The sequence below is a fragment of the Hemitrygon akajei genome, chromosome 21 (assembly GCF_048418815.1).
Source record: "Hemitrygon akajei chromosome 21, sHemAka1.3, whole genome shotgun sequence".
Classification (NCBI taxonomy): Eukaryota; Metazoa; Chordata; class Chondrichthyes; order Myliobatiformes; family Dasyatidae; genus Hemitrygon; species Hemitrygon akajei.
In genome coordinates, this window is record NC_133144.1 from 64473293 (window position 1) to 64728447 (window position 255155).

General features: G+C 43.4%; 1 protein-coding gene and 1 long non-coding RNA gene across 2 annotated transcripts; one reads left to right on the forward strand and one right to left on the reverse strand.

Annotated features, from left to right (window-relative positions):
- Nucleotides 1–6148: 6148 nt before the first annotated feature.
- Nucleotides 6149–222678, forward strand: zcchc24 (zinc finger, CCHC domain containing 24). Its single transcript, XM_073025610.1, has 4 exons — nt 6149–6628; nt 13302–13502; nt 184248–184412; nt 216963–222678. Exons 1-4 carry the CDS (start codon nt 6398–6400, stop codon nt 217074–217076), a joined length of 711 nt encoding a protein of 236 aa, XP_072881711.1. The 5' UTR covers nt 6149–6397; the 3' UTR covers nt 217077–222678.
- On the reverse strand, nt 136807–147349 carry LOC140714496 (uncharacterized). The gene is made up of 3 exons (XR_012095884.1): nt 146486–147349; nt 144418–144558; nt 136807–138400 (listed from the first exon to the last, which is right to left on the reverse strand). It is a non-coding gene; the product is annotated as an uncharacterized lncRNA (long non-coding RNA).
- Nucleotides 222679–255155: the final 32477 nt, after the last annotated feature.

Sequence of the window (255155 nt, forward strand, 5' to 3'; positions counted from 1 at the left end):
AGTTGGCAAATACATGGATAGGAAATGTTTTATGGGATATGAGGCAAATACAGGCAAATGGGATTGACTTAGGTGGGCAGTGGTCAGCAGGGATGAGATGGGTTGTTTCCACACTACAGAACTCCATCACTCTAACACCATGCACCAGAGCATGGGCTCGAGTCATATTGGAGCTCCTTGTTGTTGAACCAGGATTTTGTCCTGTTGGTCTGTGCAGTTCCTCTTGTATGGAGAGCACACTCAGAAAAAGAGATTCATTTATCAGCCACTGCCTGCTCTTGAGATCTAGACTGGAAGCAAAAGTTCAAAGTAAATGTATTATCGAAGTACTACGTATATGTCACCATATACTACCCTGAGATTCATTTTCTTGTGAGCAGCCACAGTAGAACAAAGAAATACTATAGAATCAATGAAAAACTGCACACAAAGACTGACAAACAATCAAGACCATAAGGAGCAGGATTAGGCCATTCAGTCATTGAGTCTAGGCTCACGGCTGATTTATTATCCCTCTCAACCTCATTGTTCTGCCTTCTCCCTGTAACCTTTGATGGCCATACTAATCAAGAACCTATCAACCTCCCCTTTAAATATACCCAATGAGTTGGCCTCCACAATCGTCCGTGGCAATGAATTTCACAGATTCAGGACCCCCAGTCAAAAGAAAATTTTCCTCATCTCTGTTCTAAGGGACCTCCTAGTGTTCTGAGGCTGTCCCCTCTGGTCCTAGTCTTCCACACTATAGGAAACATTCTCTCCACATACACTCTATCTAGGCATATCAATGTTCAATAGGTTTCAATGAGATTCCCCCTTATTCTTCAAAACTCCAGCGATTACAACACAGAGTTTTCAAACAATCCCCATACATTAACCCTTTCATTCCTGGGATCTTGTGAACATCCTCTGGAAAGTTTTGACACACTTTGCAATGTGCAAAAGAAGACAATTAGTGGAAATACAAATAAATAAATAAATAAATGAGAACTTAAGTTATAGAATCCTTGAAAGTGGGTCCATTGGTTGTGGAATTAGCTCAGAGTTTATGTCAATGAAATTATCCATGTTGGTTCAGGAGCCTGATGGTTGAAGAGTAATTACTGCTCCTGAACTTGGTGGTGTCAATCTTATCCTCAAATAGGGTAACTGAAGACAACTCATGTCACAGCTTGATACCAAACTGAAACTTTTGTCATCCTAATGTGATATTCACACTTCCGGCAAGGTTGGTGCAGTGTCAACGCACAACCATTGTTGTAACGCGTGGTTATTTGAGTTACTGTTGCCCTTCTGTCAGCTTGAACTAGTCTGGCCATTCTCGTCTGACCTCTCTCATTAATAAGGTGTTTTGCCCACAGGACAGCCGCTCACTGGCTGCTTTTTTGTGATGTGATGTGCAGAAGAGCATCTCTGAACATACAACACATCGAACTTTGAGGTGGATAGACCACAAATGTATACTTAGTGGCCACTTTATTAGGTTCAAGGGGCACCTAATAACGTGGCTAGTGCGTGTGCATTACAATAATGTATGTTGCTGTATATCTGGATCAAATAAAAATGTTGCACACACAACATCGCCATTGGTTACTGATTTTCAGTGAAATACGAGCGGCGGAACTTCAACGTAGTATAGTAAATATAGACAATATAAGAAAAAACCAACGCAATACTCGTTACCCTAAAGATTGGCTCCTAAAATATCATACCTCAGAAACTATAAAGTTGCCACGGTACCTGTAAAATAGTCTAACAGTTATCGAACAGATGAAAGGTCGCGAACCTGAAGCGGGTAAGTGAGAGTAGTAGGAACTAACGCTCTGGACGTGGGAGGCGACAGATTCGTTCCTGAACTTGAAGCAGTGCTGTCTTAGATGTTAACCCATTATTTTGGAAATATTCCCTCGGTGTCAATGAAGGATTGTATTGTTTCTAAATGGAAATAGTTGATTGGGTTGTTTCAAAGGTTTCACACAAATACTGTACAGGATTGAACTAATCTGCAGAGTTGTAAATTTAGTCAGCTGCATCACGGGCACTATCCTCCGTAGTATCGAGGTCATCTTCAAGGAGCGGTGCCTCAAAATGTCGGGGTCCATCATTAAGCACCTACGCAGCTCAGGGCACGCACTCTTCTCATTTCTACCACCAGGAGGGAGGTACAGAAGCCTGAAGTCACACACTCAGCAATTCAGAAACACCTATTTCTACTCTGCTATCCGCTTTCTAAATGTACGTTGAACCCATGAACACACTACCTCACTACTTTTTATTTCCATTTTTTGCTTTACTTAATTTAACTATTATATATTTACAATAATTCAGTTTTTCCTCTCTATTATATAACACATTGTACTGATACCGCAAAGTTAGCAAATTTCACCATATATGCTGGTGATATTAAAACCTGATTCTGATAATACTTAGAATGTAACAGCACGGGAGAGTAGATTCCAGCAGGGTGTAAATGCGGTATACCTGCCTTGAGTTTACTGTGAAGTCCGACCACTTAGCCACGCATGACGCACACAATACATAAATAACACAGAGGGGTAAGTCGAAGTGGATTATATACCCTTCTCTGCCCTTCAATATGGCCCAATCCTCCTTTCACTCTTCTTGAATCCAGCCTAGAATCCGAATTAGGTTTATCGCCAAAATATGTCGAGAAATTTTACGGCAGTTCTGTGGGTGAAAACACCTTGTTAATGAGAGAGGACAGAGGAGAACGGCCAGACTGGCTCAAGCTGACAGGAAGGAGACAGCAACTCAAATAACCACGGGTTACCACAGTGGTGTGCAGAAGAGCGTCTCTGTACGTACATCACGTCGAACTTTCCAATGGATGGACTACGGCAGCAGAAAACCACCAAGAAATCAGTGGCTACTTTAGGAGGTACTGTACCTAATAAAGGAGTCACTGAGTGTACGTACTTTAATGATACATTTACTTTGATCTTCATAGCCATGTAGAAAGCATATTTTAAAGTTATGTGTCGTTCGGCTCCCTAAGCACAGAGCAGCTTATGATTAAAAAAACAGCGTGCCCACAGCTGAAGAACGTGCGAAATTCCACACGGCTGACCCAGGATGCCTGTTAACTACTTTTAATGAACGCGACGGTTTAGCAGCACCAACGCGCATGTGCAATGTTTAGTAAAACGTTCCACGCGTAAAAAACCCGAAGTGCCTGCTTCGTTTAGGAATCGGATAAGTTTGTGTACTCATTCAAAGTGAGAACGGCGAAGGTTCACAGCAAAACTGTCCCTTGCCACCGTGGATCTGACCGCTTTAAACACACACCCTTCAGGACGTTACACCCGCGGTGTAAATTTTTAAAGTTATATATCAAAATATACTTCAGTCATAGTTTTAAAACGTACGAGAGTAAACCGCGCAATACCATTTGAAAGGCCTAGACAGAGTGGATGTTTCCTTTAGTGACCAGAGGGCGCAGCCTCGCCATAGAGGGGCGTCCCTTTAGAACAGAGATGAGGAGGAATTTTTCTAGCCAGACGGTGGTGAATCTGTGGAATTTATGGCCACAGACGGCTGTGGAGGCCAAGTCATTGAGTACATTTAAAGCGAAGTTTGAATCAGAATCAGATTTCACGACCGGTATGTGTCGTGAAAATTGTAGTCTTTGCGGCAGCAGTGCAATACATTACATAAAGAAGGAAAACGTGAATTAGTGAGTGTATACGTATTAAATTAGTGCACAAATAAAAATAAAACGCAGCGAGGAGCGTTCAAGGGTTCGATGTCCATTTAGAATCGGACGGCGGGGAGGACGAAGCTGTTCCCGAATCGTTGAGTGTGTGCCTTCGGGTGATAGGTTCTTGATTAGTAAGGGCGTCAAAGGTTACGGAGGGAAGGCAGGAGAATGTTGTTGAGGAAAAGTATTTCAGTCGTGATCAGATGTGATTGGCAGAATGGCCTAATTCAGGTTTATTATCACCGGCATGTGACCTGAAATTTGTTAAAGTAGCAGCAATTCAATGCAATACATAATATAGAAAAACACAATATAATAAATAAGTGAATCAATTACAGTATACGTAAAAGGACCGCTCCTTTGTCTCAAGGCCCTCGCATTCAATCAATACTTTCGGTATTGTTCTATAACATTCCTTAAAACCAATAGGACTGTTGCCATTCCTGGGATTCCCCTGGGATGGGACACTGCTACAGTAATTAAGGGGCTTCCTCACCCAGCCCTGTAGAGATTAGAATACTTTGCCTAAAGTTATGGTTTCAGGGCGAAAGGGACGGTGTATTTGATAGGCGCTTTCCTTGCAGCCCTTCCACTGTCTGCACATTTATGTTTAGACAAGACCACAAGTCATTGGAGCAAATTAGGCCAATCGGCTCATCGAGTTTGCTCCGACATTCGATCGTGGCTGATTTATTCTCCCTCTCAACCCCATTCTCCTGACTTCTTCCCATAACTTTTCACACCCGTACGAATCAAGAAACTATTGATCCTCGTTTTAAACATACCCAATGATTTGGCCTCCACAGCCGTCTTTGACATTTAATTCCACAGATTCACCACCTTCTTGAGTGAAGAAATTCTCCTTCACCTCTATTCTTTAGGGATGTCCCTCTATTCTGAGGTTGTGCCCTCTGGTCAGGTTCCTCACTATAGGAAACATTCTGTCTTTGTCCACTCTATCTAGCCTTTTCAATATTCTGTAAGATTTCCCCCCCCCCCCCCGGTTCTTTTCTAAATTCCAGCGAGTACGGGCCCGGAGCCATCAAGCGCTCCGCATACGCTAACCCTTTCATTCCCGCGAACCTCCACCAAATCCTCTCCAATCTTTTCTTAGATAAGGAGCCCAAAACTGCTCACAATACTCCAAGTGCGGCAGAGATCAAAAGTAACAATGTCAGGGCGAAAGGAATGGGACATCGAGAAGTGATTTCTTTAGAGATCTTACGCACTTCCCCAACGTCTGAAAACTGAGAACTCCTAGTCTTACGCCGTGTGTGTTTAGCTAAGAGAAATTTAGCAGAGTCAGGACATGAATTCGTAAACTCCCCGCTATAGTAAGATCGTGCTCTGAAATTCCACCAGTAGGGACGACGATTAATCTCTCTCTCTAGGTCTGTCTCTCTCGCCCTCCCTCCCGTGTGTCGGTACCGAAGTGCTGACACAACCCTCGGTCACCAGTAGCATGCGCGAACTTCACCGAAGTCCGGCTCGCTCCTTCCTTTCCCCTGAAGCGCCGCGGCAGAAAACCACACTTCCTCGCAAAGTGATCCCTCGGCGGTAGTTCCTGCTTCAGCCTAAGGAATTAAACCGCACACTTCGTGGCGGCGTTGTAAACACAAAAGTTTGAAGAGCGGCGTCAAAGCTGGTCGGAAATATTCAGGGTGGAGGTTTTGCGGGCCGAGTTGAACAAAATGTACATTTTAACTTTTAAAGGGGAGGAGAAACTGTTCCGATGCCACAAGCAATTCGAATTTAAATTGGAAAACCGAACTGATGAGCGGCCTGTATTTAGTTAACACACAGCAAGGAGGCACACGTGTGTGGGAAGCGAGCAGGCAAATCGTGGCAAATTTAAAGGATTTTGGGATCAGGCTTATTAGGAATCTGAATTAAAAAGGGGCACACACAAAAAATGCTGGAGCTACGCAGCAGGCCAGGCACACGTTGAATTAAAGGGGTTGTGACTTGAATGGCGAATGACTCGAGTTTAAAATCAGCAACTGCCCCCTGTCGCTCATCCCTGAATCTCCGCACTAAGAACAAATCCAGATAATTTTTTGGAGGGGTGGGGGTGTTTCAGAAATGACACAACAGCGCAGTACACCGGGACTGATACACTGCCGCGGGGTCATCTTTCAGAAGTAATGCAATGCCAGCTCCCGGTCCAGCTGGGTGGAAAGATCCGGGATACTATTTCAGGGAAAAAGTTCTTCCCAGTTGGCTGATCATTCTGATTTCAATAATTCTGAGACCTTGCTTGTCGCTGGGAGCTCTTTTTCCTCGACAATGCACGGGCCGCCAGAACCGCTCCGAAGCAGCCGCAGGGTTATGCACGGTTCTCTTTAAGAGAAATCTCAGCCCCGTTAGGAACTCCGAAACGCGCCATCTCTTCAGTGAAATGTATCAACGCTGGTGATGCAGTTCCGGGTGCCGGAGCGCAGCTGCGATTGGCTCCTGCGAACCAACTCTACCCCCGAGGGAATAAAGAGCTAGCGGATTAGTTTGAGCCCTTCGCCCAGCGGAGAGACGGGAAGAAAAAAGGGGGGGAAATTTCCCTCAATTGACAAGTTCCCACAACAGAAACACAAAGGGCTCCGCTCGTTTGGGACCTTACACACACACATAGATACACACATACACACACAGACTCAATCCCTGCAAAGCGAGAGGGGACAAAGAATGAGCCTGCTTTCAGCAATCGACACCAGCGCTTCGGTGTACCAGCCAGCCCAGCTCCTCAACTGGGTCTATCTGTCTCTTCAGGACACCCACCAGCCTAGTGCCTTCGATGCCTTCAGGCCCGAGCCGGCGACCCACCACCAAGATCTCAACTATGCCAAAGCTGCTGATCTGGGGACTTCGCTCTGTTCCAATTATCTCAACAACTTTTCCCAGCTCCACAGGAACGAGGTGCGAGTAAGAGTCAGTGAAAACCCCACCCCTCCCCTCCCGAGCTCTCTGAAACGGCGTGTTTTTCGTTGTTCACTCTCTTAAAACTTCTGGTTAAGTTTCATAGTGTTTGGACAGTCTCTCTAACGTCCGTCATGAGACTGCGTTTCGATATAGTCTAACCGCTGTGACTTTTGACTGTACGAAGCTGTCCGTCTCGCTGTCGTCTTGTCAGTTAGAGCCCAGGTTCACAGTTTCCAAGCAATTGACTAACAACTGAACAATCTCTGGCGTAGAGTCTTACCACCAGAATACCGAAGTAGCACATTAGTGTCAACTGTTGTCAGACATTTGAGACGTGCCATAACTCAATTCCACATTTCAAGTTGTATGTGATACCTCCAAATATTCCCCTCTCGTGCTTGCATGGGATTCACTCTAATTGACAGCTCGTTAATAGTATTACAATCATTAACTCAACTAGTGAGGAGTCACTGATTTCGGGTTAGGATTCATGGCACTTACTCAGCTGCAAGTAGGGACGGTTTGGCGAGGGGAGAGGAGTTGGACAGTATTCGTACCCTGTGTATTTCCAAAAGGGAATAAATCCGGGAGATTGCAGAGGGGTAACGGGGGAGATTGCAAACCGAAGGGTGGCCGTTATTTTCAGAGCAGAGATATCTCATTGCATTAACGCTGGCAAAAATAACGCGACATGCAGGCTCTGGCCATTGCTGTCCGCGCTAGCGGCAGTCCGGTGGTGGATCTTAAAGGGGCAATATTTGGCGAGGTCGAGCATTTGTTTTCAAAGTACGTATATGTCATCATATACAATCTGGAGATTCGGGCATTTATAGGAAATTCAATAGAATTAATGAAAACGCAACATAAAGAGTGGCAACTAACCAATGTGCAAAATAAAACAAATTGTGCAAATAAACAATCAATAATATGAGCTGCAGAATCCTTGAAAATGAAAGGTGGTGAAATCAATTGAGATGAGTGAAGTTATCCACGCCGGTTCAGGAGTCTGATAGTTGAAGATAATAACTGTTCCCGAACCTGGGGAGTGGGACCTAAGGCTGCTGGCCGATGTTAATGGGACAAGAGCGTGGCTGGATGCTGGGGTCCTTGATGGATGCTGCTTTCTTATGGCAACACGCCTTAGAAGCGTGGAAAGGTGGGGAGGGATTTTTCAGGGATGGTCTGGACTGTATCCACCACTTTCTGTAGACTTTTCCGTTCGGGGGGGGGGGGGTTGTTAAAATAGTCTTCAATAAGTCTTTTCAGATGCCACTCAAAATGCTGACTTTGAAAGACAAGATGATAAACATTTAATTAGCTGCAGTTTTGAAAGGAGGCCAAGGCCTGAGAACCACTGTAGAATTGTCCAGTCCGGGAGTGTTGCAGCTGAGGGAATAGTCCTTACAATGGGGTCATGGGGGTGTGGAGTGTCACCACCAGAGGAGTTGATGATTTGAGGGGGAATGAGGCCTTTAGCTATTGTAAAAGTCTTCCTTGATTTATGAAAGGGATGTGTTGCTTTAAGTGATACTACACAAAGCCTTTACAATTTATGAAATACTTTTGTAGCTAAATTGTTAGAGTTCATGAGTGCTACTGGAGGAGAATTGTGTGATATTTGTCTTAACAAAATATAGATAAACAAGTTAAAGGAAACTTAGCACAAAGAGCCACAGAGTCATAGAAAAGTACAGCACAAAAACAGGCCTTTGGCCTATCTAGTCCATGCCAAATCATTTAAACCGATTACTCTGATGAACCTGCACTGTGACTATAACCCTCCATACCCCTACTATCCATGTACCTATCCAAACTTCTCTTAACTGTTGAAGTCAAGTTTGTATGCACCACTTAAGTTGGCAGCTTGATACTCACTCTCACCACCCTCTGAGTGAAGAAGTTTCCCCTCATGTTCCCTTAAATTTCTCACCTTTCACCTGTAACTCATGACCTCTCATTATAGTACCACCCAACCTCAGTGGAAAAAGCCTTCTTGCATTTACCCTATCTATACCTCCCATAATGTTGTATACCTCTCTCAAAAACCTCTCAATCTTCCATGTTCCAAGGAATAAAGTCCTAATCTATTCAACCTTTCCCTATAACTCCAGATCCAGCAACATCCTTGTAAATTTTCTCTCTTCTCTTTCCACTTTTCTGTAGGTACAAAACTGCACACAATACTCCAAAGTGGGTCTTGCCAACATCATGTACAACTTTAACACCGTAGCACACCTCCTGTACTCAATATTTTGATACAGCTTGGAAATGGCCCCTTAAGTGCAGCCCGTCCATGCCACCCACAATCCCCATGGAAGGTAGTCTTATTTACCTGCATTTGGCCCATGTCCCTTCAAACCTTTCCTATACCTATCCAAATAACTTTTAAATGTTGTTATTATACCTTCTTCAATCAACTACCTCTTTTAGTTCATTCTACGTATGGACATCCCTCTAGGTGAGAAGCCTGCCCCTCTGATTCCTGTTGAATCTTCCCCTCTCACTCTGAGCCTATGTCCTCTAGTTATTGATTCTCTGACCTTGAGGAAAATACTGAGTGCATTTGATCATGTCTGATTTATTTTCCCTCGCAACCCTGTTCTCCTTCCTTCTCCCTGTAACCTTTGTCACACAAACTAACAAGAATCTATCAGCTTCTGTTCTAAAATGCCCATGGCATTATGCTGAACATTCATAAACAGGACATCTGAAAATCAAAAGTGTTGAGCTGATTGGATTCAGAGGAGGTAGGAATGGGAGTGTACTTTAATTTCTATTTTTGCACTACTTAATTTAACTATTCAATATATTTACTGTAATCCAGTTTTTTTCCTCTATTATTATGTATTGCAGCCGCAAAGTGAACAAATTTTACGGCATGTGTCGGTAATGTTAAACCTGATTCTGATTCTGAAGTAGTTGGTCACGTAGAGAGGTGGCATTGGAGGAATAATCAGAAGGTTAGAGGTCAGAAGTCTGCAAAGAACAAGAATGGTTGATGAATGGCTTTAACTAGTGCCACTGTTCATAACTGCAGTCTACCAATATGTATTTATATGTAAACGTGTTAATATTATATAATGCACACACTGTGTCCACTTTATTGGGGACCTCCTGTCCCCAGTAAAGTGACCTCTGTATGTTTGTGGTCCCCGGCTGCTGCCCATCCACTCAAGGGTCGACCTGTTGTTTGTTCAGAGATGCTCTTCTGCACACTATTTTAACACGTGGTTATTTGAGTTATTGCTGCCTTCCTGTCAGCTTGAACCAGTCTGGCCATTCTCCTGTGACCTCTCTCATTAACAAGGCATTTTCATCCACAGAACTGTCAGTCACTGGATGTTTTTGTTTCTTGCTCCATTCTCTGTAAACCCCAGAGACAGTTGTGCTTGAAAATCCCAGGAGCTCTTGAGATGCTCAAACCAGCCCACCTCGCACCAAATAATCAGTCTAAAGTTAAGGTCACTTAAATCACATTTCTCTCCCGTTCTGATGTTTGGTCTGAACAACAACTGAACTTGTTGACCATGTCTGCATGCTTTTGTGCATTGAGTTGCTGCCACCTGATTGCTGATTAGATATTTGCATTAATGAAAAGGTGTACTGATTAAGTGACCACTGAATGACTAGTACATGTTAGTATTTCAACATGTATAAATCTGCATGTTTATTAGCATATATGTTTCATGATTCAGTTTGTTGCTGTTTTATACAGTAGGCTGTATTCGGAGTTGGCTCACGTAGTGCCCTTAATGCAGCTAACTATCTGCCATTTCACTGAGCAATTGGATACCAGAGTAATGAGACATTGTTGTTTGAGAGCACGATGGAAGAGTTTAAGCTTGCGCAGACGTGGAGATATTATAACTTGGCAGCGTGGTAGCACAGTGGTTAGCACAACACTTTACAGTACAGGGTTCAATACCCGCTGCTGTCTGTGAGGAGTTCCTACGTTCCCCACACGACCACACAGGTTTCCTCTTGGTGCTCCGGTTTCCTGCACAATCCACAGGCATACCCGTTAGTAGGTTAATTGGTTATTGTAAATTGTCCCATGTTTAGACTAGGATGAAAATTGGGGTTTGCTGAGTGGCGTGGTTCAAAAGGGCCGGATGGGTGTACTCAATAAATAAATAAAAAGTTAAACTTTTAGTTTAAAAAGTAGTTCTGCAGTGTGTGATGTTTGATTATGGAGGAATGGTGCTCTATACATTGTTCCAGAGGGAGAGATCATGGATTCAATGGGCTGAATGGACTATTTCTCTGCTTTGCTGGACTGGTGTGAAAGGTGTGAGGAGAGGAAGAGAGAAGGGTCTAAACCGATTAGACGTTCAGTAGTAGTCAACGAGGAGGGCTTATGCAGAAACCTACTGTATTGAGGAGTGTGGAGAAATTTCCCCCCAGTGTGGGCAGATTTGCTCAACTTTCCAGCCATCCTGTTTCAACAATTCTGCAGCAAACTTCCTAGAGGAATCCATTTGGATTCTTCAAATGGCAATGTCATCTGAAGGAAAATGCTTCCAACTGAAAAAACAGTCATTGCCCTTTTAAGAAAAGTGCAAGTTTAATTCAGTGTGTGGCCAGTGAGGCACTGCTTTGGAAGCTGATAACGTCTCCTTTGTGGTTTGGATGAGACAGAAATCGAATGGGGATTGTGAAAGCACTGTGTGAATAGCATGTATGAAGCCTGTCCGGCCATCAGCTTTACAGGGACAGTGGTGTCCTAGAGGCAATTGAGCTTACATGGGTATACAGTCTGCTTGTATCCTCATTGGGGCATTTTAAGATCATAAGACATAATAGCAGAATTAGATCATTTGGCCTATCCAATCTGCTCCACTATTCCATTTATTATCCCTCTCAACCCCACTCTCCTGCCATTCCCCCATGACTGACACCCTGAATAATCAGGCCTCCATTTGAAGCATACCCAGTGACTTGGCCTCCACTACTAACTGGCAATGAATTCCACAGATCCACAACCCTCTGTGTAAAGAAGTTCCTCCTCATCTCTGTTGTAAAGAGCCATCCTTCTATTCTGAGGCTGTGCCCTCTGATCCTGGACTCCCCCACTGTAGGAAACATCCTTCCTCATCCACTCTATCTCAACATTGTCATTAGGTGCCGTGCCGTGACATAGGTGATCATGGTCTTGACCATGATCGTTCCTGGCAAATCTTTCTACAGAAGTGCCTTCTCTGGGCAGCGTCTTTACAAGACAGCTGTCACCAGCCTTTATCGATACTCTTCAGACACTGTCTGCCTGGCGTCAGTGGTCGCATAACCAGGATTTGTGATATGCACCAGCTGCTCATACAACCATCCACCACCTACTCCCATGGCTTCATGTGACCCTGACTGGGGAGCTAAGCCAGTGTAACACCTTGCCCAAAAGGTGCCCTGTAGGCTAGCAGAAGGAAAGAGCACTCTACACCTCCTTTGGGAGATATATACAGAATCTCCATCCCACCATCCTCCACTTTATCTAAGCCTTTCAATATTCAGTAGGTTTACCCAATTATAAGTAGGAGGAGAAAGGGAGAGGTCTTTTTTTTTAACTTCTGTTGTAGGAGGGTAAGCTGATTGATTATTGGTTAGCTTGTTATTGTCACATCAGTGAAAAGCTCATCTTGCATACTGTTCATACAGATGAAATCATTACAGAGTGCATTGGGCTAAAAGAGGTTAAAACTAAACAATACAGTGTAAGAGCTACAGGGCACGTGTGGCACAGGTAAACAATACAGTGCAAGACCATAAGGAGGCAGTGAGATGCTTTTGTTCTGCTGGTCGGAGAAGGGGACAATGAGGGATGAGGTTACTGGATTCTGGGATGGGTTTATGGAATTGTCTGTACAGCAGCACCAAAGGACACAGCCAGTTGGAAATATGGAATTAAACCCCTCTCACCACCAAATCTGACCAACCTGTAGACTCGTGCATCCATTCTTGTTGACTCGACCTCATCTTCCCAGATGCAGATATAGAAAAGTTTAAAAACTTTACCAACAGGATGTCTGTTGTAATAGAGAAAACAGTGAGGGAGTGTCCACCTTTGTCAACTTGTCCCCTTTGCCACTGATTTAAGTCCTAAAATTAGTGTGGTCACCAGTTCTTATCTATTGGTGGGTCTTCAGGAGGCTGTATGTAGATCCAGAATCCACATGCTCTGATGCATTATGAGCACAAGTCCTCTGGATGTCACAGTGATGCACCATCAATAACTCTCTGAGACGTGAGGCGAAATATCGGCTTTTATTGACTGGAAGAAAGAAAAGCAGTGGTTGACCACCATACTACATCCTGGAGACTGAGGGCAGGGCTCAGGCCTCAATCGCCTTTATACCGGGGTCTGTGGGAGGAGCCACGGTCAGTGGTCAGTGGGGGGGGGGGGGGGGGGGCGTGTCCAGACAGGTATATGTAGTTCACCACATTCACCCCCCCTTTGTTTTAAAAGAGAGTCCCCATGGGGCGAAGTTTCTTACAAGTACTACTGCTTGTTCTTTCTTCCGATAAAAGCCGATATTTCGCCTCACGTCTCAGAGAGTTATTGATGGTGCATCAATCAGCCTTTCGAACTATCCTAAGGTCAATCCAACCCCACCCTCCTACACAGCCCCCTGTTTTTCTATCATTATGATAGAGTGAATTTTCTTTATCCATTATCCAGCCTATCAGCAGTGGATTGTACAAGAATGCCTCTCCCTATGGTTCATTGAGCAACATCGTGGATGGACTGAGCTCACTGACAGACCACTTCTCGGATCTATCCCTATCGGCTGAACCTCGCAAACCTGGCAAGAGGCCCCCACCCAACTACTTATGCCACCTCTGCTTCAACAAAGGACACTACATCAAGGACTGCCCCCAGGTAAGGCTGGTTTAAATATTGCAAGGACTGAACTGCTTCACAGCTGTTGGTGGTGAACTAGGGTGAATAATTTGGATGATTGGTGAATGTTGTATCAGTGAGTTATGCAGGTGGGTCACTCAAGTGGAAAAATGGCATTAATTTTTAAAAATTTAAAGTGGATATTGTGTGTGGGGGGGTTAAATGACAATTTGCAAGTAAAATATTTTATCTTTAAGTATGTGCAAAAAAAATTGATGTTTTTTCAAAAAATGTACATGGCTGGCTGTGTCTTCTTAACCATAAAGAGAGCATACAAAATCCACAGGGATTGTGGAGAGAAATTAATAATTCCCTTTGAGTTAATGTCTTGTTAGTTGGCATTATTTGGTGTTCGTGAGCCTTGTGTGGTTGCTGCTTTTTGTTCTGGCTCAATGACATCGTTCTGAGAATCATTTGGGAAAGTTAGTTCTGTTCACATTCGCAACTGATTCAGACGATCTGAACTGAATAAGCTGCTGTGTGTCTGATGTTCCGAGAGACATAGTAAATCAGTATCAGCAAGCTGTGATCTTTACCGCCAAATCCAGTTGCATTTTCAGTTCAGTTTGGATCCCCCTTGTTCTGCGTGACAGGGGCTTGGAGTATTCAATTGTCAAATTTGGTTTAGTTCGTCAATTTTTAAAAAATTGGTATTTGGCAATATCAGACATCAAGAAAATGGCAAGAAGTGGTTCAACTTTCAGGTTTCATAAAGCTTAACTAAAATGATAATGGTATTAACCTTCCTAAACCAATCACCCCTGCTGGGCCATTGGCCACTGACAGCAGCTTGCCAGAGTCCTCAGTTCCGGGCATTCTTTCACATTGTTTCCAGATGGGGCCCATCATCACAGTGTATCCTTCCTCTTCCAGGGATAAGGCCTTTCAAGCTTCTGTTGATGTTTCTGTAGTGCTGCATTTTTACGGTATGGAGTTGCTAGCCCCTGATCCGACCCTCATCCTCTTGTTGCCAGGCTTGGGACCATCCATGTCAGAGTAATAAGAACAGTTTTCACTTCCATTTAAATTCACCATTGTCTCCTGATCATCTTTGGCATGCGATTGGTAGGAAAGAGCAAGTGGAATTGGGGCCAATTGTCTTAAAGTTTGCTAGGCACTTCTGAAGCAAAATGAATGAAAATGTCAATTTTGTTTGCTTGACATTTATTACTGGCATGGAGTTTTATTGGTGAAGGAAATAAAGTTTTACCAAGAATATCTTTTGGATTTTGTTTTTATTAGTATTAAACTGAGCAGTTTGAGTCCTTAATGTTGTTTAGATTGAATTGAATACCAAGCTTTGCTGTTCTCAAACAAAACCATAACACTGGACATTTTTTTTCAAAAATGACGCTTTCTCAGAAATTATTTTTGTTTATGATAGATCACTTGAAGCTGAACACAAATATAATTTCAGACTACATAGGAACTTGGAAAAACAAGAAATTAACTTTTATTAAATATAATGTGTTTAACTGCATAATGGTGATGACGCTTTCAATAAATCAACGAAGCTATAAATGTTTTGTTGATGATTTTCCTTTGTACTCAGTGTCTGAGGCTTCTCGCTAGAGTGTCCAACAATAATCAGCCAGCATTGATGGATTCCAGTTGCCCTGATACGGTTTTTCCATGACTGTAATGTCCTGGTGAAACCTTTCACCGTGCTCGTCACTGACAGCGCCAAGATTTGCGGGGAAGAAGTCTAAATGGGAAAGTAGAAAATGAATCTTCAGCGACATGTTGCTCTTCATGGGTTTTGTCTGCTTGAAGCATGTTGTTAACCAGCTCCACATAGTCTGATGCTCTGTAGTTGCCAAGAAATTTTCAACAACATCCTTAAATGTTTTCCACGTGATTTTCTCCGGTTCTACTAGAAGTTCCTTAAACTGCCTGCCATTGATGACCTGTTTGATTTGAGGACCAACAGTAACGCCTTCCTTATTCTTGGCATCAGTTATTCTGACTTATGAATTGAAATAACAAATACAGGTGATTTTTAAAAAATGGTGCATGTCAGGGAAATTTTGTGATGGTTTCCATGATCAGTTGCCCAAAATCCATAAGATACACCCAAAAATATTCAGAAAGCAAAATATTTGTTCTCCAGTGCAACAAGGAACACAGAAAGTAGTTAACAGCATACAGGAATGAAATGGGATTTGATTAAATGAATTGTCATATGGGGCTGATTCATTGTTGTCTGCTTGTTTGTGCAATTCAATACACATGAACATTGTACATTTTTCAATACAGTTATTATAAAATAACTGAACAAATCCTGGCCTCTTGTGTTGCCACATATCTATACTTATTTTTGCTCCATTTAAGTTTATGTAAATCGATGGCCCTGCAAAGACCTTGTCAGTTTCCGTTATTAGAAAAAAAATTTGCATTCTTGGTGGTATCATTGGTTTGGAAGTTGTCAGAGGAGAGTTGATGGGAAATGCTCAAGCGATGTCTCATTCTGTAGGAAGCAGGCTAAAACCTCGGCTGCCAGTCAGCAGAACAATAAAATCCAGATGCCTGTTCCTAACATGAAGCCACTGCTGCTCTGAGTAAGGGACTCTGTATTAGCTTTCTTTTCCTCTCCTCACTGCTGCTTGCCGTCAGAGCAGGGATAGTCTGGGAATGTGTGATGTTGAAATCCAACCAGCCAAAAAGGCAGAATGCTCTGAATATGAGAAATGCCTTCAGAGATCATAGAGAGTTCAGGACCACTGTAAAAATCCAGGGGACTGTGGTTTAAATTTTCCATAGATGTAGAACAGTACAGCATAGGAATATTCAACCCGCAATTTTGTGCCAAACCACTAAAAAGCAAATTAAAAACATCCAAACACTAATCCCTTCTACCTACACCATGTCCATATCTCTCCATCCATGTGCCTATCCAACCATCTCTTAAAAGCCTCTAATGTATTTGCTTCTACCATCATACCAGGCATCCACCACTCTGAGTAAAAAAAACTTAACCCCCACATCCCCTTGGAACCTTCCTCCTCTCACCTTCAGTATATGCCCTGCGGTAAAGATACTCCCTGTCCACTCTATCAATGCCTCTCATAATGTTGTAAACCTCAGGCTCTGCTGCTCCAGAGAAAACAACCCAAATTCATCCAGCTTTATGATAGCACGTGCCCTCTAAACCAGGAAGCATCCTTGAAAAACTCTTCTGCACTCTCTCCAGAGCTTCAACATCCTTCCTACAGTGGGGCGACCAGAACTGTGTGCAATCCTCAAGATGTGGCTTAACCAGAGTTTTATAAAGCTGCAACGTAACCTCCTGGCTTTTGAACTCAATGCCTCGACTAATGAAAGCAAGCATTAAGAGTTAATGCTCAATCAAAGCAAAACTTGATCGATATCATCAGGATTTAGTTTTATTGAGATTTGCATGAAAATAAATATTTTGTACAAGTGGCCAAGTCGATCCAGTATAGTGAAGCTTATGACCAATGACTAAGCAATTTATACTTTACACAGAAGTAATCTTCAGATTATTGACATTATCTGGACTATTAACATCCTATTTGGCATTTAGGATAATTTTTTATCAATTGGACATCACTAATACCTGGTTTCCCAGTTGGCTGGGATGTTTTCTCAAACAGAGTACCAAAACCTAATCTAGATTATCCATTGAATGCTGCTAATTTATTCAGACGCTTTAACCATTAACAACTTTGACCCGATAAGAATGAGTAGCAGATGAGTTTATCTGTAATTCAAGGCAGCTCGATTTAGGCTACATCCACACTACACCGGATAATTTTGAAAACGCCGGTTTTGCATTAAAACGATAGGCGTCCACACTACTTGTTTTTAAAAGTATCCCACATTGAAACAGAGATTTCAGCGAATCTCCTCCTCCTGCGCATACGCAGGACACATCGACTGAAAACAAGCGATGTGTTTGGTGTCGAATCTCGCCGTAAAAGTGCGCGTTTGTGTAGTTATAGACTAGAAAAACTTAAAACGACAGACAGCTGTTGGCTTTCACGCAGGAGAACTTGAAGTTAAAAAAAAAACAAATACTGGAGCGTACGGAGGCAACCGACAGGGAGTTCACGGACAGATTGACCCGGCTGACAACGAACATTGAAAAACTGACGAACTCTGTTGCATTAATAAAGCGCCTTGTTAAATGTGTAAAACATGTCTGCATCAGTGTTATGTTGTATTTCCATACAATGTTACATTAGGCTGTTACACATCTATTGTCAGAGAAGTACTTGCATAAATAGGTAAATCACCTTCATATGAGCTAGGACAGAAAACTGGGCAAAGTGAGTATACTTATTTATTAAGTTATGGGTCAAAGTATTTGGTGAGTACATTTCTAACTCTTCTGGCGTCAGTTTCGTTGCCGTCTGTTTTGAAATTGTTAGGTTGCGTTCAAGAAAACAATGAAATGGCACGCTGCCGTCTGACAGCGTTTTCAGAAGTCTCCGGTTACCCCATCCACACTGATCCGGCCAATCCAGCGTTTTCAAAAATACACACTTTGGAGAGCGTTTCTGAAAAGCTCCAGTTTTGGGGGACGAAAACGCCGTTTTAGTGTGGATGAAGGGTAAAAACGAAGAGAAAAAGCTTTGGTTACGGATTTATCGGGTGTAGTGTGGGCGTAGCCTTACTGTCTGCATCCTCCCAATCTGTCTGTAGTGTTTGCCTAATGGTGTATTCAACTTAATTTAATAATTTTCACCCATTTTAGTGGTTTGTGAAATTATCTGTCAAAGGCTCTTACACGAGGAAATGTGCAGATGCTGGAAATTCAAGCAACACACACCAATTGCTGGTGCAACGCAGCAGGCCAGGCAGCATCTATAGGGAGAAGTTTAGTCAACGTTTCAGGCAGGGACGCTTTGTCAGGTCTGACTGTACTTCTTCCTATAGATGCTGCCCGGCCTGCTGCGTTCCACTGGCATTTGGTGTGTGTTGTCAAAGGCTCTTGACTAGTTACTAGTTGTATCTCAATGGACAGCCACTCTGATGGAAACAGTGAAGCCATTTGCTAAGTATAAAGGCTCCATTGCCCTTTCCAATAAAGTCAATGAATGTTACATCATTCACCTCAAAGCTGAATATTTTGTTTTTTTAAATTTATAAAAAGTGGGGAAAGATCTTCAAAGACTTGTGATTTTTTACACAGGGAAAACTCTGCTGACAATATAAGGCCAAGCATGCCTCACGAATGTACATTCAATGTATTATACTGTGACAGCTGTCCAATCAAATTTGTTTGTGGAATTGGCTGGTAAACCATGTGACTGGATAACTCGTGGAGTGACCAATATATATTAGTGTGGTTAACCTATAAGATGTGGAATGTGTGGAACTCTGCATTCAAGTGACCCCTTTTTGCCCCCTCTTTCCCACCTCTCCCCCAAGTCATGTGATCTCAAATCAGTGACACTGCAGACTGTACCATCAGAACAGCGAGTGTTTGGTCTCCCTCTCACAGTGGCAGGAGTGATGCCTCTCTCTCCCACCTTAGTGAGAGAGAGTCTGTGGAATGTCGATGACGGACTACAGAGACAATGATCTAGAGTCCATCATCCACCACTTCGGCATCCTACAGGTGGGGGAGGGGGTGAGGTTGGGTCAGATGCTTCAAGTAGGGGAGGGTTGATGCTTTGCTGCTGCCTGCGTGCGGGAAGGGGGGAGGAGCTTCTTACATTTTTCTGTCATTCATTCTTTGAGGTTTTCTTCTGCTTTATGTCTGTGAAGAGTAAGATTCTCAGGTTGCAAACTGTATACATTCTCTGACATTGAATGAAACGATGGAACCTACAGGATTGGTAGTGTGGCTGGTCAAGCGTCTGCTATAGGGCTTCAGTGATTTGGATGCTCCAGCAATGTGTGTTCTCCCTGTGGCCACATGGTTTCTCCAGGTGGAGCAGTCTCGTGTATTCAAAAAGATATGTGAGTTGAACGGATACTGTCAATTGGCTCTAGTGTGTTGATAAGGGATAGCATGAGACATGACAGGACGCAGAGCTGGACTGAGAAGTGGCAGATGGAAATCAACCTGGAGAAGTGTTGAATGAACAAAGTTAATGGCAGGATTCTTAGCAGTGTGGAGGAACAGAGGGATCTTGAGGTCCATGTCGATAGATCCATCAAAATTGCTGCACAAGTTGATAGGGTTATTAAGAAGGTGTATGGTGTGTTGGTCTTCATTAGTTGGGGGATTGAACTATAAAACCATATTTAGATGACTCTTGGAGTATTGTGTTCAGTTCCGGTTGCCTCATTACAGGAAGAATGTGAAAGCCTTAGAGAGGGTGTAGAGGAGATTTACCAAGATGCTACCTGGATTAGAGAGCGTGTCTTATGGGATAGTTGAGTGAGCTAGGACTTTTCCCTTTGGAATAAAGGATGATGAGAGGTAACTTGCTAGAGATGAATAAGATAATAAGAGGAATAAATGGAAAGAAAGGCAAAGAAAGGCTTTTTTTACAGTGTCAATAGCGAGTATAAGATGGCACACATTAAGGTGATGAGGGAAAATATGTGGATGTGGAGGCCGGCTTTTTTTTCACAGAGTGGTCGGTGCAGGGAACATTCCGATGGGGGTGACAGTGGTGGCAGATACTTTGAGACCTTCTGGTTTCCATAGCGACCATTTATATTTTAGTGGGGATTTGCACCTTGCAGTAGGAATTTTTAAACTTTGCTGCATCAAGTTCTAAATACATAATTATCCCAGCAAGGGTTGGATCATCCTGTTGTAACAATAGTTTTAGGAAAGTCTGGCTTGTTGATCGTGAGCTGCTGCACCAAATGCAAATTCCCACTTCCCTGCCGTCCCCGATGACATCCGCCTTGTCACCTGGACATCAAGGTAATGAACAAAAGCCAAGAACCTCCTGCCAATGTGTAAAGCTTTGGTTAAAATCAGGAAAGTAGGTAAAGAGCTGGAACTCCATAAGGAATCTCCTTCAGTGAGATTCTATCATCTGCATCCACACATCACCTCACAGCCTTAGTGGCCGTCTTCACTTTTCCCACTTCCATCTGCCCAGACAGACCTACCACTTGCCAGACCTTGCTCTACCACTCCCCTCAAACTCTGAATTCTTTTTTAGAGATACATCATGATGACAGGCCCTTTTGACCTAATGTCCTGCACTGCCCAATTACACCCATGCATCATCTGTGCAGCATCTCTAATTAATACACTCTCCACTCCTCATTAACACTCTCCCTCCTTGCCCCCAGTTCCTCTCCTGCACCACCCTTTCTCCAGCTCAAGCACTTCCTTGCCCTTCCTCCCACCACACAGCCTCCCTTTCCCTACGCCCCTTCCGCCGCTCTCTATACACACCCCTTCTACCCCCCTCCAACCACCACTCCCTCTTCTTCCCTTTCCTTCCCCTCCCCTTCCCCCTCCTCCCCATTCCTCTTCCCCCTCCCCTTCCCCTCTCACCCCTTCCCCTTTCCCCCTCACCCCTTAACCCCCCTTCCCCTCCTCCTTCCCCTCCTCCTCCTTCCCCCTCTGCTTCTCCCTCTTCTCTTCCTCCCCTTCCCCCTCTTCTCTTCCTCCCCTTCCCCTTCTCTTCCTCCCCTTCCCCTTCTCTTCCTCCCCTTCCCCCTCTTCCTCCCCTTCCCCCTCTTCCTCCCCTTCCCCTCTTCTCTTCCTCCCCTTCCCCCTCTTCTCTTCCTCCCCTTCCCCCTCTTCTCTTCCTCCCCTTCCCCCTCTTCTCTTCCTTCCCTCCTCTCTTCCTCCCCTCCCCTCCTCTCCTCTTCCCCCATGAACTGGCCCAGCTCAGCCTTGCAGACATCATTTGCATTGGGCAGTGCAGGTGTTTACTGGGCTATGTTTAGTGCAGTTGAGAAATCGATGAAACCATTAGAATCTCCATCTTGCTGTGGGTCTCATTGAGTAGATTTGTGTATTTCTACCCTGGGTGACTCCTTCAAAACTCTGTGGTCGTCATCTCTGTAACATAGAGCTCAAAATTCAAGGACAACCATGTGGACTATATTTCCTAGTGATTCACTAACTAGTTAAATAGTGGCTTGTGGAATTTGATTATCGTGTTTGTTTTAAATTAAAGTCCTATTTATTAGCATGTTTCTCATTCCATCTCTTGCACCTTCTAATATTACCAGGTCAGTTGGGGAGGAAGTGTCCAGGTGAGTGATAACCTTCAACCTCTGGGGTGATTGGGTCTGTGGTGATGACTATGAAGTTAGTTGTTTAATACACTGCCTTGGAACGAGTCCTGCTCCCTGTTCCTGTTCAGTGCAGTTGATGTTAGGAATATCTTTAAACTTTAAGCCATTTTTTATAAAGCTGCATACATTGTAAATACATGATGGTATTTATGTATTTATGCACATTTTATTCCATATCTGTAGTTTCAGAATCAGGTTTATTATCGCTGGCATGTGTCGTAAAATTTGTTGTCTTTGCAGCAGCAGTACAATACAGTACATAATATAAGAAAAATATGAATTAGTGTGTGTATGTATACATATATATATAGATAGATATAGCTAGTCAAATTAAATTAGTGCAAAGGTAGAAATAAAAAGTGAGTGAGGTAGTGTTCATGGGTTCAATGTCCATTCAGAAATTGGATGGCGGAGTAGAAGCTGTTCCTGAATCATTGAGTATGTGCCTTTAGGCTTCTGAATCTCCTTCCTGATGGTAGCAATCAGAACAAGGCACATCCTGGGTGATGGGGGTCGTTAATGATGGACACCATCTTTTGTGAGGCATCACTCCTTGAAGATGTTCTGGATACCATGGCAGAGTTTCTAGTCCACTGCTGTCTGATTCTCCATCAACACAGCACGTACTGAGTACTACAACACAGTAGTTAGTGTAACACTGTACAGTTCTGGTAGTATGTGATCTGGGTCTAACTCCTGCCACCGTCTGCAGGGAGTTGGTACATTTTTCCCGGGATCACGCGGGATTTCTCCAGCTGTGCCAGCTCCCTTTCACAGACCAAAGGTGTACGGGTTAGGAGTCTAAGTCGTGGGCATGCTCTGTTGGTGCTGGAAGCGGGCTGCTCAGCACGTTCCTTTCCAATCCGACTTGCCTGTGTATCCGGCCGGGTTTCTGTTCCACAGCCGTCTGATTCTCTATTCAGTACTACGTGGGCTGAATGCTACAATGCGACGTGGTAATGGTTTACGATCCCTGCAATCAGTCATTGGGGTTCAATTCCTATCACTGTCTTTAAGGAGTTTGTGCGTTCTGCCTGTGAACGTGCGGTTTTCCTTTGGGTGCTCTGGTTTCCTCCCACAGTCCAAAGACGTATGGGTTGGAGTTAAAAGTTGCGGTATTATAATGGAGCTCACCGATGAGCAGATGTATTACAGCATGTGACTTTCCAGGAAGCTCATGCTTAATGAAGTTAAAGGTATATGTCTGTACAAAACTGGGGGCATGAACATTTGTTTAATCACTTCCAGAAGTTCTGGTATGCCCTGCACTTCCTGATACTGAATCCCATTTTTAAGCTTTCGGACATCTGTCATGCTGATTGGTTTTAGGCATCAGTCAGGTTTATCTTTGTTTCCAGGCTTATGGCGGAAATTGACTGCTCAGACGCATCTATCATGGGGTTTGAAAATGCCTCTTTATAAACAGCTCCTTCCCTCTCTGCCCTTTGTCAGTGCTAGAAGAAAAATTCCAGAAGATTCTGAAAGGAAGGCCATTCTGTCCAATAATCCTGTTGTGATTGAGAAAGAGCTGGCAGTTGTTCTCAAATTTCCAGCTTCTGGCAGACGAAGCGTAGGGGCTCGGCGAAGCAGTGTCCCAATCTATGTCAGGCCAGGAAAAGCGGGATCTCCTAGTGGGCAGCCATTTTAATTCTACTCCCTATTCCCACTCCAACATGTCGGTCCATGGCCGCCTCTACTGCCGTGATGAGGCCACACTCAGGTTAGAGGAGCAGCACCTTATATTCTGTCTGGTTAGCCTCCAGTCGATTTTGCAGACTTCCAGTAATGCCCCACCCTCTCCCTCACCATTCTCCATTCTGGTTTCCCTCTCTCACCTTATCTCCTTATCTGCCCATCACCTTCACCTGGTGCTCCTCTTCCCTTTCTCCCATGGCCTCCTGTCCTCTCCTATCAGATTCCCCCTTCTCCAGCCCTTTATCTCTTCTACCAATTGACTTCACCCTTCCCCCTCTCCTGGTTTCACCTATCACCTGCTACCTTGTACTTCTTCCTCCCCTACCTCTCACCTTCTTACTCTGACTTTTCATCTTTTTTCCCCAGTCCTGATGAAGGGTCTCGCTCCAAAGCTTCAACTGTACTCTTTTCCGTAGATGCCGCCTGGCCTTCTCAGTTCCTCCAGCATTTTGTGTGCGTTGCTACTATTTGAATGAATTGCTTTAACTTAACTGATGAAGGAGCATATAATTTCAAATCATTCATGTATAAAAGGTGTGTTAAGATGTAGCTGATTTCGTTGTTTCTGATTTGATATCCAATTTACATCCAATTCTGTAAATTACAGCATGGGTTTAAAGCTAGACAGAACCATAGTGGAAAATAACTCTGTTTATTTTGATAATGGTGGTTGTTTTTTTATTGTTAATAATATTATTACTTTTAATTTTCTATTTGCACAGCTGTTTGTCCTCTGTTATCCGCCCAGTTGGTGTGATCTTTTACTGATCCTATTATGGTTATTGGATTTATTGAGTATGCCCTCAAGAAAATGAATTTCAGGGTTGTATATAGTTAGACATATATAGTTCATTAAGAACTGTGCTTTGAATAACGGTTGCCTTGGTATCATGAGTTTTTTAAATTCCCAGTTGTACATTGTCCTGTGATTAGGCCAGTGTTACATAGTGGGTTGCTGGGCAGTGCGCCTGTGGGACAGAAAAGGCCTGTTCCACACTGTTTCTTTAAATAAATAAAGTAAAATGGACAGGCAACATTTTGGATTGAGACCCATCATCTGGAGCAGATGTCGATTGCCCATTTGCCTCCCCAGCTACTGCCTGACCTGCTGAGTTCCTCCAGCAGGTTTGTGCTTTGCTCCAGGTTCCAGCATCTGCAGTCTCTTGAGTCTCTACATTCAGTTCTAATGCAGGGTTCTGACCCAAAATTTCAACAATTTCCGCCCCCCACCGTCCACCCAGATGCTGCCTGATTCACTAAGCTCCTCCAGCAGATTTGTGTGTTGCTTCACATTCCTGCATCTGCAGTTTCCTGTGTCTTGAAGGTTCTAAGATCATTTAGCCAACAGCTAACATCATTAATTAACCAGTTCCCAGTTTCAACATTAGGATTTCTGTGATGTTATATAAGGGATGGTTTGGTAAATTGTTAACAAGAGAAGTCTGGAATTTAGTACGAGCCTGAAGGTCAAAATTTGGAAGCTGTTAAGTTGAAAGACACAAATTCTGGTTGAATATTCCAACAAAATGGTAGCTGATGATCTCCCTAAAAAAAAAATCTTTGTCTACCTTTTCCTTGTGCCTGTAATGATGACTCAGGAAGTTGGTCAGAAGAATAGAGTTCACTCAAGTATGGAAGGCATTAGATTACAGTTATTTATCATCAGAGTTTCAAAGCATGAATGTACTGTACTGTTATTAGTACAGTGTGTGATTAGAGTTGAGGGTTTTAAAGATTAGCTTTATTTGTCACATTTACATCTAATCGTAAAGTGAAATGTGTCATTTGCTTCAAAGGCCAGCGCAGTCTGAGGATGTGCTGGGGGCAGCCCACGAGGGTTGTCAGGCCCTCAGTGCCAGCGTAGCAGGCCACAATTTAATAACTCATACTAAACACAATCGATTCTGCAGATGCTGGAAATCCAGAGCAATACACACAAAATGGTGGAGGAACTCGGCAGGTCAGGCAGCGTCTGTGGAAAGGAATAAATAGTTGATGTCTCTAGCCCATAAGGAATGATGAAGGGTTTCGGCCCAAAACGTCACCTGTTTATTCCCCTGCATAGATACTGCCCGACCTGCTGAGTTCCTCCAGCATGTTGTGTGTGTTACCCTTTCTAAGCTGTACGTCTTTGGAATGAGGGAGGTAACTGGAGGACCTGGTGGAAGCTCATGGGGAGAATTTACAAGCTGAACGTAGACAGCGCTAGAGTTGAACCTGGGCATCTGGAACTGTAATAGTGTTACGCTATTCGTCACACTACTATGCTGCCATGGTATTATAGTTCAAAACTCAAAGTAAAGTTTATGATCAGAGTGCATGAATGCCATCACATACAACCCTGAGATTCGAGTTTTCTGCAGGCATTCTTAGAAAATCTATAGAACAGTAACTGTAAACAGGATCAATGGACAACAAACTGTGCAAATGCAGATAAAAGTAAATATTAATAAATAACAAGCATGAAATAACAAGATAAAGGAGTTCATAAATGAGTGTAGTTATCCCCTTTAGTTCAAGTGCCTGTGGGGTAGTAACTGCTCTTGAACCTGGTGGTGCAAGTCTTGAGGCCTTCTACCTGATGGCAGCAACGAGAGAAAAGCATGGTCTGGGCAGTGAGTGTCTTTGATGATGGATATTGCTTTCCCATGGCAACGCTTCATGTAGGTGTGCCGTACGGCTGGGAGGGTTTTACCCGTGGAGTACTGGGCCAAATCCGTTATCTTTTGTCGGATTTTCTGCTCAAAGGCGTTGGTGTTCCTATACCAGGCCGTAATGCAGCCAGTCAGTGCACTTTCCACCGCGCATCTATAGAAGTTTGCCAGGGTTTTTGATGTTGTGATGAATCTCTGCTGTCATGTCAGTTAGCAATGAGGAAAGATGCCTCCTTGAGAGCAGTGGGGAGTTTATTTTGCTTACTGAGGCAAAGCCTGGGCATGTTGCTTCACTCTGAGGATGACCACTTGCCAAGGCAGTTTCAGAGTTTGTGGGGAATAACGGTTGCAATTTAGCAGTTGCCAGTGGTCAAGAGATTGGATGGGGTTGACTGTCTTGCATCTTTATTGATCGCTGGTGAAAGGCATTGGGGCGCCATTTCAGAAAAAAGTCTAGACTCTGCACCGAAAGTTGGCAAGGTTCAGTTTCTGTCTATTTGTAAGTTCTGTCTTTAAATAGCTTTGTACTGCTTCTCATTCTCTCTTTCTAAACCAACAAGAGGAGTGGCAGCTGTTTTTTATTTATATCTGAATTGATATACGATAGTTTCTTTCAAAAAACATAAATCCGGCAACACACGTGTGCTCAAAGCCAATTTAGGAACCGGAGTTGGGAAATGATTCTGTGTGTGAAAAAATGTGGATTCCTTCATTGGAATACAATTTGTGTTGCCTAGCAACAGCAGGTCTTCTCAAGGTATTTGTATTAACATAACCAGATGTCGCTGCACCAGTCTTTGCCTCTCATTCTCCAAAGGGCAATGAAACAGTTTGGTTCAATGCACACGGATCAATTCTGCTGAAACCTTGGTCAGAATTAGAGGGCATTTTGAATTTTGCACGTATTGGATTTCTAAGGTGTCCTTCGATCGCAGGTAAATCAGGGAATCAGAATCACTGACGTACTGTATGCTGTGAAATTTATTGTTTGTAGCAGTACTACAGTGCAATGCATAACACATACTATAAATTACAAAAATATATATAGTACACACACACACACACACACACACACACACACGCACACACACACACACACACACACACACACACACACACACACACACAATCAGTGCCTTTTATTATGTACACCAGCTCATTAATGCAAATATCTAATCAGCCAATCACGTGGCAGCAACTCAAGGCATAAAAGCATGCAGACATGGTCAAGAGGTTCAGTTGTTGTTCAGATCAAACATCAGAATGGGAAAGAAATGTGACCTAAGTGACTTTGTTCTTGGTGCCAGATGGGGTGGTTGGAGTATCACAGAAACTGCTGATCTCCTGGGATTTTCACGCACAACAGTCTCTAGAGTTTACAGAGAATGGTGCGAGAAACAATGAGTTTACCAGTGATTGGTAGTTCCATGGGTGAAAATGTCTTGTTAATGTGAGAGGTCACAGGGGGATGGCCAGACTGGTTCAAGCTGACAGTAACTCAAATAGCCACAAGATGCAACGGTGGGGTGCAGAAGAGCATCTCTGAATGTACAGCACGTTGAACCTTGAAGTGGATGGGATGCAATAGAAGACCGCACCCGGTTCTACTTCTGTACCTAGTAAGGTGGCCTCTGAGTGAAAACGGGGCTCTTAAATGGATTTAGGAAAATTGTAGGGTTATGGGATATGTCCATGATAAATGTAAGATTGATTGTTGAATAGGTTTAGATAGCATTGAGGGCTGAATGGCCTGTGTTGTGCTGAATTATTCTGTCTCCTTTGTTCTAGTTTTGTCAAACTAGTTCTGTTATTGTACCTGCAGCAATGGAATTGAGTCTTGCAGCATTTGAAGTTGGTAGAGGGCAGTTTCCATGTCAAGGAGATCTTGCTACGTCAGTGGTTTGGTTGGTCACATTTCTGGAGCTAATGTTTTTGTGGGCCTGCTTTCGACTTGTTACCAAGTGCAGTGAGAAACATTCAAAGTAACTTTATAATCAAAGAAAGTATATGTAACCATATACCACTGTGAGGTTCACTTTCTTGCAAGCATTCACAGTAGAACAAAGAAACACAATCGCATCAATGAAGCACTACGCACAAACACTGAAAGAGGTGGCTGAAGAGATCGTGGAGCTGATAGTAATGATCTTTCAAGAGACACTAGATTCTGACATGGTTCTGGAGGGCTAGAAAACTGCAAGAGTCACTTCAATCTGTAAGTAAAGAGGGAGGCAGAACAAAGAAAATTGTAGTCCAGGAAGCCCGACTTCAGTGGTTGGAAAGATGTTAAGTCTACTTTTAAAAATAGGGGTACTTGGAGGCACATGATCAAGTAGGGCAAAGTCAACATGGATGAAGGAAAAATATTGTTTGACAGATCTGTTGGGATTATTTGAGGAAGTAACAGGTAGAATGGACAAAGAAGAATCAGTTGATGTTGTTTACTTGGATGATGACAAGGTGCCACACATGGGGCTGCTGAACGAGGTGAGAGCCAGTGGTATTACAGGAAGGATACTAACATAGATAGAAGATTGGCTGATTGGCAGGAGGCAGAGTTGGAATAAACTCCGGTGACGGGAGGTGTTCCGCAGGGGTCCGTATTGGGGCTGCTTCTTTTCACATTATATGTCAAGGTTTTTGATGACAGAATTGATGGCTTTGTGGCCATGTTTGCAGACGGTAGAAAGATAAGTGGAGGGAATATAGGGTTAGAGATGCAGGGAGTCTGTTGAAGGACTTGGACAGATTGGGAGAGTAGGCAAAGAAGTGGCAATTGGAATATGGTGCAGGGAAGTGTACAGTCATGCACTTTGATAGAAGAAACAAAGGTGTAGACTATTTTCTAAATGGGGAGAATATTTAAAAATCAGAGGTGCAAAGGGACTTGGGATTCCCTCGAGGTTAACTTGCAGGTTGAGTCAGTGGTAAGGAAGGCAAATGCAATGTTAACATTCAGCTTGAGAAGACTAGAATATGAAAGCAAGGCTGAAGCTTTATAAGCCATTGGTCAACTGCACTTGGAATATTGTGAGCAGTTCAAGGCCTGTTATCTGAGAAGGGATGTGCTGGCATTGGAGAGGGCTCAGAGGATGTTCGCAAGAATGATTCCAGAAATGAAAGGGTTAACATACGAGGAGCATTTGATGGCTCTGGGCCTGTACTCGCTGGTGTTTAAAAGAATAAGTATGGATTTTATTGAAACTTATTGAATATTGAAAGGCCTGGACAAAGTGGATATGGAGAGGATGTTTCCTTCAGTGGGGAAGTCTACGACCAGAGGGCAGAGCCTCAGAAAAGCAGGATGTCCATTTAGAACAGAGCCGAGAAGGAATTTTTTAGCCAGAGGGCAGTGAATCTGTGGAATTCATTGCCATGGTCATCTGTGGAAGCCAAGTCATTGAGTATATTTAAAGTAAAGGTTGATAAGTTCTTGGTCAGTTGGGCCATCAAAGATTACAGGAAAAAAGCAGGAGAATGGGGTTGAGAGGGGTCATAAATCAGCCCTTATAGAACGGCAGAGCAAACTCAATGCGCTGAGTGGCCTGATTCTGCTCCTATGTTTTATGGCATTATGGGTGGTTGAAGAGCCAGTCTGAAGTGCCTTTCGCATCTCAGTATTTTTTATCACTTGGAGGCAGCAATGATTTTCAATTATACTGCATCGTTAAAATAATATCCCTTAAACTATGTTCTGAATGAACATTGTCTTGAAGGTGTAAAGAAGAGGCACCTCTTTCACTTTAATCCACCAACACTGAATTGCTAGGATTTAAAGTTTTTGGTTTCTCCAGGGCACTGCAGAAGGATTGGTAATGTTGCTGTCTCTCTGGCTGGAGAGATCGTCAATGACTGCTCGATGCTGGGAACAGATGGAGGGATCATTTCATACAAAACAAGTCTTAATTACATTGATAAACGCTGGTGGCATTTGACTAATACCAGGCTGAAATAGCAGGTAGCATTTTTGATGAATTTGGCTTCTTTGAAACAAAGAATCAAGACATTTATGGCATGTTAAGAGGCCATTCTGCTTAATGTATGGACATCACGGCAGTGTAGCAGTTAGCGCAACGCTGTTACATGTCAGTGCATTCCAGAGTTCAGAATACAATTCCGGTGCTGTTCTGTAAGGAGTTTTTGTATGTCCTCCCTGTGGAATGCGTGGGTTTTCCTCGAGTGCTCCAGTTTCCTCCCAGGATAGGAAAATTGTCTCATGATTAGGTTAGGTTTAATCAGGGTTGTGGGGTTGCTGGAGCAACGTGGCTTGAAGGGCCTACCTAATCCATGCTGTATCAAAATCAAATATCCATGGTTTTATTTTTGTAAAAGCAAGGATGTAATGCGAGGCTTTCTGAGCTATTGGGGTCGGAATACACTTGAAGCTTTGTGAGCAGTTTTGGGTCTGTTATCTAATAAAGGATGTGCTGGCATTGGAGAGGGTCCAGAGGAGGTTCATGAGAATGTTTCCAGAATGAAAGGGTTAACATATGAGGAGTGTTTGATGGCTCTTGGGTTTGTATTCACTGTCCTCAACATAAGATTCTGGTATAAACACAAGACTTAGAACAGTACAGTGACAGAACAGGCCCTTTGGGCCGTGATGTTTTGCCTAACTAATTGAATTTGTCCAACCTTTCATTGTAGCACATACCTTCTAATCCAGGAGCATCGTCTTCTGGAGCTTCTCCAATGCCTCCTCCCTATCGTGGAGCAACAAGTCTGAATGACTATTCCAAATGTAGCTAGAGTTTTACAACAAGTTGCAGCATAACTTACTGATTTTGAACTCATTCCTCAACAGATAAAGATAAGCATGCCATACGCCTTCTTTACCACCCTATCAAACTGTGTAGCCACTTTCAGGGAGCTATGACCTTGGACCCCAATATCCTTCTGCTCATCAACACATAAGGGGCTTTCCATTAACGATCTCTTCGCATGTGAAACATTCCCCGATTTTTCCCTTTGCACAACATTGCAGCTGTATAAAACTCTGGTTAGACCACACTTGGAGTATTGTGGTCAGTTCTGGTCGCCTCATTAAAGGAAGGATGTGGAAGCTTTAGAGAGGGGGCAGAGATTTACCAGGATGCTGCCTGGATTAGAGAGCATGTATTTTGAGGAAAGGTTGAGTGAGCTCAGGCTTTTCTCTTTGGACTGAAGGAGGACGAAAGGTGACTCGATAAGAGATGTATAAGATAATAAGAGAAATAGATCGAGTGGACAGCCAGAGACTTTTACCCAGGGTGGAAATGGCTAATAGTTTTATGATTGGAGGAAAGTAAAGTGGGGCTGTCAGAGGTGTGCTTTTTTAACATGGAGGTATGGGTGTGTTGGTGGTAAAGGCAGGTGCATTAGGGACAATTTAAAAAAACTCAGGCAGATGGATGATTGAAAAATGCAGGGTTATGTGGGAGAAAAGGATTAAATTAATCTTCAAGTAGGTTAGCTCTGCCTCAAGAAAGCAACATCCATCATCAATTGTGAATGCCTGCAAGGAAATTGATCTCAGGATAATATATGGTGACATATAGGTACGTTGTTCGAACTTTGAAAGGGTCAACACAACATTGTAGGCCAAAGGACCAGTACTGTGGTGTAATGTTCTAAGTTCTATTTTTTTTTAAAGTGGAGCTGTTTTTTGTAAACAATGCATGTACATGGGTCACATCACAACTTCCTTAAAAAAGGAAATCTAACTTTAAAGAATGACTTGGGTTTCCTGCCAGCTGGTATGAGTTGAATAATGCTGCCTTCCTTTGCATGTGCAGAGATTACAATGATCACACTTCCTCTCTGGCAGGAGTTAACTTTCAGCATGAATTGTCACTTACCAAAACATACAGTCAGCCCCTTGCTCCAGTAATTCTCAGCTTGATTCAGAGAAGACAGTTAGGAGGCAGGTGAAATTTCACGATCTGTTTAATGTAATTTCCTGTACACAAGTGTAAAGGAGAACGAATTAATTGTTACTCTGGATCTGATGCAGCACAAGAACATAATAATAATAATAACAAAACAATAACTATAAATACACAAGATAGCTTATGTACATGGATTGTATGTCTGTAAAGTGACATGGGGCGGAGGAGAGTCTGTACATAAGGTGACTGTCTGGAAATGATAAAATAATGGTGGTGGTGGTGGTTAAAGCACCTACGATTGTAAAACTCAAAAAGAGACATGGATTGGAATATCAGGAAAGAAGCCTGGTGCCATGGTAGCGTAGCAGTTGTCTCACGCAATTACAGTTTAGAGCGTTCCGAATTTCACTGTTTAATTCCGGTGCCTTCTGTAAGGAGTTTGTGTGTTCTTCCTATCAAATGCCTGGGTTTCCCAGGATGCTCTGGTTTCCTCCCACAGTCCAAAGACATATCAATTAGGAGGTTAACTGGTCATTCTAAATTGTCTGGTGATTAGGTTAGGGTTAATTGGATTTGTCGGGGATTACTAGCAGGGCTTGAAGGACCGGAAGGGCCTCCTCTGTGCTTTATCTCCAAAAAAAAACTAAAGTAATATTCTGACTGAATAGCTGTTCCCATTTTTTGAGATCAAGAACTGGAGGGTATAGGTAAAAGGTGATTTCCTAAGGAATTGAAATGGCCTTCGGGAGTTTTCTTTAGCGCAGAGCGGATGTGGAAAGTGCTGCCATGGCTAATAGTTAAAGCAGCTGTGATTATCAAATTCAAAATGGGACCTGGATCAGAATCTGGAGGATGAAGCCAGAGAAACACACACACACAAAATGCTGGAGGAACTCTGCAAATCAGGCAGCATCTAAGGAAGGCAATAAGCAGTCATCGTTTTGGGCTGAAGTCCTTCATCAAGAATGGAAAAGAAGCGGTAGAGGCCAGAATAAGATGGTGAGGGGAAGGGGAGGAATAGAAGTTTGCAGGTGATAGGTGAGACCAGGTGAGAGGGCACATGGTCAAAGACCAGCAGAGATTACAGTGAGAGAGTGTCTCACTGAAGTCCCGTCAAAAAGAAAATGTAGACTTTTTCAGGATAGGTGTCTCTCTGACAGACTTCACAGGGGAGCCGTGAATAATGGATACAAGGGATTCTACAGATGCTGGGAATCTTGAGCAGCGAAGACAAAATGCAGGAGGAACATGTACGCACACGCACAATGAAAAATTTAACTTGCAGCACCATTACAGGCCCAGGGCATCGCTTAAGATGCATTCACAAGAAAAGCAAATTGAATCAAAGTTGAACACTGTTGTCACAATAACAGACACAATAATGGTCCTGCACAGACTATTTGGGCCAAAGCATCTGTTTCAGAGCTGTATGTTATTGGTTCTATGACTCTGTAAAAATAAAAGAAAAGCCTTTTGCTATGCAATGTGATTGAAGTGGTCGTGGTGTTGCTGTACAGTAGTGATTAGGATCTTTACGGGTGGTTCAGGAACTGAATGTGGTCTTTTGCACTTTGGTTGTTTGTTGTGTGAATTTTTTTTGTGATTCTACTGTACTTTGTATTTACTGTGAATTCCCACAAGAAAATGAATCTCATGGTAGTGTAACGGTGACATATATATACTTTGAAAATAAATTAACTTAGATCTTCTTTGAACTTTGGTTGAAGGAAGTAGCTGTTCCTGAGCTTGGTGGTGAGGATCTTCAGGCTTCTGAACCTCCTGCCTGATGGTAGCTGTGAGAAGATGGTATGGCTCAGATGATGGGGCTCCTTGATGGTTTCTCCTTAAGGCAGCACCTCGATAGATATTGCCAGTGGTGGGAAGGAATTTGTCTGTGATGTATTGGGCAGCCTGCTCGTGATCCTGCATATTTGAATTACACAGTTCCAGACTCTTATCTGAGACTCTGGCAGAAATACATAAGCCGGGGTTAGATCTTAGAGTGGAATAACAGAACAGTGGGATAAGCTGAGGCCTGCAAGATAGAGAAAACATAGTCCACTCTCACACACAATCTGTCATTGTCAAATTGTCTTGGTTTACTAATGCATCAGTTACATGTGATTAAACTGCTGTAAGCTCATAATGAATAAGCACATCATTCCTATCTGAAGTGATAGTCAGCAGAATGTGTCTGGTACAGCAGCAACAAGAATGTGCATTTACACAGCGTTTCTAACATCGTGAACCATCCTGGTATATTGACAAGAGGGTTATCAGACAGGTTTGACTCCAAATTGACGATAACATCACAAACTTCACCCGAGTGACATTAACATCAGCGTTGTCACAGGTTGGTAGGGTCGCAAAGAGAGCTTTTGGATCACTGGCCCTCATAAATCAGAGCGCTGAATACAGGAGCTGGGATGTTATGTTGAAGTTACAAAAGTTGCTTGAGAGTTCAAATTTGGATCATTGTATTCCATTCTGGTCACCTACAGGAAAGGTATTTAATCTTAATTTAGAGATACAGCACAGTAACAGGCCCTTCTGGCCCAATGAGCCCATGTGACCAATTAACCTACTGACCCATAGGAGGAAACGCACGTGGTCACAAGGAGAATGACAAACTCCTTACAGACAGTGGCGGAATTCAACTCGGGCTGTTGCTGCTGCAATAGCATTGTGCTAGTAAGCATGAAAGGGTGCAGAGAAAGTTTACAATGACGTTACCAGGAATGGGGTGCCTGAGTTATAGGGAAAGGTGAATAGGTTAGGACTTTATTCCCTGGAGCGTAGGAGAATGAGGGGAGGTCTGATAGAAATATGCAAAATTATGAGGGGTATGGATGGGGTAGATGCAAGCAGGCTTTTACTACAGAAGTTGGTTGAGAGGTCATAGGTGAAGGGTGAAAGGTTAAATATTTAAGGGGAGCATAAGGGGCAACTTCTTCACAGAGGGTGGTGAAAGTGTGGAACAAGCTGCTAGAGGAGGTGGTGGATACAGGTTCAACTTCAATGATTAAGAGAAATTTGGACAGGTAGATGGATAAGAGGGGTATGGAGGGCAATGGTCTGGGTGCAGGCAGGTAGGACTAGACAAGCAAACTGGTTGGCAAGGATTGTGGGTTGAAGGGCCTTTTTCTGCCCTGTAAAGCTCAATGACTCTATGAACCCTCTTTCTCAAAGACTGTTGGGAGCTGGTCTTTTTAAAGTAGAGGCTGTTGGTTCTTGTTGAATGACAGCTGTGGGAATTGAATTCTGACTGGCAGCTCTGTAAAGTGTTTCGCTAACCGCTAGGCTCCGTCCCGCCCTTCCATTCAGATGAATCACAGCTTGGTAGGGCAGCTGCTCTGCCCAGGGCCACAGGGAATTGCAGAGTCATGAACGCAGCCAAATCTGTGACAGAACTCTGCCTCCTCTTCATGCTGGAGTAGCAAACCAGAAACACAAGAGATTCTGAAGAAGCTGGAATCCAGAAAATGCATCCTGGCCTGAGTCCCTCCTGCAGAGTTACCCCAGCATTTTCTGTGCATTACTCTCTTCGATGGACTCTGTCTACACCCCCTGCTTCCTCGGGAAAGCAGCCAACATCAGCAAGGACCCTACTTACCCTAGACGTTCTCTCTTCTCCTCACCCTCACCCCCCCATCAGATAGAAGATACAAAAGCTTGAAAACATGTACTACCAGACTCAAAGACAACTCCTCTGTTTGCTCCAGGACTCTTGAGTTGGTCTCACGTGCAACAGAGATGAACTCTTGATCTCCCAATTTACCTTGTTGTGGGCCTTGCACTGCTTTTGCCTACTTGCAATGCACTCTGTCTGTAACAGTAACAGTAGACTCCGCAGTCCGCTGCTGCTTTTTCCTTTGTACTCCCTCAATGTAGTCGTTGTATTCTGGGCACAGCCTCATAATATAAAGACACCCTTTTAAAACAGAGATTAGGAGGAATTTCTTTAGCTAGAGGGTGCTGAATCTGTGGAATTCATTGCCTTTGACAGCTATAGAGGCTAAGTCATTGGATATGTTTAAAATGGATGTCGTTAGATTCTTGATTAGTAAGGGTGTTGAAGGTTATAGGGAGAAGGTGGGAGAATGGGGTTGAGAGAGATAATAAAGATGGAGGAACCTTCACAAACTCCCACAGCCCTAGATAATCCTGTGATTTCAGTCTCTGAGACCAACATGTGAGCAGCCTTCAGGGGTATGAACCATGGAAACATCCAGCCCAGACAGGGTACCTGGCCAAGTACCTCCCCCCCCCCCACTTCACCATTCCCCATCCCCTTTTCCTCTCTCACCTTATCTCCTTACCCACCCATCGCCTCCCCCTGGTGCTTTCTCTTTCTTCCATGGCCTTCTGTCTGTCCTCTTCTATCAGACTCCCCCTTCTCCAGCCTGTATCTCTTTCACCAATAAACTTCCCAGCTCTTTACTTCATCTTTCCCCCTTCAGGTTTCACCTATCACCTTGTATCTCTCTCTCACCTTTTTAATCTACTCCTCAGCATTTTTTCTCCAGTCCTGCCGAAGTGTCTCGGCCAGAAATGTCAACTGTACTCTTTTCCATAGATGCTGCCGGGCCTGCAGAGTTCCTCCAGCACTTTGTGTGTGTTGCTTGGATTTCCAGCATCTGCAGGTTTTCTCTTGTTATTAAAGACCAGCGCTGATCAGCTGGCTGGAGAGTTCACTGAGATCTTTAACCTCTCGCTTCAGCAGTGTGTGGTATCCACCCACTTCAAGCAGGCTTCAATTACACTGGTGCCTAAGAAGAATGTGGTAATCTGCCTTAATGACCATCATCCAGCAGCACTTACATCCACTGTGATGAAGTACTTTGAGAGGTTGGTGATGAACCGTATCAACTTCTACCTGAGAAGCGAATTGGAACTCTGCAATTTGCCTACCACAGCAGGTCCACAGCAGATGCCATTTTATTGGCTCTTCACTCAACCCTGGAACATCTCGACAGGGAAGGTACAGACATCGGGATGCTCAGCATTTAATACTATCATCCCCTCCAAACTAATCAATAAGTTTCAAAACTTTGTCCTCAGTAACCCCTTGTCAAAACCTCAGTCAGTTCAGATTGGCAACATCTCCTCCACAGTCTCCATCGGCACAGGTGTACCACAAGGCTGTGTGCTTCTCGCTCTGCTCCACTCACTCTATACTTATGACTGGGAGGCTAAGCACAGCTCCAGTGCCACATTTAAGTTTGCTGATGACACCACTGTCATAGGCCGAATCAAAGGTGGTGATGAATCAGGTTATAGGAGGCAGATTAAAAATCCTGCTGGGTGGTGCCAGAACAATGTCAGCAAGGCTAAGGAGCTGGTTATTGACCTCTGGGTGGAAACTGGAGATCCAGGAGGCCAGTACTCATTGGAGGATCCGAGGTGGAGAGGGTCAGCAGCAGTAAATTCCTGGGTCCAGCACAGGAGAAAGGGGTTGAGAGGGATAATGAATCAGCCATGATGGTATGGTGGAACAGACTCAATGGGCAGAATGGCCTAATTTGGCTCTGATGGATGTCTTAAAGCACAGACTCTGAATTCTATCGGTTACTGAATTTGGCAGAAGTGATGACCAAAGGCAGATTTCTCCCCTTTATTCTTTAAGGAAGTTTTGGGAAAAAGGCTTCGTATTTTCAGTTTACTGAGGAGGACAAAACTCCTGGATCAGAAGACTCTGTGTTTCCTGCTTGAAGGTTAGGCTATGACTGAGCACCTTCACAATTAAATCTTTAATACTTGAGAATTTGCCTTTATAACCCCAAGCTCATGAAGTGCCCTCTTCCTGCCTGAAAAGGAAAGTAAAACTGTTTGCATCAGATGAGTGAGTGAGGAGATCAAAGCAGTGGGAGGTAAATAATGTGTCAGCACATGGACTTGAGCATTAGGAAGAGATGGATTTGCACAGACCTCATCACGTTTCAAACACTCCAGGAAGTTTATATGTAATGCATCATTCTTGTGATGCGCTGTGCAAAACAGAAGAGACACACACGCTCAGCAGCCACTTTAGGCACACCTGCTTGTTAATGCAAATATCTAATCAGCCAATCATGTGGCAGCAACTGAGTACATCAAAGCAAGCAGACACGGTCAAGAGGTTCAGTTGTTGTTCAGACCAAACATCGGAATGGGGAAGAAACATAATCTAAGTGACTTTGACCGTGGAATGATTGGTGCCAGATGGGGTGGTTTGAGTATCTCAGAAGCTGCTGATCTCCTGGGATTTTCACGCACAGCAGTCTCTAGAGTTTACAGAGAATGGTGCAAAAAACAGAAGTATCCAGTGAGAGGCAGTTCTATTGGCCAGGCCTTAATCAGCCACCCCTGCAAATCGCATGTATCCTCTTCACTTTCCTCCCAACTTCACCCTTCACTTAACAGTTGCCAGTTAACCTACCAACCTGTATTTCTTGTAATGTAGGATAAAATCCACATAGAGACATGGAGACCATGGAAATGCCTCACCATACCCGAGGCTGGGATTGAAGCTGGATCACTGCATCTGGGAGGTGGAATACTTGTGGCCCCGTCAGCTTGCACACATGAATCTCACACAAATGGCAGGTGAATCAGAAAATAATTAAATTGTGGGAGAGGTTGTTAAAGGAGAAATATTATCCAGTCTCCAAACCCTTAAGCATGATCTATGGGATCTTTTTTGTGGCGGTTAGTGCTTTGCTATTACAACTCAGGATGTCAGAGCTCAAGAGTTCAGTCCTTGCGTCCTCTGTAAGGAGTCTGTGTGTCCTCCCTGTGGAATGAATGGGTTTTCTCTGGGTGCTCTGGTTTCCTCCCACAGTCCAAAGAGGTACCGGGTAGGGTAATTGGTCTTTGTAAATCATCCCATGATTAGGTCAGGGTTAAATCAGCATTGTCAGGAGTTGCTGCAAGGTGTGGCTCAAAGGGCCGAAAGGGCCTATTCCATGCTGTATCTCTAAATAATTAAAAATAAACTCAAAATCATGATAACCTATATAATTGTAGCCTGAAACTGCCCATGGTCTCATCAAATGACCATCTCATCTGATCTCAGAAGCTAAGCAGGCCCAGGCCTGGTCAGTACCTGGATGTGAGACCACTAGATGCCATAGGTTTTTAGTGCAGTACAGCTGCAAAGCAGCTGGCTTAATGCTTTACAGCAGGCCATGCTCTCTTCTCACCGCTTCTTCCCATCAGGTAGAAGGTACAAGAGTCTCCGGATCCCACCACCAGGTTCAGGAACAGTTACTACCCCTCAACCATCAGGCTCCGGAATAAAAGGGGTTAACTATACTCACATGTCCTCCATAGAGATGTTCCAACAACCAATGATCACTCTTTAAGGACGCTTGATCTCATTATCTCACATTCTCATTATTTATCGCTATTTATTTATATTTGCATTTGCACAGTTTGTTGTCTTCTGCATTCTGGTTGATCTTTCATTGATCTTGTTATGGTCACTATTCTATAGATTTGTTAAGTATGCCCACAAGAAAATGAATCTCAGGGTTGTATATGGTGGCATATATGTACTTTGATAATAAAATTTACTTTAAAGTTTGAGTTTCAATTCCCACCACTGTCTCTCTTTCAATCTTTTTATTAATCAGAATCAGAATCAGACTTTAATCGCCAAGTACCTATGCACATACAAGGAATTTACTTCCGGCAGATGTTGTCTCTCTGCTCATAACAATAATAATGATAAATATAAATGAAAATATAAATTGTACATACAGGTAGTGCAATCCAAGTAATAGTTAGCCGACAGTTAACCGGCAGTTAACTGTTCAGCAAAGTGACCACAGTAGGGAAAAAACTTCTTCAATGCCTATTAGTCTTAGACTGGAGGGATCTGAAGCACCTACCAGACGGAAGCAGATCAAACAGCGCAGGATGGGAGGAGTCCTTTATGATGTTACCCGCCCTCTTCTTCAACCTGGAAGAGTACAGGTCCACAATAGAGGGCAGGGAGGCTCCAATGATGCGCTCGGCAGTCCTCACTGTGCGCTGTAGTCTGGTTCTATCCTGCTTGGTGGCGGCTCCAAACCACACAATGATGGAGGTGCACAGGACAGACTCAATGACTGCAGTGTAGAATTGCAGCAGCAATTCCTGAGGCATATTAATAATATGAACAAAATACAATTGATATATTAATAAAGGGATTACAAACATACAAATTCCCATTGCACATGAAAGAATACATAAGCAATGATTACAGTATAAATGAGTTTTCCCAAAACATGAACCATACAGTATATGTATGAACAAGGTAAATCTAGGTATTTCATAATACATGATATAAAAAAAACAGAAAAAAGAAAAAAAATGTTTGCAAAATTAACTAAACTACTAATCTAATAGCTAATAAAGAATAAAAAAAGAAGCAAAAAAAGAAAAAAAGAAAGAAAAACTAGAAAAAGAAAAAAAAAGGCTGTTTATAATATCTCACAAGAATACATAATCATCAGTGTCGTCAACTCCGATCCTCTCAACATAAATAAGATTAAAGCTGGAAACCCACCACTGTCTGTAAGGAGTTTGTACGATCTCCCCATGACCGTGTAGGTTTCCTCTGGGTGCTCCAGTTTCCTCCCACATTTTAGGGTATTGGTTAGGTTTAGTAAGTTATGGACTTGCTATGTTAACTCTGGAAGCATGGTGGCACTTGTGGACTGCCCCCAGCACATACTCAGACTGTTTGTTGTTGATAAAAGCGACTCACTGCGCTATATGTTTCAATGTACAGTGCACGTGACAAATAAAGCTAATTTTTAAATTGAGTCTATAAGCTTCTCTGCTATTTTGGATTGGGATTGAACATGGTACAAACACACTATTGGCACAAAAAATGCCAATGAAAATTCATAAAAATTTCTGTCCAGGAAATGGCTATTCAGCCCTTCATGAAAATTCTAGCTCCATGATGGGAACTCCATTCCACATTCAAGAACAGCAGCCTGCAGAGCATCCTTCAGAAGCCCAAGACGTGTGTGCCCACGGGCACCGACTTTGAAAGGCTAGTTTGTATGAAGGAGAAGAAGATTGGTAGTTGTCCATTATTCAGGCATAATTCCCTGATGAGATCAGATTTATACATGGTTTGTGAAACAGGAAAGGGTATTGACTGCTGAGACAGACTCTCAATAGTTGGCAGGCTGCTTAAAACATTCCACTTGCCGTGTGGGGTCCTGGGGGCCTGTCATATGTCAAATACTGTCGCAGACAATCTGTTGCTTGTTAAGTGTAGCAGTTCTGTGTGAGATTCATTAAAGATCCTAGTGAAAGCAACGGTATTGTTTTCAGTAAACACAAGAGATTTTGCAGACGCTGGAAATCCAGGGTAATGCATACAAAATGCTGGAGGAACTCAGCAGGTCAGACAGCATCTATGGAGAGGAGTAAGCAGCTGACATTTTGGGCTCACAACCTTCATCAGGTCTGCAAAGGGTGGGGATGGAAGGATTACAAGCTGACAGATGCTAGGTGAGACAAGGTGGATTTATTTACTTCCAAACAAGAGAAAATCTGCTGATGCTGGAGATCCTAACAATGCACACAAGATGCTGGAGGTGCTCAGCAGGACAGGCAGCATCTATGGAAAAGAGTACAGTCAACATTTTGGGCCGCCACCCTTCAGCAGGACTGGTGGATTTATTTATTTTATTTATTTAGTGACACAGCACGTAGTAGACCCTTCTGCGAAACCTCTGACAAACCCTATCCTAAATCACAGAACAAGGTACAATGACCAATTAAGCCTTTGGACTGTGGAGGAAACCAGAACACCCTGGGAAAACCCATGTATCCAACAGGGAGGAAGTGCAGATTCCTTACAGAACAGCGCTGGAATTGAACTCTGAACTCTGGAACACCCCAAGCGATAATAGGGTTACCCTAACTGCTACACTTCCATGGGTCCCCTAGATGGGGGAGGTTGGATGAAGTGAGAAGCTGGGAGGTGTTATGTGGAAAAGGAACACGGGTGAAGAGGAAGGAGTCTGATGGGAGAGGAGAGAGGACCATGGGAGAATGGGTGGATGAGGGGCACAAGTGGAGGCGATAGGCAAGTAAGAAGAGAAGAGGCAATAGAGGAGCTAGGGTGAGAATGGAAGAAAGGGGTAGAATTTCCAGAGGTAAGAGAATTTGCTGTTCATACCACCTGGTTGGAGGCTACCCAGGAGAAATTTAAGGTGTTGCTTCTCCAACCTGAGAGTGGCCACATCATGGCAATAGAGGAGGATGGGATAGAAGTGTTGGAATGGCGCAGATTGTTTTCTACCTCTTGTGCTCTTGAAAGGTCAGTGTGCAAAGGCAGACGTTTCCTCTGTCGCTGCGAGAGGAAGTTGTTGTTCAGATCCTTTGCGTTGCTCTGTGTCACAGGGTTGTACGGCGTGCTGGTCCGTGTTTCCCAGTGAAGTAGTCCCATCAATCTGTGTTTGGCCCATTGCCCTCTTTACCTCTCCTGTCATAGCAAAAGCCCTCCTCACCACTGAGCAAACCCACATGGAGCTCTGCTGCGGGAAAGCAGCATCCATCATTAGGGACCCCCACCAGTCACGCCATGCTCTCTTCTCACTGCGGCCTTTGGGAACGAGGTACCCACCGGGTTCAGGAGCCATCAAGGTCCAGCAGAAAATCCTCTGCCCATTAATTAATGGACATTGTTCATTCTAATTCTTTTTTTTGGTTGTTGGATTATACTCTTCCATAGGGGGCTTGCGTACTTGTTTACCTGTAAATTTAACTAATTTGCTATCGCCCTTTGTTTGCAAATTTGAAAACAATGGTCTGTCCATAGCACGTTTAGTACAATTGCCGTATATTGCCAGTAATCACCGTTCAGGTTTCGATTACCGCCACTGTCTGTAAGAAGTTTGTACGTTATGCCCATGACTGCATGTTTCCATCGGGTGCTCGGCTTTCCGCCTACACTCTAAGGATTTATAGGTTAGAGTTCATAAGTTGTGGGCTTGCTATGTTGGCACAGCGGTCTGTTCTCAGCACATCCTTGGATTGTTGCAGACTCCACGTGTTACTGTATATTTCGATGTAGATGTGACAAATAAAGCTAATTCTCATCATTAAAATGCCATTTTGAGAAGCCCAAAGTTTGTGTTAATGGTCTTGTTGTGGAGCATCTGTTTCTACACTTCCAGGAATACCACAGTCTGAGTATAACATATCAAGGGTTGGCTTTCTGAGTATGCATCGGCTAAGTTTTCTGAATGTCTAAATGAACCATTCTGTCCTTATGGCTGCAACAGCGATTATGAGCTTAATCTCCCTGTAGACCAGAAAATTGGATCAAATCTAAGCCTTTTAGCTGTCTTTGAACCTGGTGGTCAGGGTCTTTAGGCTTCTGTGCCTCATGCAAAGCAAGATGATGTCCGGATGCTGGGGTTCTTTGATGGCTGTTACCTTCTTAAGGCAGTGCTTCCTGTAGATGCCACCAGTGGTGGTGAAGGATATACCCTTGATTGATTGGTTGATTTATTTATTATATTTTATTTTATTCTATTCCATTCCAATCATTGAATTGAATTGACTGTTACTCTCATCCTTCATAGACATAAGGAGTAAAAATCTTTATGTTACGTCTCTGTCTAAATGTGTAATGTACAATTTATAGTAATTTGTAATCAATGGTATGTACAACAGGACAGTCAATACAGCTTAGAAATACAATTGTATCAGCATGAGTTAATCAGTCTGATGGCCTGGTGGAAGAAGCTGTCCCGGAGCCTGTTGGTCCTGGCTTTTATGCTGCTGTACCGTTTCCCGGATGGTAGCAGCTGGAACGTTTTGTGGTTGGGGTGACTCGGGTCCCCAGTGATCCTTTGGGCCCTTTTTACACACCTGTCTTTGTAAATGTCCTGAATAGTGGGAAGTTCTACAGATGTTCTGGGCTGTCTGCACCACTCTCTGCAGAGTCCTGCGATTGAAGGAAGTACAGTTCCCATACCAGGCAGTGATGCATCCAGTCACAATGCTCTCAATTGTACACCTGTAGAAACTTAGGATTTGAGGGCCCACGCCAAATTTCTTCAACTGTCTGAGGTAAAAGAGGTGCTGTTGTGTCTTTTTCACCACACAGGCGGTATGTACAGACCATGTGAGATCCTTGGTGTTGTGCATGCCAAGGAATTATTCCTCTTATTCCTCCTGTTCGGATTCCTACTGTACCTATTACTGTTATTCATATTGTAGGGAGGGAGATGGAGATAGATACTTTATTAATCCCAAAGGGGTTTACTGTCACAGTAGCAATGCAAGGGCACAGATATAAATATTAGAAGAGAAATAGAAAAAAATAAAAAATAAGTCACCACAAACAGTCTAACAGGAGGGGGTCATCACTCATGAGGTTGACTCATTATAGAGCCTAATGGCCGAGGGTAAGAATGACCTCATATCGCACTCTTTGGAGCAGCGCAGTTGTCTTAGTCTATTACTAAAAGTGCTCCTCTGTTCAGCCAAGGTGGCATGCAGAGGGTTAGAAATATTGTTCAGAATTACCAGGATTTTCCATAGGGTCCTATGTTCTGCCACAGCCTCCAGTGTGTCCTGTTTGACTCCTATAACAGAGCCAGACTTTCTAATCAGTTTATTGAGCCTGTTGGCAATATCTGTGTTGATACCATTGCCCCAGCACACCACCACATAGACAATTGTATTGGTGACAAGACTGGTAGAACATGTGAAGGAGAAGCTTGCATACTCCAAAGGACCTTCATCTCCTCAGGAAATAGAGGCAACTCTGGCCTTTCTTGAACACGGCCTCTGTGTTGCTGCTCCACTCAAGTCTGTCATCCAGGTACTTGTAGGTCCTCACCACATCCTCATCCTCACCATCAATAGTAACAGGGAGCAGTGCAGGCTTAGTCTTCCTAAAGTCCATCACCATCTCCTTTGTCTTACTAATGTAGAGCTGCAAATGATTCATCTTGCACCATGTGACAAAGTTCTCCACCAGGGCTCTATTCATCCTCCCATCCTCCCTTTGTACACCCAACTATTGCTGAATCATCAGAGAATTTCTGCAGATGACATGACTCAGTGTTGTATCTAAAGTCTGAGGTGTACAGGGTAAACAGGAAGGGAGCCAATACATTCCCCTGTGGCCCCCAGTGCTGCTTATAGCCATGTCTGACACACGGCTCTGAATCCGCACAACCTGTGGTCTGCCAGTCAGCTAGTCCACTATCCGGGATACAATGGAAGTGCATTGAACGGAGCTTTTCCCTCAGCAATGAGGACTGTATGGTATTGAATTTTTTAAAAACCTCACAGTGCTGCCCTGCTTATCCAAATGGGAGTAGGCTCTGTTTAGCGAGTAGATGACAGAATCATCGACTCCAGTGTGCTCCTGGTAGGCAAACTGCAGGAGGTCGAGGTCTGATCTGACCAGGGGTCAGAGGTGAACCAGGAACAGCCTCTCTAGACTTCATGCTGTGTGGAGGTTAGGGCTACTGGACTGTAGTCATTCTTGACTTTTGATTGGCCCTTCTTGGGTACTGGGACCACACATGACGTTTTCCACACAGTCGGGGCCCCTCCCAGGCTGAGAGTCAGAGTGAAAATGCGCTGGAGAACTCCACACAGCTGCTCAGCAAACTCCTTCAGGACCCTGGGATTCACACCACCCTGTCCCAATGCTTTGCCAGGTCTGAGTTTCCCCAGAGCTCTTCTCACCTGCTCAGTAGTGAAGGTGAGTCCGTGATGACAGGGGAGTTGGTGGAAGGTGGGGGCTGTGGGAGATGAATATTGGGATGATAGCAGTTGCTGTGTGGAGGGTAGGTTCAGGGCAAGAAGAGTATGTAGACAGTGGTAACCTGTGTTGTTCATCCACGTGTTGAACTGGCGGGGGGGGAGGGAGGAGGGTAGGCATTGGTGCTGAGGGAGCATTGGTCCCAGGACATGACCTCTGCTTATTGTATCCATCAGGAAGGAGGTATAGGAGCCTGAGGCCCACACTCAACAATTCAGGAACAGCTTCTTCCCCTCTGCCATCAGGGAGGAGGTACAGGAGCCTGAGGTACACACTCAATGATTCAGGAACAGCTTCTTCCCCTCTGCCATCTGATTTCTGAATGGACATTGAACCCATGAATACTACCTCACTACTTTTTTATTTCTATTTTTGCACTACTTATTTAATTTAACTATTTTATATATATATATATATGTATGTACATTGTTTCTTTTACTTCTATTTCTATTTTTTATGTTGCTGCATAACAACAAATTTATGACATGTGCCAGCGATATTAAACCCAATTCTGAAACTGTGATCTAATTCGTGTTATATGAGGCCTTTATATTTTGTGCATTGGCTCATAAAGTAAAGCACATCTGATGCATTTTAGATCATCTTATTGACATATCCTGCATCCAATGACCTTGTGTTCTTTAATACCACTTTCTCCACTGTGTATTCCCTTGCCTCAGTCCATTTGTGTCCCTGACCCTTAACGTTCAAAGTAAAGTTATTATCAAATTATGCATATACTACACATGGTGTATATGTCACACGGTCTGCTGGATAATCACATAATAAGTTTGGAATCTGTTCACTTGAGTATCATGGCAGTAAGATAGACTAAAAAGTTCAAAATTAACTTAATTGTCAAAGTATGTATATGTCACCAAATACCACTGTGAGATTCATTTACTTGCAGGCATTCACAGTAGATACAAAGAAGTCCAATAGAATCAATGAAAACCTACACACAATGACTGACAAGCAACCAATGTGCAAAAGAAGGCAAACTGTAAATACAAATAAATAGAAATAAATAAATAATACTGAGAACATGAGTTGTAGAGATTTGAAAGTGAGGCTATAGGTTGTGAAATCAGTTCAGTATTGAAGTGAGTGAAGTTATGTTATGTTAAATCTCATTGGCCATTTGTCTGAATAGTTGACCGATTTTGCAGAAAAATGACCACTGTGATTTAATGTAACATAATCTGTGTCACCTGGCAGTATAAAATCTTTGTTCTCACTGTCAACAATGCAACCAACATTAGTACTACCTGTAGTAACACACACAAAACACTGGAGGAACTCAGCGGGTCAGGCAGCCTCTATGGAAGTACTTAAGTAGAACAAAAATCCTGTAGAAATACTATTTTATCACCTGCAGACTTTGTTTACATGTTCCCTACATTTAAGAATAAGTCATTAGTATGTCTCAGCAAGAATCCAAAGACTGAATCCTGTGGAACCACACTGACAACAGACCTTCAGACACAAAAACAACTCAACATCCAGAGCATCTGTTCACTCTGTTCGTAATAATAGCTTCCATTCTATGCAAACTTCCACAAACTGCACAATTGTTCCCCTTGCTTACTTTCTGCACTCAACTCCCAGTCTGTTGAATGCCAACGCTATACAATTTCTTTGGCATTCTTCGTTGCCTGACCTAAGATCATGAAAATATTTTAACCACAAATGTAAAGATGATCTGTCACTTCATTTGTTTTTGTGAAAACTATTAGATTCAGATGTGTGTCTGCTGTGAGTATTATGCAGTGGTTCTAATTTAGTTTGAAAGAATCAGAATCAGGTGTAACATCACTGGCATATGTCGTGAAATTTGTCATATTGCAGCAGCAATACATAAAATATATATTAAATTACAGTAAGAAATATATATAGATATTAAATATGTAGTGTAAAAACAGAGCGAGAGCAGTGAGGTAGTGTTCATGAATTCATTGCCCATTCAGAAATCTGATGGCAGAGGGGAAGAAGCTGTTTCTAAAACATTGAGTGTGTGTCTTCAGGCTGCTGTACCTCCTCCCTGATAGTAGCAACGAGAAGAGGGCATGTCCTGGGTGAATGGGGTCCTTAATAATGGATGCTGTCTTTTGAAGATGTCCTTGATGCTGGGGGCGGGGGGGGGGGGGTTAATGCCAATGCTGGAGCTGGCTGAGTTTGCCACTGCCTGTGGCTTTTTCCAATGCTGTGCAGCAGCCCCCCCCCCCCCCCATACCAGACAGCGATGCAACCCGTTAGAATACTCCCCACAGTACAGTGACCAAACCATTAATCTTGAACGGCTGATGGTGTGACTTTGTGGCCTTCAATAATTTTTTTCAATGAAGGCAACTTTCTTCTTGATGGTGTGAGTTGTTAGGAGTGGTGTGATACTAGCTAATTAGTTTTGCTTTTGGCAATGAGAACCACAGACCATCACTGAGAATCAGAATCAGGCTTAATCTCACTGATGTGCCACAATGAGGCCCCTCTTAGGGTGAAAGATCAGCACCTTATATTGTGTCTGGGTAGCCTCCAACCTAATGGCATGAACATAGATTTCTCCTTCTGGTAAAAAAAATTCCCAAGACTTCCTGGCCTTTTCTACTCCCCACTCTGGCCTTTAACCACTTCTTACCTGCCTATCACCTCCCCGGGTCCTCTCCCCCCACCTCCCCTTTCTCCAATGGTCCACTCTCCTCTTCTGTCAGCTTTCTTCATCGCCAGCCTATTATCTTTCCCTCCCACTTGGCTTCACCTATTACCTTCTAGCTATCTTCCTTCCCCTCTCCCCATCTTTTTATTCTGGCATCTTCTCCATCCTGATGAAGGGTCTCAGCCGGAAACGTCAACTGTTTATTCATCTCCATAGATGCTGCCTGACCTGCTGAGTTCCTCCAGCATTTTGTGTGTGTTGCCTTGAATTTCCAGCATCTGCAGGTTTCTCATCTTTATGTTGTGAAATTTGTTGTTTGTGGCATCACTGCAGAGCAGTACATCAGAAATACTATAAATTACAGTAAGTATATATTTAAAAAATTAATTAGTGCAAAAATAGAGTAATAAAAGAAAAAATAATGAGATATTGTTCATTGTCTCTTCAGAAATCTGATGGCAGAGAGGAAGAAACTACGAGGGGTGATTGATAAGTTCGTGGCCTAAGGTAGAAGGAGTCAATTTTAGAAAACCTAGCACATTTATTTTTCAACATAGACCCTTCCTACATTTACACACTTAGTCCAGCGGTCGTAGAGCATACAGATCCCTTCTTTGTAGAAGTGATCCACAGCAGGGGTGATTGATAAGTTCATGGCCCAAGGTAGAAGATGAGTTATTAACTTCAAACTTCCTGCATTATCACTCAAAGAGTTGAACTGCACATGCATATAATGAGAACGTCTTGGTCCTCCAGGTGGTCCACAGCAGGGGTGATTGATAAGTTCGTGGCCTAAGGTAGAAGGAGATGAGTTATACAGCTCTCGTTACATGCACGTGCAGTTCAACTCTGAGTGAAAATGCAGGAAGTTTGAAGTTAATAACTCATCTCCTTCTACCTTAAGCCATGAACTTATCAATCACCCCATGCTGTGGACCACTTCTGGAGGTCCAAGACGCTGACTTCTACAAAGAAGGGATCCGTATGCTCCACGACCGCTGGACTAAGTGTGTAAATGTAGGAAAAATAAATGTGCTAGGTTTTCTAAGATTGACTCCACCTTTGGCCACAAACTTATTAATCACCCCTCGTATTTCTAAAACACTGGGAATGTATCTTCACTTGTTGGCTTTGGTTTATTGGAATGATGGTTTGACATTCATTTCATTTTGTCTCACAGTTTACTGAGAATACAAATAAAATCTTCAACAGTACCTTTTCTCTGGAACTGGTAACGGGTAAACGGACGAGGATGTTTACATTTTTTCAGTGGTAGTGTGGTGGTGCCATTGAAAATGCTGTCTTTGTCTGATTCTAGATTCATAGACTACAGCACAGAAATCCCATCTAGTCCATGTAAACGGCTAATCTGCCTTGTCCCATCAACCACCTATGGCCCATATCCCGCCATGCCCTGCCCTTCAATGTACTTATCCAACCATCTCTTAAAAGTTGAAATTGGGACCCCCCCCCCCCCTTCACCACTTCCATTGGCATCTTGTCCCACATTCTCACCACCCTCTGACTGAAGATGGTTTCCCCCTCAGGCTTCCCTTAAATATTTTACCTTTCACCCTTAACCCATGACCTCTAGTTCTTGTCTCACCCAACCTCAGTGGAAAAAGCCTGTTTGAACTTACCCTGTCAATACTTCTCCTAATATCATATACCTCCCCTCATTCTCCTACATTCTAGGGCAGGAGTTCCCAATTTTTTTAATGTCATGTTCCCCTACCATTAACCAATGGGTCCATGGACTCCAGATTGGAAATCCCCTGCTCTAGGGAATACAGTGATAACCTAATTAACCTTTCCCTACAACTGGTAATATCTATCATAGTTTTGTATTCCTTTGTATGTTATGTTTCTAGATGAGGGATGTTATGTTTTGTAACTTCAAAGCACTAAGCCAATTCAAAGGAAGACACAGGAGTCCAAAACGCGGCTCCAACTTCGAGTTTCATTGCAGTGAGGCGCACACGTATCATGTGCTTGCGTCGTGACACGTGGCAGAGATCAGGCAGAGGTTTTGAGCAACAAAAGGCGTCTAGCATGTGATGAGGGTGTGCCTGTTACCAGCAAGCTTGATGTGGAGGAAGTACTGCAAATCCCACCCAACTGCCATACACTATTATTTTCCAGGAGCTCAAATTTCCGTTCTTGTTTCCCAGTGAGTTCAATGCTTCTCCAGGAATATCCCTTAGATTTTTTAGCATATATATTCCAGGGATATATTGTATATATACAGGTCCCTGGTCTATGTACACTACTTCACAATTGCTCTTTTGCACTATTGATTTATTTAATTTGATTTATAGGTTACATGTTGTAATTTGCTATGCTTGCACAGTACTTCTGCTACAAAACAGCCAATTTAATGACTTTCGTCAGGAACAATAAACCTGATCTCACACAACTGCTGCCCCAAGAAAGCAGCACCCATCGTCAAGGACACCCACCATCCAGAGCACGTTGTCCTCTCCCTGCTGCCATCGGAAAGGAGGTGCAGGAGCCTTAGGTCCCATACCACCAAGTTTAGGAACAGTAACCACCCCTGAATATTCAGGCTCCTGAACCAACATGGATAACTTTACTCACCTAAATTCTCATCCCTCCACTCTCTCCCCTCCCCACCCCTTGACCCCACACCCTCACCATTCCCCCACCCTCTCTACCTCTGCCTCCCCTACCCCAAACCCTTCACCTCCCCCTCCCCAGACCCCCTCTCATCTCCCCTCTCCTCCCCCTCCTCTCCCCTTTCATCTCTCCCTTTTCATCTCCCTCTTTCTCCTCTCTCTCTTTCTCCTCCTTTCCCTCTCCATTTGAGAGTTCAATTCCAATGCCGTCTGTAAGGGTCTTTATATGGCTTTACAAGTTGAAGTTTAATTGTCATTCAACCATACATGAATACAGACAAATGAAACAGTATTATTCCAGGGCCAAGGTGCAAAACAGTCATACATTTTTTGTGTGACTGCATGTTTACTTGCTATCTTATATGTGCTATTTGTGCCTTGTGCTGTGTATGGAACATAGCCCAAGACCCCGAGTGACATGTCCTGTAAATTGATGGTGCTTGGGTGTTGCCAGCAAGGATAAGCAATTCCCAGCAGTTTGCAAATGAACATACACATGCACGTACACACACAGTCCTGGTTGTCATTGCACCGATCGAACACTGGAGGCCAGAACCCAACCCAGTGTGGACGCCGTGCTACACTACCTCTGCTGTCTCTGCTCCAGGATGGCTGTAACAGGTGAGCCCGCGGCATGAGGCCTAGTGCTCAGTCTGGTTGAGGCCACGCAGCTCCCTCGCTGTCTGTGTCGCCAATAAACAAGGGAAACTGACCTGCAGCACTTTACATTATCAGTGTCCAACAGGGTTTTGCAATCACATGAGAAATGCCCAAGAGAATCACTCACTGTTTGACTGCGCTTCGTGCACTGATTCCGATGTCTTCCTGCGGCGGGCAGTAACAAGGCCTGCAGCAAGTCCAGCCCTTCCGCCAGTGACCTCCTCGCTGGTGGGGCAGACCTGCAGTACCTGAAGTTCTTAATGTCCAGCCTTGTCCTGCAATTGTAAAAAAGATATTTAAAAGCAAAAGACAAAATCACCTTTGGTTGGCACCCAGGAGGCCGCTGCATCTGATCACGCTGCTGTCTTACGGGAAGTTCCCTGGGTGTTCTGGTCCAAACATATTCTGGATAGGTTAATTGGCCTTTGTAAATTGTCCTGTCATTAGGGTAGGCTTAATTGAGGTTGTGGGGTTGCTGGAGTGGTGTGGCTCAATGGGTTGGAAAGGGCCTACTCCACCCTGTATTGCCAAATAAATAAACAAACATATACATTCTTTGATTATAAATTTTTTTAAAATCTTGAATTTGTAATAACGTTTTGTGTTTAATGATTCAGCCTGGCTTTTGAATGCTGCATTTGGCACTGAATGGGCTAGTGCTTTCAGAGTGAGCTGCCTTGCCGAACCCAGAACAGATTAAATAACCATGTCCTGTCAAACATACAACCTGCAATTCACACTGAAACTCGATTAAAATGCCTTCCACATGCTTACATTGGTCTCAGGACTCTCGAACAGTGAGGTGTTCACAGGTTATGAATGGGTTGTGGTTGCATTAAAACATTTCTGCAGATCTTGGCAGATTTTGTCAGGCCTGTAACGAGAGACGGGCTAATCCCAGACTTGGGAACATCATTTCAGGATCAGAAGTCGGCCCTTTGGGACTGAGTCAAGCAAGTTCTGTACTTGGTGTGATCTCCTCCAGAGGATGGCAGATGTTCATTCAGTGAATATCGCCCGGTCTGAGGTCAATAAGATTTTGGAAACCTGCGGAATTGGGATATGTTATGTTTTGTAACTCCAAAACATTAAATAAGTTGAACGGAAAAGACGGAGCCCAGAGATAATGTATCTTAGTTTGGTTTTTTATACCAAATGGCAGTGTCATGGCGAATGTAATTCATGTATTTTTGTATATAGCCTGAAGTGAATTATTTAAACAAAGAATATATCTACAATATTACTCAAATACTACTGAAATATTAAATACAGAGCAGGATAGGGGGAGTTAGAGGTGGGGATATAATTCGAGAAATGTTAGCCATGTTTATCCGTATGGCCAGTTGCCTGCTGTTTTTTCTTCCATTGTTCAGGCCTCTCCCTTAATTAGTTGTATGTGAATTAATATTTCTGAGCGAGGGGTATAAATTGGCACTGCTGTCTAAAGTCCGTCTCAACCTCCCAGAGCAGGTAATGGCAAGGAACTCTGAGGTTGCTGAGCTAAGGAGCGTCTGATTTGAGCTGACCACCTGCTGACTCAAGATTGCTTCCTGTGCCAAGATGGTAATGAGCTCAGAACAGATGCAAACTTTTTTGTTCAAAACAGGATCATTGTTCAAAACCTGTGGGCATTGCCACTGCAAAACCACAGTGATTTCTGTGGAGGGAAAGACTCTGTACTCATATGGGATATTTTTCATCTCCTTGAGGTGCCCCTTAGGAATTCCCTGTGGTAGAGTTTAGTTTAATCCCAGATATTACAGCAAATACAATTACCGCTATGTTCAAGTAGCGACCAGTTTCAGTGTTGTTAGTGGCTTGTAATATTAATTAGAAGCTCTTTTCCTTGCAAGTGCTAGCCAAAACACTCATCCTCCCAGTGGCTTGAACGGTCATCAACGTCATTTTGGAATTTGATCCAGATCCCAGGCTGAGCAAATGAGACCCAGAAAAAAAAAAGCAGGCATAAAAGACAGCAGATGCTGTAATCTGGAGCAAAAGACAATCTGCTGGAGGAACTCAGCTGGTCAGACAGTATCTGAGCAGGAAATGCACAGTTAGACTTCACGTTGAGTCCCTTCATCTGGAGTCAAGTTTAAAACATTGATTGTCCATTTCCTTCTGCAGATTTTATTTACTTAGAGATACAGTGCAGAATATCCCCTCACCGCCCAGCAACCCACCAACTTAACCCTAGCCTAATCACAGGAAATTTACAATGACCAATTGACCTGCTAACTGGTATGTCTTTGGACTGTGGGAGGAAACCAGAGCACCCGGAGGAAACCCTCGAGTTCATAGGAAGGATGTACAAACTCAGTGCTGAAATTGAACTCTTAACTCCAGAATGCCTCAATTCGTAATATCGTCACACTACTCACTACGCTACCATGCAAGACTCTCAAAAGCAAAGTCCTGGCTATAAGTATGGGGTTTTCAGAAGGACCGAAGGAAAATATTTTGCATTTCAAGCTCTGGAATATGGATGCCTTTCTGTTTGGTCCTGAGATCTGAACACAATAATTCTCAACCCAGTTCAGTTTCAGTCCTCTGGGTGACTTTGAATATTCTTTTGAGTGTGGATGACTTCACTCACCTCAACATGAACTGATCACTGAACACAGCCTCTGATCTCGCTTTCAGTGTCTCTGTTCGCAGTTTTATTTATTTGTATTTGCACGATTTGACTCCTTTTGCACATCAGTTGCCTGTCAGTCTTTGATTCGATTGTATTTCGTTATTCTACTGTAAATGCCCGCAAGAAAATGAATCTGAGGGTGTTGCATGTTGACAGGTGTACAGAATAGACCTTGATAATAAATTTACTGTGAACGTTCTGAATGCAGAAATGTGGCCAGAAAGTAGCAGTAAAATCTGTTCTGGGTAGACACACCGTTCAGTCAAAAGGAGGACCACTGTCCGTTAGGCATGGAATTAAATTCCCCGGTGTCTTGGAAAGAAGACGCTTGGATCTTTCCCTCTCTTGGCTACTTGCAGTCCAGCCCACCTGCTGCCGTTGGTCATGGAGCCTGAAACCCGAGTCCCTTTCGCAGCTGTGCAAGTCATTAAGGAGATGGGCACCTTGGCAGCGCAGGGAGAGGTCAGCCACTGCCCAGCGTAAACACTTGCAGCTCCCCGGCGGCTCCGCATCTGGGGGTCTCCGCTGCTGGAGGAACGTGTTGCAAAACAGAGCTGCAAGACAGCTGTGCGCAGCCTTTGGGTAAATAATTAAAAAACCGTACTGAAGGGAACAGTGTTGTGGGAACTTTACAAACTCTGTGTGCCGCTTGGCCGCTGACCACAGTCATGTTGTTTTTTCCCGCAGCTTCAGCGAGTGGCGGGAGACTGACAACCAGAGGGTGGATTCTGGGTGGGGGAGGGGTGCTGAAGAGGTGAATTAATACCTTTATGCAGTTGGACTCTGCTATTAGCAGACAACTGTGGCCCAAAAAAGGTTGCCCCTCCTGCCAAGGGAAGCATTGGAACGGTTTTGTAGGAATAGCAGTGAATTCTGCTTGTGGGACAACATGGTAGAAAATCTACAAAACTAATGAACTGCGTGATCATCCTTTGTATAGTAAGTTTCGCATGGTAACGTGTCCTGGCCCTTCTCAATCTGAGGTGTTGTGTTTTGTGAGGTCAGGTTTCGCTGAGCTCCCGTGTGGTGAGTGTTAGCTGCGGCGGGCAGGCCAGTAGAAACGGTCACTGGCAGCACAGCGCGACTTGCATGCGTCCAGGACAGAGCTGCAGGAAAAATCATAAACACCAGGAAGTCTGCTGATGCTGGAAATCCAGACCAGCACGACAAAATGCAGGAGGAATTCAGCAGGTCAGGCAGCACCTACGGAGGGGAAATATACATCAGACGTTTCAGGCTGGGACCCTTCTTCAGGACTGAGAAGGAAGGGGAAAGCTGCCAGAATAAGAAGGTGGGGGGAGGGGAAGGAGTCTAGCCAAAGGAAAAATCATTGCAGACATTGCCCACCCAGCAAACTTCATATTCCAAAAGCTCCCTTCTGGAGAGCTGTTAAAACAAAAAACTTCACTACTTCTTAAAAGTGTCTTCCCCCGGTTCTGTCAATCTGACCAACCATTCTAGTTAGCCCTCTCCCACCTCCTTTGACCTATTACCCCATCACTACTCTGCACTGTAAACACTTTAAACCACTTTTCACAATGTTGTTTACGTTGTGAATACAAACTGGTATTTATGTACATTTTGTTCCACATCTGTCCCTTAATCACTAACTTTATATTATTTTTTATAATTGTTGAATGCCATGCCAACACTCCACAGCAAATTCCTAATACATGTAAATGTATATGGCTAGTAAAGTAGATCCTTGAATAGGTTGCTCTATTGCCTTTTAATCAGCAAGTTTCTGGTTCGAATCCCGCTCCAAATATTGAGGTTAGCTCCATACAGCTTGACGCTGAGGGATCATTGTACGATCTGTCAGATGGGATCTTAAACAAAGAGTAACACACACAAAATGCTGGAGGAACTCAGCAGGTCAGGCAGCCTCTATGGAGAGAGATAAACAGTTGTTGTTTTGGGTGGAGACCTTTCATCAGGACTGATAAGGATGGGGGAGGAATGCAGAATACAAAGGTGGGAGAGGGGATGGCGGGGAAACTAGAAAGTGATAGGTGAAGCCAAGTGGGTTGGGGGGGGGATGAGCTAATAAGTTGGGAGGTGGTAGATGGAAAAGGTAAAGGGTCAAGAAGAAGAGATCTGATGGGAGAGCAGAGCAGACCATGGAAGGAGAAGAGGCACCAGAGGGAGGTGTTGGGCAGACGAGGAGAAGAAAAGAGGTAATGGGGAGCTGGGTGGGGGGAACTTCTTGTGTTTATGATCTTAAAGATCTTGTTTTTTCTCAGGCCAATATGAAAACAGGCCCACAGCCACCATTTTCGAGAAGAATAGTGGATAATTTCTTAGCACCCTGGCCAATATTGATTCCTTGATCACAATCATTGAAATGTATCAAGGATCAACTTTATTCACCATATACATTTACACACACTTGGAATTTGCTGTGATGTGTTGGTCAGGGTGTGATATGTAATGAAAACAACATCCAACACAAATAAAGTATATTAAAAATAAAGTTAGTGACTAAAGGACGGCTATGGAATAAAACGTGCGTAAACCAGCATGCATTTACCAAAGTCTGCAAGTCCAGTGGTAAAGGCACTGCGTTGTGTTCTCCAAAGGTCAAAGACCCAGTGTATGTGTGTCTGGGGCCAATGACTGGAGGCCCAGAGGTGGTCTGTCCTGAAGATGGAGGCTTGTCTGTGTATGAGTGGGTGGGGCATGTATTAAGAATTTACTTTGGTCTGTTGGTAAGGGTACGACATGCAACAAAAACAACAACATTAAGCAATTAGAATAAAGAATGACATGAAAAGTAAACTTGGAAGTTTCTGTCCATTTGTGTCCTTCAGTCCCATTTATTCCCATCCCAGTGCAAGCTAAGCCCATCACCCCTGATGGGTCATAGGCTGCTGAGAGCAGCTCATCAGATTCCTCTGCCCTGGGCCACTCTTTCAAGTTGTCCCCACATGTAACCCATCCTCAGAGATCCTCCTCCTCCCAGGGGTGAGGTCTTTGGAGCTTCTGTAGCTCTGGGTTGCCAGCCCCATAGCCAAGCCGCCTCCTTTTGCAGCTGGGCTTGGGACCATCCATGGCAGAGTTCACGCTGTTAACAACTGTCCATCTCTGCCTTTTCTCTGTAGATTAAAACTCATAGAACCACAGAGTGCTACAGCAGAGAAACAGGCCTTTTGGCCCATCCAGTCCATATCAAACTGTTATCTTGCCTAGTATCATTGGCCTTCAATGAATCAAAGCCCTCCATACCCCTTCCACCATGTACCAATCGAACCTTCTCTGAAATGTTGAAATCCAACCAGCATCCACCACTTCCACTGGCATCTCTTTCCACATCCTCACCACCTCTGAGTGAAGATGTTCCTCCTTAAGTTCCTCTTAAACATTTCACCTTTCACCCTTAACCCATGACCTCTAGTTTTAGTCTCACCCAACCGCAATGGAAAAACTCGCTTGCAGTTATCCTATCTATACCCATCATAATTTTGTATACTTTTTGTATATGATTTAGAAATTTTTATAATGCCATTGAAAGATTCAAGGTTGTTTAATGTCATTTCTAGCATACAAGTGTAAAAGAGAATGAAATAGTTGTTACTTGGGATCTGATGTAGAACAAAAAACACAATAAGGTAAAGGACACAATAACAAAAAAATCTCTAAATATAAATACATAAGCTAGCTTATGTACATAGATTGATTGTATGTCCATAAAGTGACACTAGGTATAGGAGTGTCTGTACATAAGGTGACTCTTTCAGGAAATGATAAAGTAGTGGTGGGTTGGGTTAAGGCATATATGTCAAACTCAAGGCCCGCGGGCCAAATCTGGCCCGCGGTGGAATTATCTTTGGCCCATGAGATAATATCTAATTACTATTAAAGCTGGCCCCAGTAATCGAAGCGCCTATGGCGTATGATATGGCTAATGCTGAGTTTATTCAGGTACCAGGTTTTCAGGGTTTTTAGTGTTTATTCGGCAGTCTTGCTCAGCATTCTTCTTCATAAGAAACGGAATTTGTAAAGTGAAACACTTTGTAGTTATAGCAGAGACTGAGACACACGAGAGCAGGCTGAAAAAACGGAGGCAACGAAAGCTGCGTTCGCACGCGTCCGACTGATCCGGCCCGCATGAAGCTGCATTTTGCTCAATCCGGCCCGTGACCTAAAATGAGTTTGACACCCCTGGGTTAAGGGGTTGATCAGCCTTACTGATTTTGAACCTAAACCTGACAAGTTCCCTCTGTTTCTCCTTCGCGATATGATGCCAGATCTGCTGAGAACGTGTAATGCCAAATATATGACAAGATAGAAATAGATCTTTTGGCAGGGTGATAGTCCTCATTATTGTTCAGTCTTCTGTGCCCATTAAATATGTTGTGTTGGAACTGTAGAAATCAATGCAACACATTGAACCCACAACCAATGGACTCGCTTTCAAAGACTCTTCATCTCATGTTGTCAGTATTCAATGTTTATTTATGATTATTATTGCTTTGGCAAGTTGATGCAGCCTTTCATTGATTCTGGTATGGTTTTTAGATTTACTGAGTATGCCCACAAGAAAATGAATCTCAGGGTTGTATATGGTGACATTTATGTACTTTGATGATAAATTTTACTTTGAAGTAGTGTAATTTTGGCCAGGGAGCTGCATTTTAATTTCATCACTTTTTGTACCAGTAAGCATTTATCCCACAAGTGAATTACATCTTATACAGATGGCGGGCAGTTGGGGCTGCTTCTGCATAGTTCTGCCAACTCAGGTTCAATCCTGATCTCAAGGGCTGCCTGTGTGGAGTTTGCACGTGCTTCCTGTGACTGCATTGACCTGTGTTTTCTCCAAGGTTAATTGTCCCTTTTATGTTTGTGCGGAGCAAGCGCAACAACGGAGTCCTATCACTAAAAGTTCTTATCGAGGCATGCTAGTAATGGTACATGCGGGAGAGCTTGCAGCGTTGGAGTGACAAACCAGGTTCACCAAGACGCAAACATAAGCACTGGAAAGCCCGTGTGGAAAGGTAGAGTCCTCCCGATTGTGGGAGACTCAGAGGATCCACTGCGTGATCAATCAGATGTGTGTGTACTCACCCCATTGTCACAATCAGTCGGATATGGTTCAATCCCCAAGCGGGGGTGGGGTGGTGGTAGGAGAATGAGGAGAATAGCATACAGATGATGCGCCAAGGGACAGGTCATGGGAATACAAGTGTTGGGAACTGTAACCAATTGGAATGCTGAGGGCCAGCATGGACTTATTAGGCCGAAAGGCCTCCTCTGATGTTGTGAGAGTATAAGAACATGTCATATGACAGGTATTGTACTGTGTGCGCTCATTCCTATGTAGAGATACTGTGTGAAGTAGGGCCTTCCGACCCAGGGAACTGCATGGCCCAGCAACCCACTGGTTTAACCCGAGCCTAATCACAGGACAATTTACAATGGCCAATTAACTCATTGACTGGTACGTCTTTGAAGTGTGGGAGGAAATCAGATCACCCGGAGGAAACACATACATTTCCCGGGGTGGTGTACAAATTCCTTACAGACAAAGGTTCAAAGGTTCATTTTGATTACCAAAGTATGTATGCAGAATGCAACTCTGAAATCTGTCTTCTCCAGATAGCCGCTGAATGCAGAAACCCATAGAAGTAATTGAAAGACAGATGTCAGTCCCTCCACTGCACGAAAAGTAAAAGAAGCAAAAACTCACAAACCCCAAAATCCACCCAACCCCTCCCTCACACAAAAACTAACAGATGACCCAAACTCCCAGCCCACCAATTGGCAACAAGAAAGAATGGGTGAGAACATGAAAAAAAGATCGAACTGAAAGAGGCCAATATGAACGACAGCCAGTGTGAACTACAATCCAATCCATAAATCCCAGAATTCCGATAATATCTCGGAGACCGTTGGGACCCAGTGACAACTTGACGATGTTGGAGTTGAACTCTGAACTCCAGTCCAAGCTGTAATCGCATTACACCACTATATACCACAGCAGCCTCTACACTGCTGTGGGTTAATATGAAAAATAATTGCACACATGAAAGTCCGGATGTCTGTGCGCGCGTACACGCACGCACGCACACACACACACACACACACACACACACAGTTATTCACTGGCAGAGATGAGTGGATGAATCATAACTGGCACAAAGATGTGAGTTGTGACATTGTATGATTACGATATAAGTGAGTAGTAAAGACTGCATAACCGACAAGATGCATCATCTGCAGATCCTGGACTTTACCCAACAATCACACAACATGCTGGAAATTCGCAGCTAGTCAGGCGGCATCTGTAAAGGGGGAAACCTTTTTGCTGCCTCAGATCAGTGACATGGAAACGTGAGGAAGTTAAGTAATTGTTATGTTGTAGAAAGAGGGAGGGGTGGAGAGTACAGAGGAAATGCTTGTGATAGAGTGGAGCATAACGTTTTCCAGGAAACCATCACTTGAGGTGCCAGCATTCAGAGAGGGAAACAGCTGCCTGGAGATACAAGAAGATGGCAGGTGCTAGAATCTGAAGTAACACAAACTACTGGAAGAACTCAATGGGTCAAGCAGCATCTGTGGAGATGTTTTGAGTTGGGAGATTTTATCCATTATGGCTTGACCTGAAGGAATGACTGCCCTTCTCCCTCTATAAGTTTGTCTTGCCTCCTCTTGCAGTCCGTACCCGCTAATCCAGACATTATCATCTATACCCTTTCCAAAGCTTGCATATCCATCCTGTAAGGTGACCAGAATTACCCACAATTTTCAGTAGGTATCTTGGTCATTGGTTTATTGTGAGATACTGTGAAAAACTTTGTTTTGCACGTCATTGGTACAGATAATTGCATCACATCCATACATCACTATAGTTTAAGTAAAGAGCAATTTAAAATAAATTGCTACAGTTGCAAAGAACATGCAGGCAGCCAGTAAGGTGTGAGGGTCAGGACGAGGTAGATTGTGAGGCCAAGAATTCATCTTATCAGAAGTCTGTTCAAGAGTCTTATAACAATGGGATAGAAACTGAGGCCGGTGCTCACGGACAGTTTCAGGTTTTTGTATCTTCTGCCCAATGGATGGGAGGTAAGAAGAGAGGATGTCCAACGTGGGAGGGGTATTTGGTTACATTGGCTGTTTTCAGAATCAGGTTTAATATCACCGGTATGTATTGTAAGATTTGTTAACTTTGAGAGAGCAGTACAATGCTATACATGATAATAGAGAGAAAAAAGAAAACCGAATCGCAGTATATATATCAGATAGTTAAATTAGTAGTGCCAAACAAAAGAAATTAAAAAGTAGTGAGGTCATGTTCATGGGTTCAATTGCCATTCAGAAATCAGATGGCAGAGGAGAAGAAACTGTTCCTGAATCATTGATTGAGTGTCTTCAAGCTCCCGTACCTCCTCCCTGGTGGTAGCAATGAAGAGAGGCATATCCTATGTGGTGGGTGCCCTTAATAATGGACACTGCCTTTTTCCAAGGCAACGAGGCATGAAGACAGAGTCTGACCAGGGGAAGGTGTTTTCAATGATGTGCTGAGCTCTCCCCAGATGCTTTGTTGTCTAGAGCAGAGCAGATGCCACTCCAAGCTCTGATATTTCTGTACAGGATGCTTTCTAGGGTGTATCTGTAAAAATTGGTGAGTGTCAACAGGGACATGCTGAATTTCCTTAGCTTCCTGAGGAAGTAGAGGTGCTGGTGAGCTTTCTTGATTATGCCATTTATGTGGTTGGATCAGGACAAGCTATTGGTGATTATTATACATTTTAGACCTGAAGCTCTCAACCACCACCTTAGCATCACTGATCTGCACAGGAACCTATGCACAGCACCCCACCCCCCAACCCTTTCTGAAGCTGATCCTGTTGAATCATTGCTTTTTCAACTGAATCAGTCCAAAAGTAACTTACTTCAGTTTGCTTTCCTGATGAGCAGACGTTCAGTGCATACAAATGTTACTATAAACTCATAAATCCAAGAACTGGAAAGAACACAAAGGCCATCATGAGGAACCAGTCCAATTTTTTTTTGCCTTTTATTTTCCCATATAAGGATAACTTAAGGACGTTCTCTCTTCTCCTCCCTCCTAATGGGCAGAAGATACAAAAACCTTGATAGCACATTCCACCAGGCTCAAGGACAGCTTCTACCCCAAGCAGAATTCACAAAATGCTGGAATCCCAGGTCAGGCAGCATCTGTGGAGGGGAATAAACAGTCGACATTTCGGGCTGAAATCTCGTGAGGATTAGAAAGGGTGAATAAGAAGGTGAGGGAGGAGAAGGAGGACAAGCCTGGAAGCTGATAGGTGAGACCTGGTGAGGAGGAAGATGGATTGGTGGGGGAGAGGATGGAGCGACTAGCTGGGAGTTGATAGGTGGAATTGGTAAAGGGCTGAGAAAATAAGAAATCCGTTAGGAAAGGAGCATAGACCACAGGAGAGAGCACCAGGGTGTGTTGATAGGCAGCTGAAGAGGGGAGCCAGAGTTCCACTGTTAGAAGACACTTGGACGCCTTGTTTGATGTTTTAATGAAAAAGGCTGCCACTCTTAGTGATGGCGTTTGTGGCAGGTTCAGGATGGTGATTTCCAGTCCTTGAGGAGACCTAGGGCCTTCACTGTCTCTCTGGCAAGAAGTAATCCTGCGTTGAGCCTGTCATTTGGAGCGGTAATTACAAGAGTGCACACAGTGCTTGCAGGAAAACCGAATATTCTATGTCACCTCGAAGCACAAAGCACAGTCTCAGAGTTTAACTCTGAGGCCTGTGTGTTATTACATTTGCACCAATGCCAAATAAGGATCTGAGGCACTAAAAGAGGAGAAGTTTGTTTGATGACGTGCCTTGGCTGTATTTTTCTCTCAAGGAGTTCTTGCTTGGATACGCAGCCAAATTCTATTTACAAGAATGAGGGGGAGGGGGAATCACATTGAAACCAATCGAATATTAAAAGCCCTAGAAAGAGTGGACGTGGGGAGGACGTTGCCAATAGTGGGGGGTGCCTACGACCAGAGGTCACAACCTCAGAATAGAAAGACCTCTCTTTAGAACAGAGTTGAGGAGGAATTTCTTTAGCCAGAGGATTGTGAATCTTTTGAATTTATTGCAACAGACAGCTGTGGGGGCCAATTCATTGGTGTATTTAAAGTGAAGATTGATAGGTTCTGGATTAGTAAGTGGATCAAAGGTGATGGGAGACGGCAGCATCAACATTGGGTTACGCCATTTTATAATGTACGGTGAGGGGAGTTACACCATTTTATAATGTACGGTGAGGGGAGTTACACCATTTTATAATGTACAGTGAGGGGTCTTACACCGTTTTATAATGTACAGTGAGGGGTCTTACACCATTTTATAATGTATGGTGAGACGGTGTTACACCATTTTATAATGTACGGTGAGGGGGTGTTACGCCATTTTATAATGTACGGTGAGGGGAGTTACACCATTTTATAATGTATGGTGAGGGGTGTTACACCATTTTATAATGTACGGTGAGGGGGTGTTACGCCATTTTATAATGTACGGTGAGGGGAGTTACACCATTTTATAATGTATGGTGAGACGGTGTTATGCCATTTTATAATGTACGGTGAGGGGGTGTTACGCCATTTTATAATGTACGGTGAGGGGAGTTACACTATTTTATAATGTACGGTGAGGGGGTGTTACACCATTTTATAATGTACGGTGAGGGGAGTTACACCATTTTATAATGTATGGTGAGACGGTGTTACACCATTTTATAATGTACGGTGAGGGGGTGTTACGCCATTTTATAATGTACGGTGAGGGGAGTTACACCATTTTATAATGTATGGTGAGGGGTGTTACACCATTTTATAAAGTACAGTGAAGGGTGTTACACCGTTTTATAATGTACGGTGAGGAGTGTTACACCGTTTTATAATGTACAGTGAGACGATGTTACACCGTTTTATAATGTATGGTGAGGAGTGTTACACCATTTTATAATGTACAGTGAGGAGTGTTACACCATTTTATAATGTACGGTGAGGAGTGTTACACCATTTTATAATGTACAGTGAGGAGTGTTACACCGTTTTATAATGTACGGTGAGGAGTGTTACACCGTTTTATAATGTACGGTGAGGGGTGTTACACCGTTTTATAATGTACAGTGAGGAGTGTTACACCGTTTTATAATGTACGGTGAGGAGTGTTACACCGTTTTATAATGTACGGTGAGGAGTGTTACACCGTTTTATAATGTACGGTGAGACGGTGTTACACCATTTTATAATGTACAGTGAGGGGTGTTACACCATTTTATAATGTACAGTGAGACGGTGTTATGCCATTGACTTTGTCTGCTTTTCTGTCAACTGTCAGAGAATTTTCAAATTAAAGGAGAAACCTGCAGTAGCTGGAATGCCTAATTCAATCCCATTCTGTGGCCAAGGACTGGTGGCCCAGAGGCAGCCTGTCCTGGTGTTGGGGGCCTGTCAGCATGTGTGTGAAGGAGTAAGTGGGAGGGTGGACAGGGGGTTTGTGATGCACCATCAATAACTCTCTGAGACGTGAGGCGAGCTATCGGCTTTTATTGACTGGAAGAAAGAACAAGCAGCAATTGACCACCATGCTACATCCTGGAGACTGAGGGCAGGGCTCAGGCCTCAATCGCCTTTATACCGGGGTCTGTGGGAGGAGCCACTGTCAGTAGGAGGAGCCACAGGAACAGTCAGCAGGGGGGGCGTGTCCAGATAGGTATATGTAGTTCACTACAGTTTGTTTTTCTGTCTTTGTCTTGTTTTGTTCTGTTGTTGTTACTGCTGGTTTTGTTCTGCTGAATATTGTGGGCATGTTACGCAGGCACTGGAATGTGTGAGAACACTACCTTCAGTAATTGTATATTACAGCACAGTACAGACCCTTCAACTCATGAAATTATAGCAACCTTTTAACCTACTGTAAGGTTAATTTTTCACCTTTTCTGCTACATAGACGACATTTTTATCTCCTCCGTGTCAGACCTTCTTAATGCCATTGTACCTGGCAGGGCTTTCCAAACACCCACCACTCTCTGTGTGAGGAAATCAACTTACTTCAGGCATCCCCCTTCCTTCCCAGTTTAGGTGAGTCAACTTGAATCTGTTGTCACATACAGTGCTGACAACTTGCAGCAACATAGAGAATATATTTTTAAAATTTTTATTGAGAAGCAGCAGAGAATAGGCTTTTCTGGAGCCCAGCAACCCCTGAGTTAAACATAGAAAAACACAGAAAACGTACAGTACAATACAGGCCCTTCGGCCCACAAAATGGTGCCAAGCATGTCCCTACCTTAGAAATTACTAGGGTTACCCATAGCCCTCTATTTTTCTAAGCTCCATGTACCTATCCAAAAGTCTCTTCAAAGACTCTATCAAATCCGCCTCCACCACCGTTGCCGGCAGCCCATTCCACACACTCACCATTCTCTGAGTAAAAAAAACTTACCTCTGACATCTCCTCTCTACCTACTCCCAGGCACCTTAAACCTGTGCCCTCTTGTGGCAGCCATTTCAGCCCTGGGGAAAAGCCTCTGACTATCCACACGATCAATGCCTCTCATCATCTTATACACCTCTATCAGGTCACCTTTCATCCTCCATTGCTCCAAGGAGAAAAGGCCGAGTTCACTCAAGCAACACGAGGAAATCTGCAGATGCTGGAAATTAAAGCAACACACACAAAATGCTGGTGGAACTCAAGCAGGCCAGGCAGCATCCATAGGGCGAAGCACTGTTGACGTTTCGGGCCGAGACCCTTCATCAGGACTAACTCAACAGGTTGAGTTCACTCAACCTATTCTCATAAGGCATGCTTCCCAATCCAGGCAACATCCTTGTGAATCTTCTCTGCACCCTTTCTATGGCTTCCACATCCTTCCTGTAGTGAGGTGACTAGAACTGAGCACAGTACTCCAAGTGGGGTCTGACCAGGGTCCTATATAGCTGCAGCATTACCTCTCGGCGCCTAAATTCAATTCCATGATTAATGAAGGCCAATACACCATACACCTTCTTAACCACAGAGTCAACCTGCGCAGCTGCTTTGAGTGTCCTATGGACTCTGACCCCAAGATCCCTCTGATCCTCCACACTGCCAAGAGTCTTACCATTAATACTATATTCTGCCGTCATATTTGACCTACCAAAAATGAACCACTTCACACTTATCTGGGTTGAACTCCATCTGCCACTTCTCAGCCCAGTTTTGCATCCTATCACTGTCTCGCTGTAACCTCTGACAGCCCTCCACACTATCCACAACACCCCCAACCTTTGTGTCATCAGCAAACTTACTGACCCATCCCTCCGCTCCCTCATCCAGGTCATTTATAAAAATCACGAAGTGTAAGGGTCCCAGAAGAGATCCCTGAGGCACACCACTGGTCACCGACCTCCATGCAGAATATGACCCGTCTACAACCACTCTTTGCCTTCTGTGGGCAAGCCAGTTCTGGATCCACAAAGCAATGTCCCTTTAGATCCCATGCCTCCTTACTATATATTTTAGATCAGGGGTTCCCAACTTTTTTATGCCATGGACCAATACTATCAGGGAAATGGTGCGTGGACTGCAGGTTGGGAGTTCCTAGTCCAGATGCATATTTTTCAGGGAAACAAATGGAGAAAGGTGTTTCTGTGTTTCTCTCTGCCACTTCCAATATTCGATCCAGCACTCAGAGAGTTCATGGACTTAACCTGTCGTTGCAAAGAGGATTGAGTGTTGCAGTGTTTAATATTCTGTATGAGGATTGATAAAATGGAGGCCCAATCACAGCTCTCTGGCACCTGAGTCTTTCTTTCTGTTCTGCCAGCTTTCCAATGTCAGATGCCATTTTGATATAATTTCCATTGGCTAGGCTGCATGTTAGAGTGGAATACAGAGTAACTGCTCCAAACTGGCACACACAATCTGCACTGATTGAAGTGTGTGCTTGCATTAGAGGGTGTGTGTGGAAGAGATTTACAAAGATATTGCTTGATCTTGAAATATTTAGCTCTGAGGAAAGATTGGGAAGTTTGGCATAGGAAAAAAAGGAGAAAAATGAGTCAATTGCACTGGTCGTGGCTGGTAACCTTTACTGAATCAGACATGGAGAATCTGTGACCGGGAAAGAGAACATCCATCCCATCCTATAGACATTAGCTTAAAAACATCAACACATAGTGAAATGCATTCTTTGTGATGTGCTGGGTGCAGCCTGCAGTTTTACCACCCTCTGGTGCCAATGTGGCACATCCACAACTTACTAACCTTTACTAACAGCACCAGGTTAAGGAATTGTTATTACCCCTCAACTATCCAGCTCCTGAACCAGTGTGGATAACTTCACTCACCACAACACTGAACTGATTCCACAACCTTTGGACTTACTTTCAAGGAGCCTACAACTCAAGTTCTCAGTATTGTCCATCTATCTATTTATTTATTGTCTGCTTTTTTCCTGTATTGAGACAGTTTGTCTTCTTTTGCATATTGGCTGTTTGTCAGTCATTGTGTGTAGTTTTACATTGATTCTCTTGTATTTCTTCCTTCTGCTGTGAATGCCTCAAGAATCTCGAGATAGTATGCGCAGACGTGTACATACTTTGATAATGAATACGTTTACTTTGAACCCTAACCCATACGTCATCTGGAATGCAAGAGGAAACCCAGACAGCCCTGGGGGTGAAGGAACGAACTCTTTACAGACAGCAGTGGGATTTGTACCCAGATTTTTCAATCACTGATGATGTAAAGCATGATGCTAACTGAAAAATACTCACCTGATCCCTGGCCCTGGCCCTTTGACATTTCTTCCAAAAGTGATGAACGTTTCTGCCTCTACTGCCCTTCCAGAGTTCATGACCCTCTCAGCTAATAAAAATTTCCCTATTTCTCCCTCTAAACTTAGTTTCAATCCCAGTTTATGGACCCTCAACAGAAATAGCCCTTTCTCTTTATCCTTTCTTAGGCCTGTTTTACACACTCCAGTTGTCTGCACTTGCTTACTGTGGAACTGAGAGGCTTGATGCCGATGATCCCAACTTTCTCCAGAGCTAAAATTTTCTGGTCCTGGCAATATCTCTTCTGCACCCTCTGCAGTGCGATCACACCTTTCATTAATTCCTTACTGTGTCAGTTTGGAGCAGTTACTCTCTGCTGCATTATCCACGCTCTGATAAAGCCCCATAACCAATAGTAAATGAGTCAGGATAGCATTGGATGTAAATTTCACTCCAACCATGTACCTTCACCAATCACCATCCAGCTTGTCCTTTTTCTCCTCCCCTCCTCCCCCCCCTTTTCATTCTGGCTTCTACCCCCTTCCTTTCTGGTGCTGAAGAACGGTCTCGGTCTGAAACATTGACTGTTTATTCATTTCCAACATTGCCGTCTGACTTACTGAGTTCCTCCAGCATTTTGTGTGTGTTAATCCATCCATCTCTGCCTGTCGTGTTCGGTTGTTTAACAAATAGTGATGATTTATCTTCCAGAGTATGGAGTTATTTATGGTGATGTCTTGGGCTTTTAATTTCTGCTATCTTCCTTTCTCTTTTAGATTGGGGTTTCAAGGAGCAGGAGGTGAAATTTAACAATAAGGGCTTATTGTTTGGTTATAGAAGTGGACAAGATTAGTTTAACTCTGCTCTTGCTGGAGAGGGTTGAGAATATGGTTTCAGGCAGGGTTGCTGGTGAAGTGTTGAGGGAGTGTGCACTGTGCAAAGGCTTCAGCTTTCTTGTGCCAGCTCAAGTGGAGAGCAAGGGTATTTGCCCAAGAGAGGCTAGAAATAAGCAACAGGTGAGAAAGTTACCAGAAAGGATAGGATTTCAGATCAATGGCCCTCCATCTACTCTCTGTCACTCCCTCATTCCCTCCTCCACCTCCCTCTCTCCCTCCACTCTACCCTCTCCAGGCCTCTCCTGCCACCCTCTCGCACCCCACCCCTGCTACCCCTCTCCCCACCCCCTGAAATTCTTGTTCTTCACAGACGTCCACAGAAACAGAAGTGCCCCAAAGAATGAGTGACAGTAAAAAGTTCGAACCCTAAATCCCCCCACACCCCCTCGTCCACACACAAGCAGCAGAGCAACGACCATTCCCCCCCCCCCCCACTGGTTTCAGCAAACCAGCATTTGCATCCTTCACCCACCAAGCAAGCAATGGCAAAACCCTCAAGAAAGACCGTGATCGGCAGTACAACAAAATTAATTGTTCACCGGACAGCAAAACATATAGTGAAATGCGCCATTTGTGTTAGCAACCAACACAATCTAAGAAGGTGTTGGGGGCAGCCCACAAGTGTCACCACACATTCCAGCGCCAACAAAGCATGCCCACAATGCTCAGTAGAACAACACAGAACACATCAACAACAGCAAAACAACAGCCTTTCCCACATCCTACCTATCCCCACGCGCGCATGCACACACGCACTCACATCCCTCCCTCCCTCCTTCTAGGTTCCGCCATTGTGCTTTACCTCTAGACTTCAAATTGACCTTTGGGCTTCGAGCTTCAGTTTCAACTCCTGGACTAACCGGTGATGGAACTCCAGACCCCAGACTTGAATTTAGGGTGTTCCTGTTGCCTCCTGTTCATACAGACGTGGAGGCAAAAGTTGCAGTTTTACATATCACCTTCTTGCATGTTTCAGAAAGGTCCTAATAAAGTAATATGCTGGCTCGCATTTTACCACTTCTCTTCTCCACAGCTGCTGGTCTCCCTCTGGTGCCCCTCCTCCTTCCCTTTCTCCCATGGTCCACTCTCCCCTCCTGTCAGATTCCTCCTTCTGCCCTTTACCTTTTCTACCTATCACCTCCCAGTTTCTCATTTCGCCCCTTCCCCACCCAACAACTCCCCCCTCACCTGGCTTCGACTATCGCCTGCCAGCTCATACTCTTTCCTCACCCCCATCTTCCTATTCCGGCATCTTCCCCCTTCCTTTCCAGGCCTGATGAAGGGTCTCGGCCTGAAACATTGACTGTTTATTCATTTCCATAGATGCTGCCTGACCTGCTGAGTTCCTCCTGCACATTGTGTGTGTTGCTCTGGATTTCCAGCATCTGCAGAATCTGTCTTTTAGCTTGCTTTAGTTTCCTTCAATGGTTTTTGAAGTACTGAAAGCATGCAGTTCAGGGACTGTAATTTTGTGGTTCACTGTGTGTTTGGACAGTGGTCTCTACTCTGAAAACTCAGCACATTTGACATTCCAGGCCTTGGGTGGTTTTGAAACAGGGAGGAAGTGGAAGGCAGTGTTCCTTTGTAGATGGGAACATTAGATTTAAAAATATGCAATTAAAGGCAAAGGTAGGGCAGGAAACTGCTGAGAGCCTTTAAAAATGATAACCATATAACAATTACAGCATGGAAACAGGCCATCTCGTCCCTTCTAGTCCATGCAGAACGCTTACTCTCACCTAGTCCCACAGACCTGCACTCAACCCATAACCCTCCATTCCTTTCCTATCTATATACCTGTCCAATTTTACTTTAAATGACAATACCAAACCTGCCTCTACCACTTCTACTGGAAGCTTGTTCCACACAGCTACCACTCTCTGAGTAAAGAAGTTCCCCCTCGTGTTACCCCTAAACTTTTGCCCCTTAACTCTCAACTTATGTCCTCTTGTTTGAATCTCCCCTACTCTCAATTGAAAAAGCCTATCCACTCTCAATTGAAAAAGCGTATCAACTCTATCTATCCCCCTCATAATTTTAAATACCTCTATCAAGCCCCCCCTCAACCTTCTACGCTCCAAAGAATAAAGACCTAACTTGTTCAACCTTACTCTGTCACTTAGGTGCTGAAACCCAGGTAACATTCTAGTAAATCTCCTCTGCACTCTCTCTATTTTGTTGACATCTTTCCAATAATTCGGTGACCAGAACTGTACACAATACTCCAAATTCAGCCTCACCGATGCCTTGTACAATTTTAACATTACATCCCAACTCCTATACTCAATGCTTTGATTTATAAAGGCCAGCATACCAAAAGCTTTCTTCACCACCCTATCCACATGAGATTCCACCTTCAGGGAACTATGCACCATTATTCATAGATCACTCTGTTCTACTGCATTCTTCAATGCCCTACCATTTACCATGTATGTCCTATTATGATTATGATATGGGTACCTGATGGTTGTCATGGATACTGTGGGCCGATAGAACATCAGACAGTCCAGGCTCTTTGGCCCACAATGTTGTGCCAACTTTTTAACCAATGACAAGTTGTTATGCTGAAGTTGTTTAAGATGTTGGTGGGGTCCTAATTTGGAGTATTGTGCAAAGTTATGGTCACCTACCTACAGAAAAGATATAACTAAGATTGCAAGAGTGCAGAGATAATTTACAAGGAAGTTGCTGGGGGTCTGGAGGATCTGAGCTATAAGGGAAGATTGGAGTTAGGAGTTTATTCCTTAGAACAGGAGATTTAATAGAGGTATACAAGGAGACCAAGGAGATGGTGGTGGACTTTAGGAGATCTAGGCCTCATATGGAGCCAGTGATCATTAATGGAGAATGTGTGGAGCAGGTTAAGACCTACAAGTATCTGGGAGTGCAGTTAGACGAGAAACTAGACTGGACTGCCAACACAGATGCCTTGTGCAGGAAGGCACAGAGTCGACTGTACTTCCTTAGAAGGTTGGCGTCATTCAATGTCTGTAGTGAGATGCTGAAGATGTTCTATAGGTCAGTTGTGGAGAGCGCCCTCTTCTTTGTGGTGGCGTGTTGGGGAGGCAGCATTAAGAAGAGGGACGCCTCACGTCTTAATAAGCTGGTAAGGAAGGCGGGCTCTGTCGTGGGCACAGAACTGGAGAGTATGACATCGGTAGCAGAGCGAAGGGCGCTGAGTAGGCTACGGTCAATCATGGAAAACCCTGAACATCCTCTGCATAGCACCATCCAGAGACAGAGAAGCAGTTTCAGCGACAGGTTGCTATCGATGCAATGCTCCTCAGACAGGATGAAGAGATCAATACTCCCCAATGCCATTCGACTTTACAATTCAAACACCAGGGGTAGGATATGTTAAAGTGCCGGGGTCAGGACTGAGCTTAAGTTACCATTCAATGTATTTCTTAGTAAACTATTTAAGAACTTTTTAAAAGCTATTTATTAATGCTTTTTGAGAGGCTGATTTTAGATGTATATTTATATTGAGTTAAGTATTGTATGTAATTAGTTTTGCTACAATAAGTGTATGGGACATTGGAAAAATGTTGAATTTCCCCATGGGGATGAATAAAGTATCTATCTATCTATCTATCTACAAAATTATACTTCTCTATGCTGTACTTTTCTATGACTCTAAGATAAATCTGACCCTTCCCTCCTACATTAATCCTCCATTTTACTTTCATCTCTGTGCCCATCTTAGTGTCACTTAAATGTCCCTAATTTATCTGCCTCTACCAGCACAGCTCCAGTGCATTCCAGACACAATACTGTATGTGTTTAAAAGGACAAACTACATTTAACATCTCACCTAAACCATCCTCTACTCACCTTAAAAACATTTCCTTTAATCTTAGCCATTTCCACCCTGGGGAAAAAGGTACTGTCTATCCACTTTATCTGTGCCTCTTATCATCTAGTAAGCCTCCATCAAGTCTCAGGATTGAAGTAAGCTGCAGAGTTGTAAACTTAACTCAGCTCCAACATGGGCACTAGCATTCGTAGTATCTAGGATATCTTCAAGGAGCGATGCCTCAGAAAGGCGGTATCCATCATTCAGGACCCCCATCACCCAGGTCATGCCTCGTTCTCATTGCTGCCATCAGGAAGGAGGTGCTGAAGGCACACACTCAATGATTCAGGAATAACTTCTACCGCTCAGCCATCTGATTTCTGAATGGACACTGAATCCTTGAACACTACTTCACCACTTTCTTATTTCTATTTTTGCTTATTTAATTTAACTAATATATATATTTACTGCAATTCATGTTTTTTTCTCTATTATCATGTATTGTACTGCAAAGACAACAGATATGACCCAAGTCTGATACTGATTCTGACCTCTCATCTTCCTTGTGCTCCAAAGGTTTACACCCCAGCTCACTCACCCAAACGTTCTACAGAAACTGTGCTGGTGTGATTCCACTATTTCATACCCGAGATTCAAAACATATGTTTAATCTCTTGTGCTCAAGTGTTTACTTCAATTGAATTAGATCTTTCTTTTCCTTCCAATCAAGCCCTTCTACCTAAATAAATGACGCACACTCATAGCCTGTGACATCACACAGATGGCGGCAACTCCAGCAATGACAATGCAGGATGTGTGTCGGGCCACATCTGTATGGAGGGGTCACGTCATTGACTCCCTATCATCAGGCAGGAGGTACCCTAGCATAAGGACAAGGTCTGTCGGGATGGGAAACAGCCTCTTCCCCCAGGCTGTCATACACCTGGGTTTCATCATGTGTGAACACCAGCAGCGTTATACTGTTCACTGTTTAATTTGTGTCATAGGTGCTAAATGTCAATCTTATGATATATATTTTATTATTTGTTGTAACATATCTTTATGTATTGTGTGTGTGGATTATATGTGAACCTTGGTCTGGAGGAAAATTGTTTCATTTGGCTGTATAAATGTATATAGTTGAATGAACTTGGACTGCAGGGCAAGATGGTGTTGTTAATGTTGATGTGGAGTTAGTAATGAGAAGGTGGCATGTCCTGGATGGTAAAGGTCCTCAATGATGGACACTGGCTTCTTGAGGTACAACCTTTTGAAGATGTCCTTCATGGTGCAATTTCATTGGATTTTTCCCATTTTGCTAAGTCTGGGTAGTTTTACGATAGGCCTGATAAGAAAGAATTGCATTGTTTTACAACCTTTCATGTCCCTTTCGGGCTATCCCATAACCTGTGAATGTACTTCAGAAGTGTGGTCACTGTGGTAGTGTAAGAATCATAACAGCCAATTTACACACAGCAATCTCCTACCAACAGCCAAGTGAAGTGACAAAGATCAGATTTTATTAATAGCTGCATTGTTTGGGCAGTAAGAACTTCAGGAACATTCTCTTACCTCTTGACAAACTGAGACTGGATTATTTGCCTTTCTGAGAAGTTGGACCCGGTTTAACATTTCACCAACAGAGTGGTACATCTGACATGGCCGCACTCCCTAACATTGCACCGAAGTAGCATTGACCTTCAGAGACAGAACAGCAGGACAATTGTGTACAATCCTCGATGTGTACGCTATGTAAGGCTTACTAATTTGGATCTGTGCCAGGTTTGATGGGAGTCGCTTGGCACTTGCTTAAGGGCAAAGGACAGAGAACGAACACACAGCCACAGATAAGCACGGACAAGCGAACGCACAGACACAGACATGCACTGACACCCATGCATGTGCACACTACACACGCACACACAGATGCACGATTGTACTTGCACGATTGTACTTGCACACGCGCATGGACACTCAGATAGGAATGCAAGGTTGGGTATGCTAGTCAGTGCAAAGCAGCCAGCTGGTTAGCTCTCATCACCTTATACAGTCAATACAGCTGAGCACCAAGTTACCATTGGTGCAAAACGTCATTGGCCCAACATATCACAGGCACATCCCTCCGCACTACTGAGAGTATCTACAGGAGAGGCAACATCCATCATCAAAGATCTCCACCATCCAGGCCATGCCATCTTCTCACAGCTACCATCGGGCAGGAGGCACAGAAGACTGAAGTCCCACACCACCAGATTGAGAAGTAGCTACTTCTCCACAACCATTTGGATTTTGCACCAAATGGCATAACCCTAACAATTGCCTCAGTATAGCAACACTATGACCACCTTGTTTTAATCATGTTCTTTCTTGTAAGAGTTGTGTATACTTTGTTTAACCTGTGTTTTTCTTGAGCATGTTGTGTATCTGATACTATTTGCCTGTGATGCTGCTGCATGTTTTTCATTGTACCTATGCATTGATGGACTTGTGCAGATGACAATAAACTTGACTTTCACTTGGAATTCTTGATTAATTGTCTGAGTCACAAATAGCACATCTGAGTAGGAAATTCCTGAATCCAAAGCTTCCTCAGATAACACAGTCCTCCTTTAATTGTTTGGTTTGTTATTGTCACGTACCAAGGTAAGATGAAGGACTTGTCTTGCATACTGTTTACAAAGATAATTCCTTTACATCAGTAACAAGATGGGTGACCGCAGCCATTATCAATACTGTTCAGAGATTGTTCGCGTGACGTCAGTGGTTGCATAACCAGGACTTGTGATACACACCGGCTGCTCATACAACCATCCACCACCTGCTCCTGTGGCTTCATATGACCCTGGCCAGGGGGCTACGCAGGTGCTGCACCTTGCCTAAGGTGACCTGCAGGCTAGCAGAGGGAAGGAGCGCCTTACACCTCGTTCGGTAGAGATGAATCTCCACCCTGCTACAGATGGAGGAGTGGAGTATCCATACCAGTCAGAAAATGGCCAACTGTAAAACTCTGTCCCATCGATTTTGTGTGTGTTGCCTGGATTCCCAGCATCTGCAGATTTTCTCGTTTCCCATTGATCATGTTCAGAATCATTTACTGGATCCCCAGTCTTAACACACCGTTGGAACTTGCTTACCAGATCAACATTTGTCTGAGGAGGGATGGTTGATGCAGTACGTGAGTGAGTGGACAGGTTCTGCATTGCTTTACCCCGTTGGTCGGCGGAGTTTACGTGTGTGGAGCTGATTTTCCGCAGGAGCCATGTCACAGCTTACATCTGCCCTTTTTATCACACTTCTTTGAGCCAAATTATGTAAAAAGAAGTATCAAATCTTGGAACACAAACTAACATGTGTTCTGAATTTTTCATCCTCTGCCTGTGACTCAAATCTCCCTGCCTCAATAAAAGCCGTTGAGAGGTACATTTAAAAGCAAGAGAAAATCTGCAGATGCTAGAAATCCAAAACAACTCCCACAAAATGCTGAAGGAACTCAGCAGGCCAGGCAGCATCTATGGAAAAGAGTAGTCGACAAAAAGTCCAGTGCATTACAATTCAGACATTTTATGTAATTCAATAATCCACATTGAAATGAGAAGATTTCTAACTGCAATAAACCTAAAGTTCAGTCAAGAATCAGTGAGGACCTGGGTTGTAGAGAAACATAGAAAAGGGCTTTATTCCCTGGATCATAGGAGAATGAGGGGAGATTTGATAGAGATAAACACTCAGTGGCCACTTTATTAGGTATACCTGCTAATCAGCCAATCATGTGGCAGCAATTCAATGTATAAAAGCATGCAGACATGGTCAAGAGGTTCAGTTCAAACATCAGAATGAGGAAGATCTAACTGACTTTGACTGTAGAATCGTTGTTGGTGCCAGATGGGGTGATATGAGGTTGTCAGATTCACGCACAACAAACTCTAGAGTTACAGAAAATTATGTAAATAACAAAAAACTCCAGTGAGCAGCAGATCTGTGGGTGAAACCACCTTGTTAATTAGAGAGGTCAGAGGAGAATGGCCAGACTGGTTCAAGCTGACAGGAAGGTGACAGTGACTCAGATAACCACACGTTACAACAGTGGTGTGCGGAAGCGCTTCTCTGAATGCCCAACACGTTGAACCCTGAAGTGGATGGGACAGAGCAGCAGAAGAGAACAATGAGTTCCACTCCTGTCCATAATAAGGTGGCCACTGAATGTAGAACAGGGCAAGTGCAAGCAGGCTTTTTCCACTGAGGGTGGGTGAACTAGAGGTCATAGATTAAGGGTGAAAAGTGAAATGTTTCAGAGGATCATGAGGGGCAATTCTTCACTCAGAGGGCCGTGTGAGTGTGGAGGTGGTGGGTATGAATTCAGTTTTAATATTGAAGTGAAATTTGGATAGGGAGGGATGTTGAAGGCAATGTTTCAGATCCAGGTCGATGCGACAAGGCAGCATAATAGTTCAGCACGGGCCTATTTTGATGCTGTAGTATTCTCTGATGGTGCCACAGTAGCATAGCGGCTAGCAAGAAGTTATTACAGCTCGGGGCATCAGAGTTCAGTTCTGATGTCATTTATAAGAAGTCCTTATGCCCTCTCGGTGGAACGTGGGGGTTTTCCCAGGTTCCTCCCACAGTCGAAGGACATACCAATTCATAGGGTGACTAGTCCTTGTAAAATTGTCCCATGCGTAATTTAGGATTAAATGGAGGGCTGGTGGGTGGCGGAGCTCTAAGGACTGGAAGGGTCTGTCCCATGTTGTATCTCTAAACATGTTAAATAAATTCTCTATGACTTAAAATAATCTTGATGCAGATGCATAAATGATCTGGCCATTTAGGGTTTAAAAACTTGAGCAGTCAATACCGAGCGGTGCTGGAATGTGTGATGGGCCCTCAATGTTCTCTGCATAGCAAGCTTTCGTTATCTGAGAGGTGACGGAGTGAGCTGGTATGTTATACCACCTCTGGTGAATGATTGTAGGGAAGGCATGTTCACTGCCTCTTCCATCGAAGAGCAGAAGGTTGAAGTATGAGCTGGAATAAGTAAAAAGCAATGCAGAAAGAGGAATGGAGAAAAGATGATGCCTCTTTATCACTAAAACTCCAGCTGATTTGCAGTCTGTATATTTTATGCCAAATTCAATGTGTCCCACTGGGCAACAAATGAGACAGCAACACTGAAGGAATTTTGTGTGTTAAAATTTGAACCATCTGGGATTGGAAATAGACTTTGGCTGCAATAACGCTCCCTTTAACACCTGCAATTCCTGATGTTTAATACTGTAACTGGGCCATAGACTCCATTCTTTCAACAGTCAGCATTAAATCAATAATTGATCCAATTAAAGTATTCATTATATACTTAAGCACAGCAATTAGCATAACACATACAGCAGCAACGACCCGGAATCAATTCACCGCCATCTGTACAGAGTTTGTACATTCTCCCTGTGACTGCATGGGTTTCCTCTCAGTGCTCTGGTTTCCTCCCACAGTCCAAAGACGTACAGGTTAGTAGATTAACTGGACACATACTGTAGGTGTATGGGCTTGTTGGGCCAGAAGGGCCTGCTGCCACGCTGTATCCCTAGAATTTTTAAAAAATTCACATTATTTGTACACTTTTTTTGGGGAGGATGTTGTACCCATCTCTGCAAATTGGATGACATTCATTGAATTTGTTCAGTTTTGTTCACTGTATCTGAATTTAAAACTTTCTTGGATTGATTTAACATGCACTTATAATGTTATGCACATTAAAAGGAGTGTTGATTTGGCATGTTATTCATTTTTATTGCTGCAAGCAGCAGCGGAGAAGCTCATTGGCTGTAGTCTACCACCAGTGCAGGACTTGCCTGTGTGCAGGGCAAAGAAGCAGGCAGGAAAATCATTGTAGGCATTACAATGGAAAGTGCAGTAGAGTTATTAAAACAAAAATGTCATGACCTTTAAAAGTTTCTTCCCTAGGTTGTTAATCTGATCAACCATTCTAGTTATCCCACCCCAACCCTCATCTATCTATTACTCCAGTCACTGCACTGTAAATATTTTAAATCACTTTTTATAATGTTGTTTACACATTGGAAGTACATGCTGGTGTATTTTATTCCATATTTATAACTGTATATAATTCCTCATTTATGCCAGTGGTATTAATTCTGATTCTGCTAATTGCTGAATGTTGATTTCTGTTGTCCGTCACGCCCTGACCAACACACCACAACAAATTCCTCATCCATGTAGATGGTTATGGTGAATAAAGCTGATCCTTGACCCTTGGTTTTAATACTGCAGCTGCTATTCCGTTTGATCCCTTATGCTTCATTGTGACGTTATCCTTGGAGAATGATGGACGCTCACCAATTTCCCGGACACATGTAACAGTCAGGAAGAAACTGGAAGACAGCTAGTACAGACTGAAACCTCTGACTCCCCTGAACAGTCTGCACTATCGTCAAATGAGCTGCTGCTGCAAATCAAGTTTATTTTGACAGTAATGGTAATTAGTTATTGTAAAATGTAGTGAGAAACCTTGAAAAGCTTTAGTTTGCATGCCATCCAGATCATTCTCTCTACCGTACATTTCAAAGTACATTTATCTATTATGCAGTGTACAACCCTGAGATTCGCCTTCCCACAGAAACAAAGAAAACCACGGAACCTGTTCAAAGAAAAAAACATCCCCCTCTCCCCGGTGTAAAATAACAATTGCACAAGCGACAACAAAAGAGCAAGAAACTTAAAACATTAAACACCAAGCCACAAAGCATGTTCAGTTCAATCTAGCACTATCGTTCATTATCTGCTGGCTGGCCTGATCAAAATCGCGCAAAATAGCAACAAAGAAAGGAGTGACCAGAGCCTAGAAATACGTCATAATATGAGCTAGTCAAGTCAAGTGAAGTTTATTGTCATTTAACAGTTCTGTATACACGTATATATTGTATATAACCGTATAATGTACAAGAAATGAGATAACGTTTCTCTGAAACGGTGTAATAAAGCATAGTAGTATGAATAACACACACAACACACGATAACTTGTGAAGGTAAGGATAAAATCTACAGATGAATCACACATAAATAACAAACGGATTTTAAATATTGTCAGGTACGGAATAGATTAACCAGTGACCCTTGAAACACGATGTGGCAGGGAGTTCAGAAGCCTAATGCCCTGAGGGAAGAAAGTGTTTCTCATCCTGACTGTTCTTGTTTTTATGGCATCGTAGCCTCCTGCCTGATGGTAGAAAGTCAGAGAGGATGCTGGATGGATGGGTGGGATCTTTAATAACACTAGGGGCCCTGCGACACAGCGCTCCTGATAAATGTCCCTGATGGATGGTAGGGAGATTCCTATGATCCTGCTCCCAGCTGTTCTCACAGTCCTTCGTAGGGACTTCTGGTCTGATGCTTGGCAGCTCCCATGCCAGATGAAGATGCAACTTGTCAGGATGCTCTCAATAGTGCTCTTGTAACACACAGTTAAGATTGGGGTGAAGGGGTGCAGTATGTCGGATTCTTGCTTACATCAATTTTCTTAGGAATTGGAAGCACTGCTGTGCCTTCTTGTTCAGGGAGGTGATATTAAGGGACCAACTGAGGTCATCCATGATGTGAACTCCCAGGAACTTGGTGCACTTAACTCTCTCTACAGAGGAGCCCTGTATTCACAGAGGGGGATGGTTTGTCTGCAGCTTCCTGAAATCCACAGTGATTTCCTCTGTCTTCTTTACGTTCAGTCTTAGGTTGTTCTTCTCACACCAATCCACCAGCCGCTCCACTTCCTCTCTATACTCCATCTCGTCATCATTTTTGATAAGGACAACCACTGTTGTGTTATCCGCAACCTTGATGACATAGTTTGAGCTGGATCCTGCAACACAGTCGTGTCAGCAGTGTGAACAGCAGCGGGCTGATCACACGGCCTTGGGGAGCACCAGTGCTCAGCGTAATGGGATGAGAAACATTGCTGCCCGCACGGACTGATTGTGCCCTTACTGGTAAGAAGTCCAGTATCCAATTGCAGAGGGAGGTGTTGAGTTTCTGGGTTATAATGGTGTTGAACAACGAACTGGTCTATAAACAACAGTCTGGCATTTGAGACACATTACAGAGTCCAATCCACAAACCATGTTGGTTATAGCTTGCCCAAGAATCAGAACTCTTGCACCATCCTCCAGCAGTATCAAGCGAGAGGTAGAGAGAGACCATAAATGGAAAATGATACGATGCACTATGTAATAATCTGATTTGTGTGAAAAGGCTTTTCACCATACCGCAGTACCAGTGACAGTAGTAAACCAATTCCCATTCCAGTAACAAATTGCAGAATATAGTGTTACAGTTACAGGGAACGTGAATTGCAGGGGGGCAAATAAGTGAAATTACCATGCCGAGATAGACAGATCAAGAGTTGGTCTTGATAGTTTTGGAGGTCTTTTCAAAAATCGTATACCATCAGGATAGAAACCATTCTTGAGCTTGTTAGTGCATGTTCTCAAGCTTTTGTATCTTCTGCCTGATGGAAGGGTGTTGGGAGAAGAAAGGATATCTAGGGTGGGAGGGGTTCAAGATTATGCCTCTATCAAGAAGGTTATGAGGTTATTGCATCAAATTTCCTTTTAAATTTGCACATCATGTCTGTGGACATCATTATCATTCCTTCATTGTTGTTGACCCAAGATGTTGGAACCCAAGTTCATCTGGTGGCGCATTACAGCTGTCCTCGTCACTCCTCAAGAAGAAAGTTAAGGGAAATTGTAATGTTTAAAAGTAACTTCCAAATATGATGACTGGCTTTATGGCTGTGGACTCACTTTTCTGAATTTCCATTCTGAATGTTATTTGCTAACTTTTATTGTTTGCACAGTTTGTTTATCTTTCTTCATATTGGGTGTTCAATGGTTTTTTTGAATGGATTTCTTCATTTTGTGGCTGCCTGGAAGGAGCCAAATCTCAAGGTTGGATATAGCTCAAAACCCTCTGTTTCTTTGTCCTCATTTTTCAAAGAAAGGAGTTTCCCTCTCTCTGCCATCAACTGCATCACTTCCATTTCACACACATCTGCACTCTCCCACTACCCTACCACGGATAGGGTTCTTCTTGTCGCCACCTACTACCCCACCATTCTCTGGGTCCAGTACATAACTCTCCAGAAGTCCCATCATCTCCAATGGGATCCCTCCAGCAAACACATCTTTTCCTTCCCCCACAGTTTCTGCTTTCCACAGGGATTGTTCCCTATGTGACTCCCTTGTCCATTCGTTCCTCCCCACTGATCTCCCTCCTGGCACTTGCCTTGCAAGTGGAACAAGTGCCATACCTGCCCCAACATCTCCTCCCTCACTCTTCCCCTGTGTGTCTGTTGGGGTCATATACTGTGTGCAGTGCTCCCTGTGTGACCTCCTGTTTACTGGTGAGACCTGACGTAGATTGGGAGACTGCTTCACAAGCACCTATGCTCCATTCAACAGGAAAATCAGAATCTCTTAGTAGCTACCCATTATAATTCCACTTCCCATTTCCATTCCGATGTCCATCCATGGCTTCCTCTATTGTCACGGTGAGGCCACACTCAGGAAATTTGAAATAAAAAAATGAAAGAAGCTGGAAATACTCAGCAGCTAAGGCAGCAGCTGTGGAAAGAGAAACAGCGTTAATGTTTTAAGTCAAAGTTCCATAATCAGAACTTGGAAGTAGAAGAAATAAGTTCACGTCAAGCCACAGGAGGAGGGATGGATGGAACATAGGGAATATTTGTAGGGTTCTATGTCAAATTATACTTTGTACACAGTGAGCCAACTAACACTGCATGAACATTGATTTCTCTAATGTCCAGTAATTTCTTCTCCCTCCCTGCTCTCTCTTTTTCTATTCCCCTTTCTGGCTCTTATCACTTCTCCTCACCTGCCCATCATCTCCTTCTGGTGCCCCTCCTCCTTTATGTTCCCCTATGGTCCATTCTCCTCTCTTATCAAATTCCTCCTCCTTCAGCCCTTTATCTCATCTACCTATTACCACACAGCTCTTCATTTCATTCCTCCATCCCCTCCCACCTACCTTCCCCCTCACCTGGTCTCACCTAACTAGCTTTTATGCCTTCCCCCCCATCTACTTATTCAGGCTTCTTCTCCACCTTCCATTCAGGGTCTTGGCCTTCATCAGGACCTGTTGGTGCCAGAGTATTGGGTCTTGGCAAGGTTTAATTGACGCGATTTGCGGACTGGACTATGTTGTCCATGTGTGATGGATTTCTGGTTGCTCCTCTTTTCGTATTATTTTGTGCAATTTTGGTCAGAGCGGACCAGCTCTGCGGCCTGCAGTCAATGAATGACACAGCGCTAAACTGAACTGAACTACTCTGATCATTCCTAGACTGTTTGGTTGACTTCGTGACTTGATGTTTTATATTCTGGGTTTCTTGCTTGTTGTTTTTGCCATTTGTTCTTTTTAATGCACGTGGGGATTTAATGTTTTTCTTTGAGTGGGTTCCATGTTTTTCTTTGTTTTGTGGCTGTCTGTGGGAGGATTAATCTCAGGGTTGTATACTGCATACATCCTTTGATAATAAATGTACTTTGAATCCTTGAATCTTGAAATGTTGACTGTTTATTCCTTTCCATAGATTCTGCCTGATCTGAGTTCCTCCAGCATTTTGTGTCAGTTACTCTGGATTTCCAGCATCTGTAGAATTCTTTGTCTTTGCTTCTTAATGCTTTCACCTTCTAAGTGAGATCCTGTCTGCTTTATAAATCCTCCTTCTAGTTCTTACAATGAGACTCCATTTTAATGTAGCCGTAACAAACCTAAAGATAACACGTCAGGGCTGACACACTTCACCAACACTGTGCACTTTGGCAGATCATGTTGGAGACACACAGTTTGTTCTGTGTATTTAGTCTAAGCACACACAGTCTTGTGTGCAGGTGTACAAATGTAGTGAAACAACGCAACAGGGGGCCTGATGTACGCTCCAGTTACCTCATTTTTAAAAATCTAACAAAAAGTCACCCCCTTTTTTTCTGATTCTACCAATTTCCAGATGGGTTTAAATATCAGCCATGGGGAGATGTGAAGGGCAACCTCTCCAGAAGGTGGCCTCCATCACAAAGGATCCTGAATATCCAGGATATCCCCTCTTCTCACGGCTCCCATCGTGTAGGAGGTACAGGAGCCTGAAGACACTCTCTCAATGTTTCGAGAACAGCTTCTTCCTCTCCACCATCAAACTTTCTGAACCATCCAACTACCTCACTATTTTTGATTCTCTTTTTGCACGTCTTATAAAACTATAAATTACAATAAGAAATGTACATCATTATCATTATGTATCGTGTCGTATGATGTAGGCGATCATGGTCTCATGTCTATGATTGTACTTGCAAAATTTTTCTACAGAAGTGGTTTGCAGAAGAAATATACAGTGCCCTGTGTTCAGCCTCCAATTATTTGTCCATATAAATGAGTATTACAACCAGAGATTATGATCAATTTAACTGATAATTTTTATTTGTCAATCACATGGTTCTTTTTTCAAGTAGAGCCCCAAAAGCAAGGAAAATTGTAAAGCATGAAAAAGTAAAAATTCAAAAACTGAAATGATAGCAGTTCAAAAGTATTCATCTCCCCTTTAATCAATTCTGAGTTGAACCATCCCTCACAGCTATTGCAGTCTTTGTGCATTTGCACAATGGGATGGAGCAAGGTTTGTCCATTCCTCCTTGCAGAATTGCTCAAACTGTACTGTGTTAGTTGGGGAGTGGTGGTGGACACCAATCTTGAGGTTTTGCCAGAGATGTTCAATTGGGTTAAGTTCGAGACTGACTGGGCCTTGGAAATAAATTACTTTGAAATTTGAGCTGCTGGAAATCCAAAGCAACACACAAATGCTAGAGGAATTCAGCATCTATGGAAATGAATAAATAGTCAATGTTTTGAGCTGAGGTCCTTCTTCAGCACTGGAAAGAAAGGTGGAAGATGCCAGAATACAATAGTGGGGGAGGGGAGGAGAAGGACTAACTAGAAGGTGATAGGTGAAGCCAGTAGGGTGGGAAAGGTAAGGGACTGGAGAAGGAATCTGATAGTGGACCACAGGAGAAATGGAAAGAGAAGAGACACCAGAGATGGTGATAGGCAGGTGAGGAGAAGAGGCAAGAGGCCAGAGTGGGGAATAGAAGAGAGGAGGGCGTTGGATAAAGTATTATTGGAAGGAGAAATTGCTATTCATGCCATTGGGTTGGAGGTTACCCAAACGGAATATAAGATGCTATTCCTCCATCCTGTGGGTGGCCTCATCTTGGCAAAAGAGAATGCCATGGACTGACAGAACAGGAATGGAGAAAGGAATTTAAATGTTTGGCCATTGGGATATTCCATTTTTTGGCTAATTTAGTGGAGGTGCTCAACAAAACGGTCCCCAGATTTATGTCAGGTCTCACAAATGTAGAGCCAGTCACCTCAGGAGCACTGGATACAGTAGATGACCACAGCAGATTCACAGGTGAAGTGTTGGAAATATTCAAAACCTGAAATATGTTCTCTTTTCTCCTTCCATAAATACTGCTGAGTGCTTCCAACATTTTCTGTTTTTATTTTTCAGAAATGTCTTCCACTTGATGAAATATTGTTTTGGGCATGTGATCACAAGGTTTGCAGGAAAAATTTGGATCCTTTCTGTGAAGAGTGAAGCCAGTATTTATTGCATATATATATAAAAAAAAAATTCTGATGGCAGCTTTGGAAATGAACCAATACAGATCTATACTTCAGAATAAATGTATTATGCTTGCCTGTTAGTCAGCCTGTGGAACTGTCTATGTTCCAAGCCTACACTGGTGACTGTCCTGCACTTTTCCTACACTACATCAATGATTACATTGGTGCCGCTTCCTGCATCTGTCCTGAACTCGTCGATGTCATCCACTTTGCCTCCAACTTCCACCCTCCCCTCAAATTCACTTGGTCCATTTCCAACACCTCCCTTCCCTTTCTCGATCTCTCTGTCTCTACCTCCGGAGACAGCTCATCCACCAATATCAATCATAAACCAACAGACTCTCACAGCTACCTGAACTATACCTCATCCCATTTGTAAAAAAAATCACCCCCTTCTCTCAATTCCTCTGTCTCCACCGCATCTGCTCTCAGGATGAGGTTTTTCATTCTAAAACAAAGAAGATGTCCTCCTTTTTCAAAGAAAGTGGCTTCTCTTCGCCCACCATCAACACTGCCCTCATCTGCATCTCTTCCATTTCACACACATCTGCTCTTACCCCATTCTCCCACCACCCTACCAGGGATAGGGTTCCCCTTGTCCTCACCTACCACCCCACCAGCCTGCACATCCAGCACATAATTCTCCGAAACTTCCGCCACCTCCAACTGGATTCCACCACCAAACACATCTCCCCCCCTCCCCCCTGCTTTCTGCTTTCTGCAGGGATCCCTTGTCCATTTGTCCTTCCCCTCTGCAAGCAGAACAAGTGCTACTCCTCCCCTCTCACTACCATTCAGGGCCCCAAACAGTCCTTCCAGGTGAGGCAACACTTGTGAGTCTGTTGGGGTCATATGCTGTGTTCAGTGCTCCTGATGTGGCCTCCTATGTATCGGTGAGACCCTGTACAATCCTGTATATTGGGAGATCACTTCGCTGAGCATCTACACTCCGTCTGCCAGAACAAGCAGGATCTCCCGGTGGCCACCCATTATAATTCCACTTCCCATTCCCATACCGATATGTCCATCCATGGCCTCCTGCACTGTCATGAAGAGGCCACACTGGAGGAACAACACCTTGTATTCCATTTGGATAGCCTCCAACCTGATGGCATGAATGTCGATTTCTCAAACTTCCAATAATGCCTCCTGCCCCCCCTTCACCATTTCCCATCCCCTTCTCCCTCTCTCGTGTTATCTCATCACCTCCCCCTGGTGCTCTTCCCACACTCCATTTTTCTTTCTTCCATGACCTTCCATCTCTTTCACCAATCAACTTCCTAGCTCTTCGCTTCATTCCCCCCTTCAAGTTTCACCTATCACCTGGTGTTTCTCTGTCCCCTCCCCCTCACCTTTCAAATCTACTCCTCGGCTCCTCAGCTTTATTTCTCCAGTCCTGGAGCCTGATGTTTCTGGGAAAGAAACTGTTCCTGGTCTTTGAGGTATGGGACTTCAGGCTTCTGTACTTCCTTGACACTTGACCCAAGTAATAACATTGAATGATTCAGAAGTCACATTTGGGTAGGGCCAAGAGATTTCTTTCCTCTAACTGAAATTCATGAACCAAATATGGTAATATATTAGCTTCATCTTTACCATTTGTGGTTCCAGCTTTTTAAATTACTGGTTTATTTTAATTACAAAAAATTGTGTTACCCATTCATTTTACAAAAGCATTAATCCTGGCTTCCTGCTGCTTTCTACTCCATCGATGAAAGCCAACTTACCCCTCTTGAACGTGAGGCTGGAAACCCAGTTTAGTTTGCTGAATAGCTAATGAGAGTTTGCCAACAAGATGATTGTCTAATGATGTAACGTAATTTATAAAGTTTCTTTAAAGTTGGGTTTGTTTCCTCAAGCACAGAAGTACAAAGCTAGGAAAATGTATCTACTAACAGCAGTTGGCAGTAATTATAGACAAGCCATTGCCTATCTGGTTTCAAGAGCAGTAATCAGAAATTGAAAGTTAATTTAAATATTTAATGGCAAACTCAGATTTCAGCACGTTTGGTTGTGATTGTGGATTGTCTGGTGTACTTAAAAGGGGAGATTATGTGACACAGTTACAAATCCAAAGAGCACTCTTCCATCAGGAACATAATCAAAACCAACTGAACCACTTCTCTCTAAAGGTTTCACATCTTCCCACATTCTCACTGATATTTCCTGGAACCAGGTTCTCAATGTCTGGTTTTTGTCAACTTGATATTTGAAGTTATTCCTACCAGCCCCAAGCAAACCTTCGGCACAGTAGAGTTACATTCAAATCTTTCCTGCTATGAACAGCTTATTGTGCATTAAAACCAGGAACCTCACACAAAGTTTTCAAGAATGAAGGACAAACTTTTTTCACCAGATACATTGACATGTATGGAAATCTGTCATGGTGTGTTGGTCAGGGTACGATATGCAACAAAAATAATAGCATTCAACTATTATACAGAATAATGAATTATATAAAAATACATTTTGAGGTATAAGTGCAGATGTGGAATAAAATGTGCATGAATATGTAAAAACCAGCATGTAAACAGCATAATAAAAAGTGGCGTAAAGTATTTACATTGCAGACTGAGGTAATAGGTAGAGGGGTGTGGGAGGAGGGGCTAACTAGAATTTTTGAGGGGAAGGAACGAATGAAGAATTGATTTAATGAGATATTTTATTTTTTATTTAGTGATATATGACGGAGTGGGCCCTTCTGGCCCTTTGAACAACACTGCCCCAGCAGCGCCCAACAAACCCGATTCACCCCAACCTAATCACAGGAAAATTTGCAATGACCAATTAACCTACCCTGTATGTCTTTGGACTGTAGGAAAAAAACGGAGAGCCTGTAGACAACCCACATATTCCATAGGGAGGACGTACAGAACAGTGCTGGAATTGATCTCTGAAATCCTTCGAGCTGTAATTGCGTGTTGCTAACTGCTCTGTGTGTAGCCTTCTGCTTCCAGGTTTGATGTCCCCACAATATGGCGTGCTTAAAAACTGACCAACAGCCCTGACTTGTACTTTCATAACTTAATGACAATTTGCACTTGTCCATGAGGGGTAATTTAAATATGGTTTCTGTTTATTGGTATGTACTGTGGTTTTGTTACAAGCAGATTAGAACCCAGAACATTGATAAATAATATTATAATCTACATTACAAGTAATATTTGTACTATAATTAATTCAAAAGCAGTTGTAAACTGCTTTTCTTATGACCAGATTAGAACATACAGTATATTTCTGCAGATTTCCAACATCTGCAGACTCTCTTGTCAAGAACATAAGAGTCTGGAGATGCTAGAACTTACTGCCCACTACACTGCTGGTGTTTAGGGCACCATTGAAGGTCCTCTATCTCTGTCTATCCTTGGCCATCTTCTCTATTGTGCCTCAGGTGTGGTTCAGGGTCCTCAGTTGCACACAGATAGAGAAGGGTTTCCTCATTGCCATTTCTGTAACAAGTTTGTTTGACCAGTCAGGGTTGTTAGCCCTGAGCTGAACCCTCAAACCTGGTGGACACTCTTAGTTTGGCTTCTACCCTTTGACCTGTTTAGCATGGGCGACCCTACCAAGAGCCATTGCAAGGGCCCTGACTCCAGCCAACATGGATCTCTAGGTCATTGACACAGGCAAGCCTCCAAACCATATGACAAGTTCGGGTCTTCTTGGAGATGCTGGAAATACAGAGCAAAACAACCACACACAATGTTAGAGGAACTTAGTAGTTCAAGCAGCATTTATGGAGAAGAATAAATAGTCAATGTTTTGGGCTGAGATCCTTCATTGGTTCTGATGAAGGGTCTTGGCCCAAAAAGTCGACTGTTTATTTCTCTTCATAGATACTGTCTGACCTGCTGAGTTCCTCTAGTATTTTGTGTGATAGATTGTTGTCACTTTTGTTGGCTTCTGTATTCCAGGTAGAATAGCTTAACTTGCAATGTGTCTTCTTTCATTAATCCACAGAAACATGAGCACGAAGACCCAGGCTGACATTTCAGTGCTGGACTGACAAAGTGTTGCACTCCCTGAGGCAGCTTGCATTCTTCGAAGGGTTTAGAAGATCCCAACACTATTGCAAAGAATAACACGGGATTCATCCTCTGTTTCCTGACTGATATAATCTCTCAATTACTAAACCGGGTCTATTTGCTTCATAACAAGTTGCTCTTTGTGGTAGCATCTGTGTGCAATTTAGTGGCCCTATTCTATACATTACAGAAGTGATTACGGTTTAAGCATGCTTGGATAGTTGGACAATGCCTTGGAGCATAGAGTTGGGGAAATGCTTTAGACGTGTGAGCCTGAATTACTTCCTTTATATATACTCATATATACTCCAACATAGATTACTTTCTGTTGAATTTTTATGTGTAAGGTGTATCTCTGCAGTGCACCAAGTTCCTGGAGTTCACATCATAAATGATCTTACCTGGTCCCTTCACATCACCTGCTTGAACAAGAAGGCATGGTAGAGCTTCCACTTCCTAAGGAGATTGAGGCAAGTGAGGCTCTAACCACCCACCCCCATCTAGCACCATTGGGAGCGTCCTGACAAGTTGCATCTCTATCTGGTATGGGAGCAGTCAAGCATTGGATCAGAAGTCCCTACAAAGGACTGTGAAAGTGGCTGAGAGGGTCATAGGGGTCTCCCCACCATCTGTCAGGGACAGTTGTCAGGAGTGCAGCGTACGCAGAGCTGTTAGTATTATGAAGGATCCCACCCATCCATCCAGCATCCTCTTTGACCAGGCAGGAAACTCTGATGCATAAAAACAAGAACAGTCAAGATGGGAAACAGTTTCTTCACACCCTGCCACATTGCATTCAAAGTGTCACTGGTTAATCTATTCTGTATTTTACAATATTTAATTTATGCACTTTAGTCTGTTTCTTTATGTGTAATCCATCTGGAGGCTTCATCTTTACTTTCATAAGTTGTTATTGTATACTACAGTGCTTTACACCCTGGTTTGGAGAAACGTCTGGTTTGATGGTATACAGGTATATAGTTAGATGACAAGAAACTTGATGTGACTGTGTTCTCCCAGGCATGATATAACCAAGTGTGTGAAATATATATATGTTTCTGTAATCCTCTCACCAGGGCTCATATACAGATTTGGTTCGTTAGCCATCTCTGCTAACACCCACGCAACTCAGCGGTGAGGAGGCCACCTTTCATGAACGATGTATGTCCAGGGTTGGTATGATTTGGGGTTCAACCAAACAGGAACTTTGTGGTGTTCCAATTAAAGGAACGTCAGTTTAGGGGAATGCTGTGTAAATACTGCCCATACACAGTTATTGACAGCCCAGAAATGACAGATCGTACACCAGCATAAAATTATAAAGAAAGTATATTTACCAAATTATCAACTTTGACAAGCAGTTACTGAAAAAAAAAAAAAAAAATTAAAAAAAGCATTACGGTTAAACCAGTCCAGCGTACACACAACGTTGGAACTAGTACTGGAGTAGTCAGGGGTGTATCTCTTTACTCACGCCCTGGACCCACGGTCTGTGTGAGAGCACCCGCCACATTCCGAAATTTCCTTGAAGACCACCTCGAATGAACTGGCTCTCTCAGGAGTATTGGTGCTTCCTCCTTGGAGCCATTCATCTGCACAAAGCACTTCTTGCAACCAGGACTCTCCTTCCAACAGCACTCTGTGGCATCTTCCCTTGTCCCCCGCTCTGCAGCTCCCGTCAAAAGACCCCAAAGCAGACTACTGTCCTTCAGAAAATTCTTCCCCCACAGCTCTCTAGAATCTTCACTCTCATCCCACAATCCTGATTGGCTGACTGAACATTCTGAAGTTGGACTACATGCCTCCTTATCTTAGCTGAAGCCAAAACACACTTACCAGCATGGCACACTGCTTTTACAGAAAACTGCTAATATAAACCGCCTCTCAGCATAGCAGTAGAAATCTTAACCAGGGTGTTACACATCTAATGCCATTACATTATTAATTTTTTGAAATACTTTTGGTATTATTGATGTTAGATGCTTGTCTTAGAGCTGACTACTACCGGGAAAATAAGAAAATACATGCTAAAACAAATCCGTTCCCATTCCAACATGCCAGTCCCTGTCCTCATCTATGGTCACAATGAGGCCACTCTCAGGTTGGAGTAGCAACACCTCATTCTCTGTCCAGGTAGCCTGCAACCTCCATCATCAAGGATCTCCACCATCCAGGAGATGCTCTCCTCTTGCTGCTGCCGTCAAGAAAGAGGTTACAGGAGCCTCAGGCCCCACATCACCAGGTTCAGGAAGTTAGTTCCCATCAACCATCAAGCTCTTGAACCGGAGGAGATAACTTCACACACCCACACCCCATGGACTCACTTTCAAGGGCAAGGACTCTGCTACTCAAGTTCCCAATATTTATTACTTATCTATAACAAATACTTATTACTTTATAATAACAAATTAATATTGTTTTTGTTCTTTTTTGTGCTTGCACAGTTTGTTTTTTGCAGATAGGTTGTTGGTACATCTTGGTTGTATTACAGTTTTTTATTGATTCTATTGTGTTTCTTTGTATCTACTGTGAATGCCCACAAGAAAATGAATCTCAGGGTTGTATATGGTGACATATATGTAATTTGATAATAAATTTATTTGAAGTATGATGGCATGATGTTCAGTTTCTTAAACCTCTGGTAATTTATCCTCTTCCCCTTTCTCTCTTTTTTCATTCCTCATTCTGCCTCCACTTATAGCCCTTCATTTCTCCCCAGCTGCCCCTCACCTTCTGCTGGTGCCTCTCCTCGTTCCATTCCTCCCATGGCTCTCTCTCCTCTCCTATCAGATTCCTCCTCCTTTCACCCTTCACATTTTCTACCTATCCCGTTCCAGCTTCTCACTTCTTCCTCACCTTGTCCCTGCCAGCTCTTTCCCCTCCCCTCACATTTTTATGGTGGCTTTGTCCTCTTCCTTCCCAGACCTGATTATGGTCTCTGCCTGAAACATCAACTATTAATTCCTCTCCATAGATGCTGCCTGACCTGCTGAGTTTCTCCAGCGTTTTGAGTGTTATAAACCCAAATTTTAAATGTGGATATAGGGGAAGTTATGTATTTGGATTTGGGGCTCAACAGACTGTTTAAGCAATCTTTAAAGAATGGGTTCCCAACCTGGGGTCCACAGACCCCTTGGTTAATTGTTGGGGTCTATGACATAAAAAAGGTTGGGAACTCCTGCTTTAAGTCAATGCCATCAGCAGTATGAAGAGATTGAGGTCCCCCAGGACTCAAGGTGAAGGTGCAAAATGATAGCTTGACCTGGTCACAAGGCTATTTGTTGTAACAGAGTGCTCATTGGTATTAGTGTTGGAATTGTTGACTGGATCCAGTTTGAAAGAAGTTGGGATCTGTGCAGGGCTTTGTTATTCTATCCTGTAATCAGGAAAACAACTGTGAATGGTGCATGAAGATGTCAAAGGTAAGAATTTTACACAAAGAGTGGTGGGTGCGTGGAACACACTGCCAGAGTGGTGAGAGAGACGGATATATTTGGGTCATTTAAGAGACTCTTAGATAGGTACATGGATGAAATTAAAATGGAGGACTATAGGAGAAGAAAGGGTTAGATTGATATTGGAGTAAGTCATAAGGTTGACACAACATTTTGGGCTGAAGAGCATTATGTTAACACATGGACACCACCTCACTAGTTTCATATTTCTTATAGTAAGTATTCCACTGTACTGCCTCAAAACAACAAAGTTCATAACATATGTCAGTAATAATAAAACTGATTCTTATACTGAAATGACAAAAGTTTGGAAAAGAGTGGACTGTGTTGGAGGGGAATTGAGCTGTTGGTGGGTTGAGCAGTAAGGTAGTGTGATCTCTCAAGTTGAATATGATGTTCTCCCAAGGGGTTAACCCCTTAATGGAGAACGCCTGTGCATGACTTTGTTTAACATGGGGAGGCTGATGCACGGGCTGCCACCAGATGGTCCTGAACAGATTGGGGCCACTGAGTGTATTGCAATGCATTGGTACAATGAAAATACTGCTCAGTAGACTGAAGATCAGTGCACCATGCAAATAGAACGTGAGGAGAGATACTTCAAATGTAAATTAGGAATTGTCTGACCTTTGAACTATATCAAGGACCATCTTTGAAGCTTGTCCTGTTTAAAAATATAACCAGAAACAGTTATATTCCTGTTCCAGCATATTGGTCCATTGCCTTTCCTTGTGCCAAGATGAGGCTATCCTCTGGATGGAGGAGCAACACCTCACATTCCTTTTGGGTAGCCTCTAACCTGATGGCATAAATATCGGTTTCCCCTTCTGGCTTAAAAAAAATGCCCCCACCCATCTTCCTCACTTCCCTGCTCTGAGATTTTACCTTTTCTCACCTGTTTGTCACTTCACCCTGGGTCGCCTCCTCTCTCCCTTTCTCCCATGGACAACTCTCCTCTCCTATCAGATTCTTTCTTCACCAGCCCTTGATCTTTCCACCCACCTGGCTTCACCTACCACCTTCCAAAACTAGCCTTATTCGTTCTCCTCGCCCCCATCCTTTTATTCTGGCATCTTTCCCCCTTCCTTCTCAATCCTGAAGATGGGTCTCGTCCTGAATCGTCAACTGTTTATTCATTGTGGTAGATACTGCCTGACCTGCTGAGTTCCTCCAGCATTTTGTGTGTGATATTTTATGTTGAGTCTTTTTACTACCTGGAGAAACTTGTTCTAGTCTTGTTACTCTATAATAGATTAAGAATTCCTGTAGGGGGCATTTTCTGAAGATGTAGCCAGGGTGGGAGAAGTTTAGTTCTGAAGAGACGCTGGCTAGACAGAGTTGTTTTCTTTGGAACACAAAACAGAAGGGAGGTTTGAAGTGAGGTGTATAAAGCTGAGATACAGGGCAAACAGGAGAGATCTATCACTTAGAGACATCTTTCTCACAGAACTGTTAGGTGAGCCAGAGTCATTTAGCCTCGGAGTAATGGGGGGTGCGGAGCTCACTGCCTGGGAGTGTCATGAGGTTGCAACCCATCAATATACTGAGAAAATTCCTGAATAAATTGTGTGCCAAACCTGAGGGGCCATGAAATAAGCCGTTGGATGAACCTGGGAACCAGCTGTGTTTCAGCACAGCTGATTTTCTCATTCTGAATGTTTTTTTTGTACTTACCTTTCTTTACTGGCCACTTTATTACCCCCTCTCTTGTACCTAATAAAGTGGTCTTCTGCTGCTGCAGCCCGTCCACTTCAAGGCTCGATGTGTTGTGCATTCAGCGATGCTCTTTTGCACACCACTGTTGTAATGTGTGGTTATTGTCTCCTTCTTGTCAGCTTGAATCAATCTGCCCCTTCTGCTCTGACCTCTCCCAGTAACAGGGTGTTTTCACCCACAGAACTGCTGCTCACTGGATGTTTTTGTTATTTACATAATTGTCTGTAAACTCTATTGTTTGTTGTGCGTGAAAATCCCAGGATATCATCCTCAAACCACCCCATCTGGCACCAACAATCATTCCACAGTCAAAGTCACTTAGATCACATTTCTTTACCATTTTGATGTTTGGTCTGGAGAACAACTCTTGACCATGTCTGCATGCTTTTATGCACTGAGTTGCTGCCGCATGATTGGTTTATTAGATGTTTGCATTTTCAAGCAGGTGTCCCCAGTAAAGTGGCCACTAAGTGTACGTTCCAGTGTCAATCCAGGTTGGTTTGGTTCTAGAATGACTTTCGGAGCTCCTTCCTAACCAATCATTGGATGCTCAGATGTTCATATTGGAGGTGCAATGCTTAAACTAGATCCTTTACCTCCACGTTCCCGTGCGGTCTCACTCGCACTTTAGGTTGGGAATCATGGACGAGACTTCAAACATAGGAACCAAGACCAAGACACTTCCTTGGTGACACAGTGTTGCGGCAGGGAGAGGAGTAACTTCACAGTGCCAGACATGTGGGTTGAGCCTGGTGCTATCTATGGAGGTTGCACGTTCTCCCTGTGGCCATCTGGATTTCCCTCAGGATCTCCAGTTTCCTTCCCCATCCCAAAGTTCACTTATTGGTTGGTTAACTGCATTGTAGAATATGGGGAGAGTTGACAAAAATGTAGGGAGGAGAGAAAATAGGATTGATCTCGGATTGTGATTGAGGTTCTTGATGGTTAGTTCGGCCCGTTAGATCATGAAGACCATTTCTGTCTGTATGTCTCTGTGACTACTCTCTCACAATGTGGTACCATGGATTACTGGAGCTTCCTTCTCAGCTGGTAACCCACCCAGTATATGGACCTTTTCTAAACAGAGTGGTACTGAGGAACATTTCAGATAAGAGACATACAGTATAAGCAGTCCAGAAGCAGGGACGGTGTTATTAAAATTTGGCAATGTAAATCAAGCATTATCAAGGTCCAAGTTGAGTTTATTGTCATGCACACAAGTATGTGCACAGGTGTAGTAGAAACTTATTTCCAGCAGAATAACAGGGACATTACTTCACATAAGCAGCGTTCACAAGAAAAACAGATTATACGAGAAAGAACACAGTTAGAGCAAAAAGGGCAGCATGTTAGCGTAGCAATTAGCACATCGCATTACAGCACTAGTGATTACCAGTCATGGTTCAATTTCCGCTGCATTCTCAAAGGGGTTTGTATGTTCTCCAAAAGACCATGTGGGTTTCCTCTCACATTCCTAAGGTGTACAGTGAGGTTTAGTAAGTTGCCTTTCGAGCAGTGCTGCCCAACAACCTTTAAATTTAACCCTAGCCTAATCACAGGACAATTTACATTGACCAGTCAACCTACTAATTGGTAGATCTTTGGGGTGTGCGAGGAAACTGGAGGATCCGGAGGAAACTCACGGGGAGAGTGTACAAAGTCCTCGCAGATGGTGCTGGAATTGAACTTTGAACTCCGGAACACTGCAAGGTGTACTTTAATTGCACTAACTGCTACACTACCATGGTGTCCCAACTGTCTGGTAACAATCCCAATCTTTGGGATATTTTCGGTTTTACAAGCATCATGTAAATGAAAGTTATTGTTGGCCAGGACGTTAGGAAAAGCATGTTAAGGAATCCATTCCCTCTGCACACAAGGACCCTTGGGCCCCATTTAAACACTCATTCACATGTCAGTATATTTTTTTACAGTGTAGCATACTTCCAGTGAAGTTTGTGCGGAACAGTCTTTGGAGCAGGAACTCTACCAGAAACCACTGACACAGAAGCAGACGCTACACCTGATCCAAACCAGATACTGGATAGTCTGTTGGTATAATGAAAAGTAAAAAAGGTGTCAGAGATTAAGGATTAGCTCCTTTTGAGATGAGTGGAAGGTGAAACACACTTCTTAGATTGAAGCATCTCGCTATGCTGTGACAGATCTCTGCCAGATAAGGTGTCCATGTCTGACCACCTATCTCCTCGCTATTCAGCCTCTGCTTTCAAATGGTCCCCCTCTCCCTCCAAGCCACCGGACAGTGTACCAAAGTTCTGCAATTTATAGACCTTTTTTTGTTTTTTTTGTCTGTGTTTTCACCTGTTCTTTCTTGTTACCGTCTGAATGATTTAATTTTGCGGATGGAGTAGCTGGGGTTTGATGTTCTCGCAGTTTGCCCAATTTGAGGTGGGGTTGGGGGGTTTCTAAGTTTTTTTATGTGGGGAAGGAGTTTGAATGACTTCCATGGTTTTCTTTGTTTTGTGGCTATCTGGAGAAGTTGAATCTCAGAGATGTATACAGCATGCATACTCTGGTAATAAATGAACCTTTGAATAGTAGAGATGTCACCAAGAGAAACCTGGATCAGAATCCGAATTGGGTTTAATATCACTATCAAATGGTCATGAAATTTGTTGTTTTGCTGCAGCCATACGGTGCAATACGTAATAATTTAAAAACTATACAATAAGAAATACAGTATATATTTAAAAATAAGTACGTGGTGCAAAAGGAGAGCAAGAAAAAGGATCATGTACATGGGTTCATTGTCCATTCAGGAATCTGATAACTGCAAGCATGCTTTTCTGGGAGATTGGGTGGGACTACAACTGGAGGTCGGGTTAAGAGTGAAAGATGAAACATTTAAGGGGAGCATGAGGGAAGCTTCTTCACTCAGAAGATCGTGAAGCGTGTAGAACGAACCACCAGCAATGCTGGTGCGTGGAAACAAGATTTTGACATTTAAACGAAGTTTGAATATGTAAGTGGACGGTAGGGGTATGGCGGGCTATGGTCCTGGTGTAAGTTGATGGGAGTAGGCAGTTAAAATGCTTTGGCATGCACTAAGTGGGCCAAAGAGTCTATTCCAATGCTGTACTTTTCTATGATGGGAGAGGGCAATAAGCTGTTCCTGAAACATTGAGTCTGTACCTCTTCCCTGGTAATAGCTATGAGAAGAAGGTATGTCTTGGGTGATGGGGGTCCTTAGTGATGGACACTGCCTTTTGGAAGGGGGAGAGGACAGAAGAATGCACTGATAGACTAAAATGAAGGAGATTTATGGTGCTTTATTTCAGATTCAGATTTATCACAGCATGAACCAAAGAATACAGTGAAGTGCACCGTTCATGTTACAGGCAACACTGTGGGCAACCTGCAAGTGTTGCCACACATTCCACAGATAGGGCAACACGGTAACGCTGCGGTTAGCGTTATTACAGCGCCAACGACCCAGGTTCAATCCGTGCCTTAGCCTGTAAGGACTTTGTAGTTCTCCCTGTGAACGCGTGGGCTCCCTCTCGATTCCCACATTCCAACGAAGCACAAGTTAGTAGGTCAGTTGGTCACATGGGTGTAATTGGGCAGTGCAGGCTCATTGGGCTGGAAGGGATCTGTTACTGTGCTGGATCTCTAAATTAAAAAAAAAGATTCTGACACCAACATAGCATACCCACGGAACAATACAAGCAACGACAACAGCAAGTAAATTAGATATTTTGGTGCTTTAGATTGTGGAAAAACTTCCACCCAACCAAAGTGTGCAATCTCACATGAGCAGACGCACTTGTTCTTGTGTCAGTCACTCCCCAGCATTGAGGACATCTTCAAAAGGCGATGCCTCAAAAAGGCGGCATCCATCATGAAGGACCCCCATCACCTGGGATCTTCTCATTGCCACCATCAGGGAGGAGGCACAGGAGCCTGAAGGCTCACACTCAATGTTTTACGAAAAGTTTATTTCATGATTCAAGTTGTTTAATGCTTTTTCCAGTACACACCTATGGAGAAGAATGAAATGATTGTTATTCCAGATCCAATGCAGCACAAAAAAACACACAATTAGATAAAGAACACAATAAATATAAATAAATAAGATAGCCCGTATACATAGACTGATTATCTCTCTATGAAGTGACACTAAGTACAGCAGAGTCTGTACATAAGGTGACTCTGATGGAGGTGGTTCAGGGTGTGGAGGGGTGGGTTTGTGGGTGGATGTGCCGATCAGCTTGACAGCTTGGGAAAGTAACTAGCAATGAGGTTGCTACATTGCCTCATCCTTGATGGGAGTGGGGCAAACAGTCCATGAGCAGGGTGGGTGGGATTCTTCATGACATTACTGGCCTCTTTCTGGCACCTTTCTATATGTATGTCCTTGATGGTGTGTACGCTGGACAGTTTTGACTACCCGTTGTCGAGCCTTCCTGTCCATTGCAGTGCAGTTTCTGTATCAAGCAGTGATCCTCTCTACTGCACATCTGTTAGTAGATTCATTCACCGAATGGCCGGAAGGATCACAGGGGTCTCCCCTGCCCTCCACTGGGGACATTTATGCAGGACCCTTTGTGTTATTAAGAATCCCAGCCATCCATCCAGCTTCCTCTTTGACTTTCTACCATCAGGCAGGAGACTCCGATGCATAAAAACAAGAACGGTCAGGAAGGGAAAGAAGTTTCTTCCCCGAGGCCATTAGGCTTCTGAAATCTCTGCCACATTGCATTCAAAGTGTCCCAGGTTAATCTGTTCTGCATCTTACAATATTTAATTTATACACTTTATTTATGCAGAATGCATCTGTAGGTTTCATCCTTACTTTCATGAGTTATTGTATGTTATATGTGTGTTATGTGTACTACACTGTACTTGTTCAGAGAAACATTGTCTTGTGTATTGGCATATGAGTATTGTCTTGAGTATTGGCATATTGGCATATGAGTTCAATGACAATAGACTTGACGGATCTCTGAACAGATAATGAACCACTAACTTTTTTTTTTGTTTTCATTTGCACTCTTAATTTAATTTCACTTTTATTTACATACACACACATATATTTTTATATTTTTAAATTTATATATATATATATATATAAACTTCTTATTGTAATTTATAGACTTTTTATGTATTGCTTTGTACTGGTGCTGCAAAACTACAAATTTCACAACAGATGTTGGTGATAGTAAACCTGATTCTGACTCTGACTTCAAATTGGCCGGGCCTTTTGTCATCAGCCACACGAAGGGTGGCTCACTTCCCATGCAAACCTGTTGCTCAGCGACCAGAGCAATGAGGTCATCCAGTCAGTCTAAAGCTAAAAGCAGAACGGGCAGATGAGCTGGAGGAGGAACGTGACAAGCTTACGGCATCTTTCGAAAGGAAAGATGTACATTCCTGTGGTGGAGTTTATCTTCCCAATCTTAACTGATGAGGTCCATAGTTCTGCTTGTAAAGCTTCTGAATTGTGTGGAGACTGCAGGCTGAATCTCCAAGTCGTGCGTTGTGGACGCTGTAGTTGATTTCATTCTTTTGGCTGTCATAGACCACTACAGAAAGAGGATCTGTGGCCCAACTAGTTCATGCTGGACTGTTATACTGACTAGTCGCATCCACTGCACCTGGACAATAGTCCACTGTACCCCTCCCATCAATGTTCCATCCAAGTTGCTCTAAAACTCAAATCCACCATTTGCCTCTGGAGGCTTGTTCTGCACTCACACTGCCCTCTGAATGAAAAAGCTCCCCTTCAGGTTCCTCTTAAATATTTCACCTTTCAACTTTAACCTATGGATCTTCAGTTCTAGTCTCCCCATACCTGTCCTCCTTTGCTCACCATTCTTTTCATTAGTAAATTATGTCCCTGGAACAGACTATAAGACATGGGAGCAGAATTAGGCCATTCAACCCATTGTGTCTGCTCTGCCATTCTATCATGGCTGATCCTCTCAACCCAGTTCTCCTGCCTTCTCCCTGACTAGCCAAGAACCTACCAACCACTGCTTTAAATATACTCAATGACTTGGCACCTGCAGCCTTCTGTGCCAATGAATTCCATAGATTCACCACCCTCTGGCTAAATAGATTCCTCCTCATCTCTTTTTTAAATGGATGTCCCTCTGTTCTGAGCCTGTGCCCTCTGGTCCTATGCTTGCACTTTATAATGATCATCCTCTCCACATCCGCTGTATCTAGGCCTTTCAATATTCGATAGGTTTCAATGAGATCCCCTCTCCACTAAATTCCAGTGAGTACAGGTCCAGAGCCATCAAGCGATCCTCATACATTAACCCTTTCACTCTTGGAATCATTCTTGTGAACTTTCTTTGGGCCCTCTCCAATGGCAGCACATTTCTTTTCTAAGACAAAGGCCGCAAAACTGTTCAAAATACTCCAAGTGCAGCCTGACCGATGCCTTATAAAGCCTCAACATTACATCCTTGCTCTTATGTTCTACTCCTCCCAAAATGAATGCTAACATTGCATTTTCCTTCGTTACCTCCAACTCAACCTACAAGTTAACCTTTTGGGATCCTGCACATGGATCCCAAGTCTCTTTGCACCTCTGATTTTTGAATTTTTTCCCCCATTTAGAACATAGTCTCCATCTTTATTTCTTCTACCATACACTTCCTGACACTATATTCCATCTGCCATTTCTTTGCCTGTTCTAATCTAAGTCCTTCTGCAGACTCTTTGCTTCAAAACTACCTTCTCCTTCTTCTATCTCCTGCCAGTCAGCCAATCTTCTGTCCGTGCTAGTGTCTTCCATGTAATACCATGAGTTCTTACCTTGTTAAGCAGCCTCATGTGCTGCACTTTGTCAAAGGCCTTCTGAAAATCCAAGTAAATAACATCCACTGACTCTGCTTTCTCTATCCTGCCTGTCATTTCCTTAAAGAATTCCAACAGATTTGTCAGACAAGATTTCCCCTTAAGGAAACTATTTTGACTTTGGCCTATTTTACCATGCGCCTCCAAATACCCTGAAACCTCATTCTTAATAATGGGCTCCCACATCTTGCCAACTACTGAAGTAAGGCTAACTGGCTTATAATTTCCGGTCATCTGCCTACCTCCCTTCTTAAAGGATCTAGTAACTTATGCAATTTTCAAATCCTCCAGAACCATTCCAATATCTAGTAATTCTTCACAGATCATTACTAACGCCTCCACAATCTCTTCAGCTACCTCTTTCAGAACCTCAGAGTGAAGTCCATGTAACCTGTGGCTGGAGTCACTTCAAAAGGTGCTGTCTGTTTTGTTTTTCCTTTTTTGATCTGCGAAGCAACACATTAATTTTACTTTTTCACGTTGTGCAGACAAATTCCAGGTGTTATTGCTGAGGAAGTTGTGATTAGGGGTGAGTTTTTTGATCTGCATTCTTTTATTCAGGAGTGAATTCTCACTAACATGCTCAGAATACTGTTACACGATTATGTTTCTGGCTGTTGGTTTCATTCCCATTGTTCAGTTCTTAAAGATATTGTCCTATTTTAGTTTTTGCACAGAAGTTAACTTCAGCTGCATTGATTGAGTTTCATAATAGTAACTAGAATGTTTTGACACTATCCCTTAAAGGCTTATTACACCCCTGGAATTAAAGGCAGCATATATACCTCTCGCGAAATAATGTTGCAGCTCCATAAAACTTGGACTATTGTGTTCACATCTGGTCATCTCATTATTGGAAGGATGTGGAAGCTTTAGAGGTGATGCAGAGGAGATTTGACAGGATATTGGTTGGACTAGAGGGCACGTCCTATGAGTATAGGCTGATATTGGGCTCTTTTTGGTGCGAAGGAGGATGGGAGGAGAAATGATAGAGGTCTATAAGGTGATCAGAGACATAGATAGAGTGGACACTCAGATGCTCTTCTCCAGTGCAGAAATGACTAATATGAGAGGGTATTTTTTTAAGGTGATGGGGGAAACTATAGAGGTGGCGATATCAAAGGTAGATTTTTTAGAGAGAGTGGTAGGTGCATGGAACATGCTGCCAGGGTTTGCTGGCAGAGGCAGATACGTTCAGGATATTTACTACTAGACTCACTTTCAAGGACTTTTTATCTCAGGTTCTCAGTATATATTGCTGATTTGTTTTTAATTGCTATTTCTTTTTGCATTTGACAGTTTGTTGTCTTTTGCACAATGATTGAGTGCCCACGTTGGACAGTCTTTCATTGATTATGTAATGGTTATTATTCCATAGATTTATTGAGTATGCCCACAAGAAAATGAATCTCAGGGTTGAAATATGATGACATATATGTAATTTGATAATAAATTTACTATAAACTTTTCTGGCCTTATCTGTCTTCTGGCATTTCTTTCTGGGGAAGATTTTGTTACATTTGCTTTGAAGCAACTGTGCAAAAGGGACTCAATAGACAATAGGTGCAGGAGTGGGCCATTTGGCCCTTCGAGCCAGCTTCGCCATTCAATGTGATCATGGCTGATCATCCATAATCAGTACCCCATTCCTGCCTTCTCCCCATATCCCTTGACTCCGCTATCTTTAAGAGCTCTATCTAACTCTTTCTTGAAAGCATCCAGAGAATTGGCCTCCACTGCCTTCTGAAGCAGAGCATTCCATAGATCCACAACTCTCTGGGTGAAAAAGCTTTTCCTGAACTCCGTTCTGAATGGCCTACCCCTTATTCTTAAACTGTGGCCTCTGGTTCTAGACTCCCCCAACATCGGGAACATTTCCTGCCTCTAGCGTGTCCAATCCCTTAATAATCTTATATGTTTCAATCAGATCCCCTCTCATCCTTCTAAGTTCCAGTGTATACAAGCCCAGTCACTCCAATCTTTCAACATATGACAGTCCCACTATCCCAGGAATTAACCTCGTGAACCTACGCTGTACTCCCTCAATAGCAAGAATGTCCTTCCTCAAATTTGGAGACCAAAACTGAGCACAATACTCCAGGTGTGGTCTCACCAGGGCCCTGTACAACTGCAGAAGGACCTCTTTGCTCCTATACTCAACTCCCCTTGTTATGAAGGCCAACATGCCATTAGCTTTCTTCAAGGTGCTATTCCTGTGAGGTTCTCATACTGCCAATGAAGTATTTCATTTCTTTACTTGCTTTGCAGCCATCACAGTTTGGAATAACAATTATTTTGTTCTCCTTTACACATGTACTGGAAATGACATTGAACAATCTTGAGCCATGGGATATGACAGTGGGTGATGGAGTATTCATTTGTAGAAATATTGAGTCGAGTTTAAAAGAAGGATGTAGAGTTAGAAATGGAAATCCAATTTTTAGGGGCTTGGGAACTTGGGAGTTCAAGGCTCTGCTACAACGAGCAACTTGCTGGAGATAGTTGACAGGTCAAGCAGCATCTGTGGGTAGGAAATTGTCCTGTTTATTATTTATTGTAATGCCTGCACTGTTTTGTGCACTTTATGCAGTCCTGGGTAGGTCTGTAGTCTAGTGTAGTTGTTTTTTTTTACGTAGTTCCGTCTAGTTTTTGTACTGTGTCGTGTAACACCATGGTCCTGAAAAACATTATCTCATTTTCACTATGTACTGTACCAGCAGTTATGGTCGAAATGACAATAAAAGTGACTTGACTTGAAAGTGAGGAATTGTCAATGTTTCAAGTAACCACCCTGCATCAGGATGTCAAAGTGTCTCCAATGACACTGTTGATGCTGGCAGAGCAACCAAGTTCAGGGTTAGAGTAACACTTTACTGCACCAGCGACCAGGGTTCAATTCCTGCACTGCCTGTAAGGAGTTTGTATGTTCTCCCTGTGACTGCATGTGTTTCCTCTGGGTGCTCTGCTTTCCTCCCACATTTCAAGACATACAGAGTTATTTGGTTAATTGGTCACATGGGTGTAATGGGGCAGCACAGACTCGTTGGGCTGGAAGGGCCTGATACCATGCTGTACCTCTAAATCATTTTTAAAAAATTACCTTTGATCAAGCAGAGTAAAGAATGCAATCCCTTTTCTATGTGTCCAGCCCCGATGTAATATACCTAACACAAAGGATTGAGAGTCTCGGGCAGAGGCTCCAGTGTCCCTTTAAACATTTTGCAGCAGAATGTTCAGAAAGTAGTGACTATGGTACCTAGTAAAGCAGAAGCAATAAAAATATCAGAATCAGAGTAAGATTTAACATCACTGACATCAAATTTGTTGTTTTGTGGCAGCCGTAGAGTGTAGTAGATAAAGTATACTATGGACACTACTAGTCACTAGGGCAGTTTGCCATGGACAATTAACCAATCAACTTGCATGACTTTGGGATGTGTGGGGGAATGAGAGCACGGTGGGGGGAGTCCATGAGATCACGGAGAGAGTGTGCAAGTTCCACACGTTACAGATGTCAGAATTGAACCTGGGTTGCTGAAACTGTAAGGCAGAAGGTTGACAAGTTGTGACATCCATACGGATTTTTGTGAGTTTTCTTGTCGGTGGCAGATTGCCTCAATAACAATGACCTCTGCGCCAATTGCATTTTTCTCTATCGTTTCCAACCTGCAGATGTAAACATTGGTCAAGGACTTGAACCCATTGAACTTCAGCACTGAGCCCACAGCAGCTAGGAGGAACACACATTAGATATTAACCCAGTTTAGCGTGTCATGGGCAGTGTTCTACATCGAGGACCAACCATGACGAGCCAATGGAATCTGAGATCACTAGGCAGTGAGCATTGCCTCATAAACCTCCAAATGGCATTTATTTTAGGACAAAGCACAAATTAACCAGTTAACGATGTCACCCTTCATCAAAGTGAAAAAGCGTGTTTATTGTCAGATAAACTAGTATGTGTGTGCATAGATACAATGAAAATCTTCCTAACATCACAGGCTCATTGCATCAGAGAAACAGCATTCACTAGACAAACAAAGTAAACATGTCCAATTTTTACAAGGAAGTCAATTTTTCTGCCAAGTGATCAAAGTGGTTAGAGTGATAGTTTGAGTCTAGAGCACTACAGCACACAAACAAGCCTTCAGTCCTGCTGAAGGGTTTCAGCCTGAAATGTCAGCTGTGCTTTTTTCCATGGATGCTGTATGGCCTGCTGAGTTCCTCCAGCATTTTGTGTGTGTTGCTCAGATTTCCAGTATCTGCAGATTTTCTCTTGTCCATACTGAGCTGTTATTCTACCTAGTCCTATTGACTGGCACATGGACTATAGTGCTGTCTACCCCAGTTATGCCAGTTGGTTTAAGAGCTGACTGGTTGAAGGGAAGGAGCTGTTCTTGAACGTGGTGATGTGGGACTTCAGACTTCTGTACCTCCTGCCTGCTGCGAGACAATGGTGTGGCTCAGATGGTGGAGGACTTTGATAGATGTTGCCACTTTCAGGCTGCACCCTCTGTAGATACTGGGGAAGGATGTGCCTGTGATGTAGTTTCACAGTTTGGCATCTTGTTTTTGGGTTTGTCTGCTGCTGCTCCCAGCATGCCCTTCTGCGTTACTCTTTGAAGCAGGGCTGATTCCCTACTATGATTCTAATGGCCGAATCAGCGACATGGAGCTATGAGGTTATGTGTTGTTGTGATGCACATTCCAGCTTCTGGTCTGGTGCTTTAACCGTGGTAGTTAGAGATCGACTCAGGAAGCCACGTCCTTCGGGACTTGGTCAGGTCAGTTGTTGGAGGCTCCACCAATCCAGTTCAGCTGATGCACGTCGAAGTCTCCACCCGGAGTTCCTTCGGTGCCCCTGTTGTTTTCAATGCCTCTTTGAGATACAGCTCACCCTAGAGAGGCACCGATACCTCAGATGAACGTGGATGGTCAACTGGAGATTTCCTTATAGGTGTTTTGATCTGTTTACATGAAACTAAACAGAGTTCAATTTTAGGACTACCAAGCCCACCTCCATTATCTCTTGTCATGGGTTGGTAGTACGGCTGGGATGTACCTGGGATGTCTGGTAGACTTTTCTGCTATAGAGGTACACAGCACAGAAAGAGGCCCTTCAGCCCAATTAGACCATGCTGACCAAACATCCCATCTGAGGTCTATTCAAGCATCTTGTAGGACTCTTTAACTCTTTGGACTGTGGGAGGAAACCAGAGAACCTGGAGGAAACCCACGCGTTCACGGAGAGTATGTACAGAATCCGTAGAGATGGTGCAGAATTGATCTCCAAGCTCCGGAATTCCCCAAGCTGTAATAGCATCACACTAACCACGCTGAGGTCGGCTGGCGGCACAGAGACATCAGCGCCGGACTCCGCAACGGAGGTTCCCGGGTTCGAATCTAGTCGGGCCGTTCCCGAGTACGCTTTCCATCCGTGCTGGGTTGAGTGTTGAGCTTGCAACTCGACCTTGTAAAATAAAGAAAAACACTGCAAAATGTTTGTAAGGCATGAAAATGTCTGACGCTGGCCTCTCAAGCCTGGGTTGACGTCATCATCATCAACCACTCTTAAAACAGCAACAATAGCATTACTTACGGGGAGAAGGCTGAAGATTGGGACTGAGAGGGAAAATGGATCCACCATGATGAAATGGTGAATCAGAATCAATGGGCTAAATGGCCTAATTCTGCTCCTATATCTTATGGTCTGTAACAGGAGAAGCTGCTTTGAGACTGGTGGTGTGCGTTTCAACCTTTTGTTTCTCCTGCCTGATGGAATGGGTGTAGGAATTGGCTTATCATTGTCATGTGGACTGAGGTACTGTGAAAAGCTACCGATCAATTCATTGCACAATGCATTCTAGTAATGGAAGCGAGCCAATGTAAGAATGCAGAATAAAGTGTCACAGCTACAGAGAGAGTGCAGAGCAGGTAGACAATAAGGTGGAAGATCATAATGAGATAGACTGTGAGTCCACAAGTACGTTTTACCATACCTTCGATAGTCTGATAACGGTGGGGTTGATACTGTCCTTGATCCTGGTGGTATTTGCTTTCAGGCTTTTGTATCTTGCATCTGAAGGGAAAGAGAAGATAAAATGTTCAGGATGGGAGGGTCTTTGATTATGTTGGCTGCTTTCTCAAGGCAGTGGGAAGTGTGGAGAGGATTCGCGGAGGGGAGGCTGGTTTCCGCGATGTGCTGAACTGTGTGTCCACAACGCAGCAGCTTCTTGGCCAGAGCAGTTTTCATACCGAGCCACGGTTCAGAGGATTCTTCTAGGCTGCATTGGATGCTGCGCAGGATAGATGGTAGAAAGTTTCCTCAACTCACTGCCTTTTGTGGGAGAGTATGGAACAAAAGTTTCAGCATTAACATTAAGGCCAGGGACTTCAACGAGTTCAGGCTTGAGAAAGGAATTCAACACAAAGTTCAAAGTACGCTCTGTGATAAATGCAAGAGGGGCGTGGCCTCTCTCATCCATATGTACTGGCTCTGTCCTAGCTTGGAGAAATTCTGGAAAGATGTCTTCACTACATTATCGGGTATTCTGAATCAGCACCTAGAACCTAACCCCTTAATTGCTCTGTTCGGTTTTTGGGGCAAGACAGATTTATGTCTGGGTCCGACCAAATGCCAAATACTATCCTTTGCCTCTCTCCTGGCGAGACGCTTGATCCTCCTTAGATGGAGAGATGTTGCCCCGCCCACTCATGCGCAATGGCTTAACGACATTATGGCCTGCTTGGACCTCGAAAAAATTCATTATTCAGTTCTTAATTCGGATCTAAAGTTTCATAAGGTCTGGGGGCCTTTTATCGAGTACTTTCATAACCTTCCTCTTGACTAGGGTTTTTTTTTTCTTTTCGGTCCCTTGCTTTCAGCTCCCTTTTTTTTCTGGTAGTAGGCATTATTATCCTCTGTTGCTAAGTGTATTCACAGTCTGGGAGTTTGACTGTCCGGACTTATACTCTTTATACTGTGTGGTGGTTGGTCTGGAGTTGTTGTTTTTTTCTTGTGTTGTGGGGCTTGGGGAGGACACTAAGCTCACTTGTCTTTAATTTAGGTGCTTTTTTGTTAAATTTTCTTCCTTTGTAGCATATTGTTATTGTATGCTTAATCTTGCACTGTATTAATGCTCCCCATTGGGATTTGGGGTTTTTAATTTTGTAAAATGTTTTGAAAAACTAATAAAAAAATTATTTAAAAAAAAGTTCAAAGTGCATTTATTATCTAAGTATGTATACATTAAACAACCCTGATGTTCACCTCCTAACAGCTAGCCGCAAAACAAAACAAAACTGGAAAAAAACGTTAAAAAAGAGACCGTCAAACACCCAGAGAAAAGAATACAAAACATGCAAACAAGAAACGCAAACAAATAGCGTTCTGAACTGAAATCTACAAAGAGAGTCGTCGGCACAAGGGTGGTGGAATATCAAAACAATGATTGCCAGAGATAATCTGAGGGGTGCCAGTCGCAGAGTGGGAAGAAGGTGCTAAGCTGTTATGATCTATTTGAGTGCTCTAGTCCTGCTCGTGTGTTAGGCAACCTTCACCCTTAGACCAATCAAACCTGTAGCCTTCAAATTATTTACCACTCTTGTCCATATCTTGTAGTTTTATCTTCAATGCACAGTACGATTAGATTTTCTTTTGCAATTGGCAAACAATTAAAAATCTATTTGCATGCACCCGGGTTTTGCAGAATGCTGCACATTGAGTGAGAGTTAGCAGCGGCAAATTGTTCTCTTTATGCAGTGTCAACCATGCATGTGGTGCTAACTGTGTGAGTATGACCGGAACTGCCTTTTGCTGCCTCTCCAGAGTCGCACATTATTGGAGAGGGTGGTTGATGCACTGTTTCACCAGTGAGGTGGACATCTGAGGCACTGGGTATCTTGTCCTGACTTCTGTATGTGCTTCCTGTAATTTTAAGTTTAAGATTTGCTAATTCCTAAACTGCATGTCTTTGTAATGTAGAAGTGGAACACCCAGAGGAAACCCACATAGTGACAGGGAGAGTGTACAGACTCCTTAGAGACAGTGGCAGGAATTGAACCCCAGTCTTACAGCCGGTGCTGGAAAGCAATGCAGGGTTTCCACCCAGACCATCAGCAATTTCTTTCCTTCCACTGATGCTGTTTGACCCACTGAGTTCCTCCAGCAGATTATGTGTTGCTTCTACTTCTGTTGATAGCTTGGTTAATTAATAACAGCAATCAAACAATGAGAAATACCTTCCAGGCCATGCTCTCTTCTCGCTGCTGTCGTCAGGAAGAAGGTACAGGAGCCTCAGGACTGACACCAGCAGGTTCAGGCATAGTTATTACTCCTGAACCAGTGGGGATAACTTCACTTGCCCTGTCACTGAACTGTTCCCACAACCAATGGACTCACTTTCAAGGACTCCTTATCTCATTTTCTCTATTTATTGCTTATTTGTTTATGTATTTTTTTCTCTTTTGTACTTGCACAGTTTGTTGTCTTTTGCATGATGCTTGTCCTGTCGAGTGAGGTCTTTCGTTGATTCTATTATGTTTCTTGCATTTACTGTATATGTCTGCAAGAAAATGAATCTCAAGGTTGTACATGGTGACCTTTATCTACTATGATAATAAATTTTGTTTGAACTTTTGAATTTTAGTTTTCACTCTTCAGACTAAGAAGTTTGGATAGGTACATGGATGGTAGGGGTATGGAGGGCTATGGTCCTGTGGCAGATTGATGGAAGTAAGCAGTTTAAATTGTTTGGCATGGACTAGATAGCCAGAAGGGCCTGTTTCAGTGCTGTACAGAACTTTTCTATGACTGTGACTCAAAGAAAGGCTACATCTGGTGCCAGTGTGTCAAGCCAGATTGAAGTTGATTTAGAAGTAGTTACTCGTATTGGAGAGCAATCACTCTTGATGAGTTACTCCTTTAATGGAGAATGCCTATGTGTGACTTGGTTTAACATGGGGAGGCTGATGCACGGGCAGCCACCACACGATCAGGGTCAGCGTTCAGTGGCATGGGGTGCAGGACGACTGGGGACCGTTCATTGCAACAGCCTCCCTCCACCTTCACTGCCGCTGTGATGTGTCATCGCCTTCTGCCAGCTCCACTGTTGAGGTCTTAGTTGGATCGCTCTTTGTCTGGAACCTCTCCCTTGACCTCACTGCCATGGAAGACCCAACATCGCTCTCAGGAACCCACAGGCCTCTCCACCACGGCAAGGTGACGATCCTCAGAGAAGACGCGGGCTGTAAGTGACTGGGGCCACACAATTCATGTGCAATTACCTGCCATTCCCTGGATTTCCAGGAGAAATGACCCTGTTCTATTGCGAGCAGTTGCTGTAGTTTGTTTCCTCTGCTCTTTAAATAGCTCTTTTTTTCAGTTGAATCATTCTGTTTGCTTGAATAATTGGCTGTTTCCTGTGAATGCTGTCCTACCACTAACTCCCTGACTGTTAATAGACTCAGGTTAAATGAAGCTTGCAGATAATGAGCTCAGAAAATCTTTATTGCTGGTCCTTAATTCCTGCTGAAACAGTGTTGAGCTCCTCCATAGTTTGTATGAGGGACTCCGTTGGTCAGAGTTGACCACGGATGTTGTGTCCTAGCTGTCTAGATACAAAAGCCTGGATAGTACGATATGGAGAACAAGCTTCCCATTGATCTCCCTCCTGGCACCTATCCTTGTAAGCAGAACAAGTGCTAAACCTGCCCTTACACTTCCTCCCTCACCACCACTCAGGGCCCCAGACAGTCCTTCCAGGTGAGACGATACTTCACCTGTGAGTCGGCTGGTGTGGTATACTGCATCCAGTGCTCCCAGTGTGGCCTTTTATATATTGGTGAGACCCGACGCAGACTGGGAGACCGTTTCGCTGAACACCTACGCTCGGTCCGCCAGAGGAAGCAGGATCTCCCAGTGGCCACACATTTTAATTCCACGTCCCATTCTGATATGTCAATCCATGGCCTCTCTGCTGTCAAGATGAAGCCACACTCAGGTTGAAGGAACATATATTCCATCCGGGTAGCCTCCAACCTGATGGCATGAACATTGATTTCTCTAACTTCTGTTAATGCCCCTCCTCCCCTTCTTACCCCATGCCTTATATATTTATTTACTCCCCCCTCCTTTTTTTCTCTCTCTGCCCCTCTCATAATCACTCTTTACCTGTTCTCCATCTCCCTCTGGTGTTCCCCTCCCCTTTCTTTCTCCTTTGGCCTCCTGTCCCATGATCCTTTCCCTTCTCCAGCTCTGTATCCCTTTTGCCAATCACCTTTCCAGTTCTTAGCTTCATCCCACCCCCTCCGGTCTTCTCCTATCATTTTGCATTTCCCCCTCCCCCTCCTACTTTCAAATCTCTTACTATCTTTTTCAGTTAGCCCTGATGAAAGGTCTCAGCCCGAAACTTTGACTGTGCTTCTTCCTATAGATGCTGCCTGGCCTGCTGTGTTCCACCAGCATTATGTGTGTGTTGCGTGGAGAACAAGCTGTTGCCCACATAGTAAGCTCCCCTCTGCACACATCTGATGAACTCAAAGAAATGACTGAGACTGATACAGTTTGGTACCAGCAGCGTCATTGAACTCAATGTAGGATTGCCTCAGGGACTCCAGCTCCAGATTTTTCCCTCGGTTTTCTCCCAAAACCTTCCCCATGAGTAGATATAGCTGCAAAGCAGCAGAGGTTTGAGATCAGAATTTTCCTTCTCCTCCTCCAACATGGCTGACAAGCCCCATCTGCCCAAAGCGACAGGTTTTAAGGCATCTGTAAACTGCCTTTGCCCTTCCTCCTGTCAGTAGAAATGGTTTTGCCGGGCTTAGTAGCTAAGCCACACGTGAAGGCCAGGAGCTGGACTTGGCTGTCAGAGGCTATCTGAAGCACACGCCCTTGGGAGCATTTAATAGGTAGTTGGAGTTTGTCCCCATTACAACTCCTGACTATAACAACCTTAAGGAAATTATATAGTTTGCTTCATGGTGAGTTAACCATGTGGAGCCCCACACGTTGATGTCACTGCCAAGAAAGCTCGCCAATGCCTCTACTTCAGGAGGGCTGAAGAAATTCAGCATGGCCCCCTCAACTCTTCACAGTTTTTATCGATGCATCATAGAAAGCATTCTGTCTGGATGCATAACGGCTGGTGTAGCCACTGCTTTGCACATGACTACAAGAAATGGCAGAGTTGTGGACACAGCACTGAACATCGCAAGAACCAACCTCCTCTCTACAGCATCTATCTGTACTTCTCGCTACCTTAGTAAAGCAGCCAGCCTAATCAAAGACCTCACCTACCCTGGTCATTCTCTCTTCTCCCCTCTCCCGTCAGGCAGAAGATACAAAAGCCCAAAAGCACATACCTCCAGCTTTAAGGACAGCTTCTATCCCACTGTTACAAGACATTTGAACAGATCTCTTGTAGGATAACATGGATTCTTGGCCTCAAATTCAACCTCGTTATAGAGGGAGTACAAAGAAAGTTCATCAGATTGATTCCTGGGATGGCAGGACTTTCATATGAAGAAAGACTGGATCGACTAGGCTTATACTCACTGGAATTTAGAAGACTGAGGGGGGATCTTATTGAAACGTATAAAATTCTAAAGGGATGGGACAGGCTAGATGCAGGAAGATTGTTTCCGATGTTGGGGAAGTCCAGAACGAGGGGTCACAGTTTAAGGATAAAGGGGAAGCCTTTTAGGACCGAGATGAGGAAAAACTTCTTCACACAGAGAGTGGTGAATCTGTGGAATTCTCTGTCACAGGAATCAGTTGAGGCCGGTTCATTGGCTATATTTAAGAGGAAGTTAGATATGGCCCTTGTGGCTAAAGGGATCAGGGGGTATGGAGAGAAAGCAGGTAAAGGGTTCTGAGTTGGATGATCAGCCATGATCATACTGAATGGCGGTGCAGGCTCGAAGGGCCGAATGGCCTACTCCTGCACCTATTTTCTATGTTTCAATGTTACGATCTTGCACTTTAATATTTACCTGCATTGCACCTTTTCAGCAGCTTTTACACTTTTCTCTGTTATTGTTTACTCTGTTCCACCTCAGTGCACTGTGCAATGATCTGATCTGTATGAAGAGTATGGACAAGCTTTTCACCGTATCTTGTAAAATATCAAAATCTCGCAAAATAACAGATTCTATCATGTTTGTCATTGATAGTAAACCTGATTCTGATTCATTAGAGCTCAAAGATTGGGGAGGGGGCTCTAACCAAAATATCACCAGGGATATCCCAACTGAACACGGGCAATGAATCTCCTGGATGGGGCATCAGTAACAGTCTTAAGATAAAGGCGAGAGGATTAGGATGGTGATGAGGAGACATTCCCTCACCTCGAGTATGTAGAACCTGTGGAATTCTCCACCAGGTTATCAAAATATTTTTAAAGAGATAGCGCCCATGGTAGTGTAGTGGTATCACGATGCTATTACAGCTCTGGGCATTGAGGAGTTCGGAGTTCAATTCCAGTGTTCTGTAAGGAACCTCTGAACACAATGCCATATTAAATGAAATTCCCTCTGTCCGTGTATCATCCAAATCCCACCATTCTATCCATATTCATGTGTCTGTTTAACAGCCTCTTAAATGCTTTTCTCACTACCCCTGACAGCCCATTCCAGGCGCCCACTGCTCATAGTGTGGGGAAAAAAACTTGCCCCACACATCTCACTTAAGCTTTCTCCCTCTCCCACTCCCCCCCCCCCAATATTTGTCATTTCTAATCAATGGAAAAACAACTTTGACTGCCTCAGATCTACATCTCATTTTTTTTTTTTAACTAACTTGAAGGAATTTATGGAATGGTGTGTCTCATTGTCGAAGAAAATATTAAAGCGAGATCAGCTTTCTTTGCTGCATGTACATCGAAACATACAGTGAAATGTGTCATTTGCGTCACCGGGGAGGTTCGAGACCAAGAGCGACCCAAGCAAGACCTCGATGGTGGAGCTGGTGGAAGATGGCGACACATCACATCGGCAGTGAAGGTGGACAAAGGTCATGGGCGTGAAGTGTCCCCAGTCATCGTGCACTCCATGCCACTGGACCCTGACACCGATCTGTCAATGACTGCGTGATGGCTGCCCGTGCATCAGCCTCCCCACGTTAAGCAAAGTCATGCGCAGGCGTTCTGCAGTAAGGGAATAACTCCGGGTGAGAACATCGTTCTTGACCCAAGTGGTCGCACTGGTATTGCACCACAGTGTGAGAACAGGCCCTTCTGCCCATCCCATCCATGTGATCCCCAACAAACTGAAAGTACTCCAATTTCAGTGAGCAAGGATGTGTATCTGGTGTCTGAGCGTCTGAGATGGTCTTATTACACACTGTTTAGAATTAAAATGTGTTGAAGCATTAATAAATCTTCCTGAGAAGACATGACAGTACACACTGTCCTAAACTCCTAACCAATGAGACCTGTGCTTGTGCCAAGTCAACTGAGGTTGTGCACAGAGATGTTGTTATTACAGGAGACCAGTGGAGGAAAATCTGATCTTCACAGTAGGTTTCTGTTTTCAAATAACCGCTTAGCATTTAAGAGCTATAAATATCCTGTCAAACTCTTTCATAGTCTTAAAGACCTCTATCATGTTGCCTGCCTCCAGAAACTAGGAATGAAATATTGCTTTGAACTGAGAGACCACGACAAACGTTTAATCCAATAACTTTTAAAAGTTCAAAGAGAATTTATTATCAAAGTCACCTTATACTGCTCTGAGATTCATTTTCTTGCAGACATTCACAGTAGAAAAAGAAATACAATAGAATCAATGAAAAACTACACACAAAGCCTGACAAGCAACCAATGTGCAAAAGAAAATAAACTGCAAATACGAAAGAACAATAAATAGATAGAAAAATCAACAGACAGATAAATACATGAATAAATAGATAAATCACCAGATGAATAAATAGATGGATAAATAAACAAACTGTCAAATAAACAGATAAATGAATAGATGGGTAATGCTGAGAAGATGAGTTGTAGAGTCCTTTAAAGTGAGTCCAGAGATTGTGGAATCATTTCAGTGTAGAGGTGAGTGAAGTTATCCATGCTGGTTTAAGAGGCTGATGGTTGAACTGTTCCTGAACCTGGTGGTGTGGGATTTGAGGTTCCTGTACCTCCTTCCTGATGGTAGCAGTGAGAAGAGAACATGGCCTGGATGGTGGGGATCCTTGATGATGGATGCTGCTTTCTTGTGGCAGCACTCCTTGTAGATATGCACATGGATCCTTCTGGTGGCCTTCTGCTGGTCGGGGTTGACGATGGATGTTGTGTCTTAGCTCTTCACGTTGTTAGTGCAGAGCTGTCTGTGGCAAGCCAGTACACGTCCGGGGCAGTTCAATATGGAAAGCAAGCTGTTACCCATACAGCAATAATAATAAATACGTCATAAATATCGAGAGCATGAGATGAAGAGTCTTTGAAGTTGAATCTAAAGGTTGAGGGAACAAATCAGTAATGGGGTGAGTGAGGTTATCCCTCTGGTTCAGGATCCTGATGGTTGAGGGGTAATAACTGTTCTTGGAAACAATACACACAAAGTGCTGGAGGAACTCAGCAGGCCAGGCACAATCTGTGGAAGGAATTACAGCCGACGTTTCGGGCTGGTTTTCTTCAGCAAGACTGGAGAAAAAAGGATGAGTAGATTTAAAAGGTGGAGGGAGGGGAGAGAGAAACACAAGATAATAGGTGAAACCGGTTTACATTAACAACCTGCACACCCCAGGAGGTGCTGGGGGCAGCCCACAAGTGTCACCACACTTCCAGCATCAACTTACTTACCGTAACCCGTACGTCTTTGGAATGTGGGCAGAAACAGGAGCACTCAGAGGAAACCGACATGGTCAGGGGGAGAACCCACAAACTTGCAGGAATCGAACCTTGATCTTACACTTGGCTCTCTAAAGTGTGATGCGAACTGCTACACTACCATCACGCTCCAAACTAACGCCTCACTGCAGTACATTTCTCTGCAGGTTGTAGTGAGTATGCTGCAGGACTACAGCATTATTGTTAGACACACAAAATGCTGCATGATTTCAGCATCTATGGAGAGGAATAGGTAGTCGATGTTTCAGGCCTACACCTTTAATCAGGACTAGAAAGGAAAAGGAGAGATGGGGGTGGAGGGGAGGGAATATAGGCTGGCAGGTGCTAGATGAAGCCAGGTGAGGGGAAGGTTGGGTGTGTGAGTGGGAGGGGGTGAGGTGAGAAGCTGGGAGGTGACAAATGGAAAAGGTAAAGGGCTGAAAAAGAGGGAATCTGATAGGAATGGAGAGTGGATTATGGGATGAGGAGGAGGGGGGCACCAGAGGATGGTGATGGACAGGTGAGAAGAAGGGAGCCAGAATGGGGAATGGAAAAGGAGAGAAGGGGAAGGGGGAAGAAACTTCCAGAAGTTAGAGAACCGATATTCATGCTGTCAAGTTGGCGGCTACCCAGACAGAATACGAAGTGAGCTGGAGCCTGAGGGTGGCCTCGTTACGGCAGTAGAGGAGGCCATGGACAGACATGTCGGAATGGGAACGAGGATTGGAATGAAAATGGTAAATAGTGTGTTGTGGATAGAGTGAAGGTGCTTGATTTCCAGCAGTTCTCTGTGTAGTATTACTGTAAATTGCAGGAGCACAGAATCAGCTGAAAGCTGAGTAAGCACGCTGCACACTGTGGGAGGACATTATTATCTGCAGGGAATTTGCTACGATACGCATCATTGGCTGCAGCACCGTCCCTGTTGTATTGCAGGCAATTTACACACAGCAAACTCCCAGAATCCGCAGTGTGCAGACAACCAGATAGCCCATGTAGGTGGTTTGATTGCGTGATGACCGGGGTAGAAGGAATATACTCCCCCGCCCCATTTAACAATACTGTCCATCTGACTGATGTACTGCCCATTACGCTGTTGGCATTTAGGGCAGCAATGTAGATCCTCCATCTCTGCTGGTGTTCAGGGATTCCTTCATCGTGTCATTAGCTTCCTCTCAGTTTACACTGTTGTCAGCCATGCAAGTCCCAGTTGGAGACTCAGGAATACCGTCACACTCAGATGTAGAAGGAATCTTCATTGCTGTTTCTATAACAGCACTGTTTGACCAGTCAGGGTTGTTAGCCCTGAGCTGGACCCTGAACCTGGAGGAACAGTGGATCACTCTTAGTCTAGCCTCTACCCTTTGACCTGTTTGACATGGATGACCGTACCAAGAGCCAAAGCATAAAGTCCTGACTCCAGCCACCATAGCACTCTGGGTCACTGAGGCACACATGCCTCCAAACCACAACAAGGTTGTGGTCCTCTTGGAAGACCGTCCGCATGGGTGGGCAGATATTCCCCTGCCTCATTTGAAAACACTGTCCATCTGAGGGGGGCAGATGTTGTCCTCATTTAAGATCACACCTGAAAGATGGCAAACGCAGCTCTCTTTCAGCTTTGAACTTTGCGCTCTAATCTCCATGGTGGGATTTGAACCTTCAATTTTGAAATGAAAGAAGATGTGCCAAATGCTTTCCCTCTTCTGTAATTATCTCGGGACCTCTATTTAAGCTGTAAGATCAGGCGTATCTGGCATAAATCCGAGCTTCTTTCTCCTTCGGTCTCTGAAACAATGATTTGAACTTGGAACTCTCCCAATCCATTTCTGTCTAAACAGTATGCACTCCCCAGGGGTCTGCGTATCCTAACTCTCTTGAAATAGAACACCACAAGATTGTTCAATTTGATTAGTTGGACCCTTGAAGTGAACACAGCCATGAGACCATTTTACATTTAAAAAAATCTTGTTATATTTAACCATTTTTAGGATATGAGTGTTGTTTGCAGAATCCATCTTGATTGAGAATACGACCCTTTTTTGGATGGCATTTAGGAAGTCAACATGCTCCTGTGGTCTGGAGTCACTGTTGGGACGACACAGTAGCATAGCAGTTAACGTAACGCCGCAACAGTGTTAGAGACCCAGGTTCAATTCCCGCCACTGTCTGTAGGGAGTTTATACATTATCCCCATGACCGAATGGGCGCCTCTTGGTGCTCCAGTTTCCTCCCACGTTCTAAAGACGGACAGATCAGTAGGTTAATAGGTCATTGTAAATTGCCCCGTGATTAGGCTGGCATTAATTCAGAGGATTGCTGAGTGGCGCGGCTCGAAGGGCCGGAAGGGCCTGTTCCACACTGTATCTCAATTAAAAAGGGGTCTGGAGGGCTATGGTCCCGGTACAGGCCGAGGGCAGTAGGCAGTTTAAAGGGATCAGATGGGCAAAGCAGCTTGTTTCTTCACCGTACTTCCTATGACTCAATCTAGGCCATCCTTGGGACGGCATGCAGTATAGTAGTTAAAGTAACACTGTTAGAACGCCGTCTGTAAAGAGTCTGTTTGTTCTCCCCATGAACTGACAGGTTTCTTCCCACATTCCAAAGGCATACTGGTTGGTCACATGGGTGTAATTGAGTGGTGTGGCTTACTGGGCCTGAGGGGCCTGTGTCTGTGCTGTATCTCTGAATTAAAGTAATGACGTGGTGTGTGTTTCCAAAAGGCCTCATTTCCTAATTGTTTATCAGTCTGGTATTTCTTCCATTAGCTGGTGGTCACAGTCTCTACTTTTCTGCTGAGTAGAGTCAAACTCTGAAAATCCAATAGTTTGAAAATCCTGATGCCCGGCTCACCCCTTAGGCCGAGATGTGTGCTGGGGGATTGGATTGTGGCAGGGCCCAGGGTTTGGACTGTGGACTGGGGATGCAGCTGGAGTCGGGGTAGCGGTCCAGAACATGGGTAGGAGCTGGAATCCACAGTACTTGGGAAGTCCCATTCCACTTCGCATCATTGGGTTCGCTGAGAAATTTAGTGCACCATGCAAGATCCTGGATGAATAGGTTAGGCAGTGTTTCATGGAGGAAAAAGTGCAGTTGACATCTCGGATCGAGGCCCTTCACAGCCTGGAATGAAGGGATTCCCTATCCTCTCTGGTGTTGTATCTGCAGTTTCTTGTGTCTTCAACAATTTGTTATAATACTGTGAAACATGTAGCACATCAAGTGAACTAAAGGAAGGATGTGGAAACTTTAGAGATTTACCAGGATGCTGCCTGGATGAGAGAGCATGTCTTAAGAGGAAAGGTTGAGTGAGCAAGGGCTCTTCTCTTTTGAGCAAAGGAGGGCGAGAGGTGACTTGATAAGAGGTGTATAAGATGATGAAAGGCATAGATAGAGTGGACAGCCAGGGCAAGAATGGCTAATGCGAGGGGGCATAACTCTAAGATGTTTTGGAGGAAAGTGTAGGGGGGATATCAGAGGCAGGTTTTGTTTCACTGAGTGGTGGGTGTATGGAATGCACTGGCAGGGGTGGTGTTAGAGACAAATATATTAGGGACATTTAATAGCCTCTTACGATTGTCTCATGCATGATAGAAAAATGGAGGACAACGTGGGAGGGGAGGGTTAGATTGATCTTGCAGTAGTGTAGTTGTTATAACAATGTTTTACAGTATCAGTGGCATGGGTTCAATTCCCACTGTTGTCTGTAAGGAGTTTTTAAGTTTTCCCTGTGACTGCATGGATTTTCTCCGGGTGTTCGGATTTCCTCCCATAGTCCAAAGACGTACCAGCTGAAGGATTAATTGGTAATTAAGTTAGGGTTAAATTGGGGGATTGCTGGGCACTGCCTATTCGGTGCTGTATCTCAATAAATAAATAAATAAACCTTCGGCTCCACATTGTGGACCAAAGGGTCAGTACTGTGCTGTTCTGTTCTATGCACTGCGTTCTAAAAGTTCAGTAGTCCCGAAGATCTATTGATCTGTCACACCAATATGCTGGATGGATTATCAGAGTTTTATTGGGCCACTTTTCAAGGCCGATGCCCTTGAACAGAAAATCCTACAAAAAGTAGTCGATACGGCCCAGTCCGTCGCAGGTAAAGCCCTCCCCACCGTTGAGCACAGCTACATGGAACGCTGTGCCAGGAAAGCAGCTTCCCTCGTCAGAGACCCTCACCATCCAGGGCACGCTCTCATCTCACTGTCCCACCATCCAGGGCACGCTGTCTTCTCACTGTCCCACCACCCAGGGCACGTTCTCTTCTCACTGTCCCACCACCCAGGGCATGCTCTCATCTCACTGTCCCACCACCCAGGGCACGTTCTCTTCACACTGTCCCACCACCCAGGGCACGCTCCCTTCTCACTGTCCCACCACCCAGGGCACGCTCTCATCTCACTGTCCCACCACCCAGGGCACGCTCTCTTCTCACTGTCCCACCACCCAGGGCACGTTCTCTTCTCACTGTCCCACCACCCAGGGCACGCTCTCTTCTCACTGTCCCACCACCCAGGGCATGCTCTCATCTCACTGTCCAACCACCCAGGGCACGCTCTCATCTCACTGTCCCACCACCCAGGCCACACTCTCATCTCACTGTCCCACCACCCAGGGCACGCTCTCTTCTCACTGTCCCACCACCCAGGGCACGCTCTCATCTCACTGTTGTCATCAAGAAGAAGGTATAAGAGCCTCTGGAATCACACCACCAGGTTCAGGAATGGTTGTTACCCCTCAACCATCAGGCTCTTGAGCCAGAGGGGTAACTTCACTTAATTTTACTTGGCCCATCACTGAACTGTTCCAACAACATGTGGACTCACTTTCTAGAACTTTTCATCTCATGTTCTTAATATTTATTGCTTATTTATTTATTATTATTATTTCTTTTTTTCTTCTGTACTTGCGCAGCTTGTCCGCTCTTTTGACTGTGGCCTTTCATTGATTGTATCTGGGTTGTATACGGTGACATATATGTACTTTGAACATTGAACTGAGCTGAGGTAGCTCAACAAGGCAGCGTACCAAGTAAAGCTTCTCTTACTGTGTGGAAATCTCTCCTCGGTCACAGATTGCACCGATCCTGTATTTTTGCGAATTCTTTCAGTGTTGCTCTTTATGAACTGTTTACAAGCGTAAATGGCAGACAAGAAGCTGTGTGAAGCATCAGCTTCAATCTGATTAAAATCTTTGCAACCCTATGGAATAATCTGCCTGCCTTTGTACAAGGCAGCTTTATGTTGTCAATACCGTTTACGTTGACAATGAAGATGGCAGGCATTCCTTTCAGACAAAAAAAACATAAACCACACACTATATAAATAATATACACAATATAGAGAAGCGGGACTTCCCAGTGGCCGATATGATTCACATTCCTGTTCCAATGTATTGGTCCATGAACTCCTCTTGTGCCAAGATGAGGCCATCCTCAGGGTGGAGGAGCTACACCTTGTATTCTGTCTGGGCATACTCCTACCGGATGACATGAAAATCAATTCCACCCCTCTCCCTCCTCTATTCCCCTCTCTGATCTTTTACCTCTTCTCACCTGCCAATAATTTCCCCGGGTCCCCTCCTCCTTCCCTTTCTCTTATGATCCTCTCTCCTTTCCTATCAGATTCCTTCCTCAGCAACCCTTGACCTTTTCCAACCACCTGGCTTCACCCGTCACCCTCCAGCTAGCCTCCTTTCCCTCTCCCACTATTTTATTTTGCTATCTTCCTCCTTCCTTCTCAGTCCTGAAAAAGGGTCTCAGCCCAAAACATCGACTGTCTGTTTATTTGCATAGGTGCTGCCTGACCTGCTGAGTTCCTCTAGCATTTTTCTGGAAATCTGAAATAAAAAATAGAAACTGTTGGAAATGCCCATCAGGTCACACTGTATCTGTTGGGAGATTTAATGTGGAAGTTGTGTTATTATGTGTGTACATAATTAACAACTTAAATTCCCAGTGGGCAATGCAGGCAGTTCATGCGGAACTAGAAATGATGTTGGTAAGCTGGTCACACATGCTCAGTGTTGGGCTGAAGCCATTCTGTATAAATAAAATGTTTTAGCGTTAAACCCTCACTAAGTTTGTCTTTATTAAGAACACGCACAACAGACTTCCTTTGTCAGAACAATCCCTGAGGATGCGGGTTTACAGTGAGAGAGGGATAAGTTCAAAGGAGATGTGCCGGGCAAGTTCCTTATACAGAGAGTGGTGGTGACCAGAATGCACTGCCTGAGGTAGATGTGGAGCCAAATATGATAGGAGCGTTCAAGAGGCTCTTAGATAGGCATATGAATGTTCAGGAAATAGAAGGAAATGGGTATTGTGCTGGCAGAATTGATTCATTCAATTGGGCATTTGATCGCTAGTTTAGTTCAGTACAACATTTAGTTACATTTGATCACTAGTTTAGTTCAGTACAACATTTAGTTACATTTGATCACTAGTTTAGTTCAGTACAACATTATGGCCATTCTATGTTCTGATACAACTTGTAACAGTTTCGTTTAAGAGGCTGTGATTCCTTTTAAAGCGTTTGTTTTACTGGAAGCCTCCGGAATTTAAAGGACAATCTGCCCCAGCCCCAAGTGAAGTCATTCAAAATTCAAAGTAAATTTATTATCAACAGATGTCTATGTCACCATGTTCAACCTGGAGATTCATTTTCGTGCAGGCGTTCACAGGAAAATAAAGAAATATAATAGAACCTATGAAAGGCTCTACATAACAAAGACAAACATCCAATGTGCAAAATCGTGCAAATAATAAATTTAAAAATAAGTAAATAAATAATACTGAGACCATGTGTTGTAGAGTCCTTGAAAGTCGTGCAATCATTTCAGTGTTGAGGTGAGTGAAGTTATCCAGGCTGGTTCAGGAGCCTGATGGTTGTCAGGTAATGACTGTTCCTAAACCTGGCGGTGAGGAATCGAAGGTTCCTGATGGTAGTAATGAGAAGAGAGCCTGGATGTGGGGGTCCTTGATGATGGATGCTGCTTTCTTTGGGCAGTGCACCTTGTAGATGTGCTTAATGGCGGGGAGGGCTTTTCCTGTGATGAATAGGGCTGTATCCACCACTTTTCGTAGCCCTTTCCGTTCCTGGACATTGGCGTTTCTGTGCCAGGCCTTGATGCAACCAGTCAGGACAGTCTCCACTGTGCAACTGTCGAAGTCACACAGTCATTGTAGGAGATGCAATGGTCAAACAATGCGCAGCAAGCTCCTACAAAAACAACAATGAGGTATTGATAACGTCTTTCTTCGGGGAATATTGGTTAAGGGAACATTGCTGGCAGGAGCACTGAGGAGGATATGCCACCCTAAAGTACAGCCATGTTATTTAGCACATGGCCTGAGAGAGCACAGTATTGAAAGGAAATACACCTCACCTTGTCCTTGCTGACCATGACCCTTGTGTATGCTCCTCCCACTGACCTGTGTTGTTTGAAATTGGAATTGGTTTATTTTATGTTCACATGCTGTGGAAAACCTGTCTTGCATGCCACACATGCAGATAAACTCGTCACATCAGAGGTAATGTGAGGGAAAAGCAATAGCAGAAATCAAATAAAGTTTTGCAGTTCAGAGAAAGCGCAGTGCAGGCGAAAGTGAAACAGGTGAAAGGACATAACCAGAGATATTGGGAGTTCAAGAGTCTATCTTGTATACAAGGAGACTATTCAGTAGTCCCACCACAGTGTTGTTGAGCCTGGTGCTATGTCCTGTCCTGGTCTTATATTGTCTGCCTGATGGCTGATCAGAATTCTAGCTACCTATTTGAATTAGATTTTGTGAGGATTGTAATTGTCACACTAAGTGAGGAATCTGATTATGATCTGCAAGTGGTGGCTGTGCATGGAGGGAAGTTGCACAATGCCGTACAGATCTCAAGATCTGGTGCTTTTAGTAACAGTCTGCTGGAGGAACACAGATTTTGCAGATGATGGAAATCCAGAGTAGCACACACTCCCATTGTCCTGTTTTTCCTGAGAGCTGGAGGAAATCAGCAGATCAGCCAGCATCTATAGAGAGGAACAAACAGTCAACATGTCAGGGCAAGACCCTTCATCAGGACCTCAATGCTTCTGATGTTGCTTGGCTCACTGAGTTCCCTCAGTAGATTGTTTGTTGCTCCAGATCCCAGCACTGGTTAGCCCCCTGTTTCTCTCAGGCCATTCCGAATGTTCATTATTCACAGAGTTATTGAACAGCACCATCTAACCCAGGGCTTTCCAACCATTTTTATGCCATGGACCAATACCATTAAGCAAGGAGTCTGTGGAACCTGGCGCTAAAGTGAATGCAAGTCATCTTTCTGAAAAAAAAAACACCACACTGTTTTCCTCTTTGGATATAAGTTAGTGTTTTGTGTTAAAGGTGGAACACTCCCGCTGTCCTGTTTTTCAGGAGAGCTTATCGCAATAGGAAAACAGAGATCATGTAATGTTGGTTTCCAAGCAGACTGCTGGCCTGTTTCTCTGGCATTGCAAACAAATGCCGGGGACTGATAAAACACACCAGGAAATTCCCAAATGACTGGGATGTGTTCCTGCTTCTATTCATATATTGCAGCTGAACTCACACACAATCATTCCAGAACTCATCTTTATGTGCTCTGGCCTTAATGAAGTACTTTTTTCATGGAGAAAGGTGTAAACTTTAAAATGAATGTAGGTCATCTCCATTTTCCTGTCACTCAGGCAGTTCTCTTTCATTGCTTGGCCATGAATTTTTCCGGACTACATATAGAATAAGAAGTTAGTAAAATAAATGAATATGTTATTATATGTCTGGTGTCCAATTTCCTTACTTTTCAATGGCACATCTCTCCTTTAAATCAAAAAGGACATTTGCCATGACTGGAAAAAGGCATTATTCCTCACATGCTAAGTGACAGCTGCATTTTATTTAATTAGAAATAAATAAAATAAAAATAAATTAATTAAAATAAAATGTAGTGGTCACTTGGCTTGTGAGGAAATCCTGTTCTCCTTCAACAAGTGCTTTTAAAAAGTCCAGATCCTTGCAAATATTGTTTTATTTAGAGGTACATCATGGTAACAGGCCCTTCTGGCCCAAGAGCCCGTGCTGCCCCATTACACCCATGTGACCAATTACACCTATCAGCCAAGAGAGAAGCTCCAAAGCAGGTTCACAAGAATGATTACAGGAGTGAAAGGGTTAACATATGGGGAGCGTTTGATGACTCTGGGCCTGCACTTAGAGGAATGCTGGGGCGTGGGGGGGTATCTTGTTGAATCCTGTGGAAAGCGGCCAGTGAGTGAGTGGGCCAGTGAAGGAGTGGAGATTTGAGGCTTTGACTCAAGAGATTCTGGCAGTTTTGGCAGTTGGACTGTGCAGTCAAGTCAATCAAGATTTGAATAGCTCAGCAGAAAGCCATTGATTAGACAATCAAGATTTGAATAGCTCAGACTCAGCAGAAAGCAGCTGATTGGGCAATCGAGGTCAGGTGACCAAGCAGTTTGAAAAGCTCAAACAAATAAATAGAGGGTTATCTCAAGCGGAGCGGCCAGTAGTGAGTGGGCCAGTGAAGGAGTGGAGATTTGAGGCTTTGACTCGAGAGGCTTCGACGAGAAGAGGCGGAGGATGAGCTTCACTCCAAGTGAGGTAAAGCCGGGTAAGTTCCTTTCAAAGGAGAAAGTTTCAAAAGTTGAGGCAAGTATTGGGTAGGTCATGGCAGCTGAAGTCGGCCCCGTGGTTTGTTCATCCTGCAGCATGTGGGAAATCAGGGATACATCCAGTGTCCCTGACGACTATGTGTGCAGGAAGTGTGTCCAACTGCAGCTTCTGGCAGACCGCATTGAGCGTCTGGAGCTGCGATTGGATTCATACTGGAGCATCTGTAATGCTGAGAAAGTCATGAAGAGCACATTCAGTGAGTTTGCCACACCACAGGTAAAGGCTACACAGGCAGAAAGGGAAGGGGTGGCCACTAGACAGCATAGCAGTAAGCAGGTAGTGCAAGAGTCCACTGGGGTCATCTCCCTCCTAAACAGATATACTGTTTTGAATACTGTTGGGGGAGATGTCTCATCAGGGGAAGGCAGCAGCAGCCGAGTTCATTGCACCATGGGTGGCTCTGCGGCACAGGAGGGAAGGAAAAGGAGTGGGAGGGCTATAGTGATAGGGGATTCGATTGTAAGGGGAATAGATAGGCGTTTCTGCGGTAGCAAACAAGACTCCAGGATGGTAAGTTGCCTCCCTGGTGCAAGGGTCAAGGATGTCTCTGAATGGCTGCAGAACATTCTGGAATGGGAGGGTGAACAGCCAGAGGTCGTGGTGCACATAGGTACCAACGATATAGGTAAAAAACGGGATGAAGTCTTACAAGGTGAATTTAGGGACTAAGGAGATATACTACAAAGTAGGACCACAAAGGTAGTCATCTCTGGATTACTACCAGTGCCATCTGCTAGTCAGAGTAGAAATAGGAGGATATTTCAGATGAATACGTGGCTTGAAAAATGGTGCAAGGGGGAGGGATTCAAATTTCTGGGGCATTAGAACCAGTTCTGGGGGAGATGGGACCAGTATAAACAGGATGGTCTGCACCTGGGCTGGACTGGAACCAATGTCCTAGGGGGAGCGCTTGCTACTGCTGTTCAGGAGGCTTTAAACTAATGTGGCAGGGGGATGGGAACAAGTGCAGAGAGACAGAGGGGTGTAAAATGAGGGTAGAAGCAAAAAGTAGTAAGGTGAAAAGTAAAAGTGGCAGGCAGGCAAATCCAGAGCAAAAAGCAAAAAGAGCCACTTTTCAACATAATTGTATAAGGGCTAAGAGTGTTGTAAAAACAAGCCTGAAGGCTTTGTGTGTCAATGCGAGGAGCATTCGTAACAAGGTGGATGGATTGAATGTGCAGATAGTTATTAATGAATATGATATTGTTGGGATCACAGAGACATGGCTCCAGGGTGACCAATGATGGGAGCTCAACATCCAGGGATATTCAATATTCAGGAGGGATAGACAGGAAAGAAAAGGAGGTGGGGTAGCATTGCTGGTTAGAGAGGAGATTAACGCAATAGAAAGGAAGGACATTAGCCTGGAGGATGTGAAATCGATATGGGTAGATCTGCATAACACTGAGGGGCAGAAAACGCTGGTGGGAGTTGTGTACAGGCCACCTAACAGTAGTAGTGAGGTTGGGGATGGCATTAAACAGGAAATTAGAAATGCGTGCAATAAAGGAACAGTAGTTATAATGGGTGACTTCAATCTACATATAGATTGGGTGAACCAAATTGGTAAGGGTGCTGAGGAAGAGGATTTCTTGGAATGTATGCGGGATGGTTTTCTGAACCAACATGTCGAGGAACCAACTAGAGAGCAGGCCATTCTATATTGGGTATTGAGCAATGAGGAAGGGTTAGTTAGCAATCTTCTTGTGCAAGGCCCCTTGGGTAAGAGTGACCATAATATGGTGGAATTCTTCATTAAGATGGAGAGTGACATAGTTAATTCAGAAACAAAGGTTCTGAACTTAAAGAAGGGTAACTTTGAAGGTATGAGACGTGAATTAGCTAAGATAGACTGGCAAATGATACTTAAAGGGTTGACGGTGGATATGCAATGGCAAGCATTTAAAGATCGCATGGATGAACTACAACAATTGTTCATCCCAGTTTGGCAAAAGAATAAACCAGGGAAGGTAGTGCATCCGTGGCTGACCAGGGAAATTAGGGATAGTATCAAGTCCAAAGAAGAAACATATAAATTAGCAAAAAGAAGCGGCACACCTGAGGACTGGGAGAAATTCAGAGACCAGCAGAGGAAGACAAAGGGCTTAATTAGGAAAAGAAAAAAAGATTATGAGAGAAAGCTGGCAGGGAATATAAAAACTGACTGTAAAAGCTTTTATAGATACGTGAAAAGAAAAAGATTGGTCAGGACAAATGTAGGTCCTTTACAGTCAGAAACAGGTGAATTGATCATAGGGAACAAAGACTTGGCAGACCAATTGAATAACTATTTTGGTTCTGTCTTCACTAAGGAGGACATAAATAATCTTCCGGAAATAGTAAGGGACCAAGGGTCTAGTGAGATGGAGGAACTGAGGGAAATACATGTTAGTAGGGAAGTGGGGTTAGGTAAATTGAAGGGAATAAAGGCAGATAAATCCCCAGGGCCAGATGGTCTGCATACCAGAGTGCTTAAGGAAGTAGCCCAAGAAATAGTGGATGCATTAGTGATCATTTTTCAAAACTCCTTAGATACTGGATTAGTTCCTGAGGATTGGAGGGTGGCTAATGTAACCCCACTTTTTAAAAAAGGAGGGAGAGAGAAACCAAGGAATTATAGACCAGTTAGTCTGACATCGGTGGTGGGGAAAATGCTAGAGTCGGTTATCAAAGATGTGATAACAGCACATTTGGAAAGAGGTGAAATCATCAGACAAAGTCAGCATGGATTTGTGAAAGGAAAATCATGTCTGACGAATCTTATAGAATTTTTTGAAGATGTAACCAGTAGAGTGGATAGGGGAGAGCCAGTGGATGTGGTATATTTAGATTTTCAAAAGGCTTTTGACAAGGTCCCACACAGGAGATTAGTGTGCAAACTTAAAGCACATGGTATTGGGGGTATGGTATTGATGTGGATAGAGAATTGGTTGGCAGACAGGAAGCAAAGAGTGGGAGTAAACGGGACCTTTTCAGAATGGCAGGCAGTGATTAGTAGGGTACCGCAAGGCTCAGTGCTGGGACCCCAGTTGTTTACAATATATATTAATGATTTAGACGAGGGAATTAAATGCAGCATCTCCAAGTTTGCGGATGACACGAAGCTGGGCGGCGGTGTTAGCTATGAGGAGGATGCTAAGAGGATTCAGGGTGACTTGGATAGGTTAGGTTAGGCAAATTCATGGCAGATGCAATTTAATGTGGATAAATGTGAGGTTATCCACTTTGGTTGCAAGAACAGGAAAACAGATTATTATCTGAACGGTGGCCGATTAGGAAAAGGGGAGATGCAACAAGACCTGGGTGTCATTGTACACCAGTCATTGAAGATGGGCATGCAGATACAGCAGGCTGTGAAAAAGGCAAATGGTATGTTGGCATTCATAGCAAAAGGATTTGAATACAGGAGCAGGGAGGTTCTACTGCAGTTGTACAAGGCCTTGGAGAGACCGCACCTAGAATATTGTGTGCAGTTTTGGTCCCCTAATCTGAGGAAAGACATTCTTGCCATAGAGGGAGTACAGAGAAGGTTCACCAGATTGATTCCTGGGATGGCAGGACTTTCATATGAAGAAAGACTGGATCAACTAGGCTTATACTCACTGGAATTTAGAAGACTGGGGGGGGGGGGGGAATCTTATTGAAACGTATAAAATTCTAAAGGGATTGGACAGGCTGATGCAGGAAGATTGTTTCCGATGTTGGGGAAGTCCAGAACGAGGGGTCACAGTTTAAGGATAAAGGGGAAGCCTTTTAGGACCGAGATGAGGAAACCCTTCTTCACACAGAGAGTGGTGAATCTGTGGAATTCTCTGCCACAGGAAACAGTTGAAGCCAGTTCATTGGCTATATTTAAGAGGAAGTTAGATATGGCCCTTGTGGCTAAAGGGATCAGGGGGTATGGAGAGAAAGCAGGTACAGGGTTCTGAGTTGGATGATCAGCCATGATCATACTGAATGGCGGTGCAGGCTCGAAGGGGCAAATGGCCTACTCCTGCACCTATTTTCTATGTTTCTATGAAACCTATTGAATACTAAAAGGCCTAAATAAAATGGACATGGAGAGGATGCCTCCTCTACTGGGGGAGTCTAAGACCAGAGGGCACAGCCTCAGAATAGAGGGGTGTCTCTTTAGAACAGAGGTGAATAAGAATATGCAGATGTGCAGTAGAGAGCATCAATACGTGGGACAAAAGCTACACTATGGCGGACAGGAAGGTTCTACAACGGGTAGTCAAAACTGGCCAACACATCACTGGCACCAGCGTACACACCATCAGGGACATATATACATAAAGTTTTCGGAAGAGGGCCATCAACATTACGAAGGACCCACCCTCCCTGCTCATGGACTCCTGTCCCACTCCTGTCAGGGAGGAGGCTACATAGTATCTGGGCCAAGACGACCAGAGTCAAAAACAGTTACTTTCCCCAAGCAGTGAGGCTGATCACCACCTCCACCCACTAACCCACACCTCCACACCCCCACACCCCCAACCACCACTACTTATCATCTCCTGTCAGTCACCTTATGTACAGATGCTCCTGAGCCTGGTGTCACTTTATGGACATACAATCAAACCCTGTACATAAGCTATCTTTTGTATTTATGTTTATTGTACTTTTCACTATTATTCTGTTACCTTATTGTGTTTTTTTTGTGTTGCATCGGATCCTGACTAACAATGATCTTCTTCTCCTGTACACTTGTGCACTGGACACGGCATTAAACTATCTTGGATCTGAAAAGACGCAAGTGGGGTGAAGAGATCTAAGAAGGGAATTCCAGAGCTGAAGAGGCCGGGCAGCTGAAGACCCAGCTGCTCCCTCTGGGGTGGGGGTGTGGGAGGCTGGATTCCTTCTACTCTATGTAATCGTCTTCAGCTGCACAGTCCATGTGGAAATGTTGGACAAAGTTCAAATTGGGTCTGTTCGTCGTTTTTCCCCCAGAGCTGCATTTCCCTGCCAACACCTACCATGTTGACTGGCACCTGTGCCAAGTGTGGATGCGACCATTAACTGTGGAATTGAATAAATACACAAAGCTTCAGAAAGTGAAGGAAAACCTTCTCTCTCCCCGGGAGAGGAGCAGCAGGGAAAATTGTGGGAAGTGTTAGTGCTGAACACCAGCGAGATTTCACTGAAGAGTAAACCAGGAGACTGTAATTAGTGGCAGTCAGGCACAGAATCAGCGTGGAGAAATAGCAATTTTTCTCTGTCAGGAGGATGTTTGCTCTTATTTCACTGGGATAAAGTACATCTTGTGTTGTAGAACAACAGCTGCAGTAGTGCAAAATTCATTTAAATGTCAGAGTTACTGAGACTTTTTGAGTCTGGAAAGTGGAAAGGCTGATGCAGATTGGCAGTAAGCCACAGTGGCCACTTTATTAGGCACACTGTATTAATGCAAATATCTACTCAGCCAATCATGTGGCAGCAACTCAATACATAAAAGCATGCAGACATGGTCAAGAGGTTCAGATCGAACATCAGAAGAAATGTGATCTAAGTGACTTTGACTGTGGAATGACTGCTGATGCCAGATGGGGTGGTTTGAGTATTTTAGAAATTTTTGATCTGCTGGAATTTTCGTGCTCAACAGTCTCTAAAGTTTACAGAGAATGGTGTGAGAAATAAAAAACATCCAGTGAGCGGCAGCTCTGTGGGTGAAAACACCTTGTTGATGAGAGAGATCAGAGGGGAATGGCCAGACAGGTTCAAGCTGACAGGAAGGTGACAGTAACTCAAATGACCACACATTACAACAGTGGTGTGCAGAAGAGCATCTCTGAATGCACAGTGTATCAAACCCTGTAGTGTTTGGGCTGTGGTGACAGAGATCCACAAACATATGTCAGTGGTCACTTTATTAGGCACACTTCCAAAGTGGCCACATTGTGACTGATGTTAGATTGCCCAATAAACAAAAGTCAGACTAGATGTAAATATTAACCTGGTGCCAATATTGTTGCTCAATATTAGATTTGCAAAGACTTCAAAATTATTTCTGCAGTAGTTTTTATGTTGAAAGCCACTGTTTAGTATAACTAAGGGGCCGAGGTAATCTCCTTTAACCTTTTAAACAAACTGGTGTTCAGCACCGTCTGCCTGCGTTTGACTTGTCTCCCTCTCGTCTTGCTACTACCATCAGGCAGGAGATGCAGGAGTTTTGTGCCCCACACCACCGGGCTTGTGAGCAGTTGTTGCCCTGCAGTTGTTGGGCACCTTGAAGGCCTTCACTCGCTCCAGCGCTAAACTGACTCCTTCAGCGTGGACTCACTCTCAGGGACTCTGCAACTCATGTTCACGTGTTGTTATTTACTTCACTTATTATTTGTCCTCTTTTGAACAAGGGATGAGTGTTGATCTTTGTTATGTACGGGGTTTTCCATTGTGTTTCTGAGTTTTATGGCTGCCTGCAAGAAGCTGAATCTTACAGTTGTATACGGTAGACATACTTTGATAAGAAATTTACTTTGAACTTTGACTTTTTCCTGAAACCTTACCCATCTATACGTGTGTGTGTGTGTGTGTGTGTGTGTGTGTGTGTGTGTGCGCGTGCACATGCACATAACCCTATTATTTGGAAAAAGCTATGTGTAACATCCTCTGAGAGACACAGAACGGAGGTAGTTATTGTGTCTACAGTCCTTTTTGTAAGATGAATTTCATCTCTGTGACTTTGGACTTAATCATGCTTCTTTCTTCGATTTCTGCACTCAGTAAGCAACCACACAGTGTAGTCCTTCCTTAACACTTCAGAAGTTTCACACTCAATGTCCAATCTCAGAAGCCTTCTCCCCCAAAATGCCATATGGATGACTGTGGTGCTTCCTGCAACACATCAAACTGGACTGATCGATGTGATATGATCCAGGATCCATGGTCACACTTAAGGACATCAAACATTGTCCATTATTGGAGCAGGTGACCCACTTTGCACCTGGCCTGTATGACTCGGTTAAGAGATGTACGTTTTCTTCGTGGTTTGGTCGTCAATCTGTTCCTCTCTCTTCAGATGCTGCCTGACCTGCTGAGTTTTTTTTATTATTTTAGAGATAGAGCACAGTAACAGGTCCTTCTGGCCCAACAAGTCCGGCCTGCCAAGGTACACCAACGTGACCAATTAATCTGCTAACCCGTAATGTGGAGGGCCAGGGTATCCAGAAAAGACACAGGTGGTTATGGGAAGAACGTACAAACTCCTTACAGACAGCGATGGAAGTATTTGGTTTATTATTATGGTCACACGTACTGAGGTACAGTGAAAATCTTTGTCTGCCATCCCTAGAGATGATTTCACAGCAGTATATTGAGGTAGTATAAGGGAAAATCTATAATAGAACACAGAATAAAGTCCTGATGAAGGGTCTCAGCCCAAAATGTCAGCTGCTTACTCCTTTCCATAGATGCTGCCTGACCTGCTGAGATCCTCCAGCATTTTGTGTGTGTTGCCAGAGATTAAAGTTCCAGAGAAAATGCAGTGCATGTAGACAAAAAGTGCAAGGTTGATAGTGAAGTCAAAAGTCTACTGTTATGATACAAGAAGTCAGTTCAGGGATCTTACACCACCAAGCTATAAGCTGCCCTTGAGACCGTGGTATGTGTTTTCAAGCTTTTGTATCATCTGCCTGATGGGAGGAGGGAGAAGAGAGAATGGACGGTGGGATCTTTGCAAAGCAGCTGGAAGTGTGGACAGGTTCAGTGAAAGGGAGGCTGCTTTCCTGATGGGAGGAGGGAGAAGAGAGAATGGATGGTGGGATCTTTGCAAAGCAGCTGGAAGTGTGGACAGGTTCAGTGAAAGGGAGGCTGCTTTCCTGATGGGAGGAGGGAGAAGAGAGAATGGACGGTGGGATCTTTGCAAAGCAGCTGGAAGTGTGGACAGGTTCAGTGAAAGGGAGGCTGCTTTCCTGTTGGACCACAGCACTCCGCAGTTCACAGACTTGGCCAAGCCGTGATGCGTCCCAATATGATGCTCCATATGGGTCCATCTGGAAAAATTGGTGAGGGTAGATGGGGACGTGCTGAAGTTGCAAAGCCTTCTGAGGAAGGAGAGGTGTTGGCGAATTCTTGACCATTGCATTAACAATCAATGAGCCAAATAGCTTAATTCTGTTTCTATGTGTTATGGTCTTGCTGTGGTTGTACCAGGACAAGCTATTGGTGACAAGCTATTACACTTGCAAGCTTGAAGCTTCCAAACAACTCCACCTCAGAGCCATTGATACATTTGGGCGCAGTGCGCTCTCCCACTTCCTGTGGGAGGCCAATGACCACTTCTTTCGTTCAGGTATCATTGAGGGAAAGATGGTTGTCATGACACCATGCCACTCAGCTCTCCTTCTCCTTCCTAGCCTCCATCTTGTTGCTCAGGGGAAGCCAAGGTCATGATCCTTGCTGTGGGCTCAGCATGGAGATTCCCTGCATTGGGAACATTCCACAGTTCTTTCCATCTGGCCTCCCTATGTATGCCAGATCACTGGGATTGTCATCAAAAAATCCTCATAAATGGCCTCCAGATCCAACAAGCATGGAAATGCCAAAAAAGTTACAGCACAGTGAACTCTGCTCAGCCCTCTCAGTTTCTTCTCTAATATTTGCTGATTTTTTTGCGCTGCCTGCTTGTTTATTTGTTCCTCAAGCCCGAGCCAATTGGAACCACTCTACTTGTCACGCTGCTCGAGTATAACTTCACCCCCCCCCCCCCCCCCCCCGCCGCACCACTTTTCACTTCTGAATGTTATCAGTGAAACCATTTAAGGCTCTGTAATAACATGACCTTTCACAGGAGGCCGTTATCAGATACAGGCCTCCTGCATCCTGCCTCTCTCCACGAAACCAAAAGCATTCAAATCAACATTGCAAATCTGAAGCCATGTCTAAAATCTCCCTCTTTATTTCTTTAGCTGGTTTTATTCCAAAACCTAGGGGTGGCACGGCGACATGCCGCTTCGCGTGATGCCTTACAGTGCCCACTGGAAAATTGGGGTTCAGTTCCTACCTCTGTCCGTAAGGAGTTTGTACGTTCTCCCTCTGGCCACGTTAGTTTTCTCCAAGTGCTCCAGTTTCCTCCCACATTCCAGAGACACACGGTTAGGTTGTGGGCACAACGTATTGGTGCCAGAAGCGTAGCAACGCTTGCAAGCTGCCCAGTGCAATCCTTGCTGATTTGATTTGAAGCAAACATCACATTTCTCTGTATGTTTCAACATAAGTGTGACAAATAAAGCTAACCTTTTTCTTTTGTAAATTTGGTTATTTTATTTAAGTCAAAAGCTAGATAGAAGTCCTCAGAGCTTGGAGCCCACAGCTGTCAAATTATGTGATACTGCTCCCTGCTGTATAATTAATTTTAACCATGCACTTTAGATTAAAACGAGCTGATTATGTCAAAGAGCACGCTCTAATTTCATGAGTAATTTCGGTTTTATACAAATGGAAATGTTGTGTATCCAACTCAGCCAAACATAAAATGACCAGATTGGTGTTTGTAAGTGAGGAAATGGGGTCAGAAGCAATGCAACTGTAAATATTGATTAACAAAATATATTGATTTGCTTCAAGAGAGGGTGGCGAATAGGAGATTTATCAGGATTAGAGAGTATGTCTTATGAGGATAGGTTGAGTGAGCTAGAACTTTTCTCTTTGGAGCAAAAGAATATGAGAGGTGACTTGATAGAGGTATACAAAATGAAAAAAGGCATAGATCAAGTACAGTCAGAGATTTTTTTCCAGGACATAAATGGCTAAGATGAACGGCCATAACTTTAAAGTGAGGATATCAGAGATAAGTTTTTTACACAAAGCGTGGTGAGTATACGGAACATGCTACCAGGGGTGGTAGTAGAGGCAGATACATTAGGGACATTTAAGAAACTGTTAGATTGCCACATGGATGATACAAAAATTGAGGGCTATGTGGAAGGAAATGGTTAGATTGTTCTTATAAAGTAGGTTAGGAGGTCAGCACAGCATTGTGGGCCGAAGGGCCTGCACTGTGCTATACTAATCCATGTTCTGAGTTCTAAAATCTGGGCTAAGTTTCTTTGATGATGAAAATTTCTATGAGAGGTTATTTCATTAGATATAATCCAGAGTCCAGAGTAACAGATCAACAAACAATCTGATGGAGGAACACAGGGGTCAAGCAGCACTGGGGCAGAGGGTGATGGAAGGAACTGTTGATGTTTCAGGTTAACAGTTATTGAGTCTTGAGTCAACAAATCCTCCCCCAATACCAAGGCAAGAGGGTGTACAGTAAATAGTGGGGTATTCAGTGAGGGGGAGGGACAGAGAGAGCCCTGGGTATATCTCACATCCTAACAGATCGCAGAACAATTCAAGTGCAGAAGCTGGAGGCCTGTTCTGGAGCAGGAGGACTATCCGTGTGTGGGCTGGAGAGAGGGAAGGGGCTTGTTTTGCCGTGCATTGTGGGCATGCTATGTTGGTACTGTAATTATGGTGATATGTACTTGCAGGTTGCCCCTGGCACATGCTTAGGTTAACACAAATGATACATCTCACTACGTTTCCATGCACACAATAAAAACAGCTGACTCTGAACAGTTAATGTAGTGGTTGAGAAGACATACAGGGTACATTCTTGGGCCAAGGCACAGAATACAGAGCAGGGTTATACCAGGACTGCATACAAAGCTAATGAGAGCACAGCTCGAGTACAGCATGCAGACGTGGTCACTGCGCTGTAGGAAGACGTGATCGTACTGGAGAGGGTGCAGAAGAAACTTATGAGCATGTTGTCAGGGCTAGAAAGTTGTAGCGGTGGGAACGATTGGATAGACCATTGAAGCTGAGGAGGGCGAGGGGAGTATAACTGAAGTGTGTCTAACCGTGAATGCTGTAGGGGACTCTGGATAGAGGTAATACCTTTGGTGTCTGGCAGCTGCATTCTACTTGGTGCTGATGCCTCTGGTGCTCATCCATCTCCTAAATCTCCCACGTCTGCCTGCAAGAGACACCGCTTCAGCTGGTGGGCTAAACAACGCGAGGGGGTAGTGTTAACACGGCACCACTGGGTGAAGGGCCTCATCGCCAAAGTGACCGGTCAGAGCAGATAAGTTCCCTGAAGTACCACAATGGCCACGCGTTCGAGACCAGGACGAGCCACCAAGTCGGAGGACGTCAGCTGTGGTCTGGCCTGTGGAGGGATGGGTACCGCCAGGCCTCATTAGCCCAAGGCACCCAAAAGCACCCCGATAGGCAGGTTGCAGGACCAAAACCCAACCAAACCAAATGAGGTAGGCTGGATCAGTTTCTCTTCACAGAAGAAGGAAAAAAACAAAAGATCATTGACCAGAAGGATCTGAATCAGGTTTAATACCACCGGCAAATATTGTGAAATGTGTTGTTTTGTGGCAGCAGTACGTTGCTATATATACACATACATTAAAATAAGTACTGCAAAAGGGAACAAAAATAAAGGGAAAACAACAATCAAGCGTACATGGGTTCATTGTCCATTCAGAAATCTGATGGCGGAGGGAACGAGGGCATGTCCTGGGGGGTCCTTAATGAAGGGTGCCAGCTTTTTGAGGTATCACCTTTTGAAGATGCTGGGGAAGCTAGTGTCCATGTTGGAGCTGACTGAATTTACAACTTTTTACTGCTTTTCCTGATCCTGTGCAGTGGCCCCTCCATGTCAGACGGCGATACAACCAGTTAGAATGCTCTCCATGCTATATCATTAGAAATTTGATAGTCTTTGGTGATAAGTCAATTCTCCGCAAATCCCTAATGAAGTATCGTCACTGTTGTGCCTTCTTTGTAATTGCATCAGCGTGCTGAACCCAGGATAGATCAGGGTAGACCAGGATATATCCTCCAAGATATTGACGCCTGGGAACTTGAAACTGCTCACACATTCCAGTGTTGACCCTTTAATGAGGACTGGTCTGTGCTCCTCAACTTCTGTGAAAAGCAAAATGTTAGTGCAAAAACACACAATCAGAGCCAAGTCCACAGTTGTGCTAGAGGTGGTCGGTAGTGTTCCCTGCTGGGGCTGGTTAGGGTTGTGCAGTTTGGTTCAAGAGCCAGATGGTTGTAGGGAAGCAGCTGTTTCTGAGCCTGATGGTGAGGGTCTTCGGGCTCTGTAGCTCGTAGCAGTGAGAAGGGGGCATGGCCTGGGTGGTGGGGATCCTTGATGATGGATGATGCTTTCTTGTAGCAGAGCCTCCTGTAGATGGTGAGGAGGACTGTGCCTGTGATGGACCAGGCTGTGTCCTCCGCTCTCTTGGACTACGATCATAATGTAAAGTGAGATTAGGCTGGGTGACTTTTTCTCCTGGCACAGATGCAATGGGCCGAATGTCCTTCTATGTTGCTAGTTTGTTGAGCCAGTTTTTCATTGATGCTGTTGTGTTTCTTTGTATCTACTGTGAACACCTGCAAGAAAATGAATCTCAGGGTAGTATATGGTGACATATCCCTTATGTACTTTGATAATAAATTACTTTGAAGTTTTCTGTGATTCTAAATCAAAGGGCTGAATGGACTTCATCAGGTTCCTAGTCCAAAGGGACTCAATCCTGTTGCTGCATCTACAGATTGAAAAAAAACCATGCATTTGAAAGCTGTAAGGAATGTTTGAACATTGCCAAAAATCACATGAGAGCCTTTTCAAAGGGGTCGTTTCAAATGACCCAACAAAGCCTCCTTTTCAGGTTCTGTGATCGTAGCAGATGATCAGTCTGTTGATCTTTCCCTTTCCCTATGAATCAGAATCACAATCAGGTTTCATACCACTGAATAATCTCATGAAATCTGTTGTTTGGTAGCAGAAATACTATCCAATACTGTACATAACAAAAACAACAATAAGAAATATATATATATCAACAATTAAATTAGCAGTGCAACAAGAGATCATAAAAAGTGGTGAGGTAGTGTTCGTGGGTTCATCGTCCATTCAGAGGTCGGGTGGCAGAGGGGAAGAGTTGGTTCCTGGAACACTGAGTGTGGGTCTTCAGGCTCCTGTACCTCCTTGATGGTAGCAATGAACAGAAGGCATGTTCTGAATGATGGGGTTCCCTACTTTGGGGCAGCACGTTACTGTAATGCTTTACAGTACCAGCGATCCAGCTTCAATTCCTGCCGTTATCTGTAAAGATTTTGTACGTTTCCCTGTGATTGCATGGGATTCCTCCCACAGTCCAAAGCTGTACCAGTTGGCAGGTTAATTGGTCATTGTAAATTTTCCGGTGGTTAAGCTGGGGTTAAATTGGGGGATTTCTGGGTGATGCTGCTGGACGGGCCTACTCCACACTGTATCTCAATGAATAAATAATGGGTGCCACTTTTTTGAGGCATCTTGGTTAGCTTGGAGGCATTGCAAACTAGCTGGCATAACCGTACACTCATTTTAACACCAATCTGTAGGATTGCATTTACATCAGGTTGAATATTGTGATGCAGTTACTTTCCCAGCAGTGAAGATAATCAATACCTCTACCCACTAACTTCCCAGCAGTCACCTTATGTACGGCCAGGACATACAAGCAATGTGTATAAGCTGTCTTGCAAATTTATATTATGTTTCATTGTTATTATTGTGTTCTTTATCTTTTCTGGTGTTTTTTTGAGCTGCGTCAGATTCAGAGTAACAATTATTTCATTCCCCTTACTCTTGTGTACGTTAAACAATTATATTGTTGATGGGGAACATTTTGACGTTGTACCAATGAAATGGAAGCCGCTGCTGTAAGCACATAAAGACACTTCACCTGCAAATCTGCTGGGGTCATCTATAGTGTCTGGTGCTTCCGATGTGGCCTCCGCTACATTGGCGAGACCCGCTGTAAATTGGGTGACAGCTTTGTCGAGCTCCTCCACGCCATCCGCCGCAAGCGAGAATTCCCAGTGTCCAGACATTTTAATTCTGTATCCCATTCCCATTCTGACATGTCAGTCCGTGGGCACCTCTGTGCTAAGATAAGGCCACCTCAGGGTGGAGGAGCAACATCTTATATCCAGTCTGGGTAGCCTCCAACCTGAGGCCGTGACTATCGATTTCTCCTTTCATTGAACAATTCCCCTCCCCACTTCTGCTATTCCCCATTCTGACCTTTCACCTCTTATCACCTGCCTATTACTTCCCCTGGGTTCCCTACCCCTTCTCTGTCTCCAGTTATCCACTCTCCTCTCCTATCAGATTCCTTCTTCTCCAGCACATGATCTTTCCCACCCACCTGACTTCACCTAACACCTTCCAACTAGCCACTGTCCTTCCCACTCATCTTTTTATTCTGGCATCTTTCCCCTTCCTTCTCAGTCCTGAAGAAGGGTCTTGGCCCGAAATGTCGGTCCTTTCCATAGATGCTGCCTGACCTGCTGAGTTCCTCCAGCATTTTGCGTACATTGCTTTGGATTTCCAGCATCTGCAGACTTTATTCTGTTTGTAAAGACACTGGTGTTTTGGTAGGTTTCCTGTGTTAACATGGAAAATTAGACCATGGTTTGCAGAAACCTCAGTAAGAAAGCTCCCTCAAATTTGCCTTCCTGTTCTCTCCTCTTCCTGAATTACATATGTACAGATAGATACCGGAAAAAAGCCAGGATCATCATGAAGGATCCCACACACCCTGCTCATGGACTGTTTGTCCCACACCCATCAGGGAGGAGGCTACGCAGCATCCACACCAGGACCACCAGACTCAAGAACAGTTACTTTCCCCAAGCAATAAGACCAATCAACACCTCCCCCCATTAAACCACCCCTCCACAAACCCCACCACCACTACTCTATCATTTCCTGTCAGTTACCTTATGTACAGAAACTCCTTTGCCTAGCATCACCTAATGGACGTACAATCAATCTATTTATATAGGCTATCTTCTGTACTTGTATTTATTTTTTTTATTATTGTGTTTTTTATCATATTGTGTTTTTTTTTTAGCTGCATCAGATCTGGCGTAACAATTATCTCGTTCCCCTTCTGACTTGTGTACTGGAAATGACATTAAACAATATTGAATCTTATATCAGAGAACTGATTGCCAATCTGGTCACAGGACATCTGGGATGATGTCGTTGGATTTCAACCCCGATGTTTTTCCAACATGTGATTTCTTGGTTATGAAGTGATCTAAGTCATTTAACAATGTTGTTTACGTTTTCCATTTCTCTCCATCTGAACTATTAGACCTTAACCTCAGTATTTCCTGGCTAGCAGCACTTAGCAGATTGAACACAGAGCCTAGATTTGCATCTCAGTCCATCGCTCAGGGACCTTCACCAAGAGAACAGAAGTACCCCGCTTCTACCTTCATGGGGGGCAAGATGAGATGGGTTGTAAGTGGTGGCCTTAGCACATATGCCTGAATCTCATTAATTCAAGAAATTTCTGCTGAGCAAGGGAAAACTTAACTTGGTCAAGTTATTCTGAATGTAAAGAGATCCTAGTTAACGTTCACCTTTGACCTGCATCAATAGAATATGTACACCTAATCTGCCTTCAGAAGGGTAATGCCACCCATACTTGAGGGAGAACAACTTATGCACTCTCTCACACTCATTCATGCTAACACTCAGGCACACTCATTACTCACACTCAGTCTCATCTTATTCACACACAACTCACACTCACACTCAAGATTCGAGATTGTTTAATGTCATTTCCAGTACGCAAGTGTAAAGGAGAACAAAATAATTGTTGCTCCGGGTCCAATGCAACACAAAAAAGTACACAAAAAGATAAAGAACTCAATAAATATAAATACATATGACAGCCAATATACGTTGACTGATTGTATGGCTATAAAGTGACACTAGGTGCAGGAATGTCTGTACATAAGGTGACTGACAGGAAATGATAAAGTGGTGATTGGGGGTGTGGAGAGGTGATTCAGTGGGTGGAGTTGTTGATCAGCCTTACTTCTTTGAGGAAATGTAACTGTTTTTGAGTCTGGTGGTCCTGGCCTGGATGCTAAGTAGCCTCCTCCTAAATGTGACTCACTCACTCACACTCAGTTACACACACACTGTCTATTGCATACACACTCACTCTCATTCATTCTCTCTCTCTTTTATTCACTCTCATTCCCTTTCTTTCTCTCTCCCTTTCTTTCACTCTCTCTCTTTCACACTCGCTCTCTCTCTCCCTCCTCTCTCATTCTCTTTTAAATTCTCTTTCTCACTCACTCTCACACAGCCTCTTAATTTCTCTCAAACACAATCTCACTCTCCCTCTCTCTCCCTCTCTCACACTCTCTCTCAAACACCATCTCACTCTGTCTCTCTCCCTCTCTCCCCCTCTCCTTCCCTCTCTCTTTCACTCTCTCACTCTCTCCCCCTTTCCCCCTCTCTTTCACTCTCTCACTCTCTCTCTCTTTCACTCTCTCACTCTCTCCCCCTCTCTCCCTCCCTCTCTCCCCCTTTCCCCCTCTCTTTCACTCTCCCACTCTCTCCCTCTCTCCCCCTCTTTCACTCTCTCACTCTCTCTCTCCCTCTCCCCCCTCTCTCTTTCACTCTCTCACTCTGTCTCTCCCTCTCTCCCCCTCTCTCTCTTTCACTCTCTCACTTTCTCTCTCACCCTTCCAAACTACTCCAGCAAATCCGATCAGTTGCTGTTTCTGGCAGCCTCGCCACTGATGTGGCCTCACATCTGGAAACCATCAGTGTAAACAATGAATCTGGAGGAGGAGACGCAACCCCCAACTTCATCTCCAGAGAGGTGCGGAGTGGCGAATACACCATGTGCTCCTAGTCCATGAAACCTGCTTTTTGTAAAAAAAATACTACATATATTTTACTTGGCACAGCAGTACAATCTCACGAGTCTCTCCAGAGGCCCTTGGGCCTTGCAATGAAAGACTTTTTTTGTTTTGTTTTCGAACAAGGCCTCCGTTCTGAGAGCTTCAGTAATGGCACAGCCCGCACAAATCATGCTGTTGTTCTGCTTTGAGAGCACATTCAGGTTTCACTCAGCAGGCTGGTCAAACAAAAGCCCCTGGCTCAGGCAGCCCTGCCACTTCTACTTCAGAAAAAAAAGAGGAAATAAAGTACAGGATTCTTGATTTTATGAACACACTTGATACTGGAACTTTCTCAGAATCAGAATCAGGTCTATTATCACCGACATACGTCGTGAAATCTGTTGTTTTGTGGCAGCTGTACAGCTCAACGCATAAAATGTACCAAAGTTATGATTCAAGATTGTTTATTGTCATTCTTGTGTAAAGACGAATGAAGTGATTATTACCCCGGATACCAATGCAGTGTAATAAAACACAATAAACATAAAGAATGCAATAAAAAAAAACAGAAAAACACAATAAATATAAATGTAAAAGCAATCTGATAAAACAGTGTACACAAGTAACTGAGTCTGGCTGTACACACATAACATAAGCTTATATAGGATTAGCTTCTTCCCCTCTGCCATCTGATTTCTGTACGGACATTGAACACTACCTCACTACTGCTTTAAAATTTCTGTTATTGCACTACTTATTTTAATTTAACTATTTAATATACATATATATACTTACTGTAATTCACAGTATTTTGTTCTGTACTTATCATGTATTGCATTGTACTGCTGCTGTAAAATTAACAAACTTTATGACATATGCTGGTGATAACCTGATTCTGAAACTGTGTACATAATAATTAAATAAGTTGTGCAAGAAGTGTGCAAAACACAGCTAAGTACTGTTTATGGATTCATGAACCATTCAAAAATCTGTTGATGGAGAGGAAGGAACTACTGAAGTATTGAGTGTGTGTCTTCAGGCTCCTTTACCTCCTCCCTGATGGTAGTAATGAGAAGAGGGCATGTCCTGGATGTCTTTAATGATGTTGCATTTTGGAGGTATTGCTTTTTGAAGATGTTCTCGGTGGTTGGGGAGGCTAGTGCCCATGATGGAGTCTCGCTTTCTGAGGTCTTTTTCCTGCCCTTATCTTACCCGCCTAAATGGCCTCATTGTTTCCGAATGCCTGGCAAGCAACAGTGTGGCTGAGTAATGGTATCGTCTGTACCGTTTTCACTCTCACAGGGCAGGATTATTCCTGGTTCTCTGTAGGACTGTGCAGAGTTACAGTGGGGATGGAGATCACCCAGGAGGTGACAAGGAGCCTCCTTTCATACTGAAACAGCAAGATTGGGGAGGGGGGAGAAGGGGGTCCCAGAGACACTGGGGGGCTGACAATTGAGCATTGTTCGCTGCCTGAAAATCTCTCCGAGCACCGCACCTGTCAGTCCCTTCTCAGCACATCGCTCTATCCAAAAGCACGTTTCACAAAACAAACAGCTGCAGCCTCCTCCCCCCAGACTGAAAAACGGATTTGTTTTACTCCAAGACAAAAATTTAGCAACACTGGAGTTTAGCAAATTTCTCCACAGAAAAATAACTAAAACCACTAGCTTGTATCGGTTCCCGGCTTTAGACTAAACACTTCTGACCTGGTAATCACAAACGAGAGCCAGGAACATCTGTCCTCATCGCTGTTGGCAGCTCCAATTCACTGTTCCTTGTTTAAGTGTCTCTGCTATAGTATTCACACACCCTGACGGGAAATTTCCACCATTCTCCTGCAGGCAAGCCTGGGGAGAGTGAAATGACAAAACCTGAGTGAACAATGCAATGCAAGCATACAATCAGACACTCGGTGAATAGCAGGCACAAAATGCTGGAGGAATTCAGCAGGTCAGGCAGCATCGATGGAGGGCAGTAGACAGTGGGCATTTCGGGACAAGACCCTTCATCAGAACTGAGTTCTTCCTGCATTTTGTGCACGTTGCTCACTATCTCTTGTGTTTAAGACAATGATCAATTGTTGTCTTAATGTGAATTCTTTCTTTTCCCAATCCACGTTCTGCCTCCCCTCCCACCTCTTCTCCTCACCTTCCCATCATCTCCCCCTGGTGTCCCATGCTCCACTCTCCTCTCCTATCAGATTCCTTCTCTTTCAAACCTTCACCTTTTCCATCTATCACTTCCCAGCTTCTTTCTTCATCCCCCCTCATCTGGTTTCATGTATCAGCTTCCAGCTGGTCTCCTTCCCCTCCTCTTACCTTCTTCTTTTGGCTTCTTTCCCCTTTCTTTCCAGCCCAGATAAGGGCCTCAACCCAAAACGTTGACTCTTTATTCCTTTCCGTAGATGCTGCCTGTCCTGCTGAGTTCCTCCAGCGTGTTGCTCTGGATTTCCAGCATCTGCAGAATCTCTTGGGTTCTTGATCCATTCCAGCCCACAATTCCTTCTCTAGTCACATTCCTGTTGCAGTGACAGACATGCCCTCAAGAGGGCAGAATGTGTGGATCATCATGGCTGCTTTTCAAATCCAGGGTGTGGTTATTGTAATCTCTTTACCCCTTTACACTTTGTGGCTTTCCCTCAATCTGCTCTCACCCTTGTATTAATTAATCCACCAATAAAATGGTGTAATTAATGGGGCTTACTGCTTTTGATACCCCAAGACCACAGCTGAGGGCAGGTGTGTGCTAAACACGGAAAAGGCAAATTTCTTTTCTGAAGTACCATTCCAACTTAAAAAGAACATACTGCCCATAATGCCGCTGGCATTTCGGACAGCAAATAAGGTTCTCAATCTCTGGCGGTCTTCATCGCGTCAGGAGCTTCCTCTTGGTTTTTGCTACTGTCAGACATGCAAGTCTCGGGTGGAGACTCAGGAATGCTGTCAACCTCAGATGTGGAAGGATTCTTCATCACTGTTTCTTGTTTGACCAATCAGGGTTGTTAGCCCTGAGCTGAATCCCCAGCCCTGGAGGATCGGTGGATTTCTCTCAGCCCTTTCTCTCTACCCTTTGACCTGTTTGGCATGGGCGACCCTACCAAGAGCCAAAGCACAGGCCAGCATAGCTCTCCAGGCCATTGAGGCTTGCAAGCCTCCAAACCCAACAGCAAAGTAATAAATTAATAAGACACTATCAAACTCTCCTTTCAACTACGCTCATGACTGCAATATTCCTGTACTTGCATTGTAAACCAAAATAAAGTGCGACAATGAAGCTCGAGCTTCACCCCTGTCAGCCAACCAGTTCCACAGTGCCTGACATGCACAGAAAAGCGATACCTATGATGCATTGCCTTTTTCGTTCAAGTTCAAGTGTTATTGTCATCTAATTGTACCTTTATACAACCAAATAGAACAACATTCCTCCGGAGCACGGAGCACATAAAACAAAATGTACCACAAATAAGTTAATAAAATACAACTGAATATGCATGTGAAGCTCACAGCACAGGTAAAGAGTAAACAGTAAACATCTCTCTGTCTTTGTGACAGCTGGAGTTGGTGGTGGCAGGGTATTCATTAGTCTCACAGCCGGAGGGAAGAAGCTGTTTCCCAGTCTGGCAGTCCCAGTCCTGGTACCTTTGTCCAAATGGGAGTGAGTCAAAGAGATCATGGGCCAAGTTGCAATGTTGGAGATTTTTATGGAAAACAAATTTTAGTATTTTCTTCCTCTCCAATAATCTTTCTTTCCCTCACTTTATTTTTCTTTCTGTACCTGATATGCCATCGAATTCATCCACTTCTAGACTTCCTTTGCCAGGCAATTCAGTCGGAAACTGGTGAAGAGTCTCGGCCCAAAACATCGACTGCTTATTCCTCTCCATAGATACTAAACTTACTGAGCTCCTCCAGCATTTTGTGTGTGTGTTGCTCAAGATTCCCAGCCTCTGCAGAATCTCCTGTGTTCTGTTTTGTGTTTTCTAATGGATTCAAGAGTTCTGGGGGAAAGCAGAACAGGGCTCTAGTTTGGATCGGCCTTGACCTCTTCAAAAGACGCAAAGGAACAAAGTGACTGGTATTTTATTTCTTGGATTGTCTCTTAATTATCCTTGAACTCAGTTGACATTTCAAAGGGAAATTTAAAGTCTATGATAATGCCGTGGTCTGGAGTCTGTTCTTGGCCAGATTACATAAGAACCACAGACTTCAGTTCCTAAAGGACATTAGATGTTATTGGAAACCATCTGTTGGTTTTGTGGAACGGAGTGTCAACCTAAGCATTTTTATTGCAGATTTAATGAATTAATTGAATGTATCCAAATCAGGTTTAATATCACCACATACGTCATGAAATTTGTTGTTTTGCGGCAGCAGTACTTTGCGATACGGCTTAAGATGGCGCTGGTGAAGCCCAGCAATAGACAATAGACAGTAGGTGCAGGAGTAGGCCATTCAGCCCTTCTAGCCAGCACCACCATTCACTGTGATCATGGCTGATCATACACAATCAGTACCCCGTTCCTGCCCTCTCCCCATATCCCTTGACCCCGCTATCTATAAGAGTTCTATCTAACTCTCTCTTGAATGCATCCAGAGACTTGGCCTCCACTGTCTTTTGGGGCAGAGCATTCCACATATCCATCACTCTCTGGGTGAAAAAGTTTTTCCGCATCTCTGTTCTAAATGGCCTACCCCTTATTCTTAAACTGTGGCCTCTAGTTCTGGACTCACCCATCAGCGGGAACATGCTTCCTGCCTCCAGCGTGTCCAATCCCTTAATAATCTTATATGTTTCAATCAGATCCCCTCTCATCCTTCTAAATTCCAGTGTATACAAGCCCAGTCGCTCCAATCTTTCAAGATATGACAGTCCCGCCATTCCGGGAATTAACCTTGTGAACCTACGCTGCACTCCCTCAATAGCAAGAATGTCCTTCCTCAAATTTGGAGACCAGAACTGCACACAATACTCCAGGTGTGGTCTCACCAGGGCCCTGTACAGCTGCTGAAGGACCTCTTTACTCCTATACTCAATTCCTCTTGTTATAAAGGCCAGCATGCCATTAGCTTTCTTCACTGCCTGCTGTACCTGCATGCTTGCTTTCATTGACTGATGTACAAGAACACCTAGATCTCATTGTACTTCCCCTTTTCCTAACTTGACTCCATTTAGATAGTAATCTGCCTTCCTGTTCTTGCCACCAAAGTGGATAACCTCACACTTATCCACATTAAACTGCATCTGCCATACATTTGCCCACTCACCCAACCTGTCCAAGTCACCCTGCATTCTCATAACATCCTCCTGATATTTCACACTGCCACCCAGCTTTGTGTCATCAGCAAATTTGCTAATGTTACTTTTAATCCCTTCATCTAAATCATTAATGTATATTGTAAACAGCTGCAGTCCCAGCACTGAACCTTGCGGTACCCCACTGGTCACAGCCTGCCATTCCAAAAGGGACCCGTTAATCGCTACTCTTTGTTTCCTGTCAGCCAGCCAATTTTCAATCCATGTCAGTACTCTGCCCCCAATACCATGTGCCCTAATTTTGCCCACTAATCCCCTATGTGGGACTTTATCAAAAGCTTTCTGGAAGTCCAGGTACACTACATCCACTGGCTCTCCCTTGTCCATTTTCATAGTTACATTCTCAAAAAACTCCAGAAGATTAGTCAAGCATGATTTTCCCTTCATAAATCCATACTGACTCGGACTAATCCTTCTGCTGCTATCCAAATGTGTCGTAATTTCCTCTTTTATAATTGACTCCAGCATCTTTCCCACCACTGACGTCAGGCTAACTGGTCTATAATTCCCTGTTTTCTCTCTCCCTCCTTTCTTGAAAAGTGGGACAACATTAGCCACCCTCCAATCAGCAGGAACTGTTCCTGAATCTATAGAACATTGGAAAATGATTACCAATGTGTCCACGATTTCTAGAGCGACCTCTTTAAGTACCCTGGGGTGCAGACCATCAGGTCCCGGGGACTTATCAGCCTTCAGACTTAACAGTCTGTCCAACACCCGTTTCTTGCCTAATATAAATTTCCTTCAGTTCATCCTTTACCCTAGTTCCTTTGGCCACTATTACATCTGGGAGATTGTTTGTGTCTTCCCTAGTGAAGACAGATCCAAAGTACCTGTTCAACTCATCTGCCATTTCCTTGTTCCCCATGATAAATTCACCCATTTCTGTCTTCAATGGCCCAATTTTGGTCTTAACTATTTTTTTGCTATTCACATACCTAAAGAAGCTTTTACTATCCTCCTTTATATTCTTGGCTAGTTTATCTTCGTACCTCATTTTTTCTTGGCATATTGCCTTTTTTGTTATCTTCTGTTGCTCTTTAAAAGCTTCCCAGTCCTCCAGTTTCCCGCTCATCTTTGCTATGTTATACTTCTTCTCTTTTATTTTTATACTGCCCTTTACTTCCCTCGTCAGCCACGGCCGCCCCTTACTCCCCTTAGGATCTTTCTTCCTCTTTGGAATGAACCAATCCTGCACCTTCTACATTATTCCCAGAAATACCTGCCATTGTTGTTCCACTGTCTTCCCTGCTAGGGTATTGTTCCATTGAACTTTGGCTAGCTCCTCCCTCATAGCTCCATAGTTCCCTTTGTTCAACTGTAATACTGACACATCCGATTTTCCCTTCTCCTTCTCAAATTGTAGGTTAAAACATATCATATTATGGTCACTACCTCCTAATGGTTCCTTTACCTCGAGGTCCCTGATCAAATCCAGTTCATTGCACAACACTAAATCTAGAATTGCCTTCTCCCTGGTAGGCTCCAGTACAAGCTGTTCTAAGAATCCATCTCGGAGGCACTCCACAAACTCCCTTTCTTGGGGTCCAGTACCATTCTGATTCTCCCAGTCTACCTGCATGTTGAAATCCCCCATGACAACTGTATCATTACCTTTGCGACATGCCAATTTTAACTCTTCATTCAACTTACACCCTACATCCAGACTGTTGTTAGGGGGCCTGTAGATAACTCCCATTAGGGTCTTTCTACCCTTAGAATTTCTCAGTTCTATCCATACTAACTCTACATCCCCTGTTTCTATGTCCCCCCTCGCAAGGGACTGAATATCATTCCTCACCAACAGAGCCACCCCACCCCCTCTGCCAGTCAGTCTGTCCTTTATATAAGATGTATATCCTTGAATATTCATTTCCCAAGCCCTGTCCGCTTGAAGCCATGTCTCTGTTATTCCCATAACATCGTACTTGTCAATTTCCAACTGAGCCTCAAGCTCATCTACTTTATTCCTTATACTTCGTGCATTCATATATAATACTTTTAATTCGTTACTCCCCTCTCCTTTCATATCAATTCCTATTTCACTTGGCCATTCTGTATGATCTCTTCTTGAGCTTTCTACTCCATTGATTCTGTTGTCCTTTTTAACTTTTCTTATTTTCACTTTCCCTTTAACTCCATCCTTATATTTCCAGTTCATCCCCTCCCCCCTACTACTTAGTTTAAACACATCCGTGTTGCAGTTTCAAACCTGTCTGCCAGAATGCTGGTCCCACGCCTATTAAGGTGCAACCCGTTCCTTTTGTACAATTCATCCCTACCCCAAAACAGATCCCAGTGGTCCAAGAATGTAAATCCTTGCTTCCTGCACCAGTTCCTCAGCCACACATTCAGATCCATTATCTCCCTGTTCCTGCCCTCTCCAGCGCGAGGAACTGGAAGCAAACCAGAGATAACCGCCCTGGAAGTCCTGCTTTTCAGCCTTCTTCCGAGTTCTCTGAAGTCCCGCTGCAGAATGTCCTTCCTCTTCTTCCCGATGTCATTTGTGCCGACATGCACTACCACTTCTGGGCTGTTCACCTTCACCCTTGAGGATTCCCTGCAATGGATCCGTGATGTCCTGGATCCTAGCACCAGGGAGGGAACACACCATCCTTAAATCTCGCCTGTTGCTGCAGAAACCCCTTTCTGTACCTCTTACTATGGAGTCCCCTACTACCATGGCTCTTCCTGATGTCTGACTTCTCGGCTCTGCTTCTGCACCAATTTTCGACTCGCAGACCTGTCCGCCTCTCAGACTGGCAGTATCTTCTGTCCTGACAGCTTCCAAGAAGGTGAACCTGTTTACGAGAGGTACATCCCCTGGGGTCTCCTGTACTTCAAGCATCCTTTCCTTCCTTGACAAACAAAACAAAGAATACAGTACAAATAAATACTTTATTAATAACACTTCTGTTTTTAAAAAAAAGGTCTTCTAAACAATCACTGGATAATGGAGAGCCAAGCGAAAGCAAGACTGAGTCAAGGGTTGAAGTGTGTGAGTGCAAGGTAAGGTCATGGCAAAGTCAGGGTGAGGTTGAGGCAAAGTGGGGCGAGTGGAGTGGAGCAACATCTGAGCAGAAGAGAGGCAGATTTGAGGCCTGCCCGCCTAAACCGAGAGTGAGGTTTGATCGATCTAAGCTCTGGGCTGATTTGGAAAGGGTCGGCATGGCTGAAACATGATGGGGACAAGGCCCAGAGCATGTCAATGCAACAGGGTCCAGGCCCTAGGGTGAGGAACAATCTGGTACGTGGATGATTTAAACTTTGGGCCAGACGGAATGAAAAGATAGGGTGTCAGGTCCAGAGGCAAGGGTTGGCTCGGTTCCGCTTGTTGCTCTGCGACGTTTATTCGGCTCCATGCTGAACTGAGACGGAAGCTGTGGCCTGCTCCAGGCTACGTGTTTGTGGACTCACTTTTGTTCTAAGTGCTACTTGCTTATATTGTTTGTGTGATTTGTTTTTTTCTCTCTCTCTCTTTGCTCATTGGGTCTTTTTTTTTAATTAATTCTTTTGGGTTTTATAGTTTTGTGGCTGCCTGAGAGAAGACGAATCTCAAGATTGTATAGTGTATATGTACTATGATAATAAATGTATTTTGAACTTTAAAATCTATAAATTGCACTAAGTGTGTGTATATATATATATATATATATATATATATATATATGAATATATATATAAAAAGAAAGTTAAAAAGAGAGTTAAAGATACTGAGGTACATTGCACTAGTGGTGGGTAATAGAGAAGCTTTTGGAGGTCGGCAGAATGGGGATACAACCAATGAAGAGGGAGAGCAGCTGCCCTCATCCCTTCTCTTTAGGCAAATCCCTGCTGGAAATGCCCTCAAAATACTTCCAACCCGCCCTCTTTGACAAACAGACCAGGAGATGACACTTGCTCCCACGATGTGCTAAAGGCATGTAAACAATATTAAAAGATAGGAAGATGTGTACTTTGTAGATACGAAAAGGAAAGAACTGAGAAGTTGATTGGAAACTTTTGATTGTAGCAATGCTAACAGCTTGTGCTCCTGAACAGCCTACAAAATTCTTCCTGTAATTATCTCTTCTCGAAAGGAAATCTGTAGAAATTTACTGCCAGTAAACTTATTTACCTATATTTCTCAAGCTATCAACCAGTGCGTGGGCTAGCTATCACATTTCTGAATGGTCCATGAACACTACTTGTTGATTGTAACATAGATTTTTTTTAATGCATTGCACTGTACAGCTCCCAGAAAACAATAAGTTTCATGACATGTGTCAGTGGTAATAAAACCTGATTATGTTCCTGAGCTGTGATGGCTGCAGTCCAACTGTTCCTATTGGTTTAGGTTTTTACCACGGAGAAAGGTGGAGGGATCATTTACAACTGTTAATATGTATATGCACTTTGCCTTTCTCTCACTCTCTCTCTCTCTCACTCCCCCACTCACTCCCCGACACACTCTCTCTCTCTCTTTCATTCCCCATCTCTCTCTCACTCCCCCACTCTCTCTCTCACTCCCCCATTCTCTCTCTCACTCCCACGCTCTCCCTCTCTCACTCACTCCCACTCCCCCATTCTCTCTCTCACTCCCACGCTCTCTCTCTCTCACTCCCACGCTCTCTCTCTCTCACTCCCACGCTCTCCCTCTCACTCACTCCCACGCTCTCTCTCCCTCTCACCCCCCATGCTCTCTCTCTCTCACTCCCACGCTCTCCCTCTCTCACTCACTCCCACGCTCTCTCTCTCACTCCCCCATTCTCTCTCTCACTCCCACGCTCTCTCTCTCTCTCTCTCACTCCCCCGCTCTCTCTCTTCCCACTCACACCCCCCACTATCCCTCTCACTCCCCCACTCTCTCTCTCTCCTCCACTCTCTCTCTCACTCCCCCTCACTCCCCCACTCTCTCACTCCCCCACTCTCTCTCTCACTCCCACGCTCTCTCTCACTCCCACACTCTTTCTCACTCTCTTACTCTTTCATATTCTCTCACATTCTTCCTCACTCTTTCACTCACACATTTGTCTCTCATTTTCACTCTCACGCTCTCTCTCACTCCCTCACTTTCGCCCTTTCACTCCCTCGCTGTCTCTCTCACACATCGATCTTCTCTTCCATACACTTACATTTTTATAAAAAAGCATTTGATATACTTAAAAGATGTGCAAAGAAGTACAGAGGAAAATGATACCAGACGAGCATCAAACTTGTTAACTCATAGTCTCAGTTTGAAAGCTGATATCATGGGCCTGTGGCAAAGGAAAATTGTGAGAGGTGATAGAAACCAGCGAGCAGTTTGTACAAGTTCGGTGGGGTGGGGGAACTGTATTACATCTTACATTTCATAGAGTGCAGATGTAAAACTGGATAGTAGAGCTCAGGAGGGAGGCATTTTTACCAATGTACCCAGCATTGGGCCAGTTTCTTTCCATCTTAGTCTGGAAATTAGCTCAAGTACTTACTGAAACACCATTTTGAATGTACACTGTGCTCCCGGCATCTTAAATTGCCTCTGTGTTCCCCTGTTATCATTTTCCCTGCTAGAGGAAATAAATAAATCCTTCCTGTTCACTCTGTCTCGTCCTCTCTTAATGAAACCTCCTCTCTGTTTCCATTGTTCCAAGGATAACAACCCTAGCCAAGACAGTGTCTCTTCATAAATATAGCTTTCCAGCCTGAGAACGTCCTTGCAAATCTCCTCTGCAGATTGTCTAATGCTTTCCTGTAAAGTGATGGTCAAAGTGTACACACTGAGTTCTGATGCGACTTTCATTGATTCCATGCCTTAGCCAGTGAAGGCCTACATCCAATACCAGATAGTTTTGGAAAATAAGCATAACGCATAGAACATCACAGCACAGAGCAGAACAGGCCTAATGTGGTAACTGGAACTGAACTGAACACAAAACAATCAAAATAAAGTTTGATTATAAGCCACTCTCAGATTTCTGCATGGACCATGAACACGAGCTTGTTATTCCTTTTGTATTGAACTATTTACTTGTCTTAGTGATTTATAGTAATTTTCTGTCTTGCACTGCTTTGTTGGCATAAAACAACAAATTTCACATCATTAAATCAGTGATGATAACTCTGATTCTAATGCTGAAAGGTGTAATTTGTTTAGTAAGAAAAATAAATTCCAAGACAGCATAACATTCTCTGACAGGCATAATTTTATTTTATCAGGGCGTTCTCTATTATTAATTCAAAGTAAATTTATTATCAAAGTACATATCTGTCTCAAAATACATCCCTGAGATTCATTTCCTTGTGGGCATTCACAGTAAATGCAAGAAACACGACAGAATGAATGAAAGACCTCACCCAAAAGGACAAACAACCAGAAAAAAAATAATAAGCAAGCAATAAGTATTGAGAACATGAGATGGAGTGTGTTGAAAGTGAGTCCGTAGGTTGTGGGAACAATTCATTGATGGGGCGAGTGATGGTTTAAGAGCCTGAGGGGTAATAACTATTCCTGACATAAGTCAAAGTTTATTAGCAAAGTATATATATGTCACCATATACTACCCTGAGATTCATTCCCTTGCGGGTCTTTACAAGAAAAAATACAAAAAAAATTATGAAAGTCTATACAATAATAAAGACTGATAACTGCCAATGTGCAAAAGAAGACAAACAGTGCAAATAAAAAAGAAATACTGAGAAGTTGAATTGGAAAGTGTCCTTGAAAGTGAGTGTGTAGGTTGTGGAATCAGTTCGGAGTTGAGGTGAGTGAAGTTATTCAGGCTGGTTCAGGAGCCAGGGAGTCCTCAACCTGGTGTTTTTGGACCTAAAGCTCCTGTACCTCCTGCCTGTTGGCAGTATCGAGAAGAGAGCAATTCATTGAAGCCATTGTGTATCAGAAGAGACATTAATTTCACTATTAATAGTTACAACGCATCCACTGTGCTGTTCTCTGCACAGCCAAGGGCTGCAGGCAACTGCTTAAACATATTGCGAAGTTCATATTGGAGATACAGTCTATGGGCATGAAACAGCCCAGAAGTTATTGCTATATAGACCAGAGGTAATTGCTGGTGCAAACAACAGGAACAGAATGAAGTCCTGAGCAATTAAACATTTATCCTCTTTTAATGGGTTGACAGCCACCAATTAGAAAGGTTAATTGAAGTGGAGACAATGTAAAAATCCCCATGATTACCACAGTAGCGTGCCTGAGGTCAAACGCAATAAAATGATCCCTGCTTCACCTAATGCTCGTCAGCCTTTTCACACAACCATGCAATGCCGTTTTGTTACCCAGACTCTCTCACAAGCTGAATGGCAGTTAAAATGTTGGAACTGTATAAAAACTCAATTAATGGCAATCAAGGATCTTTCATCTGCCTGGTTTCAATGTAAATTTGCACCTTAAATAAGAATCAGAATCAGGTCCTGATGAAGGGTCTTGGCCCGAAACGTCGACTGTGCTTCTCCCTATAGACGCTGCCTGGCCTGCTGTGTTCCACCAGCATTTTGTGTGTGTTGCTCAGGTTTATTATCCCCGGCATGTGACATGAAATTTATTAACTTAGCAGCAGCAGTTCAATGCAATACATAATCTAGCAGAGAGAGAAAGAATACTACTACTAATAATAAATTAAATAAAACATAATAAATAAGTAAATCAATTATGTATATTGAATAGATTATTTAAAAAATGTGCAAAAACAGAAATACTATATATTAAAAAAAGTGAGGTAGTGTCCAAAGCTTCAAAGTCCATTTAGGAATTGGATGGCAGAGGGGAAGAAGCTGTTCCTGAATTGCTGAGTGTGTGCCTTCAGGCTTCTGTACCTCCTACCTGATGGTAACAGAGAGAAAAGGGCATGCCCTGGGTGCTGGAGGTCTTTAATAATGGATGCTGCCTATCTGAGACATCGCTTCCTAAAGATGTCCTGGGTACCTTGTAGGCTAGTGCCCAAGATGGAGCTTAACAGGCAATAAGACAATGCACACACCCCCTAATACCCTCATTCTAAACCCTTCTCTTCTCAGTCACCACAGTTTGATACACTATGACCACTTCAAAGTTCAAAGTAAATTTATTATGGAAGTGCAGATATGTCACCATATTCAGATTCCTATTCTTACAGAAATTCTCAGTAGATCAAAGAAATACAGTCGAATCAGTGAAGAGCTACACACTAAGAATGACAAGCATTAAATTACTATCAATTGCAGATTGCACATTTAGATGGACACATAATGTAAAGATTTTTATTCCTCATGTATGAAGGATGTAAGTAATAAAGTCAATTCAATGTGCAAAAGAGGACAAACTGCACAAATCCAAACTTAATGAATTAATTCTGAAAACCGTGAGTGGTGGAGGTTTAAGTTGCTCCGCTAGCCTGCAGGACACCCTTGGAGAAGGTGCACTACCTGCTTAGCCTTCCGAGCAGATCACGTGAAGCTCTGGGAGCGGATGGTGGATGGTTGTATGACAAGATCTGTTTTACACAAACACTGACCCAGGCAGACAATTTCTGAAGAGTATTGATAATGGCGAGGGTCACCCATCTTGTGAAGACCCTTTGGTATGAAATTTGTCAAGTACAGCCATGGTCATTGGAAGACCATGATTGCTTACGTCATATGATGTGGCACAAAATGATGCTGATGATGATGAGAATGTAAGTTGTAGAGTCTGTAGGTTGTGGACTCAGTTCAGTGTTGAGATGTGAAGTTATCCTTGCTGGTTCAAGATCTTGATAGTTAAAGGGTAATAATTGCTCCTGAACCTGGTTAATAGGATGATACTTTGCTTGAAAATTGATGTTTCATTCTACTTATGTTCTTATAGTTGAGCGCTGCTTTTATGTTGCTATGTGCCTATGATGCTGCTACAAGTAAGTTTTTCGTAGCACATGAACTTGTGCAGATGACAATCAATTTGACTTTGACATCTGCACTCTTGCCTCAGGGGCCCTCGAAGAGTTTATCCTTGAATCCCCACCCTCTCCTGTTTCAGAAATGCACGTTTGGCAGCAGTATCCGTAAACTAAAGGGAATGGTGGACACAGCCAGTTCTATCATGGCTACAGCTCTCCCACTATTGAGGACATTACAAGAGGCAATGTCTCAGAAATGTGACATCCATCATTATGGACTCTTACCATCCAGTCCACGCCTTCTTCTTGATGCTGCCAGAGGTACAGGAGCCTTAAAACGCACGCATCAGATTCTTGAACCAACCTAAAAAAGCCCTCATTCTACCTCAAACTCTATTTCCCTCAACTTATTTTTGTTTATTTTCTTGTGCAACTTACGTTGAAGTTACATTTGCATAAATACAAGAGATTCTGCAGATGCTGGAGATCCAGAGCAACACGCACAAAATTCTGGAGGAACTCAACAGATCAGGCAGCATCTGTGGAGAGGAATAAGCAGTCGATGTTTCAGGCCAAGATCCTTCGTCAGGACTCAAGAATGTTCTCGGCTGAATCGTTAACCATTTATTCCACTCCAATCTCTGGGAGTCCATTGGGGAAGTTGGGGCCCAGTGTCTGGGAGTCTGAGCCTAGTGGAAGCAGGAGACAGCTTGACCTGGGATTGGAGGAGTGAGTGAGTGAGTGAGTGAGTGAGTGTGTGTGTGTGTGTGTGTGTGTGTGTGTGTGTGTGTGTGTGTGTGTGTGTGTGTGTGTGTGTGTGTGTGTGTGTGTGTGTGTGTGTGTGTGTGTGTGTGTGTGTGTGTGTGTGTGTGTGTGTGTGTGTGTGTGTGTGATGGGGCTGGTTTCACTGTTGCGTTGTTGGTTATTATGTTCTGTGTTGTTCCAAGGAAGATTGTTGGTGCCGGAATGTGTGGTGATGCTTGCAGGCTCCCCCCAGCAGATCCTTGGGTGTGTTGGTTGTTAACGCAAGTGATGCATTTCGCCATATGTTTCAAGTTACATATGATAAATAAAGCTGAATTTGAATGTGAATCGGAAAGACATTATGACTCTGGAAAGAGTGTAAAGAAGGTTTCCTAGAATGTTGTCCTGAGTGATAGGGAGAGGTTGGACTTCATTCATTGGAGCATAGGAAATTGATGAGTTACCATATGGAGGTGTATAAAACCTTGCAGGCTATAGATAGAATGAATGCATAGAAATTTTTTTTCAATGGAAAGAAAATAAAGAGCTAGAGAACAGAGATTTAAGGTGAGAGTGGAAAGATTTAAAAGGGATTTGAGGGCCAATTTCTTTGGGGCGGCATGGTAGTGTAGTGGTTAGCACAAAGCTTTACAGTACCAGCGACCTGGGTGCAGTTCTCCCCCCGCCGCCTGTGAGGAGTGTAACCCCCCCCCCCCCCCCCCGGGTCGCCTCAGGCTCGCTCAGCTCGTTCTCGTCTAGGGGGAGCAGCCTCCGGCCCCGCAAACTGGGTAATCAGCTGGTGTGGATGATGTCCCCACCTCGCCAAAGAACAGACAGGATACCTTATGTGATTAAATGATTACAATTTATAAAGATTACTATAACTAAGTAATTAATAACGATACAGTATACATGAAGGAAAAGAAAATAAAGAAAATGCGCCAAACTTATCAAAGTCCAAACCACTTCGTGCACAACCGTTGGAGCTCAATTACTGAAGTCTTCTGGCCACCATTCGATCCCCTCCAAACTCCTCGACTCACAGCTCAGGACCACCCGAAGTGGTCAACCAAGCACATCTATCTTCATCTCCTCTCCTCGGGGTACCTCCTGGCCTTGGACCCCCGCTTGGGGTCCGTTCCTCGCCCAGTTTACAGCATAGCGTCCTCTCTCTCTCACCCCCTCGCGCCGATCTCCCCAAAAGCCCGCCAACAATAGCTTACAGACTCAGACGAAAGAACAACAATAATCCCAATTGGTTTACAAAGGAATACAATTCTCGTTATCAGTAAATTTGAACCCAAACAAGCTTCCAGCACTCTCTCGCAACAAAGAAGCATTCCTACTTTTAACAAAACAAAGAAGCCATTTTGATTAACATACGCAGTAACAAAAAAAAAGAAGAAACCCCCCCCCCCCCCCTTTACAGGAGATTGTACATTCTCCCCGTGACCACATGGATTTCTTCTGGGTGCTGTGGTTTCCTAACACAGTCCAATGTCGTACCGGTTGGTAGGTTAATTTGTCATTTTAAGTTGTGCTGTGAATAGGTTAGGATTTAATCTGAAGATTGCGGTGTGGCCCATTCCACACTGTATCTCAACAAATAAAGAAAATAAATTTAAAAACTAACTTCTTCATGCAGTGGAACAAGTTGCTAGAGGACAGGTTGAGTCTGGTAGAATAACGATATTTAAAACATTTACACAGGTACATGGACAGGAAAGTTTTCGTGAGATAGGGGACAAACAAATGGGACAAGTTTAGATGGGAATTTTGGTCAGCAGGTTGGACAGAAGGGCCTGTTTTCATGCTTTATACACTATGAGGGGCATTAACATATTCCCTCGACATATTGCCTCGAATTATATTTTTATTGCTGTGCAGACTAATCATTGCTCTAAGCAGGAAATTATTACACGGCATGAAAACTGCACGCCACTTTAAATGTTTTTTAATGTCGACATTCAGCAGGATGTCGGTTTATTAATATGAGATACCAACTTCCATTCTGTGTTTACTGTTACAATTTGTAACAGTGTTGCCATTTGAAACACTGAAAATGTAAATACGTTGAAGCTCTGAAATGTTTCAAAGTAAAGGCTGTGGTATGTTTACTATTTAGACATTTTGTGAATTACATCCTGATGCTGAGGCCTCTGTTGGTCAGGGCTGACCATTGATATTGCATCCTAGCTGTCTTGATACACAAGCCAGGGCAGTATGATATGGAGAACAAGCTGTTGCCCAGGCAGTAAGCTTCCCCTCTCCACACCCCTTATGAACCCACAGGAACAGCAGAGACCAATGCATTTTGGCACCAGTCAGCATTGAACTCAGTGTAGGACTGCCTCAGGGACTCTATCTCTGGATTTTTCCGGAAGCCTTCCCCACATGTGGGTATAGTCATAAGATAGCCGCGGTTTGAGATCAGAGTTTTCATTCTCCTAGATGAGTTGCCAACTACAGCTGACGAGCCCCATCTGGCCGAAGTGACTGGTTTTAAAGCACCAGTAACCCGCCTTTGCCCCTTCTCCTGTCTGTGGAAATGGTTCCGCAGGGCTCAGTAGCTAAGCCACATGCTAAGCCAGGAGCTGGATTTGACTGTTTGAGACACACACCACTGGGAGCATTTAATGGGTAGTGGGAGCTTATCCCCTTACCACCCCCGACTATAACAACTTGAAGGAACCAGATTATACTCATTAACACATAATTGATTACAGGGCATTTCACAACTATATTAACATAATTTCGAAATTATATTAACACCATAAAACTCCAGCTGCACAGCAACAAAGGCCAGTGCACAGGGGCATTTCGGTTACTGCGAGGCCGTGCAGCTTGGAGGGAACAGTGCCTAGGGGCTATCCCCAGCACACCCCTGGGTGTGTTGGTTGTTCATGCCAATGACACATGTTTCAATGAACATGTGATAAATAGATCTGAATCTGACTGTGGTCTGCTCCAGTAGAGCCTTTGATGCTAAGTGAGCCAAGCAGAGTGTTACTCTGATTGAAAGGCCTTGTCCGGAGTGAGAGTGGGGCCCCATGAGGTGATGTTCACAGCACAAGCTGGAAACAGGCCACGTCTGTAGCTGGTCCTGAAATGTGGTTATCCTCCACGCCACACCCTGCCGGTGGTATTTGTTCACTGCGCTTGTTTAATTAGAGCCGTTGCCTTGCCTGTTAAAGCCAGGAATTGCTCGTACTGCTTCATCTGCTTCTGATTTGATTGCTGTACATGACTTGACCCAACAGCAGCTGTGGCATTCACCCCACTGAACATTGCCACCGTTAAGTGGGATACCAGCACACAACAGGCATGATCACTTCCCCGTGGAGAACACAGATGGAGAGGGCCATTTTCTTTCTGATTGCCGTTTGGTGTATGAATGGCCCAGGCAGCGATATAGCACTCCAAACAATTGCTTTAACACTGCAGAGAACGATTGTACAAAACTAGAGAAAGGCCACTGGCAGCCTCCTTTTCAGTCCGCTTCATGTAATCTCTTCAAGTGACTGCAGACGTGTGTCCTGAGCCAAATTAAACATGGTTTGGGGAGAGCAGGTGTCAGACAGATCAACCATCAGCAATTCTGACATGAAAGATCCTTTTGTACGTCCGTTTGCGGGAAATTCACTCAGCACAAGTTCCACTTGCCAAGACCTTACCGGCACCCATCAGGGTGAGAGCTGGCTACACATTTCTTAAAGTCAATTGAATGCTTTGTTCTAAACCTCAGATATATCAGAACTAAAAATCAGAACAACAGAAACTTCCATTTATCAAGCAACTTTTGCATGCTAAAATATCCCAAGGTGCAGTGGTGATTATGAAATAGAAATTAACACTGAGAGATTAAGGACAGAGAGTCTCGGCCCGAAACCTCGACTGTTTATTCATTTCCACAGATGCTGCCTGACCTGCTGAGTTCCTCCAGGTTTTTGTGTGTGTGACTCAAGAATCAGAATCAGATTTATTATTGCTGACCTATGTCGTGAAATTTCCAACGTTATCACTGATTTTATGTCGGGAAATTCACTGATGAGTCCCTCTGTTGGTTGGCATTGACCATGGATATCTCTACGTTTGATACGCAAGCCAGGGAATACAATATGGAGAGCAAGCTGTTGCCCACACAGTAGGCCTCCCCGTCTCCACACATCCGATGAACATAAAGGACCTGCAGAGACCGATACAGTTTGGCACCAGTGGTGTCACAGGAGCTGACAGTCAGCGTTGAACTCAATGTGGGACTGCCTTGGGGATTCCAGCTCCGGATTTTTCCCTCGTGCTTTACTCCTGAAGCCTTCCCCATGTGTAGGTATAGCCACAAGGCTACAAAGATCTGAGATCTGAGTTTTCCTTCTCCTAGATGAGCTACCAACCACAGCTGACGAGCCTCATCTGACAAAGCAGCTGGTTTTAAGGCACCAGTAACCCATATTTGCCCCTTCTCCTGTCAGTAGAAATGCTTCTGCCGGGCCTAGTAGCTGAGCCACACGTGAAGGCCAGGAACTTGATTTGGTCGTCAAAGACTATTTGCAGCACACGCCATTGGGACTTAATACGTAGTGGAGGCTTATTCCCATTACCTCCCGGGCTATGGAACCTTTAGGACCAAGACACCCACCACTTTCTGTGCTTAAAAAAATACCTTGCTCCGCACAACTCTTTTGAACCCAACTCTCCTTAAATTTATACCTTATGGCACTGTGGTAATTAGAGATGAGATTTTGACCCAGGGTAAAATTTTGACCCTTCCCCAACCCCCCTGGCCATGACAGCCTGAAGGAACCTGGCAGACAGTATGTGGTGCAATTTGTCAAAATTGCCAGCATCTGCAGAACCTCTTGGGGTTTGAGTTTAAGGAAGCCGAGGAAAAAGTTTAGCCAAAGAGGAAAGTTTTCAAAGAACATTTTAAAGGTCTGACGGAATTTAAAGAGAGTTAATTTCAGAGTTCTGGGGCCTAGGAAATGGAAGTCGCAGCTGTCAGTGATGGTGTGATTAAAATCAGGATGATTAGGAAGTGAGATTGGAGGAATATTGGCATCTCAAAACCGTTGGAGAAGGTTACAGTCAGGGAAGAATGAGACCAGAGTTGGTGAAGTGTGCTCCTGCCTGGGAGCCTTGTCCCTCAGCTTCGTGTAATGCACGTACGTACCCAGAGTAGAAATGCCACGAAAATGAACCTTTTTGCAGCAGCGACACAGTACTTTACAAACTTAAATTCACATCAACTTAAATTAACATGAAGTATACATAACTTACACGACAAAAATAATTAAAATGAACATTGTGCAAGTTGAGGGAAATATAGTTCGAGGTACAAATAGGGTTGAGTGCTATTATTTTCTCAGCAGTTGGGTGAGGCCACTGTTCCACCCATCCCTGAATGCATTTGAACTGAAAGACCTGTTGAGATATTTCGGAGGCATTTTAGGAGATTAGGTTTGGGAGTGTTTGTTGATAATAACCTCAGTGAGTGAGCATTCCCACTAACGCCTGCTTTTGCGAAGCTAATTGATAAATGCAGATTTAATTTTTATTTAGGATACCACGGTAACTGGCCCTTCTGAACTGTCTTCTGGCGAGACACGGTGACATTTTGCAGATACCAAACAGAACTACTAACTATTCTATTAATTACCCTATTTCTGGACAATGATCACTGCAATCCACAGCCTGGCATTTCCCTTTGGGAGCTGTGCTTTTGAACTGACTGTATGACCTGCCGTTTTGGTGATATACTGAAGAATTCGGTGAACTGGAATCTCAAGAATTTAGGCACGGTTGCTTCATCCATTGCTGGAGTGGACTTGGGGCTGGGCTGGAACTTGGAGCGAGAAACAAACCAGTGTTTAGCCAATTTGAGTGTAGAGCCAGATTTTAAAAGATCAAGGTGTCGTGGCCAAGGGCAAAGGATGCACACTGGTGTTCGGCTTGCTATCCTGTGAGGATTTATTCAACTCGGCACTGAGATGACTACGGCTGCAGCCTGCGATCATCGGGTTCCTGAACCAGCTGCAGTACTGAACTGGCTGTGTGGCTGTGGACTTACCTTCGGGAACTCTTTGGTTCATGTTCTGTGGTTTGCACAATTTGTTCTTTTTGCACAAACTTGGTGTTCAATGGTCTCTGTTGTGTGTAGATTTTTAATGTGTTTGATTGTGTTTCTTGTTTTGTGGTTGCCTGCAAGAAGGCGAATCTCAAGGTTGTAGAAGGTATACATGCTTTGATAATAAATGCACTTTGAATTTTGAACAAGCCTGTGCTGCCCAATTACACCCATGTGACCAATTAACCTACTAACCAGTAGGCGTTTGGACTGTGGGAGGAAACAGGAACTCACAGAGGAATGGGGGAGAATATGAACTCCTCACAGACAACAGCAGAATTTAAACCCAGGTTGCTGACACTGTAATAGCATTATGATGTTCATGGCCATGCCATCGTGCTGCCCCATGACCCACAGTGTATGCTATCTAAATTTTCCAAATTATTGGTTCACCTTCACTTAGAGTAACGTTGAGATCAGAGGCTGAAAGGGGAGAGTAAGCAGAATGATTGAGCGGATGGACGGTGTAGCATCTACTCAGACACTGCTGTTAGAGACCAAGCAGGGGAGTTATCCTCTGTGATGCCCCCTCTGATCTAATCCAATAATAATGTTCAAAAAAAGTCAAAGAAATGTAGTTGATCCTTTACTACCAAATAACAAAGCCTACAATCTTGAAGCTATAAAACTAATGGTATTAAACATACTTAAGCAACATTATTACCAACTAACAAAACCTACGATTTTAAGACCATAAGACTATTGGATATTGGAGCAGAAGTAGGCCATTCGGCCCATCAAAAACCAGTAATATTAAATGTACTTAAGCAAAGTTATTTCAAATGTAATTAAGCGGTCAACAAAATATATCACACTCGTCGGCCCCCTGCTCGAAGCTGCCCAAAACAAAGCATGAATACGTAGCTAAACCATCACTTTTACCACACCCTGCCCTTGTGACTAGCTACCATAAAAACATAATAGACGTGCAACACAGGGTACAATGCCGATAGAGAAGAGACGCATGGCTGCTACCGAGGGATTGTATTGCAAGGAGCCATAATGCAAACTGACCGAGGTATTATTGGAGAGGAGAGGGTTGCGGACTGAGGCTGTTGCTGTTTTTAGAATACCAACAGATTATGATAAATCTGACCGTGTTTAACTTGTCCAGACTGTAGGTTGTGCACAATGCTAAATATAGGTAACTATTTCACCGAGCTAAAAGCTGATACCGGATCTCAGTAGTAAATGAAAAGGCATCAGAATAAGGTTTAATATCATTGGCATACATCATGAAATTTATTGCTTTATGGCAGCAGTACAGTGCAATGCAAAAATTAAAAAACTATAACATTTCAGTAAGAAATATACTGTGCATGTGTGTGTGTAGATAAGTAATGTAAAGTGAGAGCAAAAAGTTAGTGTACTTGGTTCATTGTCCATTCAGAAACTACCGTAATTGCAGAGATGAAGAAGCTGTTCCTGAAACATTGAGTGTGCTGCAGGTCCACCTGTTGCTTTCTACAGCCCAAAGGCATGCCGTCACTGTGACGTGGTTACATTGGGGTTGTCAGGGGTATATCTGTAGAACTGTATTAAATACAGAGAGTAAGGGAGGTACAGAGCTAAAGTTCAGGAAAAAAACCTCTGTAGACTTTGTTTATTGAAATATAACCACAAAAGATGCCTTGATTTGAGTTACAATTCGCACTTTAAGGGAAAATGATGGAAAATCAAATTTACCTTTGCAGAAGCAACCATATAGGCTTATAAGCCAGATTGATCAGAATTTGAACTAGGTAATCATTTTCCATAATTTTATCTTTAAGTTGCTTTTTAATATACTTTGCGGTGTGTGTCAAACTGTGTACTAACTTAAATGGTCCCATTTACCTAGCTCGAGGGGTTTCACAGCCCTGAGTTTCAACATGTTGGCCGGACATTATTTTTAGCTGACATCCCCATTCCAACACAGATTGTAAATGAGTGATTGTGGTACTCTCTAGAAAGAGAGATGAGTTGAGCTCTCCCTTTCTCTTCACCGTCTACACCTCGGACTTCAACTACTGCACAGAGTCTTGCCATCTTCAGAAGTTTTCTGATGACTCTGACATAGTTGGATGCATCAGCAAGGGAGATGAGGTTGAGTACAGGGCTACGGTGAGAAACTTTGTCACATGGTGTGAGCAGAATCATCTGCAGCTTAATGTGAAAAAGACTAAGGAGCTGGTGGTGGACCTGAGGAGGGCTAAGGCACCAGTGACCTCTGTTTCCATCCAAGGGGTCAGTTTGGACATGGTGGAGGATTACAAATACCTGGGATATTAATTGACAATAAACTGGACTGGTCAAAGAACACTGAGGCTGTCTACAAGAAGGGTCAGAGCCATCTCTACTTCCTGAGGAGACTGAGGTCCTTTAACATCTGCTGGACGATGCTGAGGATGTTCTATGAGTCTGTGGTGGCCAGTGCTATCATGTTTGCTGTTGTGTGCTGGGGCAGCAGGCTGAGGGTAGCAGACACCAACAGAATCAACAAACTCATTCGTAAGGCCAGTGATGTTGTGGGGGTGGAACTGGACTCTCTGACGGTGGTGTCTGAAAAGAGGATGCTGTCCAAGTTGCATGCCATCTTGGACAATGTCTCCCATCCACTCCATAATGTACTGGTTAGGCACAGGAGTACGTTCAGCCAGAGACTCATTCCACTGAGATGCAACACTGAGCGTCATAGGAAGTCATTCCTGCCTGTGGCCATCAAACTTTACAACTCTTCCCTCAGAGTGTCAGACACCCTGAGCCAATAGGCTGGTCCTGGACTTATTTCCACTTGGCATAATTAACTTATTATTATTTAATTATTTATGGTTTTATATTGCTATATTTCTACACTATTCTTGGTTGGTGCGAATGTAACATAACGCAATTTCCCTCGGGATCAATAAAGTATGTCTATCTTCAAAGGCAACATGAGTGAATCTGCAGATGCTGGAAATAAATAAAAACACAAAATGCTGGCAGAACTCAGCAGGCCAGACAGCATCTATGGGAGGAGGTAGTGACGACGTTTCGGGCCGAAACCCTTCATCACGACATGGTTAGAGTCTTGGTGTCCTTTTGAGTTGCTCCAGCTTACTGTGCGTTGCTCCAAGTTCCAGAATCTGCAGTCTCCTGGATCGTTAACTCCTGGCTGGAAAACAGACCTGTTCCCTTAAAACTGCTGCTCTATACAAGGTGGTGGTAGTCAGCACAATGCCATGGCCCCCTCTGCTGCCTCGATGAAGCCATACTCACACTGGAGGATCAGCACTTCACATTCCTTCTCCTATTCTCTCTTTCCATTCCCCGTACTGATTCCCCCTCCCATCAACTCTCTTTGCTTCCCCTCTTCCTTCCCTTTCTCCAATGACCCACCATCTTCTTCTGTCAGATTCCTCCTCCTTCAGCCCCACACTTCCACCTATCACCTCCCAGTTTATTACTTCATCCCTTCTCCCTGACATACCCACCTTCCCCCTCAGCTGGCTCAATCCATCACCTACCATTTTAGACTCCTCCCCTGGCCCCACCTGCTTACCGTGGCTTCTTCCCCCTTCCTTTCCAGTCCTGATGAAGGCTCTTGGCCTGAAACATTAATAGTTTGTTCCCCTCCGTTGATGCTGACTGACCTACTGAGTTCCTCCAGCATTTTATTTATGTAGCTCTGGATCTGCGGGATCTCTCGTGTTTATCAATAATATTGAAGTGGTGTGAGGAGTCAACTCTATCTGTCAACATTAAGTAATGATAAGAATGAACTTTACTTCATTCACTTCATAAGTTTGTGTGCAGGAAACTGTTAAACTTCCCTTTTGGCATCAAATTAAGATTTCTGACTCATCCACAAGGATTATTTGTTTAATGATTAGTCATCTTGTATGTTACAATTGTTCTGTTCATACACTCAGTGACCACTTTATTGGAGACACCCGCTCATTAATGCAAATATCTAATCAGCCAGTCATGTGGCAGCAACTTAATGCATAAAAGCATGCAGACATGGTCAAGAGGTTCAGTTGTTGTTCAGACCAAACATCAGAATGGGGAAGAAATGTAATCTAAGTGACTTTGACTGTGGAATGATTGTTGGTGCCAGATGGGGTGATTTGAGTACCTCCTGGGATTTTCTCACACAACAGTCTCTAAAGTTTACAGATAATGGTGCAAAAAACATCCAGAGAGTGGCATTTCTGTTGAAAATGCCACGTTAATGAGAGAGGTCAGAGGAGAATGGCCAGACTGGTTCAAGCTGACAGGAGGGCGACAGTAGCTCAAATAACCAAGTGTTATAACAGTGGCGTGCAAAAGAGCATCTCTGACCGCACATCACGTCAAACCCTGAAGTGGACGGGCTACAGCAGCAAAAGACCATAACCATGCACTCAGTGGCCAGTGATTACAAGTGTACCAGTTTAGGTCCTATTCTGCTGTCTTTGCCATTCAACCTGCCAGAACAGCAGGGAAAGGTCCTGGTACTGAGAGGTAAGCACTGCGGATCTATGTTCCTTGGAGTTTCGAAGAGCAAAGGAATGACTTTTCCAACTATGGTTTTAATTTATCCCAGGTTTTGCGGGCTGAGCCAGCACTTAATTACCTGTCCCACCTTGCCTTTGACAAGATGATGGTTAGCTGCATTTAAGATAAAGATTAACTTTATTTGTCACATCATTGATCAGTGTTGATCAGTTCCAGGATCAACACCTGGAATGACGACATTGCAGCCATTAGTGAGGCTTGGTTGCAGAAGAGACAGGACTGGCAGCTCAATATTCCCGGGTTTCATTGTTTTAGACATGACAGAGCAGGAGGGATTAAAGGGGGAGGGGTGGCATTACTAGTCAGAGAAAATGCCACAGCAGCAGTCAGGACAGACTGGACAACTCGACCAGTGAGGCATTATGGGTGGAATTGAGGAATAAGAAAGGTATGACCACATTAATGAGGCTATATTACAGACCATCCAACAGTCCTGGGGATTTCGAGGAACAAATTTATAAAGAGATTGCAGACTGTTTCAGGAAACATAAGGTGATTTTTAACTTTCTACATTTTGACTGGATATCCCGTAAAAGGACTACATGGGATAGAGTTTGTCAATTGTATTCAGGAAAGTTTCCTTTCCCAGTGAGCGGGTGTGTGGTACTGATTCTGCTATTAGGGGATGAGACAGGGCAGGTGACAGAAGTTTGTGCAGGGGAACACATTGCATCCAGTCACCAACATGCAATTAGTTTCAAAGTAAATATGCAAAGAGATAGGTCTGGCCTGCAGGTTGAGATTCTATAGAAGTACGAATCAACGTCATGGACCCTGTACAGATCACAGAGGAGAAGGTGTTTGCTACATGGGCAGGATCCAGAATGCGGGGATCATTGATGATAGATGCTACCTTCTTCAAGTGGTACCTCCTGTAGATGTTGTCAGTGGTGGGGAGAGTTGTGCTTATGATGGACCAGGCTGTGTCCACTACTCTCTGCAGCCATTCCAGATCATTCAAAGATACTTTTCACCGCACAAGTGGCCAGCTGTGCTTTGGGTTGACAGTGCTTCCTCTGCGTTACATATAATTTTCAGACGCCTAGATCTTCACAGCAACACTCCAGCCACCCTAGATTAAATGTTAATCACCACTGTCTCTGAGCTGCATTCATGCATATGCAGACATTTCAGGTCAATGAGGTGCTTTGTGCTTTACCATCGACCCCAGTCTGCAGCTCCAAGAAGACTATTGTTCTGAGCTGCATTTTAGATTCAATCTGCAATCCACATTCAGATCTGAAGTTTGGTTGCTCTTGAAATTAATATTCGCTATATTCCATTTCTCCGGAATACGCCCTAACAGACTCTACAAATCATGGTCTCAGAATAGTTCATGTACTTCGTTTTATTTAATATTATTATTTGTGTTTTTTTTTTGTATTTGCATAGCTTGTCTTTTTTTGCACATTGGTTGCTTGTTAATCTTTGGTCGTGTGCAGTTCATGTTTGATCCTATTGTATTTATTTGTTCTACTGTGAATGCCTATTAAAAAAATGTATCTCAGTGTAGTATATAATTACATTTATGGTGTGTACTTACAAATAAATTTACTTTGAAATTCCTATCCATGTACATGTCCAAGTTTTTTTTAAATGCTGTTGGGGCAATGTTCTATGTTCTAAACATCGAACATTATCGCACAGTACAGGGCCTTCAGCCCACAATATTGTGCCAACATTTCAGCCTACTCTAAGCTCGATCTAACTCTTCCCTCCCTTATAGCCCTCAATATTTCTATCATATATGTGTCTTTTTAAGTGTTTCTTACATGGCCCTAACGTACCTGTGTCTACCAACACTCCTGGCAGGGTGTTCCATGCACCCACCACTCTCTGTGTAAAAAAAAAACCTCAACATTTTAGAAGCAGCTTCTTCCCCTCTGCCAGTGGATTTCTGACATTCTCCCCCCCCCCCCCCCACTATACTTCCCTTAAAATGATGCCCCCTGGTGTTAGCTCACTCAACCTACCCTGATAGGACATGCTGTCCAATCCAGGCAGCATCCTGGTAAATTTCCACTGCTCCGTCTCTAAAACCTTCCTCATCCTTACGAGCATAGGTTGAGCAAGTTGGGAGTTTTTCTTTTTGGCAAAAAAGAGGATGAGAGGCGACGTGAAAGAGGCGTACAAGATGATAAGAGGCATAGATCAAGTGGATAGCCAGAGACTTATTCCCAGGGCAGAAATGGTTAACATATGAAGATTCATCTTGAAGTAGGTTAATAGGTCTGCACGACATTGTGGGCCAAAGGGCCTGTGCTGTTTGATGTAAAATGTTGTAAGCCCCAGCTTTTGAGCAGAGGCAACTGCCAAAAGTTCAACAGATGCACTGTTCCAATTTTCTTCCATCGTCGCTTTTTGAAAGATGCATTTGCTCAATAACTTTTTTTTCATCGAACATAGAACAGTACAGCACAAGAGCATTTTTCATTTTTCAAAAGGTGGGAGTGTTTACAGCCTGACTCCCACCAGAGGCAAACGGAAGGTTCTGGAAGGCACTGGCTCACAAGATGCCTTGTGATCCAGAGAATCGAGATGGTGGGGCTGTGGGCGGATTGGGGTGGAGGGGAGGGAAGGCGTCACTAAAATGGATGAAGGGGAGGAAAAGGAGCCAGGCTCTCTCTTTGTTTCTAGAAAGAATAGGACTTCAGGAAAAGAAGTGCTGTTGAATAAGAAATGGCGTAGAGTTGAGCCCATTGTATACTTGGACGCGACTGAGGTGACTGATGCTGGCACTCGCTGTTGTTGCCCCAGTAACAGTGGGCAGCTCGGCTCATGGTAACACAGCAGCCCTGTGTGTTGCGAGCTTCCTCCACACTACAGCTTTATTCAACAGTTCACAGCACTGCCTTCTGTCCCGCCAGCACCAACAATGTCACTTCTGTCCGCTCTCCAATTCTTCACCGCGCACCCATGCCGGTCTATGTTATTATCCCATTGCCCCCGTGCCCCTCCTCTCCCACCCCCAACAACAACTGCTGTGCCTCAGATCAGAATTTATTTTTAAAATAAAGAAACGTGTCGCAATTGCACTGAGGCCAGTGTTCGGCCTTCAAAGAAGACCATAAGACGGAGCAGAATTAGGCCATTCAGCCCATCGAGTCCACTCCACCATTCCATCTAGGCTAATTTATTATCCCTCTCAACTCCATTCTCCTGCCTTCTTCCAGTAGCCTTTGATGCCCTTACTAATCAAGAACCTATCAACCTCCACTTTAAATGTACCTAATGATTTGACCTTCGCAGCTGTCTGTGTCAATGAAGTCCACAGATTCACCATCCTCTGGCTAAAGAAATTCCTCCTCATCTCTATTCTAAATGGATGTCCCTCTATTCTGAGGCTGTGCACTCTGGTCCTAGACTCTCCCACTGTAGGAAACATCCTTTTCACATCCACTCCATCAAGGCTATTCATGACTCAATAGATTTCAATGAGATCCTCACTCATACTTCTAAACTCCAGTGAATACAGGCCCAGACTCATCAACAATTTCTCACGTCAAAGTAAATTTATTATCACAGTACATATACTGTTAGTCACCGTATTCACCACGAGATTCATTTTGTTTTAGGCATTTACAGGAAAATAAAGAAATACAGTAGAATTTATGAACAACAATACATAAATGAAGACTGGCAAACTATCAATTCACAAAAGAAGATTGATTGCACAAGTAATAAATAATACTGAGAACATGAGTCATAGAGTCCTTGAAAGTGAGTCCATAGTCAGCTCAGAGATATCCAGACCCTGGTGGTGTGAGACCTGAGTCTCCTGTACCTCTTTCCTGGTGGTAGTATTGAGGAGAGACCTTGATGATGGATGCTGCTTTCCTGTGGCAGTGCTAACCTACTCTGAGATAATCGAACACTTCTCTCCCCCATAACCTTCCATATTTTTAAAAATATCCACGGGCCTACCTAAGAGTTTCTTAAATGTCCCTAAATCATCAGCCTCTACCACCACCAGGCACATCTTATAGATGTGCTCAGTGGCGGGGAGGGTTTTGCCTGCAATGGTCTGGGCTGTATCCAACAATTTCTGGTTTGTAGACCTTTCCATTCCTGGGCATTTGTGTTTCCATTCCAGGCTGTGATGCAGCCATGTAAAGGTCCAGCATTAAGCTTGTGTGTTGTGGGGGCAAGTTGAGGTGTTCAAATCCGACATCCGTTGACATCTATGGATTTGAATGGACATCAATCCGTCTGTTTGCATCAGGACCTTGTACTCAGCTTCTAAAAATCATTTTGATTGATTAGAAAAGAAATCAATGATTCTGTGAAATGTTCTCGGGCAAGAAGTAACTCTTCTCATGTGGCTTAGCTGTTCTGTGCTTCGATCAATTCCCATGGTGCTGTTGGATAAACCAGCACTTTGAGTTCTCCTAGCAACCATTTATCTTGTGTTTGTGAAGTTGGCTAACATTTGGGTTTATCAGCTGCCTCTTTAACTCAATCAAAATACCTCCCAGTAATAATTTAGAGTTTTTCATTAAAAAGCACTTGGCAAAGTAAGCTCTGTGCATGTAATTGCAAATGCAGGAGAAAGCCAAGACTCACCACGATTAACTCAACAAGTTCAATGTTTAAAGTGAATTTATTATCAAAGTACATCTGCAGTATATTACCATTTACAAACAGCAGCATCCATCATCAAGGACCCCCACCAATCAGGAGATGTTCTCTTCACACTGCTGCCATCAGGAAGATGATACAGGAGCCTCAGGACTCGCACCACCAGGGTTCAGGAATAGTTATTACCCCTCAACCATCAGGCTCTTGAACTAAAGGGGATAACTACACTTGCCTCATCACTGACCGGTTCCTACAAATATGGCAACACACACAAAACGCTGGTGGAACGCAGCAGGCCAGGCAGCATCTATAGGAAGTACTGTCGACGTTTCAGGCCGAGACCCTTTGTCAGGACTAACTGAAAGAAAAAATAGTAAGAGATTTGAGAGGGGGAGGGGAGATCCGAAATGCCAATCAACTTTTGAGCTCTTAGCTTCACCCCTCCCCCTCCTGTCTTCTCCTATCATTTCGGATCTCCCCACTCTCCCTCCTACTTTCAAATCTCTTACTATCTTTTCTTTCAGTTAGTCTTGATAAAGAATCTCGGCCCAAAACGTTGACTGTACTTCTTCCTATAGATGCTGCCTGGCCTGCTGCGTTCCACCAGCATTTTGTGTGTGTTGCTTGAATTTCCAGCATCTGCAGATTTCCTTGTGTTTGCCTACAAACTATGGACTCACTTTTGAGGACTTTTCATCTCTTGTTCTCAATATTTATTTATATTATTATTTCTTCTTTTTGCATTTGCTCAGTTTGTTGACCTCTGCACTCCAGTTGAAAGTCCTAGTTGGGCAGTCTTTCATTGATCCTGTTATAGTTACTATTCTATATATTTATTGAGTATGGCCACAAAAAATGAATCTCGGGGTTGTTTTTGGTGACATATATGTACTTTGATAATGACCTTTGAACGTTGATATTAAACCTGATTCTGACCCTGCATTGTTAAACTCCTGGGGAATTATTTGCAGGACTTAAGGTGCTTATTGTCACACCGGGTTGTCGGCCTGCATTTCTGTGATTAAGTCCTGACTGGAAGTTGACCCCATAACTTATGATCAGTAGTTGTAGACACAAGCAAGTATTAGTTAAATCTGATTGAAATATAAATGGGAGTGATTGATTAGTCAGAGAACAATACAGGTCCTTCAGCTCATTGAGCTCTTGCTGATCACAGTGCCCAGCAGCCAGTCCCAATTTCCTACGTTTGGCCCATATCCCTCCAAGTCTCAAACCTTCATGGACCTATCCAACTGCTTCTTAAATATTATCATTCTATCTGCCTCCATCACAACTTTTGGCTGCACATTCCATGTATTCACAACCCTCTGCATGGAACAGTCCTTTTTACATCTTTCCCCTCTCAACCCTAAATCTAATTTTGTCTCCCCCTAGTACCGTGGGGTCGTGTGGCAGGGTGGAGATACATCTCTACTGAAGGAGGCATAAGGTGCTCCTTCCCTTCACAAGCCTGCAGGTCATCCTTGGGCAAGGTGTAGCAGCTGGTGCAGATCACAAGTCCCGGTTATGCAACCACTGACGCCAGGGAGACAATCTCTGAAGAGTTTTGATAATGGCTGAGGTTGCCCGTCTCATAAAGACACTGCCCAGAAGAAGGCAATGGCAAAGCACTTAGAAAAAATTGCCAAGAATATTCCAGGTCATGGGAGGATCATGGTCATCCACATCCTACGGCATGGCACATAAGTGTAAATTGGGGAAAAGTCTTTGTTAGATATGTGGGTTATAACCAAAGAAAAAATGGCTGGAGTCTTTTAGCACTTCAGTGCAAGGTTGTTTATTGGGTGCATCAAAAAACAAACTTACAAAACTTAGCAAAAATACTGAAAACTGCCAATATTTACAAAAAGGCATCTACCAGAAAACAATAATAATTCCATACTTTGTCTAGTGTGAACTCCTGGCGGTCCTGATCTCTCCCTCTCTCTCTCCTACTGAGGATGAAGAGCCCCATTAAGCACCGGGATGTACCATCTATAATTACCAACAAAGTTAATTAAGACTATACAGAATTAGAAAATGATGCACCCTACAATGCATTTACAATCATTGCTACAAAATAAACAGAAGTAGCTAACTTAAATACAGTATGCAATCAATTTACACGTCCGCATTACTAAAGAAATGGAAAATCCCGCTGTGTATGGTGGGAAAAGCACCGTCAAGCCAACCCTTTAGGACCCACTATGAGAGTATACCAGGGGAGACAGTGAAATGCGCAGACTCAGAGCACAACAGCAGAATGACAAGGTGATGTTTGTGCGTGTAAGGAGTGTGTTTACTGAGCTCTGTCCTTCACAGTCTTACCGTCCACCTTTTCTCTGCCTCTCATAATTTTGAACATTTCTGTAAGGCCACCCCTCATCCTCCTACACTCGGAAGAATAGAGAACTAGCCTGGCCAGCCTCTCCCAATGAACAGTATAACTCCGGCCTTCTTGTCCTTACAACACCTTTGTAAATCTTCTCTGTATCCATTCCAGTTTAAGTGCATCGTTTCTGTAACGGGGTGAGGCAGGGTGAGTGTGTGTTTAGTTTGCGGCCGCTGTCTACAGTTCCTGCAGCTTTCATTTCACACTCAGTTCTTGCATCCCAGAGGGAGAGGGAGAGAGAGAGAGAGAGAGAGAGAGAGAGAGAGAGAGAGAGAGAGAGAGAGAGAGAGAGACACACACACACACACAGTCTCTGACAGGTAAGCGCACATCCTGATTTGTTGCTGTTAAATATTAACCCTGTGGATAGCAGTGTGCGGAATATTTATCTAAACAATGGTGTTTTTAAAGCTTGTGGCACAGAAGCACTGGTTGAATACTTCAGCACAAGCTGTCAGAGACCATGAAGCTGCATATGATTCCCTGACCCTGAAGACTGTGATAGATAGAAAATTGTGCCAGATTTTCCGAAGTGCTGGAAGTGCCTGTTCCATGCTGTATTTCCAAAGAAATAAGTAATTTGCAGATTTCAGTAACATCAATTCACATTCTTGTAAATGCAGCAATGTAGGCCCAGTCTACTTGCCCTCAGTTGTCACTTAGTTAGCTGCTTCTTGTAATGCCCACTGAGTGTATGTTTGTGGCTTTTTGCTGCAGCCTATCCACTTCCAGGTTCGGCATGTTGTGTGTTTAGATGCTCTTCTTTACACTCCTATTGAGTTACTGTCGCCGTCCTGTCAGCTTGAGCCAGTCTGGCCGTTCTCCTCTGATCTCTCTCATTAACGAGGCAGTTTTGCCCACAGAACTGCTGCTCACTGGATGTTTTGTTAGAGACTCACAAACAAGAGAAAATTGCAGATGCCGGAAATCCGAGCAACACACACAAAATGCTGGGGGTACTCAGCAGGCCGGGCAGCATCTAGGAAAAGAGTACAGTCGATGTTTCGGGCTGCTAGACGGTTTCAGCCCAAAATGTCGACTGTACTCTTTTCCTAGCTGCTGCCTGGCCTGCTGAGTACCCCCAGCATTTTGTGTTTGAAACTCTAGGGGCTGTTATATGTGAAAATCCCAGGAAATCAGCAGCTTCTGAGATCCTCTAACCACCCCATCTGGCACCAACAATGATTCCACAGTTAAAGTCACTTGGGTCACATTTCTTCCTTATTCTAACATTTAGTCTGAACAGCAATTGAACCTCTTGACCATATTTACATGCATTGAGTTGCTGCCACATGATTCGCTGATGACATATTTGTATTAACAAGCAGGTGTACCTGATAAAGTGGCCACTGAGTGTACGGTATTAAAATACTATAGACTACAATAAGAATTATAAAACAAACAAATTGTGCAACGAGTTCAAAATAGGGAGCTAGTGTTCATAGGGTTGTGAAAATCTGATGGCAGAGAGGAAGAAGCTGTTCCTAAAATGTTGACTGAGAGTCTTCAGGCTCCTGTACCTCCTCCCTGGTGGCAGTAATGAATTACAGGGGAATAGGAGTCTACCAAATCTTTGTCGGGAAAGACCATAAGCTATAAGAAATAGGAGCAGAATTATGCTATTTGGTCCATCTATTGTGCTCCACCATTCAATCATGGCTGAATTATTTTTCCCTCTCAACCCCATTTTCCTGCCTTCAGCGCTTCACCTTTGACCCCTTACTAATCAAGAAACTATCAACCTCCAACATCCCAGCCTCCACAGCCATCTGTGACAATGAGTTCCACAGATTCACCACCCTCTCTATCTCTACTCCTTCTGAGGAAGAATTGAATTGACTTTTCTTACATCCTTCATATACATGATGAGTAAAAATCTTTATGTCATGTCTCCATTCAAATGTGCCATGTGCAATCATAGTAATTTATAATCATTTATAATATATAGAGCAGTCAATGTAATATGGAGTACAGTCAAATCAGTGTCAGTTCATCGGTCTGATGGAAGAAGCTGACCTGGAGCCCATTGGTCCTGGCCTTTATGCTGTGGTGCCATTTCCCGAAGGTAGCAGCTGGAATAGATTGTGACTGGGATGACTTCGGTCCCCAGTGATCCTGTGGGCCCTTTTTACACACCTGTCCATGTAAATGTCTTGGATCATGGGAGGTTCACAACTACAGATGTGCTGGACTGTCCGCATCACTTTCTGCAGAATCCTGCGATTAAGGGAGGTACAGTTCCCGTACCTGGCGGTGATGCAGCCAGTCAGGATGCTCTCAATTGTGCTGCTATAGAAAGTTCTTAGGATCTGGGGGCCCATACCAAACTTCCTCAACCGTCTGGGGTGAAAGAGACGCTGTTGTGCCTTTTTCACCACACAGCTGGTGTGTACAGACCACGTGAGGTCCTCGGTGATGTGGGTGCCAAGGAACTTAAAGCTGTTTACCCTCTCAACCCCAGATCCATTGATGTCAATAGGGGTTAGCCCATCTCCTGTAATCCACAACCAGCTCCTTTATTTTTGTGGCATTGAAGGGAGAGGTTGTTTTCTTGACACCACTGTGTCAGAGAGATGACTTCTTCCCTGTAGGCCAAAAGTGGAGCTTGTGGGCTTTCTTGGACATACCAGCTTCATTGCAGGGAGGCTGCCATCACCCCAGGAATTGATGGGCCAAATGGCCTATTTCTGCTACTATGATTTATGGACTAAATCCTGAACTAAGAGGGAAGATGGTATAGGCCGCTATACGTTGTAGAACAACTGTCAGTCAGAGCTCCCAAAAAAGGTACTGGAGGGCAAGGGCATTTCAAGAACTGGTGGGAGAGTCAAGTTGGTCTTGGGCCCCTTAGCCAAGAAAGGATGTGCTGGCATTGGAGAGGGTCCAGAGGAGGTTCACGAGAATCATTCCGGAATGAAAGTATTCATGCATGAGTGTTTGATGGCTCTAGGCAGGTTCATGCTGGAGTTTAGAAGAACAAGGGGGAATCTCATTGAAATCTATTGAATATTGAAAGGCCTAGGTAGAGTTGATGTGGGGAGGATGTTTCCTAAAGTCAGGCAGTCTAGGACCAGAGGGCACAGCCTCAGAATATAAAGATATCCCTTTAGAACAGAGATTTTGAGGAATTTCTTCAGCCATAATGTAGTGAGTCTGTGGAATTAATTGCCGCAGACTGCTGTGGAGGCCAAGTCGATGGGTATATTTAAAGTGGTGATTGATAAGTTGTTGATTAGTAAGGATGTCAAAGGTTACAGGGAGAAGGGTTGAGAGGGATAATAAATCAGCCATGATGGAAGGGCAGAATCAGAATCAGTTTAATATCACTGACAGATGTCATGAAATTTGTTGTTTTGTGACATAATATAAAACTATAATTACAGTAAGAAATATGTATATAAATTAAATAAATAGTATAAAAAGAGAACAGACTTGATAGACCCAAGAGACTGAATGTCCTAATTCTGCTCCAATGTCTTATGGTTTTATGTTTGGCTGACAAAGGAGATAGGGTGTACAGTTGACATTAGAAAGATATTGTCATGAATTAAGAAAGTACATTTGTATCTTTGATAAAATGCTGCGCGCCCATGAACTGAAGTCTGGAACCCATCAACACATTCCATTCTCTGTCATCTCACCATCCAACTGAAGTGAAGCTCTAGCAGACCACAGCCTCATTTCACTCAATCAATCAGACTGTGCAGCCATGAATGTTTCTTTCAAAAAGCAAGGGAAATTGATTCTGACCAGCAGCCAAGCTAAGGGCACAGAGCAGCCAGGCCTTGCAGAAGATGAGAAACAGAAGAAAGATGAAGCCACATCCTCACATTTTTACCCTGCCTCTTCATGAGATAATGGTTGGATGAAACTAGAACTGGAGGTCATGGGTTAAGGGTGAATGTTTAAGGGGAACATAAGAGGGGAACTTCTTTATTCAAAGGGTGGTGAGAGGGTGGAACAAGCTGCCAGTGGAAGTGGTGGATTTGGTTTGAGTTCAACATTTAAGAGAAATTTGGGCCAGTACATAGATGAGAGGGGTATGGAGGGCTATGGTCCAGGTGCAGGTCGATGGGAGTAGACTAGAGTTTCCAATCCTGTGTCCACAGACCCCTTGCTTAATGTTATTGGGCCATGGCATAAAGAAGGTTGGGAACCTCTGGACTAGACAGATGAACAATTCAGTACAGATTAGATGGGCCAAAGGGCCTGCTTCTGTACTATAGTGTTCTCCGACTCTATGACTGATCCTTACTTTGGTATCACATTCCTATTGCCCTTTCATTTTTCTAACATTCAGAAAAAAATCTGCTCACTAGTCAGTGACTGGATCTCCAGAGAAGTGGTGTACTATCTGCTCAAAGTTCAAATTTTATTATAAAAGTAAGTATATGTCCTCAGATGCTACTGTCATTCATTCATTTCTTACAGATATTCACAGTAGAACAAAGAAGTACAATAGAATCAATGAAAAACTACACACTAGGACTGACAAACAACCTACGTGAAAACTGAGCAAATAAATAAATAATTCCAGGAACCTGAGTTGTAGAGTCATTGAAAGTGCGTTGATAGGTTGTGGTCAGTGATCAGTTCTGTTTTGAGGTGAGTCAAGTCATCCACATTGGTTCAGAAGTCTGATGGTTGAGGGGTACAACCTGTTCCTGAACCTGGTGGTGTGGGTCCTAAGGCTCCTGTGCCTCCTTCTGATGATAGTAGTGAGTGGAGACCATGCCTGAATGATGGGGGTCTTTGATGATGGTTGTGGCTTTCTGAATGTCCCACCATTGATTTTGAGATTGTAAGCTGCAGATCATGACATCTAGCCAAAGGAAACACCAACTCCACATCAACCATGTCGAACCCTGTACAAATTTTGCCATTGAGAAGCTGTGTTTCTTCTGAGATGTTTATGAACTCTCTTCTGAGCTATTAATGGAGATGAGACCATTGACCTTCTTAAGGGGCAAAGGGTAGCACAGCAATTAGTGAAATGCCATTGCAGCTCGGTGCATTCCAGAGTTCAGAGTTCAATTCTGGCAACATCTGTAAGTAGTTTGTTTGTTCTCCCCATGGCTGAGTGGGTTTCCTCCCACATTCCAAAGACATACTGGTTAGCAGGTTAATTGGTCACGGTAAATTATCCTGTGATTAGGCTAGGGTTAGTTAGGTAGATTGCAGGGCAGTGTGGCTTGTTGGGCCGGAAGGGCCATTTTCACACTGTAACTCTAAATAAATAAGAATTTTGTACATTTCTGTGAAATTGTTTCACGTTCTTGTAACCTCAGCAATGTAGGCCCGGTCTATGTACACTCAGTGGCCACTTCACTAGCTACCTCCTGTACCTAATAAACAGACCACTGAGTGTACATTCGTGATCTTCTGCTGCTGCAGCCATCCCGCTTCAAGGTTCGACATATTGTGCGTTCAGAGATGCTCTTCTGTCATTTGTGCTCTGCATCGGTGCACTGTTATCAAGATTTGATCTGTATGCACAGTATTTAAGAGAAGTTTTTCACTGTACCTCAATACATGTGACAACAATAAACCAATTCACCATTTTCCTGTTTGTTTCCCAGGGTTGAGGGATCAAGAACTAGAAGACATAGGTTTAAGGTGAGAGGGGAAAGATTTAATAGGAACTTGGGCAACTTTTTTAGACTAAGGGTGCTATCTCCATGGAATGAGCTGCCAGAGGATGTGTTTGAGGCAGGTACAAAGACAACTTTTAAAAGACATTTGGACAGGTAGGTGGACAGGAAAGGTTGAGAAGGTTATGGGCCAAACAGTGGCAAGTAAGACGAGGATGGGGCTTTGAATCATAAACACCGTGTCTGTGGGCTCCTCAACATTTACTCAGCCATGTGCTGAACTGAGCCTGAGGCTGTGGCCTGCTCGAGCTGCTTCGGGTGTCATGTCTATCGACTTACTTTTGTTCTGAGTACTTTTTGCTTACTTGTACTGCTTGCACGATTTGTTTTTTTTTTCTCTCTCTGCACATTAGGTGTTTTTCTAATAGGTTCTTTTGGGTTTCTTTGTTTTGTATCTGCCTGTAAGGACAGAAATCTCAAGAGGGAAATGCACCATGGATATCAGACCAGCTAATGAGTTTGAATTCTGCTGCGGGAAAGGAAACCTTGCCTCTGCCAATGACATTCAAATGAATAATTAAAACAGCAAATAAGTCCATTTTGTTCTTCTGTTAATTACTCTGATTCTTTATTCTGTTGATACCTCACATGGGAGGCAATGTTAAATACAAGAGGACAAACATTTGAAGTGAAGGGGAAAAGTTTACAAGTGATGTGCAGGGCAAGTGTTTTTACACAGAGTGTTATAAGCTTGGAACAGTCTGCCAGGGAGAGTGCTAGAAGCAGATACAATATTGGCTGTTGGATTGACACAGGCAGAAGAGATTTAGTTAAATTTGGCATAGTGTTCAGCACAGCATTGTGGGCCAAAGAGCCTGTTCCTGTGATGTACATTTCTATGTAAAGAGATTATCTGGTTATTATCATACTTTAGGAGTTTCCTGTATGCATATTGGTTGTTGTCTTAGCTACATTTGTATAATGACATTGCTTTAAAAATACTTAATTAGTTGTATTTGTGTCTATATACTGTAAATCATGATAACTTGTTGTACTATATGCTCTTAACTTATTCCAGCATCTGCAAAATCTCTTGTGTTTATAACTTATCACTTATGGTTAAAAACAATACCTCCCAATTCCTCAGCTGGTGTTCTAGGGGATCCTTTATACCATGGTTAAATATGGTTTGCCTTTGTACTTTTTCCTGTGCCGTATAAATAATGGTTATTGCATGCAAATGATGACAATGTGCGGCTTGGGAAGGAGAATTGCCTTGGATGTACAGTACTTAATTATCTCACTCTGAGCCCAGATCCCAGAGTTGGTCACCGTCCCAGCAACTGAGCCTGAGAAATAGAATTATCTGGAAATGTGATGATAAATAAAATAAGGCTTTTAAAATGTCAAGTGGGAAGCTGTTAACAGTGACAAGAAACAGGGGCACAGCTCTATGCAGGCATCTTATGAGATACAGCCAACCTGCTCATGGACTGTTTGTCCCACTCCCATCAGGAAGGAGGCTACATATCATCCACACCAAAACCACCAGACTCAAAAACAGTTACTTTCCCCAAGCAGTAAGGCTGATCAATACCTTCACCCACTAACCCACCCCTCCACACCCCCAGCCACCACTAGTTTATCATTTCCTGTCAGTCACTGTATGTACAAACACTCCTGTGCCAAAGTGTCACTTTATGGACATAAAATCAATCTATGTATACAAGTTATTGTGTATTTATATTTATTGTGTTTTTTTATTATTGTCTTCTTTATCTTATGGGTTTTTTTGTGCCGCATCGGATCCGGAGTAACAATTACTTCATTCTCTTTTACTCTTATTGGAAGTGACATTAAACAAAGTTGAATCTTGTAAATGAAGTATATGGAAGAGATGTGGTTAATAGGATTGGACTTCGAAATAATAATTCCACTGGTATTAAAATCAAGGAAACAATAGGACAGTATAGAGCTCAAGAGCTCCCAAAATAACTGTTTTGATATGACAGGCGTCGGATATTATCAGTGTGATGAAATGTAAGCAAGAGCAATGTTATCAAGTCCATGAGCCAGGAATAACTGTCCCTTTGAGTTGGCCTTTAGTGTGTACTGATGAAGGATGGAAACCCCACTTCGATACACACTCAGTGGCCACTTTATTGAACACCTCCTGAACCTAATAAAGTGGCCATTGAGTGTATATCTGTGGCCTTCTGCTGCCATAGCTTTTCCTCTTCAAGGTTCGACGTGTTGTGCATTCAGAGATGCTCTTCTGCACACCACTGTTGTAACGTGTGGTAATTTGAGTTACAGTCGCCTTCCTGTCAGCTTGAACCAGTCTGGCCATTCTCCTCTGACCCTCTCATTAACAAGGTATTTTTGCCCACAGAACTGCTCCTCACTGGATGTTTTTGTATTTTGCATCCTCTGTGAAGTCCAGAGGCTGATTTGCGTGAAAATTCCAGGAGATCAGCAGTTTCTGAGATATTCAACCACCCATCTGGCACCAACAACTACTCCACAATCAAATGCACTCAGATCACATTTCTTCCCCAATCTGACGTTTGGTCTGAACAAGTATACCCCTTGACCCCTTGCTGTTATGTATTGAGTTGCTGCCATATGGTTGCCTGATTAAATATTTGCATTAATGAGTTTGTATACAGGTGTAACTAATAAAATGGTCACTGAGTGTGGGTGGGGAAGGCGATGAAATAAGGAGGTGATAGGTGGAAAAGGTAAAGGGCTGAAGAAAAAGGAATCCAACAGGAGAGGAGAATGGACCATAGGAGAAAGGAAGGGGGGGTAAGGTCATCAGGGGGACGTGATAGGCAGATGAGAAGAGGCCAGAGTGGGAATAGAAGAAGAGGGGAGGGTGAGTGGAAAATTGCCAGAAGTTGGAAAATCAATGTTCATACTATCAGGTTGGAGGCTACCAAGACAGAATAGGAGGCATCTTGGCACAAGAGGAGGCCATGGACCAATAAGGAATGTGAATGGGGATAGGAATTAAAATTGATGTCCAGTAGGTTCTGCTTTTTGCACATAGAGCTGAGGTTTCCCAGTCTACATCGGATCTCACCAATGTAGAGGAGATTGCATCGGGAGCACTGGGTACAGTAGATATCCCAACAGATTTGCTGCTAAATTGTTGCCTCACTTGGAAGGACTGTTTGGGACCCTGATTGGAGGTGAGGGAGGAAGTGAATGGGCAGGTGTAGCACTTCTTTCACTTGCAGGGATAAGTGCCAGGAGGGAGAATGGTGAGGAGGGATGAATGGACAAGGAAATCAGTGATCCCTACGGAAAGTGGAGAGTGGGGGTGCTAAAGATGTATTTGGTGGCAGGGACCCACTGAAGATGATGGGAGCTGGGGAGAATTATGTGTTGGGTGGTAGGTGATATTCCTGCCGTTTTAACATCTGCCTGTGTCTGTTTAATTTTGTAGGCTCGTCCTAAAGGAGAAGGGTTGACTCCCTACCAGGGAAAGAAACGCTGCTTCGGTGAATACAAATGCCCCAAGTGCAAAAGGAAATGGATGAGTGGAAACTCCTGGGCCAACATGGGGCAAGAATGCATCAAGTGCCACATCAATGTTTACCCCCACAAGCAGGTACAGTGCACCTCGGTATCCAGCTGTTCACATGCATGACACAACGCAAAGGAGCTGGTTCATTGAAAATCTTTCTTCCGTACTTGATAGTGGGTAGATGTTTGAATTCCCTCCTTGTGTGGGATATATCAAACCCAGCTGTGGTGACAGAAGAGTAGATGTGAAGAACTTTAAGACAGGTGAACAGTAGAACATAATAATTCATTAAAAAAATCAGTTTTATATAAAAGTACTTCATAGCTTTGGGGTGATGGAATGGAGATGTGGTCTCTAACAAAGAAGGTGCAGGTCGCTCCTTCCCTCCACTAGCCTGCAGGTCACCCTTGGGCAAGGTGTAGCACCTGCTTAGCCCCCGATCAGGGTCATGAGACAGTGGATGGCCATATGAGCAGCTGGTGCCTATCACAAGCTCTGGTTATGCGACAAAAGGACTGTTTCTTTGCTACATTTCTCTGGCTGTATGAGAGAAGATACTGACATTGACATATTTGTGATTTATACAATGAATTTGCAGGTTTTTGTGGAGATCATGTTGATGATATATTTCCAGTGCCGGCCGAAAAGGTCTTGTTTCCATCCTGTGTGAATGTATGAATCTTTGATAGACCAGGGTCTGAAAATCACTTATTCCAGTATGGGTTTTGCACTTACGAATGGCAGGATGAACTCCATGGTGGGAGAGAGAGAAGACCCACTGCTCACGACACATACAAAATCCCAATAAGAGATCTCGGCCCAAAATGTTGACTGTTTATTCCTCTCCATAGATGCTGCCTGATCTGTTGAGTTTCTCAAGTATTCTGTACACTTTACTCTGGATTTCCAGCATCTGCAGAATCTCTTTATTTTTCTTGTTAGTTAGAGATACAACTCAGTTACAAGCCTTTCCAGTCTAACAAGCTCGTGCTGCCCAATTACACCCATGTGATCAATTAAATGTTCTCCATATTTACCTGCAGGCTAGCGGAGGGACCGAAGGCCTTACACCTCCTTTCGTAGAGGTTATCTCCACCCTGCCATCCGATATATGTACCTTGATAATAAATGTATTTTGAACTTTGAACCTACTAACCCGTATGTGTTTGGATTTCTGTTTAAGAATTGTGGGTAACCCAGTGACATGGTTTCTTGCCGCAGGCAAGATAACACAGCAATAAATCCTCTGTTTGTTTTTTTTTAACTGTGCAAACCAAGAGCTATGGTGTTGGTTCTGATGGAGAGTGTCAATCCACTGCATTGACTGGAGCTCGGGTAACAGAGGAGACTTGGGTAAATACTCAGTTCTCTCAGTCCAAACAGCTTGTCTGAAAATAGCTGGCTGACATGCATTAAAAAATGTATATATAAATACTGCTCTGTTTTAAAGGAATTTGGGATCATGACAGATCAGGAAAAAAGAGAGAAAAGAAACAAGTTAGTTTTAATTTGCAGAGACCCAACACTAAATCCTCCGACATCAAGTTGCTCACCCACTGAGGTGATGTAAGAATTATCCATTTCTGCTGTAAAACAAGGGTTCTTGAACCATTACACAGTGACTTCTGGTCTCAGGTTCAGAGTCAAGTTCAGATTCAGTTTTATTAATCAGATATATATTAATAATTTCTTTAACCTGAGGGTGGGTACTGAATCTATCACAGACAGCTGTGGAGGCGAAGTCATTGGGTATACTTAAAGTAGAGGTTTTATAGGTTTTTGATTTTCAGGGGCATCAAAGGTTATGGGGGGAAGGCAGGAAAGGTTGAGAGGGGTAATTTATCAGTCATGGTGAAATGGCAGAGCAGACAAGATGGGCTGAATTGTCTAATTCTTATGAACATAGAAGCTTACAGTGAAGGGTGTTGTTTCTGTAACCAGCACACTTAAGGATGTGCTGGGGACAGCCCACAAGTGTTGTCACACATTCTGGCCCCAACATAACATGCCCACACTGCTGGGCAGAACAACACAGAGCATAACAAGCAACAAAACAATAATGGTGGAGCAAGCAAGCCCAGTTCCTCCATCTCTGCACAGATAGACAGTTCTCTAACCCCTTATAGAACAGAAGTTTTTAAAAATCCTAAAAAAAGACTAAGCTTGAGCTCCGACCTCAACAGAGACAACAGCTCAGCAACATTTCTGCTTGTAACATTGCTGAAATATTAATGCCATGGGCTAATATTTCTTTATTTGTATTTACTTTTAATTATGCACTGGTGCATTCCTATCTGACTACATAATTTTATTTTATTTGTTTAGAGGTACAGCACAGTAACAGGCCCTCCTGGCCCAATGAGCCACACTGCCCAGTTGCACGCATATGACCATTTAAGCTACCAACAGGATTAGTAATCTAAGGCACAGGAGTGTAACGTTGACACCTATCACCGAAATGGGTTAATTCCTGCCGCTGTCTGTGAGGAGTCTGTACGTTTTCCACATGGCTGTTTGGGTTTCTGCTAAGAGCTCTGGTTTCCTCCCACATTCCTGAGATGTACCGGTTAGTTGTGGGTTTGCTGTGTTGGCATTGGCGTCGTGGTGACTTTTGTGAGCTGCCCCCAGCGCATCCTCAGACCATGTTGGTCGTTGAATGCAAAAATGACACATTCCACTCCAGGTTTTGAAGTTTCAGTGTACCTGTGACAAATGAAGCTAATCCTTTTCTTTGTTCATTCAATGTTTCAGATGTGTTGGCAGTGTTGGTCCAAGTCCGATCAGTAGTTCCTGAAGTACCTGTGTAGCCACAGGATTGGGGAGAGGGTGGCTTGGACAAGGGAGAAAACTTGGTGGTGGGGGAGAGCAGATGAGTGATACAAAGATTTCAACATTGATTCAAACTGTTATCATGTTGAGGAATTTTGGGCAGAGGTGGGTACGTGAACGTGTGGGTTTCCTCCGGGTGCTCCGGTTTCCTCCCACATTCCAAAGGTGTGCGAGTTAGCGAGTTTGGGCATGCTTTGTTGACGCCAGAAGCGTGGCGCCTCTCCCAACACGTCGTAGGGACATGTTGATCATGCACGTGTAACGAATAAAGCTAATCTTCCATCTTTAATCAGGGTTTTATAAGCAATTACCATTCTGCAGAACTCAGCACTAGGCTAATCGTTAAATTCCTCCACGTGGGATGTTGGCTGTTTCTCTTTTTGCATGAGCACGGCCTGACCGGCTGGGAATATCCCACAGTCCTGCCGTTTCCAACCCATTACGCTTGCTTGTGTTATCGCCATCTCACCATGCCCAGTAAACATTTGACCAGATGACCTCCACAACTTACCACAGGGCAATGCTGACTTCACCACATGAAAAATATTCCCTTTGATTTAACCATCCCCAAACCTTCTCTCCAACCATTTTAGCACAGCATTTCAAGCATTGCGACAGTAGCTACATTGCAGACATACTTCTGTGCTCATTATAAATCCTGTGTAAATGCCTTCTTGTCTGTCTGCTTAGCCTCACTGTAAAATGGGGGGCTTTGTTTAAGTAGGGCAGAATGTGCATTTGGAATATTTTAGGGGTGCTAGGGTAGCATAGCAGTTTGAAAGTTCTTCCCACTCCTCATTTGGCAACAGGCGGCAATCTTTAGCATATGTCTGTTGTACGAGGCTGATTTGCTAGCCCAACCCAGCACGGGTAGGACTTGTACAAAGAGTTGGCCGGATTCAAACCCAGGACCTCGTGTTCCGAAGTCTGGGTGCTGATGCCACTACACCACTGGTACAGACTAGCACAGTGGTTATTGCAGTGTGATTAGAGTTTGGGATCGTAGTTCAGAGTTCAATTCTGGCACCCTCTGTTAGAAGTTTGTACCTTCTTCCCGTGGGCGTGTCGGTTTCCTCCAGGTGCTCTGGTTTCCTCCCACCATCCAAAGACATAGGTTAATGGGTCAATGTAAATTGTCCTGTGATTAGGCTAGGGTTAAATTGGTAAACTGCTGGGCAGTGAAGCTCACTGGGCTCGAAGGGCCTGTTCCACACTGTATCTCTAAATGAAAAATAAAATGTTTACATATTGCTCAAAGGAAGATCCCTGTGACAGAAAGTGCAAGAGTTTGCATTCAATTAGCACCTTTAATAACGCGCCAAAGCATTTTGCAATGAACGAGAAGCACATTTGAACTGTGGTAGGGGTGTTCACAAAACTGTGGCAGCAAGTTTGTGCTTAACAGGCAATTATCAAATAAATTTTCAGATTATCTGCATTAATTGGTACAAATTATGAAGTCATGAGGCATAGGATCCATGGAAACTTGGCTGTGTGGCATCGGAAATCTGAGGGTGGTAGTAGATGGAGTGTATTCTGCCTGGAGGTTTGTGACCAGCAATGTTCCACAGGGATCTGCTCTTTGTGATTTTTATAAATGACTTAAAGAGGAGGGTTGGATTAGTAAATTTGCAGATGACGCAAAGGTTGGTGGATAGTGTAGAAGGTTGTGGCAGATTACAACAGGACATTGATAGGATGCAGAGCTGGGCTAAGCTGAGCAGGGGCAGATGGAGTTCAATCTGGAAAAGTGTGAAGTGATTCACTTTGGAAGGTCAAAATTGAAGGTTGATGGCAGGATTCTGAGCAGTGTGGAGAAACGGGGATCTTGGGGTCCAAGTCCAAAAATCCCTCAAAGTTGATATACAAGTTGATAGGGTGGTTAAGAAGGTATATGGTGCATTGACATTCATTAGACTGAGGATTGGGTTTAAGAGCTGTGAAGTAATGTTGCAGCTCCATAAAACTCTGATTAGACCACACTTGGAGTTATATGTTCAGTTCTGGTCACCTCATTATTAGAAGAATGTGGAAGCTTCAGAGAGAGTGAAAATCTTCTTCTGTTCTTTCTTATAAAACGTGAGTATATTTTATGCTTAGATAATGTTTCACTAGTGAATGCAGCTTATATGATGCCATGTGCCTGTGATCTGCTGCAGGCTTTTCATGGCACCTGTACATACAGATGCTGCGCATCTGGCTTTGTCTTTGACTGATTCTACTCCAGTACATTTTGGACAGACGGTGGCTCCAATAGACACGACAGCAGGGGTCACTTGGCAGTATCTTACAATTGGTGACAAATGTGGTCACTGTGTAATGGTGGAGGATGTTGAGGCATCCTATGGTAGTGTAGCAGTTAGCAGGGCGCTAATACAGCTTGGCGTGTCAGAGTTCAGAGTTCAATCTGAAAGAAGTCTATATGTCCTCTCTGTGGAATGCTTGGGTTTTCTCCAGGTACTCTGGTTTCCTCCCACAGTCCAAAGACTGTGGTTAATTGGTCATTGCAAATTATCCCATGATTAGATTAAGGTTAAGTCGGGGGTCACTAGGTGGTGTGGTCAGGAGGGCCTATTCCATGCTGTATCTTTAATTAAAATTTAAAACTAAATAAATCTGTTCAAGCCTGAAACGAGCACTGAGAATTCACCAGTCTTGTGCATGTCCAACAGAGACCATATCCCGTTCCGTATCGTTGTACTCTGTTATTGTGTTCCTCCTACTACCTCAATACACTGTGCAATGAAGTTATCTGAATGGACACGTGCAGAAATGAAGATTAATCATTGTTTTGATGTACATGTGACGAGGAAGAGGGGAGAAGAATGAGTGTTTGGGTGAGTGGGTGGGGTCTGTGACGATGCTGGCTGCTTTACTGAGGCAGCGAGAAGTGAAGACGGAGTCCATAGGGAGGAGGCTGGTTTCTGTGATATTCTGAGCCGTGCCCATCACTCTCTGCCGTTTCTTGCGGTCACGGGCAGAACAGCTGCCATGCCAAGTCTTGATGCAACCAAGCAGGAGAAAGTATCTCCTGCCCCCACGTGTGGTCTTACCTCACCCCTGCCAACTTGCATTCCTTCCCTTCCCCCAACCTTCTGATTGTAACTTCTGCCTCCTTCCTTTCCAGTCCTGATGAAGGCTCTCAGCCCATAATGTTGACAGTTTATTCCCCTCCGTAGATGCTGCCTGACCTGCTGAGTTCCTCCAGCATACTGTGTGTGTTACGCTAGATTTCCAGCACCTGCAGAATCTCTTGTATTGAAGAGCCTGATTATGAAATTACAGTGTAAAGTGAGGAGGCCTGATGAAGAGTTTTAGCTGATCACCACACACAGATACAACAGTTAAATGCTTGGAAGATGATGAAGGGGAGTATCTTCTGTGACCACCCAGGACCACTCAGGATTTTGAATTCGAGCATTCCGTCAGTTGCAAGAAAAAGTTTGTGAACCTTTTGCAATTACCTGTTTTCTTGAGTTGATTACTCATAAAATGTAGTCTAATCTTCATCCAAGTCACAATAATAAACAAACACAAACTGCCTAAACTAATAACACATAAATAATTGTGCTTCTTGTCAATACCGAGTACACCATTTAAACAATCAGTCTAGGTTCAAAAAAATATGTGAACCTCTGGGGTGATGGCATCTACAGAAGCTTGGAGTCAGGTGTTCCATCAATGAGATGTGATTAGATGTGGGTTGTAGAGGTGCCCTGCCCTATAAAAAAAGTCACAAAAAGTCAGGTTACTGACAGAGCCTGCTCTTTTCAAGAAAGATCTGTTTATGATCATGTGCCTGTGCCGGAAAAAGACCTGCAAAAATCTTTAAAACTTGCTAAAGTCTCTGTTCATGTGTCCATTATAAGGGAAAAAAACACTAAACAAGAATGGTATTCATGGAAGGACACCACAGAGGAAACCACTGCGCTCCAAAAAAAAATTGCTGCACATCTCAAGTTTGCAAAAGACCACCTGGATGTCCACAACACTTCTGGGGCAATATTCTGAGGACATAAGAGTTAAAAGTTAAACTTTTTGGCAGAAATACACACTGCTATGTTTGGAGGGAAAAGGGCACTGCACACCAGCACCAAAACCTCATCCCAACCGTGAAGCACGGTGGAAGGAGCATCATGGTCTGGGGCTGCTTTGCTGCCTCAGGGCCTGGACAGCTTGCAGTCGTTGAGGGAGTGATGAGTTCAAAAATTGTATCAAGACATTTTACAGGAGAATGTCAGGGTAGTGGCCTGTCACCTGAAGCTTAATAAAGTTGGATAATGCAACAAGACAATGATCCGAAACACAAAAGTAAATCAACAGCAAAATAGTTTAAAAGAAGAAAATTCACATTTTGGAATGGCCAAGTCGTAGTCCAGACTTTAACCCAATTGAGATGCGGTGGCATGACCTGAAGAGAGCTGTTCATGCAAAATATCCCAGAAATGTTGATGAACTGAAACAGTTTTGTATTGAAGAATGGTCTGAAATTCCTTCCTACCGTTGTGCAAGTCTGATCAACAGCTACAGGAAATGTTTGGTGGACATTATTGCTGCAAAAGGAGGTTCTGCCATAAAATGTATTATTGAATACGAGGCTTCACATACTTTTTCCAGCCTGGACTGTGAATGATTAAACAATGTGTTCAATAAAGACATGAAAAGTACAATTATTTGTAGTGCTATTAGTTTAGGCTGATTATATTTGTCTATTATCATGGCTTAGGTGAAGATCAGACCACATTTTTTGAGTAATTATTGCAGAAAAACAGGTATTGCAAAGGGTTCACAAACTTTTTCTTGAAACTGTACATTAAAACATACTGTGAAGTGTGACATTAATCTCTTTCAATCTTTTATTGAATTTTTCAAAAACAGATACATAACAGTCATAATAGTACAAAGAGAGTGAGATTACATTGTTGGCAATTACCACATGAGTAAAAACTAAAGGTAACACCAATATAATAGACCTCCCAAACCCTTGATATAAACAAGATACCAAAAAAAATAAAAAGATGGAAAAAAAACCCCAAATTGAAAAATCAAAAACAAAATAAACTAAATACAACTAAAACTAAACTAAAAAAAGCTGGGCTATTCTATTACATCAAAAAAAAAACATTAGTGTCATCAACTTCCCTCCTCTACTCAAATTAATGAATGATATAAAGGAATCGGAAAAGGTCAAATTATATTCTGTGAAAGTATTGAATAAAAGGCCTCCAAGTTTCTTCAAATTTAATCGAGGGATCAAAGGTACCACTTCTAATTTTTTCTAAATTTAAACAGGATATGGTTTGAGAAATCTCATGTCATATCAGAGAAGATTGAGCTGGTCACCACACTTCTGGCACCAATATAGCATAGCCTCAGCTCACTAACCCTAACCCGTAGGAATGTGGGAGGAAACTGAGGCACCCGGAGGAAACTCATGCAGTCATGGAAGAAGGTACAAAGTTCTTACAGACAGTGGTGGGAACCCCATCTTACAGCTGGCATTGTAAAGCGATCATGCTAACCACTATGCTACCATGCTGCTCCTTTATCCCCACTATAATGGCCCCCAGCTATCAAAGTTGGGACAACGTTTCTGTGTTGGAGAGGGTACAGAGGAGATTCACCAGGATGTTACCTGGAATGGAGCATGTCAGGCAGAAGGTGGGACTAGATTGCTTTCCCAAGAAGCAGAGGAGCGTGAGGAGTGAACTGGATATAATCATAAGGAGAATAGATAGGTTGGATAGTAAAAACTGTTTTCCATTGCTCAGAGGTAGTAAGTGTTGAACAGATCTGCAGGATTTGTTTTCTAAGCAGAGATTGACTGGATTGGGTGGTGGTGGAGACAGATTCTCTAATGATATTGATCAGACATCAACACAAGCATATGAATTCATAGACCCATAGAAAAGTACAGCACAGAAACAGGCCCTTCAGCCCATCTAGTCTGTGCCAAACTATTTAAACTGCCTAGTCCCATCGACCTGCACCTGAACCATAGCCCTCCATACCCCTACCATCTATGTACCTATCCAAACTTCTCTTAAACATTGAAATCAAACTCACATGCTCTATGTGTGCTGGAAGCTTCCACACTCATAATCCTCTGAGTGAAGACATTTCCCCTCATATTCCCTTCAACTTTACTCCTTTCACCCTTAACCCTTGACCTCTGGTCCCACCCAACATCAGTGAAGGAGCCTACTTGCATTTACCCTGTCTATACCCCACAAAATTTTGTATAGCTCTATCAAATCTCCTCTCAATCATCAACATTCCAAGGAATAAATTCCTAACCTATTCAAACTTTCCTTATAACTCAGATTCTCCACTCCTGGCAACATCCCTGTCAATGTTCTCTGCACTTTTTCAACATTATTTATATCTTTTCTGTAGGTTGGTAACCAAAACTGCACACGATACTCTAAATTAGGAGTATTGTGACAATTTCCAAAGAACTAAGGACACTCTGTGGGTAAATGAGAGTCGTGTAGGTAGGTACAATGGACAGCATAGACAGTGTGGGCTGAGTGGCCTGTTGCCTTGCTGTGCCACTGAGGATGTCTCTAGTGGCCAAGGGGCCATTATTGTTGACAGTGGAAGAGATTGAAACAGATACTTTGACCTTTCCTCTCTGTGGAGGTCAAGCTCTTCCCCACAGGACTGCGCTGGCAGAGGAAGCTTATGCTATGGTGAGCCACCAATCCATCAGTGCTTGGCAGAACACACTGCTGCCCCTTATTTCAATTGCTCAGTAATTAATTTAAGCCTGTCCACTATACTTCCTGTTGGATTTTTGTTTTTGGCAAGAATCATATTGCTGAACCCTGGACCCCTTCCAACGTGGAGCCAGCCATCTGCAAACTTCTCTGGCAATTGTTCATGTCCATTTTAACAATCGTTTAGCTACCAGTAATCCCATAATCCTGAGACTGGCTTGGCATTATCATGGTTTAAGAAGTGCGGCACCAAGTCAGATTAAGCAGAAGTAAGAAGTAAGTTTAAAATTTCTAACTTTTTTTTAACATTGTGTGGGCATCAAAGGAATAGGCTCTCTTGAAAATAAAATGGCATTAAGTAACAAACTAATGTCATTCAGATTGTTCTAATCGCTGGGCTAAGACTTTGGCAACTTGCAGACTCATTTTATTATCTGAGGAAAAGGATGGACTGTCATTCCCTTTTTTGGTATTGTCAGATCGTTAACACTTCAGATGACTCCCATATTTGCTCATGCTTTTCTGAAAGGAGCACATCTGAACGGGCTAGAAAGAATCACTGTGACACCTTTCAGTCGAAAGGATTGCGACTTAAACTCAACACAAAGAGCCGGAGACAGATTCCACTGCTCTCGCAGTGCGTATGTACGGAGCTACGCAGGGAGTTAAACACCTTCTCAAAAATCACCTGAGACCAACACTGCCTTCAGGGTTTTTAAGGAGATCTTACTTGTGACACTGCAGAAACTAAAGTAAAATACATGTACAGCAGGGTACAGTGGAATTCATAGCTTGTGTGAAACACACAGATTTGATGTGGGATTAACAAATACGTCAATGAGCACAAAACAAAGGAATGGTGCAACAATTCTGGGAATGAAAGGGTTAATACTAGGAATGAGGGGCAGTTCCTGGCTCTGGGCCTGTACTCACTGGAGTTTAGAAGAATGATGGGCAATCTCATTGAAACCTATAAAATGGCGAAAGGCTTGGATGAACCGGATATGAAGAGACCGTTTCCTACAATGGGAGAAATGCCATCCTGGCCTCCTTATCACTAAATATTTGGGTAGATCATTCTAAAGACTCATTATACCACCTGGAACATAGAGCATATGACACAGTACAGGCCCTTTGGTCCACAATGTTGTCCCAATCTTTTAATCTGCTCTAAAATCAATCTAACCCTTCCAACCCCCCCCCCCCCCACATAGTCCTCCATTTCTCTATCATCCATGTGCCTATCTAAGAGTTTATTGAATGTCTCTAATGTATCTGCCTGTATCATCACCCTCGGTGGGTGTAAAGTACCCCTCTAAACTTTCCTCCAATCACCTAAAAAATATGCTTCGCTTATTAGCCACTTTCTGTTCTGGGAAAGTGTGACTCGAGCTGTGTCCCTTATCATTTTATACACCTCTATCAAGTCATCTCTCAACCTTCTTCACTACAAAGAGATAAACCCTCAGTCACTCAGCCTATTCTCATAAGACATGCAGCACACAGGTAAATCTCCTCTGCACCCTCTCTAAAATTTCCACATCCTTTCTTCGATGAGGTGGCCAGAACTAATCGCAATACTTCAAGTGTACACAAGGAATTTTCTTATCCCAGTTCTGAATGATCTTTGACTCTCGGCCCCCAAGTCAGGGGAAACATTATCCATGCAGCAACAAGTAGTATTTTGTTTCAGTAAGAGCACCAATCATTTTCCTGAATTCCAGAAAGTATAAAGTCAGTCTCCTTAATCTCTCCTCATAGGATAATCCCACATTTTGGGAACTAATCAAGTGAACTTTTGTTGCACCTCCTCCCTCATAATTTATTTTCTTCCTTTAGCTGGGGGATTAAACCAAAGTTCAGTATTCCACAGGCAGTTTTACCACGACACGTGGTATCATAGTGAGATTAGACCAAAGTCAGTATTCCACAAACAGTCTCACCAGAGCACGTGATATAATAATGGTGAGATTAGACCAAAGTTCAGTATTCCACACACAGTCTCACCAGAGCACGTGATATAATAATGGTGAGATTAGACCAAAGTTCAGTATTCCACACACAGTCTCACCAGAGCGCAGTATCATAGTAAAATTAACTTTTTTTTGGAAGTACAGATTTATTCAATACTTTATTTTCCATGCTGCCATGGTGGATTCAACCTCCTCCCCTTGGATTAATGGTTTATGACTCTGAAGTTCGGCTTATTAATTCAACGGTATGGTACTAGTTAGTGCAACGTTATTACAGCTTGCGGCATTAGAGTTCGAAATTTACTTCCGGCGTTATCTGTAAGGACATCCTCCCTGTGGAATGCATGGGTGCTCCAGTTTCCTCCCACAGACTAAAGACGTATCAGTTAGTAGGTTAATTGGTCATTGTGAATTGTCCCATGACTAAACTAGGGTTAAATTTTGGGGTTGTTGGGTGGCGTAGCTCAAAAAAGACAAAGATACAGTTCTGTGCTGTATCTCAATAAATAAATAAAACCACTGCACGGAATGTTGATTGTACTTCAGTAAAGTTCTCTACAAGCACATGTGACCCTCCAAATAATGAACGTCATTTTAGTAAGCCCCATTTGGATACCACAGTAGTGTAGAGGCTAACACAACGTATCACTGCTCGGGAATGTTCTATAGTTCATAGTTCAATTCCAGCGCAGTCTGTAAGGAATTTGTACATTCTCCCATGACCACACAGTTTGCTTAGAGTGATCCAGTTTTCTCCCACAGTCCAAAGACGTACTTGTTAGTAGGTTAATTGTTCATTGTAAATTGTCCAGGTGATTAGACTAGGGTTAAATAGGGCGGTTGCTGGGCAGTGTGGCTCGTTGGGACGGAAGGGCCTGTTCCGTGCCTTTTCTCTAAATAAAATACCTCAAATTACATTATTAGATGAAATATGTTACCATTTTAAAAAGTCTCTTTTCTCTTACAAGGATCAACCTTATTTGCAATATAAATTATATGTATTAGGAGTTTGCTGTGGAGTGTTAGAGTACAACATGCAACAAAAAACAGCAACATTCAATTATAAAGAATTATATAACAAAGCTTGAGGTTAAAGTACAGATATGGAATAAAATGCACATGAATATATAAATATCAGCATGTAGTTACTGAAGCCCACAGAGGCCTGATATCTGTGAGTCTGGGCCCAAGAACTGGAGGCCCAGAGGTGGACTATTGTGGGGTTGGAGGCCCGTCTGCCTGGGACGCTGGGAAAGGAACTAGTTTTGCTGCTGTTGCTGCTTCTGCTGTTCCGGGAAGACTGAGGGCATGCTGCGTTGGAGCTGGAATGTGTGGTGACACTTGGGGACTGCACCCACCACATCCTGAGGTTATGTTGGTTGTTAACACAAGTGACTCATTTCACTGAATGTCTTGATGTAGATTTGATAAATAAATAAAGAAATCTGAGTTATGAATGCATCGAGGACAGAGGTGCCCTCAGATATGAGGAGGAATTTCTTTTGCCAGAGAGAGGTGAATCTGTGGAATTCATTGCCACAGACGGCTGTAGGGGCCAAGTCATTGGGTATATTTATAAGGTTCTTGATTAGTAACACCATGAAAGATTACAGGGTGAAAGCAGGGGAGAGTTGAGAGGGATAATAAATCACTCATGATTGAATGGCGGGAGTGGACTCGATGGGTCACATGGTCTAAAGCTGCTCATGTGCTTTATTGTCTAAATAGCATTATAAAATGTGTTTAAAGTGCACTGCAGTGACTGAGGTAATAGATGGGGGGTGGGTGGGGGGGGAGCGTGCCAATTTTGTTTTAATAGCCTCGGTGTTTGGTGTTGCTGAACCCATCAAATGTTCTAATTACGTGCCACAAACAATCTGCTGGAAGAACTCAGCGGGTCAGGCAGTACCTATGAGAGGAAAGGAGTTATCAACGTTTTGGGTCGAAACCCTCACTCCACAATGGATGCTCCCAAGTCCAGCTGTGAAAGGAGGAAGCTTGGGAATGGGGCTAGCAACCCCCATCTCGTAAAACCCCAGCACTACAGAAACACCAACAGAAGCTCCAAAGACCTCATTCCTGGGAGAGGAGGGATCTTAGGAGATGGGCTACACTTAGGACCAACTTGAAAGAATGGCCCAGGAACAGAGGAGTCTAGCGAGCTGATAGGCAGAAGGGGTGATAGGCTTGAGAAGAGGGACGAGGTTTCAACCTGAAACCTTAACAGTTCCTTCCATCCTGTAAGATGCTGCCTGACCCGCTGAATACTGCCAGCAGGCCGTGTGTTCTTCCTGACTCTAACATCTGCATTCTTTTGTGTCTCCTGTGTAGATAGCATGGCAGTGTAGTGGTTAGTGTAATGCAATTACAGCACCAGCGATCTGGGTTCAATTCCCGCCGCGGCCAGTGGCCAGAAGGGCCTGTACTGTGGTGTATCTCTAAATAAAATACAATTAGGTATTCACTCCAGCCCTCCACCTCCATATCCTGAACTGCTTTGTACACGTTGTTGTAATTCCACTCTCTCTGCAAATATTGATAATATTTCAGAGATCCTCTGTCCTGCTGTCCAAGCATCAGTTGTAGATATATGGGCTTCCAAAACCTGAGGCACCACGGGAAGGTTAGTGGAGTGAAATACTGGCTGGAGCGCCACGTCATTGTTACACCCAGTCTCAAGAATTAACTGGCGAGTGCCATGGGGTGAAACTCTGTCCAGTGTATCATGAAAGCAGGGAATGGTAGCAGCATAGGAGGAGGCCATTTGGCCCATCATTACTGCATTCCAACCCACCAGCTATTTCCCTGTTTCCCAGCAAAATTTTCTCCATTCGGCACATTTAAGACACCCTTTGAAAAGAACTCTTAGAAATGGAGGGCAATGTAGGAGGGAAGGGTTAGATTGATCTTGAAGTAGGTGAAAATGTCAGCACAACACCATGGGTTGAGGGACCTGTACTGTGCTGTAATGCTTTACGCTTCATGATGTGTTTATCTAATTTCACGATGGATCCTACCGCCTTCACACCTGCAGGCAATACGTTCCAAATTGCAATCATACGACCAGTGAGTGAAAAGGATTGGCATATTGTGTACAGTTCTGGTCACCGAATTATAGGAAAGATATCAATAAATTAGAGAGAGTGCACAGACGATTTACTAGGATGTTACCTGGGTTTCAGCACTTAAGTTACAGAGAAAGGTTGAACAAGTTAGGTCTCTATTCATTGGAGCGTAGAAGGTTGAGGGGGGATTTGATCAAGGTATTTAAAATGTTGAGAGGGATAGATAGAGTTGACGTGAATAGGCTGTTTCCATTGAGAGTCGGGGAGATTCAAACGAGAGGACATGATTTGAGAGTTAGGGGGCAAAAGTTTAAGGGAAACACGAGGGGGTATTTCTTTACTCAGAGAGTGATAGCTGTGTGGAATGAGCTTCCTGTAGAAGTAGTAGAGGCCAGTTCAGTTGTGTCACTTAAGGTAAAATTGGATAGGTATATGGACAGGAAAGGAGTGGAGGGTTATGGGCTGAGTGCGGGTAGGTGGGACTAGGTGAGATTAAGAGTTCGGCACGGACTAGGAGGGCCGGAATGGCCTGTTTCCGTGCTGTGATTGTTATATGGTTATATGGTTATACCTATTGAGTGCTGGTGGATCTCGCTGTAAACCCATGCCCAGACTTCAGATGCACTTGTGCTGTAAAACATTCTTGCTTAACGAAGGAGAAGCGTCAAGGAATGGAAGGAATTGTTTTCCAACCTTCATCTTCGCTCATTGATGAGGGGCGTAATGTTAAAGATAAATACCAGCTAGAGGGTAGCTTCATTTGTCACATGTACATTGAAACATACAGAGAAAAGTCCACAAGCGTCAACGGGCTCCCAGTGCCAGCACGCCACGTCCACAACTCACTGACCCTAACTGGTACATCTTTGGAATGTGGGAGGGAAATAGAGCACCCAGGGGAGACGCACATAGTAAACGTACAAACCCCTTGCAGACACTTGTGGGAACTGAACCCCAGTCATTGACGGCGTAGAGCATCACACTAACCTACACGAGACCATGCTGCCCTCTGTTGATTCCCACTTGGCACAATTCGTTGAGCCAGCAACATCAGTGCTCAGAATGAAACTTCCATTCGGCACTTGGCTGGGCTCCTCCTCCTCAATTTGTGTTTTGTTTCTTATTTTTACAAATGTGTAACTCCTGAGACATTTATGAATAATAAGAAGCAAGCAAAATAATGGAAAATGTCTCATGTGTTGTCACAATTAAGTGTTCATGTCCTTGGCTGGAGTTATGTTTGCTGACATTTTGTGCATAATTTATCATATGCTAATAATTCCACAGAGGGAGAAAAATGAGGCTGCTCCAAACACGCTCATGTCATTTATTCCACTGCTTTTGCACTTGGGACAGGCTGTGGGGTGATGACGGATTCAGTGGTGAAGCCCGAAGTGAAAGGTGGTGAGGTTATGCCAACAAGAGGCGTAGATGGAGGGAACAGCCAGAGACTTTTGCCCCCAGGGCAGAAATATCGAATACCAGGGGGCATAATTTTAAGTTGATTGGAGGGAAGTATAGGGAGGGATGCCAGAGGTAATTTTTTTCACACAAAGAGTGGTGAGTGCATGGAACACCCTGCCAGGGGAATGAGACCCTTCACAGCCCAGATGAAAAGATTCTCCAGTGGTGTGTTGCTTCAGATTCCAGCATCTGCAGTCTCTTGTGTCCTGACGTGGAAAACTTTCTATAATACTTCATAAGATGTTTCTTAATAGAAGTGAACTAAAGGAAGAATATGAAAGCTTTAGAGAGAGTGCAGAGGATCCAAGGTTTATCAGGATGCTGCCTGGATTAGAGAGCACATCTTATGAGGTTTAGATGGAGCAAGCCAGTGCTTTTCTCTTTGGAATGAGGGAAGTTGAGAGGTGACTTGATGGAGGTGTACAGGAAGACAAGAGGCACAGACTGAAGCATAAGAGCTCAATTTCAAGTCTAACTTATCCGTGGATAGATGCAGGGATGGTAGGGGTATGGAGGGCTATGGTCCTAGTGAAGGTTGATGGGAGTAGGCGTTTCAAATGTTTTGGCATGGACTAGATGGGCTGAAGGACCTGTTTCTGTGCTGTACTTTTGAGTGGACAGCCAGAGACTTTTCACAGGGCAGAAATGGCTAATATGAGGGGCATAATTTTAAGGTGATTGGAGGAAAGTATTGTAGAGATCGGGCTCTCTGATGTTCTTCTGGGAAGGAAACCTGCCATTTTTGCTCAGTGTCCTTTCCCTTTTAAACACTTCCTCGAGTTCGTGGATGCTTAGCTTCCAATACAGTGGAGAGTGAAAGACATCAATACATGATTTTTCACTTAGCACAATAATTCCACATAGTGAAATTCTGGTCTTCATAATTTCTTTCAAACCATAAGACCTACAAGCAGAATTAGAACATTCAGCCCATTGAGTGTGCTCCATCATGGCTGACTTATTATCTTTCTCAAACCCATTTTCTGCCATCCCCCATAACCTTTCACACCCTGATTAATTTAGAACCTATCAATCTCCTCTTTGAATCTACCCAATGGCTTGGCCTCCACACCTGTCTATGGCAATGAATTCCACAGATTGACCACCTGGCTAAAGAAATTCCTCCACATCCCAGTTCTAAAGAGACATCTGACTTCTGTTAAGAAGTCAGAAGGGGCTTCTGTTCTCAGACTGCCCCCTCTGGTCCTAGACTCCCCCACTATAGTAAGCATCGACTCCCCCTCCATTTTATCTAGGCTGTCTAGTATTTAACAGGTTTCAATGAGATCCTCCTCTTCATTCTTTTGAACTCCTGTGCATATCGGCCCAGAGCCATCAAAAGCTCTGTTAAAGTTAACTCTTTCAGTCCCATGATCGTTCTTGTGAAACTCCTCTAGACCCTTTCCAATGGCAACGCATTCTTTCTTAGATATGGGCCCAAAGCTGCTTACAATACTCCAAGTGCAGTTTGACCAATGCCTAATAAAGCCTCAGCTTAATAAAACATTTTGATGTTTGTTAAGTAAAGGAATTAGTCAAAAGTTCAAAGATTAAAGTACATTTATTATCAAAGCATGTATATATAATACAACCCTGAGGGTCATCTCCCAACACACAGCCACAAAACAAGAAACCCAAAAGAATCCACAAAAAAACAGCAAACACCTACTGTGCAGAGAGAGGGGGGATAAACAAATCATACAAACAATAAAGCAAATAGCATTTAGAATGAAAGTGGTTCCTCAGACCAGCTGGAGCAGGCCCTCAGTCTCAGCCTCAGTTTAGCAAAGAGCAGAGAGCAGAACCGGCCTGACCCTCACCTCTGGTCCTGGAATCCAGCCTTTTCAATCCATCTGGACCAGCGTTAACATCATCCAAACATTGAATCATTCCTCGCTCTAGGACCTGGGCTCAGTCCCAGCCTGGGCCCTCCGCCACGTTCTGGCTTGCACCCGCACTTTCCAAATCAGCCCAGTGCTAAGATCGATCCAACTTCGGTCAGGGCTGGGTACAGGAAATCGAGATAAACCTCTCAGAGTGTAATCCCTTCAGTAGTGAGATGGTCACAAACTGAGGTATCTGCATCCCATAAAGAAACAAATTAAGAAACAAAACACAAACATAAGAGATCCTGCAGATGCTGGAAATACAGAGTAACACACAAAATGCTGAAGGAACTCAGTAGGTCGAGCAGCATCTATGGAGTGGAATAAACAGTCAATGTTTTGGACTGGGACCCTTCATCAGGACTCAGTATTATTTTTAACCTTCACGTGTTTATTGAATTTCCTTTCAGCTGCTGCACTGTCCACTCAGTGGCCTCTTTATTAGGTAGACCTGTACATCTACTCATTAGTGCAATTGTGTAATCAGCCAATCATGAGGCAGCAACCCAATTCATAAAATCACCCAGTCATGGTCAAGAAGTTCAGTTGTTGTTCAGACCAAACATCAGACTGGAGAAGAAATGTGATCTAAGTGACTTTCACCATGGAAAGATTGTTGGTGCCAGATGGGGTGGTTTGAGTATCTCAGAAACTGCTGATCTGTTATTTTCATGCACATCAGTCTCTAGAGTTTACAGTGATATGAGTGGTGTGAAAACAGTGAGCACTAGTTCTGTGTTAATGAAAGGTCAGTGGAGAATGGCCAGATTGGTTCAAGCTGACAGGAAGGTGACAGTCACTCAAATAACCACGTGTTACAACAGCAGTGTGCAGAAGAGCATCTCTGAACACGCACTTCGAACCTTGAAGTGGATGGGCTACAGTACAGAGACCACAAAGATACTCTCAGTGGCCACTTTATTAGGTACGGGAGGTATCTGGTGAAGTGCTGACTGAGTGTACTGTATTCGACAATAGCCAGCTCAGATATTTTTTTTAAAAAACCGTTGTCACCTCATCAAATCTTTCAGTCCTTTTTGCTTCAAAGTTGTCAGACAGAAAGAAATCCCTTTTGGTCAGATGGTCACGAACCAAGGGCGCCAGGGTAGTGTAGCTGTCAGCACGACACTATCACAGCTCGGGGCATCAGAGTTCAGAGTTCAATTCCAGAATCCTCTGAAAGGAGTCTCTGAACATCCTCCCTGTGGAATGTGTGGGTTTCCTCTGGGTGATTCAGTTTCCTCCCACAGTCCAAAGGCACATTGAGTAGATTAATTGCTCATTGTAAATTGTCCTGTGATTTATGCTAGGGTTAATTGGGATTGTGGGGTTGCCGGGATGGCGTGGCTGGAAGGGCCTACTCCATACTGTATCTCTAAACAATACTAAATAAAATAAAATTTCCCCCAGTGTGAATCTTTTCAGCAATAAAACTGGTCCACAACAGGCAAGTATCTACCTCTCACCTTACTGATAAAATGAACAACCTAATGTCTAAACCCTGTGTTTAGTATACTCATTCCTAAAATACAAGAGATGTTAGTGATGTTGTGAAATGTATTGGGAGTTGGCAAAGTCTTGTGGAAAATAAGAAATAAAATCAAGCTGTTCCAGAGTGTTTGTTCTGACAGTTCTCAGCTGAAGAGAATTTGCAGCAACACGTGAGAATCTGGTGAATTGGCAGGAAACCCTTGGGGAGTGAGAATCAAAGCAGGACTTTGCCAAGCTCTGATGTGTGAGATACTGCAGATCCCACTATGGCAGCTTGCTGTCTGCACCTACGGTGGAGGGTGGAGGCAGCACCGTAGTGTAGCGTCCAGCACAACCTTTTTACTGTGGCAGCAATCGCCAATCAGTACAATCCCTTCCATTGTTCTCAAGGAGTTCCTACATTCTCCCCGTGTCCGTGTGGGTTTCCTCCAGGTGTTCTGATTCCCTCCCGCATTCCAAAGATGTCCGGGGTAGGGTGAGCGAGTTGTGGGCACGCTGTGTAGGAGTTAGTGATACTTGCAGGCTGTCCCCAGCACATCCTCGGTCTGTGTTGGTCATTGACGCAAATGACACATTTCTCTGTATGTTTCGATGTACATGTGACAAATAAAGCTAATCTCTTATCTCTCACGTAAGCGTGTATTGTGTTCCAAATTATTCTGCAGATTTCAACTGAGCCTATCAGTGTTTAACATCAAAACTATGCCCACCATCTGTTGGAACACAATGCATCTGTACGCACATTGAAACATACCATGAAATGTGTCATTTGTGTCAAGAACCACCACAGTCTGGGGATATGCTGAGAACACCCTGCTTCTGGCACTGACATAGCATGCCCACTAACCCTAAACCCAACCCATAAATATTGGAAATGTGGGAGGAAACCCACCTGAAGACAGGGAGAATGTACAAACTCCACACAGACAGTGGTGGGCTTCAACCCAGTTCACTGGCGCTGTAACGCATTGCGCTACCATTCCGCCCCATATAGCAATACAATGGGGGTAGCCAATGGGAATTGGCTGAATGAGCCTCATGGTCTCTCTTATTTGACTTCCATAAACTGTTTAAGATTTCTTAAGAGTGTTGGACCTTCTCTAAGTTATGGGCATCATGCCCACTGCAAATGATCAGTTTCATGCACAAGTTGCCCTGGCAAAGCTGATGGGCTTAATAAACATTTTCCCTCTTGAGAGATAGATTAAGAGAAACCTGAAGTTCAATTTTATTGTCATTCAACCGCACACATGTATACTGCCAAACGAGACAAAGTTCCTCCAGATCAAGGAGCACAACGCTGTCCCTATAACTCACGCACGTAACACATACAGTAACATTAACAAATCGTAAGTGCCTTTACACGCTTCTTGTATAATTCAGGATTCTTAGTTTGAGCATACAGTTGATCTAATTCTTTAATCTGATTAATGAGGTCTAATCGATCTGTACAGGACTTTCTATTAAGATTTGCTGTATAGGAGATTATTTGACCCCTCAAATATGCTTTCATGGCATCCCAGACAATCTGGGATGACATTTCAGATGATGTATTGGTGTTAAAATAAAAGGTTATCTGATCCTTAATAAATTTTAGAAAATCATCATCCGATAATAAAGTTGAGTCAAGACGCCAGTGTTTATTCCTCTGAGGGAGACCAGGAAAGTTTAAAGACAAAGTAATTGGGGCATGGTCAGAAATCAGTATACTCTGATAATCACAAGAATAGACAAATGGAATAAGTTGATTATCAAGTAAAAAATAGTCAATTCTAGTAAAGGTATGGTGAACATGTGAAAAAAAAGAATAATCTCTCTCAGTAGGATGAAGGAAACGCCATATATCTGAGATACCATAATTAGAAAGAAAAGAGTGAATAGCTAAGGCAGATTTAGTAGGTGATCTAGTAACAGAGGATGATCGATCCAAATTAGGATCTAACCAACAATTAAAATCGCCACCCAGTATAAGAGAATATGAGTTTAAATTTGGTAGTGAGGAGAAAAAACGTTCAAAAAAATTAACATAATCAAAATTGGGAGCATACAGGTTTGCTAGTACAACTTTAGTATTATATAAGTATTATATATACGACACAGGTTAAAAAATATGCAGTAAAACACTACTGGTGCTTCATGTGTGACAACGCCTGAGTGGTAGTGGGGAGTTCAGTAGTCTCACAGTCTGGAGGAAGAAACCTCTTTGGTGGGGGGGGGGGGTCAGTGTGGGTGTGGGGAGGGGTAGTCAATGTTGCTGCTGCTGCTTGTACGAAGGGAGGGGTTGGGGGCTTCAGGGCTTTGATGTTTCTGTCGTTCTATGGGGTTTCTTTGTTTCATGGATGTCTGTGAAGAGGATGAATTTCAGGTTATATTCTGTATAAATACTCTGAAATTAAATGTACCTTTGAACCTCTGAAATAGGTGGAAGAGAGACCCCGATGATCCTCTCAGCAGTCCTCGTAATTTGTAAGGACTTGTGTTATATGTAATCCCACAAACTCTATGTTCCTAACTCTTTACAGCTAGTAATGGATCACTTTCACAGTTTCAAACAGAGCATACACAAAGATATGAATGTCAGATCTCAAATCTGTTGGTTAATGAAATGGTTGTTGTACTTCCTTGAGGTAGCATTTTGTTCAACATTGCAACAGTAATTAATCTGCCATTCAGGATTTCATGGTAAGCTATTGCAAAGAGCAGGCTTAAGTGGAGATGCAGGAAACTGTAGATGCTGGAATCTGGTGCAACAGGAAAAAGTGCTGGAGGATCTCAGTGGGTCAGGCAGCATCTGTGGAGGGACTCAGACAGTTGATATTTCTGGTTAAGGCCCTTCATCTGAAATGTACAGGGGAGTTAACCAGGATAAAGTGATTAGGAGAACAGGTGGCACATGCGATGGGTAGATCCAGGTGAGGAGGATTGGTAGGCAGATGAAGGAGGGAAGAGTGAAGATAGTGATGGAGGCTGGGAGGTGATAGATGAAGGCACACAGGGCTGAAGATGATGGAATCTGATAGGAAAAGAGTGGAGCATGGAATCAAGGGAAGTGGGGATGGCAGATGGGAATGGTAGGAGGAGAGGAACCAGTGGGAGAGGCACGTGAGGGTGAAGAGAGGAACCAATGGGAGGAGTGTGTGAGGGTGAGGAGGGGAACCAATGGGAGAGGCGTGTGAGCGTGAGGAGGGGAACCAATGGGAGAGGCGTGTGAGGATGGAGGTGGGGAACCAATGGGAGAAGTCTGTGAGGGTGAGGAGGGGAACTAATGGGAGGAGTGTGTGAGGGTGAGGAGGGGAAAGAGACAGAGTGATTGGGAACACAGGATTCTGTAGATGGAGGAAATCCAGAGCAACACACACAAAGTGCTGGAGCAATGCAGCAGGTTGGGCAGCATCTGTGGAAGGGAATGAACAGTACGTGTTTTGGGCCAAAACCCTTCATCAGGACTGGAGAGAGAAATGACTAGAAATTGGAGAAATCAATGTTCATGCCATCAAGTTGGAGGCCACCCAGATGTAAAATGAGGAATTGCTCCTAGAACCCGAAAGTGGCCTCTTCATGGCAGTAGAACATGGACAGGCACATCAGAGTGGGATTAACTGGGAGCTAGAGGAATTGAGTAGGAAGATAGTGTTATTCTTTTTGATTATCTTTGAAATCAGAATGAGAATATGGTTTAATATTACTGGCACATGTCTTGAAATCTGTTGTTTTTGTGGCAGCAGTACAATGCAATACAAAATAAAATCTGAATTTCAGTAAGTATATATTGTGCCTATAAAAAGTATTCACCCACTTGGAAGTTTTCATGTTTTATTGTTTTACAACATTGAATCACAGTGGATTTAATTTAGCTTTTTTGACGCTAATCAATAAAGATTCTTTTGTGTCAAAGTGAAAACAAATTTGTCTCAATTTATTAGTTATTAAATACAAAATAATTGATTGCATAATTACTAACCCCCCTCAAGTTAGTATTTAGTAAATGCACCTTTGGCGACAAACACAACCTTGAGTCTATGTGTTTAGAGCTCTATCAGCTTTGCACATCTGGACGCTGAAATTTTTCCCCATTCTTCTTTACAAAACTGTCCAAGCTCTGTCAGATTGCATGGGGATCGTGAGTGAACAGCACTTTTTAAGTCCAACCACAAATTCTCCATGGGATTAGGGTCTGGACTCTGACTTGGCCACTCTAGCACATTAACTTTGTGTAGCTTTGGCTTTATGCTTGGAATCATTGTCTTGCTGGAAAACAAATCCTCTCCCAAATCTCAGTTCTCTTGCAGACTGCATCAAGTTTTCCTTCAGAGTCTCCCTGTATTTTGCTGCATTCATTTGACCCTCTACCTTCACAAGCCTTCCAGGGCCTGCTGCAGTGAAGCATCCCCACAGCATGATGCAGCTGCTGCCACGCTTCATGGTACGGATAGTGTGCTTTTGATGATGTACAGTGTTTAGTCTGAGGGCCAAAAAGATCAATTTGAACCTTCTTCCAGCTAACTTCAGAGTCTCTTTCTGGCAAACTCTAGCTGAGAGCTCATGTGAGTTTTTTCAATAGTGGCTTTCTCTTTACCACTCTCCCATAAAGCTGCGACTGGTGAAGCATCCAGCAACAATTGTTGCTTCCCATACTAGTTCCCTTCTTACACAGTCACTTAATTTTTGAGGGTGGCCTGCTCCAGGCAGACTTAGAGCTGTGCCATATTCTTATCATTTCTTGATGGTTGACTTAACTGTACTCCAAAGGATATTCAGTGACTTGGAAATTTTCTTGTATCCATCTCCTGACTTGTGCTTTTCAATAACCTTTTCGCAGAGTTGCTTGGAGTGTTCTTTTGTCTTCATGGTGTAGTTTTTGCCAGTTTACTGACTCACCAGCAGTTGGACCTTCCAGATACAGGTGAAATTTTACTATAATCAATTGAACACTTTGACTGCACACAGGTGATCTCCATTTAACTAATTATGTAACTTCTAAAACCAATTGACGGCACCAGTGATGATTTGGTGTGTCATATTAAAGGGGGGTGAATACTTGTGCAATCACAAATGAGAGAAAATCTGCAGATTCTGGATATCCGAGCAACACAAATGCTGGAGGAACTCAGCAGGCCGGGCAGTATCTATGAGAAAAAGCTCAGTCAACGTTTCGGGCCAAAACTCTTTGACAAGACTGGAGAAAAAAAGCTGAGGAGCAGATTTAAAAGATGGGGGGAGGGGGGAGAGAAATCCTAGTTGATAGGTGAAATTTGCAGGGGGAGGGATGAAATAAAGAGCTGGGAAGTTGACTGGTGAAAGAGACAGAAGCCGTGGAAGAAAGAAAAAGGGCACCAGAGGGAGGTGAAGGGCAGATAAGGTGAAGGAGGGAAAAGGGGATGGGAAATGGTGAAAGGGGGGACATTACTGGAAGTTTGAAAAATTGATGTTCTTGCCATCAGGTTGGAGGCTACTCATGCAGAATATAAGGTGTTGTTCCTCCAAGCTAAGTGTGGCCTTATCACAACAATGGAGGTGGCCATGGATGGACATAACAGATTGGGAATGGGAAGTGGGATTAAAATAGGTGGACACTGGGAGATCCTGCTTTTTCTGGTGGACAGAGAGTAGGTGGTCAGCAAAGCAGTCTCCCAGTCTACATGGGGTCTCACAAGAGGCCACACCAGGAGCAGCAAACACAGTATATGACCCCAACAGCCTCTCAGGTGAAATATCACCTCACCTGGAAGGACTGTTTTGGGTCCTGAATGGTAGCCCGAATGGTAGTGAGGAGGTGGTATAGAGGCAGGTGTAGAACTTGTTCCATTTGCAAGGTACTGTTCCTGGGTTCAATGTCCATTCAGAGATCAGATGCCAGATGGGTAGAAGCTGTTCCTGAATCATTGAGTGTTTGTTGTCAGGCTTCTGTACCCCTCCCTGATGGTAGCAATGAGAAGGGGGCATGTCCTGTGTGATAGCGGCCCATAATGATGGATGCTGCCTATTTGAGGCATCGCTCCGAGAAGATGCTACAGAGGCTAGTGCCCATGATGGAGCTAAGTTCACAATTTTCTACAGCTTATTTCAATCCTGTGCAATAGCCGCCCCGCCCCCTGCAACTCCTACTAGATGGTGACTCAGCCAGTTAGAATGCTCTTCACAGTACATCAGTAGAAATTGGGTGACATACCAAATCTCCTCAAAATCCTAATGAAATATAACTGCTGTCGTGCCTTCTTTGTAACTGCATTGATATATTGGGCCCAGGAAAGATCCTCAGGATGTTACACACAGGAACTTGAAATTGCTCACTCTACCACTTCTGATCCCTCTAAGTGGACTGGTGAGTGTTACATCGTATTGCCCTTCCTGAAGTCCACAATCAGTTCTTTGGTTTTACTGACGTTGAGTACAAGGTTGTTGCTGCGACACCACTCAACCAGCTGATATATCTCGCTCCTGTACGCCTTCTTGTCACCATCTGAAATTCTGCCAACAACAGTTGTATCATCAGCAAATTTATAGATGGAATTTGAGCTGTGTCTAGCCGCACAGTTATGGGTGTAGAGATGTGGGCTCAGTTCACATCCTTAAGGTGTGCCAGGGTTGATTGTCGGCGAGGAGGAGATGTTATTTCTGATCCACACAGGCTGTGATCTTCTGGTGAGAAATGGCTACAAGCAGGACTGTGCTTCATTCTGACCAGTGAGATTTGGATTCAAGTTGCACTCCAAATAATTCAGCACAAGATTCTCAACCAATTTTGGAGTGCATTACAGAAGGATCACTGCAGTTCTAGGGATACTGTCCTTCAGATGAGTTGTTTAACTGAGACACTGACTTCCCTTATCAAGTGGACATGAGATATCTTATTTGAAAGGGAGTGTGTATCAGATCGAAAATTATTCATTGTCTCTGGTCATTATCACATTACTGTTTATGGGTGCTTACTGTGCCCACCTCAGAATCATTGACAAGTTGTGAAATTTGTTGTTTTGTGGTTGCGGTGCATTGAATACATAACAATTACCATAAATTGAAAGGGGGGGGGGGGGTGTGTGTGTGTGTGTGTGTGTGTGTGTGTGTGTGTGTGTGTGTGTGTGTGTGTGTGTGTGTGTGTGTGTGTGTGTGTGTGTGTGTGTGTGTGTGTGTGTGTGTGTGTGTGTGTGTGTGTGTGTGTGTGTGTGTGTGTAAATTAGAGTAAATAGTGAGGTAGCAGTTTATAGACTGTTCCAAAATCTAATGGCAGGTGGGAAGCAGTTGTTCCTAGAATGTTGAGAGTGAATCTTCAGGCTCCAGATTACAGCATCTACAGTGTCTTGTGTCATTTCCCTCCACAGATGCTACCTGAATCATTGAGTTCTGCACCTCCTCCAGGATGTTAGTAATGAGAAGAGGTGATGTCCTTGATAGTGAGGGTCCTTCGTGATGGGTGCCACCTTTTCAAGGTCTCACATTTTGAAGCTGTCCACAGTGGTGGGGAGGGTTGTGCCCATGATGGAGCTGGCTGAGTTTATAACAATCTGCAGCTTTTTCTGATCCTAGGCATTGCTGTCTCCATACCAGATGGTGATGCAACCACAGTGCATCTGTAGAATCTGTTAGAATCTTTGGTGACATACCAATTCTCCTCAAATCCCTAATGAAATTTAGTTGCTGTTGTGCCTTCTTTGTAATTATATCAATATGTTGGGCCCAGGATAGATCTTCAGAGATGTTGACACGCAGGCAGAAATTTACTGCAATACTTCTGACTTTTCAACACGTCCAAATTAGTCCGTTGACTGCAAATCACCTCAAAATGTTCTGAAAGGGATTCAAAGGAGCCACATCAAGCCAGTTTTTTTTTGCAGGATTGGCCAGTTGACCATGGTTTCACTTCAACTTAGCACACATTAATGTCCTTAAAACTAATAAGGATTCCACCCCACTTGGTGTAGAATTATTTCTCAATTTTTCAACCATAGACGGGACACAAATGGTCTTTCTTTTTTTAAATAAATAGATTGGTTTTTTTTCAAGAAACTTGGGTCCACTGAAAGGCTGCAACCTCTTGGGGCATGAGTAAGCAAATCGTCCCTGCCTGTTAAATAAGATTTATTTCCATTGCATTATTTCTGGGCACTCTCTCATTTAAACAGTCCAAATAGCTACAATGTCTTTTGGCTTTCAGCAACAAGCCTCTGGGATTTAGAGGAAAGCTGATCCCCAATCAATGTGAAAACATAACCAAGAATTCTAGCAGAACCAGATCTGTGTGTATTTTCTCTTAAAACCTTCCCTGTACTTTTGCCCACCCTCTTGAATTTTTGCAGTGGCCTAGCAACCCCCAACAACCCTGATTTAACCCCAGTCAGAGGACCATTTACAATGGCTGATTAACCTACCCAGTAGGTCCTTGGACCGTGGGAGGAAACCGGAACACCAGGAGAATACCCACTCACATTCCACGTGGAGGATGTACAGAGACTCCTTACCGAGGATGTCAGGATTGTACTCTGAAAACCGATGCCTGGAACTGAGTTAGTACTGTGTCAATACCAAAGTCTGTGTAGATATCATCCACTCCTTACCCTCATCAAGCTTCCTTGTCACCTCCTCAAAAAACTCAATCATGTTTGTAAGGCATGACCTTTCCAGCACAAATCCACGCCGAGTGTCCCCAAGCAGACTTTGCCTTTCCAAATATGCATTAATCCTATCCCACAGTGTTCTCTCTGATAGTTTCCCAGTCAGTATCTCTAAGTGTTTACTCAAAGAACACTTAAGGTACACTTTCACAAGGAGCATCCCTTCACACAAACAAGGTTGTGATTTGTGGGACTTATGAGGTCTGATTCTGCATTGGATGGAGCAGACACTATGCTGGTGGTGTCAGTGTGGAGGAATCTCTGGAGACTGAGCAGTCGTGAGTGGGGGATGGGCGAGGGGAAAGGAGGGAAAAATACCCATTCATCTTTGACACCAGATCTGATTTGGTTGGAGAGAGGCCAGAACCATCTGAGAACTGCTCAAAAACTGGAGTCAGTGAAGGAGGAACCATTGAAGAAATTTGTTCACCACTCGGGGGCGCATAAACACATGAGGGGTCTCAGCCCGAAACAACTCCTACCACCACAGAATCTGAGATTGTTCTACAGGCCCCAAAGTCTAAGATTGTTTCACAGCCAAGCAAAGCGACCTCCCTTGTTAGGAAAGATGTTATCCCACAAGAGTAAAATGTGGCTCCACGGAGATTAAATCTTTAAGCCTGAGTGGGACAATTTAAAACTTTACTGTGCTGTTAATGTCTGAATAGTAGTTGTATTAGATAGTTAATGTATACTGAGTTGCATTCTATCTTGAGTTGGAGTTTTTAGCTAACCGGGGAGGAGTGTTGTGTATTCAATATTTCGGTAATAATTGAGTAATATTACAATTATATTGTTTAAGCATTCTGTGTTTAATAATTAATTACAGGTTATAAGTAAGATTATATAAATGGCATATGTCATTACGGCACCATGTCACATACGTTTGCTTTGGTTAAATTAAAATCAAATCTAACATACACATATTCTGGATGCCCATCTTTTTTTAATTAGTTTTTATGTTTTGGAATTCCAAAACATAAGACTGTTTATTCATTTCCATAAATGTCATTGTCCTGCTGAGTTCTCCAGCAGTTAGAATGTGTTACTGAGGACGTGGATGCTGTTTAAATGACCAGCATGAATTCCAAACCCTAACCATCTTTCTAAACATTTTTTGGGCTGATGTCTACAGAGGTAAAGATTAGTTGTATTTGTCACATGTGCTTTGGAACATCGAAGCACACAGTGCCAGTGACCAACACAGTCAGAGGATGTGCTGGGGGCAGCCCACTGCTTCTGGTGTCAATATAGTGTGCCCACAACCTATTAAGCCTAACCCACGCATATTTGGAATGTGGGAGGAAACCAGAGCACCCGGCAGAAACCCACGCAGTCACGGGGAGAACATACAGACTTCTTACAGCCAGTGGCAGGAATTGAACCATGACCTTCCAATTGCTGGGCTGTATAAAGTTATGCTATCTGCTGTGCTACTGTGCCGCCCTACAGAGTGGAAGGTGAACTCACGACCTTTGGGCATAGTGTAGTGGTTAGCACAACTGCTTTACAGTGCCAACAAGCAGCAATTGGAGATTGATTCCCACTGCTGTCGGTAAGAAGATTGTACTTGTTCTCCCTGACCGTGTGGATTTTTCCCGGGTGCTCTGGTTTCCTTCCTCATTCCAAAGATGTTACTGAGTTGTGGGTGTGCTATATTGATGCCAGAAGCCTGGCTACACTTGGGAGGTGGGTCCCCAGCACAGTATTCGCCGATTCGATATGACGCATGTGGCACATTTCACTGTATGTTTCAATGTACCCGTCTCTATTTCCTGAGGAGACTGAGGTGCTTTAACATCTGCCGGACGATGCTGAGGATGTTCTACGAGGCTGTGGTGGCCAGTGCTATCATGTTTGCTGTTGTGTGCTGGGGCAGCAGGCTGAGGGTAGCAGACACCAACAGAATCAACAAACTCATTCGTAAGGCCAGTGATGTTGTGGGGGTGGAACTGGACTCTCTGACAGTGGTGTCTGAAGAGGATGCTGTCCAAGTTGCATGCCATCTTGGACAATGTCTCCCATCCACTCCATAATGTACTGGTTAGGCACGGGAGTACATTCAGCCAGAGACTCATTCCACCGAGATGCAACACTGAGCGTCATAGGAAGTCATTCCTGCCTGTGGCCATCAAACTTTACAACTCCTCCCTCGGAGTGTCAGACACCCTGAGCCAATAGGCTGGTCCTGGACTTATTTCCACTTGGCATGATTAACTTATTATTATTTATGGTTTTATATTGCTATATTTCTTCACTATTCTTGGTTGGTGCGGCTGTAATGAAACCCAATTTCCCTCGGGATCAATAAAGTATGTCTGTCTGTCTGACTGTCTGACAAATTAAACTAATCTTTAATCTTTCTTTGATTTTTGCTGAAAGCCTAGAATTAAGGCCAGACCGTAATGTGGAAAATTGCCTTGGTGTGTCCTGAGCGGAGAAATCAGGGCCAATCCAATTCATGTCATATTATTACAGAGAAACTGCTACTGATGGAAACCCATCACTGATTGTGTTGTCAAGTGAAACTGTCCCTTCTACTTACTGATGATGCTCAGGATCATTCTAAGTCATGGCCTATATCGGTGGCATAATTATGGGTTAACTAAAATGAGAGCGTTTGGAAGCCAGTTCAGTGGGAATGCTTTCAGATGACTAAATAATGCGTTTGTTGTTGTTGCAAGTGATACTGATTCATTTATGTTTGTGAGACTGAAATTTGAGGCATCTTTTGACATTTTTAAACACCAGAAATACACATTATATTTTGCCAAATTAGAATGAAAACAAAAAGCACAAGAGCCACATTCAAAACACACTGTAGTTCACATGGACTGGTTCTCCATAACCGGTACCCGGGACAGACGTGATGCTCAGGGTCAGAAGTTAAGTGGGGAGCTGTCCGCCTGATGTGTCCATGCGGAATCACACAGAGCTGGGCCCCTACCATTAACCGAGGGGGCCACAGACTCCAGGTTGGGAACCCTTGAAGAGGGAGTGAAGAAGAAGAAAGAGAATTGATGTGCATGTAAATAGCAGTCACCCTTGACCAACTTATGATGTAACTTTTCAGCCAATAGGAAATTGAATTATCAGGGGCTGATTGGATTATCAAAGCCTATAAGGCTGGGATGCCATTGGTGTTTACATTCGGCAAAATCTAATCCAGTTTGGTGAGTATGTACTAGACTTCGGGTCAATGAAAGGGATGTGGATAAGCGTAATGCAGTAAATCTCAGATAAGTGTAGTCACGGATTCCATGCTCAGTGTTTTTAATATGAGATTGCAAATTCTTTCCCTTACCCCCAGCTCACTCTGTTGTTGGGGGGATTTAAACAGCTCCCATTTTAGGCTCTAGTGAACTGCTTTATAGTTTTCTTTCTGTCAACATTTCATACTCAAGAAAGTGCATGATCTGTGGTACCTCACCTGCCTATACCTTTCAAATGGATGTCTAGACAGTAAATTACTTTAGAAGTACAGACGTGCATGCAGCCAGGGCAGATCTTCTCAGGGTCAAGGCAGGGATTCAAGGTGCAAATGAAGTGTTGTGCTGGAACAAAAAGTGTTCCTTCAGCCAAAACTGAGAAACCCACTGCTCTAAGATGAGAGAGATCTCAGCCACATGCCTGTTGCAATTTGGATAAGTTACGGACAGTATATCGAGCCACTGAACAGGTTCTTCAGCCGCTGAGTCCATGCTGACTGCCAACCACACATTGACACCCATCCTACCCTAGTCCATCCTATTCTCCCTACCCTCACAGAGTCAGAGAAGATGACAGCACAGAAACAGGTCCTTCAGCCTATCTAGTCTGTGCTGAACCATTATTCAGCCTGTTCCCATCGACCTGCACTTTGACCACAACTCTCCAAACCCCTCCCATCTCTGTACTTACTCAAATTTCTCTTAAATGTTGCAATTGAACCTGCACCCACCACTTCCAATGGCGATTGTTCCACACTCGCACTACCCTCTGAGTGAAGAAGTTCCCCTTAAGTATTTCCCCTTAACCTATGACCTGAAGTTCTAGAATCACCCAACCTCAGTGGAAACTTACATTTACCCTGTCTATACCCCTCATAATTTTGTGTACCTCTGTCAAATCTCCCCTCTTTCTCCTACGCTTCAGGGAATAAAGTCCTAACCTATTTAACCTTTCCCTATAATTCAGTCCTGAGGTCCCGGCAGCATCCTTGTAAATTCCCCTCCCAGCACCCTGATTCTCCCTCTGTACAGCCCGGAGTTAATCACTAACAGTGTGGCACTCCCTCTGTACTGTCCCTGCATTGAATGAATGTCAGTGAACAAAACTAAAACCTACAACCCCCCAACCCAGAGGTAAGTCACTAACAGCAGACAGGAAGAGACAGAAATGGGCATGAAAAGGGCCTCACTTGACTGAATGATACACCTTAAACAAAATTGTGACCTTTGAAAGTCAGAAGCTGAGATACCTTTGGTCTGGACCAAAGATGACAATTCCATAAAGATCTCAAATAACAATTTACTCTTAATGTCACATTTCCTCGGTCATTGCGTGAACTTGTTGTTTTGTAATTTTTAATTTGTGGTTTTTCCCGATTCATTTCCCAGAGACCCTTGGAGAAACCTGATGGCCTGGACGTGTCAGACCAGAGCAAGGAGCATCCTCAACATCTGTGCGAGAAGTGCAAGGTTCTGGGCTATTATTGCCGCCGGGTGCAGTGAGTGGTCTGCCGGTGTCCGTGACCACCCCCACCAGCACCCCTACCCTACCCACCCGCCTGCCTTCCCCTCCTGACATTCGAGAGTCCTCAGACCACACTCATCGGAAGAAGAATTCACCAAAACCAACAACTAACAAGCCTTAAATTTGGTAGAATGTGACTGTTGCCTGTGTATGTGTGTAATTGCAGGTTCTATTTCCAAGTTGTATTTATGGTGTTGTTAACTACCAGGAGCAGTATTACCAATGGCACCTTATACGGCGTGTCGTGCCTCCTCTTTGTTTACAGTGACTTTGTACCATGGACAAGTGCAAAAGGGGAAGAACATACTGGGCTTCGAGGCTGATACTTTAAACCGATCCCCTGCAGTGCCATTACTAATCATTAAGCCAATAGCACAAGTTCATTTGCTGTGAAAGGTCACTTTGATTTCCCCCTCCCCCCCCCACCCCCATCTCCTCCCGTTTGCCCCAAGTCTTTGGTTTCCAAAAGCTGATGAGCATCAGTATTAGAATCGTAACACAAAAGATAAGAAATGGTTATTGGCAAGTGATGACTGACAATACGTGTCTGTAGAGTCAAGAGTAGGAGGAAATAGAGACTCAAGAATTGAGAGCCATTGGTTAACTCTTCAGAGTGCTGATTAATATTTCTGTAAAGCATGGCAATGGAAGTGTGTTAGGTCTCCCACTGGAAAAGAATAGTGGAGTGGTCAGTAAATTAAATACTGTGAGAATTTTTATATCTTTTCAATAATATAATCAGCAAACACTAAGTGCCTTTAAAAACATATTTTCCTTCCTGTCATTTTAAAACTAGCATTATTCTCAATTTTTGGCACCACTTTTCATCTAGGCTGGGATATCATTCACCATTTCCCCAGTGTTGCTTTGTGATTCACTATCAAGAGGTTTAAGACAGCAAGCGAGCCTCTTGGACTGGTGCTCTGTGTAATTAAGCATCTTGGATGTTTGTTAAGTGTGTGGAGATGGAGGGAGGAAGTGGAAGAGGGCTACCAGGGTGGATTGTGCATTTAGCTGCAGCATCTCAGTGTAGTGATCCCACAGGCTGCACACTTGTCCACTCCACCCTCACCACTTCACATACAAGTTCTGTTCAGTACAAGGAAGTATCATAACCATTTCAACATCGGAGTAAACCCAAGTTGCCTGAGATCCTGCAAACCCCTTAAGCCAGGGAGCATTTCTGACCAATCAGATGACCTCTCAGAAGTTTCTGCCCACATTTCTACAGGGGCAAGTTTATATTATAGATTGCACATCTAGTTGTTTTGTTACAGATCTTTCAAGACAGAGAGGTCAGTGTCTCATTCTTTCTTAAAACATTGTCAAAACAAAAAAGACAACAATCTGTAAATAGCAGTTACTGAAGGTGGCATTAGTGTGACCACAGGGACAGGCCAAGGTGAACATAGTGGTGTATAATCACAAGGGCAAAATTGTCAGAATTTGTCATCTGTAACAAATGTTTATTATACTGATATTTACCAACTGAATTTTTGGTGGCTTTTAAACAGAAACTGATTCACTAGGAATCCAGTGTCCATCCCACCCCCTCCGGTCTTCTCCTATCATTTCGCATTTCCCCCTCCCCCCACTACTTTCAGATCTCTTAGTATCTTTCCCTTCGGTTAGTCCTGACGAAGGGTCTCGGCCCGAAACGTCGACAGCGCTTCTCCCTATAGATGCTGCCTGGCCTGCTGTGTTCCACCAGCATTTTGTGTGTGTTGTTGTTCCCAAATGCATACAGCTTTCGAACAGGAACAGCTGAAGGGTCTCCGTAACCAATCAGATTGCAAGATTCTTAGTGAGTGTAAACTATAGGCTAGAACTTGATGTCAAACTTTTATAGGGAGTGCAATAAAGAAAAGGGATGAAAGACAGGATTAGATGAGCAAGAATTGAAAGAAACTGAAAGAAAATGTTCTGCATGAATTATTTAAGTTAATTGTCTTGAGATCTCCACCAATTTAAGGGGCTCAATCAATGAGACTGTACATTTGTCAAAGTTAATTTTATGAGTCGGGGGGGGGGGAGTTATCTGTAATTATTTAATAATGTGCCATGATCTCCAACAATTTTTAAATTTGGAGTCTAAATTAATTAGATTCCACCATTGTAGTAGTTAATTTTAAGAATCAGAAGGGTGAGGGGTAGGGAGGAGGAGGGTATCTGTAATCATTTACTAGCATGGCATTTAAAATTGTATATTCAATATACAAGCCCTAACCTTCTCTGCAGGGAACACCCTATGACAGAGGTATGGTCTTTTTTTTTAAAGGGCATTCTTTTGAAGTTTGATGAAGACAGAAACTTGTCAGTTTAGAATAAAGGCACTTTTCCTCTCATGCCGGTGAACTACAGAAAGCCAGCGTGGCTCACCGAGATTGCTTTATACACTGTAATTTTAGCTGAATGACAACAGCGGATGGCTTACAGGTTCTTGCTGCAATACATGAACATCACAGTTGGTGAGTGAACACCTGTAATGGCCAGTGTATCACTTTTGAGATATCTGAAGGACTGCAGAACCCTGGCTTCACCTTACCGCACTCTCCTCATCTTCCCATGTTCCTCTGTTTCTGAAATAGCTCTTGATATTTAAGATCAGTGCTGATCATACCTCTTTACAGACATCCTATGATCACTTGCTCTCTTTATAATGCTCCATCTCCTGGTTTCAAAAAGGCAATACTTATTTGGCTCATGTTTAGGGAGAGTGATTAACTATCAGAGAGTAAGGTCTCCTTGCTGCCCTACAATCTAGCACCATCAATTGAGATCTCCAGAACAAGAATCACAAGTACAGACTCTAGTCTGTGTGAATGTTACTGTTATCTGCACTGAGGCTTGTGGAGAGTCCTGGACTTGCTTCTGATCGAGCCGTCAGTATGGTTGAACAGGTAATGCAGTGGGTAACAAAGACTGCTTATGTTGATGCTGGAAGCCTTCATGTTCATAACCAGATTAGAGATAAAAATATCCCAGCCTAGGCTCAGAAGCTCTCATCTACCCCACTGTACCAGACATTACAGAGACCTACGGCATAGGCACACCATAACACACCGTGTCCTTGCCAACTAGAACTCAGCTACACTAATCCAGTTTGCCGTCACTTAGTCCATTGTTCTCCAGGCCCTGGTGATTCAAGTAATCATCTAGTTACTTCTTATAACCCTCCCACCCCAGACTGGCAAGAAACAGCGCTAGTCCTACTCCCAAAATTTGTGACTGACCAATAGCAACACACACTAAGCCCTCACCCGGCCTAAACCCCACATCTTTACCCCTTTCCCTCTTGGAAATGGCAATAGGATTTGTGACTTCATACTTCCAAAGGGTGAAAGGGGATCAACTGAGGTAAGTTACCTGGCGATCCAACATGCAGTCTTTAGGGAGTTCATTCATACTCAGCTGCTTGTCACAAATGCTAACAACTCTCAGCAGACCTCTCCTACAAATAAAGGGCTGTCTAGACGTCAGGCACTTTACCCCTCGACCTTAAAACGAAACAGATATCAGGAGTGCAGAGATGAAGACTGTGTCCAATCACCTGCACCCTTGCTGCTGACAGAAATGTTAAGTCACTCCCTAAAGGGTTAACCAAGAGATAACTGTCAGGAAGCTGACAAGAAACATATACACTAGTACGTGAGTATGTACGTGGGGTTTTTAAGGGACAATCAGTTTGGAGTTTTTAGCTATATTGGATATATTTACCCATATATGAATTGTGCTTACTGATGTATTTATCTGAAGTATTACTTGACTATAGTCCTTTTTTGTTTGGATTTTTTATACAATGTGTGTATTTTGGAAATCTTCTAGATGTTAAAAATTTTAATGTTAACAAATATTTCTTATAAAGCCAAGTTCCTATCTGTCCAAGTTCCTGTTTATCTTTGCAGTAACCGTTTTGTATATATTCAAGAGGCATAAGTTTTGGCCCTCCATTCTAATGGGGCTTTTTGTTTGAAGTGATGTGGATTTTTTAAAAAACATAATCCTCTCAAGACCTTTTCTACTAAATTACTAATACAGCTGATGAGATTTTTCTTGAATATTTTACAAGCCAAGGTTATAAACAAAAGAAAATATTATTTAAATTCTTTTTTTCTACAGTTCATTGTCTGTATAAAGTATGCATCAGGAATAATCTGACTAGGAAGGTAAATAATGTAAAACAGATGATTATTGTATGAAAGTTGGTACATAATTCTTGAGGGAAAGTGAAATAAACCAATACAATTCTTGAAGCCATATATAAAATCCGGATGAAAATATTATCAGTATTAATTAGCCTGCATTTATTCTAGTGTTTAAACTAATTTTACTTTGTTTTAGTAATGCATTACATTTATATATGTGTATTTTGGGAAATAACTGAACTTAGTAGCAGTTTTAGGTTGTTCAAAGTAACAGAACTTTTGTTCATCTTTTATCAGGAAAGGCGAAATGGAGAAATGTGGATATTGTGTAATGTAAGCATATATATGATTGCTACTATTTAGTTGAGGGACAGATTAGCTGTTCTGTTAGCAAAAAAAGAAACACTCTTTGCTACCAGAAAATATGAAACACGTTTGGTTTTATTTTATATTAAAAAAAATGAGAGTAGAAGCCAGGAAGGAATGATTTTTTAGATATTTAATTGGTAGATGGAAATTCACCACTGTGCAACTGTGAAACTGTGAGTTAGATTTGTAACGCTGGAATACTGGTGTATGCAAGAGGCCTGTGCCACAGAACTCATAAGGAATAGATAGTGTCAGAGGTCTGCCAGCAACTGTGTTCTGTGGCAATGATGCAGGCTTAATTTAGAGAGGAACCCTGTAGAGCAGGGGTTCTCAACCTGGGGCCCACGGACCCCTTACTTAATGGTATTGGTCCATGGCATAAAAGGGTTGGGAAGCCCTGCTGTAGCAATATGACTACCATTCAAACACCGTGTGATAGCGTAGACTATGCATGTGCATGTACTTTGCTTGGCCAGGTAAATGCGAGCATTCAAAGTCTTCAATTTTTAATCGTAGCCTTACTGAAAGCATTAGAATTTTAATGAATGCTGAGGAAGTTTGCAGAGAAAATGTACTTGAACTTAACATGCTGACAGATTCTTTAGAAAAAAGCTCTTCACTACATTTTTTTACATAGATATATTACACTGACTAATACTGTGTCAAGCATTTTTGGGTGCTTGATTGTAGTCTCAAATGAAGAATAAGATATATATATTTGGAACCTTACTGTAGACCATTTGTAACCAGCATGCCTTGTTTTTTTTCTGATCAACTTGATGGGATTGTTTACTTATTATTTCTAGATAACAGTATTAAGACTTTTTTGTACAGCTGAAATGTATGGACAAACTCAGAGGGATTGGGTAATGGAGAATTAAATTCCTGTATATGAAGTGTTATGAACAGTAAGTTCAATGGGGAAGGACGTTACCTGGTCTCATTGATGTCCATTACAATGGCATTCCCTCATGTGCCTTATTGTTGCTGGTTAGTATAAGCCTGCTTATGAAACTTTCAATAGTATTCTATTGGTGCATTAAAACAATGCAAGAAAAAACAAGAATTCTGTCCTGTGTTTGTGTTTAATTCTCAACACAACCTCCTTTAAATCAAAGATCTTAAAACAATGCTCATGAGTACAACACAGCCATGATCTTAGACCATGCATGTGGACACATCACAACCATGATCTTATGCCCATAGGTACAACACAACCATGACCTTAGACCATGCTCATGGACACAACACAACCGTGATTATAGAGCATGCACATGGGTATAACGTGAACAGCTGCAGCAGTGTGTACTATTTACAAGATGCATTGCAACAACACACCACAGTTCCTAAGGCAGCACCTTCCTAACCCATGACCACTACCTTCTAGAAGGACGTGAACAGCAGATAGCTGAGATCATCACCACTTGGAAATCCCCCTCCAAGTCACTCCCCATCCTGACTTGGAAACATATCGCTATTCCTTCATTGTTGCTGGGTCAAAATCATGGTATTCCCTCCCTAACAGCACCATGGATGTACCTACACCTCAGAGACTGCAGCAGTTCATGAAGGCAGCTCATCACCACCAGGGGCAACTAGGGATGGGCAATAAATGCTGGTTTAGCTGGTGACGCCCACATACCGTAAATGAATAAATTTGAAAAAACACAACCATGACCTTAGACCATGCCCATGGATACAACACAACCAAGAGCTTAGACCATGCCCACAGATACAACACAACCATGGTCTTAGACCATGCCCATGAATACAACACAACCATGGTCTTAGACCATGTCCACGGATACAACACAACCATGACCTTAGATCATGTCCACGGATACAACACAACCATCACCTTGGACCATGTCCACGGATACAACACAACCATCACCTTAGACCATGCCCATGGATACAACACAACCATCACCTTAGACCATGCCCACGGATACAACACAACCATCACCTTAGACCATGCCCACGGATACAACACAACCATCACCTTAGACCATGCCCACGGATACAACATAACCATCACCTTAGACCATGCCCATGGATACAACACAACCATGGTCTTAGACCATGCCCACGGATACAACACAACCATCATCTTAGACCATACCCACGGATACAACACAACCATGACCTTAGACCATGCCCACGGATACAACACAACCATGACCTTAGACCATGCCCACGGATACAACACAACCATGACCTTAGACCATGCCCACGGATACAACACAACCATGACCTTAGACCATGCCCACGGATACAACACAACCATCACCTTAGACCATACCCACGGATACAACACAACCATGACTTTAGACCATGCCCACGGATACAACACAACCATGACCTTAGACCATGCCCACGGATACAACACAACCATCACCTTAGACCATGCCCACGGATACAACACAACCATGACCTTAGACCATGCCCACGGATACAACACAACCATGGCCTTAGACCATATATGGTGGTACAATAATACAACTGTATAAAATTTGACATCCCCCTTATTTACATGCATTCTCAGTGACCACTTTATTAGGTACCTCCTGCACTTATATATATAGTTGCTGAGTGTTTGTGGACTTTGACTGATGTAGCCTATCCTCTCCAAGGTTTGAAATGTTGTGCATTCAGAGATGCTTTTTTGTATACCACTGTTGTAACTCATAGTTATTTGAGTTATTGTCACCTTCCTGTCAGCTTGAACCAGTCTGGCCATTCTCCTCTGACCTCTCTCATTAACAAGGCAATTTCTCCCACAGAACTGCCACTCACTGGATTTTTTTTTGTTTTTCATACTATTCTCTGTAAACTCTCGAGACCGTTGTGCATGAAAATCCCAGAAGATCAGCAGTTTCTGAAATACTCAAACCACCCCATCTGACACCAACAATCATTCCACAGTGAAAGTCACTTAGATCACACTTTTCCCCCATTCTGCTGTTTAGTCCGAACAACAACTGAACCTCTTGACTATGTCTTCCTACTTTTATGCATTGAATTGCTGCCACATGATTGGCTGATTAGATATTTGCATTAATGAGCAAGTGTACAGATGTACCTAATAAAGTGGCCACCGAGTGTACTTTGCTCATTAAGAAAGTAAATCTTGAGTTGCAAGTTTAACCTATAAATTGGGTTTCATATTCTCTATGATCTGTGTAATTGCTGGTTTTATTGGTGTTGGTCTGAGAGACTCTGCAGATGTTGGTGCAGCTGCTGGACTCATGAGTGATCACATCTTGTCAGTCAATTTCTGTGTCGACATGATCTTCCAAGTCATGTTAATTTCGGACTCTCAATCCTCCTCACTGTTTCTTTGGATGCCTGGCTGTGAGGTTGAGTGTGATCCTTTCCCAATCCCTCAACAATTCTAACAAACTGTTTACTGGAGAAACATGAAGGAACTCAGCATGTTGAGCAGTGAGGGAAAGGAATTGATTCAGATTCAGATTTATTTATCACAGGTACATTGAAGGTTGCAGTGAAATTTGTTTTAACAATCAACACACCAAAGAACTAAAGCAAAACTAGCCTCTTTGAGACCCTCCCACCCATGCATGCGCGCGTTCGCGTGCACACGCACACGCACACGCACACGCACACGCACACGCACACGCACACGCACACACACACACACACACACACACACACACACACACACACACACACACACACACACACACACCACCCCCCCCCCCCCCCCCCACCACCACCACCAACCACAGGGACAGGCTACCTTTGGAACATGTGCGCATAGACTCACAGATATTAGGTCTTCAACATATAATCCCTGACCCAGACTCAACCTTCAAGCCTTTACCTCCAGACTCGCTGACTTCAATCTTTGAACTTATGGGCTTTCTATCTCTGGACCTTCCAACATTGTTCTTCAACATTTTGGGCATCCTACCTCCAGACTGACTAAGCTCTGAAATTTAATCTTCAGATGTGCCCTCTGGACTTTACTGACCTCTGGGTATCAAACCCAGGACTCACCGATCACGAGTTTGACCTTTGGGCCTTGCAGGGAATCATCAATGTTTCAGGTGAAAGTCCCGGAGCAGGACAGTGTTTCAGCCCAACACATCAACAGTTCCTTCCCCTCAACACACTGAGTTCCTCGAATCTGTTATTGTAAATGCACTGTCTTGTGTCTCCAAGATATTTCTTGGAAACACTTCAGACTTTGGAGTCCACGTTCAAAGATCCCTCAAAGTTGTAGTGCAAATTGAGGGACAGATTAAGAAGTCCTATGTTGTGCTGGCCTACATAAGACCATAAGACAAAGGAGCAGAAGTCGGCCATTTGGCCCATTGAGTCTGCTCTGCCATTTCATCATGAGCTGATCCAATCTCCCCTTTAGTCCCATTAACCCTCTCATTCCCAGAATCATTCTAGTGAATCTTCTCTGAACCCTCTCCAACGTCAGCACATCCTTTCTTAAATAAGGAGCCCAAAACCGCACACAGTATTCCAAGTGAGGTCTTACCAGTGCCTTATAGAGCCTCAACATCACATCCCTGCTCCTGTACACTATTCCTCTAGAAATGAATGCCAACATTGCATTCGCCTTCTTCACCACCGACTCAACCTGGAGGTTAACCTTAAGGGTATCCTGCACGAGGACTCCCAAGTCCCATTGGATCTCAGAACTTTGAATTCTCTCCCCATTTAAATAATGGTCTGCCCCATTAGATGGGGATTGAGTAACATTGCAGCTATATAAAACTCTGGTTAGACCACACTTGGAGAATTGTGTTCATTTGTGATCACCTCATTGTAGGAAGGAAGTGGGAGCTTTAAGAAGGGTGCAAAGGAGATTTATCAGGTTGCTGCCTGGATTAGAGAGCATGTCTTATAGGGAAAGACTGAGGGAGCTAGAGCTTTTCCCTTTGGACTGAAAGAGGATGAGAGGTGATATGATAGAGTTGGATAAGATGATAAGAGGCATAGATCGAGTGGATAATCAGAAACTTTTTTCCCAGTGCAGCAATGGCCAATATGAAATGGCATCATTTTAAGGTGATTGGAGGAAAGTATAGGGGGGATGTCAGAGAATTTAAAGGTGATTGATGGAAGGTATGAGGAGGGATGTCAGAGGTAGGGTTTGTTTTTACACATAGTGGTCAGGGCATGGAACATACAGTCAAGGGTGGCAGTAGATGCAGATACGTTAGGGGAATTTAACAGACTCTTCCATGGATAAAAGAAAAATGGAGGGCTATGTTTGAGAGAAGGGTTAGATCGATCTTAGAGTGGGCTGAAGGGCCTTTCCTGTGCTTTAGTCTTCTATGCTCCACAGATGCTCTGACATTCCATCTCTTTCCTGCCTGGAAATCAATATCATCTCATCTAAATTCCTTCCTGCCTCACAGGACCCTTCAGGTGACTCCAGTTCACAGTAAAACTCCCTTGATGAGCAACAGACCCTATCAAGTTCCCTTCCTCTGCTTTCCTTTCCCACTTCGGCTGTACCTGTGGCAGTTCCCTACGCATCAGCTCCTCCCTGACTCTACCCTGTGGCCGTGTGATCTCACCATCCATAACACCGAAGAGGGTGTGTGAACAGATGTTTCATAGCAACATTTGATCTGCTTTTGGTAAGTCTCTTCCACTGTTCCATCTGCTCTCTCCATTTGAGGCTGGATATTGGGAAGATATGATCCCATTTTGTGTTACACAGTTTAAATGTGTGAACAGGATTGTGCTCCACTTTCTAATATAATCCCCTTGGGGAGATTAAGTGTAACTAAAGTGAATTGAGTCCATTATTGTTCAAAGTAAATTATTATCCAAGTACATAATGTATATGTCACAATATACTACCCTGAGATTAATTTTCTGGCAATTATTCACAGTAAAACAAAGAACTACAACAGAGTGATGAAAATCTATACACAAACAATTAATGTGCAAATGAAATCTGTCTAAATACAAAAATAAATCAATAATGCTAAGAACATGAGTTGTAGATTCCTTGAAAGTGAGTCCATATGTTGTGGAATTAGTTCAGTGTTGAGGTGAGTGAAGTTATCCACACTGGTTCTGGAGCCTGATAATTGAAGGATAATAGTTATTCCTGGACCTGGGGGTGTGGATAATAACAACACGCACAAAATGCTGGTGGAACGCAGCAGACCAGGCAGCATCTATCAGGACAAGCACTGTCAATGTTTTGGGCTGAGACCCTTCGTCGGCCCGAAACATTGACAGTGCTTCTCCCTATAGATGCTGCCTGGCCTGCTGTGTTCCACCAGCATTTTGTGTGTGTTGTTGTTTGAATTTCCAGCATCTGCAGATTTCCTCGGGTGTGGATAATAACCAGGTTAGTAACCTAACTACTGGTTACTTCTACATGGCCGCACCCTCGCTGCTCCCGGGTTGTGAATGGCAGTCTGCTGGACCTCGCCTTCCTCACTACCCTTTGTAAATGACTGCCATGAACTCCAGGAAAAAGGAGTTAGAGAGAGTGAATGTAAAGTACATCAGATGTGAAAGAGCAAAGAGAAGTGCTGAGAGAGTGAAAATGTTAGGGACAAAGGGTCATTATCCTGGACACCAGATGTAGAACAGAGAATGTAGAGGCCAACCATGTCTGTGCTGACCATTGTGACAAATCAAACTAATCTCATGTGCACATAGTCTGGGTGGTGGTTGTTCACTGCGTCCAACGATGACAGGAAATCTGAGCCGGAGAGTTTATAAAGTAGAAAAGCCGTTGCACTGGGGCAGTTCCACTCTCTCGACCTCAGATGTACGGGTGCAGTGGTACAAACAAGCGTCACAAACCAGGCTCTTCCTTGGTCGCAGTGGATGACCGTGACACCTTCTGTGCCGTCGCTCTCCATGGAGTGTTGCATTACCACCTTCCTGGCCATTGGATCTCACTGTAGATCTCATCTGCCCAGTCCACTGGAGCTTACTTCACCTGCTCCAACAGGCATGTCCCTAACTCTCACTGGGGTATGAGACCCGCCAGCTACCCTTGCCTGTGGTTGCTGTCACATGCAAACAGCTACTGGGAGCCGCGGGAGAGCTGAGTGTCCGGTGGGGACCAAAGCTGAGTGGGCTTCCTCAGAATGAACGCAACAAGTCCCTTCACCAGAGGGGCTACCCCTCCCTGGACACCCCATACACCCCGCACTTTATCTATATAGATCTTACCTATATTGGTTTTACAGCAGAATGGGGTTGAGAGGGATAATAAATCAGCCGTGATTGAGTGGCAGAGCAAGCTGACTTTGCTGAATGGTCACATTCTGCTCCTCCGTCATATGATCTTATATCCCCCTGTTTCTGGCATAAAGGTGAGAGAGGAAAAGTTTAAGACGAACTTCAGGGGGGAACCTTTTTACACATAAGGGTGGTATCCCTGTGGAATGAGATGCCAGAAGAAATGGTTGAGACTAGTACAATAGCAGCTTATAGAAGGCAGTTGGACAGGTGTGTGGACTGGAAAGGTTTAAAGGTTATGGGTCAAACATTGGCAAATAAGATTAGCTTGGGTAGGCATGGTCAACATGCATTAGATGGGCTGAAGGGTCTGTTTTCGTGCTGCATGACTCTGTAACTCTATTCCCAGCTGGCTGAAAGGAAAAGAGTAGCACACAAACTGCTGGAGGAACACAGAGCTCAGGCAGCATCCGTGGAGGGGAATAAACAGTCAACGTTTCAGGCTGAGACCCTTCATCGCGGTAGCATAATGGGTAGCACGATGCTCTACAGCACGGGTGACCCAGGATCAATTCCCGCCACCAGCCTGTGAGGAGGTTGTACATTCTCCCCATGACCACGTGGGTTTCCACTGGGAGCCCCGGTTTCCTCCCACAGTCCAAACGCGCAGGTTAACTGGCCATTGTAAACTGTCCCATGATTAGGCTCGGATTGCTGGTGGCTCACCTTGAAATGCTGAAAGTGCCTGTTTTATTTCAATAAATTAAACTCGGGACTGGAAAGGAAGGGAGCAGTTTGTTTCCCAGGGTTGACGGATCAAGAACAAAAACGCAAACACGAGGAAATCTGCAGATGCTGGAAATTCAAACAACACGCGCAAAATGCTGGTGGGACGCAGCAGGCCAGGCAGCATCTATAGGGAGAAGCACTGTCGACATTTCGGGCCGAGACCCTTCGTCAGGACTTGGAATGAACACACCTCCCTGGTGTATGGGGTATCCAGGGATGGGTAGCACCTCTGGTGAAAGGGCTTGTTGTGTTCATTCCGAGTCCTGACGAAGGGTCTTGGCCCAAAACACAACTGTGCTTCTTCCTATAGATGCTGCCTGGCCTGCTGTGTTCCACCAGCATTTTGTGTGTGTTGCAAGAACTAGGAGGCATGGTTTAAGGTGGGGGGGGGGAAGATTTAATAGGAACTTAAGGGACAATGTTCTTGTATATGGAGTGAGCCGTCAGAGGAAGTATTTGAGGCAGGGACACTAACATATTTTCAATTACAGTTGGACAGGTAGATGGATAGGAAAGGTTAATGGGGTGGCAAATCTTTCAGGGAGTGTGTGCCCAAATTGGTAATAGTCCAAACAATTCTATCCCATGTCCTGGTAAATTAGAGCAGTGATCATCATTGATTAATGAATTAGTAACAATAATTACGGATTTGTTTAAGGAAGAAGGATGTGTCCTGCTGTTTATTTACGTGTATTCATTGTTTTACTAGAAACAAAAGAATTACAGAGACAGATTGAAATAAAGGAAGCATTTTAGAAAACCTATTGAAACATTAATCTTTTAAAAAGAGAATTGGAAAATAAATATTCATGGAGGCACTAAACACAATATAGCTTTTGGCCTCTATCCTCTTTCTTCTCAGTCCTGATGAAGGGCCTTGGCTTGAAACATCAACTGTTAATTTATTTCCATTGATGCTGCCCGATCTTCTGAGTTCCTCCAGCACTCTGTGGTTGCTTTGGATTTCCAGCATCTGTCAACTTTCTCGTGTTTGTACATGCAGTATTTGCCAATGTTATCACTGAACATCCAGCATTCACTCACAAATGACAGAAGAAAACATGGAAGCAGAGTGAAGCCAATACCGACTGGTCCAACCATTTGCTGTCTGAATACATATATAAGGTCAGTGAGGATTTCAAATTGTCCTCCATCACACAACTGCTCAGGGTGAACTGCAACACAGACCCTTGCACTTTTAGAATTCTACAACACAAACTGGCCCTTCAGCCCATCTAGTTCATGTCAGATTATTATTCTGCCTAGTCCCATTGACCCACATCTGGACTATAGCCCTCCATACCCCTCCCAACCATGTACTTATCCGAACTTCTCTTAAATGTTGAAATCGAACTCTCATCCACCACTTCTGCTGGCAGTTCATTCCACACTCCCACCGCCCTCTGAGGGAAGAAGTTAGCACAGCATTTACCATGATGCTATTACAGCTTGGAGTGTCAGAGTTCAAGTCCGGCATCCTCTGTTAGGAGTTTCTATGTCCTCCCCGTGGATTATATGGGTTTTATCCAGGTGCTCTGGCTGTATCTCTAAATAACTTAAAAAGTTCCCTTTCATGTTCTGGTTAAACATTTCACCTTTCACCCTTAACCCATGATCTCTAGTTGTAGTCCCACCCAACCTCAATGGAAAAAGCCTGCTTGCATTTACCCTATCTGTACCCTTCATAGTTTTGTATACCTCTATCAAATCTTCTCTCAATCTTCTAAACGCCAGGGAATAAAGTCCTAACCTATTCAACCTTTCCCCGAAACTCAGGTCCTCAAGTCTCAGCAACACCCTTCATTAGAAAAAAGAGAGAGAAAGGGGGGGGAAATAATAAATAAGGGATGGGGTAAGAAGGGGGACCCCATCCCTTATTTGTTATTCCCCCCCCTCTCTCTCTCCCACAACCTATGGACTTAACTTCAAAGATTCTTTGCTTGCTTATTTATTATTATTTTGTTTGTGTTTTTTTTTCTTTTTGTATTTTCAGTTGACCTTTTGCTGTTTGATTGTTTTTGTTGCACATAGTTTTTAATTGATTGTATTGTGTTTCTTTGTTCCACTGTGAATGTCCATAAGACAATGAATCTCAGGGTGCCATATGGTGACATAAGTACTTTGATCATGAATTTACTTTGAACCCATTTTGCGTCTCAGGACTGTTATAATACATATAGATACTCATGGGAACCCTCGTGGAGGAGGCTTCTGCATGTTGTGCTTTCCTTACTGATTGGCATTGACTCAATGCAGATGAAAAAGAAGCAAATAAATTCAAGGTTTACTTGGTCATTGAGTTAATTGAAGGCACACCAGTCTATCAACCCCACATGTTTTCAGTTTAAACACATGACAGTATCTGATTACTGGAAAAGGAAATCCCACATCTAATCTGCCTGAGTTTATTATGAACTGTTATGTGAATACATTCATGTCTAGACAGATCGAAGCCCCTTCATATGATTTTATTGAAAACAAACTAATTGATCTCAGATTTATTTTTTTTAAAGTGCACTTTTCCCCTAACTTTGTTAGCTGCTACTTTTGAGATGCGACCCCACCTAACGAATGGAAAAGTTGAGGGAGAAAAGCGAAGTGTGTGGCCAAAATGGTGGGGGTTTGAGCAGCTTTTAACAGTGGACAATGTGTGGCAAGGCAGAGGGGTTGGGAGAGGGTAGCTGCCACCTCTACTGACAGTGAAAGGAGGAGGATGGGAGGGACTCTCACTGAACCAGTGTCGAGGAACATCACCCATCAGGATACAGTAGCAGAGAGATTACATTCTAGGGCTGAGAGACAGGAGTCTAGAGTAATGATCTTGAGTTCAGATCCCACTATGGGTTGCCATGGTAGGATAGTGGTTAGTGTGACGCTATTACAGCTCATGGTGTCAGAGTTCAGAGTTTAATTCAGGTGTCTTCTGTAAGCAAGTGAGCTATAATTTACAATAATAATTATATATACAAAAAATTAAATTATATAGTGCAAAGAGAGAGCAAAAAATGGTGAGGTCGTGTTCGTGGATTCATTGTCCATTCAGAAATCTGATGGCGGAGGGGAAGAGGCTGTTTCTGGAATATTGCATGTGTGCCTTCAGGCTTCTGTACCTCCTTCCTGATAGTGGCAATGAGAAGAGGGCGTGTCCTGGGTGGCCCTTAACGATGCCACGTTTTTGAGACATCACCTTTTGAAGATGTCCTCAATGCTGGGGAGGCTAGTACCCATGAAGGAGCTGGCTGAGTTTACAACTTACTGCAGCTTTTTCTGATCCTGTGCAGATGCCCCTCCATACCAGATGGTGATGGTAGTTAAAATACTCTCCTGTAAAAAAAATTTGCAAGTGTCTTTGGTGATATACCAAGCGTCCTCAAACTCCTAATGAAATATATCTGCTTTTGTGTCGTCTTCGTACTGGCATCGATATGTGGGACCCAGGATAGACCTTCCGAGATGTTGTTCCCTGATCAGGTTGCCATTCAGCTGGAACTGCAACCACTCAGCACTGCCCGTGCACGGCCATCCCTGAGCTCAGGATGGTGCCCATCGACGTCGAACACCTCAGCTCGGAGAAGGTATGGACCAATATCATCAACATGTGTCGCCTTGACACAGTGGAAAAAGGAGGGAGATCTTGGGAATCTTTTAAAACCGAGCCAGTGTTGTTCAGTAGGAAAACATGGCTGTGTGTGTGTGTGTGTGTGTGTGTGTGTGTGTGTGTGTGTGTGTGTGTGTGTGTGTGTGTGTGTGTGTGTGTGTGTGTGTGTGGAGGATATCCCAACAATATCTATGGAAAGAACAGACGGTCCTCCAGCTTATCAGGGTGGTGGAGGAGGAATTAGCAGCCTGGAACAAACAGAAGAAGGAAGGGATATGGGAAGAAGGCAGGAGATTGGGGCTGAGAGGAAAATTGGATCAGCCATGATGGAATAGCGGAGGAGACTCAATAGGCTAAAAGTCCTAATTCTGCTCCTGTATCTTATGGATACCCAGGAATTTGAAACTGCTCACCCTTTCCACTGTTGACCCCTCAATAAGGATTGGCATGATTTCCCCCAACTTCCCCTTCCTGAAGTCCACAATCAATTCCTTCATCTTACTGACATTGAGTTCAAGGTTGTTGTTTCAACACCACTTAACTAGCTGATCTATCTCACTCCTGTATGCCTTTCTGCTCACCAGCTGAAATTTTCCTAACCATGATTGTGTCTCAGCAGATTTATAGATACCATTTGAGCTGTGCCTAACCACGCAGTTGTGGGTGTGAAGAATGTAGAGCAGTGGGCTATGCACAAATTCTTCAGGTGTGCCGGTGATGGTTGTCAGTGAAGAGGAGATGTTATTTCTAATTCGTACTGACTGTGGTCTCCCGATGATGATGTGAAGCATCCAGTTGCAGAGGGAGGTACAGAGGCCCAGGTTTGGAGCTTGTTGATTAGAAGTGAGGGTATGACTGTGTTGAATTCTGAGCAGTAATCAATAAACAGCAGATTAAGGTATTGCCCAGGTGATCCAAGGCTGAGCCAGTGAGATTGCATCTGCTGAGGACCTATTGTGCTGCTAGGGGTCCAGATCCTTGCTTAGGACGCAGTTGATTCTGGCCACGACCAACCTCTCAAAGCACTTCATCAAGTGACTGGGCCCTGTTCGACTTCTTTCTGGAGTGGGAGATCACAGAATGATTTGGAGACACCTCTTTGTGGGATTTACTTACCAGTTTTACAAGGTAAACAGGGCCTGTTAGTTCTTGTCTTTGGAACAGGAGATTGCTTGGTTAATAGTAACCAGAGTTAATTAGCAAGGGCCATTTTTAAAAGGAAGCAGAGTTTGTGTGGAGTGGCATTACTGGCCCTGCCAGCGTGTGACTGGACAGTGTTAGAGTGGTCAGGCTTTGGCTGAACAGGCTTGCTACAAACAGGTGCAGCATGGAACTTGCCCTAGGCACGTATATAGCTCAGGTGCCCGAGACTTTTGCATATGTACTGTACCTCTAGTTACTAATTCTATGTACCGATTAAGGAAGCTTTGCTGAACACATTTGACAAACTCTTCCCCATCCAGCCCTTTTGCAGTGTATGAATCCCAGTCAACACATAGAAGATAGAATACCCTTCTATCACAATCTTATTTTTCATGTAACAGTCTACAAACTTGCTCCCCTATGTCCTGTGGACTGTTGGGTGGTCTATAATATGGTCATGCATTCCTTATTCGTCAGTTCCACCCCTAAAGCCTCAGTAGACAGGTTCTCCAGTTTGTCCTGACTGACTGCCTTGACTACAATACTTCTTGCATTGAAGTATTTGTATTCCCTCTGTGCCCAACCTTTTCCTGACTTTGTATAAAGGCTTAACGATATCTTTCTGCACAACCACTCAACTATCTGTACTGGTACTCTGGTTCTCACCCCCTGCAACTTTAGTTCAACCCTCCCCCCTGCCCATGCGGTACGAGCAAACCTTCCCACCTTCCCTGGAAGAGAGCCCAATGATCCAAAAATCTGAAGCCCACCCTCCTCCTCAGCCATGTGTTTAAACTGTATGATCTTCCTAGTTCTAGCTTCACGAGCTCTTGGCAAGGTTAGCAATCCTGAGATCACAGTCCTGCAGATCCTGTCCTTTATCTTGGCACCCAACTCTCTGAACTTGCCTGCCTACCCATGTCTTAGGTACCGATGTAGACCATGATTTCTGGCTGCTCTCCCTCCCACTTCAGAATGTTGTGGACTGTCTCCAAGATGTCCCTGACCCTAGTACCCAGGTGGCAACGTGCCATCTGGGAATCTCGTTCTCATCCATAGAACCATCCTTTCTGTTCCCCAACCAACAAATCCCTAACAGCTCACCTCTTCTTCCACCCCCCCCCCCCGCACCTTTCCTTTTGAGTCACAGGGCCAGACTCCGTGCCAGAGGCCTGACTGCTGTGACTTTCCTCGGCTAGGTCATCCCCACTCCCCCAGCAGTATCCAAAGCGGAACACTTGTTGATGAGGGGAACGGCCAAAGGTGTTCTCTGCACTGGCTGCCTATCACCTTCCCCTCTCCTGATGGGGCATCTGCACCTTGTGTGTAACTAGCCCCCTGTATGTCCTATCTGTTGCCCCCTCAACCTCCTGAACAATCCAGAGTTCATCCAGTTCCAGCAAGTCCTTAATACCATTGGTCAAAAGCAGCAAGAGTACATCTCCCTGCCTTTTTCGCAAAATCAGAACCAGAATCCAGTTTGATATCACCATCAGCAGTACAATGCAATACATAATAATGGAGAAAAAATATGAATTACAATAAGTATATTAGTTAAGTAAGTAGTGCAAAATACTTACTTTTTTAAAAAAAGTATTGAGGTAGTGTTCATAGATTCAATGTCCATTCTGAAATCAGTTGGCAGAGGGCAAGAAACTGTTCATGAATTGTTTAGTGTGTGTCTTCAGGCTGCTGTATCTCCTTTCTGAAGGTAGCAATCGGAACAAGGGATGATCTGGGAGTTGGGGTCCTGAACGATGGATGCTGCCTTTTTGAGGTATTGCTCCTTGAAGATGTTCTGGATACGACAGAGCCTAGAGCTGAATAAGTTTACAACTCTCTGCAGCTTATATACAGGAGCACCCCCCTGCCCTTTACCAGATAGTGATACAGCTTGTGTCTTTGGTGACATAGCAAATCTTCTCAAACTCCTAATGAAATACAACCAATGAGGTGCCTTCTTATATGTTGGATTCTCGGAGATATTGACACCCAGGAATTTCAAATTGCTCACTCTTTCCACTTCTGATCCCTTTATGAGGACAGGGCTGCCTGGGGAGAATGCAGAGCAGTCAGGACACAGGAGGACCCGGATTCAGTTCAGAGGAGATGGTCTGGGTGCAGACCGTGCTGCTGCCTGATACTCAAAGGCACCAAAGCTGGTGAGTGAAGGCGACATGCAGTGAAACTGTGAGAGATTGTCTTGGATATTTCTCTTGCAAACGCAAGACCCTGTTGGACATTGACTGCTGCAGGCCTTCACTCCTTGTTTAGTGGAGATATAGGTGGAGAGGCAGCAAGGCAGCCTCAGTTGTAGCGAGGATTAGGCCCCAAGACGCGGGCTTGCCTGTTGCTGCAGTCCTGCTGAGAAGACGCCAGAGGCTGGTCCAGTGTGTTTGGTTGGGAGTTGGCCTGTCCCAATGGTGCTGCCCTCTAGTGTTCAGTTGTTGGAATGATAGACTGGATTGCGGGGAACCATCAATTATGGGACTTGTCGCTGAGGGTCTCTGATTTTTTTTAAAGTGTCTTCTTACATGGCAATGTTTTTTTCCGCTCTATTTTGAATGTGTGTGTATGCTTTTGCACTTTGGCCCCAAAGGAACGCTGTCTCGTTCAGCTGCATCCATGTATGGTTTGAATGACAATTAACCCTGATTTGATTTGGTGTGTGGTCCCTCTTCTTACCTTTTCTGAAGTCCACAACTAGTTCTTTGTACTAGTAACATCAGGGAGAAAGAATATGAGAAGCTGGAGAAATACCAGGACTTGAAAGGGCAGATAGAAAGGATGTGGAATGTTAAAGCCAGAGTAATCCTGGTGGTGATAGAATGTATAGATACATAGAAATGTATAAAATAGTTAAATAAGCGCAAAAATAGCAATAAAAAAGTAGTGAGGTAGTGTTCATGGGTTCAATGTCCATTCAGAAATCAGATGTACCTGAATCATTGAGTGTGTACCTTCAGGCTTCTGTACCTCCTCCATAATGGTAGTGATGAAAACAAGGCACGACCTGGTTGATGGGGGTCCTTAATGATGGATGCCACCTTCTTGAGTCATTGCTCCTTGAAGATGTCCTGCGTACTACGGAGGCTAGTGTCCATGATGGAACTGACCGAGTTTACAACTCTCTGTAGCTTATTTCAATCCTGTGCAATAGCCCCACCACACCATAATGCGGCCAGTTAGATTATATGGATGGATAACAGCAGTAGTTCAGGTGGACACTGTATTTGATGGTCATTCATTTTTAGTCATACAGAATGGAAACAGGCCATTTGGTCTCAGTAGGCCACATTCAACCCACAATCCTCCAAGCCCCTCCACTCCACGTACTTACCCCAATGTGTCTTAAATGTTGTAGTTGTGCCTCGACCACTTCCTCTGGCAGCTCATCGCAGGTGCCCACTATCCTCTGTGTAAAGAAGTTACCACTCAGGTCTCTTTTTAAATCTCTCCCCTCTCAACTTGTATCTAGTTTTTTAATGCACTTAAACAAGGGAAAGTACTTAAAGAAATCAGTTGAAGTATTGACAGAGGGCTGGAGTCCCTCCCTGCTAAAGATCATGCCCAGACTAATGTATAAAAATACCTGCACCTTCCTTCAAAGGTCATGAAGGAGTCACTCAAGAACAACATTTGCAAAAATAAAACTTTACTTCAATAAAGAGATTGTTCTCTTGGTTTGCTTTCATGTGATACTTCATTTTTGATTGAGAGACGTTTTCCTTGGAAAACTTCTTTTCTAAATCTTGCTTCACTAAGAAATCTATTTCCTGTTCCCCATTGCTGACATGTGACGAGGGCCCTAGGAATGAATCTCGGGTCTGTGGAAGCTAAATGAGGAGAATAATTTTCCTGACGTGATTTCAAGGGAGAAGTATAGTTTAGAATGGAGAAACATTGCTTCTTGGCACGTTCCCAAGGGCAGCGGAAAAGGTTGATAAGAGTGAAAGGTGCCTGGATTTGTAATAAAAATCCTCCAGACGTTTATCAGACTACTTTGCACACAACTGTTGCTTTATACTATACTTTCTCAAACTTTTATCTGCAACAAAATCTTTAAAAGCACACCCAGACTTCATAGTTTGTACATCTTAAGATCTGAACAATGTCAACCCCACCTGCATGCTTCAAAAGGGTGGCATTCATCATTGAGGACCCCCATCACACAGGACATGCCCTCTTCTCATTGCTGCTATCAGGGAGGAGGTGCAGGAGCAAGAAGGCACAAACTCTATGATTCAGGAACAGTTTCTTTCCCTCCGACATCAGATTTCTGAATGGACATTGAACCCATGATCACTACCTCACTACTTATTGTACTACTTGTTCATTTTAACTATTTAACACATATATCATACTCCACACACAAAATGCTGGTGGAACACAGCAGGCCAGGCAGCATCTAGAAGGAGAAGCGCTGTCGACATTTCGGGCCGCGACCCTTCGTCAGAACTAACTGAAAGGAAAGATGGTAAGAGATTTGAAAGTAGTGGGGGGAGGGGGAAATGCCAAATGATAGGAGAAGACTGGAGGGGGTGGGATGAGGCTAAGAGCTGGAAAGGTGATTGGCGAAAGTGATACAGAGCTGGAGAAGGGAAAGGATCATGGGACGGGAGGCCTCGGGAGAAAGAAAGGGGGAGGGGAGCACCAGAGGGAGATGGAGAACAGGCAGAGTGATGGGCAGAGAGAGAGAAAAAAGAACAAACAACTAAATATGTCAGGGATGGGGTAAGAAGGGGAAGGAGGGGCATTAATGGAAGTTAGAGAAGTCAATGTTCATGCCATCAGGTTGGAGGCTACCCAACCGGTATATAAGGTGTTGTACCTCCAACCTGAGTGTGGTTTCATCCTGATACATCATACTCACTGTAATTCAACTTTTGTTATGTATTGTAATCATACTGCTTCTGCTAAGTTAACAAATTTCATGATAGATGCCGGCGACATTAAACCTGATTCTGATGAAATATTGCCATTCCTGAGCTTAACACTTCAGAGATAAAATTAGAGTGTAGCCACAGACTCGTCTAGCCCATTCAATCCTTTTAACTGAGTGGAATTTCAGCTTTACATGAACTCAGCCCACATCATAATAGCTGTGACAACAAATTCTCTCCTAATTGGCTGCCTAACGTATATGTGTGCGCAAAAGTTTCTCCTGGGACTTCTGGTAAGATGGCGATTGCTTAGCTGCTCCGAACTTTTGTTCCGTTATTGTCGCTATCTTTGCACTAAATGTCTCCATTTTTTAAACCTTAGTTAGGAACTTTATTGGTTTCTTTTACTTGCCTGTGAACACATCTACCTTACAATGTCTAGCATTTAGAGTTCTAAATCCGGGAGAAAGGAAGCTCTGGCTCTCTCAGCTGAGACTCTCGCTGTGCTCGAACAGCTCCGAGACGATATTTTAAAGGAATTTAGAACCGCTTTCAAACAGTTGGAAGCCAAACTGGATCGGATCAACGATAGAGTGGACAAACATGCTGAACACTTATCTCGCATCGATTCGACTTCTGAAGATTTAGAAAGTCGTGTTCGATACTTGGAGACTCTCTGTTCCAGCTTAGAGGGAAAATGTAACAAACTCCTTTCCAAAATGGTGGATCTCAAAAATCGCAGCAGACGCTGCAATCTCCGAATTCTTGGGTTGCCAGAGGCCACTGAACAGGGATCAACCGTGAAGTTTCTCGCCGAGTTTCTCTGTGAGATATTCGGGGAAGATTTGCTTCCGAACCTGCCTGAGCTCGAAAGGGCACACAGGGTCTACGTTCCCCCCGGAATTCTGGGCCCCCGCCCGCGACCGGTAATTTTGTGCTTTCATCAATACCAGGTAAAACATCGTCTGATTATGGAGGCACGTCGCAGAGCTACTTTTTCTTTCCAAAATACAATCATTCGCTTTGTGAAAGATTTTGCACCCCAGACCTTAAAGATGCGCGCTGAGTTTAAAGGTGCAATGAAAGTGCTTTTTGATCGTGGTTTTAAACCCTCTCTTCGCACTCCTGCCGATCTATGAATCAAGCTTAATACTGAAAAATATAAGTGGTTTAAGTCAGTGAAGGAAGCTGAAGCATTTGTGGCAAGTCTTCCAGCTATCCAGTCATCTTCAGAATCTGATCGGACCTCCTAAAATGGTGGATAAGTACTTCTCGTAGTAAAATTACTTTTTCTGGACTCAGACTTTACTTGAATCACTCAGACATTATTCATTGAAACTCTAAGGGCTGTTGACAATCTCTCCCTGGATTTGGTGTGTCTTTTTTTAAATAGACATTCTGTGCTTAATGTTTCCCTATGGACGTTTAAATAGTACTTGTGTAATCTATTTTATTCTTGTATAACTTTATCTATAGAGTTCTACAACTGACTCTAACTTGTTTTGGAAGTTTGAAGTCTTTAGTGAAGGCCTCCCTGTTTGTTGGTTCACAGTTTAATTGCTGATTTATTTATTTTTTATATTTATTTATTTATTTTTCTCTTTTCTTCACCCTTTTTTCTAATCTCTGATTTTTTTTCTCCTCTCTGTAAATGGTTGATAAGTACTCTTCTTGAATTTATAATTTTCCCCTTCCTCCCCTTTTTTCCCCCTTTCTCTTACTTTATTCTTCTATAATTTTTCGTGGGTAGGTTAGTTTTGGTTTTCTTCCGATTTTCGCTGTTTTAAGTTTTATATTTCTGCAGAAAATGTTCTAATTTGTAGTTATGTTTTCTAGTGCATAAACTAGTTACTATTTGCTATAGTATTTATACGGAACTGCTGTTAATGACACAGATCTGGAAGTTGTATTTGGGTTAATTTTTTTTGGTAGAGCTAGCTGCTTTTTTTGGTAGCCATCTAGTTTTGGGTTGTGTGGATGGGGTGAGTTTTCCAGTTCCAACATCACTCACTGTATTTATTGTTTTTCTTTATTGCTCAGGACACGTATATGTTTTGATTTTACGAATCTATGTTTACATCTCTGCTCCCAGACTGCTATTGTACTGCTTGACTTTTTATATGCCTGCTGCCTTTTATGCATTAGTAATTGATAATGGCTAGTGCACTTAAATTCGTGAGCTGGAATGTAAAGGGATTGAATCACCCTGTTAAAAGGAGGAAGGTATTCTCACATATCAAACAACTCAAAGCTGACATTGCTTTCCTTCAAGAAACTCATATTCGTTGTTTTGATAACTCCCGGCTTCTGTCAAAGTGGGCGGGTCAGCATTTTCATTCATCCTTTGCCGCTAAAGCTAGGGGAGTCTCCATTCTTATTAACTCAAATATTCCTTTTGAACTCCATAATAAAATATCTGATACAAATGGCCGTTTTATTATTGTTTCTGGTAAACTATATAACACTGAAGTTGCACTAGCAAACCTATATGCCCCCAACTTTGATGATGTTAACTTTTTTGAACGTTTTTTTTCCTCACTACCAGACTTAAACTTAAACTTATACTGGGTAGTGACTTCAACTGTTGGTTGGATCCTAATCTGGATCGATCGTCCTCTGTTATCAGATCACCTACTAAATCTGCCTTAGCTATCCAATCGTTTCTCTCTAATTTTGGTATCTCTGATATATGGCGTTTCCTTCATCCTACTGAGAGAAATTATTTTTTCTCACATGTTCACCATACCTTCACTAGAATTGACTATTTCTTACTCGATAACCAACTTATTCAATTTGCCCACTCTTGTGACTATCAGAGTATACTGATTTCTGACCATGCCCCAATTACTCTCTCTCTCTGAACTTTCCTGGTCTCCCTCAGAGGAATAAACACTGGCGGTTTGATTCAACTTTATTATCGGATGATGATTTTTAAAAATTTATTAAGGATCAGATAACCTTTTATTTTAACACTAATACATCACCTGAAGTGCCATCCCAGATTGTCTGGGATGCCATGAAAGCATATCTGAGGGGTCAAATAATCTCTTACACAGCAAATCTCAACAGAAGATCCTGTGCAGATCGATTAGACCTCATTAACCAGATTAAAGAATTGGATCAACTGTATGCTCAAACTAAGAACCCTGAATTATACAAGAAGCGCGTTGAACTCCAAACTAACTTTAATCTTCTGTCTACTCAACCTGTCGAATGCCAACTTCTCGAAAGCAAGAGTCGCTTTTACATTCTTGGGGATAAGTCTGGTAAATTCCTAGCCAATCAGCTGAGGCGTTCCAAAGCCAAACAACATATTACAAAGATCCGGAAGGAGAACGGAGACTTTACATCGGATCATTTAGAAATTAATGACGCATTTAAAAATTTTTATTCTCGGCTTTATTCCTCTGAATCTTTGAATGACAATATCTCTGTTGATCAATTTTTACAGAATCTGAATATCCCTTCACTTTCATCTGATTTTAAAGCCAAACTCAATGCGCCTATGTCATCAGAAGAAATATCCTTTGCAATTTCTGCACTGTCCTCAGGGAAATCTCCTGGACCTGATGGGTTCCCTGTAGAATTTTATAAATCATTCTCTTCACTTCTTTCTCCTCAGTTACTTTCAGTATTATCTGACTCGTTTAATTACGGCAAATTGCCACCCTCTTTCAATGAGGCATCTGTTATTCTTCTATTAAAAAAGGGCAAAGACCCAACAGAGTGTTCCTCGTATAGGCCGATTTCTTTGCTCAATGTTGATGTAAAGATCTTAGCTAAAGTTTTGGCTCATAGATTAGAAACCGTTATTCCCTCCATTATCTCTGATGACCAAACAGGCTTTATTAAAAACCGTCTCCCTTTTTTTAAACATCCGGCGTTTATTCAATATCTTATACTCACCTCCAACTGGGATTCCTGAATGTGTTATTTCCCTCGATGCGGAGAAAGCATTTGATCATATAGAGTGGAACTACCTTTTTGCAGTCTTAGAAAAATTTGACCTCGGTCAAAGTTTCATCTCTTGGATCAAATTGCTGTACATGTGTCCTACTGCTTCTGTTTTAACTAATTTTCAGAAATCCCAAGTATTTAATCTCAAACGTGGCACCCGTCAGGGATGCCCCTTAAGTCCCTTTCTCTTTGATTTGGCTATAGAACCTTTGGCAATAGCATTTCGAAACTGTCCTGAATTGACCGGGATTTGGAGAGGGGGTGTTGAGCATGAAGTTTCTCTTTATGCTGATGACTTATTACTCTTTCTCTCAAATCCATCTACATCCTTACCTCTAATGTTTTCACTTCTTGACCAGTTTAGCCAGATCTCTGGCTATAAACTTAATTTACATAAGAGTGAACTTTTCCCAATTAATAAAGAAGCACAAGAACTAACATTTCGTGATCTCCCTTTTAAAGTAGTCCATAATCAATTTACTTATCTTGGAATTACAGTCACAAGGAAGTTTAAAGATCTCTTTCGTGAAAACTTTGCCAATCTTTCATATACTATAAAACAGAGTCTGGTACAATGGTCACCTCTATCTATGTCTTTGGTAGGTCGTATTAATGTTGTTAAAATGTATGTTCTCCCCAAATTTTTATACTTATTTCAATCTATCCCAATTTTTATTCCTAAAACTTTTTTTGATTCCTTAGACTCTATTATTTTGTCATATCTGTGGAAGAATAAGTGCTCTATAATTAATAAAATCCATCTCCAAAAATCTAAAAAAGAGGGTGGCATGGCTTTACCTAACTTTCGTTTATATTATTGGGCAGCTAATATACGTTGTGCTACCTTTTGGTCTTTCTTCCACGGCCAACCCGAGTGCCCTAATTGGGTGGCAATGGAGTTGAGCTCCACTAAAGAATTATCTATCTCTGCACTTCTTGGCTCTGCACTCCCTAGTAGTCTGTCCAGATCAATAGCTAATCCTCTTGTTAGACACACTTTGCATATATGGGCTCAGTTTAGGAAATGCTATGGTTTCCATGGGTTTTCCGTTTCCAGCCCTGTTGCACATAATCACCTTTTTTTTAACCTACTACGTACGATTCAGCTTTCCATGTTTGGTATAGGAAGGGCATTAGACATTTTGAAGATCTTTTCATTGATAATCACTTCGCTTCTTTTCAGCAGCTCTCTGTTAAGTTCAATCTGCCCAATGCTCATTTTTTTTAGATATTTCCAAATCAGACACTTTATTGCTCCTTTAATTCCTAACTTTCCTGAAATGCCTGCGAAAAATGCTATGGACCTATTTCTTTCCATTAATCCATTAGGTAAAGGTTTAATATCAATTATTCGAGATAAATTAGCAGCCTTATGACGGGCCCCTGTGGATAAAATTAAAATGGCCTGGGAGCAGGATTTAAATACCTCCTTATCCGATGAGAGCTGGGACTCAATTCTCATATTGGTTAACTCAACCTCTCTTTGTGCTCGCCATTGCCTTTTACAGTTTAAGATTGTTCATAGAGCCCATATGTCTAAATCTAAACTATCTCGATTCTACCCTAACATTAGTCCGCTCTGTGATAAATGCAAGAGGGGCGTGGCCTCTCTCATCCATGTGTACTGGTTCTGTCCTAGCTTGGAGAAATTTTGAAAAGATGTCTTCACTACGTTACCGTGTATTCTGAATCAGCACCTAGAACCAAACCCCTTAATTGCTTTGTTCAGTTTTTGGGGCGAGACAGATTTACGTCTGGGTCCGACCAAATGCCGAATATTATCCTTTGCCTCTCTCCTGGCTAGACGCTTGATCCTCCTTAGATGGAGAGATGTTGCCCCCGCCCACTCATGTGCAATGGCTTAACGACATTATGGCCTGCTTGGACCTCGAAAAAATTCATTACTCAGTTCTTAATTTGGATCTAAAGTTCCATAACGTCTGGGGACCTTTTATCGAGTACTTTCATAACCTTCCTCTTGACTAGGGTTTTTTTTTTCGGTCCCTTGCTTTCAGCTCCCTTTTTTTTCTGGTAGTAGGCATTATTATCCTCTGTTGCTAAGTGTATTCACATTCTGGGAGTTTGATTGTCCTGATTTATAATCTCTATATTGTGTTGTGGTTGGTCTGGAGTTGTTGTTTTTTCTTGTGTTGTGGGGCTTGGGGAGGAGACTAAGTTTACTTGTCATCAATTTAGGTGCATTTTTGTCAAATTCTCTTCCTTTGTAGCATATTGTCATTGTATGCTTAATTTTGCACTGTATTAATGTTCCTCATTGGGATTTGGGGTTTTTAATTTGTAAAATGTATAGAAAAACTAATAAAAAAAAACAAAAACAAAAGTTTCTCCTGCATTATCTCAAATAAAACACTTGCATTTCTGGAGTACTTTTCAAAAGTGACATCAGAGGTGTCCTCCTCCTTCAAAGAATAGGGTCAGGGTTCCCCTCTCCACCCCTACCACTGATGCTGCCCTCTTCTGCATCTCCTCCACTTTCTGCACATCAACACTCAAGCCATCATCTCACCACCTTAACAGGGATAGCGTTCCTCTTGTCCTCACCTATCACACTATGAGCCTTCACGTCCAACACATCATTCTCTGCAACTTCCACCACCTTCAATGGGATCCTACCACCAAAGACATCTTCACTTTCCCCCTCCCCTCAATTCTCTGCGAACCTGTTGGGGTTGTCTATTGAGTCTGGTGTTCCCAATGACCAGACAAAAACAGGGGGACCGCTTTGACAAGAATCACCACTCCATCTGCCAAAAACAGAATTTCCTGGTGGCCAACTATTTTAATATCTAACACCATTCCCATTCTGACAAGTGTCTATTGTCTTTCATTCTGCCATGAAAAGGTAATCCTCAGGTTGGAGGAGCAACACCTTGTATTTCGTATGGGTAGCCTCCAATCTGATGCTGTGAACAGCAGATTGGAGGCTCATTTAATTTCCCCTTTCTTCTATTCCCCACTCTGGCCTCCTTACCTCTTCTCCTCACCTGCCTATCACCTCCCCCTGAAGGACCCCCTTCCCTTTCTCCTATGGTCTTCGCTCTTCTCCTATCAGATTTTTTTGTCTCCAGCCCTTTACCTTTCCCACTCACCTGGCCTCACCTCCTTCCAATTATTCTCCTTCCCCTCCCCCTCATATTTTTATTCTTCCCCCTTCCTTTCTAGTTCCGATGAAGGGTCTCGGCCTGAAACATTGACTGTATATTCCTTCTCATAGATGCTGCCTGACCTGCTGAGTTCCTCCAGCGTTTTGTGTGTTGCATTTTTCAAAAGTTCTGGACTTCCCAGTTTTGTTTTTTATATAACCACTGGGGTACGTAATGAATTGTTGTCTGCTCTGTGATGAACACACACACTCTGTACCGTGTGGACTTCACCCATAGTCTGTGGTGGTTTATGAAAATTAACAGAGCTTCACTCTGAGACTTTGTGTGGATTCTCTGTGGGCTAACTGGTCTCCCCACCTTCTTTTTGTCTCAAGAAAAAAGGCCCTTGAGGCATTGCTGTTCAAACAGGCTTTGCACACGCCACCCAAGTGCTGAGATCCGCTGAGTGTGTAAAGTCAGAATGAATGCTCAGTCTTTTCCACAGAAATGGGGAATCTAGAATGAGCAGGCACAGGTGTAGGGTGAGAGGGAAGAGATTCAATAGGAGTGTGAGGGGCAAATTGTGCAGTCTGCTTATTGAATTAGCTGCCAGAGGAAGTGGCTGAGACAGGTACATTAACAACTAAAAGGTACTTGGACAGGTACGAGGATAGGAAAGGTTCAGAACAGGGGTTCCAAACCTTTTTTATGCCATGGACCCCTACTGTTAACTGAGGGCCCCAGGTTAGGAACCCCTGGTTTATAAGGATGTGGGCCAAACACAGCAAATGGGACTGGCTTAGTTGAGGATCTTGGTCAGCATGGATCAGTAGGGCCGAGTGGCCCGTTTCTGCACTATATCACTCTGTCACTAGCCCAAGTGGGAGGCAGCTGGAGAGAAGGAGGGAGGAAGAGAGGAGGGGAAGTAGGAGGGGGAGCCTCCCATTCTCTGTTCTTGGTTAACATGGTACGGATGCAAGCAATGTGTGTGAGTATTTCTGTTTAATAATATTTTCCTTCTAGGTCTTGTTCACACTTCAACTATTATTTAAAATACAGTTAGCTTTGAAGTCTTCACTTATTTTTCATTCAATTGGATGATGTGTTTGATCAGTATTCAGCAAAAAATGTTTCTGATTATTCAAAAATCATTAATTTCAAGTTTATTCTCATTGTGCAGACATACCAGGGTATTAATGCCATGAAATTAGTGTTTTTTTACAGCAGCAGCAGCACCTGCATTACTAACCTAAATCACATAAACTTAAATAGTATAAATCATATATAACTTACATGAAATGATAAACAAAAAAAATAACATAATGACATAAATGAAAGTCAAGGGAAATATAGCCTGAGGTAGAATGAGGGTTTTTCAGGCCGGTTCAAGAACCTGATGGCACTGGGGAAGAAGCTGTTGACGAATCTTGGGTGTGGGTCTTCATGTTCCTCATTTGGTTGGTTTATGAAGTTTCCATATTCCATAATGCATCCATCTTAATGTATAACTGATTCATAATTTGAGATTGGTGATCAATGTTCAATCTTGATCAAAGGTTGCTGTGGGAATTGGTGGGTTTATAGTAAATGTCAGTAGATGGTTTTGTCTCCTGATGGAGACATAGAGATCCAGAGAATCATGATAGGTGGCAGAAATGGTCCAAGTGAATTTGAGGGGGAGGTTTGTAAATAAAGTTGATGAGTTCCTCACAAAAGAGGACACATCCCTTTCAAGCCTGCTCCGTCATTCAATAAGATCATGGCTGATCTGGCCATGGACTCATCTCCATCTACCTGCCTTTTCCCCATAACCCTTAATTCCCCTACTATGTAAAACTCTATCCAACCTTGTCTTAAATACATCTACTGAGGTAGCTTCCACTGCTTCATTGGGCAGAGAATTCCACAGATACACCACTCTCTGGGAAAAGCAGTTCCTCCTCATCTCCGTCCTAAATCTACTTCCCCAAATACTGAGGCTATGTAATGAATCAGATTCCTTATCTCTGTCCTATGACATGAAAGTTTTTGTTTTGGAGCAGCAGTGCAATGCAAAGAAATAAAATAACTATAAATTATAAATAAAGATGTAAATAAATGTTCCTTTCTACAGGAGTCAATAAGATTGAAAGCCTATAGAGAAAATTTGCAAGGCAGCTGCCAGGACTTGAGAACCCAAGTCATAGGGAAAGGTTGAATAGGTTATGATTTTATTCCCTGGAACGTAGGAGAATGGGAGGAGATTTGATAGAGGTATACAAATTATGAGGGGTATAGAAAGGGTAAATGCAAACAGGTTTTTTCCACTAAGGTTGGATGATTCCAGAACTCGTCGTCGTGGCTATTCCTCGAGGTCAAGGATGATGGTCTTCGTTCTGTTGATCTATCACAGAGTGAAGATGCCTGTGCGTGTATTTGTTTAACGTGTACTTGATGTTGCACCCCAAGAAGCACACGATACTTCACAAATCAACCAACTGATTCCAATGGCATGGAAACCATCATGATTCCAGAACTAGAGGTCATAGGTTAAGTGTGAAAGGTGAAATATTGAAGGGAAACCTGAGAAGGAACTTCTTCACTCGGAGGGTGGTGGGAGTGTGGAATGAGCTACCAGCAGAAGTGGTGGATGCAGGTTCATTTCAACATTTAAGGGAAATTTGGACATGTTAATGGATGGGAGGGTATGGAGGCCTATGGTCCGGGTGTGAATTGATGAGACTAGGCAGAATAATAGTTTGACACACTTGATGGGCCAAAGGACCTGTTTCTCTGCTGTAGTGCTTGGAGTCGGTGACTATGACTAATTCTATCCCATTGCATCAGTTCTCTGATCTGTTAGTAATACATCTGCCTCTTACTTGATCAATGTGGCTTCCATTGTCCCCTTGTGGAGAATTTCACAGATTCACCACCCTCCTGCACTTCAGAGGGACTTAACTGACAGTTGAGCAATTTAAGACCTCGTGAGAGAGATGAAATTCAAATCTGATGTTTTCAAGGTTCAAGTTTGCTTCATGTCATTCCCAGTACACAAGTACAAAGGAGAACAAAGTAGTCACTTTGGATCTGATACAGCAAAAAGATAGAGAACACAATAATAATGAAAAAAACAATTGTTGGGAAAAAATAGTGAATTCTAAGAATTAGTAAATAGGGATGTGGCTTGTGTTAATATGGTAACAGGGAACTGCAGACAAAGCTCAGAAGTAGAGAGGGAATGAGGCAGTGTTGATGTGCAAGGTTCAGGAGTTTCTTGATATAGTGTGCACCCATTGTTGCAATAGAAAATTGGATTCACTATTAGACCTGTGGATAATTATTTTTCTCTGTAATCAGGACCTAGTCCGCTACTTAAGTTTTCCTGTAGCCACTGTTCTGTTATCGAAATGTTGTTTTGCTGGTGATCTTGTGTATGAAGAATGTAAAAACTGTGCCAAATTCATTCTCGGGTAGATCAGCTTTGACCGGTCTCCAAATTTCCCACTAATTTTTTTTTTTAGCTGTGCGGACCGGTCATTGCTCCGAGCAGGAAATTTTTACGTGGCCCGAAATCTGCCAGGCACTTAATATGAAAGAAAACTCCAGCTGCACAGCAACAAGGGCTACGTGCGTGGGGGCTTTTCAGTTATTGCGCTGCCGTGCGGCTGCGAGGAAACAGTGCTGGTCTGCTGCTGAACACCAGTTTTTAATAAATTACCCATTATTTGGAACACCAACTTTGTGTGATCTTCCAGCTTGCTCCTACAACAATAACTATAAATATTCAAGTTAGCTTAAAAAATTGATCATACATCTATAAAGTGACACAATGCAACTTCTTCCTTATTAGGCAATCTAAATCCCTAATTATTTTGTGGAAGAGCGGAGCTGAACTTGTGGCACTGGGTGTTGTGTGACCTCAGATTCTCTGGTGAATATGAAGAGGCTCCCTGTCAAATATAAGTTTGAGGAAGTGGGCATCTCTCAGATCTGAAACGGATGCACACATTGTAGATCTGATGAAGGGTCTCAGCCTGAAAGATCGACGGTATTCTTTTCCGTAGATGCTGCCTGGCCTGCTGAGTTCCTCCAGCATTTTGAGTGTGTTGCTCTGCAGTTTCTCTTGTCTGACGTTGTAGATCTAAACGGCCACTAGATGGCGCTGCAACTCCAGATAATAAACACTTGAGAATTGAAAGACAAGACCCGTGTCTGTTCCTTAAATAAAGATTAAAGATGAACCTTTATTTGTCACATGTATATCGAAACATTAAGTGAAAAGTGTAGTTTCTCTCAAATCAAATCAGAGAGGATCGTTCTGGATGGCAGTGACCACAGTTTGACTATGAGCAGCTCACATAGCATGCTGACAACTACTAAAACTTACCAAGTAAATTTCATTATTAAAGTACATGTATGTCACCATATACAGCCCTGAGATTTGTTTTCTATCTATTTATTTTGATTTTGAAATGGTTCAGAATACTATCTCACTACTTTCCTCTTTTTAAATTCATTTTATCATGGCCTTTAGTTTTTTAAAAACTTTTCAGCATGAGTAAGATCAGGCACAGTACTGCTGCACAAAATAATAAATCTTACAACATATGTCAGTGATAATAAACCTGATTCTGGCCCTATCACAACTCAGAATCGTACTAAAGCATTTTGCAACCGATGGATGATTTTTTGAGGTCTAGAAACTAAATTATTATTATTATAAAGGATATAGATAGGGTTAATGCAAGCAGACTTTTTCCACTGAGATTGAGTGAGACTAGAACTAGAGATCATGGGTTAAGGGTGAAAGGTGAAATGTTTAAGGGGAACACGAGGGGAATTTCCACTCAGAAGATGGTGAGAGTGTGGAAGGAGCTGCCAGCAGAAGTGGTAGATGTGGGTTCGACTGCAATGTTTAAAAGAACCTTGGATAAGCACATGGATGGAAGGAGTACGGTCCAGGTACGGGTCGATGGAACAAGACAGAGTAGCATTTGACATGGACTAGATGGGCCAAAGGGCCAGTTTCTGTGCTGCTGAGCTCTGTGACAGGGTGAAGCGTGACTGCTTGTTTATATACAACAATATCCCACAAAATATTTTCATAATGACAGCTAATCTGTTTCAGAGATGGACTTCAAAGGATTTATTTTTGGCTTCATAATATTAGGATAAATTCCTGAATCTACTTTCAAACTAATTTGATGTACAGTGGATTCCAGTTAATTGGGACACATCAGGACCAGTTTGATCCATTTAAGCAGCTGCTTAACTGGGCCAAAATGTACTAGAAATGGTTAAATTAAAAGACATAACAAAGAGAGACTACCATTTATTTGAGTAACAAATTGTGCATTTAAATGAAATATAGAGCACAGTAGAGCACTACCCATAGTACTACAATACTATCAAACTAAACGTTAGGAACTAATCCACATTGATGGGAATTCATCCAGTCTACGCTGTCTTTGGATTGACAGTAAATGAGCAAACTCACCACAGACACCTAGTGTAGATCATGGACAGCTTTCATTGCCTCCAAATAAAAAACAAAATTATTGAATCCGTCATCTCAAAGGAATAACAACACAAGCACATGCAACTAATGGTATTTTAAAAACTCTGTGATGTCTTACTGCTGTTTCTGGCATCTCCAAACCTGAATACTTTAAACTGTGGTGAGCAAAACAGTTCTGAATTGTCTTTAAAGAGCAAACACGAGGAAATCTGCAGATGCTGGAAATTCAAACAACAACACACACAAAATGCTGGTAGAACACAGCAGGCTAGGCAGCATTTTGTGTCTGAATTGTCTTGCTGCTTATTTATAGAACATAAAATAGTACGGCACAGTACCAGCCCTTCAGCCCACAATGTTGTGCCAACCCTTAAACCCTGCCTCCCATATATCCCCCACCTTAAATTCCTCCATATACCTGTCTGCTAGTCTCTTAAATTTCTTGCCGATGATCCTTGACAAAAATTGCTGCTTTCTGAACACAACAGACACTATTTAAAAACTGTTCACTCCAAGCATGGTGCAGTGTCTAACAAGTGTAGGCAGCTGATGTTAGTTAGAAACTGTTAAGTAACAGTCTTCTGTCCCAAATGAAAGAAGGGAGTCCCGGCTATTTTCTTGAATTATTTATTGTTCTTTAGGAGTTGTCTCAAAAAAGTGGCTGCCCGATTAACCAGAATTCACTGTATTTCTCTCTGGCTGAGGGACAGCGATAATTGTTCAAAACTTCCAGCAGTGTGTAAGGAGTTTGTATGCTCTCCCTGTGACTGCGTGGGTTTCCTAAGGGCACTCCGGTTTCCTCTGACATTCCATAGATGTACGGGTCACATTGGTAACTTGTGGGTATGCTATGTTGGTGGTGCAAGCATAGTAAAACTTGCAGGCTGCCCCCAGCACATCCTTGGACGGGGTTGGTTGGTGATGCATTTCCCAATGTATTTCGAAGTTTCAATGTGCATGTAACAAATAAAGCTAAGCATAAGACGTAGGAGCAGAATTAGGCCATTTGGCCCATCGAGTCTGCTCCACCATTACATCATGGCTGATTTGTTACCCCACTCAACAGCACTCTCCTGTCTTCTCCCCATAACAATAGACAATAGGTGCAGGAGTAGGCCATTCGGCCCTTCGATGTGATCATGGCTGATCATTCACAATCAGTATCCTGTTCCTGCCTTCTCATATCCCTTGACTCCGCTATCTTTAAGAGCTCTAGCTAACTCTTTCTTGAAATCATCCAGAGAATTGGCCTCCATTGCCTTCTGAGGCAGAGCATTCCATAGATCCACAACTCTCTGGGTGAAAAAGTTTTTCCTTAACTCTGTTCTAAATGGCCCACCCCTTATTCTTAAACTGTGGCCTCTGGTTCTGGACTCCCCCAACATCGGGAACATGTTTCCTGCCTCTAGCGTGTCCAATCCCTTAATAATTTTATATGTTTCAATCAGATCCCCTCTTATCCTAAATTCCAGTGTATACAAGCCCAGTCGCTCCAATCTTTCAATATATAACATTCACGCCATCCCAGGAATTAACTTCGTGAACCTACGCTGCACTCCCTCAATAGCAAGAATGTCCTTCCTCAAATTTGGAGACCAAAACTGCACACAATACTCCAGGTGTGGTCTCACCAGGGCCCTGTACAACTGCAGAAGGACCTCTTTACTCTGATACTCAACTCCCCTTGTTATGAAGGTCAATATGCCATTAGCTTTCTTCACTACCTGCTGTACTTGCGTGCTTACTTTCAGTGACTGATGAACAAGGACACCTAGATCTCGTTGTACTTCCCCTTTTCCTAACTTGACACCATTCAGATAGTAATCTGCCTTCCTGTTCTTGCCACCAAAGTGGATAACCTCACATTTATCCACATTAAACTGCATCTGCCATGCATCTGCCCACTCACCCAACCTGTCCAAGTCACCCTGCATTCTCCTAACATCCTCCTCATATTTCACACTGCCACCCAGCTTTGTGTCATCTGCAAATTTACTAATGTTAATTTTAATCCCTTCATCTAAATCATTAATGTATATTGTAAATAGCTGCGGTCCCAGTACCGCGGTCCTATTCACAGCCTGCCATTCTAAAAAGGACCCATTAATCCCTACGCTTTGTTTCCTGTCTCCCAACCAATTTTCTATCCATGTCAGTACCCTACCCCCAATACCATGTGCTCTAATTTTGCCCACTAATCTCTTATGTGGGACCTTATCAAAGGCTTTCTGAAAGTCCAGGTACACTACATCCACTGCCTCTCCCTTGTCCATTTTCATAGTTACATCCTCAAAAAATTCCAGAAGATTAGTTAAGCATGATTTCCCCTTCGTAAATCCATGCTGACTTGGACCGATCCTGTTACTGCTATCCAAATGTGCCGCCATTTCATCTTTTATAATTGACTCCAGTATCTTCCCCACCACTGATGTCAGGCTAACTGGTCTATAATTCCCTGTTTTCTCTCTCCCTCCATTCTTAAAAAGTGGGATAACATTAGCTACCCTCCAATCCTCAGGTACTGATCCTGAATCTATAGAACATTGGAAAATGATTACATCCACAATTTCTAGAGCCACCTCCTTAAGTATCCTGGGATGCAGACCATCAGGCCCTGGGGATTTATTAGCCTTCAGTCCTATCAGTCTACCCAACACCATGTTGTGCCTAATGTGAATTTCCTTCAGTTCCTCCGTTACCCTAGGTCCTCTGGCCACTGTTACATCTGGAAGATTGTCTGTGTCCTCCCTAGTGAAAATAGATCCAAAGTACCTGTTCAACTGGTCTGTCATTTCCTTGTTCCCCATAATAAATTCACCCGTTTCTGCCTTCAAGGACCCAACTTTGGTCTTAACTAATATTTTCCTCTTCACATACCTAAAGAAGCTTTTACTATAGTCCTTTATATTCTTGGCTAGCTTACCTTCATACCTCATCTTTTCTCCCTGTATTGCCCTTTTAGTAATCTTCTGTTGCTCTTTAAAAGCTTCCCAATCCTCTGGCTTCCCGCTCATCTTTGCTGTGTTATACTATACTTGTCTTTGACGCCCTGACTAGTCAAGAATCTATCAACTTCCACTTTAAATATACCCAGTGACTTGTCATCCACAATATCTGTTGCAATCAATTCCACAGGTTCATCACCCTCTGGTTGAAGATGTTCCTCCTCACCTCTGTTCTAAAGGGACATCCTTGTATACTGAGTCTGTGCCGTCTGGTCCTAGGAAACATTGTCTCCGTGTCCACTCTATCTTAGTCTTTCAATATCCAGTAGGTTTCTTTACCTCTATCTATAGTAAAGGCAGAAAGGTTTGGGACAATATCTTGATGATAAATAGTGACTGGAGCATTTTGTGTCCACGACAACCTTGA

Coding starts and splice junctions, on each gene's coding strand:
- zcchc24 (XM_073025610.1), top strand. CDS start 6,398: ATGAGCCTGCTTTCAGCAATCGACACCAGCGCTTCGGTGTACCAGCCA. Junction 6,629..13,301: donor CCCAGCTCCACAGGAACGAG/GTGCGAGTAAGA, acceptor TCCATTATCCAG/CCTATCAGCAGTGGATTGTA. Junction 13,503..184,247: donor ACATCAAGGACTGCCCCCAG/GTAAGGCTGGTT, acceptor TTAATTTTGTAG/GCTCGTCCTAAAGGAGAAGG.